General features: G+C 43.4%; 2 protein-coding genes across 11 annotated transcripts; one reads left to right on the top strand and one right to left on the bottom strand.

Annotated features, from left to right (window-relative positions):
• Positions 1 to 7,304: 7,304 nt before the first annotated feature.
• HMBOX1 (homeobox containing 1) lies at positions 7,305 to 148,180 on the bottom strand. Of its 8 annotated transcripts, XM_077812354.1 has the most exons (13): positions 147,911 to 148,180; positions 132,465 to 132,515; positions 131,943 to 132,081; positions 89,000 to 89,083; positions 64,766 to 65,245; positions 62,639 to 62,724; positions 51,760 to 51,870; positions 41,244 to 41,397; positions 14,655 to 14,737; positions 12,884 to 12,979; positions 11,557 to 11,651; positions 11,277 to 11,345; positions 7,305 to 8,670 (listed from the first exon to the last, which is right to left on the bottom strand). In XM_077812354.1, the coding sequence occupies exons 4-13, from the start codon at positions 89,020 to 89,022 to the stop codon at positions 8,533 to 8,535; spliced, it is 1,335 nt and encodes a 444-aa protein (XP_077668480.1). In that variant the 5' UTR covers positions 89,023 to 89,083; positions 131,943 to 132,081; positions 132,465 to 132,515; positions 147,911 to 148,180; the 3' UTR covers positions 7,305 to 8,532. The 8 variants fall into 8 exon arrangements, with proteins under 8 accessions (XP_077668480.1, XP_077668486.1, XP_077668479.1 ...); XM_077812353.1 differs by lacking the exons at positions 131,943 to 132,081; positions 132,465 to 132,515 and having other exon boundaries at positions 7,306 to 8,670; XM_077812355.1 differs by lacking the exons at positions 131,943 to 132,081; positions 132,465 to 132,515 and having other exon boundaries at positions 7,306 to 8,670; positions 11,557 to 11,648.
• Positions 148,181 to 148,469: 289 nt separating this feature from the next.
• Positions 148,470 to 232,450, top strand: INTS9 (integrator complex subunit 9). Of its 3 annotated transcripts, XM_077812349.1 has the most exons (17): positions 148,470 to 148,536; positions 156,829 to 156,956; positions 162,603 to 162,663; positions 166,128 to 166,190; positions 172,708 to 172,847; positions 174,497 to 174,583; positions 180,448 to 180,568; positions 182,446 to 182,580; positions 188,592 to 188,703; positions 195,257 to 195,437; positions 197,354 to 197,414; positions 208,441 to 208,612; positions 211,590 to 211,714; positions 213,244 to 213,411; positions 226,170 to 226,268; positions 227,685 to 227,822; positions 229,364 to 232,450. In XM_077812349.1, the coding sequence occupies exons 1-17, from the start codon at positions 148,528 to 148,530 to the stop codon at positions 229,538 to 229,540; spliced, it is 1,977 nt and encodes a 658-aa protein (XP_077668475.1). In that variant the 5' UTR covers positions 148,470 to 148,527; the 3' UTR covers positions 229,541 to 232,450. The 3 variants fall into 3 exon arrangements, with proteins under 3 accessions (XP_077668475.1, XP_077668477.1, XP_077668478.1); XM_077812351.1 differs by lacking the exon at positions 227,685 to 227,822; XM_077812352.1 differs by lacking the exon at positions 156,829 to 156,956 and having other exon boundaries at positions 148,495 to 148,536.
• Positions 232,451 to 250,073: the final 17,623 nt, after the last annotated feature.

The raw sequence follows: 250,073 nt of genomic DNA, 5'->3' as shown, positions 1-250,073 counted from the left end.
CAGCTCTGTTACCTGGCAGAACAGCAAGTGGAGGACAACTGAGTTCTTGTTTGACATTAGGATCTATTTTGATATCTGAGGTATAAGGTGAGCTAACTCATATCACTTCTCCACAGCACTCACAATAGGCAGTCTAAGTGACATGCAGCTCAAAACTTGATGACAACTGCTGACAACATTCCCAGCATGAGATAATACAACAAGATTACTTGAGAACATCTAAGAGCTAATTATACTGTCTGGTCCAGGGGTTGGACAACAACAATACAAGCAGTATATTCCAAGGACAGATTCAGGATGAAAGCAATGGCAGTATTAAGGTGTGAAATAAACTGAGTTCTCTGGGTTTCTAGTGATCCTTCATTCAGAAAATGGAAAATAATTAAGCCATTACATGCATTTTTTTTTTGCAACCCAATGAGACGCTATACAGATATGGCCAGGATAAAAGAAAGAGAAAAAAGCTTTGCGTAGAAACCTAATCCCAGTTTTGTCCAGCATTATAAGGAACAGGTCATTATTTTAGTTTACTAAGTAGCTGTTCCAAACATTGTTGAGTGCATTGGTACTAAGGGAAATTAGGGTATGGAAGATCTGCTGTTTTCAATCACATAAAGGGACAGAAATCCTTTTAATTACAACCATGCCAATCTACATCTTCCTGAAGCAGCTAATTACATGTCAGGCGGACACCCAGTCATTCAAAACTGCCATTACACTTTTATGTATTCATTCTACCCACCCAATTACCATGGCTACAGTTTGAAAAGACTGAGCAGAACCTTCATCGGATCACAACACATCAGTATGAATTGGAGAGTGAATTACAACAGAGCACACCGGCTTACATTAAAAGGATAGAGAATGAAAATGGAAGACAGAGCATTTTGCCAGATCATCTGAGTACTATAAGTACACAAACATCAAACATCCATTATACAGCTCACTATGGCTCAATGGCATTAACGCACTCACACCTACTTGTAGCATCTAAACTCCTGGCCTGAGTGCTTCAATGATTACTGGAAAGAATGGCAAAGAGAAAAGCTGTGTATTATCCATGGATTGTTATTGTTCAGACTGATGAAAACAACTCAACCACCAATCTCGAAAAGGGGCACGAAAGTGAATAGGCATATTTCTCTCTAAACCCACTTCCCAATTTGTCAGTATGATTTAGCCCTTCGATACTGTAGCAATGAGCACTTTAAGAACATCCTAGTTAGACTGGGTAAGAGAAATCCTGAAGAAACCAAATATATTTGGGGTTTTTTTCTCATTAACACAAACTAGAGTATGACATGCATTTCCACACAAGAGGATGACAGAGAAGATGCTTAAGGACTATAACCCCATTGATAATACCTTTTTTGCTGTGGCTGTGTAGAACACCACACATAAAACACTGTCTCACCTGCTGTAAGTCCTTAGATGACCAAACACAGTCCTCTAATGCACTTCTCTCAAGAGAGAAAAATAAATTTTGTTTCTTTGAAATTCTAATTTGTAGCTGCCACCTCTTTTTTCTTTAACATGGAATATCTTTAATTGGACAATTTAGCTACTGTAAATTAGACGTTGCTAAATGAAACTAAGAGACAGGGGTTTCTGGCCATGCTTTTCAGTCTGCCAAATTTGTGTTGGCCAACAACTGATTCAGAATCCTGAGTAAATATCCTAGCTATTAAGAAAAGCCCAGAAAGGAATGCTTTATTTGGAAATTGCTCAGCAATCCAGCTCCTTAGTTCTCCTGATCAGTGCACTCGCCTTCCATTCAAGGGAATGATGAGGAGTATGTCTTGGCTCAGTAAAACTGCAAAAGTTAGCTGATGTCTATGCACCCCAATGAATTCAGCAGGAGGGCATTAAAAAACAGAAAAAGTCCTATACCCACAACAATGAATATATTTTGGTTGTGACATATAACTCATTTTTCAAGATACAACCTGCCAACAAAGACCCACGATAAGAGCAAAATTGCTAAACCAAATCAAAAAATTATTACCTAAAAATGTGTTTAGCAAATAATATTGTTAATGAAAAAAAATTGCATTGAAAAGTGCAACAGCTACTGGGACATGAAGCCCTTTACTAAATAAGAGCAAGGGAGTTTCTTCTGATGAAAAACCCAAAGTTTCTTGGTCATAATCCAACAAACTGTGACGTAAAGGAAGAGATAAATTACTTAGCTGATGAACAGAAAGCAATACTAAATTCACAATGTCCTGGTTAAGAAGAAACGTACATTCTAGCAAACATCACAACCATCAGAAATTAACTGATTTGAGGAAATTAGATGGAGCATTTTCCTCCATTCAAAACCCACAAGGGCAAACACCATCATAGTGACCAGTTCCTGGGGTCCAAACCTCATATAACTTAAGAGACTCAGACCAGATCTTGGACACAAATACTTATGAATCTCAGGGAGGAAGATGGGAATCTACATTTGGATCTCAATTCAAGCTACAATGTGAATCAAAATCCTGGATTAAATAGTTGGGGCAGTGTTGTTATTAGATGCATTCAAAATCCACACACCAATTTTGCAAGTCTGACCCATGTGTACAATAAAAGATGCTTTAAGAATGATGTGGACAAACTGGAGAGAGTCTAGAACAGAGCAACAAAAACAATAAGAGGTTCGGAAAACCTGATCTATGAGGAAAGATTTTAAAAATGTGCCCATCTAGTCATGAGAAAAGTCATCTGAGTGGGGACCGGAAAACAGTCTTCAAGGTTCTCTATGTCCACTGAAGGTAGGACAAGAAGTAATAGGCTTAATCTGTAGCAAGGGAGAGTTAGGTTAGATATTAGGAAAATCTTTCCGGCTGTAAAGATAGTTATGTACTGGACCAGGTTACCAAGGGAGGCTGTGGAATCTCAGTCACTGGAGGTTTTTAAAAACAGGTGAGACAAACACCTTTTGGGGTGGTTGAGGTATACTTGGTACTGCCTCCGTATGGGGCAAGGGATTCTAAAGATCCCTTCCAGCCCTAGATTTCTAGGATTCTGAGACTGTACCCCAGCCAGCCAGTGGAATCCTGCTGCCATTACCGGATAGCTCTGTGTGACAAAACTAATTAGATTGCATGAGGTAAGGCAGCGTAATGATAGAAAAGTACTTTAACAGGGAAGCTGAAAATCTTAGTGAAATCTTGTTGATGTCCCTTTAAGGCAGCATGACAAAAAGATTTCGACCAGTTCCGATATGAGCTGATCAGGTGCCATTCTACTTCTGTGAGATTGCCACACTACTGGGAGTATGCCTACACTGCAATGTAAACTCAGGGGTAGGGTTTGAGCATCTATGCTCATTTGTAACCCCAGATTAGGAATTGTTGAACCCTGGGTCCCAACCTGGCGCTTCAGTGTCTACACTGTATGATGTGGGCCACAGTCCAACCACCCATATCCCAGACTTCCTACTGAACGTGTCCGCTCTAGTCCTTTGTTTGGGTGCAGTGTGGGAAAACATGATTGTTCACCAAACTTGACTGTCCAGAGGAGAAAGAAAGTTGGCCTGTGGGATTGTGGGATACTTTTGTCAGACGCCCGGAGCATGAGTCCAGTGGGACTACAGCTACACTGCAAAGCAATCAGGCTTGACCCCCTCTGTCCCAGCTTGACTCAGGCTCGGACCCTCCACCACCATAGGGCCCTGGGTCCGAACTCTGGATTACAGCGATTTATGTGTAGACGGAAGGAGGGCAAGGCTTGAGCCTGAATTTGAAGCCTGAGTTTACGTTGCAGTGTAGACATATCCTATGATTTTACTAGCTTTACACGAGAAGTAAAATAGCAAAAATCTTGCCAGCCTGCATATGAAAGTGATACTTATAATCTCATTAGCTATGCCAAACTAAAAGATTCCCAGCCACAATAGCGAGGTGGTAGAAAGTCCAGTCAATGTATGCTAAAACCCTTCCCAAAACTGTGCATCCACCTACATAGATAGCCTGGGTGTTATGAAAACACTGATCCATTCAACTCCACTATAGTCAATGGAACAAAATAGAGTTATTGAGAAATTCAATGAAGACTCATATAAGCATTATAGGTCACTACTGCAATTTATATTACACATGGGTCTGAACCAAAACTATTAATCCAAATACCCCGCAGCTTTGAAAAGCTGGATCCAGACTTTGCAGACAAGGCCCAGCTCTTATAGGAGAATATTTTAAGTAGGTGAAAATAAAAAAAAACAAACGCCACTCACAATCATGCTAGGTCAACACAGCATCGCTGGAAAACACGGGTCAAAGTTAGAAACTCCCTTCTTGGTAAGAACACATTTACTGAAGCAGTGAAACTGTTGTAACAACACCTCCAAGTACTTAGAAGATGTCTCTGCATCACAATGGCATCAAAGAAAAATGCTGTCTGCGGCTGTGTTAACTTACTGTCTACGGCATCCTTTGCAAAATATCTGGACATCGGTACCAAATTTAAATGAATATATTACACATAATAGTCCAGGAAAAGACACTGCCCAAACTACATGAGCAAAGAAAAAAGAAAAAGGGGAGTTAAAGAAAAGTGGAGCAATGAAACAGCCAAAGATGAACAAATCAGAGGAGAAAGGCCTGATGCAGAGTCAGGAGCCAGCCACAGGAAAACTCTGGGGAATGTCCTCAGAGAAAGGACCTCCATTGATGGAGTCCTGTACTGCACTGCACTCCCACACGCTCAAATAATATCTAGGAATAGATAGCAAGGACAACCTAGACAACCTCTCCTGCTCTGGAGGATGGCAAAAAATGTTGGGTAAAGTATTATGAGCCATGAGATGACAATCTGGATTGAATCTGTTGGTGTAACAGCAACATGCAAGGAAGGAATCATAGATTCTTTAAACTGTATCCATGGAAAGAGTCAGTAACCATTGTGTAACCAATTCAGCTTTCAGATCAATTTCAAGCAGAACCCAAGTGGGTGTGCTGCACAATAATTTAGCCTGGAGGTGATGAAGGTATGAATGTCAATAAAAGGTTTGAACTGCAGCACTGCAGAGAAAAGCCTGATTTGACAGAAAATGCAGAGATGGAAATAGCCTCAGAAGGACTGTCTCAGCTTGTTGAGGGAGTGACTCAGAACAAACCTTAATTTCCAGGGCTGTCTCACCAGCATTGTCCTCGCCCTGAACGACAAGGCTGCAGAAGCCATTCCAAAGTGTCTTGAAAGGTTTCCCTCAACGCAGTACCCAAGAGTTATCTAATGAGAGCCTAGACCGGCTACCCCTCATCAAAACAAGTGTCTGTCAATCAAGAAACAGTCCACAGCGGGCTATAGAGGGAGCTAGAGAGCTCAGTGTCACCGGGATATTGAGGATGGCTAAGGTCATATTCCTTGATCATATCTTCTGGGGGCCGCACAGAGATCAAACAGAATGCAGATGAAGGGAGATAAACAGAACTATGTCGCACCTGGCTAACCGAAGGCATTTCTTACCTACTGAATCAGCCTATGCTTTTCCTCTGGTGCGGGGAAGACTGCTGTTTACCGGCAAGCTGCAATTTAGGATGGAAGACCCACTGATCTCTAATGATACACAAGTTGTTCATCTGCTTATTCTTTTTGATGTGTTATGAGACACAGGAGCTGTAAGACAGTGCTAGACAGAGTGAAGGCCAGATTCTCTTCTATACAGTGGTGTAAATCCATTATTTTTAGTGGAGTTTTTTCAAATTTACACCAGTGCAGCAGAGGTCAGGATCTGGCCTTTACTGTATTGGTGTTATTCTTCCTTAATGCTCTAAATAGATGTTTGTTTTAAACAATGAATTTTTAAAGGTAAAATGTAAGCAATCTTTATTTTGTAAGTGCAGCTATCAGTTTGATTTGATTCTTTAAAATGCAACAGCTAGAACAAACCCTGGTGGAAATATCAGCATAAAGAGGCCACAGATTATTAAAATCTCCTTGCAATAAATTGTGGTGGTTTCTTGTCAGCTCTGTGTATGACTGTAGTATGAATAAGTAGGTAAAATTCCACTGAAGCTAGTTTGCTGGATCATCCTGCGGCGCAAAAACACCCCTCCCCCGCTCTTGCTCACTAGTACCGAAAGATTCATACACACACACACAAAGAAAGAACACTGCAATGATGACTGAAACAATTTCGTTCTTTCCTGAGTCTATTCTGACACTATTCATGAATTTGCCTACTCAAGAAATACAATAAAACAGAAAAAGACAGCTCCATTCTGCTTCAGTGATCTACTGCTAAAAAAAGCACATATATTTTCCAATGAAATCCATAAATAAACGACTGGACCAAGCCCTGCCTATATATCTTCAAAGTCACAGGGACAAAGAGGTGCCAACTCCCCCACATCTACCTAAACAGCTTTCACAAGATTAGCAGACATAAAGATGATCTAAAAAGAAAAGGAGGACTTGTGGCACCTTAGAAACTAACCAATTTATTTGAGCATAAGCTTTCGTGAGCTACAGTTTGCGAAAGCTTATGCTCAAATAAATTGGTTAGTCTCTAAGGTGCCACAAGTTCTCCTTTTCTTTTTGCGAATACAGACTAACACGGCTGTTACTCTGAAAGATGATCTAGTTAGTCTTTACCTTCAGGGGGTTTAAGGCTGGCTAAAACCCTGCTGATGTGCCACAATTTCATCTTTCTTTCTTTCTTTCTTTCTTTCTTTCTTTCTTTCTTTTTCTAAGTGCTTGCAATTATATCTGAGGGTTTCAAGTTGCAACCATCTTGCAAAACTGGGGGATGAGGAGGAGATGGGAAGGAATAAAAACTAAACAAGTCATAGTAACTTCCCTTCACCTTTAAAAATGAACAAAAGACAAAGGAAAGCCACGCTTCAAAACAAAGCCATCTTCCCTCTTAAACTATTTCTATATAGCAGGGAGGATAAAATGGAATGCCATGGCAATGCTATGTAAATGTATTCATTTTTTCAAAGATATAATGCAGCCTAGACCGTCTCTAACGCATCCCGTGCTACTTCCAGGGAACAGTTTCCTCTTACCGGCAGCGACATATCACTTTTATCAGGATGCCATGAGATCACTTCCACACAATGCCAGCAGATGTAATTTTCTTAGATGCATACACAGTTCATCATTTAGATACTAGATGACAAGGTGATCACAGGGTGACTCTGTAATGCAAGTTTGTCGTTTGGTATTTTGAATTCTCAAATGATAAAAAAAAGATTTATCAAATATAAATATCTTTAAGAAAAAAGTAACAAAAGTGCTACATATGATCAAGGAAAAACAATTCCATTAGTTTCTGCTACTTAAAGTAGGTTTGCTTTACAAATATTACCACATCCATTATCAATATGGCTTCCCGTTATTAATTAAATTGTCTTAGCAGTATAGCTTTCTCACACCTTAACAAGGACAGAGTAAAGAGAACACAAAAGCGTTACACCCTATATCTCAAGGAGGAGATCTTCCTGCCTTTTAAGAAGTGTTCATATTTGGGTGAATATTTATGCCATGTTGATAACTAGCAGAAACTAGATACCAAAGTCCTCCAATAACCTTTCAGGCCTGTTGGGATTGCAGGCAGTAGTTACACAGACTTGTACAAACTCACCCATTTATTATCTTAATCCCTTTTTTTTGAAAACATTGCTTTTGAGAGGGGCTGGAGGGGGAAAGGTGAGAGGAAGAACAAAAGGTAACGCAACTTCTATGACAGATCGATAGAGTCTAGACCTCTTCGGAGCAGGCACTGCTAGATGTGCCAAATAATGAATAGTGGTTTTGAGAAGTGGACTGCCATCCATTAGACATTCAGCTCATTTTTCATGTGATCCCAGGCTGGGCTTCTATCATGGTCCCAGAGGCAGAAGGCAGTATTTTATCCACTAAGCCATGCAGCTTGTGAGAGTAGAGGATGTCTGTGTTGAATATGTGAGCATCAACCGAAATGTGTGAATATGTTTCCCGTGGACATGCTCAGCGCAGTACCCAAAAGAAGTATATCAAGTCACTGTGTGACCAGTGAGGCACGGCTTATTGCAGCTGGAAATCACTTATTCCCATGCTGAAGTGGGGTTTCTAGTGTTCTTTTTACTCTCTGTTGATACTCCCAATATGGTGTCCATCGACCCTGAGCCTCTACCTCAGCTTCCATCCTTTCAGTCTTGGAGAAGGAAAAGCGTACAGACTAGTTTTACATGCTGTCTAAGGGTATCCAAGATTTGACATGTAGCCTAAGACTTGGAACTGAGGGCTCTCTAAAATACCTGGAAGCACTTTCTTGGAATGCAAAGACAAAGCAGCAAGATTTTCGAGCCACTGGGGCTGGGAGAGGGAGGTTGGTTGGTTGACTGATTATTTACTGGGAATTAATACTGAGAGAGTATATGCAAAGGCTGAGGGCACCATGCCATCTTCACAGAACAAGACCCTAACAGCTAACTGACGTACAAGAAACTGCAAAGTTATACTGTAAGAAGAACACATATTAAGGACCGAGGAAAGTCTGCTAAGGTGCTACGTCTAAAACTAAGTTACTTCTTGTTTTGACCCTCCCCCTCCTTTGTATCAGTCGTCGTCTAGGGCCTCTGTCTTGATTTCGTTGGTTCCTTGCCGGGCCAATGCCAAGATGGTGTGGTTTACTGCTGCCATTTCCACGGCTAATGAAATGGGATCTTGGTGGTCACTATGGCTAGTGCTGTCATCCTGTGTATGCAGAAAGGAAAAAGATGAAGCGTTGTTAATTAGTGAGCATTCAGTCTGAGTGAAAGAGTTTTTAAAGTGAGCAGTCAACTAAGGGCCGCAATTACACTTTTGCTAACTGGGTAGGGTTGAAAAGAAACATGGACTCCCTTTAAGAAAATGTCATTCACTGGGCAAACACAGGTTCATTGAAATGGGCAGGGCAAGGCGTGGAGATTCTGTTTATTTTCAATAGATAAAAACTGGCTAAACGCAAGCTTAGTGAGGAATGTATTAAATAATAAGGTAAGAGTGATTTAGTGTAAAATAGAAGTGACACATATATACATAGGTTCTATTTTATATAGGGATACCCCTATAGACAATTGAGCACTAAACCAGCTGCTGAAAATGTCCCAGAGAGATAAAAAAGGTGGTGAAATGACTTCTTGCAGATCACACAGTCTAGCCACCCTTCCTGCTACATGCCACACCTCACTTAATTAAATAGTGAAAACCTGTGGGTTTTACTGCTGCCTGCACTGCAACGTCAAACAGATCTGTCACCATATTTTCCTGTGTGTCTTTTTTCTAAACACTAAAAAGAAGCCTCTTAATTTTAACAGGACAACAGTTTACTTGTTCAGGATGTGTGGTTGCTGTGAAATATGAAGAATATGGGGAAACTTCGCTGCTATAGGCCTGCTCTCTGGCCACCCAGCTCTGAAGGCAGCGCAGAAGTAAGGGTAGCAATACCGTGATCCCCCTAAAATAACCTTGCGAACCCTGCAACTCCCTTTTGGGTCAGGACCCCCAATTTGAGGTCTCCCCTGTGAAATCTGTATGGTATAGGGTAAAAGCACACAAAAACACAGATATCATGATCTGTGACGCATTTTTCATGGCAGTGAATGTGGTAGGGTCCTAGGAATATGACAAAGTAATAGAGTTTAAGGCCAGAAGGGAACAGCAAATCATCTATTCTGACCTCCTGTACATCACTGACCACTAACGTCACCCAGTACCCGCACACTAAACCCAACTACAAAAATCCAAGTTCTAATCCTAAATCTAAAAACCAACTCTTTCTGGGACCTTGGGCAAACCAAGCATCAGCTTCCCACCTTTCTGAACTGGGGGTAAAAATACTTACTTACCTTACAGAGGTCTTGTGAGAATTAGTTAATATTTTACAGCATTTTAGAGAGCAAAAATGCTACATATTTTTGTCATTATTACATCAGGCCCATGAAGAAGAATTTGCAACAGTATCATTTCTAAATCAAGATGGCAGGTGGTGATTGCTGGTGGGACAGAAATGCCAGTTTTCAGTAAACTCCTGAGGCTACTTAACAGAATCTCTTAATTTGCCATGAATTTTGGGCCAGATGTTCAAAACCCCACATGCACATCAGAACTTGTGTGCATGCTTTTGAATACCTGACCCTAAAAGTTATTTAAGTGAACTAGATCATGCCGAGAAAGTGTAAAAAACACAATCCTTCTGAAGTTGTATTAACATTATGTTATTAACTTTAATGGTAATTGGATAAACTTTATGTTTTAAAGTTTTCTGGAGTCTGAATGATATTCTGAAACACAGATTTTATGGTTTTAACGGCTGAATGGGTGTTAAATGGTCATCAGGACAGCTTTCCACAGTAATCCATTTAACTTTTAATGCCTAATTATCCTTTACAGTGGAGTCTGGGCTAGATCATTGAGAACTGCAATGTCTAAGGACTCTGAACAGAGAATTTTAATGCAATTAAGCAAATTATTTCTCTTTCCAAAAATATGTTGGATAATACAAAAATGCAGAAAGAAAGAAATGGTTTGGAATTCTAAACAATGCATCTGCTAAGCCATCAATTCCTCTATCTCACAGGCATGCAATTAAATGTGCTTGGCTGCAATTTCAAAATATATCACACCAATTATTTAGGAGATTCTGACCTTGCACAGCCATACGGAGCAGAGCTCCACCAACTACTCCCAGAGATGGTCTATAAAAGGATCTTCGTCCTCCACCAAAGAAACAGCAGCTCCAAGGATGGTGGAAACAGAGCAGGTATGCCAGCACCTCTCACCCAATCACTGTCCCACTGGACTTGGGCTGAGCCTACTGGGGTAGCTACTCCAGGATACTGGCCTCCCAGTAACCACATGGAGATGAGATCTCCTACTTCTTTCCAGGGATGGCCTATTAAGAAAACCCCAACAAAACCCAGACACCTGGGTGTGGCAGCATGAACACAAGGAGCAAAGGAAGCAGAACCATCTAAGTGAACTGTTCAGTAAGGTCAATGATGTCAAATGAATCTATCCAAAATGGACTTAGTCACCATTGACTCTGCAGGGGAAGATGGAGAAGGAGAGGTGGGATAAGAACATGGGTGCCTGATGTCACAGGGACGCATGTTTGTGCCCAACACACTGCAGAAATGGTTAAAGATCTGTACATCCTTTCTTGAAGGTTAACCACTGTACCAGTGCCAGAGATAAGGACAGCTTGAATTATGCATGGTGCGTAGCTTGAGTTAACACTGTCCTAGCATTTTTCAAACATTGTGTGTTGTGTGAATGGTGTCACTTGCTTGTTTGGAGCAGATCCTCCTGTCTTCTTCTACCTTCTCTGCTTCTCTGCCTCCCTCTGAACATCTTCCCTCCTCCTCCCCATTGCGTACTTGCCAAGTGTCCTGTTGTATGACAATAAATCCAAGTGGGTGAATACTGGTTTCTCACACATTCAACAGGGGAGCTGTGCTCTTCCACTTTCCCCATTAAAATTACATGAAAGAAAAAAAAAGAAGGAAGTCTGACTCATGAGAGGTACAAGGCCCCATGACGCTGAAGTGTCACATGTGGGGTCTCCCATCTGGGGCCATGCAGCTCAGCTCAGATTCTTACCTGCTCTGAATAGTCATTCCCATCGACGTCATCACTATTGGAATGGCCTCCTGGACTCTGTACATCTATGCCATGGCTCTCCAGGATTGCTGCTTCTTCGAAAAAAGCAAATGGATCCCTAAATTATCTGATGCATTACCAGAATTAAAGACAATCCATTTTTAGGCATTTGAAGAAAGTGGACTAGCAAGGTCAATTCTTGGCCTCCTCCTCTCAACTCTCCACAATTTGGGGTGGGTGTTGAGTGTTCACCTCTGTTGCCCCACAAAATTGTTTCCATTCTTCATGTCTAATCGTCAAATCTTCCTTCTTCCCCATCTAGTCTATAATGGACAGACTCTCCTTTGTGCATGCAGTGTTGCTGTAGCCGTGTTGGTCCCAGGATATGAGAGAGACAAGGTGGGTGAGGTAATATCTTTTATTGGACCAACTTCTGTTGGTGAGGTAGACAAGGTTTCGAGCTACACAGAGCTCTTCTTCAGGTCTGAAGCTCGAAACTTTGTATAGTCTGCAGAACCAACACAGCTAAGTTTGTGAGCTGTATCCTATTCCAGCTTGCACACCGTCAACAGAATTGTTTACTATGTTCCAATCAGTTATGGCTCTGCAAACCTACTGAAGGCAATAGGTGGCACAGGGGTAACCGAAGGAAGAATTTGGCCTGCAGAATCCTTGGTACGGTGATGGAATTTGAGATGTAAAGAACGCATCTTGACTTTCAGATCTCAGTGGAATCTTACAGGGTTGGCAGTAAGAAAAAACACCACCATTTTGACTTGTAAAATGAGTACATTTGAGCTAGACATTACTGAGGCAAGAAACTTACACACAAAGACCCCTTTTTTAAAAATCGCTTCCCCTTTCCCCCTGACACTTTTCAGAGTGGGACTACACTTTAAAGGTTTTAAACTCAGTACATTTTGAATTTCCCCTATCCCCAGTGCAGAAATTACTGCTTCTCTTGCTTCATTTGGGACATCTAATGGGACTGGGCCAATAATCCGGTGTTAGGGAAATATGAATCCTTCTATATTGATCAGATTCAGACTTAAAACAGAAATTAGGTCCTCTAGTGACAGCCGAGCACTGAATCATTTTTCCTGTCCTACTACTGACATTTGTAAACTGAGTCCCCGATGATAGTTTAGAAATGTTGAGAAGGTGAAAGATTTATTTTAAAAAGTGCTTTAACTGACTATTAAAAATGCTTGGAGCTCCTAGCCATTTGCATTAATAGAATTCAATCTTATACTTTCCATCTCCCTCGAGCTGGCCTATCTACTTAAGCCCTTCGGGCTGTCTGAAAGCAGGTTCTCGGATACATTACCGATATTGGCTCTTCTCTTGATTTCCTTTCTTCTGTTGGCAAACCAGTTGTACACTTTAAGGGAGGTAACTCGTTCCAAATCGGACAACTTTTTGCCTGTGAAAATATACAGTAGAAAACACACAGTTGTTTACTGGGTTTCACAGGTATGGATGACACTTTGCACATGCATATAAGATCAGCAGATCCCTGCCCTGTGATAAACCCTTGAAACTTAGAGTAGACAGCATTAGAGAGTGGAACTACATAAGAACAGTTCACAAATGAAATGCAGGGCTTTTCTTTGCAACTACAGCCAGCTCAATCCTAAACTGTGATAGCGAGCAAAGCTGCTCTTCCAATTCAGGTACTGAGATTCAAGAGACCAGGATTAAATTCACAGCTCTGCCACAGAATTTGTGCATGACCTTGGTCAAATCACTTCACTTCTCCGTGCCTCAATTCTCCACAGGTAAATTGGGGATAATACTTTCCCGCCTCATAGGGATAATGTGAGGCTAATTTGGTTACTGAGTCTGAGGTGCAAAGGTAGTGAGTGCCATAGAAAAGGGAGTAAACATTAATAAGAAGTGAGATATGAGGATGGCGGAGAGAAGATCTAGTAATAGTAATAACAACAACTTATATAGCATTTTTCATCAGCTGATCTCAAAGTGCTTTAGAAAGGGGTTGCTATCATTATCTCCATTTTACAGATAGGGAAACTGAGGCACAGAGCAGGGAAGTGACTTTCCCAGGGTCACCCAGCAGGTCAGTGACAGAGCTGGGAATAGAACCCCAGGATACTGAGCCCCCAGTACAGTGGTCCATCCACTCGACTAGATTGCCTCCTTACTAGTTATAGTCATTAATGCTAAAATTGTCACATATGTTAGGACGTCTCATCCTAGCTTTTCTTTATTTCTCCTTTGGGTTTATTGCATTACTTTTAATTCCTGTAAACAAACGTTGCAGAATGTGTTATCTGCAAGGTTTGGGTATGTTCTACTATTTCAACTAAGCAAAGGCAGGTGGGCTCACCTCTTCAAACTAAACCAGATACCCACACTCCATTCCAGGTACCATTTCTCATTTCCTACCGTCACAGGAGCAGGAAGAACGGAGAAGATGCTGGGGAGGGGGGGGAGGGAAATGAGATCCTCCAATTTAACACACACAACCTACAGGGCAGGTTCATGTCTAGAAGCTACAGAGAAGCTTGGACATCAGGAGACCAGAGCTCCCTACTTTGCCAAGGATACACCATGTGATCGTAGGCAAGTCACAGTCTCTTTGTGCCTACATTTCGCCATCCTTAAAATGAGATCAGTAATAACAATAATAATAATGCCACATACCCACTTTTGTAGAGGGCTTTGAGATCCTCAGATAAGCAGCGCACATATTTGTAAAAGTAAACTAAAAATAATTGGCTTTAAAGAATGCAAATCTCTGAAATTTGTTCCCTTTCTATGGATACCCCACATGACCCTGTATATATGAAATGTTTTGATGCTGAACTTCACATCTAGCTCTCTACTATTTTAATTAGTAGAAATTTAACTTTCAGACATCAGTGTTTTGGTCTGAAAACTACATTAGCCCTCATGTTCATCCAAGTACAGCAGCGTGAATGACACAAGCCATACAGCGCTCTAGGAAAAACTTACTACTGGTTGAGAGCACTAAATTGTTAGTAACAGCCATAAAATGAGATTTGCTGAATTTAGCAGGAGATGTTGAAATCTAATTGCAGACTCCTTTGAGAAGAACAGCGTGATCAGGTCCTTACCTGGCTTTTGTATAACTGCATTACAGGCATTTGCAATTTCTTCTCTCTTTGCCTCATCAGGATATTGATTCTCATTGAAGTAACTTCAGGAAAAAAAAAGGTTTTCAGAAATCAAAACATGAATGCACCAGAACAGCTTCACTAAAAGGTGTCAATGGCTAGTAAATGCACTGGTCTTAAAGGGACAATACAGACACATTAAGTTTTATGTTAAACAGTATGTGCATGTTTATGTATTACATGTGAACACACAGTTCCCCTTTAAAACCTTCTCAATCACCTTAGATAACCAAATGTCACCGCCGCACTTGCACTGTTCCCTATAGCAAGTGAGTATGTATGAAAAAATAGAAAATGCGGCAAATACCAAAGATACTATTGCAAAGTGAAGCACTTCTGGTAGGAAACCCCACCGTTAGTACTGAGGCACCACTACTCATTTAATTAAGAACATAAGAACGGCTATACTGGGTCAGACCAAAGGTCCATCTAGCCCAGTATCCGGTCTTCGAACAGTAGCCAATGCCAGGTGCCCCAGAGGGAATGAACAGAACACAGGTATATCAAGTGATCCACCCCCCATTATGTGATAACTATTTTTTCTGCATGAGCCGTCTCATTCAGTGCACAATGTTCAATATTTATGTTGATTCTCAGGGTTCAGTAAGCATCTCTCATTCACTACGTACCTACTTCCACACTGACCACCAAAATCTTCACATTTTACCAGGAAACACATAACTACAGCTGTTTTGAGTCATTACTGTGGGAGAATGTAGTGGTTTTCTCACAAGGGTTCTGTGAGTGCAGAACTATATAGTAATACTCTAAGAACTATGAATTAACTCTAGTATGCACTTTTAAAATTATATTTGCAATTTAATAATTGTAAATTTACTATAGGATAATAAGATACTATTTTAATGTAACATTTGAGTGCTATAGCTTTTGATAATTATTTTACTATACCTATAGTTTTGCTATAAAAATTATAATTTTACTATTAGAAATGTTTTCCTTAGCCTTAACAAGCTCAAACAAACTGATTTAAAACCTGTAAGACCAATCAAACTCCCATTGAAGTCAATGGTGCTGATTCAGACCCTATATGCAGGGATCACTTCATTGCTTTTCAGTTTTCATCCTAGGAATATATTTGTATTTGTAGGGGTTATTTTACAAAAGTAAAAGTCAAAGTTACAGAAGTTCCCCCGTCAGCTTGGTAATGGACTCTTAAAATTGTTGCTGTGTATTTAAGGGAACAAATTTAGCTTTTTATTTTTACCAGGAGACTATGTAGCAGTGGACTCATTAAGGAGGCAGCACACACACACACATGCAGGTGTGCACCCCGCCACCGCATCTTTGTGCGCATCGGCTCCCAGCATAACTTCATATAGTCGATATACCCTGATTTTTCAGCTAAAAGTTACTATATATAAATAAACGGATGAAACCAATTTAGGTCGCCTTGCTGTTAAAAGCATGATTTTGTTCCCTATAATATTTTGTTCCCAAGCTACCTGCAAACACCGGCAGGTAACAGCGCTCCCCCTAGTTCGCTCTGGAGATTCTTCCACAGCCAAGGCAGCCTCATTGTGAGTAAATTTTTGTAAATGTCCAGCCTGAATTTTCTTTTCTTGCCTTCCAGCCCTGCTGCTCACCCTGCACTTTGTAGTTACAGCTACACGCACGATCGGAGCCCTGCCTGCGGGCTGGCTACTCCTTGATAAATTGCTCATTTCGCACAGCAAGAAGTACTGTTAATGTGCATACATTTGATTTGCTTGCTTAGAGAACAACTGCAACCATTGAAATTACATTTTTAAGCGAGGAGCAGAATATAGAAATTAGTGATTTGGGTACTAAATACCGTCTCTCTCTCTCTCTCTCTCACACACACACACACACACACCCACCCTTCCTCTTCTAGGTTTCTTGTTGAGAGTCTCTCTTACGGACTAAGATCCAGGTCTACGTAGGCACCTAAATCCCAAACACAGGGACACAATTCCTAGTTTTGGGTTCCACCGAGATTCACGGAACTCCGGCTTGGTGGTCACCTAATCCTGTAGGCACCTAAACCTCACTCAGTGCTTACATTTTTGCTGCGAGTCTCCTAGGCCTCTATGTTTCTGCGCCCAGAGATGCGCACTGTAGCCTCACGCTAGGCCAGCTGTTCCCCATGAGGGGGCATGACCCTAAGTGAGGTTGCGCCATCAGCAGATGGGGTTGTGACAATCCCGAGTGTGCAGACGCCATTTTGCTCCACACAGCATAGCCTTGTGGGTATGGTGCATGCAAGGCCAAGCTGTGCAGAGGATGACATTTGGTAATGGCATCCTGCATGCTGTCTGGGCTCACGGGAGGCTGAAAATGGGGTCATGCAGGCAAAAAGTTCAGGAACCACTGCTCTAGGTGTACGAATGCCTATTTCCTGCCTAAGCCCCAGGGTGACCCACAAAGCCTGGAAAGATAGGCTTTGCCCACCTCTCTCGTCTGCGGGACCTGATCTGGTAGGCGAGCTCTGAGCATGCCTTTTGGACTGGGTTCCATTCAAAATCTGGCCAGAGGAGGCGGCAGCAGTGGGGGCCCCCATCATAACGCTTAGCCCAGTGCACTCATCTGCAAAGTGGGACACCCACGTTCAATGCCCCCCTCTGCCTGCTGTAGAGAAAAGGATTTGAACAGGGGTCTCCCACCGTTGAGGTGAGTGCTCTAATCATTGGGCTATGAGATATTCTCATGTGGCTCTCCCTCAATCTCCCCTGTTGAAGGTGTTCCACTTGGGATAAATCAGAATCACCGGAGCAGGGGGACCAGACTCAGGACTCCTCAGTTCCAGGTGAGTGTTTCTAACCACTAGGATACAGTGTCATTCTCTCTCTCTGCCCCGATGTCTATTTAGGTATTTATCCAAAGTGAAACAGTTTGAACAGGAGATACTGAGACACCCACATCAGAATAGCCCAGTGGTTAGGGCACTTTATTCAGAGGTAGGATTCTGCCCGATGGGACAAGGGAAAATTGAACCCAGGTCTCCTACATCCCAAGGGGAGTTCTTTAACCACTGGGCTAAAGGAGGTATCGCTGCCACTTCTTCCTATTTGGGGTTGAGTTAGGTGCCTGTTTAGCTCATTCTCACAAGAAACTGGTTAGGCACTTAAGTCACCTGGCTCCAGGAGTGGGGCTCCAGGCTGTGGATTGCAAGCAGAGATAGGGACCTCTTTGCAGCCTGGATTTAGGCACCTAACTTTGTGAGAAGGGTGGGGCTCATGACACACCCATCTTGTCTGCATGCAGCTAGCTTAGGCAGGAAGCCACCTAATGTGCTGGCTTTTGTGGATCCCATTCTTCAAGCACCCATCTCTCTCCATTCATTGTCCAGGGAGCTTAGCTCAGCTTTGTAGATTCCATTGCAATGCTGAGTGCTGCAACTCTGAACTCCCTTTGAGGATCTGGGCCTAAATCCTGAGAAACTACACACATCTACAATCCACACTATGCCTGGCGCCATTCTGTCTTAAATCAGGGCAAGTTTGGCCACCGACTTTCAAGGACGCAGACTTGGGCCCATTGATTTCAATGGGAATTGCTGGTGCTCACCACCTCTAAAATTCTATGCAGGCAGCAGCAGGGACACTTCCAGAAGCATCAGCAAAGGCTGCAGGGCTTTATTTGATTTGGCAATTTCCCAGGCCTGGAATCAATGTAATTTTCATTCTTTGAAACATACCATCCCTTGGATATACAGTACCATGGAATATTCAGCACAGAACTGTCCTCCCTTACAAATTTCTGTTTGCGGGGATTGTGTTTGTACAGGACTTTTTTCGAAAAGGGAATAACAAGGAAAGAAAGTGTAAAGAAATGTATAATGAAATGTGTTAGAAAAACACATATTATATATTTAATAGTGTAATACGAAAATGTAAAGGAATTTGTTGCATCCTGTAAGTATCTTGCTGACACAGCTCTCAAAACACTGGTAAAACAACTTCAAAGGCTAAAAAAATCATGAAGCTGGTTTGTGTCTTACCTAGAGTGGATTCTTGGTTGGTGTAGATAACAGGGCTAAGCACACTAGACAAATGTGTCATTTGTTAGCCAGACGCAACTCTCCTTAGTAAGACAGACTAGGGGGGATGGATTCTGACTGGACAGGACTAGTCAACCAAGGCCACAAGATGCAGACAAGTATGAATAAGACAACTGTTTTAAGAAATAATGGAATATGTGAAAGCAATAAAAGGACAGCTGGTTAAAAAAAATAGACAAGGCGGTACCAATTAGAGTTTTAGCAGGATAAATAAAAATGGATGAGTTAGAAGGATTTGGAGTTAGTTATTATATGTGTATGAAATATATTTAGAATCGAATGGTTATAAATAAGGTAGTTTTAATAACGTGTGCCTGCTTGATGTTACGAGACAAGGTATAATGGACGCATGTATAACAAAGGGGGCTGGAGGACGAGGAGCCAAGCAGGACCCTATCAGAGAGAACCAGCATGGACCTGATGATGACAAAAACAGCCTACCTATACCCCAGAACTGGGTAACTGATTGTTACTCTATCCTGCTCTCTCTGTTTTACTTCTGCTTGATTAAGTTGGTGATATATTGTCCTAAAATTCTCTTATTAAAGCTTTGAACTAGTTAGGCTTAGTAATTGGGTTTGAAAAACACCCCCCCAAATGACAAACGTTTTAATGACAAAAAGCGCTGGTGTGAACAGTGCATTGTTGGCAAGAGCCATTCTCCCGCCGACAAAGCTACTGCCCCTCGTTGGGGGTGGTCTTATTTTGTTGCTGGGAGAGCTCTCTCCTGATGACAAGGAGCGGCTACACTGCTTACCCCACAGTTGTAAGGTGCACAGTGTAGACATAGCTGTAGATGCTGGGAGTTGCAACTCCTAACTTTTAGGCACCCTGCCGCCTAGAGGAATTCACAACTGAGAGTTAAGCACCTACTGTCCCTGTGCAATGCATGGAAAGTGGTAGGCGCCTAGGCAAGGGATTCACAGAAGCCAAGACACTGAGTGGGGAGCTGCCAAAGTCCCACCCCTCAAAAGGAGTTAGGTGCCTCTGCTCGGGATTCTCCCTCTCTAGTCAGGCTCCTAAGCCAGCCCTTTCTTATGAAAAATTGTGATGGTTCTACCACGGCCACACAGATACCAAACAGCCCAGTGGGGTTAGAGCATTCACCTGAGAAGTGGGAAACCCAGTTTTAAATCCCCACTCTGCCTGATGTGGTGCAGGGCCTTGAACCCAGATCCCCCATCTCACTGGTGAGTATACTGACCAGTGGGGTGTAGGCTATTGCGTGGTGTGGCTTTCACAATCTCTCTGATTGAAGTATAAGGGACTGCAATCTATGCACTAATCACTAGGCTCTCCCTGGCCCAATGTCTACCTAAAGCTCTGCTCCAACACTGATTGGGGATCTGAACCTCGGTCTCCCACATCCCAGGTGAGTGCTCTATCCACTGGGCTATTGGGTCTTAGGGAGACATCATTACCACCATCCTCCCTTCCTACTCCTCGTGGATTGGGTGTGCTGAGAGCATGCCTACAGGACCAGGCGACACAGGTGGGGGAACGTCTAGTTTGAGAAACCCACCAGGGCTTAGGCATGAGCTAGGTGCTGAGTTGTTCGGCAGTGTCAGGAATTAGTCGGCAGCGTGCACATACATCTGCAGAAATGTAGGTGCCTACGGGACTTTAGACGCCTTCAGGGTTAGGCGACAGCTGAATGGGGGTGGTTTGCGAATGCCAGTGATGCCAAAATGTTGGACTTCAGTGCCTAAAGGGGCACTTAAATACCTAATTCCCCTTGAGAATCTAGTCCAAAGCTGAAGTCTGCAAATCTGCCACAAATAGCTGTATTAGGTTTCCTGTGAAAACTCTATTTCATTTACAGATACTTGCCAAAAATCTACAAAACATAAAACAAACCCCACGAAATTAGAAAGAGAGGGAAAAACTGTCATGTACTAAAATCATAAGGTGACAGCCTGATGTTGTACTCCTGTACGCGCTGGATGATCCACAACCCTGTACCTGGTGGACGATGCTCAAGCTTAGTAAAGAAAAGCAAACAAAAGCCAACGTAAAAATGCAGGAAAAGCTCTGCATCTGAGAAACGGGGAGACATATTAATAAAGAGAAGAAAATGGAGAAGCTGTTAGCGAGCCTCTCATTCAGCCCATAGCTATGTGCTACACTGAATGCACTATTAACAAGCTGCAGGCTACCATATGTTCTGGCTGGCTCCAGTGCCTTGGAAAGGGAACAATGCTTGCTACCCATAACAGAACTCAGGTTTGTGATGAGTGGGAGCAGGCTCCTTTGGACAAGCTAACCCTTTTCACAACATGAGGAGGAAATGACATGCCAATAACAAAGTTTCATGGCGGATGCACAGGATGTGGTGAGGGTGGGCATTAAGGAGGTGTTGGGAGCAACTCCTCAGTTAAGATTAACAAATTTATTTGAGCATAAGCTTTCGTGAGCTACAGCTCACTTCATACAGACTAATACGGCTGCTACTCTGAAGTCAGTTAAGATTGTTGAGATTTAGGTTTAAAGCAGAACTAGAACCCCCCTGCTTCACACTTAAATGGACAAATTCACTCTCAGATCTGGCACAATAACCACAGGTGGTTTGCATTAGTAGAGATCACTTCTCTCACCCTCTGTCCATAGCCCCTTCTAGCTCAAACCCTATGCGGTATCTGAATTCCCCCCACTCACCCATCAAGCCTCTAATAGCCTGGTACAACTCCATTCCTGCCCCTCCTATTAACTCAACTCACATTTTCCTCCACATCCAGTCTCCTGGACAGCTCCTCCCATCAACATTCGTAATCCCCAATGTTCCTTCTCCCCACCATGTTCAGCTTTTATACTTTGATCGAGCAATTCTGTCAGCTACTCCAGGCAGAGCAGACTGAAATTTTCCAGTCTAAAAGACAAAGATCTCAGAAAGTTACAAGCAACGAAAAACAGGTTAGAATGGAATATTTTATGCAACCTTAACAGTAAAAACCACACTCCCACTATACTAACCTACACTCTTGTAACACCTTTCATGCAAAGATCTTAAAGTGGTTTATAAATATTGTATGCTACATCTACACCCTCCTCCACTTCTTTTGGGGCCCCAATCTCATCTGGCCCTATCGGTGATACCATAATACAAAACAAAACAACTAAGGGCTTGCATACAAGGTGCAAAAGGACTATGTTACCACGCACTAGGTACTTTTTCAGAGTGTGCTAGCAGGCTCTACATGGGACAGTTACAATCCAATACATTAGAATACTCTCAAAATCACATCCCCCTAGTTCGCTGCTGGTGCCATGTAGACAAGCCCTAAAAGCTTCCCAATATCTCTGTAAGGTAGGTAAGTGTTATTATACACATTTCAAAGATGGGGAAACTGAGGCACAAAGACATTAAGGAACTTGCCACTGGCCACAGTTCTGGTGGCAGAGCTACCCAGTTGTTACCACCATCCATTCTCCCTGCCACAACCCAGAAAACAACTCAAGAGTCCTCATTTATGGTTCCTGTTGTAATCATTGGAGTACACTCTCCCCCAGAGAAAGGGACAGAACCCATGAATCCTGAATTCTAGTTCACAGCTGTAACCACAAGACAACACTCCATTCACAATACTGGAAGTTCCCTAAAACTTCAGAAGAAAAGCCATGAAGCAAACTTAGAAGATATAAGAAAAATAGTGATTAAGCAGGCACAACTAAATCCTGCAAAGGGATTATGCTTTCTAGACAAAGGGCAGCTGTCAGCCGAGTAATCACTGAACACCTTCAGCGAAGAAACCAAATGATCTCTTTTGCAGAGAATGACAGTAAAGGATTAAAATGAAAAGTGGCCAAATAATTTACATGAAATGAGAATCCATAAGATGGGAAAGAATGGAGATATCCTTGAAGCAGTTTCATTTCAATAACACTGAAGTCTAAAAAATTGCAGATTCAGAGAAAACCTTTCAGGGATAATGTGCCTGGGACAATGACAGTCAGAGAATCTATCTCAGCCCAGGGCTCTGTAATGTACATTTACACATCTCCACCAAGGTGCCCCTATTTGAATTCCAGGAATAGCTGCCAACCTTTTTGCTCAGTTGTAGAGTTTAGTTTTCCAGGCCAAGATCTTATATACACCAACTAATGCCCTCAGCCTCCCATTCTGTTGTGATCCCACTGATCCACAGTAGGAGTTTTATTGCTCCACATCCAACTGCTGGAAAGACAAGGGTTCGAAGTAACCTAAGCTCCTTAGCAGTGTAAGAATGGATAGCACTGGGGCATCAGCACTGGGGCTCGGAGAGGGGGTCTAGGGTATTAGTTTCAAAAGCCTGAAACACCAATACTGCCAAACAGACCCATGGCTTGGAACCATTAGTACAGGGTGCCACTCTAGCAGCCTGGGGTTCAGGATACCTAATCATTTCCACATGTAATTCATTTCTATTTGTCAAGGAAGCTTTTGAGCTGTGAAATATTTCATCTTCTGTGGGGTTCTCTGGGTACCTGCTGGAGCCTGAACAGCGCCCTGTGTTATAGCCACCATCTGTCCAGGGGAGGGAGGAAGTGACAACCCCTCAACACCAGCTCCCATTTGGTTATTGCTGATGGGTATAAATTGCCTGTCCCACAAGGGGCTGTGTTCACGCTCCTGCAGTCCTCCTGCTTCCAGACACACTCTTTTTTCAAGGCTCCCGAGTTGTGTTTAGTAGCTGTAGGCCGCCACGAATTTAAGCTCCACGTTTACTCTGTTTGAAAACCGCATCACACTCTGCTTTCCAAACAAGCACAGAAGTTCTGCCAGCTGCTTCAACTGAATTGCCGACTTTATCCCTCGTTAGTACATTTATCAAGGTGGCATGTCTCTGGCTAGGTCAGGGGTCTCAAACACACAGCCCGAGGGGTTATTTTCTGCGGCCCGCCAGCTCCCTGCGGCCCCCACAGCATTTACCTAGAGCGGCTCCGGCCCAGCGTGCACCGGGGGCAGGGCAGGCTCCCCGCCTGCCTGCCCCCACGCTGCTCTGGGAAGTGGCCAGGACCTGGGGTAGGGGGGCCACAGGGGTCTGTGTGTTGCCCCGGCCGCTCCTCCAGGTACCTCCCCCCGAAGCTCCCATTGGCCGCGGTTCCCCATTCCCAGCCAATGGGAGCTTCGGGTGGAGGTACCTGGAGGAGCAGCCAGGGCAACACACAGACCCCTGTGCGCCCCCCCAGCAGGTCCCGGCCGCTTCCCGGAGAGGTGCAGGGGTGGGGCGGGGAGCCTGTCTTGCCCCCGGTGCGCATGGCACCAGGCCAGATCCACCCCCCGAACCCTTCCTGCAGCCAAACCCCCCGCCCTGAGCCCCCTGCTGCACCCCACAAGCCTCCTGCACCCCGACCCCCCTGCCTAAAGCCCCCTGCCGCACCCCTCCTGCACCCCAACCCCCTGCCCTGAGCTCCCTGCCGCACCCCACAACACTGCTGCACCCCGACCCTCTGCCCTGAGCCCCCTGCTGCACCCCACACCCCTCCTGCACCCCGACCCCCTGCCCTGAGCCCCCTGCCGCACCCCGCATACCTCCTGCACCCCAACCCCCTGCTGCACCCCACCCCTCTGCCCTGAGCTGCCTGCCGCATGCTGCACCCTGACCCCCTGACACACCCTACACCCCTCCTGCACCCCAACCCCCTGCTGAACCCTCTGAGGGCAGGGAGGGGGCGGAGTTGGCGTGGGGATTTCAGGAAAGGAGTTGGAATGGGGGCAGGGAAGGGGTGGGAAGAGGCGGGGCCTCACAGAAGGGGTGGAGTGGGGGCGGGGCCAGGGCAGCAGTGCGGGTGGTAGTGGTGGTCAGTGGTGCGGCCCTCGGGCCAATGTACTAGTCCTCATTTGGTCCTCACGGTCATTTGAGTTTGAGACCCCTGGGCTAGGTCTACACTACTGCTTATGTCGGTATAACTTATGTCGCTCAGGGATGTGAGGAAGCCACCCCCCTGAGCAACGTAAGTTACACCGACCTAAGTGCCGGTGTGGACAGCACTATGTTGGCAGGAGAGCTTCTCCTGTTGACATAGCTACCGCCGCTTGTTGGGCATGAAGAGATTAAACAGCTTGCTCAAGGTCATATAGGTAGTCTGTGGCAGAATAGAGACTCAAACCTAGATCTCCTGAATCCCCACCAAGTTCTTTAACCACACGACCATAGTTCCTTTCGCCAATATCTATCAAATGAGCAGTACTGTTTATTTAGTATTAAAGACCATTTCTTTCCTCACTAGTCAATTTTGCAGTTGAGGTCAGTGAGATGCTAGAGCTACCAATTTCCCAAATGGGGACGAGAGTAGTCCTGTGGGAGGCTCCTAGACTATGGCTTCCACACAGAGAAATAGTTGGTAATTATAGCTATCTTAGGTTTTTCTATTGCTGTCTGCAACTGCAGGATCTATACATCTAGCTAGGAGTCTTTGTAGATTTAAAGGCCAGGACTATTATGATCATCTAGTCTGACCTCCTGCATAACCCAGGCCAAAGAACCTCATCAAGCCCATATCTTCTGGCTGAGCTAGAGTGGATCTTTTAGAAAGAGAGCTCCAGTCTTGATTTAAAGACTTCAAGAGATGGACAATCCACTGCATTCCTAGATAATTTGTTGCCATCGTTAATTACCCTAACTGTTTAAAAAATCTGAATTGGTCTAGCTTCAGCTTTCAAGCATTGGATTTTGTTATGCCTTGTTCAGTGAGACTAAAGAGACATTGTCAGACATCTCGTCCCCAGGCAGGGACTTGTAGACTATGATCAAGGCATATCTTAACCTTCTCTTGGATAAACTAAATATATTGAGCTTCTTGAGTGTCTCACTATAAGAGCATATCTTCCAGGTCTCAGAAGATTCTTGCAGCTCTTTTCATGGAAGGAATGAGTGTGGAGGAGGGATCTTAATGGGTGCAGGTTACTTAGAAGATCATAGATAGGTAAAATAGTCATTACATTTTAATATACTTTAATATATATTTTTTATAATTTATATATATAATGAATTTCACAAGATTAAAAAAAAATATTTACCATGATTTTACAATTTCCTTTACTACAAATAAGTGTTTGGATCTCCCAGGAGAAACAGCAATTTACAAAATGCTTCCCAGCATGCATATAGTTTGATACTGTAGATCAGGCACAGGTAATGTATCTCCTGTAGCAATGCATGAGAAAGCAAAGACTTTCAAAGCTACTATAAGACTAACTGTATTTTTAAAATATGTTTCTCCTCACTAATTTGACAGCAGTTTCAAGCACAGCAAAGTTCTATCAAACTATTAAAATTATCTCAAAATGTGTTTGTTTAAAAACTGAATTTACCTTACAATAGCTTTGAAAGTCTCATACCTTCGGAGGGTGATCTTCACTTCCTAATCTATAGCGTCAGACTGTCAAAGTAACTACTCTCTAATTGTTAATTATTCTTTATTATAGCTAAGGCATTTTTAATTTAATTTTTAAGGCGTAATTTATTCTTCCTGTTAATTGAATATGGTAATTAAAATATTTTTGATAACATACAGAAATTTTCTGCTCAACAGAAAGATTCTCAATTATTAAACATTTGAAACAGAGAGGTCCTTCCTGGTTAAAACACCTTGAAGGCACTAAATGCAGACAGTGGTTAAAATCGTTGAGAGAGGCCCCTGGCTTAACTGTGTTGCTGGTTCCTAGAACAAGTATGTACAGAACCACTGACAGACAAAAAGAGAAGAAAAGGGACAGGAAATTTTTTAAAGCTTGCAAGTAGATAAAACACCAAGACTTGATAAAGTGTGAATTATTCTGTAATAATTCACAACTAGCTGGGGCAATACACCTTGAAAGCTGTGCCTAACAATGCACCTAAGTATGAATCATTATAGCTTGTCTTATTGCTTTATTTACTTGATATATGTTACTTAACATCAGAACTATAGACTACAGATATATTTATGTACCTTGATATTAACTCCTCTGTGCATAAGCTTCTCTTGCAAAGATTTAATAGGGTGACAAGTGAGACTTTTATATAGACGCCCATCAAACAAGGAACTCATTCAAAACTTTAAACCTTGTGCAAGTGTTACTAAACTACCCCCAAATATAGCTATCCACCTATACTGCCTTGTGCTGTGGATTAGTTAGTTCTCACAAATTAAGTCAAGGAAGGGTCAGTTCTTGGACAGGGAACCTCCAAGGAACACCTAAGCGCTGCAGAAAGGGGTGTTGCCAATTCAGCAATGGCACCCTTTCTGACAAATCAATGCACCACCAAAGTCAGCAGGTATTCTGCTCCTGGAGGTACCGTCCTGCAGAGATGTATGGTAAAACTGAGGCCCTGACCACTTGTGATCATTAAAGGGTTCATTTCGTCAGAGCAGTGAATGCAAGTTTTCAGGGCTTGATTGGATACTATAGTAAAGGGTAACAAAGTGGATTACTTGTCTTAAACCTCATTCAGAGCTCTTGCAAAAAGTGCCCGGGGAGCTTTAATGACAAGATATGTTTTATGTCACATTTGGACCACAGTCGTTCCAGCAGCCCAGCTCAGCCCAGCCTTCAAAACTGCGTAGGGGCATAAAGTTCTGGTCTGAGTCAGGAGGAGTTCTGTATTGCCAAGTGTTTAAAAATAAGGAACCCAAAATCATGATTGTAAAAAAAAAAAAGGGGGGGGGGGTATTTTTATTTGCCTTCTGGGTTTTGAGCCAGGGTTCACTGTGGTCACATTTCTCAGCCTCTCTCTGCAACCTTGAGGGCTAGAAATTTGCTTTAAAAAAAAAAAGCTGAGATGCTCACCTAATCACATGCCTCCAGGAGTTAAGGGTTTAAGAAAAAAAAACAAATATAGTGAGATTCATGATAAAATCATGAGAGTTGTCAACATGGAGTGCGCTATTGCTGAATTACCAGCACCCGTTCCCCACAGTGCCCTAGGTTTCCCTTTGCCATTTCCCAAGTACTGACCTGACCCAGCCCTGCTTAGCTTGGGACAGCTTAAGCAATCACAGTCGGAAGGTAAAGTTGCAGGTCAGATAACATCTGGAAGTCATTAATGGATTATACACAGGTTCAAAAGACCAGTTCAGGCCACTTCTTATGTGGTGCCATGTAAAGGTGCTTGGCAAAATGCAGGATTAAACTATCTAGTTCGGACTGTAACAGCAACACCTTGTTTGTAATATATGGTAAAGTTATCGCTTGTACACTGCCTCCATGGGCAGGAGATAAACACTCTTATAGCCTGCATTTATATTAACCTTTTACTTACAAAAACAAGACATCTGAAAAAGATGAGGGTGCTCAGAGTAATAATGTTACCTAATATAAAATCCTGTAATAATACTTGACACTTCTAAGGCACCTTCCAGCTTAGGGTCACAAAGCCCTTTATTAACATTAAAGACTATCACTTCCCGCCAACTTTCTCAGATAGCTGTGTATTATTAGGCCAATTTTTCAGAGAGAGAAACTGAGCAGTTAAGGGGCGTGCACATAGGAAATCATCAGCAGCAAAACCACGAACATGACACAGCGCTCCCGATTCCCAGGCCTGAGCTCCAAATCGCAGGATTTCTCTTTCTTCCTAGACCTCCGCCCTGCCCCCCATACTCAATTCAACAGAAAAGCCAAGACTCTTGAGGGGGTCTATTCTTCCCTCCAGCATTCACATCCCACGCTACTGAGAGTGGGGCTGCCAACAAGAAACTGATCAGCTGATTAACAGAAGATTATGGAGTACAGGGGGCGGGCGTGTGCGTGTGTGCTCACTTTACTCGTATGTTGTGTGGCCCCCTGCCCTATCGTCATCCTCTTTGTTGCACACAAAATAACCTTTTGGTGTTTGTACAGCACCTTGCATAAGGTGCATGCTGCTGGAAACAAATTTAAAAATGTAACAAAACGTGGGGGTTACACAGGTGCCATCAAGGGAAAATAGGCCTCCTTTGTAAACCCAGCAGTTGTATAAGACACAAAATGGAAGAAGAAAGCCCCAGTGACACTCTGCAGATAAAGCCCATAGGATACTCCAATGACGCATCCTTTTGCCTCCCTGTTTAAAGCACTCCACTACCCGACAGAGCTTACATAAATACATGATACAACCTCTCCGAAGAGTTTTAATCAGGAACTTAATTTCCCAATTTCTCCTGCTAGTAACTCCAAATGTTGCTTGGACAAATATCTTACATCTGCTGCTAGATAGTTTATTTCCTCTGGTGTGGGTTTGGGACTCTATTCAAAGACTAGTTTGCAGGAAAGCTAGTTTCTAGGAGAGGAACGGTATGAGAATCGAATGAACCCAAGTGATGCATTGAGTTGGATTCCACTGCCACGCATCTAACTGCTGACAATAAGATGCCCCAGAACTGAAGGTGACAAGATGCTAGCCTGCTTGCTAATTCCTTTACAGTTATTTCTAGAACACACAAGAGGTTAATTTTTTAATCCATTTAAGCAAGGTTTGCCCTGAAGATAATACCCTGTGCAGAGCTGGGTGATTTCACTGTGAGAAGCAGAGATCTCCCTAGATGAACTTGGGCTCTACACGACTCAACTTTGTAGGTCATAGTTGATAAGTTCTCTCAGAGAAGTCTAAGCAGATTGGAAAGGAGCCAAGCGGTGAAAGTTAAACCAAAGCAGTTTTTTGAACAGTAGTATTTGCTGTTCTCTAGGACATAAAGGTACCACCGCATTGCTGGAAAGCACTGAATTCTCCAGCATCCTGCTCACAGAACACAGTAAAATATACAGGAGTACTAAAGAGCAACCAAAAATGTACCACCTTTAAAAAAGGCGCTGAGGAGAGCCAGGGAATTCCACCTGAGTGAGCCTTACCTAAATTAATAGAAACAGTAGCTGATAGATCATTATAAAATATCTAGACTGAATGCAATATGCTAGGGACATGTTTGCAAAGCTTCTGTGAAGGAACCCAACCTCTTAGAATTCATGCTAAGGGATAAAGGAGACTGGTATATATAATTTATTTGGACTTTCAGATAGGCCTTTGATACGATCCCTTACAAGGGCTATTAAAGAAACTAAGTAGCCACTGGGTGAGAAGAATCTGTCAGATTAAAACTGGTTAAGAGAGCTGTAGAAAGAAGTGGACAGCAGCCAAACATAATTAGAAAATTATATACTACATTATTTACCTGCTAAACTAGGTTTAACTCCACCACAAAGACATTGGCTCCCGAGAGCTGCAACGATCACCAAGTGCATGATTTTACAAAAATGGAAGAGTAAGGCATATACCCGGAATAGAGCAGCGGTATTTGAACCTGTCTGAGTTCACAGCCAAAGAAAGAATAGCTTATCCCTGTAGAGAGCAATTATAACAGATACATTTCTAGATACGTTTAGATAAAGAATTTTGAGATGGTTCAAAGACTGTCAGACTTCCATTCTACCTAACTCCTCCTCTTTTTCCCTACCTCTTGGTCCCTCCTTCCCTTAGTCATGTATATTTTCCCCTATTTTATTACTGTTACCAAACAGGTTATGTCTGTGTGGTATTGTCCAGTTTTGCAGCTTTGACAAGCTGTAAAACTGCACAATTGCATAATTCTATTGGAGACCCTGTGATGCGTGCAGTACTGGAAACAAGCACAAAAAGGTAAATGACTTACACCTTGTATCTTTCATTGTCTGTTTCTTTATGAAAATACAAAATTAATCACAAATCCAACCAACCACACCTGGTTAAGAGGTAAAAAAAGGGTCAATTTTTAGCATAGAAGGACGTTAGTAAAGAGGTACACCAAGGTTCCATACCATTATTATTAATGATTTCCATAAGGCTGAGGCCCCACTCTGCTAGGCTCTCTACAAAGATATAGTAAATGACATTCCTTGCTCCAAAGAGCTTATAGTCTGAAAGAACCAGTGTTATTTATTACATTATTAATATCCTGGATCTAAAAGAGGGAGACTGAAAAGACTGCAGAAAGAAAACTCTTTAAATTACATAAGAATAGGGATTCTTGGGATTGGGATATTAAAGGAATTGTTGGGAACTTTCGAAGGACTTAACAAAAACCAAATGACTGAATTTCAACCGTAACATTTGTCCAATGTAGATAAATGCAGGACGATGCACATTGGAAGGAGCAATTTTCAACTTCTTCTGTGCATTAACTGGTTCTAAATTAACTGTAAGCTACTCAGGAACAAGACCTAGGTATCACCGTGCACAGCTCAAAACATACACTAAATCAATTTACACCAGTGGCCAACAAAGCAAAAAAGAAGTTAGGTTGTTTTGAAATGTTAGAGACTAATCCTGAAAATATTTTCATATTGATATCAAATTGATAGCATGCCCTCCCCCTGGCATACTGCAATTGGTTCTGGTCAGCTCCTCTTTACCCAAATGGGGTCTCAAACAGAACATAGCAGAAATGAGAAAGGTCCATAAAAAGGCAAAGAACGTTATTAGAGGCATGGAAAAACTTCCAATATCAGGAGAGGAATCGAATTCTTTAGTTCAGCGAGGAAATAAATAAAAAGTGATCCGACAGTCATATATAAAACAAATGACACAAAGCAGGTAAAGGAGGTGCTCCGTTATATCCTCTCTCAGTATGCAAAGGGACTGGCAGTGAAATTTTTAAAAAGCAACACATTAAAAACTGATAAAAGGGAAATTCTTTATTCTTTGTATAATTAGCCTGTGGTTCTCACAAAGTACTCTAAAGAACTTAGATTCAAGAAGGATTAGATATGTATATGAATAATAAGAATGCCCACACCGACCCTAGTCAGGATAAAAATTGATGCTGAATATCAATTTTTACCCATAGCTGTGTAATCACCAAAAGTGTCTATTTTGGGGGGAATGGGGAAAAAAAGGGGTGGGACTACATCTTCCTCTAAAGCATCCGATCAATGTAAAACACAGACGGATTTTCGATCTGATCTGCTATAGCAATTCCAGTGCTGCTAGGAAAGGACTCTCTTCTTAAGGCCTCATCTGAAATCATAGATTTGCTGCTTCTCACCTGCATGAGCAGGACAGAAGAATACTACAGTTCCTGGACTAGTACTGGAGAAAGATGGGAGAGTGTCAAGATTCGATATGGGGAGCTGCCCATTTTAAAATGTATTGTTATAGTATCAGGTAATGCTGCTATACTTCAGATTGTTATGAAGTGTAACCAGTAGTTAGCTAAGAGGATTATTTTTTCTTTTATTGAAGACAAAAAAAAGAAAATTAAGTTACAAAAGGCTCCAAAATTCTCCTCAAAAGAGAAATAACCCATTAGGTGCAAAATCCTTACAAGACAGCATTGCCTGATGAGCTGTTTGAACATAAGTTTTTGTATGTATTATATTTTACTGTGTGCAATCTGATTGGAAAAACTGGGATTTGATCATTACTGATTAGAACAGAAAGCTAATTGCATAGTATGCATGTCTAAAATGGAACATGCTCGATGTAATCCAAAATAAGGAAGGCACTATCCAGCAAGAATAATACGGCTGTTCTTGCATTTTATAAAAACATACAGCGGTGACCCTGAGTCCAAGCACTTGAGCTTCTAAGCAGTAAAAAGCCCTTGCTGTTGTGTCTAAACTGTGACATGTCCTTTTAGTCAATATGGTGTATAGGTGCCTGCCCTGGAGGATCTCAATAGCACTTCACAAATATGAACAGCAAATAATAAATTAGCTTGCCATTCCTTCCACAGGCCTCAAAGCATGTAATGAAGTGAGCCTCCAACTGGACTTGATCCTGCAGAACTTCAAAAGATGAAAGTCAACAGCAAGACTTGAGGATCCCTCAATCGACTTCAATGGGAGCTTTGGGCCCATGGCGTCTTGCAGGAGGTATTCCCCCCTCTCTGTGTGCTGGTGATGCAGATCATTATTTTAGAGATGGGGAAAGCCAGGCACAGAAGGGTTCAGTGACTCACCCAAGATCACACCATAAGACAGTGGCCAAAGTTTGACTGTCCACAGGCTCCAGTTCTATCCACTTGCTCATGCTGCTTCTCCAAAATCAAGCTGAGGAACACAAGTGGAATTTCTGAGCTAACTAGTGGCATCTGTCATATTGACAAGAGAGCAATGTTCTGTCTCTACCAGTATGTGAAGAGTCTGAAAACCAGTTCCCTTCTGCTCTGTTGCCAGGCTGGGAAGGGAAGAACAAGCAGAGCTCTAAACTTAGATCCCTCTTGAACACTAGGCAGGAAACAGGGTACATCTACACTGCCCTGCAGGTGTGTGTGATAGTGGGTGCAAATAGCAGAGTGCACCAAAGGGATGCATTGTAACTGCTCCATGTGGATGCTGCAGGCATGAACTAAAAGGTTCCTACTTTGTATTAATGTAATCCTCTTTAAACAGGATTACATTAATGGTTCCCAGTTCTCATTAATGTAATCCTGTTTGAAGAGGATTACATTAATGTGAACTAGGAACCTTTTAGTTCACGCCTGCAGTGTCCACATGGGGGTATTACAGTGCCGCACTTTGGTGCACACTGCTCTTCACACCCTTGTCACCTGATCTGCAGAGCAGTGTTGAAAAGCCCTTAGATCTCCTGTGGGACCAATATCAAGGTTCTGCAACAAACCAGAACTATGGGATAAAATTAACAAAGGCAATTTTCCTATTTCACAAGCTAATGGATCTCTTTCTCCCCAGGTAAGCGGTGAGAGCCCAGTGCTTGGGACAGTGACAGTAATAATGCTCATAAGCAGGATAATTTTTTAATAATGAGTGTCAATGCAGACATCGCTCACTCCTCACCATGGGACTCAAGCTTGCTTATTCTGCATGCCAGCAGATACTGGGTGCACTGCAGAAGGTGCGCTGCACTAGTCATGTCATGCAGCCAATGCACAAAGTAACAGCGACTGTTTTTGGAGGGAAGTGGGTACAATCCTCTTTAGCCAGCGGGATGGTCATTGTGACATGGGGCCACTCCAGGTGAGCAGAGAGCGTAAGAGGGGAGAACTATTGAGGCTTAGTTATTTTTGATTGTTGGTACCTTCCCTAATATGTCTGTGGGTCCATCTACACTGCAATCAAAGGTGTGACTGCAGCATGTGCGGACATACCCAAGCTAGCTTTGATTTAGGTAGCTGAAACAACAACAGGAAGAAAAGGAGTACTTGTGGCACCTCAGAAACTAACAAACTTATTTGAGCATAAGCTTCCGTGAGCTACAGCTCACTTCATCGGATGCATGCAGTGGAAAAAATCAACAACAATAGGGAAGCCACAGCAGCACGAGCTGTACAACCCTGCCTGAAACCCTGGGGATGCACTTGAGTGGTTAGCTCATGCTGCTGCAGCTTCACTGCTATTGTTATTTGAGCTAGCTTGGGTATGTCTGTGTGGTACAGTCACACCTATGATTGAAGTGTAGCATAGACACACCCTGTGTGAGTCTCCCAAGCATACAACTCAAATCCCTTCTTCTGCTTCCTCATCAAGTATAAACTCCTCATCCTCATCTCCATCCCCCTCTTCCACTCTCTGCTTTACACTCCTTTCATGCAGTTCCTGTAAGCCTGGAAAGGCATACTTATGTTTACTGGCCAGTTGAAAGTCAGGCTTTCTCCCTTCTCCACTGTAGTGTAGAAATAATGAGGGGCGGGGGAGAGGGAAGAAACAAAAATAACCCAAAGCAGAACTATGAAGCTACCTAGACCATCCCTCTGCCATTGATGAGCTGTCCCTGCAATTTCTGAGGGGGAGGAAAGGGGAGAGGAGGCAGCTGGGTGTGGAAGAATGAGCAATGGTTGCAGAGTCAGGAAGTCTCATCCCAGCTCTATTGCCGATTCACTTTGTGGCCTTGAACAAGTTGTTTCACGTCTGACTCAGTTTTCTATCTGTAAAATGGGGCTAGTATTTATCAACATCTCTGAAGGGCTGTGACGATTAGTGAGTTAATGTTTGTGCAGTGCTTTGAACTTGTAAACGCCAAGTATTTTTTAATGTCTAGATTGATTTAACCAGATGCTAGTCTAGGTCTTTGTCTAGTATAGGTTGTTTCTTCTTTAAGTTCCTTTGGGGGGAGGGATAGCTCAGTGGTTTGAGCATTGGCCTGCTAAACCCAGGGTTGTGAGTTCAAACCTTGAGGGGGCCATTTGGGATCTGGGGCAAAAACTGGGGATTGGTCCTGCTTTGAGCAGGGGGTTGGACTAGATGACCTCCTGAGGTCCCTTCCAACCCTGATATTCTGTGATTCTATGAACAAAGCCAAAGTAGAAATAAAACTCAAAACCAGAAACCTCAAAACCTTATTACTTAGGCAATCCATAAATAAATAGTGCTGTACACACATTAATTGCATCACTGATGTAACAGCTTCGTTTACAATAGCATGTACAAGCTGTGTGTGTTATTTTTATTTAAACATGTTCCAGCTTCATAGAATGGTTGTCAAAAGAAAACACTGCCCCTCCAAACTGGCAATGGAATACATACAGGAACTCCTCACTTAAAGTCGTAGGTATGTTCCTGAAAAATGCGACTTTAAGCAAAACGATGTTAAGCGAATCCAATTTCCCCATAAGAATTAATGTAAATGGGGGGATTAGGTTCCAGGGAAATTTTTTTCACCAGACAAAAGACTATATTATATTATATATATATATATATATATACACACACACACACACACACACACACAGTATAAGTTTTAAACAAACAATTTAATTCTGCACACAGCAATGATGATTGTGAAGCTTGGTTGAGGTGGTGGGGTCAGAGGGTGGGATATTTACCAAGGAATGCCTTGCTGCTAAATGATGAACTCGCACTTGGCTGAGCCCTCAAGGGTTAACTCTCACACTCTACAATGCAGCAGGAAAGGAGGGAGGGCAGACAGAGACAGAGACATGGCAGTGTGGGGAGGGACAGCTGAAGTGCCCGCAATTGACAGCCTGCTGGGCAGCTGCTGCACAGGGAACTTAGGGGAGCGGGGAGCTGCTAGGGGGAGCTGCTAGGGGGGCTGCTGGTCCACCTTTGTTCCAAGCCCCCATCAGCGTGCTGCAACGGGCTGCTCTTCCTGCAAGCAGTGGACAAAGCAGGTGGCTGCCAAACAACGTTAGCATCGCACAATTTTAAACGAGCATGTTCCCTAACTGATCAGCAACGTAACAACGAAACAACGTTAACTGGGACGACTTTAAGCGAGGAGTTCCTGTACTTGTATAAAGGATGTTGTTTTGAAAAGGCCTCTTACAGAATGCCTTGAAATGGGTATGTTCTCCCAAGTTGATTCGGCTGCTACCGCTAGATGGCACAGCATTAATGAAAAGCCTGCAAAAGGAGTGAAACTGAGTTCTGAGGTATATAATTAGAGGGAAAAGCACAGACGTGTTTAAAAAAAAGCAGAAATGGTTTCATTAAAAAATATATATATCTCTATCCCCCAGGGAACTTTCAGTCTGACAGTTCTAATGAGAGAAGCTGAAAGAAACAAGGGTGATTTTGATGCTGTGGAAAGAATCTTTGGGACTAGATGAAATAGAGAAAAACACAAACCTGCACAAGGAACAGACTTTCAAGCCTAACTTCAGATTCCAACCGAAACGATTACTATAATCTTCGCTTTGTTCCCAAAGGAGGGTGAACCCCACACCACCACCACACATACAACTCAGCATATTTCACGAGCAGCTGGCTAGAGAAGAGAACGTTCCCCGCAGGTCAAGGTTGATATCACTGGCAAGGCAGCATGAGGGAGCTCGCATTGCAGTTGTCTGAACCACACCTTGTTTGCAGTTAAATATAGAACTTCACTTTCCGGAACTATTGCTCCTCTTAACCTTCAGAGCATAAATATTCAGAAAGAAATTAAAAAAAAAAAAAAAAAAAACAGAAAGAAAGACCTTCTAAATCTATTGTCCGAAACCCAAGCCTAACAACTAATAAAACTGTCCTGGGAGAAATTCCAAAAAGCAGCAAAAACAGGAGAATTGAATTACAGAAACCACAAGCGGCATTCTGGAAATCCAGAATAAACTCATTAGACCCTTTGATACACATGCACTGTATATAACCACACGTATCCATGGCATGAAAGTACACTCACAGGGACTGATTCTGATCTCACATAAACCAGTTTGACACCAAGTGTAATTCCACAAGAGTTGCAGCTGATTTACACAAATCAAAACCAGGAACACTGCCAAATGAAACCATCACATTCCTTATGCAGTTCAAGAGCCACATCCGGAGTGGTGCTGTACACCCATGACGCCCATTCAATGCAGCAGTGGTACTAAATATGTGATTGCAGGATCCTTTGTAGACACAGGAACAAACACAAACAAAAGGGGTGTGGAAGGGACAGTCCTGGGTGTGTCTTTGATGAAATTGATAAACATGGCGTGTCAGTTGATCCTCATAATTCAACTAGACTATGCATCTGTGACCAAAGACACATTTACCTTTGGCACAGCAGTCGGCCAGCCAGCGCTCACTTTAACAGTGCAAAAGCAACTTCAGACGGTCATTCCTTGGGCAAATGGAGAGGATGCACACTGGATGGGTCACTGGAGACATGATGCACTTTTTAAAACAGCATGTCTTGCCCTTGGCCAGGAATTGGTTGGCATGTGCCCTAGTCCACAGCAGAGTTAACTTAAACAACGAAGAGTGCACAGGAGAACAAGGACTGCACAGTAATGCTCAGACAAATATCACATGGAAAGCTAGAAGCATCCAAGAAGAGCCCGCGAGGCCCACTTAAAAGCAGTCACTATGTGCTCCATGGGACACACCAACAGCACTTTAGTGTTTTCCATGAGTGGCACATCAGAACTACCAGGTGCTATGAGGACACAAAACAAGGGAACGTGTCTAACTGGTAAGGAAAATCCTTTGGTCTACTGAGTTGGATCAACTGCCTCCACTAGCAGCCAAATCCTAGAGATGAAGAAGCAAACCACCACTGTGAAGCAACCAGATCACTGTGCAGTGTTATATGCTATAAACAGAAGCGGAAAAATTCCTTTCTGTTCCCAGTGGTAATCAGCACTGGCCAGGCATCAGGAAACCCGGCTGCGTAAGCATGTATTATGAGTCATAAAATTGGTGGGCCTGGGGACTGTGGTAACATGCAAGTGTATAATGTGTGCAACATCCCTGAGCTCCTACTCAGGTGTTTCCCCTGCTTTAGGCAATGTATTTGCACATGTCAGTGATTAATATTTGTTTACAAAACCCTGGCTGCATTGCAGCAGTGCCTAGAGTCAGGATCAGGTCACCATTGCAGGAGACACTGTGCAACCACACAGCAAAAGACAATCCCTGCCCCCAGGAGCTTACAGTCTGAGACAAGATGCAAGGAATGAGTGTGGCAAACAAAGGAAAGAAGGCGCGGAAGGAGGGGGAGAAAGCAACGAAAATAAGATCACCTGGTTACATAGGTATCCTACTGCACAAGATATTGGTTTCTGATAGTTTAAACAAACCAATTTTGACATTTTTTCTAACGCACAAAATTGTCCCTCCCTTACTGAGGTACAGCCAAACCATTATAGACTGATTTCTGGTAGGTGTCAGAGGAGGGATCTGAAGGAGAAGAGGGTTGTGTTTAGCATTGTCTTTTTGTTCTGTAAAAAAAGAAAAGGAGTACTTGTGGCACCTTAGAGACTAACCAATTTATTTGAGCATAAGCTTTCGTGAGCTACAGCTCACTTCATCGGATGCATACTGTGGAAAATACAGAAGATGTTTTTATACACACAAACCATGAAAATAATGCGTGTTTATCACTACAAAAGGTTTTCTCTCCCCCCACAAAAGAGAAAACCTTTTGTAGTGATAAACACCCATTTTTTTCATGGTCTGTGTGTATAAAAACATCTCCTGTATTTTCCACAGTATGCATCCGATGAAATGAGCTGTAGCTCATGCTCAAATAAATTGGTTAGTCTCTAAGGTGCCACAAGTCCTCCTTTTCTTTTTTTGCGAATACAGACTAACACGGCTGTTACTCTGAAACCTTTTTGTTCTGTGTTTGTTCAGTGCCTAGCACAATGGCAGCTTGGTGCACACCTAGGGCTCCTAGGTGCTACAGTAATACAAAACAACATAATAATCATTGTAACTGGGGGGGGGGGGGGGGGCAGGGAGACATGTTTCCTTGCCCCAAAGAGCTTCAATTCTAAATCAGAGAGACCGTACAGTAGACACAGTGAATTAAACGTCCAGCCTCAAAGTGGTGCAGAACTGCAACTTCGCTGTCATTTCCCAACTATCACCTTGCAGAGGGGACACTCGGTTGTAAAGGTACTTCACAACTTTTTGTTTTAATGCTAAACCTCTAACCCATTATATTTAAGGGACAAAGTAAGGAAAGGGGAAGAGAAATGAAGAGGAAAACACCGTTGGAGTGACTCTCCTACGGGTCTCACGCTATATTAACTACTTACCTAGTTAGTGCAAACTCTGCTGAAGGCTATGCAACTCTGCACTGATGCAAGGCTCTGCACTATCAGCTTCCAGTAAAGGATGGGGCCTTCCATTACACAGACTCTTCAGGGCAGGCACAGGTTTACCATTTAAGAGAAGCATTTATGAGGAACAGATTTAACAAACCACAGATAGACACTGGTGGAGTCTCAAGAGAAGACTTGGAGACAATTGCTATTTACGGACCCCAAGACTGCAAAGCCTCACTTCTGTGGATTGTCTCATTACTTCACCAAGACCATCCCTGTGAGTAATACACTTTTGCTTGAGGAAGGGAGGCAGCACTGGGCCCCCAAGGTAGTTAACATTGTGGACTCAGCATCAGTAAAAGCAGGCTGACTCCTGTTAGGTGACAGGGCTCAGTGTCTGAGTGAAGGAAAGGAGAAGTGTTTTATACAGTGAAAGTGCTCCCACAAATAGAGAGCACATATTTCAAAACCTGAAAGTGGCTGAGAGCCTCCATCTCCCACAGATTTCTTTAGGAGCCGAAAGTGTTGATCCCCCCCCGGAGGTGCAGAACCACTTTGCAGGATCAGGCCCTTGCTATGTCAGAGTTAGGAGGCAGGCATCAATGTGCATCGGAGAGAACAAAACCCTATGTGAATTTTTGAACACCATATAGGTTGGAGGCATGATTGTAGCCCTCACCAAGTGCTCTGCTGGGTGTGCAAATGCCATCGATACTATAGCGATGAGCGTGATATGCATGAATAACTTGATTGTTGCTGTTGCACTAGGCGCTTCAGCTGCCTTTATGAAAAGGAGCTGAACTGCTCCTTATTGCTACATCCCAATAACATGTGTATCCTATTTTACTCCCCGGGGTTGAGCTGGAAGATGGCATGAAAAAAACCTGCAGCTTCAATTTCGACTTTCATGGTCTATGTAATCTCTCATGTTTACGGGTTAAAATTCTGGGATGTTTAATATTTTATTATTTACAATACCTTAATCTTCCCCAGGTTCTAGAACACGTCTAGCAGGAAAATACTAAACACAACAGCCCAAATGCTGCACAATAGACAGGCTTGGATAAAGAGGTATTTGTCTGAACCCAGCAACATTTGCAGGATCTTCTGTGCCCTAACTGCAGATCCTCTTCTCACAAGGTTTTGGGCCTGTTGCTGTACGGAGCTTCCAGATTCCCCTCTGGCTGTCGACACAGGGTGCTCACAGCCAAGTCCATTACCAGGGACGAGCTTAACGCCCAGTGTGCCCCACACTCCAAAGTTGGAAGAAGACTGAAGGGCGGGGGGGGGGGGGGCGGGAAGAAATTGCCTCCCAGCAATTTAGTCTTTACAAGGAATAAGCACTTACCCCTACGTGGTCACTCTGTACACTCTGGGCCTTTCGCAGCTACCAATTTAGACACTAGAGAGATTCTGAAGTGAGCAGAGGGCAAAGGCAAAGCATGCAGGCAGACCTTGCTAGGAGAGTGCTTAATTTCTGCAAGGCTGAAGAGCTGGGAGTTCTAATGACCACTTGCTACTCTGCTTATGTATTTGAATGGATCTACTTTGCCCTGTATTGTTCCCTGCCAACATCCAGGGCTGTAATAGTCTTCTGGGCAGGGAACTTGTTACTTATCAGACAAAGCTCTCTTACACAGCACTGTATATGGACATGGTGCTGTACAAATGCCAGCATAAAATATTAGTTTTATCTGTTTGAGGTAGGATCTGCAAAATGGAAAGAGCTGCACAATACAAAGCAAAGATCATTCAGACTCCCATCTAGACAGAGCCTGAATTAGCTTGAATGAAAGCTCCCTGGAAAGCTAAGGAAGAGCTGAACAACAAAGACCTGGAAGGATCCGCAAACTGAACCAAGGGCAAGGCTTCCCAAGGGCTACGAAGAACGTTCAGCATGATCAAGAGGACTATGGCACGTAAATGCTTTACATGAAATGGGATGCAATAGTTCCTCCTAGTCCTCTGAATGAAAGAACAGGTCCAGGTAGCTAATTGGCTTGCACATTGCTGCAGCACACTCACAATAAAGCAGTTGTTACTCATCAGAGCAGGGACAAATAGTATCTCATTCTACTTCCATTTAATGCACATCAAGGCCTTGGCAACCCCAAGGAGATACATACCTTTCCATAACTGCCAGACACTCCTTTCTCCATGTGAACCGACTGCCTCGCCGTAGTCTGAAGGTCCCAGAGGTAGCTGTGACTGGGGGAGGCGTCTGTCTCCATTCTGGCTCTTCTACTGGGATTGGAGCAGGTCTCATACTTAACGTAGCCCCTAAAAACAAGAATAAATACTGTGTTTCCTAATGGACTGAAAATCTTGCTTCTCTTCTCAGTCCTGCTAATAAAGAAACAACTGACTGGTGAAGCCATTCAAGCCAAAGATAAAACAAACACATTAAAGACACATAAGGCCAGATTGTGTCCTCACACAGGCATGAATCAGGAGTTACCTTGTTGAAATCAATGGAGTTAAACTGGTCTAAGTCAGAGGAGAATCAAGCATGCAGTCTTCGTTATACCCACTTTGGAAGAGGCAATTTGCCCTCATCAAGATGGCCAGCTTCATATAGAATGTCTGAGCTGTGCTCAGCGGGGACCCATTCCGGCTTTGCTTTGTGCTCTTTGGTCATGAACATAAAAACAGCCAGACCGAGTCAGACCAAAGGCCCATCTAGCCCAGTATCCTGCCTTCTGACACTATGCTGAAGTTAGGCTTACCAGCCTATAATTGCTGAGATCGCCTCTGGAGCCTTTTTCAAAAATTGGCATCACATTAGCTATCCTCCAGTCATGTGGGACAGAAGCTGATTTAAATGATAAGTTACGTACCATAGTTAGTAGTTCTTCAATTTCACATTTTAATTCCTTCAGAACTCTTGGGTGAATACCATCTCGCCATGGTGACTTATTACTGGTTAATTTATCAACTTGTTCCAAAACCTCCTCTAATGACACCTGAATCTGGGACGATTTGTCACCTAAAAAGAAGGGCTCAGGTTTGGGAATCTCCCTCACATCCTCAGTCATGAAAACCGATGCAAAGAATTCATTTAGTTTCTCCACAACGGTAGGAGAAACTAAATGAATGCTGCTGGCTACATTCTGGAGTGAACCATGGCAGAAATCTGGGGAGGGATGGCATGTGACCTTGCGCCGCCCCCCCAATCCCAGGTTGCCTCAGAAAGACATGGCACCAGGTACCAGGAGAGGGGGGTCCCTCCAGGGGGCCCAGCCAGACATGGAGGGCTGAGAGCGCCAGGCAGGGAGGGTCGGTCACCCCCTCATGTGAGAGAGGTGTATGGGAGTGTGTGTGTGTGTGTGGGGGGGGGGGATAGGGGTGTGGTTGTCACCCCTCCCCGTGTGGACCCTAAAGCCTTAAAGATAAGAAGGTAAATAAAAGGAATCCAACTACTCAGTATTTCTTTTTAACAGGGGCTCAGTCAATTTGATGTTAATTTGAATGCTTGTACTGCATAGTTCTGATTGATCGACATTGAACTCGCTTGAATTTGAGTAATTTTACCTGGCGCCCCATATTCAGCATAGGGAAATATGGTCACCCTATGTAATAGCCTTATCCCCCTTGACTGCTCCTTTAGCATCTCGACCATCCAGTGGCCCCATTCGTTATTTAGCAGGCTTCCTGCTTCTGAGGTATCTTAAAAAAAATTATGTTATTATTTTTTGAGTCTTTGGCTAGCTGTTCTTCAAAATCTTTTTGTGCCTTCCTAATTATATTTTTATACTTCACTTGCCAGAGTTTATGCTCCTTTCTATTTTCCTCAATAGGATTTAACTTCCACTTTGTAAAGGATGCTTTTTTGCCTCTGCTTCTTTTAATTTGCTGTTTAGCCACGGTGGCACTCTTTTGGTTCCCATACTATGTTTTTTAATTTGGGGTACATATTTAATTTGGGCCTCTAGTATGGTGTCTTTAAAAAGTTTCCATGAAGCTTGCAAGGATTTCACTTTTGGCACAGTACCTTTTAATTTCCGTTTAACTAACTTCATTTTTGTGTAGTTCCCCTTTCTGAAATTAAATGCTCCCATGGTGGGCTGCTTTGGTGTTTCCCCACAAAAGGGATATTAAATTTTATTATGTTATGGTCACTATTAGCAAGCTGTTCATCTATATTCACCTCTTGGACCAGATCCTGTGCTCCACTTAGGGAAGGAGTCGGAATAGGGGCAGGGAAGGGGCGGAGCTGGGGCGGGGGCTTTGGGGAAGTGGTTGGAATGGGGGTGGGAGGGGGCGAGCAGGGGGCGGGGCTGGGGGCAGAGTGGGGGTCAAGCACCCACCAGCGCCAGTAGAAGTCAGCGCCTATGCTCTACACTGTAGTTTTTTGCCATGCAAAATATTTACCCAGTTAAATGTATCATCATCGGCTGGTCGCACCATCATTTCAAAGTAGGTTTTTGGCCAACTTTTACCAATGTTGGTGCACGATTTTGTACATTCTTATGTTTCAGAAAAGTATCTGATGGACACTGCCCTTCAAACACAGAATTAATGGGTCAGCAAGAGTTGGGAAATGTTAGCTTCCCCCGCAGTGTCTTACCAACAAACCTCCCCCTGACCAGGAGCTGTGAGAGCAGAGGCTCTCTCCACCTGCTCAAAAGCAGGCAATTTGGTAGCAGTGCTCTCTCAGGAATCAGATGAAAATGAAAGAGCATTTCAGTGATACTTAGCATCAAGGTAACAGCTGCAGAATAATGATATTACATTAGTGTGTCTAAAATTTTTCTTAGGTAAAGGAGAAAAAAATGGAATAATTTTTTTTAAGAGCGTAAATCTGCTTCCATGTAAATCAGGCGTTGATACATTTACTTACTGAGTATAAAATGCTTTATTTTTTTTTCTTTGGGGTAGTGATAGCCTTGGTGGATCAATTCACGCATTTCTCTTTTCCATGGGGCAACATCAGTAACAGCAGCATCCTGAAGTTGGCAGAAGCTGGAGAAATGTTTTCAGAACTAGGGATGAATATAGGCCTCCACCTCAACACATACACATGAGATCCAGCACAAGGAAAACCAAATAGGAGCATCAGGTGCTTGGAGCTCAGCTGCTGATAGGGGAAGTGCTGTTCAGCATAAACACTGCTGGCATGATCTTTGGTGAAAGAATCTGAGAGAGCTTCTCCTCTGAGCCCTTTGGTCACTTGTTCTTTTAACCTGCTGCCCCAAACCATCACCTTGATTTTCTACCCACCCAGCTCTGCTTCTATAGTTTCTTTAAAAAAAGGCATAACATGCCATTTGTTCTATACTCAGGGCCAGATTCTTCAATTATACCAATGCACCTCTGCATGCAGATCCAGTTTACCTGTACCATGATGGGTGTATACAAAAGCCTATGACAGATCACAAGATCTGGCCCTAAAAACAGCAGATTTTTAAAAGAAGGGATACTGCTATGTTTTTGGCTCAGTAGATCCACAAAGTTAGGAAGCAATTAAATAAAAGCTCTGAGAATTGTGCCATAGCATATACATCAAAAGGTGAGGCACTCTGTACGTGAAGAGAGAGAAATTGTGTGGGATAACATGTGGGGAAGCCCTATTCATAGAGCATATAGGACTAGCATCTCCTACCGTCATCCAATGCCAGATGTGACCTTGTCCATGCAATGAAATGGATGTGACTAAATCGTTCCCTGGAAGGACCACGTCTAGATATCAGAGAGGAGTTCAGTCTCCATGGCCCTTTCAGTGATTGGCCTTTGTGCTGAAATTGCCAGCTAGGTTACCTGTTTATTTGTTGTTCCCTTTCCCCTAATCTGCATCTTCTTGTGTGTCTGTCCTTACACTGTGAACGCCTGGGGGCAGGGACCATGTCCGCTTTTCATAGAGTTTAAAACCAGAAAGGACAACCGGATCATCTGTTCTGACCTCCTGTAAATTTCACCGTGCTGCTCCTATGCTGAGGCCATTGACTTCAGTTAAAGAATTTCAGTCCTCAAGAGACTAAACTATTCCATGCCACTGGCAGAGAACAGGAGAGACCAATGTGTCACCAAGGTCTGGGGTTCCAGCAACAGTAAGGAATTGATTAGGTGAGATATGCCCAGATGATCCTAACAGGCGATCTATGCCCTATGCTGCAGAGAAAGGCAAAATGCCCTTAAGGTCCCTGACAATCTGACCTGGGGAAAATATCCTTCCTGAGCCCAAATTTGGTGATCAGTTTGACCCAGAGCATGTGAGCAAGACATGCCAGCCAGGTAGCTAGGAAAGAGGGCTCTCTGTACTACCTAAGGGTGCTGATTCACTCTCTCTCGTCCTGTCTCTAGCTAGGGCTAACCTTGGATGCTTCAGAGGAAAGTAAACACCCATCCCCACCCCCATACACCAAGAATACATCTGGACAATTGTGCACCTGGGAATAACATTCCTTCCTGACAACTAGCTGAAGCCTTGCAGTGCGAGATCTGATGATAGCTATTGTCTTAATTGAGAGGCACAAGTGTTCTGAGCGTGTTGAGGACAATGCTGAGTTTCCTGTTCTCTCCATGAAGGAAGGGGATGAATAGGGGGATCCGTAGATTCACACACTCCAAGGCCAGAAGGGACCAACAAAACCATCCAGCCCAGCGCTTCCCCACCCTCACAGGTGGTAGAATTTCCCCAAGAAGCCGGATTAAAGCATATCTTTTAGGATACGTATACACTGCAGCTCAGAGGTGTAATACCCAGCTCAGGTAGATGTACACAAGCTAGCTTGAAAGCTAAATGTAGCAATGTGGCTGCAGGACAATGGGCTAGCCACCCAAGTACAACCCCATCTGAGACCCCAGGTACATATTCAGGCAGCTAACGGGAGCTGCTGCCATGGCCATGCTGCTACTTGAGCAGAGCTAGTGAGTGTATGTCTACCCGGACTGGGAATGACCCATCCCAGCTGCAGTGCAGACGCACCCTTGGAAAGATATCCAATCTTGTTTTAAAGATTACGTGCTGGTGAGTCCACCATCTTCACTGCAAAGCTGTTCCAATGTTTAATTAGCATCACTGCTAGGAAACTGCATCTCATTTCAAGGCTGAAATTTTCTACCTTCAACTTCCAGCCACTGGCTCTTGTTTTGCCTTTGTCAACAAGGTTGAAAAGCCCCTTCTATCGGATTCCTTTCCCATGTGTAAGAACCTAGACACAGTGATCACATCATAGCACCTCTCCACCTTTCCTTTGACAAGCTGAATACGTTAAGCTCCTGAAGCCTCACGTCGAGGAGCTGGAAAACAAGCTTTATGATCGCTTTTGTGGCCCTCCTTTGAACACTACTGCATATTTCAAAACTCTCCTGAAGTCTGGACACCAGAACTGGACACAGTGATCCAGCAGCTGTCTTTGAGTGTTTGGAGAATGCTCAATTCAACCCCAGTGCTATGCTAAAGAAACAATAACATTTTTTAAAAAGTGCCAAGCATGATGGTTTTTCCAGTGTGGACACAGGTTCATTGGGACCTGCCCTGAACCCATCTCATCTCACAGGTCACTGACTTCTTATCATGTGATAACTTTTGGCCATTACTGAGCTGGGCTGGATTTGAAACTGCAACCTAGACAGTGAAAGACTTTTTGCAATTTTACAGACAAGCCCATCGTTTAGATACAAGCTCTTCAGCACAGGAGATCTGTTCTCTGTGAAACGCTTAGCACGCTTGATGCACTATAAAAGAACGAATCATACCATCGCAACCCTAATACAAAGCTCCTGGGATAGCCAGCATCTTACTTTTTCATAAGCTTTTCTTTTAGAGCCAGACAAGGGCTCCCATGGCATTAAAATGATGGAAGATGCTACATGTTGCTGACAGCTGCCTCTCTCTTCAACCTGGCAGCACACACAGCCTTGGCCAAGATGACTATTTCTGCCTTCCTATTAAATGATTGGCAGAAAAAAAAAAAAAGCTTAAATGTGGGCAATCAGACCACATATTGTAGTCTTAATACATCATTTCTACAGCCTGTCTGCTCTGTCACAGCCCAGAGAGAAGGTGCCAAGGTTACTAAGCAATGAACATCTCACACTGCCCCCTGCTCCCAACCACACTAATAAGGCCAACCTTAATTAATTTTTTTATTTCAAAACATGGGTTTGGGAAGATTTGTTAGAACAATGCAAGACTTCACTGATGCAGTAACGCTTAAATTTGGTTCCAAAACATAGAATATCATGGTTGGAAGGGAGCTCAGGAGGTCATCTAGACCAATCCCCTGCTCAAAGCAGGGCCAATCCCCAACTAAATCATCCCAGGCAGGGCTTTGTCAAGCCTGACTTTAAAAACCTCTAAGGAAGGAGATTCCATCACCTCCCTAGGTAACCCAATCCAGTGTTTCACCACCCTCCTAGTGAAAAAGTTTTTCCTAATATCCAACCTAGACCTCCCCCACTGCAACTTGAGACCATTAATCCTTGTTCTGTCATCTGCTACCACTGAGAACAGTCTAGATCCATCCTCTTTGGAACCCCCGTTTCAGGTAGTTGAAAGCAGCTATCAAATCTCCCCTCATTCTTCTCTTCAGCAGACTAAATATCGCCAGTTCCCTCAGCCTCTCGTCATAAGTCATGTGCTCCAGCCCCCTAATAATTTTTGTTGCCCTCCGCTGGACTCTTCCCAATTTTTCCACATCCTTCTTGTACTGTGGGGCCCAAAACTGGACACAGTACTCCAGATGAGGCCTCACCAATGCTGAATAGAGGGGAATGATCACGTCCCTCGATCTGCTGGCAGTGCTCCTACTTATAACAGCCCAAAATGCCGTTAGTCTTCTTGGCAACAAGGGCACATTGTTGCCTCATATCCAGCTTCTCGTCCACTGTAACCCCAGGTCCTTTTCTGCAGAACTGCTGCCTAGCCACTCGGTCCCTAGTCTGTAGCAGTGCGTGGGATTCTTCCATCCTAAGTGCAGGACTCTGCACTTGTCCTTGTTAAACTTCATCAGATTTCTTTTGGCCCAATCCTCTAATTTGTCTAGGTCCCTCTGTATCCTATCCCTACCCTCCAGTGTATCTACCACTCCTCCCAGTTTAGTGTCATCTGCAAACTTGCAGAGGGTGCAGTCCATGCCATCCTCCAGATCATTAATCATTATAAACATATTTATGAAGTTCCAAACAGGTGCTCAGCCCTCCACAAAACATGACATGGTCCCTGCCCCAAAAATGCCCCATCTCAATAAAAAAGTATCACTGTTAATTAGATTAAATGAAAGACATTCCAATATCAACTGATCGTAATATTTTGCATTGAGTATTTCTTTACACAAAATCTGCCTTCATCCCCATCTGCAACTGCTTCCATAAAGAAAAACACAAGTGCGAACACATAAAATGACCTATCAGTTTTGCAGCATTATCATTAATTCCAGTGTCCTCTCTTCCAGAAAACCATTGATCATCAAGTTGGGAGCAAGATTATTATATCTAGTAGGAACAATATAGCCCTATTATTGCATCAGAGTTAAAACATTTCCCATAACTAGTTTTCTTTCTTTCTTTCAGTTTATCTGAGGCTGTCTGAACAAGAGTAACAAGCAAAGACACTGGAAAGATGTAGAGACTATCCATGGAGAAAAGCTAAACAGTGAAGAACATATACCAAAGGCCAGACAAAGTTGGGAGCCAACAGAAGCTTTGGAAGAGCTGAGCCCGCTTCTGTATTAATAGCAGAGAACATTACAAAATCTTGTTGTTCTAAGGCTTCAAAACACAAAATTGCTAGATTAGCAGATACAGGACTGTATGCGAGTGATTTAAAGCATAACCCACCTATGTAGCACTGCTATATAATAGAAAAGGAGAAAAAAAGAAGTCATTTTTTGCAGTATTTATATTTCTTTTCTGTCTCTGCCTTACAGTAGCACCCAGAGACTATCATCATGTTGGTGCCATACACACACATAGAAAGAGACCGTCCCTTCCCTGAAAAGCTTACAGTCTAAATAGACAAGACAGATAAAGGAAGTATTATCCCCACTTTACAGATGAGAATGGAGGCACAGAGAGTTTAAGTGACTTGCCCAAGGTCACACAGCAAGTGTGCGAGAGCCAGGGACTGAACCCACATCTCGTGAGTCCAGTGTCTTAACCATAAAACCATCCTTCCTCTCGAGGTCCCAGGTTGATTTTATCTACCTTCCTGGCCCGTCAAAACTGTTCCTGCTCTACAGGAAGGGAGTGTCTTTTTCAATGTTACTCAGCTGAATTCAGCCTGAGAGATGCCAAAAAGGGACAGGTCTGTAGGTATACATTTACCTAAATAAGAATTAAACTGAGAAAGTAGCTCCCATGCCCCATTGTCACCAAAGAACTCCCAATTCCCAATGTGACACCACAGCTTGGAGTAAACGAGTCACAGAAGGGAAAGGGATACAGTTGCCTTCCCAGCTGCTGGCATTGTAGGGGAGACAACAAGAAGAAAAACAGACAAAACGAAGCATGCCTCTCTGTAGAAAGTTAGAAAACAGAAAAGGCACATGCCGATAATTTAATTTTGTGAGTTCTTTGGAAAAAGGGCTGTGTTTTAGTGAATGGTCGTACAGCACCAAGCACAACGTAAGTTTCTTCGGGCAGGAACCATATCTCTGTCTGTATGATGTATTCACCATTAGCACTCCACAAATATATATTAATTATCCACTGACTGGCCAGTCTGGACTGCAATACAATTGGTTGCATGGCAACAGTTCAAAGCAGCGGATTGTCCTAAAAAAAAAAATCCCCTCGAGTAGAAAATTCGAACAGCTATGGAAAAACAAAAAGGGTTTTCCAAGTCTCTCTTAGTAAATTGAGTGTTCTATTGGTCCGAAAGGGAATTTAGAGGCATCAATGCAATCCCTTGGCATAGGTAAGTGTCACTTTGTCTTTACAGTACTTGAAAAGGCTGTGTAAGGTCCCTTATGAAAAAACGAAATTAAAAAACCCCAGTAAGCGGCTGTTCAAGAAACTCTCTCCTGTGCCAATACAAAAGAAAAAAAACCAACAGACAAGTCCCCAGCCAGTCAGACAATGAAGTAGAACTTCAGAGTTTAACATCAGTTCATTTTGATTTAAATTGGTAAACTCTCATCAGAAATCAGTTCTGAGGAGTGAAAAGACACATAGGAAGATATGGGGGAGGGAGGCGTCACTGCTGAGTTTAACAAGGACTCTCTTACCGTGGCCCAAAACGCTCTCTCACAAACAACCCCAGGCAATACTGTAGCAGAAGGATCTCTAAGGTTATTGGAAAACAAATCTAAGCAGAAGTTTCAATCTTCAGGAGAGGCAGTATTCTGTTTTCCAGCTCTTTCCAAAAGCTCCAGTCCTCTTTTCCTGTCAGTTTTTGGGCCATGTCTTCTGTCAAAGGGGAATTTCTGGGAACTATTCCATAGGATGGAATCTGAAGGCAGCTGATGCTAAAACTTGTTTCCAATAACCTTACAGATCCTCACACAGTGCCAATTGCAACATCAACAGGGATTGTAAAATTGGTGTTCCTCACTGATCACAGCAACCTATCAACACCTCCCTCCCCTGGGCACAGTCACTCTCTGAACAGCATTTCCAGATGCTTGAGAGAAAGAACAAAACTCAGAACTGTGTGTCTGAACCTAGCTGACCTTAAATTAAAGTATTCCTGGACCAACTGATGTATGAAGCCTCTTTATGTGCAGTTTACACACACAGCACTTGTTTTCAAAATCTGTTTTTTACTGGAGTTTTACTTAACAGAACTCAGACTTTTGGAGCAAAGCTCACAATAGACAGACTGAGTTTTGACTCCCTTTAAATCAATTACATTTCAAAGGGAAGACAGATGGCACAGGGTGGGTATAAGCAGGCCTCAGATTAAACAAAGGAAAACTGAGGCTGAATAGCATCAAGGGGGTGGTCAGGGACTGTGGGATTTGTCAAAAGGGAGTAATGGAAGCCTGGGTCAAGCAAGAAACTACAAGGAAGAATCCTGCCAGGGGACAGACTAGATGATAACTTCACAAGTAACACTGCCATCCCTTATTTCTGTGATTTTCTATACCCACAATTTTGATTTTTCAGAAGAGAAACAAGCAGGCTTTGCAAGACAAATCTTGACACCATCATATCCCAACCATAGGGTCAGGGCATGATCCAAAACCCATGACACCCTACTGAAAGACTGCCCTTGGTTTTAAGGGGCTCTGGATCAGGTCCTTAAACCTCCTGTTAGTTTATATGACACAGCTATTTTCAATGCTATGGCATGTTTAAAGTTCCCTTCTCTTGATCCAACAGGGCTTATCTATTATTTATATTGAGAGGCTGGGTGTAAATTTAAAGCCATCTGATTACACCTCCAACAGAGACTACATATTCCCACACTTTCAGAGGGTGTGAAAATGAGCCAAGCAACCAAGAAACAGGCCAGAGCTGAAGACCTGGAGAGGCAGTGCTTTGGGTCACTTGCTGCAACCAAGAGTTTACGCTTAAAAACAGTTCTATTCCCAAGTAGGCTTACCCCCATTCCTCCCACTTTCTAAAAAGTAACTCAGTTACGGGATATCACCTCTTGGAAGATGCTTCAGTGCAGCAAGGTGAAGTGAACAATCAGTGCCACTCACAAACATGACCCAGGGTTATTTCAGAAGTAAAACCTTAGCTTGTTTTGTTTACCAGGGTTTGTCTTCTCAAGCTGGTACCATCTGTAAAATGCCCTTTTCTTTTGTTCACTCAGGTCTGACCCCTGCTGCAACAGCCAGTGAGAGATCCGACTCTGGCTGATACCTACAAGAAAGAAGGAGAGAGAGAGAGAGAGAGAGAGAGAACACTTTTGTTCTATTTAAATTTTGACTAGATTCAGTGCTAGTGAAAGGTACTGGCTTAAGAGGCCCAGAAATGGAAAGCTAATATTTTATACATAGAAAAGGTAAACGGTTCAAGCTTCCCCCGCAGTGTCCCACCAGTGTGCCTCAACTTTTGTCCTTTATTATTTTTGACCTGACTCAGACTCCACACCCACAGCAGGCACGTAGTCCAGCAGTTAGTAGAAAGTTCACCAGACTTTGGAGTGGGCAGGTCTGGGTTCTATTCCTAGCTTGGCCACGGACTCTCACAACATGACTTTGAGGAAATCATAATATCGTTCTGCCTCAGTTTCCCCTCCATAAAATGGGAATATTGGTACTTACCCATCATTGTAAAGTGCTTCGAGATCTACAGACGAAGAAGTTTATTAAAGTGATTATGATGATTAAATGCTTGCGGTGCATGCAGCGCTCGACAATGAGGTGAAAGCAGAACAGCAGTCTGTGATATACAGATATTAGTCCAACAGAAAATGAAGTCATTCACCTACCAAGTCATATCTCACAGGCCAGAAACAAAACAAAACCCATCTGTCAGATGATAAACCGCTTCCAAACACTATGTACCTGGGCTGGATTAGACCCTGTGACCTAGAGGTGAAAAGTTCCATCTCTCCAAGAGAAACTTAAATCAGACTTTCATAAAAATAGTAAGAGGAGGAAATTTCCCAGAAATTTTTTCAGAGTGAAGCGGAATGCAGGATCAACATCGGCATTCCATCCATAACATTGAAGGACAAATTAATTAGGACACAAACCAAAACTAACCAAAAAAAACCAGGACGACTTGTGGCACCTTAGAGACTAACAAATTTATTTGGGCTGAAGCTTTTGTGGGCTAAAACCCACTTCATCAGATTCATGCAGTGGAAAATACAGTAGGAAGATCTATATACACAGAGAACATGAAACAATGGGTGTTGCCATACCAGCTGTAATGAGACCAATTAATTAAGGTGGGCTATTATCAGCTGGAGAAAAAAAAAAACCTTTCGTAGTGATAATCAGGATGGCCCATTTCAAACAGTTGACAAGAGGGAGTGAATAACAGTGGGGCGGGGGAGGAATTAGCATAGGGAAATAATCTTTACTTTGTGTAATGACCCATCCACTCCCAGTCTTTATTCAAGCCTAATTTAATGATGTCCCGTTTGCAAATTAATTCAAATTCTGCAGTTTCTCATTGGAGTCTGTTTTTGAAGTTTTTTATTGGAGAATTGTGACTTTTAGGTCTAAAATTGAGTGACCAGGGTGGTTGACGTGTTCTCCGACTGGTTTTTGAATGTTATAATTCTTGATGTCTAATTTGTGTCCGTTTATTCTTTTGCGTAGAGATTGTCCGGTTTGGCCAATGTACAGGGCAGAGGGGCATTGCTGGCACATGATGGCATATATCACATTGATAGATGTGCAGGTGAACAAGCCTCTTATGGTGTGGCTGATGTGATTAGGTCCTATGATGGTGTCCCTTGAATAGATGTGCGGACAGAGTTGGCAGTGGGCTTTGTTGCAAGGATAGGTTCCTGGGTTAGTGTTTTTGTTGTGTGGTTGCTGGTGAGTATTTGCTTTAGGTTGGGGAGCTGTCTGTAAGCGAGGACTGGCCTGTCTCCCAAGATCTGTGAGAGTGAGGGATCGTCCTTCAGGATAGGTTGTAGATCCTTGATGATGCACTGGAGAAGTTTAAGTTGGGGGCTGAAGGTGACGGCTAGTGGCGTTTTGTTACTTTCTTTGTTGGGCCTGTCCTGGAGTAGGTGACTTCTGGGTATTCTTCTGGCTCTGTCAATCCGTTTCTTCACTTCAGCAGGTGTGTATTGTAGTTTTAAGGCTGCTCAATAGAGATCTGGTAGGTGTTTGTCTCTGTCGGAGGGATTGGAGCAAATGTGGGTGTATCTTAGAGCTTGGCTGTAGACAATGTTGTCTACTTATGCTACATTGATGACATCTTTAACATCTGGACCCATGGAAAAGAAGCCTTTGAGGAATTCTAACATGATTTCAACAATTTCCATCCCACCATCAACCTCAGCCGGGACCAGTCCACACAAGGGATCCACGTCCTGGACACTACAGTGCTAATAAGCGATGGCCACAAAACCACCACCTTACACTGGAAGCCTACTTACCGCTATACTTACCTACATGCCTCCAGCTTTCATCCAGACCACACCACACGATCCATTGTCTACAGCCAAGCTCTAAGATACAACCGCATTTGCTCCAATCCCTCTGACAGAGACAAAGAAAGTAACAGAACACCACTAGCCGTCACCTTCAGCCCCCAACTTAAACCTCTACAGCGCATCATCAAGGATCTACAACCTATCCTGAAGGACAATCCCTCACGCTCACAGATCTTGGGAGACAGGCCAATCCTCGCTTACAGACAGCTCCCCAACCTGAAGCAAATACTCACCAGCAACCACACACCACACAACAAAAACACTAACCCAGGAACCTATCCTTGCAACAAAGCCCATTGCCAACCCTGTCTGCACATCTATTCAAGGGACACCATCATAGGACCTAATCACATCAGCCACACCATAAGAGGCTCGTTCACCTGCACATCTACCAATGTGATATATGCCATCATGTGCCAGCAATGCCCCTCTGCCCTGTACATTGGCCAAACCGGACAATCTCTACGCAAAAGAATAAATGGACACAAATTAGACATCAAGAATTATAACATTCAAAAACCAGTCGGAGAACATGTCAACCACCCTGGTCACTCAATTTTAGACCTAAAAGCCACAATTCTCCAATAAAAAACTTCAAAAACAGACTCCAACGAGAAACTGCAGAATTTGAATTAATTTGCAAACTGGACATCATTAAATTAGGCTTGAATAAAGACTGGGAGTGGATGGGTCATTACACAAAGTAAGAACTATTTCCCTATGCTAATTCTCCCCCCCCCACCGCCATTACTCACACCTTCTTGTCAACTGTTTGAAATGGGCAATCCTGATTATCACTACAAAAGGTTTTTTTTTTTCCTGCTGATAATAGCCCACCTTAATTAATTGGTCTCATTACAGTTGGTATGGCAACACCCATTGTTTCATGTTCTTTGTGTTTATAGATCTTCCTACTGTATTTTCCATGGCATGCATCCGATGAAGTGAGTTTTAGCCCACGAAAGCTTATGCCCAAATAAATTTGTTAGTCTCTAAGGTGCCACAAGTACTCCACGTTTTTTTTGCTGATACAGACTAACACGGCTACCGCTCCAAAACTAACCAGTTTCACAAGTAAAGAGACAGGTCTAAAAACCCACTTGGATGCAAATCACACACTCATTTGTGATCACCACAAGCTATTCCAACAACTTATATAATTCAGTGTTCAAATGGCTGAAGCAGAAGGCTAACAGATGGGGCAAAGGAACTGCCAAGGGTGCATTCCCAACAAGTGTTAACAGCGTACAAACTCTCTTGGGAATTAAAGTTCTAGGAAGCGCTCACAGTAACAATATATTGCTAAACACCACCTGTCCCAACACCTGTTTAGAATTATAATACACAACACAAAGTTGCTTTTCATGAGGTACTTGCACCTACCTCTCCCATCTTGTGTTCTCATGATCATATTTAACTTATGAGAAATAGGCTCCAGAAGTTTTACATTTTCTCTAATAAGGGATTTTTTCCTAACATGTATTTTTGAGTTAAACAAAGATGCTAATAACATTTCAGAATGATTCAAAATCTCAGGAGAGTCTAATTCATATGGGTTAACTCCAACTAGGTTTTCAAAAATCATAGTTATGTTCCTAACTAGCCTGCATTTTATATAATTCTGGAGCTACTAAAATGTCATTTGTCCTGCAGGAAAAGGGTGGGTTTGGTTTTTTTTAAACAGGAACTTTTGTGTTCAACAGAAATCCTCGTGCAAGGACGCATGAGACTTGAAGGCTCCATGAGTATATTCTGACTGGCTTGCTGCAGGCAGGACTGTATGCTTTTATTGTAGATCCCCAACCAATCTCTTTCAGGGACTGCCTCTGCCCTATCTATCAAAGATGGTGCAAACAGCTGAGGCCCTCCCACTTAGTCATCCCCGGGGTTGAAATCATGTCAACTGGAAGCATGTGCTCAGTAAAGGGACTTGGTTCTGAAACCTGTGTCCTTTGGTGTTCCATCACAGTCCACATCAGGACACTTTTTGAGCACAGAACTACATGCCTTAAGTGTTTGGCCTCTCAGTTATGGTTTTTCACCTGGATGAGTTTTGTCTGTTGATGGGTGAGGGTAGCATTAGTTTATTACCTGGTTTCTAAGTACCGTGGTCTACCTTTAATTATGTAATAAAAATATTGTGTTACAGTTCTTTGGTAACAAAGTAGGATATAAAAGCAAAGTATCAAATACTAAAGTTATGGATGCAGAACATATTTTCATAATAATATATTGGGGCATCCACTCTTTGCCAGAGAGGCTGCACTGGCACTTTTGTATAAAATAGTACAGATTGCAGCTACCTAATACACTTGTGCTGCTTGCAAACGTTAATGGTAACTTGGTCCAGTGGTTGAAGCAAAGGAGTGAGAGCCATGACATTGGGGTTCTATTCCCAGCTTCACTGCTGACTCACTGTGGTCTTTGGTACATCACTCCGCAGTCAACCCCTTTCTGTAAAACGAACCTTTGTACAGGACATTGACATGCACAGATTAGAACAGTGCTCTTCTACAAATTCTATGCACACTACTGCAGGTTCCAACATGACATGCTCTGTAACGACTACTGCATCCCATGACCTGCACTTCAGAATGTTGTGGGCTGCATCTCGTCTATATCAATAGACTAACTCCAGGTAATCACTCCTGTTGAGAATCAGATCCTTTTCTCTCTGTCCACACAGCTAAAATTCTTGTTCAGGCCTCATATCTCAGTCTCTGTGGTTTCTCCAACACCCACATCACCCCCAACCCTCCCACCTCCAGCCCATACAAAATGCAGCTGCTGAGGTCATCTTCCTCGCTCACTGTTTTGATCAGTCAACTTTTTAGAGTTCTCCATTGGTTCCTCTTTCTCTACCGCATCACTTTCAAACTTCTTGTGATCACTTTCCTCCCCAACTCTTCATCTATCTTTGTCAGTTCAGTTCGGATGCTCTCTGGGGCAAATATTGTAGTTTCCACTGTTAGAAAAATGCTAGCACATTTTGGATGCTAATACAAATTAAATAATACTTTGTATTTATGAAATGCTAGCTAAGACTACTGGGAATTATTTCCTCTGTGAAATACACATTTTTTTTATTATTTGGATCATGATCCAGTCTAGAGGCCCCAACACTGTACATAGTACACAAAGCAAGAGATGATTTCTGCCTCAGAGACCTTGCAGCCTATATAGACACGTATTATTATACTCATTTTACAGTTGGGAAACTGAGGCAGGGAGAGTGTGACTTTCCCAACATCACACACGTGAGTGACAGAGCCAGGAACTGAACCTAGATCTTTTGAGTCCCAATGTAGGGCCTTAACCACAACTCCATCCTTCTGTTATTTATTTTTAATGATGTCCTTGTAGCAAAAACAAATAACAAAAAAGATTATTTGATTGTGATACAGTTTCTAGTTCCTAAAAGTTTGGTTTTATAAGTGGACTCACCAGAGCACTGGGAAAGGGATGCTTCTCAATCCAACACCAGTACCATCCAGTAACATAGCTTCTAATCCTGCTATTTCAGGAAATTACACTGGCAGGAAAAAAACGCTGCCAAAAGCAAATTCACGAAGGTAATTATCTGGAGCATCTAATATCCGGCTGTCTGGAAAAAAAACTCTCAGACTGACTCACGGATCACGAGGAAGATCGAGGTCCGTTGGTCTCTGGGCCAACAAGCCAGGAATACTGTACATCACGATGACGGCACCCAGCTTTGTCATAGAAAATGCAGGGGGGAGAGGCAGTCACAAAAGAACCAGGGCAATTCTGATACGTTTGACATTTTAATGAATATTTGTCAAATGCCTGCAATTCTGTCCCTCTTCCTGCTTCTCTCCATGCTCCCATTTTGCCTCTGCCCTTTCTTTCTGCCAGGTCTTTTCTCAGACACACTCCCCATGGCAGGTTCTGGTTCACAGATGATGATAACCCAGAGATATTTCCTCAGACTGCACTGCTCCTTGGGCCACGTCCCCCAAGCAGATGATTTGGAAGAAAATTTACCTCCCACATGCCAAAGAGGCAGTAAAAACCAACACCAGGAGAAGGCAGGCACAGAGGCTCGCTACTCCAGTGTGTTCAGCGCATATCTGCTCACAACCCTGGAGACTGCTGCTCACACAAGCCCCTAATCACTGTTTTTCCCCTTCCTCTCACAGATGGGTGCGTTCATCCTCTGTGGCTGCAATTTTTATTTTTTTTAACGTCTCTTGCAAAAAAGTATATAGAAGCACCTGGAAAGTATGGGATTTGGACAGTGCTTAATCTGTAATGAAAGAGCTGGGGCTCAAGCAATTAGGTGCCGAGACTCAAGCAATTTTTTTACTTTCATAACTGACAGCAAGCCCAGAGGTGCCGGGGCTATGAACTGCCAAGCCCAGAGGTGCCAGGGCTCAGCTCTGGCAAGCCCAGGCACAAATTAAGCACTGGTTTTGGAGGAGAACTGACTGATTTTATGCCTTCATTCTCGTGTTTATAACAACGAATCCTGGATTTGTACAATATGTGCCCGCAAAGAACATCGATCAACTTTGTACGTTAGCAAGGTTTGTTTGGAGGAAAGGTGCAAAGATCAAAATCGTGTCAAAATAAATCCTCACCTGTGTCACCACCAACACCAAATATTTTAAAAAACGGTTTCTCATCATTTATGCTGGTCGATAACTTTTTGAATTCCATTCAGTGTGACAATGGAACTACTCTAGTCAGTTTCATTTTCTTCATACTGGGTTTTGCTTTGTGCACTATTCCATGTTGCTGTGTTTGGCTTTCCAACACTGCATGGATGATTATTATTTGTGCTAGGTTCTGTACATACCATAGGAGATGGTTCTGTTCTCAGGAGCTTATTGTCTAAATAGTCAAGACAGAGACAGGGTGGGACAGGGATGAGCCATACAAGTAGAATGAACAGAATGATTGTTGACAAACATGTTAGAAAAAACCCTGTCGTTATGTATTTTTGAAACATATGAACTGATGTTCTAAGAGAAAGGATGGCTAGGCCACTAGCCTAGGACCCAGGAGGCCTGGGTTCAAGTCCCTGCTCTGCCACAGATTTCCTATGTGACATTGGATAAGTTACTTAGCCTCTCTGTCCCACAGTTCCCCATCTATACAATGAGGATACTAGCAGTACCCTGCCTCAGGGGTGTTGTGAGCACAAATACATCAATAATCTGTGAGGTGCTCAGATACTTTTATGGCCCCCATTAAATATATAAATAATGCAGGTATTAGGTTTCATAAACCTACACTTAAACTCTGCCCCACCCTCAAAACACCCCAAATTCAAACCCTACATCAGGGTCCTAAATTACTTGGCAGCTTCCTTTAGTAAGCGCAGAAAAACACTCTTTGCCCTACTGCAAGGGATCTCAAACTTTTTTTTGCTGGGACCCCCTTTGAAAATATTTCAGGCTGTGACAACCTTCCCATACCATGCCATCCTGACTTCTGTACTGCTAATGGCGGTAGTGCTGCCTTCAGAGCTGGGTGCCCGGCCAGCAGCCGCTGCTCTCACAACCCCCCTACAATAGTCTTGTGACCCCTTTTCGGGTCGGGACCCCCAGTTTGAGAAATGCTGCCCTAGTACCTATAACCACTTGGTTCAGGGGCAAATTTTCAGTTTTTATCACAACCGATTAAGACATGCCACTCTCCGTTATTGTTAAGGGGGATTTGGCATCTCACTCACCGCATGCAATGTTGAAAACCTACCCTTGAATGGAGTAAAGCTGCAACTATGTTAAAGGAGTTTCAAACAACAAGATGGGAAATTCAGCAGGAACTATTATTAGCTCCTGTTTATACTGTCATTTTTCTTATCAGTAGAAGATTATTTATACAGCTCCCAACCCAAGAGCTTCTTGTTTATCTTATTACAGAAACCATTAAAGAAAGTTGCTATAAAAAGCAGCTTCTGTATTTAGTACGAGCGCTAGTAAATGTTCTGCTGGGTTTTTCTCCTTATCAATCGTTTCTTTATTTTCTGGTCACCATTTCATAATTTCCTTTGCCATTTTTCACACTGTTCTCTTCTGACACTACAGACGACTTCACTGTGTGCCTTCTTCATTTACTACTCCATGTCAGTTTTATTATTTGATCACTTCATAAATTTATGGTCATTAAAAAACAAAACAAAAAACAAAACTAAGTAGGGGGAATATGGTTCAGACTGAAAGGCCTACATTGTACTACCTCAGCTACAGAATTCAACATTCAGCTACAATTAGATATTTTTTCTCTCCCCTCCTTTTCCCACCATCCCCCTCACCAGCAATGGAGAAATAAAAAGGAAAAAGTCATAGCTTGCTACTGCAGATGCATAGTAAAGAGTGTATTTTTTTTTTGTATGGTGCCTTTTGTACGAACTCTATCCCAAAACACTTCACAAAAATTAAACAGGATCCCAACAAGGAGAGCTGGGACCAAGGGTCAGAGCAAATCTAAGGCTGGAAGAAGTGGAGGAATTTGCAGTCAGGTTCCATGGCAGGGTCAAAACCAAAGGTCAGAGTCCAAGTGAAGTTTCAGGGTCCAGGTGAGGACGCAAAGTCCAAGGCAAGTCAAGGTCAGAGCAGGGAGCAGAAATGATTATGGCAACTACAGAAGATCCACACTGTCGTCTGGACACTTCCTGGAATGCCCCTTGGGTCTGTATAGAGTGGGGAGCCAGTGAGGAACCATGAGGCTGCTGCTTGTCAGACCCCTTGAGACGGGGCTTCCCATAGTCTGTGTCCACAGCAGGATGTTGGGCCATAGAACAGAAGCGGGTTACAGCTGCTGCTGAGTAGCATCATGGAGATGTCAGCAGCATGGCAGCTCAACAGACCTGGGTTCTAGACCTATAGGGGGTCTTACAAGTTGCTGCAGTGGAGGTAAGATTAGGCAAGGGAAAAAGAGGTTTTCAGAGGAGATTTTAAATGGGATGGAGGGAGACAAGAAAGTAGTCCCAAATGGCAGAAGATTGAGCAGAGAAGGCTCTCGCATCAAGAATGGTAAAATTATGTGAAGAGATGGGGAAGAAAAAAAAAGGGGGCCTCTGGCTGGCAAGTAGAAGGAGATAAAGAATCATATCCTCAGCTAGTGCAAATCAATTTACACCAGCTACGCTGATTTACATGAGCTGAAGATCTAGTTCAAGATCTGTGATTTGAAATTGACATATACACCACTTTAGCTACCATGCAGCCAACAGTCACTCACTCACGTGCTCGTCCCTAACAACCCAATTGAAGAATGCCTTTTTTAGGAGAGACAGGGGGAGTTAAAAGTTTACACCTGGAATCCTGAAGCAACGTCCTTCAATAGAGCTGCACTGTCCACATCAGCATTTTCTTTAAAGGCCTAACCGACTGGCAACACCTGCAGGCAAAGCTTTAGGGGAGGGGTTCATCCATGAGGTAGTCTTTTTTGGTCAAATTGGGATTTATAACAAGAGGGCCAGAAATAACCCTAATTTTGGAAAGATCCAAGGAATGCGTCTTGTTTCTTTTCCTTTGCTCACAGCATCTGCCTTTGTAAACCTAGAGTGGGTACACCGGAAGAGGTTGCACACTTCCCAAGCATTTGTTCACTCTCTCTTCACATGTGGGGAGAGATGGAAAAGAGCTAGAACACCATCCAGGCCATCTTCCCATCGGTGCAGGATCATTTCCTACAAGGCAATTCTCTAGAACTTCTCCTCTCACAAGAGTTTGGCACTTATAGTCACATTTTCTTTCTTAATTATCTGACTATTTCAAGACTTCTATTCAGGTGTGGGTCTAAAAATAAATAAATAAAGGTCAGGAAGAGTAAGTTGTTTTGTCTCCAGTTGTACTCCTGATTCTGCTACCAAACTCTCTGGATGGCCTTGGCCAAGCCACTTAAACCTCTCTGCAAAGAATTAATCCACATTTGTAAAGTGCTTTGCAAACAGCGTGTTGTGTGAAGGTCTAAATAGCTTTACTGGAGTTTGCTCACTCATCCCTAATGCCAATGGAGAAAAAGAGGGAAAGGGGAAGAAATACGGTACTTTCCCTTTTGAAACAAGGTTACAGATAATATGGCCATTCCCTCGCCCCTCACATCTGCCTTTTATTATTATTTGCGACTCAAGGACAAGTGGACAAACTCTCACAATCAGTATGCTAAGTGTATTGATGCCAGCTATGGATACATTCCCAGATATATATTTGTGTATATACATTTGCCACACGTAATAGTGTAACTTCAGAATTAAAGAAAACTGTTTTAGTTTTAAGATAGGAACTCTGCGCTTATTGCAATGCTGTAAAATAAAATTTGCTAGCAAAAGCCACACACACAAAAAGTGATTCACTGGGGAAGTTCTATGATGTGCGGGACAATGGGTCTTAAATCAAAGGCATACATTATCATGACTAAGCTGACAGATCTGCACTGCAATGCAGAAAGCCGAGCAATAATCCAACATCTGCACAGGCACACACAGGAGGCTAGACACAGGACTCAAAATGAATAAAGGGCTCTTCAAGCTCTTACCTGTTACCTGTGCAACAACTGCTTGAGAAATCCTCCGATTGGCAAGAAAGGCTTTGATTTCCTCCTTTATCACGCTGCTGTCCCTCCTACCAAAACAAAACAAAAAACAAGAGAGACAGACAGACCAAAGGGCACTCTGAAGATGTAAAATGGTTTCGTTTCCTTTGCTTAAGGGGTGGGGGCCTCTGCGTGGCGGGGGGGTGGGGGGGAGAACAGTCAAAATAGCTTACCAGTGGACACTTCTTTTAATGAGTGTCATGTTTGATCAAATCATCCCAGCAGGCGGATGGATGACTCATAGCCTATATAATTCATACTAGGTGTAGGGCTGCCATATGGAATGTACAAAGTTTCATTACACAGGGATGAATAAATCTCTCACACCAGCATTAAAACTCAGTCGTAAAATGAAGCACAAAAAATAAAAGATAGCAGGGTCTGCATGGTTAGCTCCACAAATGAGGATATCGACAAGCCCTCTCAAACATTTCCAACAACGGGGCTGAAGGAAGGAAAAGAGATTTCGCAACCTCCACGCCAACAACCTCCCTCGCCCCCAAAAGCCTGGTGTGTGGGTGCACTGAATGAAAGAATACCCGTCATCGTTATATCCCTAGTTTTTCTGGAAGGATTATTTTTAAAAAATGTGGAGAGATGGTTCAGAAGGGACTGAATAATTATGCTAAAAGAAAAAGAATTTACTGGTTTCTTAGGGGCTGTAATATGCAGCAAGCTTAAACTGCAGTAAACAAACGCCTGCACCTGTGAAATTCAGAATCCGTTTTGTTGGGCTTTTAAAATCAGGTCGGGTTTATTCCTGGGTAACACATTTTTTCTTTGACTTTTTCTGAGCAGGGTTCGGTGATCAAAATTGTAATGTGACCAGCCTCAAGCTTGGAAAGTGTGAGTGAAACACAAATACTGCAGGTTCGTCATCTCTTCTACGCCCAACCCGCACCCTCCACACAAGAAAACATGGGACATTTCAACAGGAACAAGCACCAAACACTATCTGGGGCATCATGCTCATGAACTCCCAATCCGACAACAGGTAGATTTCAGCGAAAGGAGCACCTGCCTACTGCTACCCTCAACTCTTTCAGATTCCCCACTATGCTGAGCCCAAGCAGCATGACTCACCACCTTTGTGGTTCTCCCCACTCATTTCCGAGTCTCCTTGACCCAGCCACCACACCTTCATTCAGTCCCTCCTTAAAATGCATGTCCTCCAGGGGTCTGCAAGCCCCAGTCCAATATTTGCCAAGTATACATGAGAAAACATAACACTCCAAAACAACGACGAACAGCAGCAACAACAACACCCCCCCCCCACAACTGAATTTAAAAGACATGCTACATTTCATCACTCATTCTGCCTCTTGCTTGAGCTAATCTTCCATCTCTCGTCTTATACACTATTAAGATCATGGATTCTTAATTTTGGAGCAACAACCACCCTAACCTTTCCCATATTGCTAAATGGAAGGGGTATCCTGCCTAACAAGGAAGAAGCCCCTCAACAGGAAAAAAGATGACCACTGATCTTGACTATAAGTTCTCCATAGATGATACCTGCCTTTTCATAATTGTTTTTATTTCAATGCTGTCATTCTTGGCCCTACATAACACACAAACAGAGGCAGTCCTGCCACAAGGAGCTTATGATCCAAAAGGCAGATAAGACATGATATATTAAGTCCGTGAAGAAGGCATTAACAGAGCTGTTTCCCTCTTCTCCCATACAACGTTGGGAAAGAGAAGGCATTGGACTGACATGAGCCCGTGGTGGAGAATCTCATGGGAGAAGAGGGCTGTTTCCAAGGGATTTGAATGTGGTGAGGATGGAAACAGTGCACTGAGATAAGGAACTCAATCCAGGCTTTGGAAAAAACTAAGACTGAAGAGGGATCCGTGACATAGCCCAGGACAAATGTGCACAGGGCTTCGAAGGGGAGGGTGGCCAACGGGGGACAAACATGCGGATAATTATCTAAGGCACCCCTCACACTATCGACAATACATATAAAAACTAAAGTAACCCTCCCGCCCCGCTCCACCCGAGATGCAGCTCTCTTCTTAGAAGGTTTGTCAGACTGATTTACTGAACCATCTACAAGTTTTACTAACCTCATCAATTCTTCCACTTTGTCATCTACGTCCAAGTCCTCTTCAGAAGCTTCAAAACTGTACGATCTTTGAGCCAAGCTGTTCGCAAGTGGATAGCGTGTGGGCGACATCTTCCCATTGAAAGCCGACAACCTCTCGTTACTCTCCCTCCCGTTCTGATTAGTAGTGCAAGGCTGTGGGGAGGTGTCGTAACTGTTGCTAGGCGATGGGGACATCCCAGAGTGCTGGGTCTGCGTAGAAGCTGTGGCTGTAGAGGAAGATGCTGGGATATTGTTGGTACTGTTGCCGTAGGAACCACCTCCATAGCTAGACCTTCTTCCAAACTTGTCACTATGCTCTTGATCGAGACGGTCCAAGGTTTCCAAGGCGTGGAGGATTTCGTGTCTGGTCATTCCAGTACGTCTCAGGCGCTGAAGCAGGTCTATCTGCTCTATAGTAAATCTGGGTTCATCTGTGTAGTGAGACATGGTTTCCAGCAGACTAAAAATAAGGTGAAATGTGAAAGCAAACAGTTTAGTGCAAAAGCTCACTATGGGACATGTACAGCATCTCAAGTATGGCACTTAACAGAAGACAATAGGCCTGATTCTGGTCTCATTTACACCAGTGTAAATCATATAAGTGAGAGGGCAAGCCGGCCCAATGGGTGGAATCCCTCTCACTCATTGAACTCGATGGCAAAGCTCCCATTAACTTTAGGTTCATTGTTTGTTTGCTTCTGATAAAGAATAACTTTGCATAGTTTTCAGAGAATACCTCACTCTCTTACTTCAAATCTCGCCCAACATACCTTTTGATTACTTTCCCATCCCCAGCTCCCTTTTCTACTCTCTTATCTTCAATAAACATGCCTTATGGAATGACAACAGTTGCTCCATAATTAAGGCTGCAACTGAGATTCCGTTATATGCCCAATTTTGCCCAACCCCCAAATCCACAAGGAAAGTCCCATTGGTAGAGCCCTGTGTGGATACAAAATTTGTATGCACATCTGATCCGCAAACATGGTCCATGGATATAAAGTGGATATCCAGATTTGCAGGGTTCTACCCATTGGCCTCAAAACTCGCAGGTTAGAGCTGGGCCAGAGGTACAATTTTTCTAAAAATATTCAGGGATGCAGAAAAGGGTTAATGAGTTTTATGATTCCCTAATGTCAGAAGTGTGAAGAGTTCAAATAGTCTTAACTTTTTTGAAGGAAGGAGAGAGCTACAACCCAGTTTCTTGAACTTCCCTAACTGAAATCTAGTGCCTTGCAGCACCAACGTTGATTGAAGTTTGATTTCAGAAGCTGTTAACTTTTGAATCTGGAATGTTGCCATGGATCACCAGACCTGACAAGCAGAGTGCAGCATGTCTAATTACTGTTAGAGACCTGAGCTCTTTCATTTAAAGAAATAAGGCCCCAGCCTTGTTCTTTGCCAAGGGAGATCTCATGTGTAATCACTAGGGAGGCTTGTCAAAAGAACTTTTTTCCTCCTAAACTTTGCATAATGCTGGACAATATCCTGAGGCTTGCTGGGCACTCCCCCTTCCTGGCAGGCCTCAGCAGATCCATGGGAAATGGCCATACGACCCCTTAATTTTTCTCCCCTCATAGTTCCCTCATAATAGCTCTTCTAAAGTCTGCAGGAAGCAGGGGCCCTTCTTTCAGCCATCAGAAGATCTTGGAGATCGCGGCTGGAGGTCAGAGGGCAGCATGAGAGTGGGGAAAAAATTATGGGGCATTCTTCCCTTCCTGTAGTCCTACACAAGGGTGTGAGGGGAGAAGCAATGGCAAACTCTCTGAAGCTCATTGGAGCCCACCTGGAATCCCAAGCATGGCAGTGGTGGGAGAGAGAGCTGACAACATACTGAAACCAGTGGGGGAATGGGGCCCCGACGAGAATCCCAAACCTTTATAGGAGTGGGGCTGCCTGCCCCAACAACCCTGCATCCTTAATGAACTCGGTGTTTATGTCTTTCTCTGTGCTGGGCCAAAGGCACACAGAAGCTGCAGTGGTATGGCAGTTCCCAGTCCTGACTACTACTGGTGTTGGTGTGGGTAAAGGGGGGTCCTTTCCAGGCACTCACACCCCAAGCTGGAGCTCTGTGACCTGCGGGGAGAGAGATGGGCCACGCTAGAGCTACGCTGCCGTACCATGATGCTGATACAGGGTGCAGGGGTCCCTTTAAAAAGGGTTTTGCCCTTGTCGATGGAATCCCAGGGTAGAGAGGGAGGGGCACTGAAGCAGAACCTCCCACCTCCAGTCCTGCACTGTTATATGTACTCAGTCCCTTTCACTGGTTTGCTTCTCACAACTGTAGAAGCGGCTACGGCTGCATTCTTAAAAAATGATTTAATGAACGAATGCACATTTTTCTTCTGAAGTCCACAAGTGTGTACATCCTCGCAACTGCTCTGCACTGCTGCTGCCACCGGTGGAGAGGTGGGTGGGTAGGGGGAGGAGGATTCACAGGGACTCATGCCCTCTCCAGGGGACCCTAGCTGCGAGGGTGGGATCAGGCTGAAGTCATGCCCCCAGCGCGGCTCTCCTGCTGCCACTGGCAGTGTATCACTCCCATGAGAGTCTGATTTTTATGGCTGATTAGTATTAATTTCTCCAATAAGGATTATTTTAAATTAAAAAAAAAACAAAAAAACTGGCTCCCAACTTAGCCCACTATAAGCAGAGAGTAACAGCCAGAGTAGAAATCTAATAACTGAATGGAATTGCAAACAATTAAGAGATGGAAGCCAGCTCCCAGATCATTTAGCTTAGTCCTGAGGGAAAATGAAATTATATATAATGTAGGGAATATCCTTCTCTGAATTCCATTCAGTTTGTTTGTCTTTCTATTACCAAGATGCCCTGAACGGTACACAGTGTTCCAGTGGTTGTCCAGTCATTTGTCTATCCTGCAAAACAAAGGTGGGTTCTTAACTCAGGTTTGCTAATCCAAGTTAAAAATAGCAGTGAAAACATAGCAACGCCAATTTTAACTTGGGTTAGCAACTTGAATTCAGCCCCAAGCTTTAATTAAAGCTACTAACCTAAATTGCCATGTCTTCATTGCCATTTTAACTGGAGTCAGCTACTGAAGGTTAGCTAACCCATCTTAAGAACACACACTACGGCTGTGTCTACACTTAAACCGCTACCGTGGTGCAGCTGCCGCTGTGCTGCTCTAGCGCTTCAGTGCAGACACTCACTACAGTGATGGGAGGTTTCTCCTGTCACTATAGTTAATCCGCCTCCCTGAGATGCAGTAGCTAGGTTGACAAGAGAATTCTTCTGTTGACCTAATCTTATCTACCCTGGGGATTTAACTACATCCCTCAAGGGGATGGATTTTTCACACCCCTGAAAGACATAGCTGGGTTGAACTAAGTTTTTAATATAGACCTGGCCTAAGTATTGTATCACGTACCTACCAACCCTTGGGTTCACATCACTTTCTAGTTTAATAACGTCTACAGATTTAGGCCAGGATCCTAAAATGCATTACACCCACACAGAGCCCCAGTGACCTCATAGGCTCTGGCAGGACTGGGGCCTTAATGTGCTCTTTAAGCTCGCTTCCAGATGTGGCTATGACTCCAAAACATAGTTTTAAAAGGTGTGGTGCTTTAGTAAATCCTCATTTGAGAGGATTTAATTCACAACCTTTTATTTGTTTTTAGATTGTATTTTCCTCTCTTTAGTCTGACCTCCAATTTCTGACTGAGGGCAGGGAGGGTTGTTCTAATGCAAAGAAAGGGAGCAGATTCAAATTAGACACTTAGGGTACATCTACCTTTTCCTGGGAGGTATGATTCCCAGCTTGAGCAGAGGTACCTGTGGTAGTTCTACTCGAGGCAGCATGCTAAAAATAGCAGTGTAGTTAGGGTAGCATGGGTAATAGGTTGGGCTAGCCACATGAGTACATGCCCACCGGGCCCCTCTCTGACACTGTCCGTGCTACCTCAGGTACAGTGATATTTTTAGCATGCTAGGTCAAGCAGAGCTAGCGTGGGTGAACTGAGGGTATGTCTACACCTTCCTGCTCCAGCAGGAATTCCAGCTTGAGGACATGTACCCGCACTAGCTTTGACTGAGCTAGCCCGGTGAAACTAGAAGTCTGGCTGCAGTCGCACAAGCAGTGGGAGGGGCTAGACACCTTAAGTACAATCCCTTCCGAGATGCTAGGAACATACTCAACATGGCCAGCCCCTCCGACTGCACTTCTGTTTTGAGCGCCCTTCCTCAATCAGAGCTAGTGTGGGTACGTTTCCTCGAGCTGGAATTTACATCTTCCAGCTCCAATGTAGACACACCCGAAGACTGGCACAATGTCAGGCAAGAGAAACACTGGCTCCTTGCAGGCTTTTGTGGCGAATCGGCTTTTGGTTTATCCAGTTTTCCTTTCCCAGCTCTCCATCACTTCTCAAAAAGGACCATCAACAATTCTGCAAATTTGTTAGTTAATTGTCTTAAGCATAACCTCACATGCTTTAAATTGTGAGTCAGACACCCAAAAACCACGAGCCAAGAGGTTTTTTTTAAATAATATATGTGAAAGACTTATTTGCTTTGTGGATTTTGAACGGCAGGTCACGTTTTCAAGACTTTCTACTCAATGATGAGGACTACAAAAAACTTGATTTTGTTTTTAAATGAAAGATGAGCTTCTCGCATATCCAAATGCGAGAGCTGGGACTTCAAGAAAAATACCACATAACGTGAGACCCACAATAAAAGTCACAAGAGTTGGCAACACTAGAACATGTTCAATGTTACCAAGCATCCACGGCGTTTTAAAGAATAACTACACTGAGTTGATAGTACAGTTATTTTAACCAGGTCTCAGTTACTTTCTAGTTCTTCATGCCTCCTTTTTCACTTTCCTTGTTAAAGACCAATTTACAAAGGAGTGAAGCAACCCAGCCACTTTAGAATAATTAATTTCATCCACCTCAATTAATTAATGGACATTCTCTAGTACTTTATCCCCACATAGGAGTCTGGTGGCATCTTAAAAGACTAACAGATTTATTTTGGCATAAGCTTTTGTGGGTGGAGCGGGGTGGACACCCGCTTGGGCCCAGAGGGGTTTAAGATAGCCCTGGGAGAGGGCTGGGGCAGGGGAAGAGCTGGGCTGATTGGCAGAGCAGCCGCAGCTGGGGGCCACGCCCCAAACAGACCCAGTGGGCTTTATAAAAGCCAGGCGCAGAAGAGCACACTCTTGCTAGCTTCTGAGAGGGAGGGACCTGGCTATAGGGACCTAGATTGGAGCAGGGCTGGGGAAGGGCCTGAGGAGCTCCAGCCAGGAAAGCCCCAGGCTGCGGCCTAACATTAGGCCCAACAGGTACTGGGGTTGCAGGGGACAGCCCAAGGTTAGACCGAGGCAGCGGCTCCAAACCCAACCTTGCCTGTGATGAGTGGCTCATACTGCAATCTGCCCCAAGGGGCGGGGGCTAGCTGGTGACTGGCAGGAGCCTATGACTGAGGCAAGGTAGGGATAGTGGGTGAAGGGTTCCCCTGGGAGGGGGAGACCCAGAACTGTGGGGTACTGCCAGGGGGCAGCACCCAGTGAAAGGGGCACCAGGGTCCTGGGAGGGACACGGGAGCCAGCAGCAAGGCGAGACACCGGCCTGAAGAGAGCGCTCTGGAGGCTGGAACACTAATTCCCTGAGATGACCAGAAGGAGGTGCTGCCAGTGAGTCTGCACCCAGTTACAGAGGGTAAAAAACCCACCTCTCCATGCATCTGAAGTGGGTTTTTTACCCACAAAAGCTTATGCCCAAATAAATCTATTAGTCTTTAAGGTGCTACCAGACTCCTTGTTGTTTTTACTACTAGCTATATCTACACTAGCACTTTTGTTGGTAAAATTGTCTGTCAGAGGTGTGTGTGTGTGTGTGGGGGAGGAACAAACCCACTCCTGATTGACTTAAGTTACACCGACAGAAGTGCTGGTGTGGACAGCACTGTTGGCAGGAGACGCTCTCCTACCAACATAGCTACTGCTGCTCGTTGGGACTTGTTTAATTATGCCACAAGAACAGGGGTCGCACAATGAAATTAATCGACAGCAGGTTTAAAATGTTGGATCATATTAAAGAAGTTCTGTATTAATCACAAATGAGTTTGATTCCCCATAGTTTAAATTCCAGGGTATTACTAATTAAGAGGTCTCTTGGTTTTTGGTACTGTTTCTCTCCCTCTATGTGTGAAACTTGCAAGCTGATAATTGTGTTTTCTAAGACAGACTGTTCTCAAAGCAATTCTTCGTAACAACTACTCACACAGAGAGAGACTCAAAGCAATACTCTGTAACAACAGAAAAAGCACCCAGAGACTCCCCGCCCTTTTGTTATATTCATCTTGCTTTAACAATTGTGATTAAAATAGAGATAGATGATGTATGTGGATGGATGCTTGGTGTGGATAATAACTGAATGATCAGGGAGGTGCCAGCCTAAGAATCCAGTGTCCAGCGGTTGAAGAAGGCGTCAAGTGGAAATAACCAGAGGACCCCTGGAGGGCAGACTGCAATCCACCGAACAGCCTCAAGATGAGAGAACCGAAGAACAAGATAACATCTGGCAGCACGGAGCAGTCAGGAATGTGCCATCTGCTGATTGATTCAGCAACAGCATGATGAAGCAATTCCCATAGACTGGCATAGGAAGAAATTCCTATAAAAATGGACTCTAGAAAGTGAGCACTTTGGGGTCTGATTCTGCAAACCAACTTCCAGGAGCATCAGATGCGCATCTGAGAAGGCCCTGCTCCCTCCTCCTGTTCAGGCCACCTGGCCAATGGCTTGCAATGAGCAACTCTAAGGCTGGTAACTATGATAACAACCTTACAGAACCTGTGTGGGTGTGTATGAATGAATGTGTGAATAAATATGAAATTGAATGGAATGTTATAGCTATAACTAACTGCTTACTATGATTCTTTCTGTATTCACAATAAATGTGGCATTTTGTCTTTTCCCCTTTAAGATCCTACTGGTTTTTATTTTATTGGTATAACAAACAAAGTACATCTTCATACAATCCACAGTGACCTGTGGAACTCATTGCCAGGGAATGTTGTGAAGGCCAAAAATATAACTGGGTTCAAAAAGGAATTAGATAAGTTCATAGAGGGTAGATCCAATTAGCCTTGGCTATTAGCCAAGATGGTCTGGGACAAAACCCATGCTCTAGGTCAGCGCTTCTCTAACTGTGGGTCGTGACCCCAAAGTGGCTTGGGACTACATTTTAATGAGGTCACCAAGGCTGGAGTAACACATGCTGGGGCGGAAGCCTGAGCCATGCTGCCCAGGGTCTGAAACCAAAGACCAAGGGCTTCCCGCCCTGGGTGGTGGGGCTCAGGTTACAGGGCCCTGGCTTGGGGCTGAAGCCCTTGGGCTTCAGCTTTAGTCCACCTGGGGCAGCGGGGCTCGGGCAGACTTAGGTTTCAGTCCCCCCTCCAGGTGTTGTGTAGTAATTGTTGTCAGAAGGGGGTTGCGGTGCACTGAAGTTTGAGAACGCCTGGTTTAGGTGCACCTAGGCTTCTCACTGCCAGAAGCTGGGACTGGAGAATAGAGGATGGATTACTTGATGAATAGCCTTGTTCTGTTCATTCCCTTTGAAGCATCTGGCACCAGCCGCTGTCAGAAGACAGGACACTGGACTAGATGGACCTTTCATCTGACCCAGTATGGCCATTCTGACCTTATCCCATCCAGAAAAGTGCAGAAGGAAGAAGTGCCACCTCTGCAGCATTGTTCTCTCGGGCCCAGTCCTGCCAACGCCCCGCCATGAATTCGGGCTGTGTTGGTGGGATGGCTGCTCTCTATACCCTCTCTGCCTTCCTTCCCAAACCTGTGGGTCTTAACCTTCTCTGTACCTTCCCCTTTACAGGTTGGAAACCACCTTGAGGGACCAGTAGACTGAGTGTGGGCCCCCCCAGAATTAACTTTTCCTGAGGGAAGCACACTGCCAGGCAGCTGGGACTCTAGCCTCTGCTGACTGAGGAGGTGGAATGCCTGGCCAGATCCAGGTAACCCTGTCCTGTTGTGACAATTTGGCCTACAAATATACCTGAATTGTGAGCGCAGCTGTAAGGAGTATGCCAACGTTTATAAGATGTTATATAATCTGTAACAACAAACGTGGATGGGGAAAAATACAAAACAGATGGAATAACTAAATGAGTCAGGAAAAAAAGGCCAAGTTAATATGATTCAAGGACTGTGTTTGTTATGCTTGTTAAAAACAGGAGAGATGAAGCTGAAAGTTAATGAACGAAAATTGGCATGTTAGAGATTAGGCCTGATTGGCAGGCAAGATAATGAGGGGATGGGCTATTTCACCCCTCATTCCCTTTTTGGGTCCTTAAAAGAAAGATTTGGTAGGGACAGTATGGAGAAGAAAAAAGAGACTAAAAGAACAGAGGCTACTGGAGCAAGCTTCACCAGCGTGGCTGCCACCCTTACTGTTTCCTGGGACTCTGGGCCTGACATCATCCTGTTCCTAAGAAATGTCCTGGCCAGCATGAGCCAGAGAGAGAGATCAAAATGACATCACTACCCCTACCAGATCCAACTAGATCCCAAATATCATCTGGGATGAGTTATTACCATTCTTAATACCACCTAAGACTTCTAGACAAGCAGACTTTTCCTTCTAAGACTGGACATCTATTTTTCCCACAAGGACACTTACAATCATCTTTGATACCATCTAGTAGACTGTCAATCAACCAGGGTGGGGTGAGGGGTGAAAGGGGTGTTACTTTTAAAAAGTCTCTCCAGCTGAAGGGAAAGGAAACAAATCCTGTTGGTAAAATGAAAGCTTTATTTAATACTTTACATTTCACATGCTTTGTTTTATCTTTTCTGTACCTTTAATAAAAGCTTAAGAGGATTTTTAATGGTGTGTTTGCCAGAGTGCTATGCAGGCTGAGGTCTCTACATACCAAGTCCTGGACCTCATTTAACACTGTTTAATGTTGGACAGTGACAGGGTTATGTTAATGCCTTTGGCCCATATATTCCATCTAAATCAATACAACAGCCCCCACTTCTATGCCCCAACAGATGAAACTGCAAGTCTAAACATAACATTTCCCTGCCCCTGAAGAGCTGCAGAGTCTCAATGCTTGGATGAGATGATATTGTGAGGAGGAGGGGTTTAGATTTATTAGGAACTAGGGAACCTTTTGGGAAAGAGTGAGCCTATACAGGAAGGATGGGCTCCACCTAAACCAAAATAGAAGTGGACTACTGGCACAAACTTAAAGGTTGCAGAGCAATTTTTAAATTAAGGGCTGGGGGAAAGCCGACAGGTACAAAGGAGCACATGGTTTGGACACCGACACCCCTTAGGGGAGGATCTGTTAATGGAGATTCTCTATATCCTAGGAACAAGAGAGGATGGAGGATGATAAAATATGGGTAGTATCTGATGAGAAACAGTCAAATGAAAAAGAGCCCCATTGAATTACATCATGTAATGGCAGACAGCTAAAAGTGACTTAAGTGCTTACATACAAATGCTAAAAGTCTAAATAATAAGATGGGTGAACTACAGTGCCTCGTATTAAATGAGGATAATCAATGGGACACAGTAATACCAGGGTATAAACTATATCGAAAGGACAGAACAGGTCGTGCTGGTGGGGGAGGGGGCACTATCTGTGAAAGAAAGAGTCAAATGAAGCAAAAATCTTAAATGATCCAAACTGTACTAGAGAATCTCTATGGATAGTAATTCCATACTTGCATAATAAGAATATAGCAATTGGGATATGCTACCAACCACCTGACCAGGATGCTGCTAGTGACAGTGAAATGCTCAGGGAGATTAGAGCGGCTATAAAAATAAACAACTCAACAATAATGGGGAATTTCAACTATCCCCACATTGACTTGGTACATGTCACCTCAGGACAGGATGCAGAAATAAAGTTTCTTGACAGCTTAAATGACTGCTTCTTGGAGCAGCTAGTTCTGAAACTCACAAGAGGAGAGGCAATTCTTGACTTAGTCCTAAGTGGAGAACAGGATCTGGTCCAAGAGGTGAATATAGCTGAATCGCTTGGTAATAGTGACCATAACATAATTAAATTTAACATTCCTATTGTGGGGAAACACCAAAGCAGCCCACCATGGTAGCATTTAATTTCAGAAAGGGGGAATACACAAAAATGAGAAAGTTAGGTAAACAGAAATTGAAAGGTACAGTGCCAAAAGTGAAATCCCTGCAACCTGTATGGAAACTTTTTAAAGACAACGTAATAGGGGCTCAACTTAAATGTATACCCCAAATTAAAAAACATACTAAGACGACAAAAAAGTACCACCATGTCTGAACAATAAAGTAAAAGAAGCAATTAGAGGCAAAAAGATATTTAAAAAGTGGAAGTGAAATCCTATTGAGGAAAATAGAAAGGCACATAAACGCTGGCAAGTGAAATGTAAAAATACAATTAGAAAGGCACAAACACATTTTGAAGAACAGCTAGCCAAAGACTCAAAAAGTAAGATAAATGAGAAGCAGGAAGCCTGCTAAACAACCAGTGCGGTCACTGGACAACTGAGATGCTAAAAGAGCACTCAAGGACGATAAGGCCGTTGCGGAGAAACTAAATGAATTCTTTGCACTGGTCTTCATGGCTGAGGATGTGAGGGAGATTCCCCAATCTGAGCCATTCATTTTAGGTGACAAATATGAGGAATTGTCCCAGGTTGAGGAGTCATTAGAGGTGGTTTTGGAACAAACAAACAGTAATAAGTCACCAAGACCAGACAGGATTCACCTGAGAGTTCTGAAGGAATTCAAACGTAAAATTATAAAACTACTAACTATGGTATATAACTTATCATTTAAATCAGCTTCTGTACCAGATGACTGGAGGATAGCTAATACAACACTGATTTTTAAAATGGGTCCAGAGGTGATCCCGGCAATTACAGGCCGGTAAGTCTAACTTCAGTACCAGGCAAATTGGTTGAAACTATAGTAAAGAACAGAATTATCAGACACTTAGATTAACACAATTTATTGGGGAAGAGTCAACATAGTTTTTCGAAAGGGAAATCATGCCTCACCAATCTATTAGAATTCTTGGAGGGGGTCAACAGGCTTGTGGACAAAGGGGATCCAGTGCATATAGTGTACTTAGATTTTCAGAAAGCCTTCGACAGAGTCCCTCACCAAAACCTCTTAAGCAAAGTAAGCTGTCATGGATAAGAGGGAAGGTCCTCTCATGGATCAATAACTGGTTAAAAGATAGGAAACAAAGGCTATGAATAAATGGTCAGTTTTCCGAATGGAGAGAGGTATATAGTGGTGTCCCCCAGGGGTCTGTACTGTTACCAGAACTGTTCAATATATTCATAAATGATCTGGAAAAGGGGGTAAACAGAGAATAATAAGACTGACTTTTCAGCCTGGAAAAGAGACGACTAAAGGGGGATATGATAGAGGTCTATAAAATCATGACTGGTGTGGAGATGGTATTTAAGCAAGTGTTATTTACTCCTCCTTATAACACAAGAACTAGGGATCACCAAATGAAATTAATAGGCAGCAGATTTCAAACAAACAAAAGGCAGTATTTCTTCACACAACACACAGTGGAACTCTTTGCCAGAGGACGATGTGAAGGCCAAGACTATAATAGGGTTAAAAAAAAGAACTAGATAACTTCATGGAGGATAGGTCCATCAATGGCTATTAGCCAGGATGGGCAGGGATGCAAAACCATGCTCTGAAGAGTCCCTAGCCTCTGTTTGCCAGAAGCTAGGAATGGAGAACAGGGGATGGATCACTTGATGATTACCTGTTCTGTTCATTCCCTCTGAAGCACCTGGCATTGGCCATGGCCGGAAGACAGGATACTGGGCTAGACGGACCATTGGTCTGACCCAGTACAGCCATTCTTATGTTCTTCATGAATGTGCCCCACCAAGGAGCAGGACTTTGCCCACGTGGACAGAGGAATATCTCTATCCACCACTGAAGTTCTAAATGGCAGAATGCAGCAGATGTTTAACAGCTCAGAGCAACCCTAAAAAACAAGTGTAGGGCAGCAACAGAATAAGAACTTCATGTCCTTTTGAAATTGCATGATACTGTGACATTGAGCCAGAAAGGGTTAAGCAACTAGCAGGTTAAACGACCTAAATTCAACCTTTAGAGACATATTAGAAAAGTATGTGAATGGTATTTAGAGCCATTTCATGTTAGATAAACTACAGCTTTGAAATGCAACCTGAATTGTTAGAGAATATGGGGTAATAGTAATTGTGTTTATTTATATCTTGCTAGATGTTAACCCTGTCAACAGACGGTTCCTGTCTGTTGCTATCTCTATTATTCAGAAATCAAAAGGCAATATTAAAGTTTAGATGAAGCTTGGGTGTAATAATATCATTGTCTATATTTCTCTCTGAAGTTTGTAGTAAACTGTCTATGAACTGCTTACTGGATAATTACTGTATGCTGATGAATGCAACTAATTACCTGTGTATAAAGAAAATAGGTGATTCTACTTCAAAGCCACAATGCTCCATCCAAGGACTGCATGCTGTCAAGAGGCTGCCCGTGAACTATAAAAAGAACTCCTGTATCTCAGATCTGCAAAAGCTTCGTCAGGAGAAGTTTGAGTCACAAGACTGAGGTCCCCAGGTCCAGTCTGGGTCACTCTGATATTGGACACTGGTCTATAACCTATGGAACTAATTCTGAAAGAACTTTTTGCAACTCAGAAGCTTATCATCTCTACTATGAAACTGACCGAAGAACTTTATTCGTATCTGTATGTATAATGATCTTTTAACCAATACTCTCTCCCTTTTCTTTTTAAAAAAATTTTAGTTTAGTTAATAAGAATTGGCTGTAAGCGTGTATTTGGGTAAGATATGAAATAATTGACCTGGTGGGTAATGTGTCCGATCCTTTGGGATTGGTAGAACTTTTTATATAAAGAACAAGATTTTCAGTAATCCTCCTCCTCATATTTGACTTGGCTGTCTGGGTGGAAGCCCAAGGCTGGAGTGCTTTAAGGGAACTGGGTTTCTGGGTAACCAGTAAGGTATTGTAGAAGCTGTTTTGTTGCTGGCTTGGTGAATTTAAGTATTAGAATGACCACCAGTTTTGGAGATTGTCTGCCCCATTCTTTGCAGTTTGCCCTGATTGAGCAATCTCAGTGTGGCCCCGCTTGGACCCTGGTCACAGATACGTCTAATGGAATTTAATTAATTCAAATGGGAATCAGGGCTAATATCCCTATTTTTGAGAGAAGTTTTGGGCTCCTTAATGGCCACAAGTGGTCATGTTTCTCTATCCTGCATGCTGTACCTGGATGCGATGTACACTGACCATCACCGAAGAGATTTCTTTCTGCAGGTCCTCTGGGTCTGGAAATCTCCATTAAAATGCATTGCTCTAGCCCACAAGCTCTGCAAGACTCATGAGACTGCAGAAATGGCTGCGCTTTTTGACGCAAAGCACTACAAACATTTGATATGATGTGTAGACATCTAGACATGGGCTGAAGTCAAAATGTCGAGAACCAGATCCTAACCTTGGATTATTTTTGAATCACAATTCTAATAAACTCATGTCAATTGTGACCTGCCAGATGCAGACGTGTTCAGATGCACATCTGCAATGCACAGTATAAACTGCTGTCGCAGGTAATAGCATTATTCTTCATCCCATTAAGCATGTCATCTACACTCCTAATTTTGTTTTATAAAAAGATCATTTGCAACAGATTACTGTTTTTCGGGTGCCACTAAATACGACCTTCTCCCTTGACTTTAACATACGATTTGCCTTCCCTCTTTAAAATTACATTTAACAGTGAGTTATGACCCTTTCAACCATAAAAATGGTAACAGTATTCTCTGGATAATGTCTATCTGGCACGAAGCTAGATAAACGGTAACTAGAGAGAGGTTTAAATCAACACAGCGTTGCTTGCAGTTCGTTGCTGACAAACTTCTTAATCACAGAGTTTTTATTTTGTGTTTGTGAATTTTGTGGTGATGAGAAACGCTGACCGTACAGCCTTGAAGATTGTATTTCTCTAGTCACAAAACAGGTTCAGTGCACACAGCAGCTGTGCAAGCTTCCCTCACGCTGCCCCCATAACATGCAGTTAAGTCGCCCTTGAATCTAATGGCCCCTCTGCTGAGACCACCAGCAAGAGTATCACTTTCCACCAGTTGTGGGGGTGCTTTCTATGCAGTTTATTTGTCTGGTTTGACTGAGACCAAACAACTAATTTCACACAAGCTAACTGGCCGAGCTGATAATTTAATGTCATAACCAATTCAGGCTGGATTTCAACCACTCTCTTTGACGCGGAAGTCTATTCTGCCTTCAGCCATCCAGGTTGTCAATGTTTTAGCCTCTCCATATATACACGTTGTACATTATACCCAGCTTATACTGTATAAAATGTTTTTCTCCTAAGACATTTTTATATATGCCCCCAGTCATCAAGAAAAGGCTTCAACCCTCTAGTCTCATAGAATCATAGAATATCAGGGTTGGAAGGGACCTCAGGAGGTCATCTAGTCCAACCCCCTGCTCAAAGCAGGACCAATCCCCAATTAAATCATCCCAGCCAGGCTTTGTCAAGCCTGACCTTAAAAACTTCTAAGGAAGGAGATTCCACCATCTCCCTAGGTAACGCATTCCAGTGTTTCACCACCCTCCTAGAGAAAAAGTTTTTCCTAATATCCAACCTAAACCTCCCCCACTGCAACTTGAGACCATTACTCCTTGTTCTGTCATCTGCTACCACTGAGAACAATCTAGAACCATCCTCTTTGGAACCCCCTTTCAGGTAGTTGAAAGCAGCTATCAAATCCCCCCTCATTCTTCTCTTCCGTAGACTAAACATCCCCAGTTCCCTCAGCCTCTCCTCATAACTCATGTGTTCCAGTCCCCTAATCATTTTTGTTGGATCATATTAAAGAAGTTCTGTATTAAAATCACAAATGAGTTTGATTCCCCATAGTTTAAATTCCAGGGTATTACTAATTAAGAGGTCTCTTGGTTTTTGGTACTGTTTCTCTCCCTCTATGTGTGAAACTTGCAAGCTGCTAATTGCGTTAGTACATTCTAAGACAGAGTCTGTTCTCAAAGCAATTCACACAGAGAGAGACTCAAAGCAAAACTCTGTAACAACAGAAACAGCACCCAGAGACTCCCCGCCCTTTTGTTGTATTAACAATTGTGATTAAAATAGAGATAGAGGATGTATGTGGATGGATGCTTGGTGTGGATAATAACTGAATGATCAGGGAGGTGCCAGCCTAAGAATCCAGTGTCCATCGGCTGAAGAAGGCGTCAAGTGGAAATAACCAGAGGACCCCTGGAGGGCAGACTGCAATCCACCCAACAGCCTCAAGAATGGGAGAACCAAAGAACAAGTTAACATCTAACAGCACGGAGCTGTCAGGAATGTGCTATCTGCTGATTGATGCAGCAACAGCATGATGAAGCAATTCCCATAGACTAGCATAGGAAGAAATTCCTATAAAAATGGACTCTAGAAAATGAACACTTTGGGGTCTGATTCTGCAAACCAACTTCCAGGAGTATCAGATGAGCATCTGACAAGGCCCTGCTCCCTCCTCATGTCCAGGCCACCTCGCCAGTGGCTTGGCATGAGCAACTCTAAGGCTGGTAACTATGATAACAACCTTGCAGAACCTGTGTGTGTGTGTGTGTTTGTATGAATGAATGTGTGAATAAATATGAGATTGAATGGAATGTTATAGCTATAACTAACTGCTTACTATGATTCTTTCTGTATCCACAATAAATGTGGTATTTTGCCTTTTCCCCTTTAATAAGATCCTGCTGGTTTTTATTTTATTGGTACAACACCCTCCGCTGGACTCTTTCCAATTTTTCCACATCCTTCTTGCAGTGTGAGGCCAAAACTGGACACAGTACTCCAGATGAGGCCTCACCAGTGTTGAATAGAGGGGAACGATCACGTCCCTCGATCTGGTGGCAATGCCCCTACTTATACATCCCAAAATGCCATTAGCTTTCTGGGCAACAAGGGCACACTGTTGACTTATATCCAGCTTCTCGTCCACTGTAACCCCTACGTCCTTTTCTGCAGAACTGCTGCCGAGCCATTCGGTCCCCAGTCTGTAGCGGTGCATTGGATTCTTCCGTCCTCAGTGCAGGACTCTGCACTTGTCCTTGTTGAACCTCATCAGATTTCTTTTGACCCAATCCTTCAATTTGTCTAGGTCCCTCTGTATCCTATCCCTACCCTCCAGCATATCTACCTCTCCTCCCAGTTTAGTGTCATCTGCAAACTTGCTGAGGGTGCAATCCACACCATCCTCCAGATCATTTATGAAGATATTGAACAAAACCGGCCCCAGGACCAACCCTTGGGGCACTCCACTTGATACCGGCTGCCAACTAGACATGGAGCCATTGATCACTACCCGTTGAGCCCGACAATCCAGCCAGCTTTCTATCCACCTTATAGTCCATTCATCCAGCCCATACTTCTTTAACTTGCTGGCAAGAATACTGTGGGAGACAGTGTCAAAAGCTTTGCTAAAGTCAAGGAACAACCCGTCCACTGCTTTCCCTTCATCCACAGAACCAGTTATCTCGTCATAGAAGGCAATTAGATTAGTCAGGCATGACTTGCCCTTGGTGAATCCATGCTGACTGTTCCTGATCACTTTCCTCTCATTTAAGTGCTTCAGAATTGATTCCTTGAGGACCTGCTCCATGATTTTTCCAGGGACTGAGGTGAGGCTGACTGGCCTGTAGTTCCCAGGATCCTCCTTCTTCCCTTTTTTAAAGATGGGCACTACATTAGCCTTTTTCCAGTCCTCCGGGACTTCCCCCGATCGCCATGAGTTTTCAAAGATAATGGCCAATGGCTCTGCAATCACAGCCGCCAAGTCCTTTAGCACTCTCGGATGCAACGCATCCAGCCCCATGGACTTGTGCACGTCCAGCTTTTCTAAATAGTCCCAAACCACTTCTTTCTCCACAGAGGGCTGGTCACCTCCTCCCCATGCTGTGCTGCCCAGTGCAGTAGTCTGGGAGCTGACCTTGTTCGTGAAGACAGAGGCAAAAAAAGCATTGAGTACATTAGCTTTTTCCACATCCTCTGTCACTAGCTTGCCTCCCTCATTCAGTAGGGGGCCCACACGTTCCTTGGCTTTCTTCTTGTTGCCAACATACCTGAAGAAACCCTTCTTGTTACTCTTAACATCTCTTGCTTGCTGCAACTCCAGGTGTGATTTGGCCTTCCTGATTTCACTCCTGCATGCCCGAGCAACATTTTTATACTCTTCCCTGGTCATTTGTCCAATCTTCCACTTCTTGTAAGCTTCTTTTTTGTGTTTAAGATCAGCAAGGATTTCACTGTTAAGCCAAGCTGCTCGCCTGCCATATTTACTATTCTTTCTACACATCGGGATGGTTTGTCCCTGTAACCTTAATAAGAATTCTTTAAAATACAGCCAGCTCTCCTGGACTCCTTTCCCCCTCATGTTATTCTCCCAGGGGATCTTGCCCATCAGTTCCCTGAGGGAGTCAAAGTCTGCTTTTCTGAAGTCCAGGGTCCGTATTCTGCTGCTTTCCTTTCTTCCTTGTGTCAGGATCCTGAACTTGACCATCTCATGGTCACTTCATTTTCTCCCCTCCCTTTTCTGCCTTTCTTCTTTCCTGGTTTACCAGTGCAGCTCATCTCTGCAGAGAGCTCAAGCAAGACAGCTTCCTTTAAACTCCACTCCATACAACAGCCAGCATAGAACATACGGTGAATAGTGTAACTAGCTCCCCTTAGTTTGGTAGTGCCCACTGCTACCAGCTCCAAGAGACACAGACTTCAAGGTTGTTTCCCATCCACCACTAGGTAAGAGAGGACTAAGGAATAAGTTAAGTTGCCACATACAGGGCACAACATTGTAAGGGGCATTAGAACTAGAACTATTAATATGCCAGTTCTAGACTGTTCTTCGAAAACTATCAAGTTTCTGCTCACTCAGCTGCCACTTCACAAATGTATGCCATTTTTGTCTCAACTATGCGCAGCAGGCAGCTGTCTCTCTGATATTATGTCCCAGAATCCTTTGGCTATATTAAGGCCATGTCTACATTGACTGGTAGATCAGCACTGCTGTGATCTCACAGCGGTGAGAATGTAGTGGGTCTGGTGAAGACCCACTAAGTTGATGGCAGAGGGCTCTCCCATTGACTCAGATTCTCCAGCTCCCCAAGAAGAGTAAGTCAGCAGGAGAGCGTCTCCCATCGACACAGCATGGTATAGACACTGCGTTAAATCAACCTAAGCTATGTCGTCTTCAGTTACGTTATTCACGTAACTGAAGTAGTGTAACTTAGGTCGACTTACCGTGGTAGTTGAGACAAGGCCTCAGTAATGCCACTTTTGAAGCTACAGTCAGTGCTACGAATGCTGGGTTGCAATTAAGAACTAAGGATATGAGTCTCTTCTCCTTAACACTTATGTAAAGCAATAGTATCTCCAGCTACTTCAATGGAGTTTTACCAGTGTAAAAAAGAAAAATCAGGCCTTAAAAGTGCTCATCATGTCAATAAATACAGAGCCATCCCTACATGTAAGATAGCTTTTACAGTTGCATCCCTTAGTTCTGATTTTCAAAGAGGATTCCACTCCCATTCATCCTGATCCACAAACATAAATGCAACACTTCTAATGACTGCTCTAGTCCTAAGAAAATAAAACCTAAGACTTCCAAGCAGTGAAATCAGACTTTAACTGATCTACCAAGTTTAAGCATTGCTGATTGTGTTTATGAATGCAAAACACTGTCTTATGAATGCAGAACACTGCCATATGCTTTCGATCAAAATGGTGACAGCTAATAAGAGCAGTCTGAAACTTCTGAAAATAAATCCAGTGTAATCAAATAGTCACTCAGAGAACATAGGCTGAGAGTGGAATATCAACTATCAGCACATCACTCCTCTAGGGTGTCCTCTGGTCTCTGAACTAGCTTTAAAACCAAAAACAAAAACAAAAACAGCCCCACATTCTGGTTCTCTCTGTAAACTATTGTTCCATTTAGTCTTTGGAATTCTCTACAGCTGATCAGTGGATAGCGGCTGGTTGGTATTAAGCAGACCCGAGCTCTAGTCCTGGTTTTACCATTGACACTCCCGTGTCACCTTGGGCAAGTGATTTAAGCCCTGCGGCGGTTTCCCCTCTGTAAAATGAGGATAATAATGTTTGCCCACCTTTGTAAATCACTTTGAGATCTGTCATACAGATAAAAAACACTACATAAAAGCTGATTATTTTCATAATCAAAGTCTTACAAAAATGTTTACCTCGGACTGAGCACAGGATTAGGAGCCTGGAATTCCTGAGTTCTACTACAGCTCCGACATCTACTCTGTCTGCAGTCTGAGATAGAGACATAGGGTATGTTTACGAGTGCGATGGTGGCAGAGCTGCAGCTACGCTGCTATAGCATAGAAACTTGCTACAGCGATGAAAGGGGTTTTTTACGTCACTGTAAAATCCTCAAGAATTTGTCTATTGACCTAGACAAGTCTATACCAGAGCTTAGGTGTGTTTAACTACATCTCTTGGGGTTTTCACACCTGAGAGATTTAGCTAGGTCGACCCATGCTTTAGGTGTAGCCCAGGCTTTAATCTCTCTGCTCCTCAAGTTCTCCATCTGTAAAATCAGGGCTACTATCATTGCTACCTCAGAGCAGCGTGGTAGGAATTAAAGCTGCTGGCTCCAGGGCAGACTCCACTATTTCTTTGCTGTGCCTGATAGGAGGACTACTGAACACAGGGAAGGACTATGAATGAACTCCCCCAGGAACTCCCCCCGTCACAAAACTTACCACCTTCCACTCCAAGTGCAAGGTGCATTTATGTGACCTTGCCTTCTCTAACAAAAATACAGAGCAACATGTACATTGAAAAAAAAATCCTACCAAAACAAGACACTCTACTGCATAGACTTCTCCCCATGGGGAGAGGCCAAGACAACAGATGATAGATGTGAGCCATATCACTTAATGACAGGTTTCAGAGTAGCAGCCGTGTTAGTCTGCATTCGCAAAAAGAAAAGGAGGACTTGTGGCATCTTAGAGACTAACAAATTTAATTGATCTTAAGCTTTCGTGAGCTACAGCTCACTTCATCGGATGCATTCAGTGGAAAATACAGTGGGGAGACTGTATTTTCCACTGAATGCATCCGATAAAGTGAGCTGTAGCTCACGAAAGCTTATGCTCAAATAAATTTGTTAGTCTCTAAGATGCCACAAGTCCTCCTTTTCTTTATATCACTTAATGCAGTGCTGAAAAGCACTCAGGGTATCTCTACACAGCAGCTAGGAGTGTACTTCCAAGTGCACGTAGACAGACATGCATTAGCTCTGCTCGAGCTAGTGCTCTAAAAATAGGAGTGTGGCTGCAGTGGCATGGGAGGCGGCTTGGGCTAGTTGCCAAAGCATAATCCTGTCTGACCTCCTGGTTATGTACTCAGGCGGCCAGCCCGAGTAGTTGTGGCCACACTGTCCTTTTCAGCATGCACCTCAGAACCTTTGATGTATCTATCTTCAGAGCACCCCGTGTGCTAGGGAAGTGCTATTCTCTCCATTTTACAGATGGGGAAATGGGACAAAGGATAGACTTGCCCAAGGTCATACAGGAAGTCTGTGGTGGAGCAGGGATGTGACATTTTAAGACCAGGACCAGAGTAAACACTGCCTGGTATATATCAACTGCTTATCACCCTGCAGGTCTGACTGGGTTTCAGCCATTTGCAATTCCACAGAACCTGTGACCAGTGATACTGACTACTGGTGTTCTTAAAACCAAGTATTTTTACTCAGTAGTTGGAACAAAGCATCCAAGAAATAAAGGATTTTAAAACAAACAACCGACATACATATTTAGACTCATGTAATCTTACCCTTCACTGCAAGGTAAGGCCTTGTCTACACTAGAAGGAGTTTGCCAATATAGCTATAATCGGTATAGATATAGCAGGAAACCCTGCTACTGTAGACACAGCTTATTCCAGAAGGGTGTGCTTTGGCCAGCATAGTTTATATCAGTAATCCAAACAAAAACTATACTGGCAAAAGCACTTTTTTGCTGATATAATTGTGTCTACACTAGACTTTTTGCCTGTATAAAAATATTGTTTAAAAAAAATCACAACCCTAAACAATATTACTATACCAACAAAAGTCTGTAATGTAGACCAGGCCATAGTTAGACAAGCTTTCCTCTTCAGAAGCAGCTTACATTCTTCTAGCAAGCCCAGATCTTTCTGTGACCCACATTGGTCACCACTCACAGCATGCCCTGTTGTTCTGTGAGAGGTTTGTCTCCGGGCTTGTCAGCACATGGAGACATTGTTATTCCTGAATAACTCCATTTGTAGACAAGCCTTAAACCTGGTTCTCTTTGACCCAGATTCAACCTGTTTTTTTTCCAGTCAGCAGGAGCATCTGTCAAGGCTTATCCAGGAGAATGCACCCCTGAGGCCTGCTCCATTGTATGGGTAGTTAGACCCATTAGTCTCAATGGCTTGTAATCACTGGCCTGGAGACCATACCCCCCTGAGAGTGAGGGTGTTCAAACTGTCCGATCCCATCAGACGTCAAGCATATAATCACCACATTTTGGAATACAGACCAAAACATGCAATTAATATTGATACTTATGGCCATATTCCATCACAACATGCACTGTGAGGTAAGTAGATAATTCACCCCACTGTACAGATGGGGAAACTGATACAGAGAATTTATTTACTTCAGGTCACAGAGGGGATCAGTTTCAGAGCTGTGATCTGATTCTTGAAGCTCTCAAGCCTTGTATATCTCTAAAATTCTGCTGTAGATTTGTATTCTTTGGTTCTTCTGAAGAACTATTTCCTGCCCTGATCAAGAATTGCAAAATGAACCTCATTTCTGGGAGCCTTTGCAGTAGGTTTGATAGCTGTTACCTCCTTTTTTAAAAAAAATAGGCTTGACATATGGCCTCACATGAAGATGATCATAAACTGGTTCCATCTGGATGGTAGGTTTGCACCACTATTGTTTTATGGCCCTTCATCTTCTTTGTCTCCATCACTTATTTGTTAAGCCTATTCAGCCCTTTACATAAATTAATCTATAGTTTAGTCTGGAAATTTTTTTCAACCCGACACACCATTTAAGTGGAGTGTTTTTCCTCCATTCTAATATTCTGCCTCTAATCCTCCGTTGAAAAGCTGCCACCTCTGGGGTGGAAGACAGCATCTGTTTCACGGTACAGAGCAACATTCCACAACAATTTTGGAAAAAGTCACCGAAGAACACAGTACCCAACTAAAACTGCACAGAGAATTTAGAGAGGCAGAACGTAATTGAAATTAGGCCAGGACAGCCGAGCTAATAGTCTAAATCTACAAACTAGGCATTAAAATTGTGTTAAGAGTCTGATTCAGAGTTAAGACTGACAGGCTGGGCTGTCCTTGTGCCTATACACAGCTCAGGTGATCGCTCAGGGTATGTCTACACTGCAGTTAAAAACCTGGTCCATGCCAGCTGACTTGGGCTCACAGGGGCTCAGGTTAAGAGGCTGTTTAATTGCAGTGTAGATGTTCAGGCTTGGGACCTTCCTACCCTGCAGAGTCCTAGAGCCTGGGCTGCAGTCCAAGCCTGAACATCCATACTGTAATTAAACAGCCTCAACAAGCCCAAGTCAGCTGGCACAGGCCAGTCACGGGTTTTCAATTGCAGTGTAGACCTACCCTAAGTTCACCAGCCATTCTGCAGCCTGTAAAACACAGGTGTAACCAAGGGAGTAGAGGGCAGCGCTGGCATTACCTCCACGTTTCTTTCCTGCTGTGAATTAAATCTTTAAAATTTTTAAATGGTGTCTCTATTCAATACTGAAATAAATCTAAAATATTTCCAGCTATGGTAAGAGAAGATGGGCGTGGCTGAAGAGACCGGTAATGTAATAAGAAGCCTTTCACTTCTAAATTACTGGTTCAAATCCAGAAGCAACTAAAAGTCTCAGAGTTCTCTCCAGGGGCCTTTTTGAAACATGTTGGTGGTTTAGTCGACAGGTGGCCACAGCACAAAGACCATCTCAACTGTTACCCTTGCCACGAGCCTCAGCGTAGATATTTGTGGCATTGGTATTATACAGACAGATCTGAGCCCTAGAGGTGGTTCTTCCAGCAGAGAATGGAGCACATTCACATAAAATGCTTGCAGTCCTGCTTCTTGCTACCTGTTCTGTGAACAGAGGAGTTTACTTTCCAGTGTCAGGCAATCTGGTACATTTCCTAAACTCTAAATCCGGTGGCTCACTTACCGTGTGCAGCTGGGAGTGGGAGGTTGTTATGGTGAAAATCATACATAAGCATATAAACTAGAAGGCTTAACTTAAAGCCAGATTTAAAGACACCTGAATTTTGAATTCACACCCAAAGCTTTTCAGCTTGAGTTAAACAAAAACAAAGCAAAGATATAGAGCAGCATAAGAATACAGGCATTTATATTGCTTTTACAATTATCTTTACAAACCCTAAGACAACAAGACAAAAATAGAGGAGATATTCCAACTTAAATTGGTGCAACCAATTATTTTCACTCTAATGGACACTGCCTTAGGCTTTTTGTTCTTCTTATATATCACCACCCATATGGCACCTGTAACCCTTTCTACTAACTCACAGTAAGGATGTTAAACCTCCTTGAGAGCATTGATGTTTAACCATTATGTCCAGGAGACATGAGAAGATTTCCAGTCTTAAATGGTAATGCTCTATCGTTCACCTCGAAGTTTCTAAGGCCATGTCTACACTACAGAGCCTATGTGGGCATAGCTATGCTGGCAAAGCCCCCTAGTGTAGATGCAGCTTATATAGACAGAGGGAGTTTTTCTGGCAGTGTAGGAACACCTCCTCCCTGAATGACATTAGCTATGCCAACAGAAGCACTCTTCTGTTGGAAAAGTTGGGTTAATACTGGGGTTTTTATTGGCCTAGCTATGTTAGCCAAGGATGTGGTTTTTTCACACCCCCAACTGACATAGCTATGTCAGTATACATTTTAAGTGTCGCACAAACTTAAAAGTTACAAGCATTTGTCTCCTGACCACAGCTCTGACCATTCCTCTGTTCTCTTTACATTGAATTACAGAAATGTCAACTTTTGAACTTTCCTGGAGTGACTTCTTGTTGTTGTACTTACACTACTGGAAAGGTTCTGAGCATACTTTACATGAGGAGGGCAAGTCAGAAAGCCTCGCAGGGGTCTTCAGTGTTATTTACCATTCTGTAACAGACAAATTAGAGAAAAAATACCATTAAAATGTGCTCAAAATGTAAAGGCATTTTCATTTTTACTATCTGGCTAACAACAACAGAACCTGGATACCACCGTGATGTGCAGCTTTATAAAAGCCAGACAGAAAGACACATTAAAATAATCTGAACCCACCATTTTGAGAGCAGAAAACAGGGACCACACGACTAAATATGATAAATTAGGGAAAATCCTCCCTGCGATCCTTGAATTTCTCATACAATCTTTCAATATTTTGTTGTATTCCAAGTACCATTCGGGCACCAGACTCATCCCATTGACACCAATTGGAGCTTCACCATTGATTTCAATTGGCCCTTAGTAAATAATTCTTCATTAATGCATTTAAACACCATACACATTACAACGATTCAGATTACAATTTGATGTTTATAGGCCCCAAAAGGATGACCAGCTAAGTACACTCTGCATCAATATAGGTATATTTTAAAGTCTCATTACTATCATGGTAATCTGTGACAAATCCATCTCCATATATAATCAAACATACAAATCAATGTACATAGAACTCTACTGAGAATGGTGGCATCTGGTTCTATAACCATAGGTCTCCGGGCTAAGAAATCCAGACTACAACAGAGTCTCTATGGCCATGGGTAAAAATAATCCGTGCCTCCATTTAATACTCTGTGAAATGATGCTAGCCACAATTACTTATCTCCCTTCCAGGGGTGTATGAGGATTAGTTAATGTCTGCAAAAAGCTCTGAAGTGCTAAATATTATGGAAATAGGTGACCTAATAACACTTTCTTTAGCTACCATTTCTAGTGACTTGCTCCCCAAGGTGGCATGAGTTGGAAGCACTGCAAAAACAGAACTATCATCCATTTGAGACGAGGCAGGCAGGACATGCTCAGGCAGACTACAGAGAGAGTTACTTGGATTATAGGATACTTCATTCAGTCTGGGACAGACCACTCTACTTCATTCAGGCTGGGACAGACCACTCTATAACATGCATGATTGGAACTAGAATCATCAACGGAAAAGCCCTGGAATACAGAGGGACCCAGAAGGCACTACACAAACTTACAGAACAGCATGAATAAAAGCTCAACTGTTGCCACTCAACAGCAAACCTTCCAGCTGGATAAGAAGCAATATTTTATCCCCTCGGTCCTATTAGCATGGATTTAGGGGAGAGAAAGGGTGCAGTTCATCTTCCCTGTGCTGAGTTTGGATCTTCCATTACGATCAAGTGGTCAGATCCAGAACAATTTTTGGGGACTGCAAGAGATGAGCACTGGGGGACATTGGTCCTGTTATCCTCTTTTCTATTTATTCCAAAAAATTTGTGTCTGGGATAGCAGCCATAACACGGTGTTGAACGTGCTGAAGGATGGGGAAAGTCAGCCTCTCTCTCCCGCGCCCTCCAAATCTCCCTTTCCAAATGTTGTTATACAGTCAACTACTCTCGTTAAACCTCTCAACTGCATGAAAAATGTTTTCCCTCAGCTGAAGTCACAAAAGCAATGAGATCATATTGTTGACCAACTGCCAAATTTCAGCTTTGAAAATCAAAGCAGTTTCTGTGTTAAAACAGAAACAAAATAAAGTCGCATCTTAAAATATATATAAACTTTCTGAAGGGCAGAAGGCCTAATTATAGCAAGTTCAGGACTCTAGCTCTGATGCTTGATCCTAGGCCAAGAGCAAGAAAGAAGCAGTGCAGATAGCCGCTAGAGTTAAAGACGATCACTTTCCATCACCACAAAACAGAATTTTAAAATCTGGAGTGGGAGCTAGGCGATATACGGGGAGCCAAAGAAGAGGAGGCTGCAGGGACTTAGGTGAAAGATGACCAAGGCACAGACAAGGATTTTAGTGGTGGTAATGGAAAAGAAAAGATGGTACAGATTTCTGACATGTTCTATATAAAGAACTGGAAACAACTGGATGCAAGTAGAGAAGGTAGGGATAGCTCAGTGGTTTGAGCATTGGCCTGCTAAACCCAGGGTTGAGAGTTCAATCCTTGAGGGGGCCATTTAGGGATCTGGGGCAAAAATTGGGGATTGGTCCTGCTTTGAGCAGGGGGTTGGACTAGATGACCTCCTGAGGTCCTTCCAACCCTGATATTCTATGATTCTAAGGGAAGAGAAGAAGGAAACATCTAAAATGGGTGACAAGCTGTGAGCCTGGGTGAGGTTAGGACAGTAGAATTTCAACGGAGATGAAGAGAAAAGGCTTTGGGAGGAAATAGGAGACATTCAGTTTTTCCATGTTAAAGGCTGGGGTGGACGTGGGATGTTCAGACAGCAAACAGTCACAAACATCAGATGGAACAGCAGGGTAGATCTGGGATCCTTAGGGGTAGCCATAGTGCTCAAATTGTGACAGTAGATGAGGTTAAACAGGAAAAAGAGGAGGGGAAACTAGTGACTCCTCCAGCTAATGTAGGGACAGTGCCAACAGCCTCTGGAGAGGGTTACAACGGATCCTCCTTGCCCAAAAGGAAAGTTGGTCTAATGTTGATCAGGGAGAAATAGCAAAGGGCCTTCTCAAGAGACTCTCTGATTTGACTAACCCTAAGAACAGAAACAATGAAAACATAGAAATGTAGTGCTGGAAAGGACCTCAAGAGATTATGTAGCTCAGCCTCCTGTACTGAGGCTGGAACAAGCTATTTTATCTAGCATGTTGGAGAAAAGGGGGTGCCGGTAAAAGAAAAATGCCAGTTAACTAAGAGGGAGGGAGTTTGGGCGTGAGAGAGGGCTTGGGGCACGGGAGGGGGCTCGGGATGCCGGATCCAGGGGGCACTCACCTCAGGCGGCTCCCTGCAAGTAGCAACCTGTCCCGGCTGCTGCTAGGCAGAGGCATGTGTCAGGCGGCTCTGCGCGCTGCCCCTGCCCTGAACGCTGGCTCCACAGCTCCTTAGGAGCAGCCAGGACAGGTCACCGCTTGCGGGGAGCCACCTGAGGTGAGTGCCCCCCAGATCCAGCACCCTGCACCCCAACCTGTAGCCCCAAGCCCCCTCCCAGAGCCTGCGCTCTGCATCCCCTCCTGCATCTCCACTCCCTGCCAGCCGTGCGCCAACCAGACTATAAACCAGACTTCCAATGAAGATCAGAAATGCCGGTTTAACCTGTTCTTAAAACCCTCCATTAAGGGGGATTCCACAACATCCCTTGGAAACCTATTCCAGAGCTCAATTACCCTTATGATTAGAAAGTTTTTCCTAATATCTAACCTAAACCTCCCTTGCTGCAGATTACGACTATTACTTCTTGTCCTATCTTCAATGGAAATGGAGAACAATTGATCATCACCTTCTTTATAAAAGCCTTTAACGTATAAAAGCCCCCCACTCCTCTCTTCTCAAGACTCGACGTACACTTTTTTTAACTTTTCCTCATAGGTCAGGTTTTCTAAACCTTTTGTCATTTTTGTTGCTCTCCAATTTGTCCACATCTTCTCTAAAGTGTGACACCCAAAACTGGACACAGTACTCCAGCTGAGGGCTCACAAGTGCCAAATGGAGCAAGACAATTATCTCCCGGGTCTCACATACAACTCCTGTTAATAAGCCCCAGAATATTTGTCTTTTTCGCAACTCCACCACATTGTTGGCTCATATTCTATTTGTTTGACTCACTATAATCCCCAGATGCTTTGCAGCAGTACGACCGCACCGCCAGTTATTCCGCATCTTGTATTTGATTTTTTCCTTCCTACGGTGTAGTACTTTGCACTTGTCTTTACTGAATTTCAACTTATTGCTTCAGAGCATTTCTCCAATTCTAGTCCTGTCATCCAAAGTGCTTGCAACCTTTCCCAGCTTGGTGTCACCCACCAATTTTACAAGCACTCTCTCCTCACTGTTACTTGAGTCCTCATTGTGAATATGGAATAGTACCAGACCCAAGACAGACCCCTGCACCACTCTACTGGATACGTCCTCCCAATTTAATAGCATTGATAGCTGCTGTTGAGTACAGTTTTTTCAACCAGTTATGCACCCACTTTATGGTAATTTAATCTAGACCACATTTCCCTAGATTTTAGCCAGGTCATTCTGCCTACATAACATGACTACAGCCATCAACAAACTTCTACAACGGTGTATCAATGCCCTCTTCCTTTTATTATACACCAACATGCTAAGCCAGCCTTAATCACATGAGCAAAAGCAGGTGCCACTGTAATCTATAGATGATATGCAAGTAAAAACTCACAAACCTTTGCCCTCTTCATATTATTAATTAAATAAATTACCCGTTAGTAATACAGGGAAAACACACAACAACTCCCTTTTCACTTTCCTAGTAGGGACAAAATAAAAAAAATTCAGTATTAATATGGACATCATGTCCACAATTGTAGAATTGAATGTAATGAACAACCCTGCTCCCAGCCTAAGTTACTGTAAAGGCAGCTTAAATTTACAATGATGAGTCTTCATGACAATCTGTTTCTCAGATATTAAAAATCTCATTTTCTCTGTGCCAAGGACAAGTGGATGTGTGAAGCACTGGAGTATCAACTTTGCATTTGTCTCACTTGACATGATATCTTTCTCATTTTAGTTCAGATTTTCTAATATGTTCTTGGGAACCACTTCAGTTTTCTTCATTTCTCACTATGTGCAATTAGATGTTTTGAAGTACAGCTTCCCCTGATCCCCAACTGCTGGCAAAAGAAAGAAGGAAGTTTCTTGGTTAAGATCTCACTGATAGCACTTTATTTCGAAAAGAGATAAATTTTTCCCCTTAATTTTTTTTTTTTGAGTGGGTCAGGCTTTGTATTTTGTACACTACTTCGTATTTCTCTAGTACCTTCTATCTAAGGATCTTAAAAAGTCTTTACAAACAATGAATTAAAAAAGTCTTCATGCACTTGTGAGGCAGGAAAGTCTTGTCTTTATTTTCTAGAAGGTGACTCAGGCACAGAAAGGTTAAGTTGCTGGCTTACAGCCACATAACATAACACTGTTGATTGAATGTGTGCTGCACCTGCCCCAGTGGATGGTCCATTAAAAACCTACTACTGCTACCAGATAATGGAACTGCTCCGTTAGCTCAAATGGTGGAGGTCTGTGCTATGGTGCTGAAGGGCCTAATTCCAAACCTAGCTGATGACCCATGGAGGAGGGTTGTTAAATCAGCATGGGCCAAATTCAGCCCGGGTGTAATACCATTGTCTTTAAAAAATTAAGTTGTACCAAGGCTGAATTTTTGCCAGAATCCAACTCACCAGTCCTGTGCCCTGATCGTGAAACAATCCTTCTTCTCAAAAGTAACAGACAGACATACAGACTGAACTCCTCTAATTACCCATGGAATTTAAGCCCAGCAGGGACCATTAGATGAACTAGTTTGGCTGTCTGTATATCATGGGCCATCACAATTCACCCAAAGACCGCTGTATTGAGCCCAATAATTTGCATTTCTCTAAAGCATAACTTGTGTTTGGCAAAAGAATCTCTCTTCCAAAAAGGCAGCCAGTCTTGATCTGAAGACATGTTCAGATGAAGAATCCACCACTTCCCTTGGCAGTTTGCTCCAATGGTTAATCACCCTGTTACAAATTTATGCCTAATTTCTAATTTAAATTTGTCTTTGGTCAGCTTTCAGCCACTGGTTCTTGTTATGCCTTTCTGTGCTATAATAAAGAGCCCTTTTATTCATAGTAGAGGTTCAGATTAATGTTTAAACAGGGCTTTGACAACTCCAAGTGCTGTATTTATTAAAAAACTTATTTTAAGATGTGACCATCTGGAGCTGTTGGTACATGCACAAAAATAGGACTAGTATCCAAAATATGAAATCTTCCCTTCCAAACCTAATCTAGGACTCTCTCGCTAGTCATTACAGTCCATTCACCCACTTTCCCAAAATAAACCTCTGAACAAAAGATAAGCTCTGCAACATGACCTAAAGGTGCATAAATCTGGGTTCTGGGAAGCAAGTTCCAGAGCTGAGGAGCCTTCACTAAAAATTCCCTGCCTCCAAGCTCCTACCAGTGATTCTTAACCTTTTTGGGCTCAGGACCCATTCATAGAATCAGAGAATATCAGGGTTGGAAGAGACCTCAGGAGGTCATCTAGTCCAATCCCCTGCTCAAAGCAGGATCAATCCCCAACTAAATCATTTGTAAACCTTCGGGGTCTGTCACAACCCAATAAATAATTTTAGTGCAAAAAACATCTGGCTTACTAAATATTTCTTACCCATGATATATAATATACAAATTAACATAGTAAGCACTAAATAAGTGCACTGGGCATACCATAGTGGTGGCTCCTGAGGCTCCTCTCCTGAGGGGCTGGCTGGGCTTGGCTCCTCGCTCCAGGCATTGCGGCCTCCAGGGTTGAAGTACTGCTAAGGTTTGGCCTGATGCCCCGACACAGGGTAAGAAGGACCAAATTTGAGCAAGTGGTGTTGCTTTCTAGTGTATGGGCTCCAGTACCACGTGCTCAAATTTGGCACATCTGGCTCCCTGCCATCACCATGGAGGAGCAGCTGGGCCAAATCTGCGTAGTGCTGCAGCCCCATGTACCAGGTCGCAACAGCCAGAGCAGGGTGCTGAGACCAGCCAGCCCCATGAGCTACTGCTGCGGGGCAAGTGCAGGGAGAGGGAGAGCTCTGCAACCACTGCCAGGGCCTTCCCACCCATCTAGGGGCAGGGACCCAGCTCCCACAAGGCCTTTCCCCCGGAGTACCTTCCCACCACGGTGGAGGCAGGATCCAAACCCTCTCTCCCAGGCTTCCCATACAACCCTTGACACATTCTGGAGACCCAATTTTGGGTCATGACCCATGGGTTGAGAAACCCTGGTCTAAACCACTTGAGCATGGAGAGTCCTCCAGCACCTTCCCACAATCCCACCTTTGAGCCCAGAAGCATAGACAAGTTCTCCCACAATTCTCTGAAAAAGAACCGTAGAGCTGTTCAGCTTACAAAAGCACAAAAGAACCATGGGATGTTCCCCCAGAAGTCCTAGCGACACACAGTGGGGTGTGCAGCACCAGGGAGAATGCAGTAACTTGGCTATGGCTTTGCAGGGTAGCTGTTCACACCGGGGAAGGGTAACTTGGGTGCTCAGAGAGTTAGACCAGTGTGCTACTTTTACAATTAAGACATACCCTCGGACATGTTCCAGTGGGGAGTCTCCTCCTGAAAGGGGAGTCTCAATGGTTCATTCAATTCTTAGCCGCTTTCTTGAGACTGCCAGCTAATACTGGCTACCCTGGAGATTCTGTGATATGAACACTTGTACGCTAAGAATTACGCTTACCTGTATTACAGTAGCACTTAGAGGCCCTAATTGAGATCAGGGCCCTATTGTGTTTGGCACACATCCAAAGAGACAGCCCCTGTCCTGCAGAGACAAGCAAGGATGGGAAGGGAAAAAGATGCACAGAGGGGTGAAGTGACGTGCTTGAGAAAGCTTGGAAAAAGAACCAGGGTCTCCCAACTCCCAGTCTAGTGTCCTGTCCACAGACTAGACAACATCACTTCTTGCTAAGACCAGACTGAAGTCCTTCCACTCATTTCACATATGGCACACAGAGCGGATGGTTAGCAAACAGTGATCAGATTATTTTGTATTAAACACAGGCAGAATGCCCAGAGCGATACGAGAAAAGATAATCTCAGTCTCAAAAAGTTTATCCTCTGAAAAGATAAATTAAGCAAACTGGAAAACTAAAGGAAAATTCTATATAAAGCATTTTGCAAAAATCTGTAGACCGCATTGGGGAGTGACAAAGATTTTTGTTGAAATCCCTTAGATCAGAAAATCCAGCGTCAGCTGTGTGAATGTATTACAAGTGTTGATAAAAGCCAAAACTGCAGAACATTTGGAAATGCATAATTTAATAGAGGACAACTGGTACAGCTTCATAAAAGGAAGGTCATGCCTGACAAATCTGCTGAAATCCTTTTTATTATACAACCAAATTGTTAGGTTAAACATGAGTGAAACAGTAGATATAAGTTATCAGGATCTCAGGAAAGCATTTGATTTTGTACCACTCAGACTGATTTACCAAGTCATAAAGCTTTGTCCAGGCAAGAGGTACTGAAATGGAGTAAAGAACGTTAAGGATAGGATGCAAAGAGTGCCCGTGAGCAGTAACAGTCTGCAGCAATGAGGCAGGAAGGTCAGTAAATCATTTGTTTACCTTGGTAAATGGACTCTCAGGAGGGTAAAACTTCAGTTTAGCTCAGGGGTGGGCAAACTATGGCCCACGGGCCAGATGCGACCCACCAGCCATTTTAATCCAGCCCTCAAGCTCCAGCTGGGAAGCGGGGTCTGGGGTTTGCCCCATTCCAGTGCTCCAGCCAGGGAGCAGGGTCAGGGGCCGCTCCACGCATCTCCCGGAAGCAGCAGCATGGCCTCCCTACAGCTCCTACGCATCGGGGCAGCCACGGGGCTCCGCTCTGCACGCTGCCCCCACCCCAAGCGCCACTCCCGCATCTCCCATTGGCCGGGAACCACAGCCAATGGGAGCAGCAGGGGCGGTGCCTGCGGACAGGGCAGCGCACAGAGCTGCCTGGCCGCGCCTCTGCTTAGGAGCCGGAGAAGGGACATGCCACTGCTTCCAGGAGCCATTTGAGGTAACCGCCGCCCGGAGCCTATGCCACCTCATCCCCCATGCTCCAAACCCCTACCCCAGCCCTGATCCCCCTCCCGCCCTCCGAATCTCCTTGGTCCCAGCCCAGAGCACCTTCCTACACCCCAAATCTTCATCCCCAGCCCTACTCCAAAGCCTGCCCTCACAGCCGGAGCCCTCACTGCCCCCCCACACCCCACCCCTCAACCCCCAGATCCCACAACCCCAACCAGAGCCCTCACCCCCTCCTGCACCCCAAACCCAATTTTGTGAGTTTTCATGGCCCGCCAAACAATTTTTATTCCCAGATGTGGTCCTCGGGCAAAAAAGTTTTCCCACTCCTGGTTTAGCTCCTACAGAGGCAGAGCGCACCAAAAATCCCGGTCTGGGGGCTGAGCTGCGAGAAAAGTATGTAAAAGGCTGGGAGGCCAGCACAGGGAGGAGGAGGAGTAGGAGGGAGACGGTACATTTAGAACCAATAAAAAGGGACTTGTGAAGTGCCGAGCCAATCTGTGGAATTCCCTGCTGCCAGAGCTGATCAGTGAAAAACCACAGTGGTTGGATGTATGGATTAATTTTAAAGAGGATTCAATAACTTTATGATCATTAATAAAACCTGCAGCTACGCACATTGTGATGACATGGGTAATTAAATCGGAAGTTTCTGGGAATAAGCTGATAGACTGAGAGGGTCAGGAAGGAGGAATTCCTTCTGTCCCTAATCACAGGAACAGCTTTGCAGGTTAGGTAAGGGAACGCCAAGTGGTATGGGCTCTTCCTGTCCCTGAAATATCAAATGCTGCCCACTTCCTGAGAAAGATGGTTGGATTAGAGTGATCTATGATCTGACCCTGCTTGGCACTCCTGAATGTGGAAAGGAGTGACTAAAAGTCCCCCATCATCTCATGAGGTTTGGTAGCCTACATGAAATCAGTTTGGTGGTTCTCAGTCTTGCTTCCAGTGCACAATTTTCCACATGACACATTATCACCACAAGCAGCCACCTCTGAAGATCAGCCATGGATTAAGGAAACCTGCAAACAGCAGTCTTACCTAGAGGTGATCCTGTCAGGTCAGAGTTGAGGTTCATTTCTGGAGGACAGTGTAAGAGTTTTTAAAATTCAAATATTGCCTTTTCTAAGATCCTTGTCGGTGTCGTATTAGTGCCTCAGAACCATTAGTGAATGAATTCTCTTAACAGCTTCATGAGATACAGAAATATTACAGATGAGGAACCGAAGTACAGAGAGATCAAGTGACTTGCCCACGGGCAGCTGCGGTAGAGCTGGAAACAGAAGGCTGCTCCTGAGTCCCAATTTAATGCTTTAACCATTAGACTATGCTGCTGCCACGTGTGCTATCTGTGGGTAGAGGGTTTCAATCTCTACGGCTATCAAAGCCAGCAGCTTTCATGAGCACTAAAATTCACTTTGAAAACAAAAATTCATTTAAAAAAAGTTAAAGAACGGGTGGTTCCTAGGTCACAAAAACTCTTCAATGCACACTGGAATCTTTCATCCTACTGTTCTACACTGCACCTTTAAATATTCTTCTACATAAAAGGTATGATATGCAAGACCAAAAGAATAACTGAGAAACCGTAATTCCTAACAGATCAACTGTGCTTTATCTACACAGATTCTGCTTTCATAAAGGCATGGAGAGGAGCTGGGGGAGGTGGGAGGGAGTACATTTTATTGTTTTCTGAAGCTTAAAATAACCACAAAATGGCTAAAAAAAATAATCAAAGCTGTTCCATGGAACAGCCAAAAAAACTCTCAATGAGCATTTCAGAAAGACGGTAAGTTGTTGAAGATGGAATTACAGATCTAAAGAGAACCATGGTCAGTGTTTAACTGCTATATTGGTCTACTTTGAAACAGGTATAGTTTAAATGGGAAATAGCCTCCAGAACGTGTGCCCATGTATATGATGTGGAAGTATAACGTTGTATAAGTATAACGTTGTATAAGGGGACATGCTGGATACATTGTATATGAGAGGGCATGCCAAAACATGTTACAAAGTATCTGAGGGAGCACACATAGGGACAGTAAGCTTTTGAATGGAGAAGCAATTAAGATAGAGCCAGCACGTCTAAGAAGCAGGCATCAGAATGGAAGGTGTGAAAGGCAATTAGTTAAGTTAACTGGAAGCTGTTAAAGGAGATTGTTAAGGGTGGCAGGTAATTGAAGATACGTGACTGGTCTCAGGAATCTCGAAGGGTGGTGACTAAAATCTTTTTCTTCTTTTGTCTATAACTTCTCTGTAACTTGTTCTCCAAAAAAGCTGTATAAATTAAGAGACACAAGCCCCACTTGGGGGGCTCACTTCTAAATGTATTAGCAGAGCAGCTTTGCTCATAAAACAGAGTGGTCTGATAAATTGTGAGTCTGAGTCAAACTTTGACAATGACTATTGCTGTCACTATTGTTATTGGTTTCAGAGTAGCAGCTGTGTTAGTCTGTATTTGCAAAAAGAAAAGGAGTACTTGTGGCACCTTAGAGACTAACCAATTTATTTGTTATTAACTATTGTTATTGCAGCCATTATTAACTGCATTTTCAGGTGCTAACTTTTTTTTTTTTTATTAAATTTTCCCATATTTATATTTATTGCAAGTGAATTTAGAAGCTAACTGAGGTGGTTTAAGTTTTTTGGAGGGGATTTGTTAAATGGAAAAACAAAGGAAAGGAGAGGGGACACTGAAGGCAAGCAAGTGACGAATAGGGAAAGGAGCGTGAAGGGCGAGTAGAAGCGATGATGAAAGAGGATGGAAGAGCTCAACAGCAGAGGAGAATGTCCAGAGTTAAAACTGTAGAAAGCAGTCTGATGACAACGTGCTGCAGGTAGCTCTGCCCTTGAGTAAAAAGAAAAGGAGGACTTGTGGCACCTTAGAGACAGACCAATTTATTTGAGCATAAGCTTTCGTGAGCTACAGCTCACTTCATCGGATGCATACTGTGGAAAGTGTAGAAGATCTTTTTATACACACAAAGCATGAAAAAATACCTCCCCGCACCCCACCCCACTTTAGATAAGCTATTACCAGCAGGAGAGTGGGGGGGGAGGTATTTTTTCATGCTTTGTGTGTATAAAAAGATCTTCTACACTTTCCACAGTATGCATCCGATGAAGTGAGCTGTAGCTCACGAAAGCTTATGCTCAAATAAATTGGTCTGTCTCTAAGGTGCCACAAGTACTCCTTTTCTTTTTGCGAATACAGACTAACACGGCTGTTACTCTGAAATCTGCCCTTGAGTGTCTGTCTTCTAGATGCAAGCAGGTGCTTTACCTGGTGCAGCTCCTTTTGAGCTGATAGCTCCATGTTCAGGCCATGTTTACACTACGGAGACTATAGCAGCTTATCTGCAGTGCCATAGTTATGTCGGCATAATCCCATAGTGTAGACGCAGCCTACACCAATGGCAGGGGGTTTTCCATCGCTGTGGGAATGCCACTGTCCCACGTGACAATAACTAGGCCAACAGAAGTATTTTTCTGCCCACCTGGCTGCGTCTACGGCAGAGTTCCGTCGGCACAACAATGCCACTTAGGGGTGTGGATTTTTCCCAGGCCTGACCAACCCAGCTATGTAAACACAAATTTTTAGTATAGACCAGGCCTTAGTCTTCATGCAAGTATCAGTTTCTGGGGAAGGAAACTTTGCCAGCTTTTTAGTTAGCCAAGTTTTGATTGCAGCAAGGAGAGGCGGGAAAAGACATTTTCCCCATTTTGTAGAATGCTCACCACACATCTAAACAGTCCTTGGGTGATAAAAAGCAGCGATCTGAAAGGTTTCTGAGCGTGCTCATTGGTTTCTATGATTTTTGCAGATTCCTCCTGAAACACTGCCCTCATCCTCATCCCATTTCATGACACAATTAGAGATTCTTTTTTGACTGGCATCAACAGCTCATAGGCTACTTTACACTAGCAAACAACTTAGCATTAATTCCCCATTGGTGCAGCTTCACCACCCAAAACAAAAAGTGGGAGCTGTCGCATCGACAAACCTCAAGCATTTTTACCACACTGGTGAATGTTGGCTAAGAAGCTTGCCACTGGCGAAAAGGCACAGGACTACTGCTACAATCCAGGATGTTTCTATCATGTTTATTACAAAGATAGTGATTGGAAACCAAAATGGATTGCTGTCCTGCTCGCCCAGCCTTTCAGCAACATGCCTCAAGAACAGCATTGCAAAGAGGTTAGAACTGCCCCTTCACCCCTGAACCCTTTCAGTGAGGAGAGCTTTCAAAGCTGAATTGAGCACGCTACTGGTGAGCACGGGCTATTTCTTCTCTAAATACAAGTTAATGCAAAAATCTCTGTCAATGCAATACTAAGGTTGCACAGTTAACATTAAGTGTCAGGAAATGCAAACATTAAGTTTTCTACATCACTGTTAATTGGCCTTTATACATTATATATATATATATATATATATATATATATATATACACACACATACACACACACACATACACACACACACAGTATTGCTAACCCAACAACTTTAAAACCATGAGCCAGAGTCACCCCCAAAAAGTCATGGGATTTGATTTAAAATCATGAGGGTTTTTTTAAAAATGCATCAGGGTCTGACTTCTAATTTTTGAAGTCTTAGACAAGCCTCCTGCCTTCCATTGTGTGTACACACATGGTTCAGGATGAAAACTCATCCTGAAACACAATGCGCACACCCAAAATTGAGGGGACTTTTCCTCTTCTTTTTTTACATAGACTCAGTTCTTGGCCCTCTTACCAACTCTGTTGATATCCATCTTCTACCTATCTGATCCTCTCCATATGGGTTAAATGAGAGCCTAGCCCCTCTGAAGATTCATCTATGCTCATTTGAGAGCTCACAATGCGGTATTTAGTTACTGAACATAGGTGTCCATATTCGGAACTTAGATCCCATAGAGGAGCTGGGTGCATTTACAATCAATCCATCATTCCTAAAAAAATAAAAGCTATCATTTAATGTGATACGCAAAAAAAGGCCCTCTTCTAGCTAGTCTGCAACAGGAAATTATCTAATAAACAATTTTTCACAAAGTTCTGCACGTTCTTGCTGACTAATGATTCTATTGGCGAGAGAGAGAGAAAGAGATTCTTTTTCCATAGTTCTAAGAGTATTATCCAGAATGGTGACTTAGATAAAGGGACACTTCCAACTTCATTTATATTACCTTATGACTTCAGAAGATTGTTTTTATCCAGCTGATCGTGTTTGGATACTTTTGTCAACTACATAAATCTTTGACCCTATCTGCAATGGGATAGGAACTATGTTTGCTGAACTGGTTTTAGACTCAGTTTAAACATGGTTCAGCAAGACACTGAAGACAGGAATGAACCACATGTGATAGATGTCAGTCACATCATTTAATGAACTACTGGTAGGTGCTCTGACACATGACATCAGTACAAGAACTTTATATAGAGCAGAATAGGGCAAGCAGTGCTTAAAAAGTTTGTTTGGAGGCTGTGTTCTAAGTCTTTGTCTCCGTTTCCAAATTTGTGAAATACACTGCAGGCCTGTCCACAATGGCTGGCAAAGATATTTTTAAAGTATAACAGCAATCCTGATGACTCCACCCAGCACTCAGAATAGGTGGATCGCATTAGCTTCAGTAGGAAACATAAGAGGCAGAGTCACTCTAGCCAAAAGACAGAGTAGAAGGGACAAGAGATTACTACAGGAAGAAATCTAATCATCCTTGACAAGAGGAAGCTTGTGGGGTACCTTAAGGTCTATAAATACAATTCTGCTTTAGGATCATTACTTTAATAATAAAGGCAATCTCTGACCCAAGTAACTTTGGACAATGTCGTATTCTGTGTATATACTGTGTTAATAACAGGGTGAGGATGCCACCCATTTACAGAGAGTTAACCTGAACTAGCTCAAAAACTGTGCAAGTTAATGAGGGAGATAATGGCTCTGTGTAGCCTTGACCTCAAGCTCTAATGCCTTGCCTATATAGAAAGTTATACTGCTTTAATTACACCTGTTTAGTTAAACCAGTACAACCTCCCTCCCCATGTTACTCCTGGGGGAATTCTGCACCACTGCGCAGTACAGAATTTGCACAGAAATAATGTTCTGTGCAGAATTTCATGTTTTTCCTGCAGAATTGGGGCTGCAGAACTGTAGGGATTTAAACGTAGACAAGCCCCCACTTCCCTGAGAGGCAGGAGCTAGGTTTATGGGAGAATTCTCCTGTCAACGTAGCGCTGGGGTTAGGTTGCTCAGGGATGTGGATTTTAAGCCCTAGATCAGCAAGGTATCAGTGATGTCAACTCCCACAATTTTGATCATGAGCCTTTTGATATTTTGTGTTAAAGCCCCAACTTTAAGTTTCCCTAAAGCCTCAAACCATTAAAAAAAAAAGCCTCAAATCTATAAAAAAATATAGTTTTTAAGCAGGTTTCATGATTTTAAGACCTCACCCGTGAATTTTGCATGTTTGGGGTTGGCAATCTGAATTTAATGGCAATCTGAATTGAAGTTAATGGAACTACTCGTGCTTAAGGACTGGGGCCATAGAGGCTGTTCTACACACAAAATTTCCTCTGGTTTAACTAAATTCGCATTTTAAATGGATTTAGTCAAACCAGAAAAACCTGGAAACTGATGTAAACAGATTTAAGTGTTTTCCAAACAGGATTTGCTCTGGTTTAACTCAATTTTAGTAAATATAATGCAAGTTTTATGTGTAGGCCAGCCCAAAGGCCATCAAAAAATATCAGATGCCTTGACTTGTTCTAATTATACAAGCTCTATTTTAAAATGTATATAACAGACACTATACTCACCTAAGTTTTCTGCAAGATGGAATTACCTTGGTGCAGTTTATGATACCCTCTGTTCCAGGAAACAGGGCTCATGGACATCTTATAAACAAATTACACTAGAAAATACTTTGACTTCACATCACTGATTTCTGCTTCAATGAGAAACTGACATTACAAACCCATGAAATCTGCTACCCCTTAGGAGATGGGAAACAGTATACAAATGTACATAAATGGATTAGCCTGATTCTCTAAACTTTAGTGATCTGACTTGTATGATTTTTCAGTTTGAATGTCTTTTCACACCATTTTTGATTTCTGAAACACGTGGGATGTTTTCACAAATTCACATTCACTTTCCACTAACACATAGAAGTTGAACTTGAAATAGGAAGATACCAGACCACAAAGTAAACCCGATTTCCAGTCAGTGTTATAGATACACTCATAAATTAACACTAAGTACTCCATTAACTCAGAGACCTCATGCTTGTTCAGAACCTGCCAAATCACTTTTGGTGTCTGACCTTTCTCTCCATCTCCCAAGTGGGGTTGCCCTAACAGACGAAGGATGCCAACACTGCAAGCGCTGGTTGTCTAAGGCTTTGCCTTCACTGCTAAAATAAGGTGTGTTTTTACTACAGGATAATTAACATGCAATAACTATCCTACTGTAAAACCTTAATGGAGACAGGCACTTGCAGTTTTCACAGAGAGGCAGCTAGGCAAATTCAACAGTATACCCCTGCCTATGGGTGACCTCCAGGTACAAATTAAATGTGCCTCTTCCCCACCAGGATTTTACAATCGGGTAACTAGTGTGTGTTCATTATCCCGCAATGAACACACACCCTTTTTAGCAGTGAAGTCAGAGCCTAAGGCTGTCTTCACTGCTAAAAGATGCATTTGAGGTTTCCACATCAAGATCTTGATGTAAAATCCAAAGGAGACAATACACAACTAGTTTTATTTTGATGTAATTAGTCAAGGTAAAAACCACCTGTGCCTTGTCCCCTCTGGGAGTTTACATCAAGATAGCTATCTTGATGTTAAAACAAAACAAGCAAAAGCCACAACTATCACCCACACCTTTTTTTTTTTTTTTTTTTTTTTTGCAGAGCAGACATAGCCAAAGGCTAGGTTTGGACTCATGTTTTCAACTGTAGAAACTTTTGAAGTCATCAGGAGCTGGTTGCTGACTCATTCATAGCATTTAATGTATCAGGTTGCTGTGGGTTGTGTTAATCGCATTATAAGTATTCAAACTTTTAATATGTTTAATGGAAAATTAACCGGGAAAGCTGCAACCTCCTTTATCACACAACGTTCACTTTACATGACAAGTCAATTACACAGCGTTTTCCTCCTTAAAATTTGTTTTACAAAGGGAACTTTTAAAAACAGGCTACAAAACTAGTCCCATCCACCCCAAGCTACTTTAACTTTATCATCCTCTCAACAGAGAAAGGCCAAGAGCTGGCCAACCTGAGACACTTTTAAAGGGGTCTGATGTTTCAAAAAGTTCTTAACACTGACCCTCTGCATATTAAGCTACTTTAAGGTGTCTTATTGTTGGCTGCACTCAAAATTATTAATTACTTCTGGGCAAAATGTGCTTCCAAAATACTGTAATAGGGAAAACTCCTTACACTGCTGCTCAACTTAATCATGGTTGGTAACGTAATCTCACTATACCACATTCAGGGCATGGCTACACTTGCAGATGTAGAGTGCTGTGAGTTAAACCAGCCTTCGTAGAGCGCAGTAGGGAAAGCGCTGCAGTCTGTCCACACTGACAGTGCACTGGCGTTGCAACGTTTGCTGCACTTGCAGTGGCACTGGGAGCGGTACATTATGGGCAGCTATCCCAGCAGGCTAGTGACTGCAACGTGCTTTTCAAATGGGGTGGGGTGGGGTGTGACAGGGAGTGTGTTGTGTGTATGTGGGGAGGAGAGAGTGGGTTTTTGGGGTGCTGAGTGCGTGTCAGCATGCTGTCTTGTAAGTTCAGACCTCCCCCTCCCCCCTGCCTCTCTCTCACTCACTCAAAGCAAACAGTAAATGTTTGCTTTTTCTCAGCGCTGATAAGCAGCCAGCTTCTCGGAAAGGGAGCTTTGAAAAGGTATTTCCGCATTCCTGCAGCCAATTTCACAACAGTGACAAGAGTGGCCCCTTGACTTAAGGGGATTATGGGACTTTTCCGGAGGCTGATCAGAGCGCAGTAAAGCAACACCTCATTCACACTGGTGCTGTTTCATGTTCTCTGTGTATATAAAATCTCCCCACTGTATTTTCTACTGCATGCATCCGATGAAGTGAGCTGTTGCTCACGAAAGCTTATGCTCAAATAAATTTGTTAGTCTCTAAGGTGCCATAAGTACTCCTTATCTTTTAACTAGTTACCAATCCATGAGAGGACCTTCCCTCTTACCCCATGACAGCTTATTTTGCTTAAGAGGCTTTGGTGAGGGACCTTGTCAAAGGCTTTCTGAAAATCTAAGTACACTAAATCCATTGGATCACCCCTGTCCACATGCTTGCTGACCCCCTCAAACAGTTCTAGTAGAGACTTCCCTTTAGAAAAGCCATGTTAACTCTTCCCCAACAAATTATGTTCATCTATGTATCTGATAATTCTGTTCTTTACTATAGTTTCAATGAGTTTGACCAGTACTGAAGTCAGGCTTACCGGCCTGTAATTGCTGGGATCACCTCTGGAGCCCTTTTTAAAATTGGCATCACAATAGCTATCCTCTAGACATTTGGTACAAAATACACACTGTAAGGAGAATGATCAGGTAAGGTGAGCTATTACCAGCAGGAGAGCGGTACTTTTGTAGTTATAGTCAAGGTGGGCCATTTCCAGCAGTTGACAAGAATGTCTGAGGAACAGTGTTGGGGGTGGGGGGCAAAAGCATGGGGAAATAGTTTTACTTTGTGTAATGACCAATCCACTCCCAGTCTTTATTCAAGCCTAAGTTAATTCTATCCAGTTTGCAAATTAATTCCAATTCAGCAGGCTCTTGTTGGAGTCTGTTTTTGAAGTTTTTTTGTTGAAGAATTGCCATGTTTATTCCCCGCCCCCCCACACTGTTCCTCAGATGTTCTTATCAACTGCTGGAAATGGCCCACCTTGATTATCACTACAAAAGGTCCCCCCACCCCGCTCTCCTGCTGGTAATAGCTCACCTTACCTGATCACTCTCCTCACAGTGTGTATGGTAACACCCGTTGTTTAATGTTCTCTGTGTATATAAATCTCCCCACTGTATTTTCCACTGAATGCATCCAATGAAGTGAGCTGTAGCTCATGAAAGCTTATGCTCAAATAAATTTGCTAGTCTCTAAGGTGCCACAAGTACTCCTTTTCTTTTTGCGGATACAGACTAACACGGCTGCTATTCTGACACCAAGTTTCTGTGATGGCTATTATACCAATATTCTCATTTAATATGAGGCACTCTAGTTCACCCTCTTATTACTTACACTTCTGGCATTTGTATATAAGCACTTTAAAAACTTGTCACTTTTTAGCTGTCTGCCATTATGTGATGTAATTCAATGGGACTCTTTTTCATTTGACTGTTTCTCATCAGATCCTACCCATATTTTATCATCTATCCTCCTTACTAGGAATATAGAGAATCTCCATTAATAGATCCTACCCTAAGGGAAGACTCTGTCTGAACCACGTGCTCCCCTGCACCCGTCAGCTTTCCTCCTGCCCTTAGTTTAAAAACGGCTCTATGATCTTTTTAATTTTAAGTGCCAGCAATCTGTTTCCATTTTGGTTTAGGTGGAGCCCATCCTTCCTGGAAAGGCTCCTCCTTTACGAAAAGTTTTCCCAGTTCCTAATAAATCTAAACCCCTCCTCCCTACATCATCTCATCCACGCATTTAGACCCTGCAGTTCTGCCTGTTAACTGGCCCTGCGCATGGAACTGGAAGCATTTCAGAGAATGCTACCATGGAGGTCCTAATCTCTTACCTATCAGCTTAAATTTGGCCTCCAGGACTTCTCTCCTATCCTTCGCTATGTCATTGGTACCCCACAGATGCCAAGTTTTGTGCAGTTCCACATGTAACATTTTTCATCAGTGAGAAAGTCACTGGTTTCCCCTTCAGGCATAAGTGTGGGTGAGAGGCACTGTTGTCTAGTGGCTACAGCAGTGGACTGGAACTCAGGAGACCTGGGTTCTAGTCCCAGCTCTGCTGCTGTCCTGCTGTGTGACCTTGGGTAAGTCACTTTACCGCTCTGCCTCTGTTTCCCTGTATGTAAAATGGGGATAATGATTCTGACCTCCTTTGTAAAGTGCTTTGAAGTCGATTTGATGACAAGTCCTACATAAGAACTAGGTATGATCTCATACCCCAGAAGAAAGGGGATGCGGGGTTGGGAACAGAGAGAGAAGGTAGCTGAAGGGGCAGGAGTGGTGCAGGTGGAGAGAATGGACATAGAAAACCAGTGGTTGGGAGGAAAGGAAAGGCTGGGCCAATAGGGAGTGGAGGGAATTGTTGGGGAGCCATGGGAGTATGAAGTCTTGAATGGAATGACCCATTCTGGCTCAGATTACCCCACCGAGCTTCTGTTCCCCACACCTCTCTGCTGGAAAGGCTCTCTCCTTCACTGCAAACTCCACTCGGGCTCAGCACCCACCAGGCCAGCAGAAGAGCACACCATCTCCCTATCCTATGTGCCAACACTACAGTGGCTCCCACTGGTGGGAAGTAGTCATTGCAGTGGAAACCCTGCTCAACTTTTCAGCCCAGCTTACGGGTGAGCTGAAACAGAATAAGGGATCCTCGCAGAAGATACCAGGCAGCAATTATTTTTAGATTATAAATTTAAAATAGTAAAAGTTTGCAGGCCTTGCCCACACACTGTCCAGGCTTCACAGCTTGCAAGAGCTGGCTGTCACAGTAACATAAAACAGTAACATGTCAGACAGTATCCAGCACCAGAAGCGTAAGAAACCTCATAGTGTGTAATAACGGACTAACCCCAGCGCAGAAATAATCTATTTACTAATCTTAATTAGTGGCTGACTTATGCCGTGAAGTATGATGTGATATGCTCAGTGTTTAAAGACTGTACCACATCTATTGTGGATTAGCCATATAGGTATTGAACTATTTCTGAATCCCACTAAGCTCTTGGACTCAATATCTAGTGGCAAGGAGTTCCATGGGCCAATTATGTTTTGTGTGTAATGACCACACACTTCAAATGTGCTGGCTTTCAACTTCTCTCAGTGTCTGCTAGTTCTTGTATTATGAAGCAGAGTAAACAGAAGTTCTCAGTTTGCCTTCTTTATTCCATTCATTATTTTATATACTTCTATCACATCCCTTTTTTGCCTCCTTTTTATGTTACTGTGTCCTAATGACATGCAAAATATTGAGTCCATTTATATCAACATTCAATTTCTGTTCTGCATCCAGATCTGAGAGGTTTTTGTTTTTTTCCTGATTAGAATCATAATCAAACCTAGTATTTGTTGGGATATTAGTGCCCAAGGATGTAGCAACAGGCTTTTCTGATGTAACAGAAGGACAAACATACCTCCCTAATGTACTGTTCTGTTAAAAAAAAATGAAAGGAGAAGAAGAACAGTACATATTGCATTTACATAATGCCTTTCATCAGAGAAAGTCAAAGTGTTTTACGATGCATTAAACAAACCTCAACATCTGAGTTCGGCAAGGGACACAGAGGTATCACTTCACCAATTCCTTAAATGCACTACCTCTGGGATGGAAAGTAGCAGCAATCTAACATATAACAGTCCTAGAGAACAGCTGAGGGCAAGAAGTGAAGAATACTTTATCCAACAGAAACGGCAGAGGGAATTGAAGTAAACAGAATGTAATTAATAGAATAAAGCCAGGCCATGGAGGTTTATCACCCCTAACTTTTGTTTGATAAAGTGCAATGGAATTTTTAGTGAGTACAAGGTATAAGGACCTCACTTTAGGTCTCATCTCAAAGATGGAACCTCCAGCAGCACAATGCCACATACCAACATCTTGGGGCATGTTTGGTATTGACCGAGAGGAAAGAATGCCACATTCTAAACCACCACCACCATCCCCACCTGCATGTTGCCCAGAGGTTTCCCAGCCAAGCACAGATCTAATCGGATACTAGTTAGCTTGAGGGAGTAGTTAGTATCAAAGCACAAGGCAGTATTGCTGTTGTGTCAGTGAAGAACAGCAGAGAAGAATGGTTAACAAGAACAACATTGCATGTGAGAGATAAGGATACTAGCCCGAGTCACAATGAAACCTGTTGCCTTCCATTCTAATCACTTAATTTTGTACAGTGCTTTGAAGATATAAAGCACAATATAAGTATTAATACTTTAATGATCAAAGAGCTTCAGTGCCCATTTCAAGGCACGTGCAACCCAGGCCAAGTTCAATCTTCATCCAGCACATTTTATCTAATTTATAATAAAAATAATAGAAAATAAGTGCAGACTTGTTGCCTCCTGCCCAGTCTTGTTCTACAGTTGACTGTACCTGCCCCAAAGTTCTCATTTAAAAACCGCACCACACCCAAAACTAGCAGCTCTTCAACAGGACCTTTTGTATGGTGATCTCTAGAGACACTAAATGGCAGAATCTTTAAAAGTGTTTTGTTGTTTTTATTACAGAAACATAACATCCCCTTTAGTCTAGCATCTGGATTTAAAAATAAAATTGACCAAGCCAGTTCAATTGCTGTCTTAAAAAGTGACTCTTGGTGTAACTTTTGCATGTTTTTTTCCAAAATTTTAATGATATTTCTCCAGGTATAAACTGGCTTACTTGGTGCATTTCCTTCAGCTTGGACACTGAAACTAGATCAAGATGAGCATCCACTGAAAAGAAAAGTATAAACTAAAAAATTAAGAAAATATTCCTGGTAGGTTTTGCATAGCCTTTACGCCCCCTTATTCACCAAGATGCAAACCTGGAGGCAAAGGTAGTTGCCAATCCCTTTATGGGTCAACATAAAAATCACTTTTCAGTGGTATGAATTTATATTGCAAAGTTTGCAAAATACTTTCTTTTAATAAAAATCTTCCTTCGTTGATGCTTGTAATCACACTTGGGCTGCTAAAATATTTATACATTGTGCATTCTGCAGTAAACTTTTCATGTAGGTAAAACGACAGGTATATTTACAGGTAACAGTGGCTCTTACAGTGGTATCTTCTAGCAAACAAGAAAATATGCTGATAAAGCAAACAAGTGTTTACAGGATTCCTCCACCCCATCAGTTGTCCTAATACAGGACGGGGCCACTGATCTAACAGGACTGACGCAGGTTTCATGGCATTCGGTTTCTCCACACTGATCATTGAGCAGCAAACTGAAGTGGCAGTAAAGAAAGTTTCTCTTTATTGAAAACAAAGCCCACACTGCCTTTACCAGAAGAAAACAAAAAGTTGTCTGAAGCCAACTGATCTGTACTTCATGCTCTTTGAAAGCATGATCCTCCCATCAGTGTTCCTTGGGCTGCTTCAACCTCCTCTATAAAAGAGGTAGTTTTCCGGTTCACAGATCTCTCTTCATCCCCACGCTCAGTAAGTACAATCTTCTCAGTTCTTAGCCTCTTTACTTGAGCTCTTTCAAACTACACTAATACTGCCTCCAGTTCTTCTGTGACACCTTCTAAATTGTTCACTGAATTCTTCCAGAACATTTCTAATCTGAGGCCATGTCTACACTAGAGACCTTACAGCAGCACAGCTGTAAGATCTCCCACATAGCTGCTCTATGCTGACGAGAGAGAGCTCTCCCAACCATCTAATTAAACCATGAGCAACAAATGGTGGTAGCTATGTCAGTGGGAGAGCGTCTCCCGCCACCATAACACTGTCCACACTGGCACTTCTGTCAGTGTAACTTATGTCACTCGGGGATTTTTTTTTCCATGCCCCTGAGCAACACAAGTTATGCCGACAAAAGTACTAGTGTAGACATAGCCTTAGTTTCCCTGTGATCTCATTCCACTCCATCATCTATCTTTTGCCCCTCCCATAAAAACAAATCATAAAAAAGTATAACACAGCAATATTTGAAAGGGGGGAGGGGAAAAGAAAGAAGGGTGAAAATGTTAGGGAAAGTAATGTCTTACTAAGAACTTGTAAATGAAATTTAACAATTAATGAGGGGAGGAATTATCTAGGATTTATATAGTGCTTGACATGTGTAACAATAACTAAGACTCATGAAAGTGAAAATAGAGTAAAAATTTAAACTCTTCACTTAGTATACAAAGAGCAAGATAGAGTGCAAGCTAGATTTTAAAAATGCAAACATCGAGGGAACAATACAAAGTTAATAAGAATATAATAGCCATTTTGGTTTAACTATAAAAGTTTTAAGCTTCAAAAACCCATAACTTCAAGGCTGATAAAGTGTTACAATTACAGATGTAAAGATGCCATTCTGCAAAGCTCTTGGTTGCAATGCTAGCCCCTGATCTTGCAAACACTTACATGTGAGTAGCAGTCCCATTGGATTCAACAGGATTACACATGCACTTCCATGTTTGCAGGATCAGAGCCTAGAATTGCATCTCTCAGGCAGAAAGTGGGAGGGAAAAATCAATTCCTTAAGAAGCTTCTAATAAGCCATAACTCCTCTGAGTTAGATTAAAGTCAAATGCTGGAAACCAAAGTGGGAGATTAGAACCAAAACTCTGTTTCCCAACTCTATATACTAAAATGTAAATGATTCATTATACCAAATGATCTATGAATTTATAATTCATTATTGTTCAACAGAACTGGACAGAGCATGTGCAAGAGCAGGAGAAAAAGAAAAACCAAGTAAACCAAATAAAACTCAGACCATATTAAATCCACTGTTAGTTTCCTCCAATTCTACTCCTGTTCTTTACTGAATCAAACATCTTGGCCCAAATAAATAGGACATTGTGATGATTTGGGGAATCTGTCTAGGCACAACTTATGAATTCTAGTTTGACATTCTGTATACTGTTAACTGCATTTTGACTAGAAGACTAGTCTGGCTTTCCTGCTACCTTTTCACCTCTATCCTGGGATGGAATTCCAACAGGTGAGGACAGAAGGCTAACAATGGAGGGGCATTAAACTTTGATAGTCTTCTATTCAAATGGATGCTGCCTTGGGCAAAGAAGGTCACCAGACCAAGAAAACTAGTCCGGCCAAGTAGGCTGGTAACTAAGGCTATGTCTACACTACGGACCCTAGAGCGGCACAGCTGTCCCACTGCAGCTGCGCCGCTGTAAGGTCTCCTGTGTAGCCGCACTATGCTGGCAGGAGAGAGTTCTCCCACCGGCATAATTAAACTACCCGCAACGAGCAGCAGTAGCTATGGACGTAGGAGATGCTCTCCCATCAACATAGCACTGTCCACACTGGCGCTTTTGTCAGTGAAACTTATGTCCGTCAGTGTGTGTGTTTTTTTCACAACCCTGACCGACAAAAGATTTGCTGACAAAAGTGCTAGCGTAGACAAAGCCTAAGCAACAGATCGTCTGGTGGGGGATTTTGAACACCTGATGAGGCTCACACGAGAAAGGAGACAACAACTTTAGAAAAGGAGAACTCCCTCTCACCTACCTCACCAGCCATTTTTAGAGAGAAAGGGAGAAGGCACCAGAAGCAGAAAGCAAGGCTGTGCAGGTGGCTCCTGGACACTCTAGAAGACTCTGAATTAAGCCCAAAGACCACTCTAGAGTGGTAAGGAAACTGAGGCAGGGAAGGGAGTTGTTGGTGTTTTTTGTTTTTACCTCGATCTGAATAAATCTTCTGCCATCTGAAGAATAGTTTGCAAAGCCCCTGTCTCACGTACCTCAACTGTCATGTGTCCCTGCAGAGGTAAATGGTAAACCAGAGTTCCGACACGGTTAGAACTCTGGGAAAGGACGTGCTTAAGCTGCAAAGGCGCGCAGGTGGCAGCATTGGTCCTGGGGGCCTAAAGCAGCTGAACCACAAGGTCTCGCTTCAGGGAAGGGATAATAAACAGAGTCTGTGCCGAGGAAGCATGACAGAGAGGCCAGAGAAAGACAGTGCTAGAGTCTTCCCAGACCCCAGGAAGCTTAGGAGCACATGGGTCCAGTAGTGGTGGGACCCTGATGAGTGTACAGCTGGAAGAGTTTGCCAGACAGCCACATTCTAGATGTAGAACCACTGTAGTCAGTCCTTAGGTACTATATGGCAAATCTCCTTGTCCCCAGCAAAGTGCTCAGTTCTCTTTATCAATGAGTGTGAACAGGACAGAACTCCTGGGAACATCCATATTCAAGATTAATTATCCAAGAAAAGAGCTGCTATTCTTACAATCTTGTTTTCAAATCATTTCAGCAGAGTTTCATAGATACTAAGGTCAGAAGGGACCATTATGATCATCTAGTCTGACCTCCTGCACAACGCAGGCCACATAATCTCACCCACCCACTCCTGCGAAAAACCTCACCTATGTCTGAGCTATTGAAGTCCTCAAATTGTGGTTTAAAGACATCAAGGAGCAGAGAATCCTCCAGCAAGTGACCCATGCCCCATGCTACAGAGGAAGGCGAAAAACCTCCAGGGCCTCTTCCAATCTGCCCTGGAGGAAAATTCCTTCCCAACCCCAAATATGGCCATCAGCTAAACCCTGAGCATATGGGCAAGATTCACCAGCCAGATACTACAGAAAATTCTTTCCTGGGTAACTCAGATCCCACCCCATCTAACATCCCATCACAGGCCATTAGGCCTATTTACCATGAATAATTACCAAAATCATGTTATCCCATCATGTTATCCCATCTCCTCCATAAACTTATTGAGTTTAATCTTAAAGCCAGATAGGTCTTTTGCCCCCACTGCTTCCCTTGAAAGGTTATTCCAAAACTTCACTCCTCTGATGGTTAGAAACCTTGGTCTAATTTCAAGTCTAAACTTCCTGGTGGCCAGTTTATATCCATTTGTTCTTGTGTCCACATTGGTACTGAGCTTAAATAATTCCTCTCCCTCTCCGGTATTTATCCCTCTGATATATTTATAGAGAGCAATCATATCTCACCTTAACCTTCTTTTAGTTAGGCTACACAAGCCAAGCTCCTTGAGTCTCCTTTCATAAGACAAGTTTTCCATTCCTCGGATCATCTAAGTAGCCCTTCTCTGTACCTGTTCCAGTTTGAATTCATCCTTCTTAAACATGGGAGACCAGAACTGCACGCAGTATTCCAGGTGAGGTCTCACCAGTGCCTTGTGTAACGGCACTAAAACCTCCTTATCCCTACTGGAAATACCTCTCCTGATGCATCCCAAGACCGCATTAGCTTTTTTCACAGCCATATCACATTAGGTGCTCATAGTCATCCTATGATCAACCAATACTCCAAGGTCCTTCTCCTCCTCCGTTACTTCTAATTCATGCGTCCCCATCTTATAACTAAAATTCTTGTTATTAATCCCTAAATGCATAACCTTACACTTCTCACTATTAAATTTCATCCCATTACTATTACTCCAGTTTACAAGGCCATCCAGATCCTCCTGTATGGTATCTCGGTCCTTCTCTAAATTGGCAATACCTCCCAGCTTTGTATCATCTGCAAACTTTATTAGCACTCTCCCACTTTTTGTGCCGAGGTCAGTAATAAAAAGATTAAATAAAAAATTAAACCGATCCTTGAGGAACTCCACTGGTAACCTCCCTCCAGCCTGACAATTCACCTTTCAGTAGGACCCGTTGTAGTCTCCCCTTTAACCAATTCTTTATCCACCTTTCAATGTTCATATTGATCCCCATCTTTTCCAATTTAACTAATAATTCCCCATGTGGCACGGTATCAAACGCCTTACTGAAATCTAGGTAAATTAGATCCACTGCGTTTTCTTTGTCTAAAAAATCTGTTACTTTCTCAAAGAAGATTAGGTTGGTTTGGGACGATCTACCTTTTGTAAAATCATGTTGTATTTTGTCCCATTTACCATTGACTTCAATGTCCTTAACTACTTTCTCCTTCAAAATTTTTTCCAAGACCTTGCATACTACAGATGTCAAACTAACAGGCCTGTAGTTACCCGGATCACTTTTTTTCCCTTTCTTAAAAATAGGAACTATGTTAGCAATTCTCCAATCATATGGTACAACTCCTGAGTTTACACATTCATTAAAAATTCTTGCTAATAGGCTTGCAATTTCGGGTGCCAATTCCTTTAATATTCTTGGATGAAGATTAAATCAGAGGGCCCAGATAGTTCCATTAAGCTGTTTGAGTTTCGCTTCTACCTCAGATATGGTAATATCTACCTCCATATCCTCATTCCCATTTGTCATGCTATCATTATCCCTAAGATCCTCTTTAGCCTTATTAAAGGCTGAGGCAAAGTATTTGTTTAGACATTGGGCCATGCCTAGATTATCCTTAACCTCCACTCCATCCTCAGTGTTTAGTGGACCCACTTCTTCTTTCCTTGTTTTCTTCTTATTTATATGGCTATAGAACCTTTTACTATTGGTTTTCATTCCCTTTGCAAGGTCCAACTCTACTTGACTTTTAGCCTGTCTCACTTTATCCCTACATGTTCTAACCTCAATAAGGTAGCTTTCCTTGCTGATTCCTCCCTTCTTCCACTCCCTGTATGCTTTCTGCTTTTTCTTAATCACCTCTCTGAGATGCTTGCTCATCCAGCTTGGTCTACAACTCCTGCCTATGAATTTTTTCCCTTTTCTTGGGATGCAGGCTTCCGATAGCTTCTGCAGGTTTGATTTAAAGTAATCCCAGGCCTCCTCTACCTTTAGATCCATAAGTTCTTCAGTCCAATCCACTTCCCGAACTAATTTCCTTAATTTTTAAAAGTCAGCCCTTTTGAAATCAAAAACCGTAGCTGCAGATTTATTTTTGTTAATCCTTCCGTTCAGTTTGAACTGAATTAGCTCATGATCACTTGAACCAAGATTATCCCCTACAACCATTTCTTCTATGAGGTCCTCACTACTCACTAAAACCAAATCTAAAATGGCATCCTCTCTAGTTGGTTCAGCAACTACTTGATGAAGGAATCAATCAGCTATCGCATCTAGGAAAATCTGAGCCCTATTATTATTACTAGCACTCGTCCTCCAGTCTATATCTGGGAAGTTAAAGTCTCCCATGATCACACAGTTTCCATTAGTATTTACTTTATTAAAAACATTAAAAAGGGCTCTATCCATATCCAAATTAGATCCCGGCGGTCTATAGCACACCCCAAGTACTATCCCAGGGGAGGCTCTAATAGTTTTCTTCCCCAATGTGATTTTTGCCTAGACAGACTCTGTCTTAACCATTCCATCACTTCTTATTTCTTTACATTCTACCTCATCATTGATATACAATGCTACTCCACCACCTTTGCCTTTATTTCTATCTTTCCTAAACAGCACATACCCTTCAATACCCATACTCCAGTCATGACTACTATTCCACCATGTTTCTGTTATCCCTAGAATATCTGGTTTCACTTCCTGCACCAGTAGCTCTAGTTCCTCCACTTTGTTACTTAGGCTCCTCGCACTGGTGTACAAACATCTTAATTTTGGCTGTTTGGCCTCGCTCACATTCTGTACCCTATTAGGCACGGTCATTCTACAGCCAGTAGAACATATTAGACTGGTATCCACACTGCCCTTCCTCCTTATATACATTCTCCTACCCACGGCTGTATCCTTTCTTACTTCGTTTTCTTCCCTCTCAATGCTAAAATCAGGCGTGGAGATTACCTGGACATCTCCCAACCATCTCCCCCAAATTCCTAGTTTAAAGCTCTCTTAATCAGTTGTGCCAGCCTCCATCCTAGAAGTCTATTTCCTTCCCTACTCAGATGAAGTCCATCCCGAGAGAACTGTCCTCTGTCCATGAATGCCTCCCAGTGGCCATACATCCCAAAGCCCTCCTTATAGCACCACTGCCTAAGCCATCTGTTGATGGTCATAATCTTGTCACACCTTTGTTGCCCTTCTCTAGGAACAGGCAGAATCCCACTAAAGATCACCTGAGCCTCAATTTCCTTAAGCGTCTTCCCCAGCCTAGCATAGTCTCCCTTAATACTTTCCAGCGAGAATCTAGCCGTATCATTTGTTCCCACATGAAGGATAATTAGAGGATTCTTTCATGCTCCCTTTCGGATCCTTTTCAACCTCAGGTCTACATACGGTATCTTAGCACCTGGAAGACAGCACACCCTTCTATTCTCTGGATCAGCTCTGGTTACAGGCCTGTCTATTCTTCTCAGTAAAGAGTCCCCGATCACATAGACCTGCCTTTTCCTGATGACGGTGCTATTCTCCAGTCTATCCCCTGTTCCCTCTGGCTGCAAGTTCTTTCCATTCCTATTCAACCCATCCTGTATCCTCCTGGGGCTCATATTTGGTGTAGTCTCCATTGACTCTTCCCCTTTTCCTATAGGACTAGCCGCTCTTCTCTTCTTCCTTGCCCTTCCACCTTCAGCGACTACCTGCTGAGCCCCTTCTTCATTTTCCAACTCTGTAAACCAGTTCTTGAGCTCTATTTCTCCTTCACTAGCCCATCTTTTCCTCTGCCTGGTTCTTTTGGTCACATGCTTCCACTGACCACTTTCCTCACACAGTCTCCCCTCAGAATTCCCCAGCCCTGCTTCCATCTGCAAGTCTGAGTTTTTCCCTTCAGATACCTCATGTCTTTGCTCCATCATCCGCTTGAACTCCTTCCTAAACTCAACCAGACTTTCCACCTGTATCTCCAAACCTCGGATCTTTTCCTCCATCAGTTCTACCAGATGGCATTTCAGCAGAGTTGTTTTAGGGGTAGACAAAACTAATATTCTGAGAGCAGGGAAACTGAGATAGCTGGGATAGTGCAGATCGTTTACTCATTATCTCATTCCCTGAGAAATTCATTCCTCAGTATACTCAGGAAACACAAGTAGCCATATATTGAAACAAATCTTGGCTCCAAACAATTTTTTTCCCTCCAAAGCATTATTTTTTTTTTGCCACCAACGGGGAAGAAATTGCATCTTGCTCAGATGCTACGTTTTCAAGATCTATACCATGGAGTTTTTACTCCCAGAAATTTGGACAAAACTTTCTACCTTGGCTTCAGTAATGTTCAAAGAATCCCTTACCACATCACAATTTCTATGCACCATGTCCAATTCTGGGGCAAACTGCAGACTTTCAAACCGGCAGCCTTACCATCCATCCAAGATCGACTGTGTCGGCAATAAGGGGATGTAGTGCTGCCATCCTTTGCATGTCCCAGGTGAGGTTTAAAGAAGGATTTATTTGGAGAAGGCGGCCGGTGTTTAATTTACAAGCTTAAAGTAGCAGGCAGGACCCAGCTGAACTCTGTTTGTCTCCTGCCCATGCATGCATGTCCTTCAACAGTATTTCTGAACAGAAAGGATTTAAATAGCTCCCTTCCTAGTAGCTTTCTGTAGTGCTGCATGCACAGTGGAACCAGAAAATCAAACCATTAAAAATGTGGGTTTGGTATGCCTGTAAAACACGCACATTCTAGTACTGTCTGCTGGTGAAGTCCTCAAACAAAAATTACACGACAATTGCATTTTTCAAAAAAACAAAAACAAAAAAAATCACATGCACCATGTCTAATCTTTAGGTCCAAATTTCAAAGACAGGGGTATGTTACTAAGGGCTTGTCTACACTACCCGATCGATCCAGCGGGGCTCAATTTATTGTGTCTATACTGAGCGCTCTCCCATTGACTCCGGTACTCCACCAGAACAAGGAGCAGAAGCAGATTCGACGGGAGAGCTGAAGACACTGCAGTAAGTAGATCTAAGTACACTCATTTCAGCTACGCTATTCATGTAGCTGAAGTTGCGTATCTTAGCTCGACCCCGTGCGGTACTGTAGATAAGCCCTAAGTATGCCCAATTGGTGTGTGCCTACACCATGGTTTCTTAAGTACAGCAACATACGCACACGTAGCTTGTTGCCTCTAACTGGATTTTCACAGCAGAGCGGATAGAAATTAATTTAAAAAAAAAATCAAAATCTGATTTAAATTGGAGTTAAATACTTTTTTCTTTTTTAAAAATAAACCTATTTAAAATTAAATATGAAATTATGACAATCTATATTAAGGCCTAAATTTATTATAATCTGTTAATCATTTAAATAAAAAATATTCAAGCAGTAAGTTTGCTGCTGAAGTTTTAAAGTAAGTCAGACACTTGGCTAAGCACCAGCAGCTGGAGTCTGTTGAAGTGCTAACCAACTTTTGAAAGCTGTAGCCTCTTTTTCAGGTGCAGAGAATATTTTCTTCATTTCAGTTTATTCACCTATTGAAGTTCAGTTCAATGACTGGTTGATTCAAAGCTGAGAAATAAATTGGGAGTTAAAGCAGGAAAATTTGTTTTCCTCTGCCAACCGATCAATAAAAACAAGTGTGAGGAAAAGACCTACTAGTTCGAAAATCTTGAGGAACATGGTGACCAGAAACGTTCAGTTCACAAACTACAGGAAATACTTCCTTTGTTTAATAAATGACTTAGTTTTAAATGCAAAACATGTTTCAAAATACTTATTGCTATATATCCAGCACATTTAAGGCTGTTTTACTAAATAAAAAAACAAATTTTAAAATGCTGGTTTTGTGCATTTTAATTTAATTCCAGTTTCCATCAAAATCTACTCTGACACAAATCCCAAGTAAAAAACCAAAATAATCTAGTAAAAGAAAATGGTGAATGACACTTTTTAAACATATTAAAAAAGTAAAAGTTAGGAATCTGAATAAATGTTAAGCTACACACTTATTTAAGCAATTATACCAAAAGTGCATACTCCTAGTTACAACTTAGTACTACGTTTTGCTAACAGCCAAAAGTTGATTTTCATTCTTTAGGAAAATAACAAAATGCTAGAAATGCAAAACAATTAAAAATTGATGGTTTTCATCAAGGTTTCCTACTTGCTGATTTAAATCATGATTTAAACCTGTGATTTATATCCCTGATTTAAATCAATCCACCCTGCTGCAGAGTTAACTTGGGAGATCACTACAAAGCCACACTCATGTGTGTCCACTTAACTGCATCCACACCAGTACTGTATTCAGGTGTGTCAAACACTAGACCTTCTAGGGTCATATCCCATGGTTCTGGGTGCTGCAGCAAGCTGAGCCACTCTGATTCTTTCCCAGTGAATTGTGGAAAAACTTGTCTGTCTTTCTGTCCATCCATTGCAAAATGGATGGTTGTAGTGGTCCATTGGGCTCAGGCTTGGACGGAGGTCACTAACTTGCTGCATCAGGCAACAAAAGACAGTCAATTAGCAGTCTGCAGCTCTGGACCTCTGAGTGGGCAGAGCAGGGAGCAGGTTATTGTCTAAGCCAGGATGGGCAGGGATGGTTCCCTAGACTGTTTGCCAGAAGCTGGGAATGGGCAACGGGATGGATCACTTGATGATTACCTGTTCTGTTCATTCCCCCTGGGGCACCTGGCATTGGCTATTGTTGGAAGACAGGATACTGAGCTAGATGGACCTTTGTCTGACCCACTATGGCCGTTCTTATATGTTCTAAGCGTCCTTGCTAAGGCAGCCAGCAATCACAATCTAGGGCCCTGCAGCCTTCTGGCCAGAGCAAGCCAAAACCACAGGCCTTCAGGCCAAGGGGGAGGTTGGGGTGGGGATGGCGGGAAGGGCTAAGGGATCCATGCCTACTCTATTCCACCAGGTCCCAGCCCAGGGCCCTAATAGCGATGGACGGTTCCACCACTGGGTCAGCAAAGATTCCGTTGAAACACGCTGACTTGCTCCCTGGCAGCAAAACCAGAGTAATAGTTTCCTTGAGCTACTTCCTATGCAGTCTGGGTGCAGAACTCCGTAGTCCAAGGGTCCACCATCTCTTTGGGGTACACAGCTGGGGGCAGCTGGCAACTTCTCTCCACGGTTGGTCTTCTCCGGGAGCAGGGCACTGCACAGCACAGTTTCAGCTCCGGAGTTCTGCAGCAGACTGGAGACATTTGCCTCCTTCCATGGCTCCAGCCCAACTGAGCTGCAGAACCCAGCGTGGGCACAGGCAGGGCTGACCGGGCTCCGCCCACCAGGGGAGTGTAGTGGCTTGGGCCCACTACAGTGGACTATCTGCTTGAGTGTAACCAGCACTGGGATTTTAGCTTATATCCCAGGATGGGCCAGCTATCCGGGGTGTGAGACACTCAACACTTGGGTCAGAGGTTTGTGTGTGGAAGGGAGCCACATTATAGCCAACACCCAAGAAAGAGCCAAGTTCACTCCACACTGAAGACATTCCCTAACTGGCCATATGTACATGTAAAGGCCTTCCATAAGGACCAATCTTGTATTCCTTACTCAGGTAGAATGTCCATTATTTTTGACAACAAAGCCTTTTTGACCAGAACAAACATGTTTCACGAAAAAATTCATTTTGGTAAAAATTTTCAAATGTTTATGGAAAATGATTAAAATTTCATTTTTCCAGTTCAGATTTTGGTTTAAAATAAATAATCAAAAACTGATGTTTTTTTTAAAACAAAACTTCACTGATCAAAAAAAGTACAAAGCGTTCATGGGAATTTTGGAAAGAGAACCTAATTTTTTAAAAAAAAGTATCCCAAGAAAGTTATTTAGCCTTTTTTTTTGGGGGGGGAGGGGGAGGAAGGGGTGTCAGCTAAACTTCTAAAAGTCTGGATTAAAACTCTTGTGGCAGGGACTGTACTTGCCTCTGTTTTGTAGAGAACTGCGCAAAGAGTGGGCATTCAGCAAATAGATGTAAGCTGTTTTGGGCAAGCTACCAATTCTGCCCTGGACATTGCAAAACTGGTTGTCCCTACATTGGGAGGAGGCATATAGAAGACATAAGTGGTCTGGTAAAAAGAGCTCCAAGAAGGAGCAGATGTCAATATAAATTGTGTTTCAAATTAACTAATGTTTTAATTAGAATGAAGGGTAAGACAAGACAGTAAACAGAATTTTACATTGCATCTAGTGCTATGTCAGGATATTAAGAGTAACAGTCAGCATGAATTACTGAAAGTCTTTATGAACCTTAAGTTTCCAAAAACCTACCTAGCAATCATCCAGACAAGCAGAAATAGTCGATGAAAAACCTGAACTTTGGCCAAATAGGCAGGCACGCATTTGAGAAAGCGGTTTTAAAACAAATAAAGGGCCAGTGATATGTAACCATTTCATTCATATGTGGTGTTAAACATAGAGCTGATTATTTTGTAAAGTCCTACAGTTTGTACTCACTCAGAGTGAGCCACGTTTGACAACATGGGACACCTAACTGGTTTTGAAGATGGCTGTCCTGTTGGCATGCACAGGGCCAGTGGAGTTTAGCAGAGCATGTTAATTATACAACAGCACAAGTGTGCTTGGGACTCTAAAGAGTAGAGACTACTATAAACTTGTCTACACAACAGTTGCAAGGATTAAATTCCAGTTAACCTATCAGTTCAAATCTGTGCAGCCTTCTGTGAACACTCTGAAATCACTTTAAGAACTCCTTACTTTGATTTAGCTTAAGATAACTCCTTATTGACTTAAACTGTCTTCCCCTAGGAAGGTATAGCCCTGAGCACAATGAGGACTCAGCAACGATTGGGACCTCTGATTGCGATCAAAGTACAAAGTACTATCTCCCCAGTGTTCCTAGACACTGCAAGGACCATATCCATTCCCAAAGAAATATGCTATTCAGCTAGACCAATTCAGTGCAGTTTCTTTCTGCTTGTAACAGTCTCGTCTCCTCCTCTCTGTCCCCCCACTACACATCCCACTGTCTTCTTGCCTCTCCCCTTCTCTTTGGTTATTGGTGGAGGGAGGAGAAGGGGTTCTCTCATCCCCCATCAACTGAAAAACTTTTAGATAAGAATTTGATATGGGATCAAAGTCAACACAAGGACATATTTAAACATATATATACACACACACATATATATGTTAACCACTTTCTACCTCCAAAGCACTTTGCAAACACCACTAAGAGGCAGGCAAAATATTTTGTAGATGAGGGTGCCTGATGCGGAGAGATTCAGCTACTTTACAAACTACTCTGAGTAGGGAGAAAGCCGTCTAGGCCTGACCACCATTTACACCAGGGGATCTCAACCTTTTTCTTTCGGAGGCCCCCCAAACATTCCATAAAAACTCCACGGCCCACCTGTGCCACAATAACTAGTGGGTAGCAAGCAGGGCAATTGCCCAAGGCCGCATGCCACAGGGGGCACCATGAAGCAAAGCTGCTCAGGCTTCTGCTTCAGCCCCAGGTGGCGGGACTCAGGGCCTCACCCTTCAACCCCATGCAGTGGGGTTTCAGCTTTCTGCCCTGGTCCCCAGCAAGTCTAACACTGATCCTGCTTGGCGGACCCCCTGAAACCTGCTCGCAGCCTCCCCCCACAACCACGAAGCCCCGGACCCCTGGTTGAGAACCCCTTATATACACCAGTGTCATTGTATAAAGAAAGTGACTTGTACAAGGTTATATAGAGTGTCGTCGTCAGAGATGGATTAGATTCCAGGACTTTCTAATTCCTGGACCTGTGACCTGACCATACCTCCCTAACCCTTGTGTAAATACTTACACAGTTTTCATAGCAGTGAGTTTAACTGGTTTTGCCATCAACATAATGTGTATGAAGTCCATTGCATTTATGAAGTCCGCTTGCTTTGCTTAGGATGGAAACTCCTGCATGTGAGTTCGTAAATACAGATAAAGATACATTTAAACAAAGTAATAGATAAGCAATCATGCAATATAAGGCCATCATTACACTGAGTGAAAAAGCACGAGAGTATCCTCAGGTAATGTAATTATTATAGAGAATCACAAAAATAGTCTCAGCTTGTGTCCTGACACTAACACAAAGAGCACGGCCTTACGGAGCTCACAATTTCCACTGGTGAAAAAACTTTACAAGAGGTGAATAAACAGAAAACATACTAATGTGCCGAAACTAATGGGTTCAGTTTCAAGTGATTGGAACATATCCTTAAACTAGGCTGATGAATCATTTCTAAGGGCTTGTCTTCGCTATCGGGGTAAGTCAACCTAAGTTACACTACTCCAGTTACATGACTAATGTAGCTGGAGTTGACATAGCTGAGGTTGACTTACCCCAGGGTCTTCACAGCACTGAGTCGATGGGAGATGCTCTCCAATCAACTTCCCTTACTCTTCTCGGAGAGCTGAAGTAAAGTAAAGAATAAAACTGTCAGACACATAGAAAAGCATAAATTGTTACACAAAAGTCAACATGGTTTCTGTAACGGGAGATCACGTCTTACTAATCTATTAGAGTTCTTTGAGGGGGTCAACAAACATGTGGACAAGGGGAATCCAGTGGACATAGTGTACTTAGATTTCCAGAAAGCCTTTGATAAGGTCCCTCACCAAAGGCTCTTACGTAAATTAAATTGTCATGGGGTAAGAGGGAAGATCCTTTCATGGATTGAGAACTGGTTAAAAGACAGGGAACAAAGGGTAGGAATAAACGGTAAATTTTCAGAATGGAGAGGGGTAACTAGTGGTGTTCCGCAAGGGTCAGTCCTAGGACCAATCCTATTCAACTTATTCATAAATGATCTGGAGAAAGGGGTAAACAGTGAGGTGGCAAAGTTTGCAGACGATACTAAACTGCTCAAGATAGTTAAGACCAAAGCAGACTGTGAAGAACTTCAAAAAGATCTCACAAAACTAAGTGATTGGACAACAAAATTGTAAATGAAATTTAATGTGGATAAATGTAAAGTAATGCATATTGGAAAAAATAACCCTAACTATACATACAATATGATGGGGGCTAATTTAGCTACAACTAATCAGGAGAAAGACCTTGTAGTCATCGTGGATAGTTCTCTGAATACGTCCACACAGTGTGCAGAGGCAGTCAAAAAAGCAAACGGGATGTTAGGAATCATTAAAAAAGGGATAGAGAATAAGACGGAGAAAATCTTATTGCTCTTATATAAATCCATGGTACACCCACATCTTGAATACTGCATACAGATGTGGTCCCCTCATACCAAAAGAGATATACTGGCATTCGAAAAGGTTCAGAAAAGGGCAACTAAAATGATGAGGGGTTTGGAACGGGTCCCATATGAGGAGAGATTAAAGAGGCTAGACTTTTCAGCTTGGAAAAGAGGAGACTAAGGGGGGGATATAATAGAGGTATATAAAATCATGAGTGGTGTGGAGAAAGTGAATAAGGGAAAGTTATTTACTTGTTCCAGTAATATAAGAACTAGGGGCCACCAAATGAAATTAATGGGTAGCAGGTTTAAAACAAATAAAAGGAAGTTGTTCTTCACTCAGCGCACAGTCAACCTGTGGAACTCCTTGCCTGAGAAGTTTGTGAAGGCTAGGACTATAACAGGATTTAAAAGAGAACTGGATAAATTCATGGAGGTTAAGTCTATTAATGGCTATTAGCCAGGATGGGTAAGAAATGGTGTCCCTAGCCTTTGTTTGTCAGAGGGTGGAGCTGGATGGCAGGAGAGAGATCACTAGATCATTACCTGTTAAGTTCACTCCCTCTGGGGCATGTCTGTAGATAGGATACTGGGCGGGATGGACCTTTGGTCTGACCCAGTATAGCCATTCTTATGTTCTTATGAGTACCGGGGTCAGCCAGAGAGTGCTCTGCCATCAATTGAGCGGGTTTTCACTAGACCCATTAAATTGATCCCTGCTGCATCGATTACACCAGCTTCAATCTCCTTGTAGTGGAGACCAATCCTAATATCTAGCAGCTTTGGGGAATGTGTCTATTTTTTTTCTTTGTGACAGAACATAACATCAAACCTCAGCATTGTTGGAACGCTCAGCGCTTTATGATAATGAAGTTCCTACCTGAAGGAACTTATGTTCCAAGGGCCAAATTATTCCCTTACACTTGCATGCACAACTCCCGCCAATTGCAAAGAGAACTGCTCACGTATCTGAGGGCAGAAACTGGCCCTTCGTTGGAGAGAAAATACAGTTCAGAAGTGGAATACACAGGATGAACAAGAATTGGCAAGTACAACCTGAATCTGCTGCAGATACTTCATACTGAAACCCCAACCATGCAAAAAAAAAATCAAGAGATTGGCTGGGCTATCCCCATTCCTTGTGTTGGAACATTTAGGGTTCATATTTTCAAGCTATTCTGTGCAACGATGAGGGCTAGAAATTTTTTTCAAATAAAAGTTGAGATTCTCTGTAATAACCTGAGACTCCAACAGTTGGAGTTTTGAGACCACAAATATCACGTGACTCATGACAAAATCAAAGGTACACCAGTACCTTTATTTTTTTGTTACTTTTTAAGTTTCTTTGGGGAAGGCCAGAGGCTGGGGCCATAATCAAAAAGACTTTAAGGAAGAAATTTATCTCTAGGAGAAATTTGACGGGGGGGTTTAGTGGGTGTTGTGCTGAGGGGCCCCATTCAGGGATCAGGGCTGTATTGTTCTAGGCACTGAACAAAACGACTGTCCCTTCTCTGGAGAGCTTACATTTCAAAGCCCTGATCATGGGACTACTATTGGTGGCAAAGTTAAGCACATGTGTAAGCGTTTGTAGGATTCAGGCCTAAGGTAGCCAGTCCTTCAATGCACAAGAAGTGGGAAATCCAGTGTATGGGGAAACACAGAAGAACATACAAAGACCAGAATGAAACATAGTTCAGAAAGCTCATAGGATTACAACAAGAGGTAAGTACTGGACATCAGGAGGGCTGCTACTTCTCATAAAAGTTAGTTCAGAGATAAGGAAAGACTACAGCAGGCCAGGCCATTAAAAATCAATTTATAAGAACGAGAGCCTGATTTCGCAGGATCTTGGTTCCACCCACACAAATCAAGAGCCGAGCTCTAGTTCCTCACACAAGAATTCACACACAAGAACATGGAAGCCACAATTTTGTATCCTGCAAAGCCCAATATACAGGATAAAAACAAACCCAGATATTTTTTTATCTTAAGTTATCCAGCAAGCTATTGATACTACAATGATAGGAAAGAAATCCTTGGAGACAGACATCAGCAATGAACCTGCAGACATGCTATTAGGGATACAGGAAGAGTGAAAAGGACCTAGTGGGTGGAGACCAGTCCCCTCTTATCACAGGCAACACACCCATATAATCCTGTTAATAAATTTATTACGCTCCACCTTAACATCTGATAGATTTCTTGCCCCAACTAGTCCTATTGGGAGGTTGTTCCAGACCCTCACTCCTCTGATGATTAGAAACCTGATTTTCAGCCTACATTTATTCATGGCCAGTTTATATCCATTTGTGCTTGAGCCAACATTGTCTTTAAGTTTAGACAGCTCTTCTTCCTCCGTGGGGTTTAACCCCCAGCCCCCCAATGTATTTATAAAAAGCAATCACATCCCCTCTTAGTCTTTCTTTTGTGAGGCTAAACAAGCCACGCTCTTCTAGGGTAAGTCTACAATGCAATTAGACACCTGCGGCTGGCCCATGCCAGCTGACTTGGGCTCAAGAGGCTGTCTAACTCTGGTGCAGACATTCAGGCTTGTGCTGAAGTCCAGGCTCTAGGACCCTGCGAGGTGGGAGGGTCCCAGAGCTTGAGCTGCAGTTGGAGCCTGAATTAAGCAGCCCCTTAGCCTGGGCCTGCCGCAGGTGTCTAATTGGAGTGTAGACATACCCACAGTCTCCTCTCATAAAATAGGCCTTGACCATCCTAGTAACCCTTCTCTGCATGTGTTCCAGTTTGAATTCATCTTCCTTGAACATGGGTAACCACAACTATACAGAGTATTCCATTATTACCAGTGCCTTCAACAATGGTGTTAATGCTTCCCACTCTACTTGAAATACCTCACCAGATACATTGTCAGAACTCATGTTGTGAAGAAGAGCTATTTCTGATGGTCACTTGTTAAGATTGGGGCATATACATCTCCTTGTTAAAGTTAGTGGTTTTCCCCATGTAAGTCTATTAGTCATTTAACTTCTCTAGCCTCCCTTTCCCTGCCCTCATCAAAACGGAGGGGGGAAATGGACCATTAGAACTATTTCGGAAGCTTCTCTCCTGCTAGAATAGACATTGCTATGTTTAGACACTACTGTTCTCTCTTGTTGATAACCCTCAAAAGGAGGATGTCAATCATTTTTCTACTGAAACTGTTAAACCAAAAGTTAAAAAAACGAATCTCTCTTCCAATCTCTAAAACAGACACACAAAAAGCTACCACTTAAAGTGCAAAGGGACAATGAAACCCAAGACTTACAAAAAAGGCAGGAAGCAAGAGAACATCTGGAGGAAAACATTAACCCCTGCACTTTCATTTGTACAGGAGTCCAGCTGCACAGCTCACAGAAACTTTATTGGAAGAGGTGTGTCCTAATCCCAATATCTGAGTGCTTTATTTACAAGGACCTGCTCATGTGTTTATACAGAAACATCCTACATAAAACAAAGGTTTAGTAATATTTCCAAATCATTTGGAAGGGGTGGAAAAGATCTCCCCAAAATCAAAGACTAGCCAGAGGATATCTTGATATAGAAACCTTGAATTTCAGTGTTCAGAACCTTATGTGATTTCCATGACTTACAAAACACCCTTCTGGGGTGGAAAATAATCCCCAAATACAGATATTCACTGGGAGGGAGATACCTGGAAAGCAGCAGTGCTGACAGAAGCCCAAGGGTATTAATGGACAGAAAACTGGATAGCAGCTTACAGCATGACATGATGTTCAAAAAGAGGGTGAAAAGCCCATGTGATTCAGGGCTGCACATGCAGGGCCATTGTTTCGCAAAACTGGGAGGCAACTGCCCATTACTATGGTGCTGGTGAGAATGCACCAGAAAGACATCAACAAGTTGCACAGACAAGGTGGGTGAAGTAATATCTTTTACTGGACCAACATCTGTTGATGAGAGACACAAGCGTTTGAGCTTACACAGAGTTCTTCTTCAGGTCTGGGAAATGTACTCAGAATGTCACGGCTAACCTATTATTGAAGCTGACTGTGGCTTCCAGGAAGTTGATGCTAGTGTGGGAGTTTTCTAGAGAGAGTTTAATGGATGGGTGGTTGAATTTGTGATGGAAATCTATGAGGGAGTTTAGGTTGATTGTCCAGAGGATGAAAATATCATTGATGTATCTCAGGTATAGCATTGGTTTTGTGGCTTTGGCTACAAAAACACTGCATACAACAAGTTGGATGAAATTTAGAGAAAAGATACAAAAGGTTATTAGGAAGCTAAAGATTCATTTAGGGCCCAATTCTGCCTTCCTTTACAGGCACGCAACTCCCATTATTGTCAGTGGGAGTTGCACTGCTAAGTGAGAGCAGAATTGTTCCCTAAATGCAGAGAGCTTAGCTAAACAATGACTCAGGAAGCATCTGATAGCCATCTGCAAGTATTTGAAAGATATAAATACACTAAGGAAGGAGAGGAATTATCCATTCAGCCCTTAGCCTGTTTGCTGTGACTGGTGCTAGTTAGTGGCACAAAAACAAGGATGAAACAAGGGTTGAAATAAGGATGTCAAAAGAAACAATTATAGTGATTTTTTGTGAGACGGACACTTATTCACTAGAACGGGACTGAGATATTCACTTGCCCTGTAGCAACAACATTCACGCCTTGCCTATTATCAAAATTACACCCATTTAAAGGTGTGATTGTAAACCAATTTAGCTGAAGAGGTACAAAACACAGCGTGGACACAATTCAATTTAAAACAGGCTTGTATCCATATAACTTAATTCAGTAAGGAATTCTTTGGGTAAGGAATCAGCTTTCCAAGTGGTCTAAAGTTAAACCATCTCAATTCTGCATACAGGCAAGGCCTCTGTGACTACAGGCCAAGGCCCATCTTGGAGCAGTGACTATGGCCTGGTCTATACTACAAAGTTAGGTCCATGTAAGTTGCCTTGCATCAACCTAGTTGTGCATGTGTCTACACTTAAATTTGTCTCCCACGAATGTAAATGCCCCGTTATGGCAACACAGTAACTCCACCTCCCCAAGCAGCATTGAGCTATGATCAAAGTACTGAAGTCAACACAGCATGAGTGTAGACACTGTGTTACCTATGACAGGTTTCAGAGTAACAGCCGTGTTAGTGTTAGTAACAGCCGTGTTAGTCTGTATTCGCAAAAAGAAAAGGAGGACTTGTGGCACCTTAGAGACTAACCAATTTATTTGAGCATAAGCTTTCGTGAGCTACAGCTCACTTCATCGGATGCATCCGATGAAGTGAGCTGTAGCTCACGAAAGCTTATGCTCAGATAAATTGGTTAGTCTCTAAGGTGCCACAAGTCCTCCTTTTCTTTTTGTGTTACCTATGTCAACCCTAACAGTCCTCCAACAGTTCCACAATGCCCAACACTGACCACTCTGGTCACAATTGTGAACTCCATTACGCCAGGGTCACAGAGACTGGCGGCATCCCCCAATAATACCCCCTTAAAACTCCATATATTTTGTAAATACCTTTTCCTGATTGTACAGCTCAGCAAACGTACCTAGCAGCTCTCCACAGTTGTGTGCAACGGCCAAGCTCACCATGCTGGCTACATGCTCCAGACGCGTTCTGGCCTGGAGTAGACAGAAGATATTGGATTTCCTGGGCCTGTGGGGAGAAGAGGCTCCGCTAGGGACCAGCCACAGAAAGCTGGACATCTCTGAGCAGGTGGCATGGGGGGTTGCAGAAGGGGCATAACAGGGATCAACAGCAGTGCCACAGTAAAAGTGAAGGAACTGCGGCAGGTGCACAAGAAGGCCAGGGGGTCCAACAATCAATCCAGTGCAGAGATGCAGATCTGCTGCTTTTACAAAGAGCTGCACACCGTACTTGACAGAGACTCCACCCCCCCACCCACTGTGGATACCTCTGAGAAGCCCAAGACGTAGACCCATGGTGTGAACAGTGAGGAAAAGGAGGAGCTGAAGAAGGAAGAAGAGAAGGATTGGGGACATGCAACTAGGGGGATGCAGCATGCTGCAAGCCAAGACCTGTTTGAGACTCCACCGCAGTCCAGCCAGTTCCAGCAGTCAAGCACAGGCCTGTTGCAGGGGAAGGAACCTTGGGTAAGTAACTGTATTTCCCATTACATGTACTGACTTCACAGGATATAGCTACTGACATCATTAATTTGCCGGTACCAGAAAAGGTAGCAGTACAACAAAGAGATGTAGCATGGTCATCTGATTTTCATTCCCTTCTAAAGTTAGGTGGGGGGAGGAGGGGAAGCATACAGCGCAGTTTGTTTATGTACACAGGGATGTTCCTTGAATCCTCCTGAGAGATCTCGAGGAAACTTTCATGTAGGTAGTCTGCAGTCCTCTCCTGAAGGTTTCTAGGGATGGCAGTCTTATTTCTTCCTCCGTGGTAGGACACTTTCCCATGCCACTTACTGATAACATGGATAGGCACGATTGCAGTAAACAGGCTAGCAGCCTACAGGCCTGGGCGGCTACAGGACACCAGCGGCATCTGTGCTCTCAGTGCCTTTGTTCCCTCAGGAATGAGATATCAACTAAAAATCACCACTGCCAGTGGAAAATGGTGCCAGCATTTTCCCCGTACTCATAGTTTCAGGCAACTGAGCAATGCCCTCACTCCAGGTGGGCCATTCTCACGATTGCCAGTGCTGTGAGCGGTGCTGTGCACAAGCACTCTGAAACAGAAGTGTCAGTAAGCATGTCTTGTTTATAACTTCAGGAATGCAAGGGAAAGGAGTTCTGACCCTTAACTCCCTCTTTCTGTTGTGACTATACTGACAATGGTACCTCTGTATTTTATCTGTAGCTGCTGTCATTGCAGCTTTGAAGGATTCCCCCTCCACAACCACAGAATGCCCAAGCCAGATATGGAGGAGAAAGAGGAGGACTTGGGATGACATGTCCTGGGTAGAGGGAGGGAGCTGCACAGTCATCTCCTTCCATCTTTGCAACCAGTGGCCTGTGCTCCCCACTGCCGTGCTGGAGCCTCCACATTTATTTGACAAACAACATTTGCAGAATTTTAAAATATTGTGTGCAGAACTTTTAATTTTTTGGCACAGAATGCCCTCAGGAGCAAGAAATGTAACAACTAAACAGGCAGGTTGCTAATGTTCTCATTGTTAGTTAATTGTTCGCTTTCTTAGTCTATTAAGGCTCCTTTACCTTGCCAGAGTGGTGTAAAGGAGCCTTATTGTAAATGACAGTCACGGAATCCTCAGCGAGGAAGGTCTCCGTGCGTTCTCACTTTTTTTCCTGTGCCAGAGAGGCACAATGGGGTTAGATTACAGCTCAGGATCTGTTTTACTTACCCATTTAAAAAAAATGCAGGACAATGATTAGCAAAACCGTATGACTTTCTTGTGTGAAAGTCTGAGCAATTTAAAGCAACATTCTACTTTACAGAACACCAAACACAAAAATAACAGTAATGTAATTTAAATGAAAATCCAGGGTTATAACTGGAATGCAGGGTGTTGGTTACCAAGTATTTGTAACTTAACTTTCATGTGTTTAGGAAATGCTGAACAGTTATTGTGATTTTTTTTCTGTACGGTAGTTTAAATAAATTACGCTGTAGCTCACGAAAGCTTATGCTCAAATAAATTCGTTAGACTCTAAGGTGCCACAAGTCCTCCTTTTCTTTTTGCAAATACAGACTAACACGGCTGCTACTCGGAAACCTACCAAAATAAGTGAAACTGGTGTAATTATATTGCATTATTTTTCAGAATTTTGCAATTTTTTGGCACAGAATTCCCCCAGGAGTAATAATAATAGAAAAGTATCCCTTTCTGTCAATATGCTATGGGGCAAGGTGGGACGGTGGCATAATAAGGGTGCCGTCTATTGCTCCACTGCAGCTCAGGAACTCTACTGTTGCAAATCCATTCACTGTGTCTACATAGGAAAGCTACACTGGTATAAGCTAACGTGTTAATTTAAACCAACAGTTATATTGATATAACTTCCCCATGTGGACACGCTTATTGTGGAATAATAATGTCCATATGGGGCGTTACACCAGCACTGGTGTATCTGGAAAAAAAAAAAACCTTTCCCATCCAAACAAGACCTTATGGGTTGTGAACAAGATCACAAATTATGCTTTTGTTAGACCCTCACACCCAACCGCCCACAGAGGGCTTTGTTTTTAACACGCTGCAGAAAGCACAGTCAGGCATGGGGGAGGATTGGTGGAATGGAGGTTAGCGTTAGAAGGTTTTTGGAAAAATGTGTTTTAAGTTAGATTTATAAAAAGAGAAAATTAAGGTTGTGCCGCGTACAGGATTTGGGTTTGGAGTCCAGGCACTGAGGCTGGCTCGAGAGAAGGTGTGTGGTCACTTGTTGGAAAAGAGGGCCAAGAGAGCACCAAGTTGCACCAAGCAGGTAGAGTATTTTATTTTATCATCATTATTTATTCTTTGTATTACAGTTGCACCTAGGAGTCTTAGTCGTGGAACAAGACCTCATTTACAGAGTGCCCAAGAGTGCATAGTGGCACAAGCCAAGTCACCTAAAATCCAATGCAGGAGAGTTTCATAGGATTGTGCAGGAAATACAGTGTTTAGAACTGACACCTCCAGCCCCTTCCCTCTCCCCTCCACATAAAATCATATTTGCAGCTAAACTGTGGTACTGGCCATCATAGTTACAACCAAACTAGAGGCACTGATCCTGCAGTCCTTACTCTGGTACAACTCTCACTGAAGAAAGACTGGAGCATCAGGCTCTTTATCAATTAGGTACAGAATAACATTTACTATGCTGGTGACTAGCAGGCCAGGTTTGGGGATTTTTGAGAGAGGTGGGGGGGTTTTCAGGGAGGGGGAAATAATTTTCCAGCACCCTCTTGGAAATTAGTAATTTGCTGAACACAAGATACCCAACTTCTTGTTTAGAAAGGCTGTAACCGCACAACAATAAGGGACGCACAAAGCAAAATCTCTTTACCCCATTACTGCTTTAAAAAAAAAAAAAGTTTAGTAAATTGTTTTGTCAAATAATTGGAGGAAGGGCCAAGGCCTCATGTGAAAGGTGGATTTGGGAAGTCAGATGCAAAAAGAATTAAATAAATTCAGTGAAAGGATCTAGAACTCTGTAAGCTACAGGTCACAATAAATAAATAAATAACCCTCCTCATTATGATCCCAGTCCACCTCCTGTTAAAACAATGGAAAGAACTTCCATTGGCTTTAATGTTAGCAATATCTTGTTCTAAGGGCTTGCTCCTGAGAGGTCTTGAACTGTAATGGGAGTTGGAGGTATTCAGCTCTTCTTGGGATAAGCTCTTGAATACCAAAACTGACTTGAAACATGCAAGAGTCTTCATTTCATGATGCTTCATTTCTTTTGAACGCCATACATTGGTACTTGCTGATGCTAGGTAAGTTTTGTAAAGAAACATACACATTAACAACCACGGAAAAGTTATGTTTTGGCTTGGAAGTGGTGAAATAGCTTATTTTGCATTTTAGAACTAGATTAGCACCTAGCAAGCAATCAACTGAGTGAGGGGCACAGAAAATAGTGACTGATTCATTTATTTCCTAAAGGATGATTAATTTTTTTACTTCATCATTTGTGTCAAGGTGCATTTAGATGGAAATTGGAATTCAGGTAAAAATGCACAAAAATGGCATTTTAAATTGGCTTTTTAGTAGTCAAATAAAACACCTTAAATGTGCTGGGTACCTAAGGAAAAAAAGTTTATGAAAATATCTTTTGCATTAAAATTCACTGATTTGTTAAACAAAGAAAGTATTATCTGTCGTCAGTGAACTGAAGTGATTGTTTCTGGTCACCATGTCATTCAAGGTTTTAAAACTAGTAGATCTTACACCTAATTTTCATTCATAGATTGGAAAAGGAAAAAACAAACAAACAAGCTTTCATGGTTTCTCAAATCTCAATGGGTTCCTCAACTCTGAATGGACTAGTCATTGAACTGAGCTAGCTGAATAAACTCAAATTAAGGAAACATTCTCTCTGCACCTGCAGAAGAGGCTATGGCTGTCAAAAGTTGGTTTAGCACTTCATCAAACCTGGTTCCAGCTGCTTAGCTGCCAGTAACTTCCACCAGTTCAGTGCTTTGACTTTCCTTAAAACGAATAGCAAATACATACTGCTTGAATGTTTATTTAATTTAAATAATTTCAAATAGATTATGGTAAATTGAGGCTTTAACATTGGTTGTCAATTTCCAAATAGACATCTTTTAAAAAAGAAAAATGTATTTAATTTGAATTTTTGAAATCTGGGGTTTTTTTAAATCATTGATTTTATCCATCCTGAGTTCTGCTATGCACTACAGTAGCAGCAGACCCTGTAATTGTAAGGGGTGGATGGAGCTGGTTCCCTGATGGGTTTTCTTATTGGCTAGCTCAACCAACAGGCCATTTTTAATCTCTTTATCAAAAATGATACAAGTGCATTCATTTGCTATTTAATATGTGCATTTTCGGCAAATTGGATTGCCACAGTCTTCTGGCAAGTTGCCAGCGCGGCCCTCGGTATCACAGAGCTTGGGTGCTTAGTGGGACAAGTACAGAGATTTGAATGCCTTCTTGGAGCAGCACTAAGGGTATGTCTACAATACAATACAGGAGCATAGCTTACAGCCCTGAACCTGTGCTGCTTTAGCACTGCAGTGTAGCCACTTGCTACAATGATGGAAGGGGGTGTGCCGTTGTTGTAGTTAATCCACGCCCTTGAGAGTTATGGCTGCATCATGGTGACCTCTGGACACAGGAGACTTAAGTGTTTCTTTCTCCAGCTATTAGCTGTAGGGGGCTTCCCTACCAGCCTGCTGGAAGGGGAGGCCAAATACTCTGCAGCTCCACCTAAGAAGGCCAGGCAGAAATACACCGTTGGTGGGACTGTCCCATATTGACATGCACAAGGAATTACACAGGACTGGTTGAGCATCCATGGTGCTTAAATAGTGGAGAGGGGAGCATCCAGGGGAGATGGTCCCCAAGGTTGGGGGAATGTCTGGGGTGGGATGGGGTCCCTGATGCAGTGAAGGTTGGGGTATAAAGGAAATAGCCAGGCAGGGGTGGGGGTTGAGAGAGCTTCCCCCACAGTGCTGTCCCTCACCTAGAGCCTTGGGACTGAGCCTCTTACCCCCACCCCCATCGTCTGGATATAAACTGGGGCATCCTTACAGCAGGTTATACTAGCCAGAGCAAAGTGAAGTCTTTAAACTACGATCTGAAGACTTCAATAGTTCAGCCATAGGTGAGAGGATTTTTGCAGGAGTGGGTGGGTTAGATCCTGTGGCCTGCGTTGTGCAGGAGGTCGGACTAGATGATCATAATGGTCCCTTCTGACCTTAGTATCTATGAATCTAAGTGGTAGCTAAATCGATGGGGTTACCAATCCTCCAGGATTGTCCTGCAGTCTCCAGGAATACATCCAACTGAAATTGGCAACCCTGAAAAAGAACTGTTCCATGGACCTAGTGGTGTCTATACTAGGGTTTAGGTGGGCTTAACTATGTCTCTCTGGGGTGTTGATTTTTCACACTCCTGAGTGACATGATGAAGTTCAACCAAAGTTTTAGGTGTAGACCAGGCCTTAGCCTTCATTTTCAAAGACAAATACTATTAATCAAGACGGTTTATTTAGACTGTAAACTCTGTGGGGCAGGGACTCTCTTCCTATTTTCTGGTCAGTGCCTAGCACAATGGGTCCTGATCATGGTCAGAGCCTCTAGGCATTACTGGAATACAAACAACAAATATTAGGAATTGCATCTGAAAATTTATCACCAAAATATAAACTCAGTGAGCATGTGAATATTAGGACCCCAAGAGGGACTAGATCCTGCTTCACAACTCTCCCCACACCCAAGGTTTGTGCATTACCTAAACAGCCGTTTTAGCAGGTGGGATCTCTTTCCTTAGCACTGAAATACTACAGGAAAAAGCCATGTTTAATATAATCAAGCTCTACATTACAGCCACATGGAAACAGTTTCAGTCAATAAACAACCCCTGTAAGAAGACAGCAGAGCAGCGGAAAAATCAGATACCAATTTAGCCAGGATACAGAAGAGTCACTGGCTGAGCTCAGAGGCTTTTGTTATAAATGTATTTACATCCAGTGAAGCAGCACACAGTTGAGTCTCCACTGCCCCTTTTAGTCTTCCATAGCTCAGTGAGCCCAAATTGTGGCAGTGAACCCAGCTCTGCACCTTCTTCTATGTTATTCTCTCCCGTACTTGGAACAGCCTCCCACATTCTGTGCATCAAATGCTGTCCCTTTATTACCTTCAAATCTCTCCTCAAAAACCACTTCTACGAAGTGTTTCTGTCTTGATTGCTGCATCTAGTCCCCTCACAGAAGAACCACTGTCCCCTGCACCGTATCTGCTGAAGTTACATCGTTAGATCCTTGGAGCAGGAACATTGGCTTTATACACATTTGATAAACCACTTCAAACATCTACCAGCTGGTGTTTTAATAAAAAAGAAACTGCCTTCCAACAATGGCATCAAAGCCAAGCTCAAGACTGGACTCCAGTTCTCATACACAGTGTGCACCAGTGGAATGTCTCCAGGGGATAACAGGCTCCATCACTCCTGCAGTGTTTCACTTGAGTCAATTTCTACAATGGGTGTAGGGTCTAGCAGAAGGAAACGTGGGTGTACTCTCCTGGTCAAAGCCATCACCAGGAAGGATTCTGAACAAATAGTTTGTTTGGGGTGGGAAAGGGAAGATGCATGGCAAACATACTTTCATTGCAAAATCTGATTCCTCATATTTGCTGGTGGTAAGAGGTGTATTACTAGGAATAAAACGGAATTTACTTGAGTGTGACCAAGGAGTGACACCAACATTTATCAGAATTATATCCATGAAATGAACTGAAAGATAATTCATGGTCCTCCTCAAAAGCAACTACTTGTAAAGATTAGACTGCATTACACCTGCATTATTACCACAGAATTGGAGACCAATCTGGCAGGAGACATATAGCAAACAGAAAGCTTTTTTGGACATTTGGAGACTGGGCCATTCCTCTTACTAAGAGAAATACATGACTCAAAGCATGATCAGCTATAAGAGTTATAAATGCAGATGAGTTTTTATTGGCAGAGGGAACCAGGGTTACTGTGAACTCTAGAAGCATAATGAAGAAACTTATCTATTTTTTATCTTGCCTTTGTAATTCTGATAGGAAGTTCAGCTGGAATTTTTATAAGACCCTTAAAAAACCTGAAGAATTGGTTGATGGTACTTTTAACATAAGGAAGACCCCTATTCTAGTGCAAAAGACGCAGTGGTGGTTGCCATTAAATCCAAAAAATAGGACACATTGCATTATTGGAGCAGACATTTGTCGGACAGGACATAAAACCAATGTCCTGGTATCTTGTCCTTAAAGATACCCTTCTACTTTGTGGTAGTAGATGAGGATGAGGAGTGATCTTTGTGCAGGAACTCAAGGCAATTCCACCTGCTGGCATGAACATTCAGGTGAGCACACCCTCATAATGCAGGGCATAAGTCACCTATTAGCTGCCTGACTTTAGGAAGAAACTTCCTTTATGGGCAAGTTATTACGTAGTTGTCCACTGTGCAGCTTCCTCTGAAACATATGGCAGTGATCAGCGTCAGAGACTGGACTAGACAGGCCATTGGTCTGATCTCATATGGCCACTCTTATCCCAGCTTTACTGATGAGGAAGCTGAAGAGTTTGGAGTAAGCTCATGTTGTTCCTGGGTCTCAGTATGGTGTTCAGACCACTAGACACACTGCCTTTCTAATAAGCATAATAAATCACTATGCTAAAGTATACAGTGAATATGGTGAATTACTACTAATTGCAAAGTCTGGGGGCACCACAGCCCCATGCAGCATAGGGGTTAAAGACTCCTGATTGATTGAGAAATGTGTTGTTCCGATTTCCTCACCTGTGGCATAAGAGTCAAATTAGCTTAAGTAACTGGTTCTTGTCTTATGTAAATAAAGTTATGTCATTTATCTCACCAGCCTCTAGATATTTCAGTTTTGTTTATAACTGTGATATTAGCATGCACTTCTAACACACCATTCATCCATGGATCTCAAAGCACTTTACAAAGATGAAGCCCCCCAAAAGCCCTGACACAGAGAGGTTAAGTGACCTGCCCCAGATCACAAAGAAAGTCTGTAGCACAGCCAAGAATTAGAGTTGTGTCCTTACCTCTAGGTACAACTTTCTTCCTCAATATCTGACTTTTGTTTACATGTTAGAGCTACTGCATGCTGTGAACACCACTACCCCAATTATAAAACTCTGCCAATAGAGCCAGAAAAAGATTGCTAGCAAAAGGTAGAAGCTGTGATCACAGAAGCTACATCGCAGAAGTACTATCCTGTAAAGAATTAAATAAATATTCATAGCAGGGGCAGCAATGACAGTTCAAGAAAGAGCTAAGTGCCTTGTGTTTGGATTAGTATCTCAAAACAACTGGGCAGCTCAAAATGCAGACAGTGGCCATGAGCTACATTTCCTAGTTTACCAAATGTAGGCTCTTCAAAGCAACAAAATCAGCTGCTCAGCAGGATTATTTTTAAATCCCCAGAAGAGGAGTTTTACTGTTCTGTTTCAAGAGTAATAGTTTTATTCGAGGACACAAATAAGAATTCACTGAAGTTATGACTTGCATTTCTTTTTAAAAAAGGAAAAAAACAAGGCAGTTTTGCTATTGAATTAACAGTAAATGAACTTTAACCAACTCTAGGGATTCAGAGCAAGGGAGATTCATCCGCTGCATATTCATGGCCAAGCATAATGGATTTATCTTGTGTACTTGGGTTTTAATTGCATGCACTTCTTCAGCCAATTGGCAGTTTCAGTGGCACCTCAAAGCACTGGATAGGTTTCATATACATTTCATGTCTTAGCTACAAGGTGAGAAGGATGTTATTCCTGGCCACTTCTATGCATTAGGAAATATTAAATACACAAAATTTAGCCTCTGTAGACTGCAGACAGTAGAGGGCAACATATTAGGATATTTTTGATTAGGTCTGACAACAACATTCCATCCACAAGAGGGCAGTACCTCGGAGGAAGGATTCCCCAACAACATACACACATGCTCGTAGGTATGTGTGTGGTCAACCATACAACAAACTCAGTCAGAGTGAGATGAATCTAAATCATATCTGATGAATGGCTAAGCCTATTAAGTTATTACCTAGTAATCGCAACAAACCCAGCATAAATCAAGACAGTAAACAGACATACAAAAATCTTATAAGAGAAATGTTTAGGTAATTGGCCTTCCATACATTTGTACTGCATGGACATGGTAAAGATGAATCAGAACACACCTAGTCAAAAGCACTGCACTGCAACAGTTCTGTATTTTAAGGGCTCTCCAGTTTATGTTTACCTTTACTGTGCAGCCTTGATTAAAAACTAGGGGTAGGGGAAATCTGCCCAAAAATGTATTTGAGCAATATAATCATTGGCTTGTAATTCTGAAAAAACACTAATGGTTCAAGCTTAGAATATTTGCATTATACAAAAATAATGGAATAAAATGCTGATCGTAAAGGATCAGACCATAAACTCCTTACAGATTTAAAAATAAAAAACATTGACAGATCACAGATGCAAATTAAGCATGGGACAGGTCTAAGGGGACTCGTATTTCTAATTGCCAATGACAGTGTGTGAACTTGGGCAAGTCCCTTAGCCTCTGAGCCTCAGCTTCTCTGTCTGCAAAGTGCATCTCTGTAAGGTACTTCAAGATCTACAGATAAATGTGCAAAGTATTACTTTATCATGGAGTGGTTAGTAAGAAGGACAGTGTCTCAGCAGTAATGAATCAAATATGAAATGTAAGAGCCATACAGTATCAATGCTGCCTACAAGTTATCGCCATAAATCGATCATTCTGATTAGATTAGGCTTCATGATGCAATAATACCCATAAGAAGCAGTTTCACAACTGCGAAATGAGCACTTTGCTCAGCAGCATATTATGAAGTATGTCTGCAGTAACTATGGAATTTTGGTCAACTTGTGATTGAAATGTGTGTTTCAAACAACACTATAAACAAAAAATATTTCAGCGCATCCTCATTTTAAGGCTAGGTATATTAACGGCTTCTCAACAATCATTTCTGGCCACAAACTAACCCTGTGTAAATTCCCTTATTAAAAACCAAACAAGACTAGATTCAAGAGAGAACAGATTTTCAACCTAGTATATCACCTTAGCAACTTTTTTTTTTTTTTAGCAGGCACAACATAAAAATAAATGTGTCTTTCACAGTTACAAGATGAAATTTTCAGTTGGCCAGATACTAGAGAACTGGTTTTCCACTTTTTGTTGTTGTTGTCATAGACCACATGACTGCCTCAATCTGAGAACATTTTACGTGCTAACCTGCAACAAAGACCACAGTTTGCAACTATCTTTCCTCCAAAAAAGTCTTCATATGTTTAATATAAATTAAAGATTCACTTGCTAGAGACTGTTTCCGGTTAGTAATGGGTCAGGGAAGTTCTGTTTGGATGAAGCTTTCCAATCTACTATTTTCAAGAACCAACTGAAAAATAAAAGTAACTGCCACCTTCGGGTTAAAAAGTTTGAAAGAAAGAAAAGAATCTGTAGGCATTATTTTAAAATTTGGTAGCTAGCCAAGTAACTCAGAGAGCAAGAAACAATCTGGTGATTAAAGCACTAGAGTGAGACTCTGGAGATCAGAGTTCATTTCCCAGTTCTGTCACTAACTCCATGTCTGATCTTGGACCAGTCACTCTCTTTAGGCCTCGCAGTTCACTGTCTGTAAAATGGGAACAACATTTCCTTTTTTACACTCCATCTAGCTTGTCTGCTTGGATCCAAAACCCGCAAGCACTTATACACACACTTAACTTTAAGCATGTGACTAGGCTACCTGCATTCATAAAGTTAAACATGTTTACAGAATCTAGGCCTTCTAAACTCTTAGGAGCAGGGATTATCTCCTAATATGTGCATATGCAGCACCTAGCAAGACAGGACCTGATCTCAGCTGGGATTTCTAGGTGCTACTGGAATACAATAGTAAGAATAATAAGTGATATATAATAGGGAGCTGGAAAATGTAATGGATTATCAAACAACTTTAGAGAAGTGATTTAAAAAATAAACAATTTTAAAATAACCCCTCCTCATCACCTTGTAAAACTCCATCCAAAATCATGACATAAGTGTCTCATTTAAAAAAAAAAAAAAAGAAATCAGATCCAAGGCATCTGCTACATTTGAAGTGTTAATAAATCACTAATATTATTTAACATTATTGGTAACATACAAGATTAAAGCAAAAGATAAATTTGTCAGCACAGGCCTAAGTAAGGGCCCAGTCTTGAAAAGCTGCAAAGTGGACTCCTGTGCACGGCTGAAGCCCCAATAAATCAATGTAAAGTAAAACTGACTTCATTGATTTTAAAGCATCCAAAAAATGTAGAATAAACAAACTGTATAAAGTTACTGATAATAAGGGGAAGACATATGTTCCTTTGTAATCGGGTTTTTGAGTTGACAGCATCCCTTAAAATGGTTGACCTCCAATCCTAAACTTTGCAGAAGGTGAAGAATTTGCTCATAATAAGTCCTGATCCTGTAATCAGAACCCCTCTGGGCACAACACAGGCAGAGGAGTCTGTGTGCATCAATACTATTGCAGGCATGACAAGTTGCTTAGTTTAAATCCAAATCCACTGCCATCCCACACAAGCTACTGTTATCTGCCTGTTTGTTAGTGTAGGTGTCATCAGAAATACCTGTTTATGAAAGAGAGGTAATATGTTATAAGTTAAACTGATTCCCATATCTTTTAAAATGTGACTAATTTTTGCCTGTCTGGAGTCCTTCCCTCTCCCCCTGAATTACACACTGAAGGCCCAAACTACAAAAAACTCCTACGGACTTCAATGGAAGCAGAACAGCTTCAACAGTTCGGAATGGAACAAGTAAATTTTAATATAGACCTTTGCATTTATTCAATGTAAAGAAAAACAAAGCCACAATATTTCTCTAGTTCCTGATCTGAAGGCGGAGAATCTCCAAGTTCCCCCATAAATTTATGAATGTGCCACTTCTTATGATTACAAAATAATACTTCATAAAACACTAACTGCACTTTCAAAACACTGGCCAGACATTTACTCACAACACCCCTCTCAAGGAGACTAGTAAGCATTCCTATTTTACAGATAGAGAAAACGGAGACAGAGAGATAAGCTGGTTGGGGCAGGCACTGGCTACTCACGCTCCAAACAGCGCGGAGATCTCATTCTTGGTTGGACTCTAGCCGCAAATTATAATAGACAGTACAGCGGTAGATGTTTTAGAAAGGCCCAACAGATAAAAATGCACAAAACTGCACAAGAAATAAATGGCAGAGATAAGAAGGCCTGGTCGAGACAGGATTTTTTTGAAATCCTCCCACCATTCTTCTGGCAACTGTGCAGCTTCATCCATGCTAGCACTACTATAATACGGCTGGTGGCCCGCACTCCGCAGTTGTGTCGACCTGCTCTGAACAGAGTTAGATGACACGGTGGTAAGAATGTGGATGCCTGTTCTGTGCCAGAGGAACGCTAGGAATAGACACAGCAGTGTAAAACAAATTCCTTGTTCCTAGTCCCATGCTCAGCTCACTATACAATTCAGTCAACCCTACAAAAAGGCTGTGCCCATCACACAGAGTTAAAGATGAAGAATCTTTGCATAAGAGAAAATGGACAGTGTTCCCAAATGCAAACACATCAATGTACAGGTACATCAAGTATAATCCTGCCACCTCAGAAATTCCAGCACTCGTAGAACATAGAGAGATGGCAAATAATTTTCACAACCAAAAAGACAAAGTCTGTCTGAACCTAAAGAAGTTCCAGCTGTGTGTATGTAATGTGCTGCCTGTCCCCCAACCCTTTCCTTCAGGATTTGGCTCAGAAACAGATAACCAGCAATGAGGGAGTGTCAAAAACCACAAAGACATGAAGTTTACTGCCTGCTGTTGCAGAACTGTGTCCTAGCATCATCTTACAACAATGGAAGAAAAGAAACACGTTAGTGAGATGAATTCACATACACCCACTCCCCACTACTCCAGGCATTCCCATTGGCATGGCATAGTGGTAAACAAATATAAATGCAGTTCCTACTAATGAGGCAGGGAACAGTGAGGCCAAAGAAAATGCAATCATCTCAGAGGGGAAAAAAAAACTGCACAGGACTCCTCCTCTCCCATCTATGGAGGAAATCAGATACCAGCTGCACCATCCCAGGAAGGAAGCAGAGAAGCTCCTGCACCTGATGAGCCATGCAGAAATGAGCTAGTGATATCATAGTACCCAGACAGGCGCTCCACGGTTTTGCAAGCTGAGTTGACTGCCTAGCACAAGCCGTTTATACAACACAACTTTTTGTGTAGCATCATTTATCCAAATTGCATTCCCTTCATCAGTTCAGTCTCCTCTAACTATTCCCTCTGGTTTTTCAGTCAGGGGCACACAGCCAGTACCTAGCAGACTTGCTGTTCCCAAATCAGTTGTCCTGGGCCATTACATTTAAAACCCACCATTTTCAGTCCATATGCATTTAGCACTTGAAGCCACCTGCCTCTGTGCTGCCAGTGTCACTTGAACTCCAGAATAAACCGAGTACATAGGACTTCACATACAGGGAAGTGGCAACGCTCATCATACTTCCTCTTTCCCTCCCACCCCAAAAGGCATCCTTTCCTTCCCTTATTTGAAGGGGGTGGGGGAAATAAGACATATGATCAAAAGATTTTTCAGAGCTAATGAAAAAATTGTTTCCAAAGAAAGTACCCTGCAGATAAATTTAGAGGCACTTTTAACCACCCCTTCCCACCACCCAAAACTGAGAAGCAAGAGCCCAACTCAGGCCATCATGCTGTATGTATATTTACACCAAAAAAAAATGGGCAGGATGGTTTTCTTTGAACTCCACAGCAAAGCAAAAACTAACACAGAATGCACCAGCCTAGCGTAATTCCCTGCCGCCTTTTTCAGCCTCACTCTTTTTTAAGCAGTTTTGGGGCCACACACGGGCATTCAAAGGAATGTCCCAGGTACAAATATAAAAGCAATTTTAACACCCTCCCTCCAGCTCAAAATCTGAGCCTCTTAAAAGTAAAAACAAAACAAACACCCCACCCATGTTCTTCTCCCATACATTCAAGGAGACACCTTCCTATGTTTCCCCCCTGCCCTCCAGTGTTAAACACATCAGCTACAACATCCCTTTAGGGTTCTCACCTGTCTCTTCCTCATCATGCATGCTCTCTCCTCTGTATCAAGCAGATTTGTTTTGGAAGCAAGCTCTCACTAGTGTCTTGGACATACAACCATAAAAGCACTGTACCATCCCCCCTACACCCACCCACACCAACCTACCAACACAGAATCTCTCCTCTTGACAAGGACCCTCCCTCTCCCAAGTGATTTCACAGACACATTATTTGCTTCAAAGGTATCTTCCCTATCCTACTCTCCATAGGCCAGTATAAAATTCCCTGGCAAGAAACAACCACCTCCTCTTTTTTCACCATAATTCATACCACACACATTCTGTGTCTCAAGAACATAATCTAAGTTTTAATAGCGTGCCCATCACCGTAGTATCCCAACACCGGACAAGGCGCCTCCCTTCTTCTCTAATCCCCCTCTAACCAGCCCTATGTTCAACTCCCCTGCAAAACTACAACAGCCTGCAGAATACCCGAACACACCCCAGCCCACTGGCAGCAGCAGCTGTCTCCGTCCTCCTCCTCTTTACCTGTCCCCTATTTCAGGCAGTGCAAGTGGCCACACAAACCTCAGACACCCCAAACCCACCAGAACCGAGTCTAACCTGGTGCAAGTCTCCCTCCTCAGACACACCATTGCTCTCACACAGTTTTGTGCTTCAAGCAAAGAAGGAGCCACCATCCCTCCTCATCCCACCGTCAAACTCCTCAGCAAAACCCAACCCAGCCTAAGGGGATTCCTTCCCCTCACCACCCATCTACTCTCCCACTCCCCCCCCCCGAAAAAAATCAATGTCACTCGCAGCTTGTATGTCAAGGAAAGCAAGAAGCCCACCCCTGCCCTTAACAAAACCACAGTGTTAAATTCCCCCAGCAAAAAAACAGTCCTGTCTAGGGGGCACCTCCCTGCCCCCACTTCAAGGATACAAGGAGCCACCCAGATCCCTTGTATTAAACTCTCTCAGCAAAATCCGGCACAAGCTAACGGGACCTCCCCTTCCACTACCCCCAAGCCCAGCACAGGGCAAGGGGACTCCCCCACCCCCGAACCCACCTCACCCAACCTCTGCTCCAGGAAGCTCCCCCTACCCCAGGGTTCAACTCCCCCAGGCAGACCCAGCACAAGCTCAGGGGACCCGCCCCCCGAAAGCAGCACGATCCCCCCCCGCCCGGTAACACTCACCTCTGGATCCTGGTCACTTCTCCACCTCACCATTTAACAGCACCGGGGGGGGATCCCCAGTCCCAGTGTGAGGGGGAGAATAATGGGGGTGCAGAGGGAGGAGAGCACTGGGGGGTGAAAATCCCGCAGCTTCCGATGCCCCCGCCCCGACCCCCCCAAGAGAAATTCCCCCCTCCCCCCTGCTTGCTTTTTTTTTTTTTTTTTTTTTTTTTTTTTTTTGGCTCAATCACACCAGCCTGACTGTCTTTGTCTGTCGGGCAAGCGCCATGTTGATATCAACATCCAAGCTCCCACCTGCCGCCGCTGTGAGACCCTGGGACTTGTAGTTCCCCCCTCCCCTGGGCGAAGGGGAGAGCCGAGGCCCGAGGACTACAACTCCCAGCATGCCCCCCCCGGAACGGCACGCCAACGGAGACCGGGGCTCGGGCTAGGAGGGGACTACAACTCCCAGGATGCCCCGGGGGAAGAAGAGGCTGGGCATGACTTCATCCTGGGCAGGAGAAGGCGGGGGAGCGGGGAGAGGGAAGGGGACTACAAGTCCCATGATGCTCTGGGTGGCAGAGGCTGGGCAGGAAGCGGGAGGATGGTTACAGTCAATAGCGCCGGCCGGGTAAAGCATGAAGCTGGTGAGTCTGTACAGTCAGCGTCTGTCGGTGGGGCTGGGGGGAAGGATTCCCCCGTGGTTCAGGCCTGGTCACCTCTGGGGGCTTCAGGGTGTTTACGGAGCGTCAGGGGGTTAACCCTCAGCCCTGCCCGTGGCTGGAGCGTGGGGGTCGCCTTTCTCCCTACCGGTGGGGAAACTGAGGCCCTGCGAGGAGCAGGACTGGGCTCAGCGCTGGGGGACGCTTTTTGTCGTCTGTCTCTGTGGGGAGCATGCAAACACTGAGCCAGGTCCTGCAGCACATGGGAAGGCAAAGCACCCTGCCATGCAGAGCTGCAGCCGAGAGTCCAGATTCTCTGCTTCGGAAGGTGACCCGAGGCTCCCTGTGAAAGGCTGGGATAGCTGCAGTGGAGGGCAGGAAGGGCCTGATGTTGATGGTAGAGTAGGAGACACTTCTGAAGGGGTGTCACACAGGCAAAGGCCTCTCTCGGCATGTCACAACGAGTGGCCCACCCTGATAATCCTCACACAGTGCAATTCCTTGTCTGAAAGTTGGAAAAGCTGAGTCACCTCCAGGCCGTCCAAACCTAAATTCTGAGTTCTTTAACTTGGAGCGATACGGTCCTTAAAAGTGGAGCTCTCTGAAAATACTTTGGTTTACTTTGAAGAAGGCTTTTCCGTAGGGAAGGTGTGTATTCTAATAGAGCACAAGCTTGTGGGGTGGAGCTCCTGAGTTCTGTCTCCATCTCTGGCTTGTTTTGTGACTTTGGGCAAATCACTTACCTTCCCTATGACTTAACTTCCCTCTGTAAAATGCAGTTAATAGGTAGGTAGCTTAAGGTTCTGATCCTACAAACAGTTACATATGCATTTACTTGGCACTGCCTCTGTGCAGGGGCCTGGACTTGATGACTTCTGGAGGCTCTTGCAGCCCTACACTTCTGTGATTCAATGTGCTTAACTTTATGTGAGTAGTCCCACTACTCATGTAAACTTAAGCACATGCGTAAGTGTTTGTAGGAGTGGGGCATGATAGGAAGGATATGAAATCTAAGTGTTTGCAGAATGCACTGAAATCCTTAGTTTGTATGTGCATAGTGCTTTTCACCTAACTTACTTTAGTGAGCTACCATGTACTGAGCTGAAAGAACAATTTTGTGCTAAGAAACAAAGACTCCATTGTTGGGGGGAGGGCAACTGGGCTGAAATGAGTATAAAATATTTGGAGGCCAAGGTGGTAGCTGCAGGTCCTAGCCTTGTCTTGGGTCACAAGGGAAATCCAGGGTTTTTGGCAATTTCATCCTGCTCCCCCATTTATTTGTTTTAAATCTGGAAGAACAAGACCAAAAACAATAGGCACCAGTCCTAAGCAGTGGACTTCTGCTCCATAGCCTAGTGAAGACAATGGAAAGATGGCCACTGGTTTTAATGTACTTTCATTCAGGCTCTTGCTGCCGCTGACAATTATAAAGGCAAATCCAACAGCAAACTCCACCATATATATATATATATATATATATATAACACATACACTGCCCATAATGAGCATGTAACTATAACATTTGAGAACTGCTGCACAACCTGCCCTCGTTTCTGTGTGGAACTTGAAACGTTGGGTTTTAACCTACAAGTCCCTGAATGGCTTGGGGCCTGGTTACCTGAGAGATTGCCTCTCTCCCACTCCAAGCAGCCACATGTGAAGTCAGCAGAGGCACTCATACTCGCGATCCTTCAACATAAATAAGTAGGGACCTAACAAATTCATGATCCACTTTGGTCAATTTCAGAGCCATAGGATTTAAAAAATTGTACATTTAATGATTTCAGATATTTAAATCTGAAATTTCACATTGTTGTAACTGTAGGGCTCCTGACCCAAAAGCGGGTTGTGGGGAGGGGGGATCACAAAGTTATTGTAGCCGGGTTGTAGTATTGCCATCCTTATTTCTGTGCTGTTGCTGGAGGGGCGTTGCCTTCAGAGCTGGGCGCCTGGTCAGCAGCTGTCACTCTCCGGCCATCCGGCTCTAAAGGCAGCACAGAAGTAAGGGTGGCAATACCAAGACCCCCTTACAATAACCTTACAACCCCCTTTTGGGTCGGGACCCCCAGTTTGAGAACTGCTGGTCTTCCCTGTGAAATATGTATAGTATAGGGTAAAAATACACACAAGACCAGATTTCACAGCGGAGACCAGGTTTCACGGTCCATGGTGCTTTTTTCACAGCCGTGAATTTGTTAGGGCCCTATAAATAATACATTGGAGCATCCTCTGTGAGGAGTCCTTGGATTTGGAACTTGCTCCTTGCCTTGATCTGCCAGAGTCCAGATGTGTTAACTTTCCAGCTGCTTTTCAAAGCCTGTCTCTTTCTTTCTTCTCTAAAGTTGTTGAAGAGCTCATGGGCTGAGGTTGATATATTTATGGACAGACTTTGGTTCATGTGTTATGACCTTTAATTAATGGAACAGGCACCGAGAGCACTTGGGGTGCCTGTAGTTGTATTTTTAGAAAACTGAAGAAAAGATAAATAGCAAACTAGACCCACCAGTTGGACAGGCCAAAGAACACAACATTTGGGGTACGTTGCAGGTCTGTTTCAATGAGCTTTAAGCAATAATAACTGTTTGTTTGAATTTCAATACAGTACAACTTAAACTATTTGAAAGTCATACAGGACATTGAATAAGTCATAAAGGAAAAAAACGGGGTGGGTGGTTTTCCATGGATCCAAGAGATTTCAGGGACATCATCATGTTCCTATTATGCCTCTGGCGTTGAGGGCAGTGACGAAGCTCCTCCACTCCTGTCTGTTTCTGGCAGGTCTTTCAATGGTTCCCCAGCTGTGCCCCAGGTTTTTCAGCTCGGCTTCCACAGCTCTTCGCCATGTTGTTTTGAGGCGGCCTCGTTTTCGCTTGCCTTCAGGTGTCCATCTTATTGCTACTCTGGTGATAGAATCAGTTTCCGTCCGAAGCAGGTGACCGATCCATCTCCAGTGCCCCCTGGCAATGATGGTGCTCAGATCCTCTTGGCTGCACTGTGTCAATAGATCTTGGTTTGAGATTGTTCTGGGCCAAAATATACAGAGGATTTTTCTGAGGCAGGTTGTATGGAATGAAGACAGTTTGGATGTGTCATACTTTCTCATTCCCCAGCATTCTGCGCTATAAAATAGTGTTGAAAGTACGCCGCTCTGATAAATCTTGAGTTTGGTTTTGGTGTTGTATTTTGATGATTTCCAGACTGTATTTAAGCTCCTGAAGATGCTCCTGGCTTTATTGATTTTGTTCCGGATGTCCTGGCTTATTCCACCATCCTGGCTGATGGTACTGCCCAAGTATGTGAATGTTTCTACATTGGTGAGAACATAATCCTCTATCCGTACTGGTGATGTTGAGACAATATTAAAGGTCATATCATCTGTTTTATTGCGGTTTATTTTCAGTGCAATTTGCTGGCTATGAATGCGTTGAGTCGAGTTGTTTTTTCTTGTATATGGTGTTGGGTATGTGATAGGAGACCTACATCTGCAAAGTCCAGGTCTTCAAGGGATGAGACGAGTGTCCATTTAATGCCTCTTGGCATGTCTTCTGTTGTACACTGCATTACCCAGTCGATGGCAATGTTGAAGAGGATTGCAGACATGACAAACTCCTGACGTACTCCTCTTTTGACTTCAAAACTGAACTTGCTGTGATCAACACTGCATGTAAAGTTGAAAGAGAAGCTTTTGATGACGTTGATGATATGGAAAGGAATGTCATATGCCCGCAGAATGTGCCATAGGCTGGTCTTGTGAATGCTATCCAAAGCCTTCTCAAAGTCTATGAAATATATGTAGAGTTGCCGTTGCGATTCTAAGCACTGTTCTGTCATGTTTCGTAGAATGAAGATGTGGTCTGTGCATCCATGCCCTTTCCAAAAACCAACTTGCTCTTTTCTGAGAACGCTATCAGCTGCCTCTGATATACGCTGGACTATGATCTTACACAGTACACCTCTACCCCGATATAACGCGACCCGGTATAATACGAATTTGGATATAACGCGGTAAAGCAGCACTCGGGGGGGGGGGGGGGGGGGGGCCTGCGTGCTCCAGTGGATCAAAGCAAGTTCAATATAATGCAGTTTCACCTATAACGCGGTAACATTTTTTGGCTCCGGAGGACAGCATTATATTGGGGTAGAGGTGTACTTTGCTTGGCACAGATAAAAGTGTGATACCATGCCAGTTATTACAATCACTGAGAGTTCCTTTCTTTGGTATTTTCACTATAACCCCATTGGTTCACTCATATGGCATTTTTTCCCTTTCCCAGACTGATGTATACAGAGGGGCCAGGATAGATGCTGCTAATTTAGGATTTACCTTGAACAATTCTGCATTCAAGTTATCCTTGCCAGGAGCTTTCCCATTTTTTAAGGATTTGATGGCTTCAATGATCTCTTCCTTAATTGGTGTGTCTGTATTGATAACAAGATCTTCTTCTGCCGCCTGGATGTTTGCTTCCTCTTTAGGTGGCTCCCTGTTCATCAATTCTTTGAAATGCTCTGTCCAGCACATTTCTTGTTCTTTTTCAGTTGTTAGTAGGTGTCCTTGTTTGTTCCTGATGAGAGTGTTTGGTGGTGTCTGCCATTTACCACTGATAAGCCACATCATTTTGTAGACGGTTCCTTGTTCACCACAAGCAGCTGCATCCTCTTCTTGTGTTGCCAGATTATCAATATAATGCCATTTGTCCGCTCTCACAAGGTGTTTGTCCTCCCGGTGTGCCTTGTTGTGCTGCTTATGGTATTTGTCCTTTAGCTTCTGGGATTTTGTGTCTAAAACTTTTTTCTTCAGGGTTTGTCTGGTTTCTATGGCGTTCCATGTGCTGGGTGTAATTCACTCCTTCCTTCTCTTCTGCCTGTAGCCTAGACGGGCTTCACTGCTCTGTTTGTAAATTGCTGTTACTTTGTCCGACTTCTTGTTGATCTCCTCATCTGCTTTCCCCTCCTCTCCATCAAGGTCTGCAAGTGCTTGAAACCTGTTCTTTAATGCAGAGCAAAGGCTTTCTGTGTTTCAAGGGACTTTAGCTTGTCAATATCATAATGTCTATGTTCCTTGTTTGGTGGACCCACACTTCTCAGTTTTAGCTTGATGGAGGCTGTCACAAGGTGGTGGTCACTGCCAACATGGGCACCCCTTCTCACTTTCATATCTGTCAGTGAGCGTCGCCATTTGCCATTGATCATGATATGGTCATCTGGTTCTTATCTCTGCCATTTGGAGAACACCACGTCAACTTGCAAATTTCACGATGTTCAAATAGGGTTCTGGCGACGAGTAGGTCATTGATATAACAGAAATCAACAAGCCTTTCTCCGTTCATAGTGCCACAGCCATGTCTTCCCATTGCTCTGTCGTTTGTGTTGTCCTTACCGACCTTGGCATTCAGGTCTCCCATGACAATAATTAGATCGTGGCGTGGTACTCTCTCTAACTCCGCCTGTAGTGTAAGGTAGAATTTGTCCTTTACTACTTCTTCACTGTCATTTGTCAGAGCATAACACTGAACTGGAGTGATATTAGTATGTTTCCCTTTCAGTCTGGCTCTCATAAGTCTGCCACTGATGGATTTCCATTCAAGCAGTGAATGCTCTACTCCCTTCTTCAAAAGAGTGGCAAGACCCTCATGGTGTTGTCCATCATCCCGTCCAGAAAACAGCAAAGTTTCTCCCAAGGCTGTTGTTAATCTTCCTGATCCCGTCCATCTGCTCTCGCTGACACCCAGGATGTGTAAACTGTAGCATCTCATCTCTGCTGTGACCTGAGCTAGCTTCCCCGCTTCGGACATTGTCCGTACATTGCAAAAACCAAGTTTGGTTTTTGTCTTGGTGTTGAGCCAGGGTGGATTTGATTTAAATCAAATTGATTTAAATCACTAGTCAGGAAGACTCGATTTAATCATGGTTTTCTACATAAGAGTGCATTCTTGTTGGTTGTTATAACCTTAATATATATTCTTAACAACTCCGAGATAGATGTAGGTTTCATTTTAGAAGGTCCACACTATACATTTTTAAACAGTGATTTATTTTGAAAACTTTTCAGATTAGTTTTACAGCTATATCAGAAAATCAATGTTTGTTTGGTTATTTCATTTACCAAAGGTAATTGAAGCAGATATTTATGAAGTCATTGGGAGGTGAACTATCTACAATTCAATAGGTTAATCATTAATATTTGGAGGATTTTCTTGCCATGCTGTATTAAGAGGAGAACATCACCAGACAGACATTTAAATTGTTTTATTTAACTAAAACAACAACGTTAAGTATTCTGGATTTTTTCTTCAACACCAAACATATAATATTTTAACAAAACAAGCATATGTCCCTTGCTTCTCACATTTATCTCCAGACTTCTTCTCCTTGTCCAGATCTGTTCTGTCCCCAACAATCTTCTATTCTTTGCACTTTTTGAAACTTTGCACTTTTTGAAACTTTGCACTTTTAGAGAGAGGTAAAGGATTTATTCTCTGTACACAAATTTGCAGAGGGATGATAGAGTTGAGATCTGTTATTTCTCACCTCTCTCTATATATATATTTATTTATTTTAAAACATTTTTGCTGTTAACAAGCATGTTACCTCTGGAGACACAAATCCACAGTTTGAGAACTGCAAAACTAAGCTTCTCTGATGGTATCTTCTAGACTGAGCACTGATATTGGGTAGATAGAAAGATTAACCTAAATAACCTATACAGAAGCCTGTGGAACCCCGTAAAATTTGGTCCCTAATCCATGAACTATTGGAACTCATTTACAAAACTTTTCTTAAACATTACATGAATATATTGTCTCATACTATAGAATTATAATTTATAATCCCTATTCCATGATGAGATATCTTTGAGCTATAATGTATCTTAATTATAACTATCTTTAGGCTTTTTCCTCAAAAAGCATTTTATCAAAAAAATCCGTTTTAAATAAAAAAAAAATCAGATTTTTTTTTTAAAGCATAGATTTTTATCTACCCTGTGTTGAGCACTTCAGGGACATAACCCTGTTCTAATAACAAGGGAGTTTTGACCACTGAAGGTTGTAATGTACCCATTTAAAAATACTTAATTGCTGAATTTTTAATACCTTTGTTTAATTAGGGTCTACAGAAAATTGTCTGTTTTCCCACATCTCCTCCCACTTGCTGGATCTGTGGCAGCAGTTACATATGATTTCAGTCATACAAAGACTTATGTGGGTGCTTAATTTTACACCCAGGAGTAGCTCTATTGACTTAATGGACATTATTCCCATATATTCACAATAAGCCCCAAAACCACAAGGACTTCTCTTAAAGCTGTGCTGACAGAAAGCAGAATTTAAAAAGATGCTGTTGAATAACTTAGGTTTTGCAATTTAAAATTAAAAATTGAGCAATTACAAATCTAATAAGGAAAATGTCTTCCTGATTTTTCAAATTTAATTAAAAACAGCTTCTTTAGGGGTGGATGTAAACATTCTCCTCAGGACTTTTAACCCAAACATTGTGGGCCTGTGTTAATGTGTGGGATCGGTGCTAGAAAGTAAAATTGACTAATCTACCTTATTCACTAAAGAGAGTAAAATGAAATAAATGATCACAAAATAAACGTGGCTTTTAAAATCAGTTTTTAATCAATTTAGTGTTTTAAATGTCTGTGAAGAGCTTTGAATATATAAAGTGGCTATGGTCATACTTAGTATTTAAATTGTGCAGCAAGAGAGGCTAAGCTACCAGAAGTGATGTCTTTGAGATGTAAAAACAAAATCTTGACCACTTGAGGTCATTACAGATCCCAAGTAGGAGAGCAGAGGCCCACATGTCCTGGCCGCATTCTAGTTTGAGCAACTATATTACCCCTCCGGTTTCAATCATATGCAATATTCTTCACTTCGTGGCTTATACTGTTCCATAGTGTTGCTATACATTTTCAAATATTTGCCACTTTCTGTACCAGAGGTGCCTGCTTCTCAGTTGAGACTGAAGTCACCCCTCTGATATGTAATTTATATCTTAGCTTGTTAGGTTTGCAAAGCATTTAGGATTCTTCATGATCGAGGAGGTTATATAAATGTAACTTGTGCTGGTGTCTTTGTTCAGAAGCAGGTGGCACACTCAGAGCTGCGGCTTATGCAGGCTACATTTGTACAACTTTTCCTTTGCAGGGTTGTTTGCCAAGAAGCTTAGGCTGCTGCCATTTTTTTTAAAAATAATAAATGACAATTATTTGACCTTTTCAGCTTGTGCTTTGTTATAGTTGATTCTTCATTAATTCTAGTTTTCTTCTTTCAGTACTGCTTGTCGGGGCATCCAACCTTGCCATGCAATGTGCTCAAGTTCAAATCTACCACCATCATGTTAGACTGTGGACTGGATATGACCTCTACCCTCAATTTCCTCCCGCTGCCACTGGTTCAGAGGTATGGTCAGTTTGCAGCCTGAAAGCACTCTAGCCCAGCTCTTCCCAGGCTGCACTTGGAGTGCTTTTCTTAAAATGGCACCTGAAGCGAGAGAGGGTACAAATGAGCAGTATCGTCTGATATCATATATAGACCTGCTCACTTAAAAGTTCCCTTTATCAAAATAATGTCCCTTGGCTCAGTAGACAGAAGACATTTTATCAATTTATTGATTGGCTTTTCCAGATAATTTATTCTGAGCTTCAGTAAAGTATTGCTGCAGCTGCTGAGTGCAAGTGAGGTCGCATATCTGTCATCTTTCTGGCTTCTTCATGCAAGATGAGATAAATGGGTAACTGATCTGGAGTGCATGGAATCCCAGCAAACGCTGTTTAACCACCTTCTTCTCCAGCTCTTCTTCAGAGTCTGAACTAATGCAAATAAAAATAACACTGATTGCTTTTCACCTGTAGATTTGAAAGCATAAGCATTATTATCCTAATTTTTTAACAGGTGGGGATAGAAATGGATTAATGATGAGGTAATGTGACTTGTCCAGAATCCCACAGTGAGTGATTAGTGGAGCCAAAAACATAATTTAGCTCTCCAGACTCCCACTTCTGTGCTCTACCCACTGACTAGACCATGCTTCCTTGTGGTATAAGTGAAATTAGGCCCTTTGCTATGGTGGCTTACTTCTTACGTAAGGTTGAAGAAGTTGCCAAAATGGCAGGTGGAGAGGAAAGGGATATGTTTAATTCTACGGTGACTAGAGGCTAATAAGAGTTTTAATTAAAATTATATAGGCCTCTTCAAATGCCTTGGCCCACAACCTTAGTCACTGTGGCAGGTGGATGCTGTAGTTTTGACTCTGGTCTAATGCACTGCAGGGTCTGGGTGCTGGACTGGAGGTGATCATGGGGGTGTGAGAGCAGTCTTATTGATTAGATGGAGTAGAACAATTGCCCAATGTGCCTTCCTGGAGGGGGAAAAATAGACCCACATAAGCATCATTCTGCCAGGGCCTGCAGCTCAAGCTCTGCTTTATTGAAGGCAATTGATATGAACTAAAAGAATCAGCCTGGACACCTGATCTCTGTCCAGCACCAAAATGAGCTGAGAGCTATCGACATACCATGCAGAGGACCACAACTAGATTTTTTTTTAAAAAGGATCCATGAAATCTGAGGACTCCAGGTCCACACCTGCTTTCCAAAAACTTCCCCAAAACAGAAAACTTAGAGCAGTAATTGACAACATTATCTGTGCCAAGAAGTACTTCTTCCGCAAAGGCCTAACAGTTGCTTTAGGGGTGCTGGCATCAGTGCTCCTTGTGGCAATCCAATAGCAGATCCAGTGCCTCCTTGTTTGATTTAACCTGTCATGAGTGACTACATTGCAGGTCATAGCCCCAAATTCCCCAAGAATCTCCAGAACTTCTGAACAAAACTGACTCAATTTCAGTAAAGAAAGATGTCAGATTTGACCCTCTTCTGACCCAGCAGAACCAACTAATCAGATCCAGAGACAGTCTTGTCTGTAAGGTGATTGAAAAGCCCTTGCAGCAAGAAATGTACCAAGCATGTACCTTTGCAGGGCTTGGCTAGCTTTGGGGAGATAACTAATCTCCTGAGCACTCTGTGAAAGGGATGAGTTGTGGCCGTGAAAGTCAGGCTTTTGAGAGGGGCTGGATCTGAGGAGTCCTGTTCTATCTATGGTATTTATAGAATCCTAGTTACCATAGTATCTGAGCACCTCCCAGTTTTTAATATATTTATCATCACAACATCCCTGTGAGGTAGGGCAGGGTTATTACCTGTAAAATGAGGATGGGGAACTGAGGTACAAAAGGTACAGCTATGTTGAAGTTGGGGGGTGGGGGGAGCAAATGGCAGCTCATGTAGCTGTACCCTTGTTAGCTGTACTCTAGCTAGCTTGCTAAAAATAGAAGTGAACTTGAACCCAGATTTCCCAAGTTCTAAGTTTGTGCACCAACGACTGGACCATCTTTCCTCTTTGCCTTGGACTCTGCTAAAATGAGGCATGCCTCATACCTTTGCTTTAGACTTCCAATGAGGGAAGCCCTGTCTTGTTTCGCCTTGTTTCTTCACACTTTTCTGTTCTATCACAAAGCTGTTTAGACTCCATCTAGTCCGGCAAAAGCCTTCCCTGCTCTCGGCAACGTGATACACCACGATTCACGCACAAAGCGTGTGTTTGATGAGTTGGCCAAAGAATGTTCTTTTGTGCCATCTATACACTGGAAACAGGTCTATCAACGGAAGTTCTCTCTCTTACAACAAAGTCAAATGCGAAGAGATAAAAATGAACACACAGAAAGCACTTAACCTTTCCTTTCTAGCAGCGTGACACGCTTGCTCACTTTATTTATGTGACAGTTCTAACTAGTTTGGATCAATCAATCACTCCATCACAATATCAAGAGTGGTGTAGGAGGGAATTGTGCTACTTTTTGGCTTCGAAGGAAGAGTCCTCTTTGCCCCATGTCTCTAAATACATTACCACTTAAACCCAAGACCTAGCTTTTAATTTTGCTACAAAAGCCAAATGTCTTGGTATCTTTTTTGACTCTAGACACTCCGTCTCTTCTCTCACTTGTTTAATTTTTTTTTACCTATAGCATATCACATACACTTGTTCTTGCTTCATTCCTGCCTTTCCCTTAGTTTTTTTAACCCCATCTCACCTTCTCAAAGTGAGCTTCTTTGAATCCCTGCATCTCCAGATTGCTATGTTATTCCAGGAAACGGATTTATTTCACCTCAGCGCACTCACTGGGTTCTTGTACATTTCCAAACTAATTCAACTTTGCCCTCCCAGTTTTCAAAATGGGATTGACTTCACCTGTCATCACCCTCTCATGCCACAGTTCTGATCTTATCTTATCCCCAGTCTTCACTCCTCCCATCTTAATCTCCTCTGTGTCCCGCTCCCTGTGATGTTCCATAGTGGTGCTGGGGTCGATTGCACTTTTGCTTGTGCTTCTCTGCATAAGAACGGCCATACTGGATTAGACCAAAGGTCCATCTAGCCCAGTATCCTGTCTTCCAACAGTGGCCAGTGCCAGGTGCTTCAGAAGGAATGAACAGAACAGGTAATCATCAAGTGATTCATCCCCTGTCGCCCATTCCCAGCTTCTGGCAAACAGGCTAGGGACATCATTCTTGCCCATCCTGGACCTATCCTCCATGAATTTATCTAGTTCTTTTTTGAGCCTTGTTATAGTCTTGGCCTTCATAAAATCCTCTGGCAAGGAGTTCCACAGGTTGACTGTACATTGTGTGAAAAAAATACTTCCTTTTGTTTGTTTTTAAACCTGCTGCCTGTTAATTTCATGTGATGACCCCTGTCATAAATATAAAGGGAAGGGTAAACCCCTTTGAAATCTCCCCTGGCCAGGGGAAAGCTTCTCTCACCTGTAAAGGGTTAAGAAGCTAAAGGTAACCTCGCTGGCACCTGACCAAAATGACCAATGAGGAGACAAGATACTTTCAAAAGCTGGGAGGAGGGAGAGAAACAAAGGGTCTCTGGCTGTCGATATGCTGTTTCTGCCGGGGATAGACCAGGAATGGAGTCTTAGAACTTTTAGTAAGTAATCTAGCTAGGTACGTGTTAGATTATGATTTCTTTAAATGGCTGAGAAAAGAATTGTGCTGAATAGAATAACTATTTCTGTCTGTGTATCTTTTTTGTAACTTAAGGTTTTGCCTAGAGGGGTTCCCTATGTTTTGAATCTAATTACCCTGTAAGGTATCTACCATCCTGATTTTACAGAGGTGATTTCTTTACTTCTATTTACTTCTATTTCTATTAAAAGTCTTCTTGTAAGAAAACTGAATGCTTTTTCATTGTTCTCAGATCCAAGGGTTTGGGTCTGTGGTCAACTATGCAAATTGGTGAGGCTTTTTATCCAACATTTCCCAGGAAAGGGGGGGTGCAAGTGTTGGGAGGATTGTTCATTGTTCTTAAGATCCAAGGGTCTGGGTCTGTAGTCACCTAGGCAAATTGGTGAGGCTTTTTAGCAAACCTTGTCCAGGAAGTGGGATGCAAGGTTTTGGGAAGTATTTTGGGGGGAAAGAAGTTTCCAAACAGCTCTTCCCCAGTAATCAGTATTTGTTTGGTGGTGGTAGCGGCCACTCCAAGGACAAAGGGTAGAATATTTTGTACCTTGGGGAAGTTTTGACCTAAGCTGGTAAAGATAAGCTTAGGAGGTTTTTCATGCAGGTCCCCACATCTGTACCCTAGTGTTCAGAGTGGGGAAGGAACCTTGACAACCCCTAATTCTTGTGTTATAAGGAGTGGGAAATAACAATTCCTTATTTACTTTCTCCACACCAGTCATGATTTTATAGACCTCTATCATCTCCCCCCTTAGTCGTCTTTTTTCCAAGCTGAAAAGTCCCAGTCATATTAATCTCTCCTCATACGGCAGCTCTGTAAGCTTGGAACTCCTTTCTCCCTCTGAGCCATTGAATCACTTCCTCTTTTGAGGTACTGAGCCCCTGCGGATCTCTCTGCAGTCAATGGAATTTGCAGGAGCTGCTCATCTCTCAGGATCTCTCCGAGAATCTGAAGTCAAGACAGCCCCAGTACCCTGTTGCTGCAGTGCCCAGTCACAGGAGAGCTGAATAACCTTCCCTGTGTTTCTGGGTTTATGTGAAAACCTTAAATCTGAGTAGACAAAAGTTTGCAGCTCAGTTACAGGCCCTCTGAAGATGTTACGCTGAAGGTTTTGATAGTCTCTTAACTATAGTAGCACAAGTGCTGCTCTAATGCTTCCTGCAAACACTTTGTTGGGATGCCATTCTTGAGGATGGTTGATCAGTCTTAAAGATAAAATCACACCCACAAGTGTAGCTTAGTAGTATCTGAGTTTCCAGTCTGAAACATGGGTTCAAATATCGGCAGGATTGACTCGCACCTTCTCGCTTCCGACACAGGGAAATGTGTTGCTATACATATGTATTTTGTGTGGATCTTTGGGTGAGCCCTAAAACCAGGTTTAATTTCTTTGTGGATATAAAGATCCTTTGGCACTCTCCCCTCCCTCCTCCCAGCCACAATGTGTGCCATAATTAGGATGTTTTTTAAAGTAATTCCTGTGAATACTTACATGATTTCATTGCATTTATCTATTTTATTGAACTTGTTAGTTCCTTAAGTAAGGGTTTGTCTATTTCCTGTACAGTACCAAGTGTGAGGTAAGTGCTTAACAAAAAAAATGAAGTGAATTATACCATTATTAATGAAAAAAGAAAAGGAGTACTTGTGGCACCTTAGAGACTAACCAGTTTATTTGAGCATGAGCTTTCGTGAGCTACAGCTCACTTCATCAGATACATGACTAACCAGTTTATTTGAGCATGAGCTTTCGTGAGCTACAGCTCACTTCATCAGATACATGACTAACCAGTTTATTTGAGCATGAGCTTTCGTGAGCTACAGCTCACTTCATCAGATACATGTATCTGATGAAGTGAGCTGTAGCTCACGAAAGCTCATGCTCAAATAAACTGGTTAGTCTCTAAGGTGCCACAAGTACTCCTTTTCTTTTTGCGAATACAGACTAACACGGCTGTTACTCTGAAACCATTATTAATGATGACTTAATACTTAGCAAGTTATTTTTTTTTTTTTCCCCTGCAGTCCCAGGCTGTCCAAACTCCCTGGCTGGGTTTTAAAAGATGGAAACACTTTCCTAGACAAGGTAACTTACGGAGCTTTTGAATTTCCTTGCCGGGCAAGAAGTCACTTGACGTGGCTGGAGCTGTACTACTGTAACGATATTTCTGTGCTGCTTCCTTGCATATATTTATGTGCATGTCATTAGGCAAAACATTTTGTTGCAATATCTAAACAGTGGCTCTGTGGTTTCAGTCTTTAGAACAGTTTTTAAGGGTCATTGTAAAGTGCAGAAGTAGTGTGTGTGACAGTTTTTAATTTTCTCTTATTTTGTGCGGTTTCATATTTCAGACCTTGTCATTCTGTTGTGCCTTCTATCAGAGAACGTCAAAGCTCTTTACTAACACTAATGAATTAAGCCTCGTAAGCCACTTGTGATGTAGATGAGTATTATTAACCCTGTTTTTAGACAGGGAACTAGAGAAGCTAAATGATTTGCCCATGGTCACATTGGAAGTCTGTGGCAGGGTAAAGACTAGAATCAAGGGGTGAAATCGTGGCTGTGTTGAAGTCCATGGGAGTTTGCCATTAAACTAAGTGGGGCAGGATTTCACTCCTGAACTCCTAATTCCAAGGCCTGGAATTTACCTAATTTACCCTGACTCCACTTGAGAAATGTGATCTCTTTGCCTCTTGCATCCTTACCCAGTACAAAAATTTCACAATCAGAACTCAGATCTGTTGAATCCAGAATCCAGCTTACTCTCCCACAGCTGAAACAGGCATAAGCTCGTTTAATGTTTGTAAAACAGGCAGATGCAGCTCAAATACACATGGGCAACAGTTTTAATTGTTCCTTTTTCTGACTTCATGCATACCTTAAATCAGAACCTTAATAGTAGGCACATAGAATTGCAGAGGTGCAAAAAGATTGATGGACCTGATTTTCTTCTGTTTGAAGTCAATGGGAGCTGTGGATGCTCAGCACCCGGGGCCGGCTCTGGGCACCAGCAAAACAAGCAGGTGCTTGGGGTGGCACGTTTCTAGGGGCGGTGTTCCAGTGAAATGTGCCCCCGCCGCCCCAGCTCGCCTCCACCTGCTCCCCTGAGCACGCGGCCGCCGCTCCGCTTCTTCCCCCTCCCTCCCAGGGGTGGCGGTGGTGGAGCAGAGGTGAGCTGGGGCGGGGAGCGGTTCCTCTATTTCCCCCCTCCCATTACTTCCTGCGCTCTCCCCACCCCTCACTCACCTCTGCTCCGCCTGCTACCCTGAACACGCTGCCTCTCCCTCGCCTGAGAGGGAGTGGGGAGAAGCGGAGCCGCGGTGTGTTCAGGGGAGCAGGCGGAGTGGAGGTGAGCTAGGGTGGGGCGTTGCTGGGGGGGAGCTGCAGGAAGCAATGGGGGGGGATGCGGCATGCCCGGAGGAGGAGGCGGGGCCAGGGATTTGGGGAAGGGGTTGGGAAGGGGCGGAGTTGGGGCGGAGTCGGGGGTGGGAGGGCATGAAAAAAAAGCGGGGGCAGGGGGTGGCCAAAAATTTTTTTGCTTGGGGCAGCAATAATCCTAGAGCTGGCCCTGTCAGCACCTCCGTAAATAAGAGCCTGAGGCCTGGTCTACACTGTCGGGGGAGATCAATCTAAGTCACGCAACTTCAGCTACGTGAATAACATAGCTGAAGTCAACGTACTTAGACCTACTCACCGCGGTGTCTTCACTGCGGTGAGTCGACTGCTGACGTTCCCCCGTCGACTCTGTCTGTGCCTCTCACGGTGGTGGAGTACAGGAGTTGACAGGAGAGCGCTTGGGGGGTCGATTTATTGCTTCTAGACTAGACACGATAAATCGCACCCCCCCACCCCGCTGGATCGATCGCTGCCCACCAATCCAGCGGGTAATATAGACATACCCTAGAAGTAACTTGTGTACAATGAGTCGGGAGAACTGGGAGTAGACTCATTTCTAACTGTGTGTCCTGGACCACGCTGCCGTCCAGAACAAATGCCTGTCTGAATGTCTATCAGAACCAATTCCTCATGCATCTCTTCTTTACCATAGATACTGTATCCTGTCCAAAGAACCCACAGACCTGATATGACATCAGTGTCTTGTACAGTGTATGATTTGCTGTAGTTCCATTGGCATTGAATTTGTTCAAAAGATTCTTCAAACCAATGCAGTATCAGAGGGGGGGTCACATTTTATTAATTCAAAGGCAGCATCTCTTACCCTTGCATTGACCACTGTAACTGCTTTGAATGACAAATACTCTTACTGATGCTGGAAAAGACGGAAGTGAGGGTCAAAGGAGGGTATTTTGTCATGTAAGGTGGACATATACCCTCTTGCAGCATTATTCTGGATGCAGTTATAAAACCTATTTAAGTCCAGGAGAGACATTGAAATTCACCCTGATCTAGTTTTAATCATTCTTAACTCCCTCAAGATGAGGTGAGGAGACTTTTGCCATTAGATGTAATTGCTCATTTTTTATTAGTTTTCAAGTGCACCGTAACTATTAAGAATTAGAACTGAAGACTGAATCTCATTCCAAAGCTGGCTGAAACCGTTCATTTTGGGACAATAAACAGAGGTGTTTTAAGAGGAGGTGGTTTGTGGGTGACTTGCAGGATGTTACTAGGATCAAGTTTGAGGTCACTTTTGTTTACCTTACACACGCATAACCTTGATGCTTGTGATTTTTCAATTGGTTAAACTTTCAGATGTTGCTGTCTTGAACTGGTGGGGAGAGCAGGAAAAATAGATCAGTAGAGATCAAAGGGGATGAAATCTAACAGGAATGCAACACAAAGCTTAGATCAAGCAAAGGTGTTGGATAAAATGCTTCAAACATATGAGCTAAAGGCCAGATCCTGTTTCCATTAATGCCAAATTTTCACTGACTAAGTTGGGATCAGGTCTGGGGTCCAAATCTGCAAAATGTTTTAATGGGCCTGTAAGCTGGTAAGCAGCCTTTCCAGCCACACAAGGAAGAACAAATCCCAACAAGAAGCCACTTCACATCCTGTTCTTTGGGGCTTGCTTTATTTCCAAATGACAAAACTCAAAACCAGAGCAAATCTACTTGTACTGCTAGGAAATACCCACCCAAGGCATTTCCAGCTTCAGCTAGCTGAAAAGGAAGAGGACCCCCTGCTATGATAGCTTCCTTTGCACCACCTTTACTTCTCCTTTCATAACCCCAGCCATGTGATTAGCAATGAACCCCTTACATGCTGGAGCCTCTTTAGTGTTTGTTACAGTGTCCTACCTGCTCATTCAAACTAATGTCCTAATCCCCTGAAGTACTGAACAGCCTTGTCTCCCACTGAAAGCAACCCTAGCAAAACCTCTTTCCAGAAGAGAGTGGTTAGAACTGAAAATTAACAATTATAGTAATAAAAAGCTGGACGTTAGCTGTTGTAATGGAAAGCCTGCAATGGATTTGAAGAGGTAAAATCCATCATGTTAGAGGGAAGTCTTTATTTGTATAGCTTTGTGTTTTAAAAGCTGCTTTTGTATCATCTCTTCTTGCCTATTAATATTCTTTTCCTTATAGGAACTAAAGGAATGTTCTGGCCATGTGTTTGTAGATTCTGTACCTGAATTCTGTTTGCCAGAGGTGAGTTTAATTGAAACCTTAATGCAGAAATAGTATTCCATTCAAGTATCCCGTGACTTTTTTTTTTAAACTTCTGAGATATTAAGATATTTGTGACACTGCAGAAAGAATAGAAACAGGCCCCCACTATTTTAGGAGATTGGTGCAAGATAACTCGAGAGAATTGACATCTGACAGTAGGATACAAAGGCACTTATAGAAGCTACATTGGCATCATAAAAAAGGGAAATAGGATATGTCAAACCTGTATATGACCGTGGATACATGTTCAGACATACAAAACTGTTACTGAAAAAAAAGAAGTTACTTGCCTCTGACCACAGAGGCTTTCATGACGTGCTTAACTGAACTCTTTTGTGTAGCCTGCAGTCTGGTTAAGCCTCACTCTTGTTCCATTAGAAGTTCCTTCACTTGATTTAAGTTTCCTGTGTTCTTGAAGTATAAAGATAGGATTACTTTTGGGCTGACTTTTCCAAGCCTTTTGACTCTGAGAGTCCTGGTCTCCAAACAGACTACTTCAACTTGCTTGGGTCATCTTCCGGTTTTTGACATCAATGTCCCTGGTCTGCTGATTCCCTGAAATGCACCCTTTGCAGCTTCTGACACTTCAATTGCTAAAAGCAAGTGGTGGTTGGTACAGTTTTTGACAAGCCATATCATCAACTTTGTGTGGGGAGGCTGCGTGCTACCCCAAACATGCAGGAACGTGACTCCACTTCAAGAACCAGGATGCTTGGCAGTCCCTTATTTAAAAAAAAAATACCAAACAAACCTTCTTATGGATGGTGATGCAGAAGGCAGTGGCTGTTCAACTCCAGCTGCCCTTGGCACCAATGTCCTAGGTAGACTTAGTTTCCAGCCTTCCTTTGAAGTTGAGACCATACTTCTCAAGGTCACAAATGATCAGCTGCTCATTGTAGGTTTAGGTCAGCTGGCTTTTCTGATGATGCTGCTGGACTGGAATATACCCAGCTCCGCAGCTGTCTGGTGACTGACAGGGAGTTGTAGTTTTGGTGAGTTGCCAGTGTATCTGATGCTCCTTAGTCATAAGGGGAAGACAATAGTGACACCATTTTAGGGATGTTATAGGTAGCTTCTGTTGAGATGCTCCACTGTCTCTCAAGGTTCTCAACAAGTATGAAGCCTTCGTGGTGTAATGCTGGTGATACACAACTATATATCTCTTGCCTTGTAAACTCTCCCCTTTGGTAGAATGCTTGGGTGATATTGCCAGCTGAATGTATCATGCTATGACATTCTTGGTCCCACTAAAGCAGAAGTCTTGCTTGTGGTTAGATCACAAGAGGAAGCTCTCTCTCCTTCCACGCTCTCATTTTTGAGGGGACTTCTGCAGAGGCAGCCAGTTTAAGGTATCACTTCTGCTTACAACTTCTGACAGCCTTGTGTTGGCTGTGGAACAAAAGTGTTCACTCTGCCTGTGAAGTCTGTGCCTTTATTTTGTCCCACAATGACAAATCTGACCACAGGAATACCCTTTTTGAGAAGCTGCTCTGCCACTTGTTCAGAACTCGGCATGCTTGCTTTGTTGGTTTGCCCAACCATGATTGCATTATGTGAACCTGTAACAGAACTCAACCCCCGTTAGGGCACCCTCTGGCAGTGATACAGGCATGTCCTGTCTCTGTTTCCCCTACATTCCCCAGAGACTATCAAATTGCTCATCTCCCCCACAGATCAAACTGACAGCCATCTCGCCCATACACAACTAGAATAATGATGTTCCTCAGGGCAGTTCAAGCCCTGCTTCTGGGCATAATTTATTAATACTGTACAGTTTCAGACTTCTGCAAATTCTCTCAAAACCCCTAAAGTATGAAAAGTTAAAATGCAGCAGTCCTCCATCCGTACACCATGGTGGTCTTCTCCACCTGACAGTCAACATGCACTCTGTTCCTTATTTCCTTTGCTGCCCTGTTTGAGGTCCTCCATCTCTGGTACTTCTCTGTACTTCTTGCAACTCTTCTGCAACCCACAACTCAGGTTTTCTGTGAGAGGGCACCCTGCAATATTTTGCTCCCCAGGCCATTCTCCTGTAAGTCCTACCCCTGCTCATTGGAACCTCCCTCCAGGATCAAGCCTTTTGTTTCTGGGCACAGCCTGCTCTTATTCAGCTGGTTTTCCCACATTACCTAGGGCAGTGGTTCTCACATTTATTTATTTTTTCAAGGACCACTTGAAAATTGCTGAGGGTCTTGGCAGACCACTTAATGATCTTTCCAAATGTTGTTTGTACCATTAGCTAATTATTGTAAAGCGCTTTGGATAAAAGTGCTATGTAAAAAAACTTAGTAATAATTAAAGGTTTTTTTGTTCTACAAATAAAAGCACACAACTCATATTTTAATATCAGTAGGCTCTCCCCCACTGCGGCAGCCCCCGAGTTAAGCTGGGAAGGAGGGGTGGTCTCTCCTTCTCTCCCCTGCTGCAGTAGCCCCCGAGCTGGGGCTGGGAAGGAGGGGGTTCTCTCCCTGGCAGCCACAGCCATAAAGCTGGAGAAAATAGCCTCTTTCTCTGTCCGCTGCAGCCCTGCACGTCCCAAATTCCCCCTACCTCCTCTTCTCACCCCACTGCCCCCCCTCCTATTTCCCTCACCTCACCCCACTGCTCCCTCCCTTCTACTCCCTATTCCCCCCCCAAGGCCACCACCTCACCTTACATGTGCATCTTCTCCACACCCGTGCAGTTCCACTAGTTAGGTGAGTGGCCCTTCATTCTCTCGTGTGCGGCAGCCCAGGCACGCACCTTAGAAGAAGCTATCCGCAGACCATCTGAATGGAGCTCACAGACCACAGTTTCAGAACCTCTGACCTAGGGGGTCTCTGCACAAGCCTTCTGCCTGGCAAGTTGCTCAGTGCTGGGCAGTTCTCTCCATTTGTGCTCATCCTCAGCATTCTGCTAACAGCTCTCATTTGTTCTCTTTCTGCCCCAGCAGTTCACACCTACTCCTCTCTCAGATCTCATCCAGCTGTCTCTGAGCAACTCACCAGATTCCTGCTTCTCCTTTTCTCATCTGGGGCCTGTGTCTTTATAGAGGGCATCTGCTGTCTATCAGGCCCTGTTGGGAGGCAACTAACTATTCACAGGTGAACTAGACCCAGTCCCCCTTAAACGGGCCAGTCTCCCTGTGACAGCACCCTACGTTCTTTGTCTGGCTACATATTAAATAATTCACTGACTTTCATCTGGGCCAGTTGATTTTTAACGTAGGGCTGTCGATTAATCTCAGTTAACTGACGCGATTAACTCAAAAAAATGAATCGCAATTAATCACACTGTTAAACAGTAGAATACCTATTTAAATTGAGTAAATATTTTTGAATGTTTTTTTCTACATTTTCAAATATATCAATTTCAATTACAACACAGAATACAAAGTGCACAGTGCTCACTTTATATTATTTTTTATTACAAATATTTGCACTGTAAAAATGATAAAAGAAATAGTATTTTTCAATTTGCCTCATACAAGTACTGTAGTGCAATTTCTTTATCATGAAAGAGCAAATTACAAATGTAGGTGTTTTTTGTTACATATCTGCTCTCCAAAACAAAACAATATGAAACTTTAGAATCTACAAGTCCACTCAGTACTACTTCTTGTTCAGCCAATTGCTAAAAGAAACAAGTTTGTTTACATTGACAGGAGATAATGCTGCCCGCTTCTTAATTACAATGTCACCTGAAAGTGAGAACAGGCGTATCCTCACACCCTTTTGTCAACCGTCTAAATGGGCCATCTTGATTATCACTACAAAAATTTTTTTCTCCTGCTGATAATAACTCATCTTATGTAATTAGCCTCTCACAGTTTGTATGGCAACTTCCAACTTATCTGTGTGTGTGTGTGTGTGTGTGTATATATATATATATCTTCTTACTATTTGTTCCATTCTATGCGTCCGATGAAGTGGGCTATAGCCCATGAAAGCTTGTGCTCTAATAAATTTGTTAGTCTCTAAGGTGCCACAAGTACTCCTGTTCTGTTTGTGGATACAGACTAATACGGCTGCTACTCTGAAACCTTTCATGACAAAGAGATTGCACTACAGTACTTGTATTAGATGAATTGAAAAATACTATTTCTTTTATCATTTTTACAGTGCAAATAATTGTAATAAAAAATAAATATAAAGTGAGCATTGTGCACTTTGTATTCTGTGTTGTAATTGAAATCAATATTTGAAAATGTAGAAAACATGCAAAAATATTTGAATAAATGGTATTCTATTATTGTATAACAGCATGATTAATTTTTTTAATTGTTTGACAGCCCTATTTTAAAGCCTTTAATTTTGTATATGCTGTGTATATATATTTGAGACCTCTTTATTAGACGGATCTCTGCACTCAGACACTTCCTATCTTTTAACGATCACACACTAACGGCTTGGCAGGAGAGCAGGCTTTTACTATTGTGGGCCATAGGGTACAACACTCACTCCCTTGGGCAACTTTCTGAGTCTCTCCCACATTTAAAAAACAACTTAGGTGCTTTTTAGCAGGAGCCCCATAGTGCATGCTTTCTCCCCCTTTGCATTTGTTTTGTTTGTTGCACCCCTTTGATTTATATACAGAACATTCCTAATGTGGTGAGCAGCTGAAGCACTGGGGCTCTACAGTTGGTCCTTTAGGTTCCCCTTTCTGATGAGTCTCCAGGTTGGATCCAAGTGCAGCGCTGAAGTTCACCTCACATTCAGTTTTGTGTGATCTAAACTGCTATTAGCTTGGGCTCCCCCGCACAAGACAGGGTTTGAGAAAAGCACAAAATCAGTGGAGGATTAGATTCATGGAAGAAGCAGGTCCTAGATGCTGCAGTAGAAGCCTTAGTCAGGCATAGTGGTACTTAATTGGCACTGGTGAGGCCTCAGCTGGAGTGTTGTGTCCAGTTCTAGGTGCCACCTTATGGGAAAGATGTGGACAAATTGGAGAGTCCAGAGGAAAGCAACAAAAATGGTAAACAGTTTGAGAAACCTGACCTATGCGGAAAGGTTTAAAAAAAACTAGGCATGTTTAGTCTTGAGCGAAGATGACCTGAGGTGGGATCTGATAAACCTTCAGTTATATTAAGGGCTATTATAAAGGAGACTTTTATCAATTGTTCTCCATGTCCATGAAGGTAGGACAAGAAGTAATGGGCTTAATCTGCAGCAAGGGAGATTTAGGTTAGATATTAGGGGAAAACTTTCTAACTCTAATGGCAGTTAAGCTCTGGAATAGGCTTCCAAGAGAGGTTGTGGAGATTTTTAAATACAGGTTGGATAAACACCTGTCAGGGATGTTCTAGGTTTACATGGCCCTGCCTCAACACGGGGGGGGGGGGGGGGGGGGGGAACGACACTTGATGACTTCTTTAGCTCCCTTCCAACCCTACATTTTTATGATTAGGTCCAGCAAGGTTAGAAAGATAAATGGATCATGTGTGTTCTGTATCCTGAGATGGTTCTTCCTGCTTTTATTCCCTCTGCCCGTTCTTTGCCTCATTGAGTTGCACTTTGAAGAGACATCTGCAACTTCACTCATGATCATGGGCTGAAAGCGTGAGAGCTAGAGATATGAGATCAGAAATGTGTCACTAGAACACTAGGGTCAGGCTTCTGGAAAGTTGAGTGACCTACTTTTCTGCCATTTTATTCAGATCGATGGACCGAGCCTTGTAATGGGATAATCTGTGCTTGATAACTTTTGAATCCCATTAGTTGCTTTATAATATCTGAGTTAGAGGTCAAATGTCTTGTAAATTTCTGACTTGACACCATTTGTATTATAGCATTACCAGTAAATATCTCTAATTAAAATTCCTTCATGTGTTAAATTTTCTCCTTTGCCTCTTTTGAACCATTACTGTAGCTGTCACATAAAAACAAATTGGATTCTACCTCTGTTTCTTAGTATCTGATGAAGTGTCACAATCTCATACTCGAATACTGTGATGGAAAACATTGTGACTGATAAAGATGTTAAATAATGCAATGTTTAGTGTGTGAAGTGCAGGAATGTAGCGTTGTCATTGTTAGATAGACTGGTGTTCATCTAGTCTACTATGCTGTTTCCAGCAGTGGGCAATACCAACCAGCTGCTTGAGAGGAAGATGCAATAAACCCCATAATAGATGGCTGTGGGATAGTCCAATGGTGATTGGGTGAAATGTTCACTCATGTTGATGAACACATGCTAATTATATAATAAGAAGTAATGTTACATGTTCATTTATTGCATTCATACATACTCAAGGGTCTGTGTGGTTTAAAACAGACAAATCAAAGACTGGATGACCTGAGCAACCCAAAGAAGGGAGTAACTTAGAGGTTTTTAAAAAATATTAACTCATGGAAAATCGTAACTGTTCCCACAGACATTATGTGCCCCTGTTTTAATGGTTAAATGTTCATCAGGTTACAATGAAAAGTGTGTAAATACTTGAAAAACAATTTTGCTTTGTTTCCCAAACTGCGTGTGCAAAGATTACAGGTCACTTGTCTTTCCCTTCTGTTTTCAGACTGAGCTACTAGACCTGTCTACGGTAGATGTCATCCTGATCTCAAACTATCACTGTATGATGGCATTGCCCTATATCACAGAGTATACTGGATTCACTGGAACAGTGTATGCCACTGAGCCCACTGTTCAGATTGGCAGGTGAAAAGCCCTTTAATATTCTCTAATTCTTTTCCTTCACTACTAAGGAAAAGGTGTTAAGGACAGTGTGGGTAGAGGTATGGCATCTGATGTTCCTAAGAGGCTTTCAGGCAATAGTTGAAAGTTAGCCAAGTCTTTACAGCTGAAAATGTATTAACTCAGTGTTTCCCAAACTCTGTGGCTGGCCCTGCTGTGAGTGCTGTGTGTGGGCACAGGGCAATAGTGCATCCCAAACAGGGCAGCTCCAGTAGACCCATTGTGACTTGCAGCGGTGTAATTCCAGTGTCGCTGACCTCAAGCCTTCAAAGATCATGATTTCTTAGGCTTTGAAAAGCAAGAGATTTTTAAAAACCCAATAAATGAAAGCGTTTTTCATTTGACTCCTGGTTTTTGGATGTCACATTTGCAAGCTTTGCTCCACAACCATGAGGGTAAGAAATTTGCTTATTTTAAAAGGAAAACTCAGATTCTCCTATAATCGCATGACTACAGTTGCTGAGGCTTTAAGGGGAAAAAAAATCAAATATTATGAGACTCTGGATAAAATTCCAAGATTTGGCAACACTGTAAAGGTTAATGCAGAGCCCAGTCTTGCAGCCCTTACTTACCCCAGTAGTCTTGTTGACTTCAGTGGATTCATCCATGCAAGTAAAGGTTGCAGGATTGAAACTGTTTAATGTATGCAGTGTAGTTGTAGTTGTCTTGTTCCCAGAATATTTGAGAGACCTCATGGGTGAGATAATACCTTTTATTGGACCAACTTCTCTTGGGAGAGAGAAGCTTTGGAGCCACACAGAGCTCTTCTTCAGGTCTGGGAAAGAAACTCACAGCAAAATGCAAAAACAATCTGTTCCAACCCTGGTGTTTGCTGATCCCTGAATGGAAATGACATGGCAAATATTAAAAAGTCTTCTCCAGCCTCTGTCGTCATGTGAAATAGATATGTATCTTCTGGGAACCATCTTGCTACAGCTTTTCTTCATAAAGCAAGGCATATATACATTTTTGGGATCTGAATGGTTAGTTCAAATGTGGTATCACTCTAATACCCGGTACAGCCTCTATCTTGAAGACTGCATCCGGAAGTTGCAGGAGCTAAGTCTTAACGCTAACATTGCACTTGACCTCTTCAAAGTGCTGTGCGGATATCAGCTAATGTGTCTTTTCCATCTCTAACTTGTACAATCGTATGACGAACGTGTTGTCACACTAATCTGTATTCTAGAACACGTCACCCAACCCTAACCCTAGATGATCATGATGGTCCCTTCTGACCTTAACATCTATGAGTCTAACGAGAGAAATATGATAATGTCCATTGTCATTCCATTATTTTAGATGAGCCAAAAGTCTGTGGGCAAGTCCTCAGCTGGCATAATCTAGCGTTTTTCCATTGACTTCAGTGAAGCAATATTGATTTATACAATCTGAAATTCTGACCCTGGAAGTCTGGAACAGTGTGGCTTTTTTCTTGTTTTAGCCTATAAGGAAGAGAGGATTTTAAAAAAAACAACATATGCCATCCCATGAATTTTTATGCAGTATGTTAGTAGCTAATTCAGTGACTGTCACTGTAATGAAATATCCTAATTTCATGCAATGAGAATTCGTGGAGTTTTTGGTTAATGCTAGTAATGGTTCCTTTGCAGACTTCTCATGGAAGAGCTGGTGAATTTTATTGAACGAGTGCCAAAGGCTCAGTCTGCCTCCTTGTGGAAGAATAAGGAAGTGCAGCGGTAAGGAACAACTTTTTTGTAAAACTACAGTGGCTGTCAAAAGCTCACTATAATGATGATTCAGTTGCTGGATTTGCAGCCCTTAATATAACCAGAAAAAGAATCCTGTAACAAATATGGTTATGGTTTCTCTTCTGATACTTTGCATGGTGGTGTCTTTTTCCAAACCACTAGCCAAATTAATTCTTAGGAAAATGTGTGCCGAATACACAAAGGCCTGACTCTGCTCTCTCACTAGTTTAATTCGACTGACTTTACAGAAGTGACTCCTGGTGTAAATGAGAGTAGGCTTGAACTGTTATCCATGCATCTGTAATGTGCCCTTCACCCTAGTATCCAGATTTTGTATGCATAGTTAAGAGTAGCGTCATTTCTGTCTGCAACGCTGCGTGCTTCTTGTTGCTTAATGCTCCAAGCTGACAACTCCACATTAGGGTCATTTTCATATTATCAAATGTTTGGGTTTTTTCCTTTTGTTTATATAATATTGAAAACTGAAATGAGTCGTGACGTATAACTTCCTTGGTGTTTTCTCAAACTAAAATATATACAGACATTTCAATGTTAACTATGATAATTACATATTAATATTACACCTACTGCTGTTGTCCTTTGTTTGTACAAGCCTAAGTTAGTCCATTGCCTTATGTAACCACAATTTGAATATGGAACTAAAATCAAGTGTAATGTGGTGTACTTTAATGAAACAGTTTTTAAAATAGGAAATGCCTTAAATTGGGGCTAACTAGGTTTTCCCAAGGCAATAAAAGCCATGATTTTACCTAATAAAAACCACCTTTGGTAAACACCATGCCATCCTTGATTTTAGAAGTTCAGTTCTTTAGCAGGATCATTCTTGGTGGTCATATTCCAGGAGAAATGCTGTCTACCTGTCTGCAGTAGCAGCCATCTCTTTCAGAAAGGGCTACACCAAGAGATGAGCTTTGCATTGCTCCTGAAGGACCTGAGCCAAAACCCATAGAAGCCAATGGGTCTTTTAATTGATTTTGTTGGAACAGGCTCTAAAGAGGGCAAGATGTGGGTTCATTCTTCTCTCCACTGGTAGGAAAATGCTTTAGCCCTGAGAGTTTCAGCCTGGGAACTGTCTGCCATGGTCTCTCTGTCAGCTGCACCTGTTGCAACGTTACCCGGGGTTCTTTCAACCCAAAGCTCTTGGTAACTTTTACTCTGTGCAAGGTGGTGTCAGGAAATAAATCGGGGAGACATGGCCGTCTGACTGATAGATGGCTGTCACAAACAGGACAACACAAGAGTGCTTTCACTTAAAGCTAAATTTTACTTAGTCTCAAGCACTTCCTCAACAACTTAGTAAAACACCCCCAACCCTTGATCATTAGCTGAGTGTGGCTCTTGAGTGGCACAGGGGCAGGCTTCCGGGGGCCAAATCTTCCATCTGCTAGTGGTGACTGCAAGATGTATCCATAGGAGAGTCCAGAAGAGTCCAACTACCTCAAACTTTCCCCCCTTATTTATACATTAGTAATAGAATGACATGACCCTTAAAGAAAACTTATTAAGCAAGCAGTTTCAATGGTCAAGCAAGAGGTTTCTTTTGATTATTGATTAACCAGGGGTGGGTTTTTCCAGAGTTTGCAGCCTTGAGGCCCTAATAGACATTTCTGAAGCACATCCTGCTCTTCTAAAAATGCATGTATCAGCAACTTCAACACAATCCTTATCAGGAAGGACGCAGGGTCAAGCTGCCCTTTCTGTGGCACCCAAAACCCCCTCTCCTCCTGCCTTGGTCAAGCTGAGGTTGTTGCTACATGGCCAATTTACAGCCTGCTGACTTGGCTGCTTTTAGCAATAAGCCATAGTGGTTTCAGGCACTTTACTGGTTTGCTGACATCTCCCCATATAGTAGCGGGATGGAGATGGAGCAAGAGGCAGTCCCTGAGCTGGGTAGAGGACCTGTGTACAGCATGGAATACAGTGTGATGAGCTGTAGTCAGGAGTCTTAACTAGAAGACAAGCTGCTGCTAATTCCTGCAGCCTCCAAATGGACGATCTCTAAAGCTTATATCATGCCCAAATACTTTGTAGGGAAGGGCAGAGGAAATTGGTAGAATAATCTTCTACCAGCATGGTATTGAAGAGTAACCAGTAAATAAGTTCAGCAGAATTTGATTTTTTTAAATAATTTTGATAGATTATATTTAATTTTTAAGCATTTTTTCTGTTTTTATCCATTTAAATTTTCATAGTTGTGGGAAATGATGGGGAGGTCAGACAAGAATTCTTTAATGGTAGTAAACATTGAGATTCAGAAAGTTAAAGCTCTATGACCGTTAAAACACAAATCGTCAACATCACAGGTCAAAATATAGCAAGTGAATAGCCGTAAACTCTAGTAAGAGCTCAAGCAGCATTCTTCTTTCTTCACCTATCTGTAAATTTCAGTTATTATCAGATATTTGCATATGTGCACGAGTATGCTGAAATTGACATTTACAGATAAAAATCTAAGCCTTCCAAACCTACCAGTAACCTTAAAATGCATCAGTAGCAATATTAGTGATCACCACTGTATGACCAGCCTGATGGACCAGTGTTGTCTGGTACTTAATTAGAATGGGGGACTGAGAGCAACAATTCCGGGTTCTATTCCTGGTTCTTTCCGTCACTGACTGGTCCTGGGCAAGCCTCTTAACCTCTCTCTGCCTCTGTAAAATTGAGCTAATCACCTTCTAAGGGTGTTGTGGGCTTAATTAATGTTTGCAAAGTGCTTTGAGATTTCAGGTGACAAGTGTCATGTAAGTGTAAATGAAGCTGATTATTATAGCCTTTGAACTAACATCCACTAGTCCACAAATTAATACCTGATTAATAATATGCTCAGGGTAAAAATGGCATCAGTTGTTTCAGAGGATCCTATCCTTGTTGTTGAATTTCAAAGTTTTAAAAGTACTTGGTGGCTGCTGCTGGAACAGAATGCTTATTACGTTCGAGTCTGTAACTTTTTACAAAATGTTCACCCTGATCAATCACCATTATTACTTTACAGCTCAGCTCGTTTCACTCTGATTAGTTAGTATGAAACACAAAGTATTATCTTCATTAAAGCGCTGAAGCAATTTAAATGCCAATACTGTAAAAAGTAAGTGCCTTATAGTGGGTGGCACTTTTCCATTACCAGATTCAGCATGAACTAATTACTTAGCAAGTTTTATTACCAGTAATTTTTATATTAACTGAATAGGCGTTTGAAGGTTCTATAGAAACTCAGCCTTCATATTGACTCCGATCCTGCTAAGTCCTTGTATTGTGGGTGCAAAATGCCTGTTTTCCAGGTATTAGTAGAGGCTAGGCACGATTCATCTGTGGAACTCATTGTTGCAAGATATGATTGAAGCTAAGAGCTGAGCAGGATTCAGGAAAGTATCATTTTATGTAATGAGAACATCCAGAGTTGCATTAGTAATAAGTTAATAAACCCAAACATTTGGAAGGAATATAGGCCCTCACACTTCAGGGAATCTACCTCTAATTAAGGGGGGGTAAGAAACTTTCCTTAAAGGCACTTTGTTCCACAATTACCCATTTAATAGTTTCCTCTAAAGTACCTGGAACTGGCCATTGTCAGGATACTGGACAAGATAGGCTGATCCAATATGGCAAGTCCTCCCTTCCTCCAGCTGGAAACCAGTTTGGTAAACATTAGGCATGGTCCTCTGCACTGAGCAGGATTAAGTCATATTTTACAGATGCGGGAAGCTGAGGCACACGCGTTAAGTTAGTTGCCCAAGGCTATGCAAGGGCAAAGTTAAGAACGAATTCCAAAGTTCTGATGCCAGAGTTCTCATAAGAACCATTAGCGCATGCTGCCTCCCATTACCTTGGTCTTATCTGCACTGAGTTTTTACCAACTGCCCATCATCCACGCAAATATGTCCGACAGCCATGAGAGGGCCCACAGTGGGGTAACCGTGAGAAATGCATAGAGCTGAATGCCATCTGCATATAAGTAGTGTTTCAGCCCATAACCCTTTTCTTCTGGCAACCTCATACACAAGCTGAAAAATAGGGTAGTAGTCTAAGGGCAGATCTTCAGTACCCGCCAGATATGCGGGTAGTGATCGATTTATCGCCTCTCGTCTAGACGTGATAAATCGATCCCCGAACGCGTTCCCCATCGACTCCGGAATTCCAGCTCAAGAGAGGCAGAAGCGGAGTCGACGGGGGAGTGGCAGCAGCCCACTTGCCGCCATCCTCACGGCCAGGTAAGTCGACCTAAGATATGCCGACTTCAGCTACGCTATTTGCATATCTTAGATCGATTCTCTAAAATTAGTAGGGCTAAAACTGCAGAATCCTGGCAGGGTGACTTCTGAAGACCAAATCCCCATCGCCACCTTAAGAAGTCATTCTAGGAGTGAACTTGACCCTCTGAAGAGTGGTTCTGCCCTTCCTGCTGGGGATTTTAACATAATTCTCAGTCTCTGAAGATCAACTATGTCCAAGGATGCTAGAAAATTACCTTTGTCAGCAAGGACAGATCCCCACTTTGGCCACTGCTAGGAGACCATTCTGGGAAGAATAGGCATATTGTGGCATTCAACAGTAAACGGCTTCTTATGGCAGGTATGAGACACTGCATTGAAACTATTGCCTATAGATCTTGGGCTCCTATCTGCATTGTCTCGCTCCCTGTTTTATGATTTCCCAAAAGAGGCCTTGGACACTTCATTTGCCTCCTTAACCCTTTCCCTTTCAGCCAGTGTGCACTGGAATTGCAGTCATTGCGGTAGGCATGCATGATGGTCTTGGCAAGAGCTGGCCTTAATCCTTTCTTCAGTATGTTAAATTATGGAGAAGTTCTCTGAACTAGTAGACATAACAATAAATTACATTCCTTTAAGCAAATTTATCAAAAAAACTTGACCAATTTTCATAAATCATGGGAAACTGGTTTGAATTAGCCTTTGATTTAGCATTAGTTTAATATACCAAAAAACCTATTCTTCTTCCGTGTTTTGGCAGCTTCTGCCTTGGTTCATGTTGCTAAAGAAGATTTATTTCCCTGAAGTTAGCTACCCCTTTTACAGGCTCTGACACTACAGGTCACACCTTCCCCTGACAACGCTGGCCGACTAACTTGCAAAAAATACATATGTATGCAATGTATGAAAAATAGAATGGATGAAGTTTTCCAAGGTGTGAAAACTCAGTACTTCCATGCATGGATGTCAAAGTGCTTTGCAACATCAATGAATTTATTCTTGCAAATTCCCTCTGGAGAAAAATATTGTTTCCATCTTACTAATGTGGAAACTTGTGACTTAGGCCTCTGAGTCCCAAAGTTTGCAGCAGAGCTGGGAATAGGCATAGGGTCCCCGGATTCTGGGTCCTGTGCTTTACTCACAAGACCATACTCTCCACCTGTCTGTGTTCAGATTCATAGCTTCAGAGGTGGGTGTGTTGCAGGCAAATCCAAAATACCTACTGTCCCTCAAACCCAAATTCTAGCAGTGCCTTTTGCTATAAACACAGCCTATCTGTAGTTCAGATCTGCTACTATTTCTAATCCATGGTAAAAATGATGCTGCAACCCACCTTTCCTCCTACTGTTTCCTGACTTAAGGGGGTTGGGAACCATCAGCAGAAAAAGCTGGAGGAAATGTTTTCTGGGGCCAGGTGGCAATGGCCCATCCCTGCTTCTCATTAGCCAGGAAAACCTCCCAGCTCAACCTTCCCTTCATCCTTGGAACTGGCCAGTCCCCAGAGTGCGAAACAATGTGGAGTGAGTTCTAGGAGCTAAAACGCGACAAAGACAAATAGAAATAAAAGTCTAGCAGCCGAACAGGAAATCCTGAGAATGCCTAGATCCCATTTGATCTTTACAGGCTGTTGCCCGCCCCTCTGAAAGATGCAGTGGAGGTGTCTACATGGAGGAGGTGTTACACCATGCCCGAAGTGAACTCTGCACTCAGCAAGATCCAGCTGGTGGGGTATTCTCAGAAAATTGTGAGTATTGATACAGTTAATGTCGGGCAAACAAGAGCAACATTTTTTCCCCTTCACTTTTGTCTTTGTAGGAATCTTGGGGCGCCCTCATTTTCCTATGCTCTGCACCCATTCTAGATGCTGTGTTGGGGCTAGTCATGCTAGCCTGGAGGGTGGGACAGGATTCCATTCAGTGCCCTATATCACCTGCCTTGTGAGGAAGATTCCCCTTTGGTGAAGACCAAGCAGCTCTCTGGATTCCTCAGGGGAAGCTAGTTTTAACATAAAGCTGAGATTCATAAAATTAAAGCTGGCCCAGTGGGAGGTGGAGGTGTGTTCTGAATTAGCATATCTTCTGGGTTCCCTGGCCATGTCCCCTCCCCAGCCAGTACATCTCACTTCTGGGGATCTGCTGAATGTCTCTGTCTCCGCTTTTCCACCTCCTCCCCTCCCCAAGATAACTGGAGTTTGTGAGCACTTTACACTGGTGCAATCCACCCCATCTGCACGCTTCTCCTTTTGGGCCCTCTGCTGGGGTTTTTTGTGCCATAAGCAAGTGCACACCCTAGAATGAATTAAACCCAACAACTTAATAGCCTACTTTTAGGATAAGGCTGTGGTCACCAACCGGTAAATCATGATCGACTGGTCAATCGTGGAGCCTCTGCCAGTCGATTGCAGTCTTCGGCCACTAAAAGTCCGGTGGCACAGCAGGGCTAAGGCAGGCTCCCTGCCTGCCCTGACCCCATGCTGCTCCCGAAAGCAGCCAGCACATCCCTGGGGGGCGAGGGGGTCTCTGCACACTGCTCCTGCCTATAGGCACCACCCCCGCAGCTCCCATTGGTTGGGAGCTTTGTATAGCAACTAGTAGGAGGGCTTATATTTTAATCAGTAAATATTAATAGTAGTTCACCTTTATTTTGACTCCTACAAATGTTGAATCAATCATTTACTTTATTCATTTAATGTGCCTGTGAATCTGGGGCCCTGGATTGTAAACTGTTTGGGAGAGGGACCATGTCTTTACCTATTTTGTGAGGCATCTAGTATGTGTTTGGATGCTTAAATATATATATTGCAAGATTCAGCCTCTTGTTCTCTTAGCTTTGTAACCACAAGGTAAATCATGGCAGTCATTACTGCATACAGACAAAAAACATAAGCTTTGTAGAACAAGAGGAAAGGAAACAACTAGATGAAAGAACACTGCTAAGTAGTTTACACTTAGGGTATGTCTACACTTACCAGCAATCGACGCTGCAGCGACTGCTCCACCAGATGTCGATTTAGCGGATCTAGTGAAGACCTGCTAAATCGACCACAGATTGTTCTCCCATCGACTCTGGTACTCCACCGGAACGAGAAGCGTAAGGTAAGTCAACGGGAGAGTTTCTCCCGTTGATCCAGCCCTGTGTAGACACTGCAATAAGTCAACCTAAGGTACGTTGACTCTACCTACGTTATTCACGTAGCTGGAGTTGCGTAACTTAGGTCGACAATCCTGTAGTGTAGACCTGCCCTCAGAATTTAGGCTGTTTTTTGCTTGTTTGTAGAAGGAGGGGCTGTTCCAAAACCATCTATGGATAATAGTTTCAATAAAAATAGTCTTGTGGGGGGAGGGGAGCAGTGAGTTTGTCTTTAAACATAAAACCTTCTCTTGCTGTTTTCCCCATCCAAACAGAAGTCTTGCACTAGTGCAGGAGGGGGTGAAAGTTTTTCACCTGGGCTCTAAAGAAAGTAAAACTCTAAATTATTAAGATATTTTTGTAAAAATGCCTCTAATCATCTAATTGCTAACCGCACTGTCATTAATAATTATTTAAAATCTCATCAGTGCTCTAATTTGTCTCTATGTTCATTCTCTTCTGTTTATTTCTCTCAACCGGTTTTTTTTCCAGGAGCTGTTTGGTGCTGTGCATGTGACTCCTCTCAGTTCCGGCTATGCACTTGGAAGCTCCAACTGGATTATACAATCACATTATGAAAAGGTGTCCTATGTTTCGGGGTCCTCGCTGCTTACAACACACCCACAGGTACAAACACTCTGTTCAATCTTGATAGAGCAATTCCATTTTTGGGGAAGTGAATTTGAGGCTCAATAAACAGGAGCCCTCGCCTCACTTGGGGTCAGGTCTGATAGCGGCAGGCACCTTGTAAAAGTTTCCCCATCTAAGCTGTATTAATGCCCTGCAGTTGTGATCGGCCAGACGTCCTAGTTGGCATTAAGCAAAGACGGCCACTCTTTCAAGCACACGAGCATCCTCTAGGTCAGTAGTTCCCAAACTTGTTCTGCCGCTTGTGCAGGGAAAGCCCCTGGCGGGCCGGGCCGGTTTGTTTACCTGCCGCGTCTGCAGGTTCGGCCGAACGCAGCTCCCAGTGGCGCGAGCCGAGGGACATACTGGCTGCCACTTCCAGCAGCTCCCATTGGCCTGGAGCAGCGATCCGTGGCCCGTGGGAGCCGCAATCGGCCGAACCTGCGGACATGGCAGGTAAACAAACCAGCCCAGCCCGCCAGGGGCTTTCTCCGCACAAGCGGTGGAACAAGTTTGGGAACCACTGCTCTAAGTAGTAAAGTGAGACAACTAAGCTCTTTGTTACCAGTGATCAAATTTTAATCAATCTCCAGAAGTAAAAGTCTGCTGCTTTAATGTTAAGGGCCATGTTAACTCCAGAACTTTCCTGTTTAAAGCAGGAGAGCATTGCTTAAAAAAAACAACAACGGTATAGTCTCTAAAGACAGTTCACAGGCTGCTTCTGTATCACTTCTGAAAGATCCTTGCTTTGAAGGAATGATGGCTAACTGGGTGCCAATATTTCCACCCTGCTCTGCTAAGGGTAAAGTCTTTATAGTGCTGTACGTGTAATTTCCAGTAAATTAATTCTTTCAGGATCCATAAATTTTTAGTGGAAAGAATGGCTGGGAGTTCACAGTACTAAGTTGTCACTTACAATAGTTAAAAGAGAAGTATTAGCAGGAGGCTTTAATAAAATAATTTTAAAAGGTGAGGTTCATGATCAGTAAGTAACCTTGTCCCAAGGAGAGTATCCTCTATACTCCCTGCTGTTGAGTATTGTGCATGCAAAAGCTTGACAAGTAATTTTCACCATCCCTTTATAATGCAGCTGTATTTACAATAGATAACATATTGGGGTCTCTAAATCCCCATCCTTTTTCTCCAGACTGGCGTGGGTGATGAATGGAAGACCTCCATGGGAAAATCTTGATGCTGTAGGAAATAGTTTGGGTAGTTTGCTAGGTGTTGCTCTTCCTTCTCAGTTAGTACTGAACAAACACCCAGTCGTGTGAGGGGGCACAGTGCTGCTCCTATTAAGCTATAACTTGCCATGCTTCATTTCTGTCTGAAGGTACGTTCTCCTTTTGTTGGAAACTTTGGGCAAAATCCCTCCATCTGTCCTTGAATTCTGCGAGTGTGTTTGGGGAGGAGGTGGCAGCATGCAGGTGCCTGTTTTGAAAATATAACAAGTGAGCAATGGAGGCTGGCTGCACTGACCCACTGGAGGCAGGAGTTGATATCTCGGTAATGAATGAGAGACGATAGGTAGGGTGTGGGCAGGCCATAGAGGGCCTTGAAAGTGAAGAGAACTAACTTATATTTGATGTGGTAGAGAAGGAAGGTACAAGTAGAAGGTTGCACTGGTAAAAAGTGATAGAGTAGGAAATAGATCTCTGCCGCAGCATTCTGAATTGATACGAATAGGGCAAGATTGTATCTTTCAAGGCCAGAAAAAAGGATGATGATGTACTGGAGGCATGAGATGAGAGTCTTAGTTGTGTGGATGGAGAGGAAAGGCTGTACCTTAAAGACATTATGCAAAAAAAAAAAAAATTGCAAAGGCTTAGACATAGCCTGCGTGTGAGGAACTAGAGGGATGCCTTTGTTGAAGAGGAAGCCCAGGGTATGGGCTTGAGTGACAGATGGGATGATGGTGCTGTTTGCAGTGGTCGAGAAAGGAAGTGGCGGGAGAGTAGCTGAGCTTGAACTGACAGCTGTACCCAGATGAGGAGATGTCACAGAGATTTTAGTTTGGACAGAAGAGACTGGGTGAGCGAGGTAGATCTGTGACTCGCCTGCATACAGGCGATCATTGGATTTGTTTGTGGATGAGATTACGCCAAGATAAAGTGGAAAGGGCATGTGAGCAGGATGCTCCCCTGGCTTTGGAATTAGTCTGCAGAATTCACTTGAGTCATTTCACTGGATAGGGAGTGAGACCAAAGCCAATTTCTGACTCCCTTGTCCTGCCCTTTTCATGTTTTATCTTAAACACACACTTCCCACATTAATGGTTAAGCTTATTCATCTAAGATTTAAAACAAATCAAGAAAGCAATGTTAAGAGCCATGTTGCATGGCCTATATATTTGTGGTGTTTATTTAGCAAGGAAGACATATTGTTTTCTTTTTCAGTCTGTCTTGCTGTAACTGTGTACCACAAATATACAGGATGTGTAACACGGCCAGATTAACATTGCTATAGGACTAGTAACCCTTTCAATTCCTAATTCCTTTCACTTGTGCTACCTTAACATTCCATCAGGAGTCTTTTTTCCTTTGTTTTTTATATTGCCCTTTAAAACTTACCTGACTTACAACATTATTGACATTGCAGCAGCCAACGATCTCCATTCCTGACCACTGTTCCATTGAGTTAATAGTGTTTGTGTTCCTGGATGTAGCTCCTTTCATGGATAAAATATAGCTGTTTTTCCTTCACCCTGATACACTGTGATCATCCTTAGTATAGAGCGGAGTATAGCACACTTGACTTCCTTACGGAACATAAGGGAGTTGGTGAAGAGAAACTGCAACGAGCAAGTCAGGTTGAAATATAGTACAGTAATGCAAGTAAATCTGTTGTCTAACCAAGTTAACTGAACATTTTGTGGATATATTGTGGTTTTCGTGCAGGCTGCTGGGCAGTATTACTAGTGTCTTCTGTGCACATAATCAATCTTTCAAGAGTTATCCTTGATCCATTTTGCCTTGTGCATTTGCCTCTGCTTCCCTCAAGAGTGTATCCTTCTCCAGTCACTGTACCTTATTGACTAGTTCCTTTTGTATATAGTGCTAGTAGGCCAGATAGAGTAGGTGGTCTTATATGAGGTACTTAAAGCACTTTCATGGGAAATGTAAGTCAGGTGGTCAGCAAGATTCCATTCATGACTGCTCCATATATAGCTGCAAAGTTTAAAAGGGTTTATTTGATGAGATCTACACCGGACACACACTATGGCTTTTGCTCTTCGCTCTTATGTTCTGACAGAGGATTCCCATTGGAAACATTGCCTAGATGCCTATCGGCACCAGAAACATATGGAATTGCCTTCTGGCGCCAAAGTGGAGACCTTGAGGTGACCATGTGATTAGAAGTGTCACTAAAAGCCTTTTAAAGACCTATTGTTTACATTTACCAGAAGAATCAATACAAGCCCTCTCAGTGCAGTAGAAGCTGAAATGATGGGTATCTAATATAGCATAATCATTATGTACATTATCACTGGCAGACTCAATATTATTTTATCGCATTATTGGCACTTCTGTGTATGTGCATTTCATTTGTCACAGGCGCATATTCATGGACTCAGAGATGGTCTTCTATGAGCCTGGCCCTGTGAGGTGCTGAGCACCCTCAACTCCCTTTGAAGACAATGGGCAAAATTCATCTGTGGGATCAAGGGCTGGTGTGAAGCTCTTTGAACTGCCTCCACGCTACACCGGGAGCATGGGAATTGTACCAGGGTCCTTTAGTTTCTCAGAAGGAGTCTGCATCAGCCTTGCATAGGCTGGTGCAAAAATCTGTGCTGGGGGTAGGCCAGAGGAGATGCCCATGGCCCTAAATCACCAGACAAGTGGTGCAAAGGGGCTGCAGCTGCTATGCCATGCTAAAAGCTTCAATGGTAGCAGTGAGGGGACTGCAATGCGGTCCCCCAGGCTGGGGCCAGAGTTAATTTCTCTAGCCCAACTATATCATAGCTGCAGCATGTCCAATTGCTCAGCCTTGGAGGGAGAAGTGAATTTCTCCCAGTCAGAAGTTTACCATTTCAATTTGGATGAAGTTCTGTTTTGTGTATTGGGAATACATGTTTTCCATACTAGCACCCATTACATATAATCTCCAATCTTAGACTCAGTATAATTAATGTGGGGGTGTTGGGGGAAGAGAGTTTATTGCCACCCTAATTTAATTTAATGCTGCTGAAATGTCAGATTATTAGCCCCAGAGAATAAAGTCCTCTAAGCACAGCACAATGCAAGCTGTCCTTACACTTCCCTGCCCAATGTGTCTCAACCTTGACCTAGAGGGACTGTCTCTACAGGTGAAAGTTTACACTCCGTTTTCATGGGCCATTTCGTCTTTGGCGCCTCTGGTGAGCCAGCAAAGGGGCCGATTGTGGTGGTGATTTTCTGTGGTGTAAGCCTCTGTCCATTAGGAGCTGGATAGAGCATGGATTATGTATGGACAAGATGTCACCTGCAACTGCAACCAGTAGGACCAGACACCTGCGTGCTTTATCCACGTAGTCCAGTTTGATTTGTACTTTGTGATTGTACAGGTGCACACAATGAGTCAGGAGGGCACGCCACTTTGAAGACACCCATTATGTTGAAACCTTCTTTTATTTTAAGCCTGGTAGCCTCTAGCACAAGCTGCAAAGACGTATGAATTAAGAATGGAGATCCTATAACCCTATTTTGATTGACTGCTGGGAGGTGTTCAATGTTGAAAGGAGTGGTGATGTAGAGGGTAGTTTTCTTCATTAGTTTGACTGTTGCGTTGCACTGCAGATGCTGTGGTTAAGTTTGTGATGGGGTTTCTGTACAACTCTATATCAGTTAGTTTTATTTTGCCAACTGTATGTAACTTTGGGGTTTAAATGTCTTTTTTTTAATTTATTTTTTTAAAATGTATTTATAATGCACCAGTCACAGCTTTCTAGGTGCATTAATAAAAAATACTAATGGATCACAAAGACCCATGATAATCTTCCCATCCGACATCCCCCTGCTCTCCCCTCCCCCCCCCCCCCCCAAAATAAAGTCCTGGACTAATAAATGAGTCTAAAAGTGTGTCTTGAAATTGGCTAGCTCTAGCTCTGCCACCGGGACAGTGGAGCTGGCTCTAGATTTAAGGACCCTCTACTGAGAATACCCTGATTCCAGCTCCCCCATGTAAGAAATCTGCAGCTTCTATCTCCCAGGAGAGAAGGAGGTTCCCAAGACCGAAGCAATATGTGTTTTTATAGATCAAAGTTAACACCTTGAACTGTGCTTGAAACCTAGTTGGAAGCCAGTGCAGTCTGTGGAGCAATACGCTTCCTGCATTACATCTTCAGAAATGTTTAGTATTAACATTTCAGCCACGCTGTCAGCTCCTAAGGCCGCAAGATGATTAATCTGTTGAGGATGCTACTTTCAGAGGGGGCTAGTTCTAGCTCAATCACATGACTTCTCTTGGCAGATACCGACATGGCTATACAAGAGTGAGGGGGGATTTGATAGCAGCTTTCAACTACCTGAAGGGGAGTTCCAAAGAGGATGGAGCTCGGCTGTTCGCAGTGGTGGCAGATGACAGAACAAGGAGCAATGGTCTCAAGTTGCAGTGGGGGAGGTCTAGGTTGGCTATTAGGAAACACTATTTCACTAGGAGGGTGGTGAAGCACTGGAATGGTTACCTAGGGAGGTGGTGGAATCTCCATCCTTAGAGGTTTTTAAGGCCCAGCTTGACAAAGCCCTGGCTGGGATGATGATTTAGTTGGGGGTTGGTCCTGCTTTGAGCAGGGGAGTGGACTAGAACCAGATGACCTGCTGAGGTGTCTTCCAACCCTAATCTCTGTTTCTAAGCTTCTGTTTAGCTTTTGTTGCATCTCTACAGATGCAGGAAGGCCAGAAGTTAAATTGTTCCATAATCTCTGTGTTGATTATGCTGTGTTGAGTTACTTTGCCAGTCCTTCTCTTACTGTAAAACAGGGAACGTCTGTGCTGTGGCTGTTACTGAATTTACTTCACTTCATTCTTTTTCAGGCCATGGACCAGGCTTCTCTTAAAAACAGTGATGTTCTCATTCTGACGGGGCTTACCCAGATTCCCACTGCTAACCCCGATGGCATGGTGGGGGAGTTCTGCAGTAACCTGGGTAGGTCGCTTTGTAAGAAGCACTTTACTTATTTTATAATCTTATTCATTGCTTTTGGTGGGAAATAATTCGGTGATTCCTGGAACTGAGTAAGTTGCCTGACTATATCTTCTGGCATAAAACTAGCTGTTTAGATTTTACGATGTGCTCCTGATGTCATTAATAAAGAGCCTTAAGAGACACAGGTTGTACCTGAAATGGTTTGGAATGGAGCAGGTTTAATGAGATTTAATCATCTGCTGCTTTTGGTTTGCTAAATATGCAGCCTCGCTGCCAACCGACTACGTGTTGCCTAGGCTTTGAATAGACATCCCAGCTGAAATATTGCTTTTTCCTTCCTGTATCTCAGCCAGTGTAAAATCCTTGCACACCGTTTTTATGACTTTGTTTCTTTTCTTACACCTGGTTTGAAAATATATCAGAAGCAAACTGTACAATCTTCTTTATTTTTTATTTTATATATATTTATAGACCACAGAAATATAAAATCTAATCACAAGCTTTCACAGCTGCAAAAGCTGCTAATTGCAAGCTGTAACATCAGAGTGTGAATTGCAGCATTTCCCAACCTGTTTGGAATATATCTGACTTTTTTCCCCCTTCTCTTCTCCCCCCTACCTAGTCCCTTCCTGTGGTTACTCCCCTGTCCTCATGGTTTCTCCTCACAGATGTTCTGTGCTTCTGCCTGTTCTTCTAGCAAACAGCTTTATTGTAAACTATATATTTTGAAGGAGGTCAGGGTTGTAACAAAAATAACAACTTCACTCTTGTATAGTGAGAAACTCAAAGGGCTAGAAACCTAAATAAACTAACCTCACACCACCATAGTTAGGTAAACCAGTATCATTAGCCCCATTTTACAGTTGGGGAAACCTGAGGCACAGATGTTAGGTGACTTGCCTAAGGTCACAAAAGAAGCCTGTGGCAGAGTTTGAAACAGAACCCAGGAATCTTGGCTCCTGCTTGCCAACTCCTTCTGACAGAAGCAGTAAATTGTAAATTCTCACCCATGCATAAATTCAAGGACAAAATCACTAGATGGATGTTCCCTCCCACTTTAAAGACTCTCTATCTCAAAATCCTGATGTGGGGATATAATTCTAGTTAGAGGACAAGTTGTTGACCAAGGGATTTGCTGAATTCTCCACCACTTGAAGTTTTTACGTCAAGATCAGATGTCTTTCTAAAGATATATATGCTTCCGTTCAACCACAGGACATTGGCCTTGCCATGGGAATTAGTGGATGAAATTCTATGGCTTGTATTACACAGGGGGTCATATTATGTGATCATAATGATCACTGAGCATTAAAAGCTGTGAATTGCTTACATTTTGTTATGTGATAGGTGCTGTATATACATGTGCATACTGCATAAATGTAAAGTTTGTTGTATTTCCAATATTATTATTTTTATAAGTCATGAGAGGAAGAAAGCAACAAATCTCAGTGTTTCTACTCCCTAAATTATCATGTCTGAAGGAAATGTAGAAATGTCAAACCATCTATCTTAAAGTTTTATATATAGAAATGTCAGAGATCCAAAAAATGAAATTTTTTCGGAACCACCTGAACAGTTCTGAGGTTGACTGGGGAAGGTCTCCCAGCCAGCTTCAGTCTTGAACTTGGTGAAATGAGACATTTGAAAAGCATTAAAAACAAACAAGGAAAACGTTTGTTCAAAGTCTGCCCCCTGAGAACGTGGGGATTCCATCTTGGGCTTAGCAAAAAATATGAGAGGGCCTGGGAAAACAGAAGATGACTTTAAAACATTTTAATGCCAGGGCTGTTTGTTAGCACACAAATAGTATGAAATCCCTTCCCACCCAGCCTGACACCAGAAAGAGTCATACACTCATCCAGCTTCCCAGTAGACCTGTAGAAAGGCCCCAAAAGCAACCGGCTACTGAGAAAACCAGTTGAATTGGCAGGGCTGTTGACCACAATAATAATTTTTATAAAGCTCCCGTTTGCGAGCTGCTCAGGGAACTGCATAAACAGATCATAATATAGTAGTTAAATTTTAAAGCAGACACACATTTTATTCCATTTCCAATACCCTAAAATAATGGCATGTTTGTGACTATTAAAGTGTAGCTAAGATCAGAAGTGTAACTGCAAAAGCTTCACCTTGAGCTCAGTTTTCATTTTTGTCACAACACTCTGTGGCTTAGACTCCCAACTCCCATTATTAGGGTCCCATGCATGATTCCCCACCCTGAGCTTGTCTTCCAGGTCATATTAGCTTACTGACAAACCACTTTTTACAGTGCTCAGCGCTGCTGCACCAATACACTGCAGCTATGCAAAATGGACTTGTATTTTCATTGCCTTGGGCATCATCAGCAAAATTTCCAGACTCTTTCTGTGGATGTGTTTTTATTCAGATGCCAGCTTGACCTTGCACCGGCAGCTGTTGGAAAGTCAAGTATCTTGTTTTGAGTTGTAAATTGAACCAACTTATTATGGAGTTACTGAATGAGATTAAATTTGAAATGCCACGATTATAATACTATATTAAATTGTGAGTACATCGTCAAGATAAATTGGGCTCAAATCTCTGCTTTCAGATACACACATTCACTTATTGGCATCTGTAGAAGTCACCCTGGTGTATCTGAGAGCAGACTTGTGTGTTACAGAGAGACATGGATTAGGGTCCAGTTCTGTAGGCCTTTAACTGACACTATGCAAATAAATGATATGTGTTGAACCAACATCTGGATAGAAAGACCCAACAATGTTTATGCAAACCACTGCAGGGTGTACAGCTCACATGTTTAATTGTCTGTCATGCCCTCTACATCTCAGAATGTAATATCCAAAGCGGTGCAACTCAAAGACAGTGGTCTGGCACAGGTTTTTGACTGAAGGTTTTCGTAGGAAAATGCTAGTTTGTCACAACTGAAATTTTTCATGAGAGCATATCTGGGTTGATGACACTTTCAAGAAGGTTTCTCAGGTGCAGGGTGGAATTCTAGAGAGAGCCTCACCCTAGAATAGCCAGTAGCTAAGGTGGGCGTCCCAGGGTCAAGTCCCTGCTCTGCCAGTTTTGGAATAGGAACTTGAACCTGGGTCTCCCACATCCTAGGAGAGGGCTCTAATTCCTGGGCTTTTAACTATTCTGGGGTGGGGATATATTGCTGTTTTTGCAAAAAATTGCCCAAAATTCTTGGTTTCTTCCCAGTGCGAAATGGGAAACCTTTTTAAATCTCAGATTTGTTGTAGGATGAGAAAAATGTTTCCTGTCCAGCTGTAGTGTGTACAGAACAATGCATTTGTGAAGCCTTTCAGCTGGTCTGAGTGCCCCTGTTTTACAGGTGCTAGGGGTTCACTCTTAATATTTCATTTATGGTAGCACGTTAGAACCCCAGTCATGGATTAGGGTCGAGTTGTTCTAGGCACTGTATAGGCAAGTAACTGACACTGTGCAAACAAGTGATACCTATTGAACCAACATCTGGATAGACAGAACCAACAATGTTTATGCAAACCATTGCAAATCTACAGCTCACTTGTTTCGTTATGTCATGCCCTCTACATCTCATGAACAATGTAATACTCAGAGAGACAACTGAATGAAAGCAGTCAGGCACAGTTAAACCAAAATGGAGAGAAACGTCTACAAAAGGAAAAGGAGAAATCCAAGTGAGGCAGCGAATTTCCCATCAGCCCCACTTTCAGCTGTCACCTCTAACACGTCATGTCAGCCAGACATGTAGCTTATAGCCATAAGATGTTTTTTAGGAATAAACTTAAGACTTAAAACACTGAGCTGTGAATAAGATAGAGCTCTGCACGTGAACTGTACTTAAGGGATCGTTAAAATTGTGCTATAGCTCACCCTGTATGAGGAAGAAATGAAAGCAGACTAGATTTATTAGATGTTATAACTGGAAGAGATTCTTGCCATAGCCTGTAAACTCTGAGACTGTGAAGGAGCTTACTACCCCTTTAAGGGACAGACCGGAGCCTGTGGCCGACATAGCTTGGGGTGTAATCCAGGAGGCCATGCCCACCGTAACGCTGGGCTGTTTGAACAGGAAGGTGAGCAAGAGAGGGGAGTAGAAGCCACGCAGGCTGCAGTGGGATGTGGTTTGTGTCTCAGGCCTGGCTGCACCACACAGCTTGACATAAGCTGCCTTGCATCGGCCTAGCTGTTTGGAAGGGTCTTCACTTAAATTTGGCTCCAACTGACATAAGTGTCTCTCTGCATCGATTTAGTAACCCCACCTCGGCCAGCCGTGTCGCCTCACAGTCGATGTAATTAGGTCAACACAGTGTCAGCGTAGACACCACGTTGCTTACGTTGGCTGTTACTGGCCTCCAGGAGCTATCTCACAATGCTCCACACTGACCATTCAAGCGCTCCTTCTGACAACGTGCACCGCTGACACAAGGAGCCAAGCATGCATGTACGCAAGCGACTTAATAACTGCGGTGGCTGTATGCCGACATAAATTAGGCCAACATAATTCTGGGATGTAGACATGGCCTCCGGCTCCAGGAGACCAGCCCAACCAGACAAGAGACTTTGTTTTGTGGTATTCGGAGCTCTGCACCAGGGTCCTGATGTGAGGACTTTCTAAACTGATTATTGACCTAGACCCTTATTAAAATGGGACGAGCTATTTTGTCAATGGTGGTGGGGGATTCTCCTTACCCTGGGCTGTTAAAGCAAACCTGTTGCCACCTCAGTCAGGGGACGCAAAGGTGGGACACACTGACAGTGCCACGCCAGCCCACAAGGGCATTATCCACACTTTTTTACAGAGCTCGTTAAGCTTCTTCGAAAACTTTAATATGCTTCTGCCAAATCCTGGCATAATCCTGTCCCTGGTTTAAATCCATGCTCAAGCTGAAGGTGCCATTTTCCTCCATGTTTAAATTGGGAAGAATGGGAGGCAGTGTCATCCAATCCTGACGTCGAGGGCTAGGTGTGAGAAGTTCTGGGCTCTGTTCTTGGCTCCAGCACGTCTTGCCTATAGTCACCCAGCTCCTTAGGTTGAGATTGTTTTTAAAACCAGCTAAAGGATTTAATCTTAAACTTCCCCCAGCTGTCTTTGAAAACCTTAACCTCCCTGTACCTCCACCGGTGCCCATTTTCCAGATGAGGAATGTATACTTGTCTGCCTCACAGGAGTGTTGTGAGACTTAAATGTTAGAAAGTGCTTTGGCCTCCTGCAGGGTGATGCTGTAGAAATGCAAAGGACGATTATTTTTATTCATGGTTATCAAAATGAAGTATTAGACTTTGCATGTGACCTAGCAGAGGACAGTAACCCCAGTCCTCTTCCTGACCTTCACTGATGTGTAATACAGCTCTGATAAATACTGGGAAAGGCCTCTCTGACCCATTGTCGAAAACAGTATGTAGTAAATGCAACTCCTACTTGAAGTTGGGCACCTAGGCACGTAGGTGGCATTTTCAAAAGTGCCCATGTGCTTCTTTAGGCAACTAAATACCTTTAAAAATCTGGCAGGTTGGGCAGCAATATCCCTAAAGTGCTAGATCTTTGCCCATCTGAGTTTGTCAACAAATTGAAGTCACAGAAGTAATTATAGCAAGATTTAATATATGCATTTCCAGCTCTTTCACGGGTTTTTGTTTAATGCTTTGATGCATAATATTACTGCTTCTGCATTTCAATTAACGTCAGCGTAGATGGGTTTTGCCCTGTGGCCACAGAAGAAATCCCAGTTCGGCAACGAGATTAACATTAACGAGATTAACAATCTCATTGAGATTAACAAGGGAGAAATGCTTTGTCATAAGGTGCTACAGCAGTTCTGTAGCTGCGTGCAGCCAGAGGAATAACGTGTTTCTCCTGGGCTTCCTTACTGTGCCGTACTCAGATCTGTCTAGATTGCACAGGAAAATTATTTTTATTTTCCACTTGTTCTCTGCCTGCCCATGACTTATACAGCTGACACCTTTTGCAGCTGCTCCTGTTGTGTTGAAGGAATTTAGAAGCATTTGCAACTTTAGAAAAGAAAATCCCTTCATGTTTGGGGAGGCTGGGTCAGGTTTGAAAGAACTAGACTTTCTAACCACAAATTAAAATCCTCAGCCATTTGTCTGAAATAGCAGAATTGAATACAAAACAATTTACAGGGTATGGGATCTTTCAGATGAGACCAAAGAACAGCTCTTCAGCATGGACACAAGTAGATTTATTGAGCGTTTTTTATGTCAGGGGTGTCTTTTGTCAGTTTCCTCAGTCAAAATTTCTCCTCTTGTGTACTGGTGCAGCACTGCCCTCTACTGGATGGAGTGTCAGACAGGCGCAAGTGTGTATCATAGGTCCCAGGGCTAACAGAAGCTCCTTTTGCTCAAAGCTGTGCTTTTGCAGGAGGAGGATCTGATTTTGTCCCACTTAAGGCTGTGAAGTCTTGAGGGGTCAGAAATCTGTCTGCACACATCACTCACTCTGTTAAGCAACATGTTGTGCACCAGTTATCGAGATAGCTGCTTTTCTGTGCCCTGCAGAGCTTTTTGGGCTGAAAAGCACTTTTTGAAACCTGTTAATTCTCCCTTCTCTTTCTCCCTCAAGCTATGACTGTCCGGAATGGAGGAAACGTCCTGGTTCCATGTTATCCTTCTGGAGTGATATATGACCTGCTGGAGTGTCTGTATCAGTACATCGACTCTGCAGGACTCTCCAATGTCCCCTTTTACTTCATCTCACCTGTTGCCAACAGCTCCCTGGAGTTCTCCCAGATCTTTGCCGAGTGGTAAGTATTAGTGGGCTTCTCTGTCAGGCTGGATTCCACCGTACACATTACTGTAAACGTGAGCATAGTGAGTGCTGATAGCTGCAGATTCTGTCATTCTGGATATACACGAGATCGGAATTATGTACACGCCTTTTCAGTTACAGGAATAGGTGAGCAAAGGTGCCCTATAATTAGGGTGGCATTCATTCCAGTAGTCTGTATGTTAAATCTGTTTAAAAAACATCGATATGTTTGACATTGGCACTCAGAGCCAATGAGTAAATGATGCACTTCCTCAGAGTGACTTTCAGATGCCTTTTTCTTGCCCATTGTGAGTCTCACTCAATGCTCCAAGGAGCATACAGCAATCCAACTACGCAAACTGGTGAGGTTTCTTTATATTCCTAATTCGGATGAGTCATAGAACTGAGGGCCTGACCACTTGTGATTATTATGTATTTGTTAAGCAATAATAAGATCCTGTACGACACAAATAAGCTAATCCATGCCTCAGAGATCTTCCAATCTGGAAGACAGAAAAACAAGGTGCACTGGGAGAAATTGAGCTGAGTGAATTCTTCTGGAAGTATTTGGATAAGGAAAGGATAAAATCTGATGGATTAAGAGGCCATGCTACTTTAAGCAAGAGTAGGGGAATCTAGCTTTTGGGCCCTAACCAAATTTCAGCGTAGGTATTCTAAATTTATGCCCATTGAATAGTGCTGCAGTTAAACAGCTGCTGTATTTTATTTGACTAGTGGCTGTACTTTAATAGTGAATTAAGTGATTCCTATATACATAGTTTGAATAGTACTGCAGTTAAACAGCTGCTGTATTTTATTTGACTAGTGGCTGTACTTTACTAGTGAATTAAGTGATTCCTATATACATAGGTGCTATAAAATTGCAAGACTGGTTAGTAAAAAAAACTTTTTTTAACGCGTACAGTGGTATGGCAGCACAAAGCGTAGCATGCAAGTGGAAATCTTCTTTTGTCAATTACATATAGTTTGCAGAAGTCAGACACTTAATAGTTTACTGAAATTCTAGAATATTTATTATTCAAGACAAGATTAAAACATACTTTAATCCTACTTATACGGTAATTTATCTTCAAAAGTCAGTAGAAACACTACTAATCCTCAGACATCCTTAATAGGTAAAATATACCTTGTTCACAGAAAACCATGGCAGAGGTTGTGACGTCTCTAAAACCACAGATAGAGTTGGAGTTAGAACTGAGGAATTCCTGTCTGACAATCCCACAATAGTCTGCTAGACCAAGGGCTTTGTCCACCATCATCACCTAGACCGCTGCCATATCTGCTCTTTTATTCCACCTCCCAAGACAGAATGAATCAAATGATCTTGCTGAAGTCAGGCAATAGCTTTTAATATCTACTTTGGGAAAGGAACCCTTGACGCAAAATAGCCAATGACAGTGAACATCCTAGACGGCTGAGAGAGGCAGTTTGATAGCCTTATACCCACAATAATGAAATGTATACAGGGGGACTAGTTTACGGCAAATGGAAGGGGTGAAATCTTTGAGAAGACAGTTGAAACCTTTGGGTTTTTTGTGAGGGTTATTGGGGTTTGCAGGATATTGAATGAGAATCGGTGAGGTCCTACTGTATGTAAGATGTCAGTGAATGCTGAATAACATATCCATTTTCACAGGCAAGAGGACTCTAGTTATTATAAAATGGTTCTAAAGCAATTTCAGCCCTGTACTGATGTACACCTTCTTTAGATCATAATACCCACCTCCCAGGCATCTTCCAGTGCCCCCTGTTAAAGTGCGAGGCTTTGTGCTGCTTCAGGTCATGGAAGTGGGATGACTGTCCAGAAAATCTTAACGGTAGATGGCAGCAGATACTGCAGTATGTTTTCCTGCACGTCTCTAATCCACGTTTTTTCCCCTCCTTTTAAAGGCTGTGTCATAATAAACAGACAAAGGTTTATCTCCCGGAACCCCCCTTTCCTCATGCTGAGGTAAGCAACTACGGAGGCACCATGTGTGATCAGTGCCAAGATTAGGTGGCTTCCTAAAAGCCAGAGCTCCATGAGCCCATTCTCTTTCTGTGACTAATTCTTTTGGATCTGTGAAATAGTCCTTTTTACCTTGGGTCATGCAATTTGGCTTTCGTTCCATTATTTATAAAAATAGGTTTTGGGGAGGAAGATGTCAGAATGTACCATTATGCACTCATCCATTTTATCTGCCTTCGTGGAAAGGGGTCTGATATCAACACGTTTGTTTGCCCTTATGGAACTCTGAGTAGAAATATGCTCTTTGTTCAAACCAAGCCACTAATCTCAAAGTGCATGGAGATGAAACCTTGCTGTTGGGGATGAAGCAACCTTCCTAATTGATGGGCACTCATGTTGTCTAGTGTTAAGAAACTATTAATCCTCTATTTCAAGATGCCTTATCAGTATACAAGGAGCTTAAATCATAAGTGCTGAGTGTTGTCTGGTATTTGCAAAGAAGTGTCCTGGGTGAGCTTGGTGCTGAAGCAAGTAAGGTTGCTTGACTGCTGGCCCTTTAGGATCCTTGCAGAATCAAGATGTGCATCTCGGGAGCAAAACTTAAATAGATGTGGCACTTAAATAGATGTGAACTTCTGCCTTCAAAGAGACTTCTATAGAGAATCCATGTATTGATGGGAACCACTACAACTCCAATTAGAGTGAACGGGAGGCACAGGGGTGAGGATTGGTGAGTGCAGGTAGAGGTGGCTTTCTGAGAGAAAAAGGCTAAATTTTCAGAAGAGCCTCTATCTATCTTATATCAGAAATTGAGCCATTTTGCGCATGCATATTTTGTAGGCTGGCTTTTGTGTATAAAGTCCATCACTTGTGCTCAAAAACATGTGTAAATGCTTGAATGTGCATAGCTGCAGTCACACAGGTGGAGGCCTCAGATTAAACGCCTTGACCAACACCACAGTCTTTTGCTCTAATGAGGGGTTTGACCAGTGACCCATCCTTGGTAATGGATTGGAAATCTCCACTGTCCACCACCTGTATATCTTGCTTTAAGGCCTTGTAGGTTCCTGTGATATGGATATTGATCTTAAAGGTGTTTAGAAACTCTTTCACTGTCCGATATTAGGTAGGTTTGGAGTTATTTTAAAAAGGGGCCTTGGTTTTACTTGGTTACTTGGCAAATGCACAAAAACATTTATTCAAATTAAAAGTTTATTGATTAAACACAAGAAGGAACAAGAAATTAAAGTAGACCTTTATATTGAAGCTGTGATTGAGTGATTATGCAAAATAAATGTAGGCTTTAATCATGATTGTGACTTTCTCCTTTTGGAGGCAAAATATCAGTCTTATTTTCAGAACAACCTTTCTTTGTTGAAGAAAGGATTAATTTTACTCAGTCCTGATGTGTAGCAGGCATTTACTTATCCTGTTCTTAACAAACACAAGATGGAGAAGAGACAGTAGAAAAGATGGATGAAATATGGCTTTTGTTGATGGATTTTGAAACGCTGGACTGCTGTTTAGCTATGAGTGAATGCTTTTGGCTGGCAAGTCGGCAACGACACCTGCTGTTTGGATCCTGGCTTATGATCTGGTTTGGGAGTCGTTGGATTGGATCTTTTCTTCTTAAATAGGGCAGGCTCGGATGAATACAGTTTAGTTGATTTCAGGATTTGATGAAAAGCCAAGAGAGTGAGAGAGAGGCTAAAAGGAATCAAAGGGGGGCAGAAAATAACACAACAAGGGCAGGAAAAATGAAGCAGGACCTTATATGCCTCTGCAATGCTGGCATTTGCAAATCCCCACTGATGGGCTAAGGATTGGATGTCATGATAACGTGATGTCTTTCAGCACTCACAGGTGACAACAAAATTCCTTGAACAAGCTTAAGGCCAGCCAGCCAGCCTTTCTCTCAGGAAGAAAGTCCTTTAGATGAGTCGAAATGAGTGGCAGTTCAGGGGGATGGGCTGAGATGCAAGGTGGGTTGGGAGATGAGTGGGAGAACTGATCTGAACAAGTCTTTTCCAAAGTCTCTCTTTAAGAAACCCAAAAGGGGGAAAAGTGGGCATCCTAGTTCATTGCCCTCATTATTTTGTCCAGCAATTAGGCCTCATAGCTGTCACACCAATTTTGGTCTATTAACTTGTGATTCCACATCTTCTGGTTTGTTTGTTTGTTTTTACCAAGCTTAATTTCAGCAGTCCTTGGATTTTATCAGCGTGGCCGTCTTGATTTAAACTAATCTGACTTCTTTGTCTGGTTCTCTTGCACTTGTTACAACATTGTGTTGTAAACAACTTGACCTGTTTTTCTTGGTTATTGTATCATCTTATGAACTTTTATATACTTTTTATATGAGTTTGCAATAGGGCTACACTTTGTAGGCTTAATAGTCACAACGTTCCCATTGAATAGGAGTAGGATCTGGTCCCTAGCGTTCACTCTTTCCAGGTGCTGGACTATATTTCAAGCAGGGTATGCAGGGAATCAAGAATAATGGAAACTTCCATAGCTAACACCCACACACTGTTCTTAAAAACTTACCCTAGTAAATTAAGTTCCAAAGCCTACTCTCAGAGTGCAAGACACTCCAGCCATACTTCCTAATTTACCCTGCATCTCTCTGCTTTCCAAAGTGTCCTTGTTGGTCCATAGAATGTCTCTGAAGTGCCTTCTGTTTCTCCGTATGCTACCGCCTACCAAAGGTTTTAAGGCTTCACAACTTTTTTCCACAACACACAATAAACTGCTTGGTGAAAAAACATCCACCATCAAAGGGTGGATTAATTAAGTCTGTCATGATGGGTGGGTGTATGTTTATGCTGTGTTAACTGCATCCTCTGATTTTAGTGGAGTGTCTTTAATTTCTTGGGTAGCCTGTTGATAATCAGATACCCCCAAACTACTTTACTGCTGTTAACAAATTTGTCAGCTCCGTGTGTAGATTAAGTTAATTACTCTGATCTCTGAAAATTGTGAGTTACAGTTAGAATATTTCCAGTGTTAAGATGAGAGATTGATCTATCCCAGTAAGAAAGTTCCTGTGGTCTAAGACCTCTCAAAACCCATATGAACCATGGATCTGAGCTAAAAATTCTTTGCCTGCAGCCTAGACTGTCAGTTTCACTGGCTTTTAATATAAAATACCTTTTTCCCCTCACCCACAAAAGAAGCAGTAAAATCACCCTGGGGACAGTGGTGAGGATATGTTACAGCTAAAACAGTGTCTTTATTCCAGGAATTACTATAAACAGCAACAATTTAATTCCAAACTGTTATATGAACACCACAGCGTATAAGGATGCTGTAGCACTATCTTGTAAAAACTCGGGTAATTCACTTCGACACAGTCTGATTATGGAGGTGGGAATAATTTATACCCCTGATACAATCCAGTGAAGTCAATAGAAAGATTTACTACAGTGGGCTTTGGATCAGGCTTCTGATGGTAAACGGTATGCATTGTGGGAATGACCTGACTGGGACTGTTACGGGTATAGACAGGCCATTGTTTTGTTCTGTGTTTGTACGGTGCCTACCACTCTGGGATCCTGGTCCCTGACTAGGGCTTCTAGGCACTATGGTAATACAAGTAATGAATAAGGACAAATAATATAGTGAGTACTGCTGATCCCACGGTAATGTCCTCGAACACAAATGAGGGGTTTGTAGCTGCAACTGGTGCGTGCCCTGGGGATTTGAACTGTCTTCTGCTGGCCCCTGGTGTTGGAATCAAGGATCTAATGGGTCTCTTCATTGCTAATTCCTGTCGTTTACTAACCACTTTGCAAATACAGGTTTTACAGTGGTGACAAGTGCTCAGGCACATTGAAAAAAGTGCATGATGAGTCTGCCATTTCATCTAGGGCAGAGGTTTTCAAACTGTGAGGTGTGCCCCCGTTCATGGGAGTGAGCAGCAATGCCAGGCAGCTTGGGCCAGCCACACACCATCTCCACCCCCGACTCGCCTCATTTTATCTGGGTTGGGAGGTGGGGTAACCAAAAATTGTAACTCAAAAGTGGGGGGAGCTCAGCTGAGCTCAAAAAGTTTGAAAACTGCTGATCTAGGGCTTCTGGTAAGGTCATAAATTACTGGAGTGAGGTGCACTTCAGGAGAACACACAGATCAGATTTATAGCCCCCAAGTTTGCTTTCTTTTATTTTATAAAATACATGGATCCAACTTTATTAAAAAAAAAAAAACAGTAAACGCCTACAACCCACCCCCCCAAAGCACTTCCACATCCGTGTGCAGGCTCCAGGGCTCTCCACTGTGCATTTGTTTACTCTTTGCCTCCCTGAAAGCTATCCAAATGCTATTATCCGCTACTACCCTGATTGGTTCCCTGATCTGCAACCCAATCCTTCTGATTGTGCTCCTATGTCCACTGCTGGTTTAATATTACCATGCTGTGTAAAAGGGGTGGAGGTGCATCTGGTTTGATTTTGGTGGTATTCGCTAGACTGAAAAAATCTGGTAATTGAGGCAGTGTGTGAATATCTGTGCAAGGCATTTATATGGCCTCTGTGAGGTAGGGAAGTACTAATGTTCCCACTGTACAGAGGGGGATCAGCGGCACAGAGGCTAACTGACTTGCCCAAGGTCATACAGGCAGTACCTGTGATGGAGCAAGGACTTGAACCCAGTTCTCTCAAGTTCTAGGTTAGAGTCCTAACCGCTAAACCATCCTTCCTCTGTGTGTGTGTATGTGGATACACAATTTCTTTTTAAATCCATGAATCAATCATTTCACAGGAAGGGGACTGTTCAAAGGGAACTTCAAGGGCATTGTTAATGAGTATCAGAAACAGGAATTAAATTATCACTTGTATGGAAACAGCATTTAGATAGGATGCTGATAGAATAATTGTGTGGTGCTTTTTTCAATGGTAGGTTTATCGCATTTGAACAGAGATCAGTTGATGAGCTCAGAGCATCTTTGGGAGAATAGAGTAAGAGAAATTACTCAAATACACGTTAGTTATTTAGATGAGCAGCAGCAATGTGCTTGGTGCTGTTTGCCAGTGGGAGAGGGCAGTCCTGGAAACTGATGCCCTCTATCCACAAACAAATACAGTATAGGCAGCAGAGTCCAGTCTGCTCCTGAAACCGGAAGTTCTCATTACCCAGATAAATGTCTAGTTCTTTTTTTGGTTTTTGTCATCCTAAGCTTCTGTCTTTGGGGCAATACCTTGGGGGCAATGAGTTACCCAGGTGGTTTATGCATAGTGTGAAAAGTGTTTATTTCCTTTTATCAGTTGCCAATGTGTTGCCTTTAACATTTCATTGCTTGACTGTCCCATTACTCTTATTATATGAGAAGGTAAATAGAAGTACCTGACTTACCTTCTCTACCATTCATACACCTTGGCCCTATCCCCTCTTCTGTCTCCTCTGTAAACTAAGCCTTTCCAATCTGCTCACTCTCTCCAAGCCTCTAACTCTCATCACTGGTCTCTGAACCCCCTTATTTCTGCTGTATCCTTTGTGAGATGGGATGACATAAAATGGACATGGAATTCTACCCCTCAGAGCACCCTAAACACTTCCTCTCCCTCCTTGTTGTTTATGTCTTTCATGTAATTGTAGATATTTAGCATGTCTCCTCCCCTTGATCATTACATAGAATTTGTTGTTCTCCTGGAAAGTGATCTGTTTCCTAATGTCACTGAATTGATTGTACAGAGAATCCCACTCTTCCACTATTGCAAGCAAGAAACATAGGCTAAGATTTTCAAAGTGACCTAGTAATAAAATTAATGGAAACTGGATGTTCAAATGCCTTGAGCAGCTTTGAAAATCTGCTGTTTTCCTTTACTGGAGCAGCAGTTAAATGGGAAGGTTTTTAAGTGAGCTTCTCCATAATGGCTGGGTCTGCAAGGGCTTGTCTACACTACCCACCAGGTCGGCAGGCAGCGATCGATCCAGCGCGGCTCTATTTATCAGATCTAGCATAGACGCAATAAATTGACCGCTGAACGCTCTCCCATCGATTCTGGTACTCCACCAGAACAAGGAATGCAAGCGGAGTTGACGGGAGAGCATCAACTGTCGATGTACCTCAGTGAAGACACCGCTGGAAGTAGATCTAAGTATGTTGACTTCAGCTATGCTATTCACATAGCTGAAGTTGCATATCTTAGATCTATCCCACACGGTAGTGTAGACAAGCCCCAAGTCTCTGCTGCAAGGAAGTTAGTATCTGCCAGTAATTTGTCAGGAGGAAGAACAGAGGTATGGGAAGGGCAATATGATGGGAAAACATTCAAAAAGGGATGACCAATATCTGGACAGTTCTCGCCTCTGTTCATACAGCTGTACCAGTTTTGTTTTCACAAGCAGTTTTTGTGACTGGAAGGGCTAAGAGCTTGTACTGAGGCAACTTTAGAAGCCTCTACCAAGTTAAAAACAAAATGTAACAAACGTTTTGAGTTTAGGGGATTAGTAAAGAGAGATGGATGGAGTCTTTTACCTCCAGGACGCTGCTTTGACTCTAGTCCAGAAACACAATTTTCAACTGTGACTAAGGGCTTGACTACACATGAAAATTAATCTGGGATAAGGTAGGGTGTGAGTTTAGAGCAGTTTAACCATTCTTGCTTTAGCTTCATGTATGGATGCTCTTATTCTGAAATAAGAGTGCCGTGCTCCAAACTAGCTTAATTCACTGCCAAGGAGAAATGGCTAGAAAATAGGCTATTGTTTTTTGACTGCAAGTAGCTAGGGTGGAAGTAATTTGGATCATTTGCTACGGAAAAACTAGCATTCTTCAGCTTGATCTTTGTTTCCTTCCTTCATATCCTGGCTCCAGCGCATCATACTCAAAACAATAAATACCAGGAATTAAGTGACACAGGAGGAACGGTCGATTCTACAGCAAAAGGCCTCTGTTAGAGGTGGCCTATAGAGGGGACAAGGAAGATGAAGTAACACATGCATCACTCCCTCCCTCCTTGATAAAATAGAGGCATAGCTATCAGAATTTTTGGATGCAGAACGCACACAAAATAAACGGCTATAAATTTTGGCTTTGCTGAACAAAGGGTACACAATGGTTACATAGATTTATCCAGTTAATAGTTGCAGTTACTGACCCCATAAATCATGTCTACTACTTTAAAGGGAAGCTTAGCCATTTGGGATTTTTTTTTTAAAAAAAAACCCACAACAAAAAAAACATCATAGTTTAGATTCAATACATTTTACTGTCTCTTATCTCTTAAGCTTTCAGTCAATAAAGAATCTTTCCACAGAAAGAGAGGTCCTAAATGTTTCATGCTGCTGAAAGCTAAAGCTTCAAGACGCAATTCTGGAGATACAGATTGGATAAGCACCAGCCAACGCTGCTGACCCTGGCTTGTTGCAGACAGTGCCGTTTTTAACATGGTTTGCTGATCATTGTTATACTTCTCTATATTAAAGAGACAAGGTGGGTCAGGTAATGTCTTTTTATTAGACCAACTTTTGCTGGAGAAAGAGACAAACCTTCAAGATTACAGGCACTCTTCCGTGTAAGTGAAAAAGCTGGTCTCTTTCACCAGCTGAAGTTGGGCCAATAAAAGACATTGCCTCATCTACCTGGTCTCTCTGTCCTGGGACAAACATGGCTAGAAGTGCACTGCAGACTGTTCTCTCATCTTAGACGTTTTCAAATGTTTTCATGTAGCCCATTTTCTCTTCAGATCTCAAAGACATTTACAAATATTCACCAATTAAATCCCCCTAATACCCTGGTGAGGCAGAGAAGTAAGTATTTGTTGTTAGGCCCATTTTACAGATTTAATTTTCTCCCCCCGCCCTCTTTTTTTTTTTTTTTTTCCTGGTTAAATAATTCGAATGGATCATTCCAGAGATTATCAAGCAACCAGGTGTTTCTCATGTGTGCGAGGTCTCTAATGTTTTTATGTATGGCCTGCAGTCATACTACCTCAGGCCATGGTTTCATCAGATATCACAACTTGGAGGAGGCCTGGTCAATATCTTGTTGGGACCTCCATGAAGCACACCATGCTGCAAGGAACAGTGGTGGGGATTCAGTAAGTGGCAGCCTCTTGAATCAGTCCTGAATGAATGCCCCCATACTTGATGATTACCCATTCTGTTCGTTCCCTGAAGGGCACCTGGCATTAGCCACTGTCAGAAGACCGGACACTGGGCTGGATGGACCTTTGATCTGATCCAGTATGGCTGTTCTTAGGTACTGTGCTGGAGGATACAGTGCTGCTGGAGATATAAAACCAAGACCCAAGACATTTGTGATCACTTAAAGAATCTATGGCCCTCATGATAAGCACAAGAAGCTGCTTTGAAGGTGCTCAGGGGCTTGGAAGGTGGATTAGTGAGCAGAGTACAGGTGAGATGGCCAGAGTCGCACAACAAATTAAATGATCACATAATCTTAAACAATCTAGAATTTGCGTACATTTATAGAGATACATTTGACAGTACATCACATGTGTATGCAACTAAACATATGCAGATAAAATAAGCCAGGTCTTTGATAATCTTCTGACTTAATGGTTCCCCCAGTGCATAGCAAAGCTTTGAGTGCTGTGTGTAAATGTTATAGTAGACTGGGAGATTGTGGAGCTGTGTACTAGTGGAGTGATCTGGGATCTTTGGAAGAAAGGTATTCTATAAATGCCAGTCATAGGAATGTCAGTAATTACTGCAATTTTCCTGGAGCCTTTCCCTGGCTCTGTGGCACATCACAAATCCACTTTGGTTTCCAGAGTAGAAATTCCACACGTACTCCACTGAAACAAGATTTACAACTTCAGGTTTAGGATTTTGACATAGCTCTGACATGTGCCGCAGTTAGCTTTTGGAACTGTTTCCCTATTAGATTCCGATCATTTACAGGATAAAACTTGTTTTGCATATTGTCTGCTAAGCCTCTCTGCAGCCAGCTCTTATTACTGGAGGCAACATTCAGATTCCAAATATTGCACTCCAGATGCTTCAATCAGAAATCTTTACCAGCTTAATTGTAGGAGTGTTTGCAAGACTGAGTGCATATTAACTGGCACAGCAGTCATTGGGTGCATTATTTAAATTTTCCATTTAAAAGCTGAATTGGAATTTGATATTATTGTCAAGTTGCAGGAGGTGGGGTGCCTCAGACTTGCATATTGCAAAGACGTGGAGAAAGTCATAAGCCCTTTCTCTATGATGACGTGGTTAATTCTCTATGATCCAAGAGCCCAAGTGGCAAATCTGATGGACTGGACCTGCTTGAAGTGTCATCCTGTACATCAGACCCCAAAGATAGTGCTGCCAGTCAAACCCTGCTTGTGATCCATTTCTGTGCTGCAGTGTAGTGTTACATTGCTTGTGCGGCAGCAGGCAGGCAAACCAACGGCCAAACAAATCAAAGACAAAATTGTGCCAGAAAGCCCTTTTAGAAGAAGCTGAAAAGGGGGGACGGTGGGAAGTGAGAGAAGAGGAGAAGGTACTTATTTGTGCAATGTGTAGCCGGGCTTCTTTCCTAACCTGGAACTGAGGGCAAGTTTCTGTGTTGCGTCAGTACTTCACTGACTACAGGTTTCTTGACCGGTTGCAGTGTTCATTGCTGCTGAACCTGAGTAACAATGTCCAGAACTTGTAGGTGGATGATGGTTTTTATTTCTTCTTCAGATATTGTGTACCCCATAAGTGTTGATGATCGACAGCATGGGCATTCATGTTGCTTAGCAGTACAAAAATGTGATCAGTGCTGCCCCAAGAAGCTTAGAGTCTGAGTTAAACATAACACGGCGAGAGATGACAGATAAATAAAAGGGAGCTGAGCTCTGGAAAGGCAAGAGTTACAGCAGTGAAAGACCATGAGATGCTTATTTTAACACACTCTTCCTCTTGGTTTCTCTTCTAAAATCAAATGTAATACAATGAAGACCGGTGTCCAGAATGAAGGTCTTCGGCTATAAGTCATGGTATGCAAGTTGCCATTCACTCACAAGCAGGATTGTACAGGATTTCTGTAGGATAACACAGATTCTTTTGGAAATTGTGCTGTGTTGCAAATTCCTACCACCTGAATGACTGCTACACTTGGCAGCAGACAGCACTGTGTGTTCAGGGGGTTTTAAATTAAGAGCCCCCGCTCTTTTATATACTGACTGGTGATGGGGCATATGAGTATGGAGAGAATCTAATCAGATTGTGTCCAGAGGATGCATTTATTTATTAAATCCAGTCTCCTCCCAACACTCTGGGCAATTTGGATCCTCATTTTACAGATGGAGAAACCAGAGGCAGTGGAAATAAAGCAAAGCTCTACTCTGAAAAGTGCCTTCATAAACTTTGCACCTTCTTACTAAGGAGATCTGTTCCCTGTGTATATTCAGTCATAGTTGGCTGACCTTCCTTTTCTTCTTAGGGGAAAAAGGAATTTTTACTGCATTTCTTTTAGTCTGGCAGAGCCAACCTATCTAAGAGAGGGCAAGCTGGAGTCTGTTCCTTCTTGTAGCTCATCAAAAGAGTTTCCTGTGATTTAAAACTGTTACATCTGAATCCAGTAGTGACAGATGTCGCTGAGGGCAGAATCTCTCAGCATTAACTTAACATGCAAAGAACCCACGTTAACTCTCGGACCCCGTAGTGTGTTCGGTGGGACAGCAGCTAGAAAGAGCAGCTTTTTACCAGTAAACTGAGGTCACTTTACTCTGGAAATCATTGAGAAGCACTTCACGTGGAACCTCTGCAGAGCCACACCTCAGAATAGTATGACAGGAGGTCAGGAGCATCACTCTGAAGTTCCCAGCTCCAGTCCTGTGCTTGGCTCTCCAGACACACCTCCCTCAGAACGTTTACTGCAGCACTGACTCAATGAGCTCAAGTCCTATGGAATATATGGGAGTGAGCCGGGTAATATATTATAAATAACCAGCCATATATTGGGGTGGGGGTGCGTATTCATGTGTGTGTGTTTGTGTCTATGTATATGCACAAACACACAATAATATAATAATAGCCGAGCATAGATGTGCAAAAAGTTAGTAAAGTCTCATTATTATTTTATTTCAGCTCATTCAGACAAACAAACTGAAGCACTATCCCAGTATCCATGGAGACTTCAGCAACGATTTCAAACAGCCATGTGTTGTGTTCACTGGACATCCCTCCCTCAGGTTTGGGGATGTGGTGCACTTTATGGAACTGTGGGGAAAATCTAGCCTTAACACTGTTATATTTACAGGTAAGTCATAAGTTCTTGTTGGACCAGATTCCCAGGGCCTCCCTCATTCCCCGGTTTGATGACTTCAGTAGGAGCTTGTTCAAGTGAGGCTCTCAGGACTGACATCAGTGACAAATTATTTATACTGCATTTCATTCCCGTTAGCCCTGCATAGCCAGTCCTTGCCTTTTGTAAGCAAGATCTTCATATGTACTGCAGTAAAATGCCTTCAAGAGATCAGCTCTTGGATGAAGAGCAGTTGGCTCAAGCTGAACCCTGCCAAGACAGAAGCAATGCTGATTGAAAAAGGGAAATGCTTTGATGAGCTGGCCAAGACTTTGTCTTCAACTTCCATCAAAAGCATACAGCCCTTATTCATCAAAGTGGTACAAAACCTGAGGGTCCTCTCAGACTTCTTGCTACTCTGGGCTGACCAGGTAGACTCAGTTTCCAAAATGCCTCCCTTTACCTCCAGCTTGCTAGGAAACCTCATTCCTACCTTGTGGCCGGGGACCTAGCCACAGTGATCTATGAGTTGTCACCTCCAGTCTGGATTACTTTAGCTGACTGTATCTGAAGCTGAATGTGAAGATGATACACAGGTTCCAGCTTGTCCAGAACGGGGCAGCCTGTTGTCTCCCTGGCTCAGGCACTGAGAGCAAACCTGTGCTCAAGTCCTTCCACATTCCCACAGTCAGCTTCCGATGCTAGTTTAAGGCCTTGGTCCTAATTTTCAAAGCAATTAATGGATCAAGCCCCAGCTGTGGCAAAGGCTGATCGTGATCTATGAACTACCGAGACGGGTGCATTCCTCTGTGACAATGCAGATCCCAAAGCCCAGGACAAAGCACATGAGAGCTGGGAAGGAAACATCCTCTGAAGAGAACAATCTTCCAGAGGTGATTAGAGTTTGACCATCGTTAAGAAATGTTGCAAAGCCTTCCTCTGTGAGAGAGCCTTTCCACCAACCCTGCCCCAAGCAGAGTTCTTTCCCTGTATTGGTAAAAGTTCTAGAGACTCTGTTTTTTTCTGTGGAAGGTGCCCTGATACTATGGTGATGGGTGGCAATATCAAACACGTAGATAAAAGGGTAAGGTCTTGGGACAAGATCAAAATAGGGAGAGGAGATGGGAGGCTCTGTAGATGGTCACATACATCCCAGTTGAAAAGGCAGGACATAGTTCCCATATTAAACAGACACTACATTTTGTCACTAATGAAAGCCAGCAGAGGCTATTTGGAAGCAAAGCATGAGCCCTCCTGAGTGACTGGCTGTGGGTTTTTGTACCATATTCAGTGTTATCTGGGTAGTCACTCCATCATTAACTGCTTTAGCCCTGATTCCAATAGCTGGCAATGCTGCCATATAGCAGCATACCACTTTGGAAATACCGTACCTCACGCCTATTCCGGACTTCTTCATTTAGGGCCAAGTTCTGATGTCCTTACGTTGATTAGTACCTTACTCCACAGTTAGTCCCATGGAAATTAATGGAACTACTCATGCAGTCAGGTATTACCCAACATGAGCAAGGGTATCGGAATCTGGCCCTTAGTGAGAGGGTGTTTCATTCTGAGCCTTCCTGCGAGGAGAAGCAGTTGTCCCGTCAGATACTAAAATGGAGTCATTCTGACATCTGCAAAAATAGAGTAGGTTCTCTTATTTATATAGCTGCTTCACAATGCTATTAGGAGACCCTAAAGCTGGTGGCCAAAGCTTGGCCCTGACCCAGCCTACCTGAGGCCTCCTGAGATATGCAGCATTGCGTCTGCTATGGTTTCTTGTAGTGAGTTTAGTTCAGTCAGGGTGTCATTGACAGCCCTGCGAAGAACAGCCTATTCTCGAAACACGGGTAGGGCAGTGATGGAGCAAGCTTTTCCACATCCTTCCACCAGTGTTCCCTCCAGTGAGATTGGGGCACAACCCAGCATTGTGCCTCACTGCAAAATTTCCTCCCATTGTTCTCCACAGGTGCAAGTAATGGTGGAAGAAGTAATCCACAAGAGTTGGGGGTGTGTTTGTTTGGGTTTTTACCACCATGTCTCCTAACTCTGTTCTGAATCGGTGTCAGGGCTGTACTTACACTTCCGCAATTGTTACCCGGGTGGAAAACTATGGATCCGAATTTTACTAGCGCAGACAAGACCTAGGAGTGTGATGGAAGTTTGGGGAAAGTTTCTGGCTCTCTTTAAGTACATGCCCAACAAGGATGCCAGTTAGTACCAGCCATTGTGGGTTTAATGAGGAAGCACCGATCCCCTAGAAACTAGTTTGAGGTCACTACCAAAAATCACATATAAGCTGCAGAACAGCCATCTGATGGCAACAGCTTTCAGCCACTACTACCTGTGCTAGAATGCACTGGTAGCATGGAGGTAAAAAAGGTGAATATCCTATTACGAGCTGCCCTGAGTTATCCAGTTCTCTACAGATCCACTAAGGTTATGGTAGAATATGTGGTGAATAGTTCCTTATTCTTCCATGAGTCTAATACTGACACCCAGCCTAAACTAAAAGGAGTAATTATGAGGAAAATGGTGAAAATGTATTTGCTGAAGGTGATACTGATGCAAAATCATCTTCAAATATGAAGTGTTTGTGTTGGATTTTTGTCAGGCTGAGAAACCAGGCCACTCAGGTGGGTTTGTGATACTGAAAAATGGTAAATTGTGCTCTCTCTTTTTTTTTTTTAGGATCTGATTAAAACTAAGAGATGCTGTTTTTGTCTTGATTAAATTTGTTATAGAAAAAGCAGGCAATAATGCTTTCAGATGAAATGGTGCTGCTCTGCTGCTTGATTGAGCTAAGACTAATTGTGGGCATAATTTTCATCAAATTAACTGAAAATAACTGGGGGAGAAAAAAGAGAAATCCATAAGTGAATTAACATTGCCAAACGACAGCCCGTCTAGACTAGGGTGTGGTGATAGGGAGAGGAATTTTGGCAATATTCTTGAGACATCAAATATCTTCTGCATTTTTTTCCCTCTCTTCCAGAGCCTGACTTTTCGTATTTGGATGCACTAGCTCCTTATCAGCCTCTGGCTATGAAATGCGTTTACTGCCCCATTGACACAAGGCTGAATTTTATTCAGGTGTCCAAGTTACTCAAAGAAGTCCAGGTAATGAAATCTCTCTTGCCTTCCCTTTATGTTTATAAACCTACACCCATCCACCCAATGGATACTTTCACTGTGGATGATCTTTATATTAAAGAAATGACTCCTTGTGTTTTCTGGTTTTGCCAAGTCTCTATAAGAGAGCACACAGCATATGCCTCCTCTTCTAACAGCCTGCACTGAAATGTGTACAAAATGGCCACCAGTCTCCAGACAGTGGACTTTAAACATTTAACTGCTCACTATGCAAAGTAACAGTAGGTATGTAGCATAAAACATCGCACGTTTCCAAGATTGAGCCTCTTAGCAGTTTATAAACACAATCATTTTTCCTGGTGAATCTTTCCTGCTTGTTTAAATATGCCCTGCATGTGTGTGCTAAGTATTTATGTCCCAAAAGTACAAGGTGTGCTGAGATACCTCAGCTTCATTAACTTCAGTTAACTCCACCATCCCCTGGTCCCTCAGACCTATAATCACAGCTTCCTCTTTGATACGGACACTGCACTTTCTGGGCCTGCGCATCCAGGTCATATCCAAATCCTGCTGCTTCCTTTTTTATCTCCAGCCAGAATGCCAGAGCTCTTGTTCAGACTGACATCTCCCCCTTGGCTACCACAGTCTCCTCTTCAGTCTTCCCGGCATTCACCTCACCCCACCCCACCCCTTTCTATTCAAAACATTGCTGCTAAAATTTTCTTCCTGGTTCATCCCTTCAATCATGTTACCCCCACCCCTCCTCCTGTTGGGTTCTTCTATTGGCTCCCTCTTCAGCACATCCAACACGCACGATAGTGTGAAGAGCTGTGAAAGAACAACATCGCAATGTGAAGAGATGATTGGCGATCTTCCCCTTCACTCCATGAATGATGGCAGATTCCACTGTTCGCTTCGTCCACCAGCACCTTCTTCCATGTTGCCCTTCGGTGTGGAATGTCCTCCTCCTCTGATCAGTTCTCACAGACACTGCCTTGTCCATCAGACCCACGCCTCTACCATGACCCCTGTAGTAAACAGCCTATTAGTGATCTGTTAATATATCTAGTTTTAAAAAAATCTATGAAGCCTCCAAATTGTCTGTCTGGCTAATATATGCAACCATATATTCCTCCTACTGTCACCCTTATCTTCCCACTCTCCACTCCCTTGTATTCTACAGCCACCTGTGGCATTTTGTCCCTATTTCGAGTGAAAGGTTTTTGGGACTGTCTTCAGTTTTGTTTGTACAGCACCTGGCATAACTATTGACATTTATTTGCATTCAAATGCTGCCTTAGGACACCAGTCAGGGTCCACTGTGCTAGGCACTATATAAACACATAACAACTGTCCCAGCCCTGAACTGCTGACTCCAATCCTGATTAAGGGCGTCTAGGTGCTACTGGAACACAACTAAGGTATATTACTAATGTACAACCACGTTACAAACCTTATAATTGCAGTGTCAGTACTTGCATTATATACACCTTCTAGGGCCCTGCACATTGACAGTTGGACGTCTATCTTCACCACCATCTTCTCTCCTCTTCTAGCCTCTCCATGTGGTTTGTCCAGAGCAGTACACCCAGCCTCCACCCACCCAGTCCCATCGCACAGACCTGATGATAGACTGCCAGCCGCCGGCAATGTCCTACCGCAGAGCAGAGGTGCTGAGTCTCCCGTTCAAGCGGCGCTACGAGAAGATTGAAATCATGCCAGAAGTGAGTGACCAAAGGAAAACAGCATGGTGGCCCCTTGCTGTCTAACACCACATTGGTCCTGATGCTCCGTGTTTGTAGTCTCTTCAAACAGAAAGGTGTTACACATGAGACTTATATTGCATATGAAGGTGCAAAGCACTTCCCACTAAGCAGAAGGCCAGAATGAGAGGTACTCATGAGAGGGTGTTCACAGTGTGAATAACTTAAGGTTGACGGAATCACTGTGGGAAAACTAAAAATGTTAATTATCCTTTGCAAGGACATCACACTTCAGAGCACATCATACGTATGTTAATCCTCTGTGGACCCCGGTGAGGTTGCCAAATACAATCCACATTTAAAAGATGGGTAAACTGAGGCACTGAGAAACTAAATGATTTGCCCAAGGTCTCACGGTGAGTCCGAGAAAAAGCTGAGAATTGAAAGTCAGGACTCCTGGCTTCTGTCTCCTGCACCACTTGCTAGAAAAACCCTCTCCTTCTCTTGTGAAATCATGTTAAGGCACGCTAGCAAATGGCTTATTTAGTGTTAACAAATGATGATTCAGTAAACGGTCTTAGAGTCCAATAAGTTAATTGGTTGCTTATAACCATATAACATATGCTCATAGACTTTAAGGCTAGAAGGGATCATCATGATCATCTAGTCTGACCTCCTGCACATCGCAGGCCACAGAACCTCACCCACTCACTCCTGTAATAGGCCCATATCCTCTGGCAGAGTTACTGAAATCCTCAAATCATGATTTAAAGCCTTCAAGTTACCGAGAATCCACCATTTACTCTAGTTCAAACCGGCAGCTGACTTGTGCTCACCACTCTAGAGGAAGGCGACCACCCATCCCCACCCCCAGGTCTCTGTGAATCTGACCTGGGTGAAAATTACTGGCTGACCCCAAATATGGCAATCAGTTAGACCCTGAGCACGTGGGAAAGACCCAGCAGCCAGAAAGAATTCTCTGTAGAGCCCTCCCAATCCAGTGACCCATCTCCCCTGTTGAGGATATTTGCTAATAGCAGTCACAGATGGGCCATATGTCATCGTAAGGCAGTCTTATCAGACCATTCCCTCCATAAACTTATCAAGCTGAGTCTTGAAACAAGGTAGGTTCCCCCCGCCATTACTACCCTGGGGAGGCTGTTTTAGAACTTCACTCTTCTGATGGTTAGAAACCTTTGTCTAATTTCAAGCCTACGTTTACCGAGGGCCAGTTTGTTCTTATACCAGTGCTGATAAGGCCTCAGTTAGAGCACTGTGTCCCGTTCTGGGCACCATGCTTTGGGAAAGATTGGACAAATTGGAGAAAGTCCAGAGGACAGCAACAGAAATTATTAAAGGTCTAGAAAACATGACCCACCAGGAAAGATTGAAAAAATTGGGTTTTTTTTAGTGTGGAGAAGAGAAGACTGAGGGGGGACATAAATCTTCAAGTATGTCAAAGTTTGTTATAAAGAGGATGATGATAAATTATCCTCCTTATCCATAAAAAGAAAAGGAGTACTTGTGACACCTTATAGACTAACCAATTTATTTGAACATAAGCTTTCGTGAGCTACAGCTCACTTCATCGGATGGACCTGTAGCTCATGAAAGCTTATGCTCAAATAAATTGGTTAGTCTCTATAAGGTGCCACAAGTACTCCTTTTCTTTTTGCGGATACAGACTAACACGGCTGCTACTCTGAAACCCTCCTTATCCAGTGAGGATAGGACAAGAAGTAACAAGCTTAAATAGCAGCAAGATAGATTTAAGTTCGACATTAAGAACAACTTACTAACTGTCAGGGTAGTAAAGCACTGGAACAGACTACCTAAGGAGGTTGTGGAATCTCTTTCATGGAGGTTTTTAAGAACAGGTTAGACAAACACTTTGTCAGATATGGTCTAAATAATATTAGTCCTGTCTCAGTGTGGGGGATTGGAATAGATGACCTGTCGAGGTTTCTTCCAGTCCTACATTTCTGTGAGTCTTCATTCCTCTGATCATCCTAGAAGCCCTTCTCTGGAACTGTTGCATTTGAATTTATCTTTCGTAAACAGGGGAGACCAGAATTGCGCACACAGTATTCCAGATGAATACTACTTATGCCTGTCACATTGATTAATAATGTATTAATCCTATAAACTATGCACAAACGTACTCTTAATATTAAGTGACCTGTATTCTAACAGACATGATGTTAAAATAGTCTGACAATACAATCAGCACAGATGTGTCCTTGGATCAGAGGTGAGGCTGTTGACAAGCAGGGTGTATAACCCCATGGAAATGAATTAAAAAAGAAAAGGTCTGTTTCTCATTGGAGGAAAAACAATACCATTAGCGTTAACACAGGATGCAGCACTACATGAGGAATTGTACCTGAGTAACAAACCGCGATAAGCCAAGTTCTACAACTGCCACATCATCTGTGTCCAATTTGTGCCTGAATTCAGTTTTGTGGGTACGCAACCGCCTGTGAGATTATCCCTGGAGTTGAGGATGGGTTTTTAATTGAAAAATATACTCTCAGATGCAATTTCACTGTGGCATGTGTATTTGTTGGAGCCATTTGCATATTTATTGGATCCTGTTAAAGCTAGGGCTAGTAAAATGTGACGTATGTTCAGGGCTGTGACCAAAACAAATCTTGTGTTAGCAGAGTGATATTCACCCCCTACGCAGAGAGCCGGGTCAAGACCTAGGGAGCATTTAAATTCTACTGTCAAGTCCTGAGGCTTCTCTTCAAGCCTGTTGTAGTAGTTCCTATTCCTTGGCCTGGCTCTGCTCAGGGGGCAATATCACCTGTCTCTGAAAACAGCGAGGCTAACAGCAGAGTAAATTTGCAAAAAATGTTATTCAGACGTTCTTGTATTTTAAATACATTCATTTCAGAAAGAGGAAGGATGGCCCACTAGTTAGAGCACTAGCCTGGTACTTGGGAGACCAGCATTCAAGTCTCTTCTCTACCACAGACTTCCTGGGTCAACTTGGGCAAGTCACTTAGTCTCTCTGTGCCTCAGTTCCCCCTCTGTACAATGTGGGTAATAGCACTGCACTCCCTAACAGGAAAGTTGGGAAGATGAATACACTAAAGCTCAAATAGTATGCTGATGGGGGACAAGATGACTGTGAGAGAGAGAGAGAAAGAGATGCCAGCTGTGTTTGTTTTCCTCAAGTATGCTGGCCCACAGGTTTATTGGCAAGAATATTTGCAGAAACCGCCATCTTTCTCTTCCAGCAAATACCACTAACTATAAAACTTCTATTCACACCAGAAACCTGATTCAAAGCTATTTGTCCATTCAGGGTATAGACACGTCCTGTGTGACCAATTGGAACACCGTGAGGTTTAAAACATGGTTGCCAAGTGCTTGAAGCCAACTACTCGGGAGCAGTGCTGAGGCTGAAATGGGTTCATGTGAAACATCTGTCGTAGTCTTGAAGCACGCCTGGCTTCTGGGAAGCGTGATCCTTTGCAGAATATTTGTAAACAGAAAAGAGGCCAATGGAATGGATAAACTGGTGTTTATGAATAGTTCACCCAGCCTGGGGTCCAAATAGGAACCCAGAAGATAGTTCTGGAAAGGACCTCCCAGAGTGTCTAGTCTGTTTGTGTGGTGCCAGAGCTATGCAATATTTCTCACGCTGACCTCCCTGAGAAGGAGCCAGCCTCTTCAGGGAGACTCTCCAGCCAGCCCAGGGGAAAATAGTGAGGAGAGGAAGAAGGGGAGTTGAAATGATTGAGCTAGTGTCACACAAAGTACCAACAAAACTCACCCCCTTTTTGGCAGCCTCAGCAGAGCCCAAGAAACTGAATGGACCATGGAGACTGAATTCTCAACATATCCCTAGAGCTGGTCCCTCCAGGTCAGGTCGGAAGTACACTGCTGGGGGTGGGATGTGAGGAAACTTGCTCTGTTGACCGTTAACCAGTGGAGAGAGGGCTTCAGTCTCCAGAGGAAGGATAGCCTAGGGCTAAGGTGCTAGGTAGAAGTTGGGAGATCTGGCCTCTATACCTCCCTCTGCCAAAGCTTGGGGCTTTCTTTGCAGTTTTTGTACTGCTTTAACCATATTGGTTTAGAAACTAGTATAGTTTGAGGTACAACTCCTAGCCTGGGTGCAGTGGTACCAGAGTAAAAGTGCTTTTACTGGTATACCTGAGGGAAGGAGTGGGGTGAGAGGGAGAGATTTAACTATATTGCATAAAATCACACCCCTGGATACCGCAGTGGTGAACTCCACAGAAAACCCTACTAATAAAGGACTGTCAATAGGGCCTCCTTCACCAGCACTGAAATGTTGAGAGAAAATATCATAGAAACGATTTTGTTTGTTCTCTAAATGAACGTAATGCTGATGAAAGGTGCTGAATTGGCAGTGCTAAAGACTGAATCCTCTGGCCACCCACACAACAAGTGCATCTGCTGAAGGGGTTAACTTTATCCCCCTGCACTGCCAACGTAGCTCCAGGAGGACCCAGCATAACCACATGGAAATGGAATTCTGTCTTCCTGGTCCATTCAGTCTTTGACCGTTGAGTCTCGCAATAAGGATGGATGCCAGTTGGCACTAATCACAACTCAGTCAGACTGTGCAAACCCTGACATCTCTTGTAATCTCTCCTTCTCCGTATTCTCAGCTATGCCCTCTAGTACAAGTGATCTTCAAGGATCATTATAGACTTCAAAGACCTGGGAGGAGGGGAAATTGCCTGCTATGACATGTATTTGTTTCACCCCTGCTTCTCCACCTGCTTCACTTAACATCGCAGAGAACTGCCCCCACTCCACCTTTCAGATTTTGTCATAGCCCCCTGCCTTTATGATCCTGTAGAAAAGACCAGTGTGTTGCTCCTTTGTTGTGCAGAGGAGTCATTAGTGAGTTGGTTTGGAAAGGTCTTCCCCTTGCATGGATGAATTATCTATTTCAGCCGGGGTTTATGCCAACTTCTCAGCCGTGTGGAAAATTTCATTGTCAGAAGGTGCCTGCAACATCCCCATCTGCAGGGAGGGCCATGCGGGGCCAAAATCACACCAGCAGTGGTCCCTGTAGGGTGGAAAATCTCAAGTGATGGTGTAAGTGGCAACACCACCTGCTTGTCTTGTGGTGAGTACCACCACCCATGTTGTGTGGAGACTGGACTGACGCAGGAAGGGGTATTTTACAGCCCCCTGCATCAACATTGTGAACCTGGCCTGTTATCTCTCAAAACGCAACTTAAACCAAAGAACAAACACTAAAACCTGCTCCAGAAAACACCAGTGTGCAAATGTCTGCCAGCCCTTTCCCTTTCTCTCTAGTACATTAACTTCCATAGACTTTCAAACTGTACAAAGAGGTGTGTCCAAATTTGTCTCCTGATTCCTTAACTCTCTTGTTAAAAGTAAAAAACCCATGAGTGATTATGGTCCCAGTAGCAACAGAATGGCTTCAGTGATGTGTGTGATGAATCATAGAATATCAGGGTTGGAAGGGACCTCAGGAGGTCATCTAGTCCAACCCACTGCTCAAAGCAGGACCAATCCCCAATTTTTGCCCCAGATCCCTAAATGGCCCCCTCAAGGATTGAACTCTCAACCCTGGGTTTAGCAGGCCAGTGCTCAAACCACTGACCTATCCCTCCCCTGATGAAAGGAGGCTTTCTGTTAAAACTGTTTTCCTCCACATCCCGACCCAAAAAAGTCTTAGCTAACCACTCTAGGGTCAGATTCTGGTCTGTTACACAGGTGTGAATCCATGGCAATCAGTGGCATTATTGTGTATTGAGATCACCTTAACAGAGAGGAAAATCTTGCCCAGTCAGACTTTTAGACATTAATGAGATTTACACTTAGTACAGCCTTTGTTCAACGGGTTTTTAACTCTCCAGTGGCACAAGGCTAGGGCTGGCTCTCCAGAGTATTATGGAAGCATTTTCACTTTGTTTAATTAATCTGTTCCTTTGAGCATCTGCATGTCACTTTAAAAAGGCAGCTTACTGGAAATTGGTAAGGCATTGTCTGTTTGCAGGAGAATGGGAGGGCGGGGTGGAGGAGGGGAAATGGAAAACATCTTCTGGAGCAAACAGATAAATTTGAACAGTAGCCTCTGAGCAAACAGTGTGACTCCAGTTTAATTACAATTTGAACAATGATGCCTATCACAAGACTCCAGCAGGAGGCTGTCTAATTGAATGAGGGCTGTTTTGTTTTTAAAATATTCTTCTTTTGTAAAGCTCATTGGGGTAAGGACCAGTGCTATTTGGATGTGTGTATGCACCTTCTAGCACAATGGGACCCTGGTCTTGGTTGGGGGCCTCTAGCAGTGCCCCAGCCCTAAATGAACTCCCCTTCCTGGGCACTTACCAGGCTGCTGTGCGGGCCCACTGCACTGGACCTATTTGCTCGTAAGTGTCCCTTGGTCCCAAGCTGTACTCTTTCTTGGTTCCCTTTTCCTTCGGAAAGAAAGAGGGGGATCAATAAGGTACAGCCTGTCTCAGAACTTGTTCCATTGAATCTTATCCCTTCTGGGTAAACCTTCCTGTGTGCTCTCTTGTTTAGACCAGCCTGTTCCACTTGCAGAAGATGGGATAAAAGGGGAAGGTACTGGATTGAAATTCACCACTCAGCAGCTGGATCTAAGGTCTGGTCTACACTGGGGGGTGGGGGTGTCAATCTAAGTTATGCAACTTCAGCTACGTCAATAACATAGCTGAAGTCAATGTACTTAGATCTACTCACCACGGTGTCTTCACTGCAGTGAGTCGACTGCTGACGCTCCCCCGTCAACTCTGCTTGCGAGTACGGAGTCGATGGGAGAGCGCTCGGCGGTTGATTTATCGTGTCTAAATTAGACGCGATAAATCGGCCCCCGCTGGATCGATCACTGCCCGTTGATCCAGCGGGTAATGTAGACAAGCCCTAACAAATCTTTTTTTGAGGGAAAACACTAGCAAGTAATGATCAGTTTCTCACAAGTGGGAAGCTCCTCACGACACTCTCGCTGCAGTCCCTTCCAGGATTGGACAATAGACAGCTTCAGCTGATAACTTTTTGTTATCTCTCTTTATACATATGCATTAGTCTTTCATTTCTGTTAACTCTCCTCTCCAGTCAGTCCAGGTTTTCTGTTCATCCAAACCAGTTTCTTCTAGCTTTGTGGTTACTTTAATCATGTTTGTAGGGAAGACAAAAGTTAATCTGTGATGTCTTACACATGTGACTATGCTGTGCTGTAAAACTGTTTAAATCATGGGAGGCTTCTGTCAGGCCTAAATAAACCTTCACTATCAACAGAAGTGAAGTTGCCTATAAATTTAGGTATACCCAATTAGGGAGGATGCTAACTTTATATGGATGCAACTTCCAGGTTAAAAAGCTGAGTGAAGCATGTTTTGTGCATGGACTGGCCCTGGGGAGTATCTTGGCCTTGTGCTTATCTGAACTCAGGAGCTACAATTCTGGCACTTGCTGGGTGGGTGGGAAAGTGGAAATGATTGGCCAGTAAATAGCCTAAAAATTTACGACAAAAAGCTCATTTTATCCTCAATCATTGTGCAGCCCCTCGTTGCATTCAGTGGAATTCTGTCTGCGAACTGAACTGAAGTCCAATGACCATTTTACGTGAGAAAGGATGAGGTAAAGATTTAGGATTTGATCCTAAGCCTGCTTGTACCTTTATCTTCCATGCCAACAACTGTAGTTTGGCCATCAGCAATGTTTGATGTGCCAGATCCTGTTCAGTTGTGGAAAATAGAATCCCAAGCAAGAGATTCGGCAGCAGTGTTTGCTAAGAAGTTCCTTATGCTACAGGAACTTATGCTGCCATCTGTGTGTAAAAATCACAGTAGTGACACTTCCAAAAACAAATCTCTCTGCAATTCTCCTAGTTCGCGGGGCTGCACTCTGGCACGACGCTGGCAATTTTACTCTTTTATGGATTGATTCTTTTTGGTAAAAATTCAAATGGAAACAGACCAAAACACAAAAGTAAAGAGCGTAAAACTAAACCAGACAAAATCTGCAGCAAGCCACCCTCAAACCTGCCACCTCCCAATCTAAAAGTTGATGACATTAATCCCCAGTGCTATACTAGTATTGATTCTTCCCAGGCCTCCGGCAGTATGAACATGGAAGGAAATCAGAACACCACCAATGTTTTCATGTTAGTAACACCACCCAAGTGCTAATCTATGTGTAGGGGGCTGATCAGTATAATGCTAGTGCTCAGTCTTTGTGTTTGTGTTTTTCCATGGCTTCCACAATGCTAGCCCATGCCGCTAGGGTTGAACTAATGACTTTGAAGTAGAACTTTCCTCCTCGTTGCATCGCTGGGTGTGACGTAATAACCTTCTGTTTGGGTCCCTAAGCTTAAGAATCGGCCAACTCTTGATCAATGGAAGATGAGGCAGTATCGTAGAGAGTAAAAATGAATGCCTGCTGCAGAGCAATGTTGATAGAGGTGGTTAGGGACTATTTAGAAAAGCTGGACGTGCACAAGTCCATGGGGCCAGACGAGTTGCATCCGAGAGTGCTGAAGGAATTGGCGGCTGTGATTGCAGAGCCATTGGCCATTATCTTTGAAAACTTGTGGCGAACCGGGGAAGTCCCGGATGACTGGAAAAAGGCTAATGTAGTGCCAATCTTTAAAAAGGGGAAGAAAGAGGATCCTGGGAACTACAGGCCAGTCAGCCTCACCTCAGTCCCTGGAAAAATCATGGAGCAGGTCCTCAAAGAATCAATCCTGATGCACTTGCATGAGAGGAAAGTGATCAGGAACAGCCAGCATGGATTCACCAAGGGAAGGTCATGCCTGACTAATCTAATCGCCTTTTATGATGAGATTACTGGTTCTGTGGATGAAGGGAAAGCAGTGGATGTATTGTTTCTTGACTTTAGCAAAGCTTTTGACACGGTCTCCCACAGTATTCTTGTCAGCAAGTTAAGGAAGTATGGGCTGGATGAATGCACTATAAGGTGGGTAGAAAGCTGGCTAGATTGTCGGGCTCAACGGGTAGTGATCAATGGCTCCATGTCTAGTTGGCAGCCGGTATCAAGTGGAGTGCCCCAAGGGTCGGTCCTGGGGCCGGTTTTGTTCAATATCTTCATAAATGATCTGGAGGATGGTGTGGATTGCACTCTCAGCAAATTTGCGGATGATACTAAACTGGGAGGAGTGGTAGATACGCTGGAGGGGAGGGATAGGATACAGAAGGACCTAGACAAATTGGAGGATTGGGCCAAAAGAAATCTGATGAGGTTCAATAAGGATAAGTGCAGGGTACTGCACTTAGGACGGAAGAATCCAATGCACCGCTACAGACTAGGGACCGAATGGCTAGGCAGCAGTTCTGCGGAAAAGGACCTAGGGGTGACAGTGGACGAGAAGCTGGATATGAGTCAGCAGTGTGCCCTTGTTGCCAAGAAGGCCAATGGCATTTTGGGATGTATAAGTAGGGGCATAGCCAGCAGATCGAGGGATGTGATCATTCCCCTCTATTTGACATTGGTGAGGCCTCATCTGGAGTACTGTGTCCAGTTTTGGGCCCCACACTACAAGAAGGATGTGGATAAATTGGAGAGAGTCCAGCGAAGGGCAACAAAAATGATTAGGGGTCTAGAACACATGACTTATGAGGAGAGGCTGAGGGAGCTGGGATTGTTTAGCCTGCAGAAGAGAAGAATGAGGGGGGATTTGATAGCTGCTTTCAACTACCTGAAAGGGGGTTCCAAAGAGGATGGCTCTAGACTGTTCTCAATGGTAGCAGATGACAGAACGAGGAGTAATGGTCTCAAGTTGCAGTGGGGGAGGTTTAGATTGGATATTAGGAAAAACTTTTTCACTAAGAGGGTGGTAAAACACTGGAATGCGTTACCTAGGGAGGTGGTAGAATCTCCTTCCTTAGAGGTTTTTAAGGTCAGGCTTGACAAAGCCCTGGCTGGGATCATTTAACTGGGAATTGGTCCTGCTTCGAGCAGGGGGTTGGACTAGATGACCTTTAGGGGTCCCTTCCAACCCTGATATTCTATGATTCTATGACTGTTAATGGCTCAAGTGTTGCAATTTACTGTCCACGTGGTTAATACTCACTAGAGGGGAATAGCAGAGTGCTTCAGTGACAGAAGAGGCACTCTCAGAACTTTCATACAAGGTAGCTCCTTTCACTTAAGAATCTCTTCCTTTACAGTAGTTGTCACTTTTCATTGTGTTCTTTGTTAGAGCCAGTTCTGTATTGATTCCACAGTGCAAAGGGGCAAGGAGAGAAAGTGCCTTCGATCCCTTCAAAGTGCAATGCATTACACTGCTGCAAGCATTGCTATTTTTAGCTCTGAGGCCAAATCTGAAGCTGTGACTGGGAACGTACTGCTTTTCTTTTACATTTTCCTACTGAGGCCTATATGAGTGTCTGTTATTTTCCAGTGGAAAACATCAACCCATCCCTTTTTAGGCCGGTGTTCTCAAATTTCTTCAGAGGATGGGCCACATCTTAATAGTGACACTGGGTAAGATTTTCAGAAATGTTTAACGTTGGCCTAAATGCTTCCGTTGTGAAGCCAGTGGTAAAACTCCCGTTGCTTCACTGGGAGTGGGGTCAGGCCAATGCTGAGTGCTTTTAGAAATCCCATGCATCGCTTCTGTTCAAAATTATATGGATCATGGCCTCTACCACTTGCAATCACGTCACGTCCTTGCAGCAATTGCTTCCATAGGAAAGTATATAGTACCCACCTCCTTGCACTGTGGGTAGGTAACATGGTATAATGGTTTAAGACAGTCAACCTGCTCTTATTCCAAACTCTGCCAGGGACTTGCTGTGTGATCTCTAGCAAGGCATTGAACCCCTCTGGGCCTGGAATGGGAATAATCCCCATCTCTGTGAAATGCATGGATATCCTCGTCCTGTTTTTCATGCATGTGAAAAACAGTGTGTGGCAGCTGCTAGACCGCTTGTGTTCCCTTGCTCTCAGTGTACCGGAGATGCTAGGCTATAGAGGCCAGACGTTCTGAAGAGCTCTGTTCCCAGTTAGGCATGGAAATGAGTGGCTGGAGTTTCAAGGGAGCTCAGCTCCCTGGATGCTAAGTCCTTCTCAAAATCTGGCCCCAGGCGTGGGTGCCGAGCAGAGGACTAGGCTCAGATGAGAGAAATCTAGTGGAGGCTGACGTGCTATTGCGTGGGATATGGGGGTTACTACTGTGGGAAAACTGTGAAGCACATCCCTGCCCCTTCCAGTGAATGGTTGTGCTTACCTTTTGTTACCTCTCTTGGGACCATCTGGAGTCCCAACAGCGTCTGAATCATCTTGGGCTGGCTAGGAGTTGGCAGCCTTTTCCATCCGGTACAGGCGCTCCCATCCATGCCTTTGGTACCTCCACATTGCATAACTGCAGTGCCCTCTGCTGCGCTACTCTTGAAAACTAAGGGGAAAAGTCAGTGGATGCAGCATATAAATACTCGTTCACTTAGTGCTGTTCCTGGCAAGGAGCCTAGAACACCTGTGCTCCAAGGACAGCGTTGGCTTCCAGTTCGCTGGTGCAGGTCAAGGTGTTTCATTCTGACCTCTCTGTGCGTTTATGGCTTGGGTCTGGCGTACCTCTTTTTCTCTGCCTGGGTGCTTGTGCTCACGAGTCCTGGATTTGTATGTTTAGAGGCTGCTGGCCAATCCCCCAGCTCAGGAATTCATTTCCCAACCACCTTGGTCGGGCAAGTCCTGAGTCTGCCTGCCCACTCTGCAAGGCCTGTCAGTTTGCTCAGACTTCCCCTGCAGAGATGTGCTCGGGGGGGGGGAGAGAGTTGTAGATGGCATGGGGACATCTCTTTATACAGCGACAGTAAGTTTTAGATGAATATCAATATGTAGGTGCTTTATAAAGTTGCACCTGGGACGAGAGATATGTTCATCATATTTAAAAAATTAATATTTACCATGAACGAAAAAGTTTAACAGTCTAAAGTGACTAAAGAGAAAGGCCAGTGGGAGGCCAGAGTGGGTGACTGAAATTTGCCCCTCATGTCACTTCCTAGTTGCCCACCTTCTGCAAACCTCTGCATCCACAGTGCTGACCATGGAGCATTTATTGCCACATTCTCCCTCCAAACACTAGAGGGCAATGCGTATTTTAAAGGGTTGCCATTGACTGAAACTCAGACCCAAATCTAGATGTTGAGTGAAAAAAGCAACAGAGGCACCTGAATGCGCTTTAACAAGCGGGTTCCAAATAAATTCAGCTTCCCCGCCATACTCTGCAACCCAGACACTAAGACCCTGAATGTGAAACGGATTTTATTTATTTTATTTTTTTTTTAAGAACAGGAGGACTTGTGGCACCTTAGAGACTAACCAATTTATTTGAGCATAAGCTTTCTAAAGCTTTTCTTTTTGCAAATACAGACTAACACGGCTGTTACTCTGAAAACTTTTTTTTTTTAGTGTCCAAGATGTAAATAAACAGCATGAACAATGGAAAATTAAACTTTGAGTGCGGCTAATCAAAGGTGTCAGTAACGTAGCTAAAATTAGGTGTCTCTTTAACGGTCCATTTCATAAAAGTTGCCCCTGAATCCCGAAAGCCCACTTCTGAGAGCGATACAAAAGTCAATAGCACTGAGACACAGAAGGGGAGAGAGACAAGGAGGGGGAATGCCAGGTAGGAGGAGTGCTCTGTCACTGCACCCTGGTCTGTGTTTGCAGTTCATTAGTTCGTGTTAAAAACATCAGGCTGCCAATTTAAATCACAGCTGGCTTGGTGGGAATTTAGAGATTATCACTTGCTAAACAAAATCCTTTGTTTGTTTCAGCTTGCAGATTCACTGGTGCCCTTGGAGATTAAACCTGGCATTTCCTTAGCAACCGTTTCTGCTGTGCTGCATACTAAAGACAACAAGCATGTGCTTCAGGTATGGTTTGATGGGGATTGGAGGAAACTCCATACACAGGGCAGCCCTGGCATCTGGGTCCCAGCTCTTCCCATGTGGCAACCCCTTCAACTGGCACCTGTGCCCACACTGCAGCAGATGTAGTCAGAGGCTCTCTCCTAGTGCGCATGAGCGGGGTGGGCTCCTGGATGAATTAGATGCGGAACTGAAAGTGGGCTGCTTCTAAATCTCCGTGCTTCTTTCATTGGCTGTGCGCCTAGCTGAGATAAAAGGAGGAGAGGGATCGTTCATAAGGAAAGGCCACAAATCACATTAGTGTCTGTCCCTAGTACAAGTACTGGGATCGGTATCATTCAGTCTTTCACAGTGGTCGATCATGGAGTAGAAGGTAGATGGCCTTAAAACACTGCGGGGGGAACCCCCGTCCCCTAAGCGAATGAAATGCTCTGTTCTCCTAGGGGCAGATCATGCACCACAGCACTGGGGTTAGACTGTGAACTGAGGTTCTCCAATAGTCAGCTGGGGAGAGAATCTTTCCCCACTGAGGCTTACAGAAGCAGTTTCTGCAGCACTGGTTTGTAGAGGGAGGCAATGTCTAAACCAATGAAAGCCGGGCCCTAGCTCTTCGCAGAGATCTTTGCCCTCCTGAGCGCCTCCTGCTCATAAAAGAGCTGGGGTTTGTGGGCCGCTCCTCGCCATCCCTGTCCCCCCCCACCTAAGAAAAGATCAGCAGTTCAGGAGCTACACTGTTCCTGGTAAAGAGGCAGTGGCATTTGGGCTGCTCTGCTCCCTTCCTCCCCTCCAGAGAAGGACCCGGAAGCTTCCCAGCATGACGCAGCACACTTACCTGGGCAAACTTTCTAACTGCTCCAGAGAATGCTTTTCCAGGGCCGGCCCATGCAAAGTCCCTCCCTGTAGGTTGGCTTTTGTGATGCCAGTGAGAAGCGAGTTGACATTGTTAACACACACAACCCCCACACAATCGTTAACACACACAACTAGTTCCTCACTCAGGATTTGCCAGTGCAGCCTGACTTGTGTGTGTGTCTTCTAGGTTCTAAAGGCCTCATTTGGTCTTGCACAGCACTGAGAATGTTATAGGCGCTAAGTCAATAATAATGGCATAAACCGCGAGGCCTGAATGTGCAAGAGCAGGTGCTCAGTACGTTCTGCACATTGGGCTCCTTTAAGGCGTCTCAAGACGGGCACCCAAAAACTGCTCATTGCTTTTGAAGATCCTGGCCTACTGGTGATGGCGGGCAGTGGACTCCAGGGTCAGTTTCCCTGTCTTCCCTTCAGAGCTAGAACACCCCCTTCTCAGCAGTGAGGGTAAAATAGTCTGCCACTCCCCACCACCTCTTACATTCATGCACCCAAGGTTACTAATGCTGTAAAAAGCTTTTCAGCTGGTCTGTTACTGTGCATTCTTGCCTTTAGCCCCCCCCAAAACCCGCACAACCCCCAGCCAGCAAGAAGAGAAAGCGGGTGAGTGACGACGCGCCAGAATGCAAACCTTTAAAGCCGCTGCTGAGTGGCTCCATTCCCATGGACCAGTTTGTACAGACACTGGAGAAGGTAATAACATGTTTCCTGTAGCATGGGAGGTTCAAATGGACTTTCCCAGAGCCCAGAAAGCCAGTGAAGAGCAGGAAAGGGGATTATCTACGGTGGTCCAAAGGGGTATAAAAAGACTGAACAGGATGAAGTGAAGAGATAATAGATACTGTGAATATGGGGGTGGGGGTTCTGCTGTCTGATGTATCTTCCCAAGGAAAGTGATGGAAGCCCCTTTTTAGCTGTCATTTTAAAACCATGTTGGACAAATTACTGCAGGATGTCACTGTGAGGAGTCATCTGGCTTTCATGGGGAGACTAGATGGCCTGTCGGGTGTCGTTTTGCTCTTCTCTCACTGTAGAAATACATTTGCCCCCCACCAAAATTTAAAACTTTTCCGAACTCTGGCTTTGTGCTCTGGACACCTCAGTAATGGTGTTTAGCCATGGGAGTTTGGCGGAGCGTCACTTAGCTCCAGAAGGGATCCTCGCTAACACAGTGCTTTTTAAACTGACAGCCTTGAATAATGCAGGAAGCCTCATAGCAAATTAACCTTCCTTCCTCTCTCTTTCTCCATTGCAATGTGTGTTATATATCATTCACTGGTTTCTGAGGTGTGGAAAGGGAAAAAAACTATCAAATGAAAGAGCCAGGTATTTAGCTGGTGGAGGAGCGGAGAGGTTGCTTATGGTGAGAATAGCACAGAGCTGAACTGGTAGGGAAGGGAGCAATGTCTAGGGGTTAGAACAGAGTACTAGAAGTCAGAGTTTAATTCCTACACCTGCCACTGAACTGGTGTGTGATCCTAAGCAAGTCAATTCGGCCAAAAGTTTCAAAAGGGCAGATTAACTTCGGGTGCCTCTGGTTTTTCTTGAGGATCTCTTGCGATACCTAGGGAGCCTGATTCCCTCCCTTCCCCCAGCTGGAGGTGCTGAGCTCCCACTACTGCTTTTGAAGTCAAGGAAGTGGCATGTCCTTAGTGTCTTTGAAGATCAAGCCCTAGCTGTCTAAAGTTGGCACCCAAAATGAGTGGCCATTTCTGCACATTTTGGCTTTAACCTCCCTGTACCACAGTTTCCCCATCTATACAATGGGGATAATACTTAGGCTATGTCTACACTGCACTTTCGTCGGTAAAACTCTTGTCAGTCCTGGGTGTGAAAAAATCTCCCTGACCGACTAAAGTTTTCCTGACAAAAAGCACCGATGTGGACAGTGCTTTGTGGGTGGGAGACGCTCTCCGGCTGACAAAGCTACTGCCCCTTCTTGGAGGTGGTTTTGTTTTGTTGGCGGGAAGCGGCACAGCTGTGCTGCTGTAAGATGCACAGGGTAGACCTAGCCTCAGTGTTTATCCTAGGAATTTCAGCAGGCTTATAACTAATGCTTACAGAGCAGTTTGCTACTTACGGAAGCTTTCAATCCCACATCATCTTGGTGTTCCAGAATTTGAGTGCAGAGCTGTGTCTTTTATGGCCCTTAACACCCCCTCCCTCCCCCCCAATATTTCACTGCAACTGCGTTCTAAATGTGAGCACTCTTTCTCCCCAATCCCCATCTGCAGCATGGTTTCAGTGACGTGAAGGTAGAGGACACAGCAAAGGGACACATTGTGCTCTTGCAAGAGGCAGAAACCCTCATTCAGATAGAAGAGGATTCGACACATATCATCTGCGACAATGACGAAACGCTCCGGGTCAAGCTGCGGGACCTGGTCCTCAAATTCCTTCAGAAATTCTAGCAGTTCCCCAACAGAGATCCTGCCAGCCTCTCCTGAATGAGGAAAACAAAGCAGGCCTGTGAGATGACAAAACTCCAGAGCAAATGTAACCGCTTCCCCTGGGGGAGACACAGAGAGCACCTCTCTCATTCATAAAGAGCCAGAAAACTTCTCCCGCATGAGGGAAAGGGGGGAGTATTTTATATATAATTAATTTTAACCAACTTTTTACAACCTTTCAAACCCATTCCCTTGCTGTAAATTTGGGTTTAGAGCCCCTCGGTAAGAATTGCAAAATAAAACATATACTGTATGTTTTCATCCAGGTGAAAATGCTATCTAGAAACAAACAGCTGTCCCGGATTACTATTAATACCATGGACCCTGATCGTCTGCCTGAAAATGTTCATTGCAGAAGTCTGCCCATGTGGTGCTCATTACTGGATGGGCGGAAGGGGAAGGGTCTAGGTTATTTACTTTTTACCATATGTGCCCTCTATTTCCTTTTGCTCTGATTGGCCAGTTAAACCAGTCAGTTTTATTTTCTGATCCTTTCTGCATTTGCGCAATGCTGCGGTCACGTTTTCATTCCCCACACTGGGGTGGGGCGGTGGGATATTTATCATCACTTGAGGCCAAAAAAATTTTTAAAAAGATGGGTGTCTAAAACTAGTTTCTTGGGTTTGAAGTTAGGCACTTATTTAAGTACCCTGATTTCCCATCCGCCCTTGAAAGGTCAGTGCTTCTAGCAGCTCATGTTGAAGTCGCTGGTAGTTCAGAGAAGCTGAGCTCCTTTGACCATCAAGGTACTTATTTGGGTGCCTAAATATGGACTTAACAGCATAACTTTAGAGGGAGACTTTCACAGGAAGAAAAAGGAGTTAGGACTCCGCTCCCGTTGTGCTTAACTCTTGTTTGATCCTTTTCAAAACCTCCCCCGTCAGCCTTCATTTTCAGAAATCTTGGCCTGAAATTTTAATAATCACTTGACCGATTCCATTCATATCCAGGTTTATGAAACTTTTCCCTCCTGCATGTGGGGGTCTAAACTCAATGAATACGGCCACGTTAGAAAGCAGCCAATTGATCGCATTTCACACCATTGTTTCCGAATGGGATTTTTGTATTTACTTGGAGTTGAAAAAACCGTAGTAAGAACGCTAAAAGCAGGGGCAGATTCTGTGGTTTGTCAAAGCACGTGCTTGCCCAGACCATATTTTGTGCAGGTATGCATGCGTGTGTACGTACGTACACTTGGAAAATACATTTCCTTTGTGGCCTGTAGGAGATGAAAGCAGTATAAAAGCAGCTCCACAATAAAAAGTATTTATTTATGCTTGTGCAGCTTCCATACTGCATTTTCTACACTTTAGATTTGTGTTTGATGGGCTGGAGAGGCTCCTGCAGCTACACCTTGGCTGGGTGCGTGTCATGGCATGTGACAAATAGTGTTATTAAGGTGATAAAAACTGGTTTCAGTAACATTAATCCTAATAAGAGTTTACAACATTTGCAGTAGTTCTGCTTTTTTATCGTCCCTCTAAAATGGAATAAAAGAATTGGACATATTTCACCTTGTAATTAAATCTCCAAAAAGATTATTCTTAACACACAAAGGCTGTGTGATAAACTCAGCGGAGTCAGGGAGAAAAGGGAGGGAGCGAGTGTGGGGAATACATGAGTCCTTGAAAATGTCTCTCATCTGGGTAACTAAACCATCTCCAGCGCTGAGCCCGAGTTCCACAGTGTTATGTTTGAGACTATTAATTTGCATTGATAATAGCAGGAGAATTTACCTGAGGCTTTAAGGAGCTGGATTCTCGAAGCTGAAGCTTTGCATTTGTGCTTGCTGAGTCAGCCTGGCTGGAGTGTCCCCAAACCAACTGCCAGCCGGCAGACAGGCCAGCTAGCCAGATATTAGTTTCCCCTTGTCACTGCCTATACTGTGAGTGATTTAGTATCATGAAATTAAAATCAAGGTCCTGCTGTGTAATCCCTAAAGGCAACGCCTGGGAGTTCAGGAGCAACAGCAGAGTGCAGTAATTAGCAATACGGGGATGTTAAGTTGGGTCCTGCTGTCACCATGACTAAGTGCAAGCAGTGAAGGAAATGGGTTTGCTGGGTGACGTAGATCTTAAAAATCCTGCTCAGTGTTGTGCTGGTGTCTACTGGAGAAGTGGAAGTAAATTCACTGTCTAGAATGTACATTGCGTGCTGTGAAATTGTTCAGTGTGTCTTTTAATTACAGCTGTGTCATGCTTTGCTCCTGAACTGGATTCTAACCCCCATTTTAGGAGCTAGTATGGTAGGTAGCATGCTGGTGGGGAGGGGAGGAGGGTCTATTCCTGATGCTTTCACACACTTGCCAAGTGATCTGAATGCTGATTAGCAGAGTGTGGGTACTTGCAGCTCCCACTGATGTCAGTTAGAGCTCTGGGTGCTCAGTTACTTGGCCTTTTCTTGTGCATCCATTTCACCACCTGCAACTTGGGGATCACGATACCCAGCTTTTGGTAAAGCGCTTTGAGGACTTTGGATTCAAGGTGTGGTTGGTTCAAGGTGTTATCCTTCTCCTGTTGTATAATGAGGGGAAGGGAAGTCTTGTTTGCTGAAACTCAAGACTGGGTTCTGGCTAATCTTGCAGATTGGGGGAAAATAGTTCCCTAATCAAGTCATCTGCTTGGGGAAATTGTATGGCCTTTGTTATGCAAAACATCAACCTCCAGCCCCATGGACGCTTCTGGCCTTAAAGTCTACAATGCTGGGGGCAGTTCCAGCCTCTGTTCCAGTGTGGGCAAGGCCCCAGGGATCCTTTCCCCCCCTACCTCCTCCCCCATGCTGCCTCCTTGCTTAAGGTGTGAGAACTCCATAATATGTCTCCAAACAGAAGAACCTGCTATTAAACTTAACCAGGAATTGGCAAAAAGAAAAGGAGTACTTGTGGTACCTTAGAGATTAACAAATTTATTTGGGCAGAAGCTTTCATGGGATATAACCCACTTCATCAGATGCATGGAGTGGAAAATACAGTAGGCAGATATAACTATACAGCATGTGAAGGGATGGGAGTTGCCTTACCAAGTGTGAGGTCTGTACTAACGAGGCCAATTCAATTAGGGTGGATGTGGCCCATTCTCAACAGTTGACAAGAAGGGATGAATATCAACAGAAGAGAAAATTACTCCTGAATAAAGACTGGGAGTGGCTGGGTCACTACAAAAAATAATTTTTTTGGCGTAACCTAGGGCAGTTGTGGAATCTCCATCATGGGAGATTTTAAGAGCAGGTTAGACAAACACCTGTCAGGAATGATTTGATAATATTTAGTCGTGCCATGAGTGCAGGGGACTGGACTAGATGTCCTCCCAGGGTCCCTTCCAGTCCTATGATTCTATGACCTGGTTTCAGCACAACTTTATTTCAAGTCACCACAGGGGGCAGTTCCTCTCTGCCAACCAGTAGGCATGGTAGTGGCACCTCTAAGGTCCCAAGTGATGCTGGGGAGCAACCATACTTCCTCCTACTCCCATCCAGCGGGGATATCTGAATATTGTCCCGGGGTCTGTTAACACCCAAGGAGTTCTTATGATGCCCTTGGATGAAATCCATTCCCAATACAACAGCAGTAGAAATATCGGTCACCACACTAGAAGTCCATTTAGCCCCAAGTTCAGTGGGAGCTGGATTTCTCCTGCGGCTGATAATTACTAGTCACTAATTGAACTCCTGCAGTATAAATGTTCTTCCCCTTTAGCACAGGATGTTCATCATGGATCAGAATTATTTCAGTTCCTGAGTCCAACAGCATTGTGGTTTTCCAGATATCAGTGTCTTAACACACACATAGTAACAGGTATCTGGGCAGATCTCCATATGGGCTGTTCCATTAGTTGCTACTTTCTAGTTTTCCTGATGTAGCTTCCCTCGGCTTGGGCAATTCCATCTCCAATGGCCTTTGCCTCTGCATTGCCTGCAAGTTTGGTCTGGCCTGGGCCCCACCTGGGAAACACATTCTCTGATCTGACCCACAGGACACCTGTGAATCACTGTACCTGGGCCATCTCCAGTTTTTTTAGCCTCTTCCCTAGCAATCATTTCTTGAAGTGCTGCATCTCATATAAAGGGGTCACCCTGGAGCTGGGAATTAGCAGCGGATACGTTTAAGGACACCATTTCTGCTTCCAAGTGGGAAACTCTGCGTATGACGTGGCCCACAGGTTTATCCAGTGTGTTATCTTCCTTCACCAGCAGGTTATGAAGTTCCATTGTCAAACCATTTATAAACTGACTTGTCAGACAGGATTCCCTCATGGCTTGCCACTGGGCATAGTCCCCTCTCGCTCTTGTTACTTGCAGATGTGCTGCAGCAGGTTCTGCTTCATGCAAGCCATCTCTCGGCCTGGGTGGCGCAGGGAAAGCTCTATCAAAAAATCTCAGTGCGCACAAAAAACTAGACAGGTATGCTCCAGCCTGAGGCCTCCTGCCCTGCCATTCTTTCCAGTAGTTCAAAAAGGCCAAGGCCCCCCTCCCCACGCCCATAGCGCTCCTATCAGTGATTGCGTAGCTGGCCGTAAGAGCCAGGATCCACACTTTAAAGCTGTTGGTAAACAAGGTAAGTGTCCAAAGACACTTCTAGATACTGTGCTGCTTTCTCATCAACCCACTTGTTCATAGAGAGCAACAGCTCAAAGTCCGTCAAGTACACCGGCTCCTGTCTCATCTGTGCGACCAGCAGTGGGGCCAATTCAGATATTTCTTTGTGGGGGAGGCAAATGCTGGTGCACCCCCGACCCTGTCCTGAAGGGACCCCATTCCAGTCCCTACTAGTTCCCCACCTCTTCCCACTCAGGGATGCCAGGTCTCCCTCAGCTGGGGAGTCTCCCCTCACTCTTACCACGCAGAGCAGGAGTTGGTACTGCCAGAAATTGAGTTCTTGGCAGACTCCCCTGCACTCTGCCATACAAGAACAGATTCCCCATGTGCCAAATTGCAGCAGCATCTGGCCCAGCTGCCCCTCCAGCTGGATGGAAGGACAGCGGAGCCAAATTTGAGGGGTTCAGACCCTGTGCACAAGGTCTGTACGGAGGGGCTGCTAGGTCAAATGTCAGTGGCATTGTGACCACACAGCCAGAGCAATGCTCCGGGCAGCCATACTGATTTAGTACAGGACAGCTGCTCAAAAATGGCTGGGCCATGCCCCCTACCCCCAGCTCTGCGGCTGACAGAACTTTGAGCAAGTGCAAAAGCCTTGGAGGCTCCAAAGCTCCAAAGAGAGAGAGCACTGATGCCCTTCAGGAGATGTTTGAAATGAAATATTCACAGAGTAGTTACGAATTTGCTGCCATGTAACTCACTAGCCTCAAATCCCGGGTCTGCAGATCAGGGGGCCCTGAGGCCAAGCTAAATTCCATAAACAGGAGCTGATTGCAGTTATTGCAACTCAGTCTTCAACATCGAGGTGCAGTGGATGGAAACTACAGAGAGCAGTTCTTCCTTCCCATCGTTGGCACCACCGATGACAAGTACATTTCTACTCAGGCAAGAGTGCTTTGGCCATCTTCTGCCACCAGCTGTAACGTTCGCTTATAGATGTCAAAGGCATGATTGGAACAGTGCAAGTAACAACCCAGCACACGCAGGCAGGACTTAACTTCCACACACACACCTCCAAGACAACATTACAATACCTTTGAGAATCTGGCCATTACTGATTAGTCACTTTAAATAGCAAAAAAAAAAAAAGGGGGGGGGGTGGTACTTTAACAGCACAGTTCATTGGTTTATAGTTCCAAGAAGGTGAAAATCCTCGCCTTGGTTGCAGCGTGTGTGGAGGTCTGTCTACACTGCACTGGAGAAACAGGAGCCCTGAAAAGGCTAGTGGGATGCGGACATGTTGCATGGGCCCGAATGGCTCCACCATCACCTTTTAGAGCCACATCAGACACATCTTGTGTCTCCACCAAGCAGAGCTTGATAATGAAACGCATACGTAGCCATTTTTCCAAACGGGCAATTTGCCGGGCTGCACCTTGCAACCTCACAAGCAATTAATTTCCAGTACTCCCCTGGTCCTGCGCTCACCAGAGAGACTTCAGTGCAAACCACCAGATGAGCCACTGGGTCAGAAACTAATGAATAAAAAGTTAAAATGAGCTTTTTTGCACTTGAGCAGGCTTTATGAGTGAGATGCTCATGGACAGGTAGAACAATATTATGGTTGCTTTCCATTTATATTCTCCTTAAAGAACAGCTGGACCAATTCATTCAATTTCATTTTTTCTGAACTCATATACCTTACTACCATTTCTCATGCTTTCCCTCCAAGGAGAGAGACAGTCAGCAGTGACTGGTTCCAGACGAAGTAGAAAAAGCATAATGCAGAGAGAATTTCAGGGGAAATCAAGAGCTTCTAAAGTTGTCTGGGGAAAGTAAAATACTTGAGCGGAAACAGATCCCTTCACAGATGGGAAAGTGGGGAATGAAATTAATGACTACTCAAAACCAGTGGCAAGATTGATCTCTTCTAAGCTCTGGCTGTACCAAGAAACATTAAGTCAATCAAAGACGTAATTAAGCCTCGGTACGTAGTTACTGAGAAAGAGCAGGAAAGGGCAGAGCTGAAAAATGTGAATATCCAGGAAGGTGAAGCATCATTAAGGGAGCTCTATAACCAACATAGGGTGCCACTGAATGAATGGTGAAGGCCTCACTCAGAACCAGAGCCCTCAAGGAAACACCACCCATGTCTACAGGGCAGCTCCGAATGACGGTGCCCAGACAGACACCCATAGGCGAGCGTTCCCTGGAACGGGCCTACACCGTTGGAAGTCACAGCCAATGCAGCTCAGGGCCCGGTTAGCCCAATCGAGTAGGAATATACAGCTGTCTAGTCTCAACAAGGCCACCCTTCCCCTAGCAGAGCCGTCCACCACATGACTCAGCCATGAATACCTGAGGGAAAACTGCTACTGGTCTTTAGGCAGCCCAGGGCATCCCTCAGGTCGGGTCTGTTAGGGCTGGCTGGAACATCTCCGGCCAGACACTCTTCCAGTCCTTGGATGAGCTGGGGGAGGGGCCAGGAAGAGGGAGGCCCCAGCCCCACTCAACAGACAGTGCTGTGGTAATGGGACCCCTTCTTCCCCTCACACACACACAGCCCCTTCGCTCCAGCGCACCCAATGAAAGGGAGCAGTGGACTGGGGAGGAGAGAGGTTCCAAGCCTGACATCTACCAGGGACAGGCCCTCTTACCATCTCTGCACTGGGAGGCCCTGAGAAGCAGGAGCCATTGGAGGAGGGCAATGGCCAGAGCTGCGGGATCTCTGTGAGGCATGTTCCTGTTGGCCAGCCCAAGCCTTGCAACCTTCAGATAGCAATGCAAATCTCCTCCTTTGGCAGCTATTCTTCAAGCAGTTTAGGCATAGAAGAGCAATGAACAACACAGCAACGAACGGCTCTTATGGGTGGTGGGGAGGATCATTAGTTCCTGCTCCAAAGAGAGCACTGATGCCCTTCAGGAGATGTTTGAAATGAAATATTCACAGAGTAGTTATGAATTTGCTGCCAAGTAACTCACTAGCCTCAAATCCTGGGTCTGCAGATCACGGGGGCCCTGAGGCCAAGCTAAATTCCATAAACAGGAGCTGATTGCAGTTATTGCAACTTAGTCTTCAACATCGAGGTACAGTGGATGGAGACTACAGAGAGCAGTGCATGCTGGGACCCGAGGTTTCTGTTAGCTTCATGGTGGTGTTAAATATAAGGGCCATCACAGCCTGAAATCACAACTCCATGGGCCACACTCCTGCCAACCTTACTGTAATGGCATGTCCAGCAGAGGTCTGCCTGAGAGCAGATGACAGAACTGTCTGCATTAACGTACATTGCTTGGCCTGGCAGAATAAGCTAAAGACCATGCTAAGCTGGAAACACCCTTGTTTACATTTTCCCTTATGTGTATGAACTCTCTCCCTTGGAGGGATGAACAGGCCTGATCCAGCGTAGCTCAGTTTACTCAAAATGCCAAGGTACGTTTTCCTTTTTGAGCTGGGGTCAAGAGACCACAATTTGTCTCTCCCATGAATTTGTGTAAACTTTCAGACCCTAGCAATGAATACATGCAGATAAATGAAGCTTGATTAATTTATCCATTTGCTGCATTCATGAGGCTCATCCCAAATTCCTTTTGTTTCATAAATCATGCCACGAGTTTATTGCATTGACTGACAGAGGCAAGGAGGAGGAGGAGTAAGCAGGATTTTTCATTTAAACTACTACAAAATGTTAACTGTTACTCACTGCCTTCTCTGTCTCTATCTTTCATGCTTTAAGAAAGATGTGAACAAACTGGAGAGAGTCCAGAGGAGAGCAGCAAAAAGAGCGGGGGTTGGAACACATGAGCTGAGGAAAGATTGAAAGAACTGGGGCATGTTCACTTGAGAGATGAGAAGGATGAGGGGAGACATGATTCCAATCTTCAAATACCTAAAAGCTTGTTTTAAAGAGGACAGTGAACAAGTGTTCTCCATATCTACCAGCAGGAGAGTGAGTTTGTGTGTGTGGTTTTTGGGAGGGGGGTGAGGGGGTGAGAGAACCTGGATTTGTGCAGGAAATGGCCCACCTTGATTATCATGCACATTGTGTAGAGAGTTGTCACTTTGGATGGGCTATCACCAGCAGGAGAGTGAATTTGTGTGGGGGGGTGGAGGGTGAGAAAACCTGGATTTGTGCTGGAAATGGCCCAACTTGATGATCACTTTAGATAAGCTATTACCAGCAGGACAGTGGGGTGGGAGGAGGTATTGTTTCATATTCTCTGTGTGTATATAAAGTCTGCTGCAGTTTCCACGGTATGCATCCGATGAAGTGAGCTGTAGCTCACGAAAGCTCATGCTCAAATAAATTGGTTAGTCTCTAAGGTGCCACAAGTCCTCCTTTTCTTTTTGCGAATACAGACTAACACGGCTGTTACTCTGAAATCCATATCTACCGAGGTTTCCAGCAAAAAAGATTCAAGTTAGATATTAGGAAAAATGTTCCAGCTATTAGGCTAGTTAAGGTCTTGACCAGGTTACCTGGGGAGGTGGTGGACTCCCCGTCATTGGAGGTTTTTATAAACAGACTGGACAAACACTTGTCAAAAGTGGCTAGGTATACTTGGTCCTGCCTCAGGGCCTGGGGATGGCGTTTGCAAATAGACATTGCATCTACTTGTTACCCAGTCCATTGAATTGGCATTAGACTGCACCAAAATTTCAAGTCGCACACTTAAAGGCTGCAGGCTCTACCCGCACCAATGGATTATTTACAAAGGGGAGGAAAGCAGCAGCCTTAAAGAATAAAGGCCCAAAGGGAAACAAAAGAAGCCAAGTAGGTGGCATCAGACAATCATGTGGGGGTGTTACAGGAGGTTTTCTTGCCACTTGCTTAGGAAGGTCTCCTAAACTACCCCCTTGTCAGGAATGCTGTTAGAGGGCACCGTGTTAATTTATAGGGTGTGTTGAGCAATCAGTAATGAACGCTTGCAACATTTTGCACTGCTACAGCTCCTTCCATCTGAGGATCTCCAAGTGCTGTATGCACATTAACTCTCCTCATATCTCCTGTCAGAGAAGGGCAGTAGGAGTCACTTCCCTGACCACCGAAAGCAACTACCTCAAGGGAGGGGCAAGTGGCAGCTGTTTAACTGCACACAGCAACACTACACAATAGTGCAGGACAAGACCACCGCATGCAATTAAAATTGCAAGGGGAACACTGGGAGGCAAAGTGTTATTATGCAGAATTAGGCCAGGACATTAGGACTAGCATCCCCCCCCTTATGAAAAGCACCAGGGGAGAGCTAATAAGCACATGTGATCAGGGATTTCTTATAATCAAACTTAGGGCCTATAAAGTGATTTCCATCTGTAATGGCCTTTACAATATTATTTTAACACAATGTTAGTGTGGTAGGTAAGTAGATGGGCGGGTGTGACAGTTCTCAGAGTACCCAGGACTGAGTCAGCTTGTCACACCCCAGCTCTAGGGAGAGCTAGCTTTGCCCAGGGTGGCTGGGTGTTAGCTTCCTAACATCACCAGCCTTTCAGCCATTGAAGCACTTTCCTCTGGGCTATGTCAGCCCTGTCTTCACCTTGCAGGTTAACAAGAGTTGCACCCAAATCCCTGTGAAATGCAGCCCCTGACCCTGACCATTCCCAGAAATCCCAGCTCCTGTGCCCGAAAAGAAGTCATGGGCCCCCCCTTTACCATAAATCACCACTCCTGTATAACACAGAGCACTTGGAATAAACCAAAAGAAGGTTTATTACAGAAAGAATACAGATTCAACCAAACCAAAGCAAGTGGTGAAAACAAATGGTTACAATACAAAATAAAATAGTAAAATATGCACTAGGGGTCTACATCTCTTAATATTTAACTTTCCTATCTAATAAAGTAGGTTCCCCTCTCCCCCCGGCCCCCAAAGTTCAGTCTGTTGCAAACTGGCTGGCTTCACAAGAACCAGGATCTGGTTTTTCATGAGAACACCTGTGCTCCCCGGAGATATCCCCTCAGTGAAAGGATGCAGAGTGCTTCTCCCCATTCTGTGTTATATTGAAACTGTCTTTTGTCTTTATTCATTGGGCAGGGTGATCCCTGTCTGTTGTAATGCTCTTGTATTTCCTCCAAGCTGTTTTGATTGTTGTCTCTGATGGCTTTCCATTGATGGTCTTGGCATGGAGAAAGTGGACAATTGAGCCTTGCATTACTTCTCCTGCTAAACAGGGAGGGATGACAACTCCCTCCTACCTGAATGAGCCATCACCGAGACATATTATCCCTGGACAGCTAACTTTTCCACCAAGTCCAAAAAACAGACTTTCAATATAAATACATTATTCCTATCTTTACACATTACCCTTACATACATCTGGCAATGATTATGACTCTTGACCAGTTATGAGCTTTCTGTAGACACCTTACAGGCTATTCTTTATGGATAAATAGCCTGCAAGATATGTTTGGTGTAGTGAGTTTGTCAGGTCTGAGGAGGGAGTTGTTTGCAGAGAGCCAGGGACGTTTGCCAGGGAGCCTCTGTGACACTGGAAAATGAACGAAAAGAGTGAAGAGACTTGTCCAGCATCACACAGTGCGTACACACCAAAGTAGATATTAAAACTCCAGAGGTCCTACCTTCCAGTCCTGCACTCTAATCACTAGACCGTAGGCCAAGTTCAGCACTGCTGTAAAGGGGCATAACTCCATTCATTGATTTCAAGCAATTAACACCAGTGCACAGAGCTGTGTTAGGACCCATGCTCTAATCACTTCCTTACTCCATAGAAAGTTGTTAGATCACTTTGGCCACAGATTTACTAAATTAAGCATTAAAGATATTTTACCATTGATTTTTTTTCATTGTATCAATAGCAAAATCTCTTTACGGTGGCAGCTTAAAACTAGCTACTTAACATAACAGGGACCTGAGATAGGAGAAGAATGTAAAGTGAAAGCATTTCCAAATGCTTAGGAACCATAATGTAAAGCAAACGTGGTTCATTTGATTGAGCACATCATTTTGCCTCAAAGAAAAGAAATCACTGAGTTTCTGCTAAAAATCTCAGGAAAGCCGATTTGGATTCATGGAAACCGTGGAGCATTTGAGTTAAGCTTTTACACATGCACACATATTATGTACAGTCTGCCAGATTAATGGTACACAAGACATACAGATGATCAATAAATTTTATTAGCCGGGTGGCCCGTGGGAAAGGCACTAGCTCAATTCTCAGCTCTGCCATGGGCCTCCAGTGTGCCCTTGGGCAAGACATTTAACCTCCGTGCCGCGGTTCCCCCTCTGTACAATAAGAATAATGGGTCTACTTTTATCTTGTCTATTTATCTAGATTATAGACAGGGATTGTCTTTTACTTGAGGTGTACAGCACCTAATCCCTTGGGGCCCAGCTAGGGTGTGCAGGTGTTACTATCCTACATATAATAGTTTTAGCAGGTGTAACCCTTCTGCCAGCTGGAGTCGGCACAACAAGAACCAGGTTCAATATGTAGAGGGTTCCTCTTACTGATACAATACAGAACCGGCTCAAGCCCCTATCTTGTAATCTGGGAAAATTTAACACCACCCTGGCTGCCTGTAAGAGCAATCACTGAGTCCGTGTATACCGAAAGTGAGCTTTTATTACAAGGGAAAGGGAACCCAGCATTAATCTGGGAAAACACCACATTCAAAAGCATGTGACCATAAACAAACCCAACCCCCACAGCGAGCTGGGCAGTGTCCTTTGCCTCAGTTTCCGACCATGGGATGGGAAAGTCCAGCGAATGAAGATCCCTTTAACACATCCTTCCCCTCTCCCTCTGCTGTACCCTGCTCGCAGTTGGCTGTCCTCGGTTAGCTAAGATCCAGAGTTTGTGTTCACCAGTTTCACCTCACAGCTGCTTCTGTCTCTGCTGCTGCTTGTCTGCGGCCACCACCACTGCTTGCTGCTTCAGTGATGTCACGTTCTGACGTTCCACCACGCAACCCAGCGCTTCGTGATTTCAGCAGGTAGTGGGGAACCTCACAGCCAGTCCAGTCTGTGTTGTCGTTCACTGTCCCCACCCACGGTCTAAGACTTAGCCCCCTAGGCCTGCTCATTGATGTCAGCCCTAGGACTCACCAGCTGGAAACAAGGACTCTCATTTGAGTCTAACCAGCTCTGTCATTAAATGCTGGAGAAGGGCAGCTGGTCAAATGGTGGCTAGGACTCTTTGGGCAGCAGCCCCACTGGGACAGTCCCCAGGGAACAGTGTGGACTGTTGAACAGCCGTGTCCCCTTCACTCTCTCATCTGGGGTGCCTTTGACACCACTTTGCTGTCAGAACAGCCACACCTGGCCTGCTCACACAGCCTTCAGCATGCAGATTCACTCCCAGCTAACTACATGAGCACGCTGACCAGTCACCCATGCATTACATAGGGACAAATTACTTAGTCCCAGCCTTCTTCCCCCAGCAATCTGCGTCTTGTACTGTCCAGCACACTCCTGAACAGTGCGAGCTCACAGAAACGCCGTCATTTCATCAAAGGAAATGATACATGCACCAGTCTTGTTATCCTAAATGGAGTTTCCCACACCTGCTAATCCAAACACACTGGTTAAGATAAAACGATAATAGGGCTGTCAATTAATCACATGCGATTAACTCAAAACAAATTCACTTTTTTTTAAAAGGAGCATTAATCACACACCTCTGCAGACATGATTCGGCTGGGGTGGGAGGCACCAGCTGAGGCAGTGAGCAGGAGGCGGCCAGGGACAAGAGACTCCGCAATATCCAGACCAGATGCTTAGATTACTGACATGTCTCCGGATTCCTCGGAGCCGGTCTCTCACCCCCTTGCCCCCGCAATAATCTATTGATTCGTATTAGATGATGAGAGGGGTAAGGGCAATCGCCAGCAGCCATGAGGATGCGAAGCAGGTAAAGGACACTTTGGAGCTGCTGCTGCCGGAACCCCAGCCTCCTGGTGTCTTTCCCGCCCACCCCCCAAGCTGCACTAATCAATCATGACCCTGTCCCATAGTCTTTAAATAAGCAGGAAGCATTATCTCCCGTAAATGTAAACAAGCCTATTTGTCTTAGGGCTTGTCTACACTACCAGCCAGCTCGACCGACCGCGGATTGCTCTAGCATCGACTCCAGTATACTTCACCTCAACGAGAAGCACAAGGGGAATCGATGGGAAAGTCAAGGAATGATGATGTGATTGGAATAACAGAGACTTGGTGGGATAACTCACATGACTGGAGTACTGTCATGGATGGATATAAACTGTTCTGGCAGGGCAGAAAAGGTGGGGGAGTTGCACTGTATGTAAGGGAGCAGTATGACTGCTCAGAGCTCAAGTATGAAACTGCAGAAAAACCTGAGAGTCTCTGGATTAAGTTTAGAAGTGTGAGCAACAAGGGTGATGTCGTGGTGGGAGTCTGCTATAGATCACCGGACCAGGGGGATGAGGTGGACGAGGCTTTCTTCCGGCAACTCACGGAAGTTACTAGATCGCAGGCCCTGGTTCTCATGGGAGACTTCAAGCACCCTGATATCTGCTGGGAGAGAAATACAGCAGTGCACAGGCAATCCAAGAAGATTTTGGAAAGGGTAGGGGACAATTTCCTGGTGCAAGTGCTGGAGGAACCAACTAGGGGCAGAGCTCTTCTTGACCTGCTGCTCACAAAACGGGAAGAATTAGTAGGGGAAGCTAAAGTGGATGGAAACCTTGGAGGCAGTGACCATGAGATGGTCGAGTTCAGGATCCTGACACAGGGAAGAAAGGAGAGCAGCAGAATACGGACCCTGGACTTCAGAAAAGCAGACTGACTCCTTCAGGGAACTGATGGGCAGGATCCCCTGGGAGAATAACATGAGGGGGAAAGGAGTCCAGGAGAGCTGGCTGTATTTTAAAGAATCCTTATTGAGGTTACAGGGACAAACCATCCCGATGTGTAGAAAGAATAGTAAATATGGCAGGCGGCCAGCTTGGCTTAACAGTGAAATCCTTGCTGATCTTAAACACAAAAAAGAAGCTTACAAGAAGTGGAAGATTGGACAAATGACCAGGGAAGAGTATAAAAATATTGCTCAGGGATGCAGGAGTGAAATCAGGAAGGCCAAATCACACCTGGAGTTGCAGCTAGCAAGAGTGTTAAGAGTAACAAGAAGGGTTTCTTCAGGTATGTTAGCAACAAGAAGAAAGTCAAGGAAAGTGTGGGCCCCTTACTGAATGAGGGAGGCAACCTAGTGACAGAAGATGTGGAAAAAGCTAATGTACTCAATGCTTTTTTTGCCTCTGTCTTCACAAACAAAGTCAGCTCCCAGAGTACTGCACTGGGCAGCACAGCATGGGGAGGAGGTGATCAGCCCTCTGTGGAGAAAGAAGTGGTTCGGCACTATTTAGAAAAGTCCATGGGGCCGGATGCGCTGCATCCGAGAGTGCTAAAGGAGTTGGTGGATGTGCTTGCAAAGCCATTGGCCATTGTCTTTGAAAACTCATGGCAATCCGGGGAAGTCCCGGACGACTAGAAAAAGGCTAATGTAGTGCCCATCTTTAAAAAAGGGAAGGAGGAGGATGTTGGGAACTACAGGCCAGTCAGCTCACCTCAGTCCCTGGAAAAATCATGGAGCAGGTCCTCAAGTAATCAATTCTGAAGCACTTAGAGGAGAGGAAAGTGATCAGGAACAGTCAGCATGGATTCACCAAGGGCAAGTCATGACTGAGTAATCTAATTGCCTTCTATGAGGAGATAACTGGCTCTGTGGATGAGGGAAAAGCGGTGGACGTGTTGTTCCTTGACTTTAGCAAAGCTTTTGACACCGTCTCCCACAGTATTGTTGCCAGCAAGTTAAGGAAGTATGGGCTGGATGAATGGACTATAAGGTGGATAGAAATTTGTCTAGATTGTCAGGCTCAATGGGTAGTGATCAATGGCTCCATGTCTAGTTGGCAGCCGGTATCAAGTGGAATGCCCCAAGGGTCGGTTCTCAGGCTGGTTTTGGTCAATAGCTTCATAAATGATCTGGAGGATGGTGTGGATTGCACCCTCAGCAAGTTTGCATAGGACACTAAACTGGGAGGAGAAGTAGATACGCTGGAGGGTAGGGATAGGATACAGAGGGACCTAGACAAATTAAAGGATTGGGCCAAAAGAAATCTGATGAGGTTCAACAAGGACAAGTGCAGAGTCCTGCACTTAGGACGGAAGAACCCCATGCACCGCTACAGACTAGGGACCGAATGGCTAGGCAGCAGCTCTGCAGAAAAGGACCTAGAGGTTACAGTGGATGAGAAGCTGGATATGAGTCAACAGTGTGCCCTTGTTGCCAAGAAGGCCAATGGCATTTTGGGATGTATACATAGGGGCATTGCCAACAGATCGAGGGACGTGATTGTTCCCCTCTATTCAACATTGGTGAGGCCTCATCTGGAGTACTGTGTCCAGATTTGGGTCCCACACTACAAGAAGGCTGTGGAAAAATTGGAAAGAGTCCAGCGGAGGGCAACAAAAATTATTAGGGGCCTGGAACACATGACTTATGAAGAGAGGCTGAGGGAACTGGGATTGTTTAGTCTGCGGAAGAGAAGAATGAGAGGGGATTTGATAGCTGCTTTCAACTACCTGAAAGGGGATTCCAAAGAGGATGGCTCTAGACTATTCTCAGTGGTAGCAGATGACAGAACAAGGACTAAAGGTCTCAAGTTGCAGTGGGGGTGGTTTAGGTTGGATATTAGGAAAAACTTTTTCACTAGGAGGGTGGTGAAACACTGGAATGCTTTACCTAGGGAGGTGGTGGAATCTCCTTCCTTAGATATTTTTAAGGTCAGGCTTGACAAAGCCCTGGCTGGGATGACTTTGTTGGGGATTGGTCCTGCTTTGAGCAGGGGGTTGGACTAGATGACCTCCTGAGGTCCCTTCTAACCCTGATATTCTATGATTCTATGAGAGCGTCTCCCATCAACACACCAGAATGGAGACACCGCGGTGAGTAGATCTAAGTACATAGACTTCAGCTACATTAGTCACATAGCTGAAGTTGCATAACTTAGATTGATCGCCCCCCCTCCCCCGTGTAGTGTAGATCAGCCCTTAGGGATTGGCTGAACAAGTAGGACTGAGTGGACTTGTAGACTCTAAAATTTTATATTGTTTTGTTTTTGAGTGCAGTTATGTAAAAAATACTAATTCTACATTTGTAAATTGCACTTTCACAATAAAAAGATTGCACTCCAGTACTTGTATGAGGTGAATTGAAAAATACTATTTTTGTTTATCTTTTTTACAGTGCAAATATTTGTAACAAAAATAATATAAAGTGAGCACTGTACATTTTGTATTCTGTGTTGTAATTGAAATCAATATTTGAAAATGTAGAAAACATGCAAAAATATTTAAATAAATGGTATTCTATTATTGTTTAACAGTGTGATTAAAACTGCAATTAATTGCAAGTATTTTTTAATGTTGCAATTAGTCACGATTAATTTTTTTAATCATTTGACAGCCCTAATAATAAGATACGCTTATTAACTACAGAAAGATAGATATTAAGTGATTACAAGTACTGATGTATAAAAGTCAGGACTGACTGCAAAATAAAAGAGTAATACGCAAGCTAATACCTAACTTAACAAGCTAAGTGAACTTAAAAGCAAAGGTTTTGTTTCACCATATGCTGTTGTAAATTTCACAGGCTGGGCCTCCTTCCAGCCTAGGACCCCTCCCTCTTAGTTCAGTTCTTTGAGAGTCATTGATATAATGAGCAGAGAGATGAGGGGAGGAGAGGTGAAGTCAAGAGTTTTCCTCCCTCTTTATAATACAATTTCTCGTACTAGAAACATCCTTGCTGAGTCATGGTGACACTCCGTGGGTTGTGCATGTGCAATTTGAACCATCCCTGTAATGCAATGTAAGTTTCTTGTTTACACACTGCACACCTAGGCAGAATAGGTATGTCTATGCAAACAAAGTCTTCTCCTGAAGGCTTTGCCCCCAGCTCCGCACTAGAAATCAGGGGAGTTCACTCAGACCTTGCTTGCACAAGAATTAACATTTTATAAGAAAGCAGTTCAATAGTTTAAAACCCAAATACTTACTACAGCAGTTTTCCTTTCACTCACCCTTCCGCGACACACACCCAAATTGTGTTGTGTGTGTCTTGATTCTCCCTTATGGCTAAAATGCGTTGATCATATTTAGCCAGGCTCTGCTGCATGGCTAGGTATTCACTGTAGCCCCTGCATGGGAAGGGAAGGACTTGAGACAGTCACCATAAGAAGAACTCAATGAATTCTGGCATTTGATCTAATTTTTTTTATTACTATTATTAAATTTCTTAGTGGATTAAAATGAATGTTCACAATTCTCTTTACCTTGTAGGCACAACAGTGAGTTCTGTCCTTTATTAATTGCCTGGCTAATAAGCATTCATTTCCCTCTGACTGCTCTTAATATTTACTATTTCCAACTTATAAATTACAGTAAATTGCTGTCAGCCTGGAGTGAGCCTTCGTGGGGTGGCTGCATTCCAGCAGTAAGCACTGATTGTTTTGCTTTTTTAATTTCCGCTTTACCTCTTTGGTGCCCTTTGTTTTAACCAGAGGGTAAAAACCTGCATGGCCCAGGTGTTTTTAGAAGAATACGAGAGGCATTTCGTGTAAGTATTATTGGTTGTTTGTATTGATTAGAACCTAGGAACCTGAGTCATGGACCAGGACCCCATTGGGCTAACACAGAGCAAAGGTGCTCCCTGCCCCAAGCAGCTTACAATCTATGTCAATTATTTGTTGGAGGCACATGGCTATTCTTTGCTACGGGCTCTAAGGTTGCTATTGAGGCAGGGGAACTCTTGAAGCATTTTAAACATGTAATTTACATGGTCTTTTAAGCAGCGCGGTGCGTTCGGGAGCTAATGCGAACCACTGAGCTCTTGAATGAAGTGGGGGTGTCCCTCCCTATGTGCTGAGGAAAGCAGAAGAGCAAGAGGGGGCATTTGAGGAACATTCCCTCCCAAACCCAAGTACAGGGCTAGCTCTTAGGGTTTTCTATAGGACCCATCACTGCTAGCACGGGAGCATCGGGGTTGGCAATAGCACATTTGCTGTGAGGGGTTCTAGGCTGTAGAAGAAGCTTCTGCCCTTGGTCTGACATAGCCAGGGATTGCTGATCGTCAGGCAGCAGTTCAAGCAGGGCGGTATGGTACAGGACGCCGTACCAGCAAGATATCTATACGACATACTGGAAAGAGGAGCAGCAGAACCTGGGGCCGCTGGGTGGCCCCATGCCGGCAGCTCCTCTGTGCAGTTGTACTGCCCCCAGCCCTTCCTTGCAGGGTCTTCTCCTTCGGCGGGGCCGCTGTACAGATGGAGGAGACCCTGCGTGCAAGGGCTCGGGCTGTACAGCTGCGCCGGCCCCACGTTCTGCTCCTTTTACCGCTGCGGTTCCAAAGGCACAGCGGGAGGAGGACAGAGCCCCTCCCTCCCCAGGTAAGGGGGGTGGATCATGGGGAGGGGACGGGCAGAGCGTGGGGGCCCCAGGCTGGGGGCAGGGAGCAGTCACGTGGAAGGTCACATGAGGAGGTCACGTATGTCGTCCCCCCCATCGCAGGGCCCTGCCACCGGTAAGAAATGGATTCCACTTGCACCACGGTCTTCAGGACACAGCTACAAGGCTTTAGCAAACGCAAGGAGTTGGTAGGTAAGATCCCATGGGAAGCAAGTCTAAGGGGAAAAACAGTTCAAGAGAGGTGGCAGTTTTTCAAAAAGACATTATTAAGGGTACAAGAGCAAACTATCCCACTGCGTAGGAAAGATCGGAAGTCTGGCAAGAGACCACCCTGGCTTAACCAGGAGATCTTCAATGATCTGAGACTCAAAAAAGGGTCCTACAAAAAGGGTCCTACAAAAAGGGTCCTGGAAGCTGGGTCAAATTACAAAGGGTGAATATAAACGAATAACACAAGTATGTAGGGACAAAATTAGAAAGGCCAAGGCACAAAACGAGACTAAACTAGCTAGAGACATACAGGGTAACATGAAAACATTCTACAAATACATTAGAAGCAAGAGGAAGACCAAGGACAAGGTAGCCCATTACTCAATGCGGGAGGGGACGGGTGGAAACGGGGACAGTAACAGAAAATGTGGAAATGGCAGAAGGGCTACATGATTTCTTTGTTTCAGTTTTCACCAAAAAGGTTGGTAGCCTACTACATCTGCCACTTCCCTTGGTAATTTATTTCAATGGTTAATCACCGTCACTGTTACAAATGTGTGCCTAGAGGGTCACTTGGTACCCGTGAGAAAGTTGGCAGCCAAGTCCCAGACCGCTTCTCTCCCCAAATATTAATTCATCTCTAATAATTACTTTCCTAGCAAATTGACAATAAGTTTTTGTCATAAAAGTTTAAATTAATTCTCTGAATAAACTTCCAACTATTGAATATGGATTCCAGTGTGTGTGTGTGGGGGAAATGAAAGGCCTAAAACCAGCCCTCTAAGCAGCTGAAGGGGGGGCTTACAAGGCCACAGGAGAGCCTAGTAGGGTGACCAGATGTCCCGATTTTATAGGGACAGTCCCGATATTTGGGGCTTTTTCTTTTATAGGCTCCTATTACCCCCGACCCTCGTCCTGATTTTTCACACTTGCTGTCTGGTCACCCTAGAGCCTAGCCCAGAATATCACAGCACTGAAAGAGTTCTTCCCAGACAGATTAAATTCCAGCTCAAAAGATATTTGTAGCCTCTCTAAAGACGTATGTGATATAAAACCCTGACTGGCCCACTTTGGGAAACAAGCGACAAACGCCTGCCATTGAAACCAGTGACATTTAAGAAGAAACTGCCTCCTTAAAACTTAAACTAGACAAATGGGAAGAAAAACAGGATAACTTAGAAAATGGATCTCAACGAAACCACCTTTGCCTTTTGGATATTGCTGAGGGTCTAACGGAGAAGAATATTATCAGCTTTCTCCAGAAGATGCTTCCTGATATATTTGAATGGGATCCCCAGTTTCC

This window comes from Eretmochelys imbricata, chromosome 3, assembly GCF_965152235.1.
Source record: "Eretmochelys imbricata isolate rEreImb1 chromosome 3, rEreImb1.hap1, whole genome shotgun sequence".
Classification (NCBI taxonomy): domain Eukaryota; kingdom Metazoa; phylum Chordata; order Testudines; family Cheloniidae; genus Eretmochelys; species Eretmochelys imbricata.
This window is presented reverse-complemented; position numbering and strand designations above follow the sequence as displayed.

What these genes read in the sequence shown, in the direction of transcription:
- HMBOX1 (XM_077812354.1), bottom strand. Translation starts at nt 89,022, where the DNA reads ATGCTCAGAACCTTTCCAGTAGT. An exon ending in TGTCTGGCAGTTATGGAAAG is followed by an intron (nt 14,738 to 41,243) that starts GTATGTATCTCC and finishes TTTTTCCTGAAG; the next exon opens with TTACTTCAATGAGAATCAAT. An exon ending in TGCAGTTATACAAAAGCCAG is followed by an intron (nt 12,980 to 14,654) that starts GTAAGGACCTGA and finishes ATATTTTCACAG; the next exon opens with GCAAAAAGTTGTCCGATTTG.
- INTS9 (XM_077812349.1), top strand. An exon ending in GGAGTTCTGCAGTAACCTGG is followed by an intron (nt 188,704 to 195,256) that starts GTAGGTCGCTTT and finishes TTCTCCCTCAAG; the next exon opens with CTATGACTGTCCGGAATGGA. An exon ending in AGTTACTCAAAGAAGTCCAG is followed by an intron (nt 211,715 to 213,243) that starts GTAATGAAATCT and finishes CTCCTCTTCTAG; the next exon opens with CCTCTCCATGTGGTTTGTCC.